At 50.6% G+C, this 243,793-nt stretch overlaps 1 protein-coding gene across 4 annotated transcripts; it reads left to right on the plus strand.

The window, feature by feature from the left end:
* Positions 1-102,740: 102,740 nt before the first annotated feature.
* On the plus strand, positions 102,741-243,265 carry MYT1L (myelin transcription factor 1 like). 4 transcript variants are annotated; one of them, XM_044379499.3, is made up of 21 exons: positions 102,741-102,795; positions 102,966-102,999; positions 103,232-103,294; positions 132,343-132,698; positions 149,661-150,635; positions 154,941-155,075; positions 159,481-159,571; positions 161,175-161,282; positions 164,742-164,953; positions 170,842-170,844; positions 172,304-172,554; positions 174,582-174,818; positions 176,980-177,101; positions 177,961-178,029; positions 209,290-209,352; positions 213,956-214,039; positions 215,492-215,713; positions 229,449-229,540; positions 236,591-236,694; positions 239,998-240,141; positions 240,439-243,265. In XM_044379499.3, exons 1-21 carry the CDS (start codon positions 102,741-102,743, stop codon positions 240,577-240,579), a joined length of 3,561 nt encoding a protein of 1,186 aa, XP_044235434.2. In that variant the 3' UTR covers positions 240,580-243,265. The 4 variants fall into 4 exon arrangements, with proteins under 4 accessions (XP_044235434.2, XP_044235441.2, XP_044235437.2 ...); XM_044379506.3 differs by having other exon boundaries at positions 149,661-150,629; positions 236,591-236,700; positions 241,164-243,265; XM_044379502.3 differs by having other exon boundaries at positions 149,661-150,629.
* The last annotated feature ends 528 nt before the right edge of the window (positions 243,266-243,793 follow it).

Below are 243,793 nucleotides of genomic sequence, written 5' to 3' on the forward strand. Positions count from 1 at the left end.
GTAAAACTCCAGAGTTGTAAATTTAACAGTAAATCACTTCATGCACTTCACTACTTGGACATTAAGCAAAACAGCTGTAAAGGTCTTCAACTTGTATTTAATGGAAAAGTGTTGCCTTCGGTGAGGGGGTTCTTTGGTTAGCTATGAAGGCTATTTTCCTGGGGTGTATATGTGCATGTGTGCACACATGTGTGTGTACCAAAGTCTAATGCTAGAGAGAATTTAAAGCAGAACTGACTCATTTGGTTAATGTTAAACAGTAATTTAGCTCTTCAGAAATGCATAAACCCAGAGAATGATGTGGGGTAGGGAAATGCTAGAGGTTTTCATTATGGAGAGATATTGCGGGTCTAAAACATGTGGAAACATTTTTGACGTGTATGGCGTGCGTGTTGGTTATAAATTCTGTGAAACTCACAGAAAGAAAATTTCAGTAGTCATGAAGAAATGCTTATGTAGGTGGTCTTTGCTCTGAGAAAACTCAGTGCACAACATGTGAATTTATAAAATACGTGAACTACGACCTGTCACTCAGGCCTCTGCCACAGCAGTAAGTCCAGCCCTTGCCTCTCAGATGACATTGTCTGATAGAGGGGAAGGACGTTTCCAGAAAGAAGCTCATCAGAGTGAGAAAGCCTGCAGCAGACTTCCCTCGGTTTTGTCATTGGCTCAGATTAGGTTACAAACCCATTTCTCAGTCAATCCCTTTGATCAGATTAACTCCTGTGCTGACTCTCAGAGGCTCCTGCCCAGTTCCATGCCCAAGGGATGAGGTTGTCCTGATGACCACCATCCATCAGGGCCCAGTCCTTCCTCTGGGGCCCAGACCCCCAGGCCTGCTCAACAGCAGGGAAGGTACCAGACATATGGGAAGACCCAATGTCTGCAAAGAGCAGCTCTCCAGTTACCAAAGCTCTCTTCACAGTGGCAACCATAGGCTCCTTTAATTCAGAGTAAGTCTAGTGGAAACATTAAAATGAACTTGGTGTGATAACAGGCATCGTTGTTCATTGAGCTCCAGCCTGCTGTCCCTGGATCTCAAGATAGCCTGCAGAAGTAGGTGCTGTGGACTTGGAGCCTGTCCGCCAGAAAGCCAAGGAAGAGACTTGGCTCTCGGGTGTGCGTGGGGCATATGGAGACGGGCAGACTCCGGGGGACTGGGAGTAAGGACAGAGCATGGTCCCTGCGCTTCCTGCCTGGATGAGTCACCGTCAACAAAGGGAAATATGATGTTTCCCCGTGGCTCAGAGTCTTCATGAGAATTAAACAATACACTCCTTATGGAAATATTTTGTCGGTGCGTACAATCCATTTGGTATTGATTCCTGACTGGTGGCATTGTTGCTAGAATGACTGCATCTCTTTGTATGTTGGGAAAGTCAATGGAAGCACAATCAGATTCTGCTTTGCAATAGCTTCATAGACCGGGAGGCTGCCGAGGTAGATCTGTGGTCACGATGGCTGGCCTTGGCTTGCCCCCGAATCTCTCCCTCGGTCAGCTGCAGCACTGGAGTGAGCTGGAAGGGAATGCCACGCCGTAACACACAGTTCTTTCTTTCCACGTCTGAAATATTTTATAGTGTTTCTAATTACCTCCTAATCCATCTTCTCTGTAAAGCCTTAGTGTTCACATGATGGGTCTTATTATGTAGGAGGAACATAGAGTTTCATGTCTCATTATTAGTCACCTTAAGAAGTATGTATTGAGTGTGTTTTGTGTGCTGTGGGTACAACAACTGACACAAACTGCACACATTGCCTGCTCTGGGGAGCTTACATTTAGTAGGGGACATATATATGTATTTCCATCAAATACGCTTGTACGTGTGTGTGTATTTCCATCAAATACGCTTGTACGTGTGTGTGTATTTCCATCAAATACGCTTGTACGTGTGTGTGTATATATGTATTTCCATCAAATACGCTTGTACGTGTGTGTCTGTGTATTTCCATCAAATACGCTTGTACGTGTGTGTGTGTGTATTTCCATCAAATACGCTTGTACGTGTGTGTGTATTTCCATCAAATACGCTTGTACGTGTGTGTGTATTTCCATCAAATACGCTTGTACGTGTGTGTGTATGTATTTCCATCAAATACGCTTGTACGTGTGTGTCTGTGTATTTCCATCAAATACGCTTGTACGTGTGTGTCTGTGTATTTCCATCAAATACGCTTGTACGTGTGTGTGTATTTCCATCAAATACGCTTGTACGTGTGTGTGTATATATGTATTTCCATCAAATACGCTTGTACGTGTGTGTCTGTGTATTTCCATCAAATACGCTTGTACGTGTGTGTATGTATTTCCATCAAATACGCTTGTACGTGTGTGTGTGTATATGTATATATATACATACATATATATATGCTTCTTTTTTGGTAAAAAGAATCAGAACAAGTCGTTAATTGATTTTCTTTGAGACGAGAACTTGGGGATGGCAAACGCTTTTGTTTCTCATTCTGTACATCTAAGGACTATTTAAAATTCCTAATCATTTACATGGATTGCTTTTATTTAAAAAATCATTGTTGCTTACTCAGGGAGATTATAGTAATTTAAAATTTTCTTATTGAGGTGTAAGTTATAAATGCTATGTAATATAGCTGTTTAAGACCCAATACAATGATCACACGGTACAGAACGAGTGCCGGCACTAAGCCTGCAGCTGTAGGAGAGCACAGCCTGCGTTGCCGGGCCAGCCCATGGTTGGTGCAGGAGGGACGGCTCCAGGCGGGGCACCTGGAGATTGCAGGGGGAGACCCCTGAGGTGGGGCTGGGCGGGGAGGCCCCTGGTAGCCCAGTCATTCTGTCCTTTCTACAGTTGCTGTGGTTTTAATCTTAAGGACAGCGCAGCATCATTAAAGGTTTTGGGTGGGGGTGGGATCCCATGAGCACACAGACCCAGAGGGGCCAGAGAGAAGGCCACTGGCTCAGGCCAGCAGGGTCCCAGGCTAGGAATGTCACAGCATGGGCACTGAGGTCAGGGCGCTGTCGGCTGCGTGTTGTCCTCAGGCAGGCAGCGGGCAGAGGGCTAGCACCAGGCAGCAGTGAAGTGTGGACGTGCTACGTGAGACTTCCTCTTGTGTGCCCTGACTATTTCAGCTTGATTAGCCAGTTAAGAAACCCTCAACTGACAGGGGGGAAAGTTGACCTTTTGAAGTTTACATTCTAGGGAAATTCAGTCACAGGGAACGTTAGCCCATTTCTGCATTCGTTGAACACAGTGGTGGCGGATGTAGCCAACTGCGTGGCTGGGAGGACCCAACGACTGGTGCACCACGAGAAGTGTCTAGACAGCCTTACAGGCACATCAGGTAGACAGTGGGACCCACGGGGAGGCCTGACCCAATGTCAGGAGACTTTACTTTAGTCCTGAGACATCACTGGTTTTCAGAAGTCAGCCCGTCTACGTCTGTATCTGCATTTACAAATGGGACTAACACCCTTATGTTCCCATGTGGGATGGTTTTGATGAAGAATCAGATTCAGCAGATCATAAAAGCCATAAAATCCTAAAACATTATTCAACTCTACAGAGCAACTGGTGTTTTCCTTGTAACACTCCCCTACCCTGCTAACTGGCGCACATATTTGTATCTCTGCCTGGGTGGGAGCGCGGGGCACCCCGTTAGGCCAGGTGAAACTGAGAGTGAAATGAGAAGTCAAGACATCTGCGAGCCCTCCAGGAGCTTTTGACAGAACCTGACTGCAGGTCTCCGTGCAAGTTCCCGACTGCTGCCCTAACATAACTGCGTGCTCAGGAGCTTAAACATCCCCCGTGTGTGACCGTACAGCTCTGGGGGCCAGACCCCGGGCACAGGTCAGCGGGGCTCTGCTCCCACCCAAGGGTCCTTGCGTCTCTGTATTTGTGGCCACGTCACCCTGCTTCCAGCGACGCTCCCAGCATCACATGCCTTTGTCTGACCCTCCTGTCTCCCTCTTTTCCTTGTGATCCTGTTGGGCCCACTCAAGGATTCAGGATTCCCCTTCCACCTCAAGGTCCTTAGCTTGAACCACACTTACAGAGTCCCTTTGCCATTTTTCCCCATTACAGGGTCCAGAGATTGAGGCTCAGATGTCTGTCAGGAGGAGCACTATTCTGCCCACCTACCACATGCTCCAAAGCACAGGACACAACTCCAAACAAGTAAAATACATGAAATGCTATGACTTAATCAAAACAGTATAACCCAGTACAAGCCAGAAGCGTCACAGTCCCATCTGAGTGGTCCTACAGCCCAAGAAATGGGGGCTATCCATCCTGCGCTTTACTGAAATGTCATGGAGGGACCCACAGGGTGGGGGCACTTTGCTGAACTTTGGAAACTCTTCAGGATTTCCCTGATGCACTCAGCTTGATTCTCATTCTTTACCCTGCAGAGTGAACCCTGGACCCTCCCTCTCTGCTCCTCCCCCAAAGCTGCAGAGAGCTGTAATGGTGGCTCTGGCCCGCCTCCCCTCCAGGGTTTGTCTCTGTCTCTCCTCTCTCAGACGCACTCCTCACCAGGCTCCCTCCCACCACAATTCTGCATGAAAGTCCAGGAACCCATCTGGCAAAAACAGATCCCCTCAGATGGTGGGAAGGACAAAAATTCGTATGCAAACCCAGAATTCTCTCTGAGAGAGAGCAGAGGAGAAGAGCCTTTGGACTTACCCACGGGTAACTTCCGACTATGTCCCAGGATTACACAGCAGCCAGTGTGCCAGCCCTTTCCATGTTGCTTTAAATATTCTATTTTGTTTAGAGGATTGGAGTTCCTTAGACCCTATACATGAATTACGTTGTCAAGCGCAATGTGTCATACAAATGTTATGCATTTACTCCAGCCGTTACAGAGAGGGGCACAACTCTATTTCTCCACCTTTCATTTCGTGTAATGTCTGGCGTATCCAGATAGTCTGTGATGATCTGGGCACCAGTGCCCTGAGTGTTTATGTCCTGGGCACTGCTCTAGGCGCTGCATGAAGGTGAATGCTTTGAACCTTCAAAGCCCCCTATAGAGGGAGTAATGTCACCATTCTCATATTACAGATGAGTAAACTGAGGCTCAGAAAATTCAAATAAATGGCCCAAGATGACAGATGTAGGAGGAGGTAGTGCTCCGATTCCAATCTAACAGTCCGAGGCCGGTGCCCACACCAGGAGCACCCACAGCAAACACTCAGTGACGTCATTATGATGCCTAGCTCATAACTTCATGTCGTAGGCAACGTAGGTGCCCAAAGCAAACTCGAAAAGAATGGAAAAAAATTGTTGAAGGAGGAAAACTTAAAAAGAATAATGCACGATCCTGCTTCCTCCTCAATGACAGACACACGAGAGTTTCTGGAGGCGGAGGGCGGCATGCCGACTGCCCGCTCCTCCTGCATTTAGTCTCTCATAAGGAGGAAAGAACCAGGAATCTGAACAAGAAGGCCATTGAGGCAACCCACAGTTGTGACCCCATCCTTGGCTCCAGCGGCTAGGTGGGGGGCAGCGTCGTGAAAACTGCACAAATTAAAACTTGATTCTGTCTCATCTTTAAGTAATTTACAGGGAGAGTAGGCAAAATGACTGTTAAGCATAATTATTTCTAAAGTTAAATAATTGTTAAAGAGTTAAATTATAAAATGATAAAAATTTGACAGTTAAGTCAGTGAGACTTGATGAGAGGCAACATCTTTTATTTAAAAAAAAATTTTTTTTTATTTTAATGTTTTTTTATTATATTCTGTCAGTCACCATACAGTACATCCTGGGTTTCCGATGTAAAGTTCCATGATTCATTAGTTGCGTATAACACCCAGTGCACCATGCAATACGTGCCCTCCTTACTACCCATCACCAGTCGGGGGGAATGGATTAGACTAGAGAGGCAACATCTTGACCCCCAGGAGCCGGATGGCGTGTGGGTCGCGGTTGGCTGGGTGTGGGGTTGGCTGTGGCCTTGACCGCCACCTGGTGGCTGAGCCTTGGAACCTCACGTTGGCACCGGAAACTGACTTCAGGTGGAACCTGAAAGCAGGATTATTAGCATGCCAGTCACGGAGGGAGCCCTCCGTGAAGGCTAGCTGCGCGAGTCGTCAAAATACCCAGTGAGCTGGGTGTTCCATCCTGGGAAAGGAGGACGACGCGCACTCACTTGTGTCTGTGGACATGTCCACGCGCGTGTACGATGTGCACATTCTTCTCCACCAGAGGGTTACAATGCTTTAGACTTTACAGATTACCCTAGTGGAACCAGTAACACGGTTCAAATTTCCCAAATTCTAGATTTTCAGCTTCTTTTGTTTAGATTCCACCAATGGGTCGTTTTTGTAAGAACACTGCTTCCGTATTTCACACCTATCCGTCACCAGCATAAGCAGCCTGCCTTCCGGGCGCCATAATTTAGGTTGAAGAGAACGAGATGGAGAACAAGAGCAGTATTGACTTTACAATTATTTTATAAAATACAAATAAATAACAAAGCCCTTAATGGAAGGTTTAATGTCGTGGAAAGAGGAGAAAAGCAGACAGGGAAAGGAGCTAAGTTATGGTCAGGCCATCAAGCAGCTTGCAAGCAGGATGGACTTGATACTTAGAGTGACCCACATGATGTGCAGGAAGACAGGGTTCACGTGGATCAAGTGCGTTCCCTGTCAGAAGGGGCTGCCCGGGGTCTCCCCTGGGCTGGCTTTGCAAGTGCACAGACTACTCACAGCCAGGGCCACAGGGAAGGAGGGAGGGCCACGGCGACCAGCACACATTCCTCAGGGGAAAACGGCTTATTGAACTGAACTTGATGATTAATACAATCAGATTTTGCTGAGGAGCCCTGGGTTCCTGGAGCGAAAGCCTCTGAGCATGCCGTGTGAAGACTTGTGTCCTAACCTTGATCTGTAAGGAGCTGGGACAATTCCTCGGGTTCATCTTTGTTTTCCTCACATATTTTTAATCATCTGAGTTGCCTTTATTCTCTTTGCACACACACACACACACTTGCACCCTTATGTGCCCTCACACACGCACACACACACACACGCACCCATACAAATATTTCTTCTTTCTGTCCGAAAACACACATATAAAAACTTACATGCTCAAGTATTACTTTCAACAAGATGAGATTGGTATTAGGGTGTCCTGCGTTCATGCTGACAAACTGTGAGGTTAACTATTGTCACCAGCAAGGGACAAATACGTGACGAAATGGCTTTGAACCCGGGCTGGCCTCGACTCCCGGATTGTCCCCTAAACGGTATGCCATCCTGCCTCTCCTGCACTACTTAAGATAAATATTTTCCTGTAGTGTGGGAAAATGATCATTTAATCCTCGAAACATGTTTTAGAATTCAAAGACATAATTCAGTGTCCTGCATTGAGATAAATTTTTAATATATTCATTACACAAAACCCGAACTTTTAGTTTCCCTTAATTGCTTAGTGGTTAATGACTCCCAAATAAAATGAGATATTTATGAGTTTTTACCTTACCCCACATCTTTCATAGATTACTATGTATTTGTGGTAAACATGAGTTCCTAAGTGCCTATTTATATAGGTAGAAAGCACTCTGTGATATTTAAAGCACTGCATTATTATGATTACTGTTTGTTCCTTGCAGTGGGTCACCATCCTCTCTAGTTTCTGTCTGGCGATGGCAAACGTCCTTTCTCTACCATCGTGAAGTGTTCATGGTAATAACTTTCTGTTAGTGTGAGGCCGTGATTCTGATTAGCATAAGCCTCCAACATAACTGCATACCCAGCCAGGGGGAAGCCATATCCTCACCTTCAAATTTGTATTCGGCCCCATGGTTGAACCTCTAACCTGACACACGCCCTGTGTGTGAGTCAGAGTGGCCCCCACCTTAGACATCCCCATCCCAGTGAGATGGCTTCTCATTCTGGTTCCCTTTGCACTGACCACGCAAACGCTGCGCTCCAAGCCTGATACAGTGTTGTGGGGTGTGCACGGGATGGGAGTGCGTCTGATTAAAGATTGCTAAATTTAGAGACTTCTTTTTCTTCGGCCACAGCAATCCAAATATCCTTTGATTAAAAAAAAACAAAAACCCTCCAAGAAAAGTGGCCGAAATTATTTTATATTGGCTGACAGTCCCAATGAGGCTCCCGTGGACAGAATTTGCTATTATTTCAGTGAGTGCCTAAAAATCTATGGAATTTTCAGTGATGTCCAATGGCAGCCCACCACGAAAGCCAGATTCATAGCCCTTCTTTATTTAAATTGAGGGCTCCTTATCATTGATGTTATGGGTGCTCAATATCTGAATAGGATTTCTTCCAGAATTTCTGGAATCACTGATTTTGGTATCTTTCATGCTGCCTTATTTATACCTTCATGATGGTATTGAAGAAATGGTTTCAGTTTTTACGTATCAGTTACTTTGCTTTTTACCTTTAATTAGTGTTTTAATGACAATATGATTATCCAGTTATTTTATTGATAAGTATGGACTTAAGCTTGAAAATTTTGACCAATTCTCCACTGTAAGTATCTTGAAGAAAGTTTGGAACGTGCTGCCAGTTGGGTCCATCCGCTTCCCGTTCTGCATCCATTTCCCATTGCGGTTTGGCCCGTTCTCTCGCCGGGCACACTTGTGGCCCCTTCATGACGTCCCAGCAGCTTCGGTGGAGACGGGGGCTCAGAAGTCATTGTAACTGACTGAGTACAGATACAGAACAAAGTCTGAAGATCAGCGATCTGGCTATAGTCATACCGTGGGAGCCCACGTGAGCACGTGTGTGTACACACGTGATATTTTGTCACTGTGTCCAGGTCATGCCCCAGCACGAGCAGAATCGTGGTAAGAAGCACACACAGGGAGACGCCTTCATTGCCTTTCTCCCTTCCCACGTTCCCGCCATTGCTGATGCTGCTTCTGTCATTTTGGGGCCTGTCGCCACTTTCTTCGTATCAAGTGGCCTCTTCGTGACCCAGCCCTTAATTCCAGTATGTATAGTATCTCCTCACTTTTTATCCTGATGACCCTCCTTGTCCAGTGAACATAACTGACTGAGAATAGCTGAGGATTAAGGAAAGTTGCGTCTAAAGGGAGCAGCCACAAGTTGTGCCCGTGTGCCCTGTGGCACTAACTCCAGCTTGCCTTTCACGCGGGTATGTGGTGTCTCAGCACAGGCCCCCTGCATGTCCTGGCTTCCTCGGGGCTCCCCACCCTGCCACCCACAGCACCTTACCCTGCGGCCACGGATGCTTACTCCATGGGTGCAGATGCCCGGAAGGGACCCTGGGGACAGTGAACCACAGACTACTCATGGGTGGGTTTCCCGGGCCCCTTCTCCTCTTTAGGCAACTTTATTTGGTTGATTTTCTCATGATTCTTCATCACTGCTTCCTGTCAAATATTTTTTATTGTAAAGACATGAGGTGATCACGTTCCGGGTTGTGAAGCTAACTGTTCTCGTTCACTGGGACTAAGGGTAGAAGACCCAGTGAAGAGGTTGGGAAATCATCGCCTGGTTCAGGTGGGAGACCGAGAGTTTCAAGGGCAGAGAGATCAGGGGCCACGTAAAGGTCTGTCCAAACTTAGCGGCTTGGAACAGCTATCCCTTATTGTTGACTGCAGCCAGCTGGATAGGTCTCCCTCATGGCCGTTCAGGCTGTGGATGGCTGGTGTGGCTGTGGTCTTTGGAAGGTGCCTAGGTGGTGCCTCACTCGTGTCTGGTCCACTGGACCTGGGGAGCTGAAACCCCTGAGGGTGCTGCACTCGTCTCTCCACGGCCCCTCCACACGGCTATCATGTGCCACTACAGACAGGGTGGTCTCAGGGGGTCCGAAGTTCTGCATGCGTGGCTTCCTGCGTGGGCCCTTACGGAGGCAGAGAGGCGTCCTGTGACCTCATGCACTGCTTCTGCTGCACCGTACCAATCATAAGAGGTTCACAGCCTCGCAGAGCGTCAGGAGAGAAGGCTAGAGGGACGAGGGTACAGGAAGGCCCGGCTCCTAAGGGATCCACCTAAGATGTGAGCCACAAAGGAGCTGAGTATGGGAGGTGGACTCCAAGGACGTGAGCCCGTGAACTCAGAGCTGCTGTTTGGCTGAGATCTTCCAGGGACTGGGGGAGAGATCGGGCTGATGCGTGGCAAGGACACAGTTGTGAGGAGTGTCCGTGTTTGAGAAATGAGCATGGGAGTCAGTGAAGAGAGACAGCAGACACTTTCCTCGGGAAGATGGAACAGGGAGGGCCCCACATCGCAGGAGTCTGAGAAGCTTCAGGATGGCAACAAGGACAAGGGCCTCCCCCGGGGGCTGCCTGTCCCTGGATGGTCCCGTTCTTACCCATTGTTTCATCTGCAGCCCTAGAGTGAGGGAACAGAGAGCCTGTGATAAACACTGGTTGGGACAGTTTGTATGCCTGCGTCAGATCCCTCAGCCTCACCCATTCTCACTGCTGGGACACGGGACACATTGCCCTCCCCGAGCTTCTGTTCCCTCTCATCACGTGTCTGTTCTCCTGGCAGCCTTGATGTCAGGTGTGTTACCTCAGTTCCCCGAGGCCCGTCTCTTCAATGACCCCGCACCCGAGACCGTGAGCTGCGGAGGGCCCGGGCAGCCTCTTCCCCACTGCCATCTGTCCTTATGACCTGGCCTTGCACTTGGTGGGCACACAACACGTATCCGGCACCTTTAGTTGAACGGGCCTTGCTCGTGTCAGTTCAAGTATCTGGCAGAGTTGCATTCTATTTGTGGCCACTTGTTTTCTGAGTCCCATAAACACTCACAACCGAGGGGTCACCACCTGTACTTGGCCTGTGGTCCTCTTAGCTATTGACAAAGACACCAGGGGACATAGTCCCTGCCTTACGTTGTATCGATCCATTTATTAAGAACAAATATATTCAGCACCTGCTATGTGTGTTTTGGGTGCTGGGGCTGTATTGGGAACAAGCCAATAAAAACACAGGTGCTGGCAACCCGCTGGGGGTCTGCAGAGAGCCGTGCCGTGAAGAACACACTGGGCTGTAGTTTAGGAAGCTCTCGGGACCCTGGAGACAAGGGAAGCAGGATGAGCATGGCAGGGAGCGCTGGCGGAGGAGCAGTTAGGATAGGGAGCGAGGGCCAGTGGGGGCACAGCAGTGATGGTTAAGATAGCTAATTAACTCAGGAAGTGGGGAGTAGGCCACGTGGTGTCTGCAGGACTGCGAAGCGGTGGAGATGGGCCTTTAGAAGCTAGAAGGGACGTAGATATTCTGATTTTAGATTAAAAAACAAAAACATAGACAGAGGGTGGTATGCCAGACGGGTCATGGAGGCGAGTCAACAGCCGTGGAGTAGAGACTGTGATTCAAGGCCCGATAATGGAACTGGACACTCCACACAGGAAGCAGGAGTCCAGCTGTGTGTCTGTGGTCTTTCCTTCCCTCTCACTCATTCATGCATTCATTCATTTGTTCACCTAGCAATTATTTATGGAGTGCTTATTACATTCCAGAGTGGGCATATGAGTGTGAACTCAATGCATGGTCCCACTTTAAAATCATTCACCATCTCCTGAGATAAACACGCATTAAGCACCTAAAAAGTGAATAAATGTCTAATCACTGAGTGTGACAAGTGTCGCGAGGAAGGATCTGCATGTCGTGACAGACCTGTGGAGCCCACTTGTGATGGGATGGTCGTCAGGACGGGAAGGGATGGCTGTCCCTGTCTGTTGTTTGCCAACATCACGCAGACTCAGGACAAAATGGCAGCAGACTTCACAACAACCTTGGACTTCTCTCCTCTGGTCAGGGGCAGACGCCATGAGGAAGAAACAGCTGGTAAACTCAGATCATAGGATTTCTGTTTCTGGTCTAGATGGGAGGCAGCCCTCGGATTTGGGGCTATGCTGCCATCAGCCTGATGTCTGAGCAGAGCTCCTGGGAGGCCCAGACCTCCAGCTCGGATTTGGCCTGTGATATCTGTGTGTTTATTTTTCTCTCCGTATAATGGGGGCAACAGCATCTTCATAACTTTTATCAAGATTAAATGAAACAATCCTATGAAATTACCTGGCCTGGCCTCTGGCAGTTAAAACAGAACTCTGGGGCACCTCACTGGCTCCGTCAGTGAAGCATCTGTCTTCAGCTCAGGTCACGATTCTGGAGTCCCAGGATCGAGTTCCGCATCGGGCTCCCTGCTCAGCGGGGAGTCTGCTTCTCCCTCTGACCCTACCCTGTCCCATGCTCTGTCTCTCTCTCTCTCTCTCTCTCTCTCTCTCAGAAAAATAAATAAAATCTTTAAACAAGCAAACAAACAAAACCCAGAACTGAGCAACTTTTCAACTGAGGATGGGCCGGTTCTGGCCGGTGCGTCCAGCATAGAGTGGGGTGTATGTGGGGGGGGGCAGTGACAGGAAGCACCAGCCTCCAGGTCGTGTGTTCCGAAGGCGTTTTTGCCAGAACCTCTTCCCCAAGAAGTGCCCACCTCGCTGCCCGCCAGCAAGAGGCCATTTCCTCTTTGTTTTGGAGAAGCTCCCCCCATACACACCTGGACTCTGTGGGGAGCTTGCTGGGGCAGGTGTGGCCCTGCAGAGGGGAGGCTTGTGTTTGGGGGGGCGAGTTCTTTTTTTATTTTTTTTTTGAAAGATTTTATTTATTTGACAGAGAGAGACACAGCCAGCGAGAGAGGGAACACAAGCAGGGGAAGTGGGAGAGGAAGAAGCAGGCTCCCAGTGGAGGAGCCCTATGTGCGGCTCGATCCCAGGACTCGGGGATCATGCCCTGAGCCGAAGGCAGATGCTTAGTGACTGAGCCATCCAGGCGCCCCAGGGGGGCGAGTTCTAATTCCTGGAAAGTTAGGGGCCTTTGGGTGGGACTCCCAAGGCAACCTCTGATTCTGCTCTGGCGGAAATAGAGCAACATGTGATCTTCATCCCTCTGCTTCCCCATCGTTTTTCACTTGGTTCCAAACTCAGGAGGAGACTGGACCGGCGCTCACTGGTTCCGTCCCTCCCCACAGGAGGCGGTGTGAACAGCGGCATGGCCAGCATCCTCTTGGGCATCCTGACAACAGGGTCATCAGTGCAGCCACAGCAGATGCTCCCTGGGCACAAATGACACCCCAGCACCACCCTAGGTGGTTCCTATGGTCTCCACGACTGTCAGTAGACAGTGAGTGTTTTACAAATGAGAAATGTAATCCCAGCAAGGGGATGGATGCTTGGGACCAAGATCACATAGTGTGGAGCCAATATTTGAACCCACGATCTCAAGACTCATAATGAAGCCTATTGTCACGAGCAACCACAAAGGAGATAAGGCTTTGTGAATAGGCTTTGTGAATGGGTCGTGATGGCCAAGGGTGACCAAAACCTTCCACCGCAATGGGCTTGTGCAGGTGCAGTCCGTGAAGGGCATCCAACTGTGGTCCAGGGGCCGTCTGAGCCATGGAAATGCAGAAACTGGGCCCCTTCCACAGTCTGTACAATTTTAACAAGACCCCAGGGGATCAGACAACACAGCCCTGATGGCCACGCCCGGGAGCACATCACCACTTGGTCCCCGCCGAATACCTACCTGTGCTTTTTACTGCACGCAGTGAGCTCTTCACGGAAGGAAGGCCATCCACCCCATGCTGTTTATGTATAAAAATGTATGAACTCTGTTTGTGGGCAATTTAGTTTTAGATGAACAATTTTAAACACGCAATATTTCCCCCTGAGCAGTCGATTTTGGGTGGCAGATTTAAACACTGATTACTTTTAAACTCTTTAAACTATTTCTTGGTTTTATAAATAAGTAAATGAGCATACTTTGTTTAATTTGGAATTGTGGACGTGGAAGCTTGCTCTGGGCTTTGAGAGCCAGGTCTGTTTTAACGAGGGAACGTGCAATTTTGGTTTCAGGAAGAGAGGACCAGCACACTCCCCACTGGCATTGTTGACCAGCCCAGGAACATGAGTAGACAAGACAGAGGTGCTGCTGCTCCCTCTTCCTCACTGCCCGTCAAGCTCACATGCTGCTTTTTATTCCTTGACTTGTGCGCACACCTGAGAACAGCCAACAGACACTATCCCTCTGGGATTTCTCATTTCCATGCAGAGGGGGTCAGAGCGGAAACTGTGGCCATTTATTTTTTGTTTGTTTTCTGATAAACATGTTTGAGTAAGACAATCTCAAAAGCAGACGCCGTGCTGCCTGGGCCTGGCGGACTGGGCAAGGGCTGTGTCATCGGAGAGCTGAGTGCACTGCCCACCCCAGGCCACACAGAATTCCTGATTCCTCTGCAGACGCTCCCCCTCCCATCTCTCTGACTTCTTTGTCAGATTCTTTTTGACCGGGATCCTCTCTTCTTAGGAAGCTGGCAAAGAAATAATGGTCCCAAGTCCACATGCTTCAGAGAACAATCCAGAATAGGCCTTTATTTGGGTGTGGGGATTATTTCTCCTGCGGTGTTTCATGTGAATGAAGAGAAAAGCAGGGGGATTATACACAACCCAGGGAGGAGGGCGTCCAGCTCGGGGCGCAGAGAGCGCGCACCGACGAGGGGCCAGGCCCCGGGGCTCTCCCTGCTCGGGCCTGATTCACTCCTGGTCCACCTTATCTTCCTGTGCACATGCTGAGGTATTGATACGTACGTGTACAGTTAGGGAAATAGTCACACGAGATCCAGCTGTTCTTGTTCGTCTTTGGTGGCTTTGTCCTAGCAGATGGCCAATGCATCGCTTGGGGACACGTTTCGTGGCGTCCCCGTGACCACCCGAGGCTCAGGGCACATGCTGGCGACAGGCGCCACTTCTAGTTAGACAGGTCTCCAAATGTGCCTTTGTGCCACAGTCCCCGGGTTGTCCCACAGGTTCTCGAGACTGAGACGTGGACTTGGCTCCCGTTCCTTGAACACCTGTGATGCTCATCACTGGTCTTCTCCATGTCAGGGACCCGTTTGCTAAAATCTCTTCTGCCACCCATCCCTCCTCTGCCTCCTCCCCTGGGAGGGGAGCACGTGAGAAGGGCTGGTAGGGCCCAGCTGGCGCCCTCTGCTCCCCTGGAGGCGCTTCTTGGGTACCAGGTGGAGATGCCAGGGCAGCGGCCCACACGAGTCCGGAGTTGTGTGAGAAGAGCAGGGCTGAGATGCGCATTTTAGAGTCATTTTCCTGTTGGTGGCTCTTGAGGCCACCGTCCTAAGGAAGATCCCCCAGGGGGAGGACGGACGGGCCCGGGCCCTTCAGGGTTGAACACCCTCACTTCCCAGCTATGAGGTGTGTGGGCTGCCCATGTCTCACAGCTGTGTCCCCCACAGGGCCCGGCCTTCAGCCACGGGAAGAGCCCCTGGGGTTGCGCCCCCATTGTGGCGGGGCCACGGCCTGATCTGGCTGAGGCAACAGTGGCCATCAGGGTGGGCCTCCACCGCCAAGCATGGACTGCTCTGCATGCGGACAATTCCTGGGCCCCTCCTGGGGACATCTTTGACGTTGGCACATGCAGGGCCGTCCGTCACGGGCAGTCACAGCACGTGCGGAGCTGGCATTTCTAATTAGGGTTCTGCAATAACAGCGCTCCCACACTTCTCCACAATTATTATCATTATCTCTGAGGGACAGTTCTGACATCAGTGAAGTGGAATCCACGGACTTTTAGCAATTAAGAATTGGCTGGTTTGAGGGGTGCCTCTTTGCCCTTGTGTTGATTCCTCCAGTGTAGAGACAGGACAACCACCAAAATGTTGGCAGACGACGGGGAGCACAGGTGCACAGCCTGGAAAAATGGGTGCCTTTGCTCACCAAAGCCCAGCCACGGCAGTCTGTCCTGCACTGAATGATGTCAGCGGAAGTAGATGTACAAATACTGTTCATAAAGCTGAATAATAGAATAGATGTTCAACATCTAAAAAGAAAAAAATCAATCAATGCAAAAATTATAGAATCAGGTGGCAGATATTTTGGGATAAACCAAAATAAAAATAATAATGATAATATAAACAAGTAAGAAGTCACAAGAAAAACTCTGTGAAGGGGTATAGCAGTCTTGGCAGAAATTCAGATCCTAAGACGCCTGGCATTCAGCAGTGTTCAAGCAATCCTGCTTGCTAGTGCCTTTGCCAAGGAATGGTTTCCAGCAGCTTTGGCATCCATTCGTGTGGAAGGAGAAAGCAGGGACGTCCCAAGGCCTCTGTCCTGTCCCCAGGAGCTCTCAGGAAGCCTGTAATCTGAGGAGGGGAGGACAATCATCATGAGAGGAGATGCAGGTGAACAGCTCAGCAGGAGTGGTGAGGAGGAAGCTGGAGAAAACCGTGAATAGAATAGAGCAGTATTTTGTTCAATGTGACACCGCATGGGGGTGCTTCCCGATTTGGGAGCCTGACTGCTGCGTCCATTCCTAAAAAGCCATTTTAATACCTGGCACTGCTGGTCAAAACTATGAGGGCACAGCCATGGCCTCTCCATTCTTCCCCACGTCCCTGCAATGTCGGCTGCGTCTGTGCCGGAGGACGGCCTGCAGGGACGCTAGCGGCAGTGCGGGTGAGAGGGCCATGCACCTGCGGACATTCATAACATGAAGATATTCTGAATATGGTGTTCCTTCCTGAACTATTGTGAAACTCTGCTTTTTCCCACATCCCAAGCCTCCCAGAATGACTGGCCACGTTTGTAAGACTGACTCTTGGCTATTGGCTAGTGCGGCGTGCATTCAGACCCATTACCAGACGCAGACTCTGAACTTGGAGGCTCTCTGGACGTTCTTCAAGAAGCATCTCAATCCCATAGTTTCGAGAACTGGGTTTCAAGTCATGTGAGCAGCTGTGGGGCAGTGACTGACGCTTTCAGGCAAACCCAGAGCCCGGATGCCATCAGCCCTGGTCTGATGCCCCCCGTCAGCCTGTTCTTCCACATGCTGGGAACACGGCCTCCTTCACAGCGGTCACCACAGTCTCAAGTCTGCCCTGACAATCCCTCTTCCCTCCAAACTAGCAGTAAATTAAACACAGTCCTTTGTTCTCTGAAAACTAGCACGTAATCTTGTTCGGTTAGAAATTGTTTTGTTGTTGTAGTTTTGGCCAGTTACGGTGGGGGCAAGGAGTAAGGGATGTTGAGAGCATGCCACAGGTTAAACATCTCCTTGAAAGCTAGTGCACGAGGCCCAGTGCGTAGGCTGCCTCCTGCCCATCCAGACTGGTGGCTCCGGGAAGCAGTCTTGGGTGCTGGGACACTTAGCCCTTCACCAGAGGCAGGCAGCTCTTTTGGTCATAGGCCAAATGGTGAATATCTCAAGCTTTGCCCCTTGGACCATCTCCGATGCAGCTACTGTGCCACAGAAGCAACCACGACCAACACATAGATGAAGGGCACAGTATGTACCAATAAAACTTTATTCACAAAGCAGGCTGTGGGCTGATGGGGCCCCTGGGCCATCGTTTGCAGCACCCTGCCTGAGTGTGCGCAAGGTAGATTGTGTTTGGCATCATTGGTGGGGCCTGATGGTGAAGGGAGCCCCTGACAACACCTACACTGTCATCTTAGAAGTCACGGATTCTGTTTATGATTTGTTCCCCTCGTTGCCGGCACTGTTGTTCCTGCATCACGTGCCAGGTCCCGGGCTAGGGCCTCATAGACAGGCACCCTTATGTGTAATGTCGCTCTCGCCATGGCTGTGGGAAGCAGATGGGTTGCTTTCTGCTCCGCCCCACAGCCACACCCTCAGGGTGGTCGGAGGGCCATCCCAACGACAGAACACAGGGGCAGGGGCATCCATAGTATTCTGTTTTTCAAGACACTGAGAGGGCACGTCCTGAATACTTGAGTGTAGCTGGTTTAATCATGGAGGTATGAGCACGAGAGCTTTCCCCCACTGCCACGCATTTCATTTCAATCAGGGTCTTATTAATAGGAATTATACTGAATGTACAGCCCAGGTTAAAGGAAAAAAGGCATCAGTGACAGTAAACATGTTTTATCCGGCTCTCTCTAGCATATTCCCCCCCTAAACAAAAGAAAAGAAAACTTGAAAGGTTTCCCAAGGAAGCAGGTGCACATGCTGTCCTTGCTCAGGACTCCAGACTGGTACCTGAAGTGTCCCCACTACGTTGTCATGCTGAGCCAGCCCCATGGAGCTCTGCCCTGGGACCCTGTATGTCTCTGGGCCCTCAAATGCTACACAAGTCAGAGGGCTGGCTCTCAGCTTCAACCAGGAATTGCTTTAAGAAATGCAGAGTCCCTATAGCTATCTTAATAAACCATCCTGTTCTTGATATAGAAATGCAGCACACATATTTAGCCTAATCTTTTTATTGAAATTCATTAAGCTGTTTGTTCTCTCTGAAATGAACCGCAGTAGGCTATACAAATCTCCGTCTCTATTCCAGGTTGTTCTAGAAGGTGATTTGCTGGGGCCTCAGATCTGGCAAGAGGCTCTGAACAATTTACCTCTCCAAATACCTATTCATTTCACAAGTATGCAAAAGTACAAAAGTAATTCATCAGAAAATCTTGAGAGTATAGCATGTCTTCCTCCTAAAAATATTTGAAAACTTTACAGGGAAAATATTGTCTAATCACTATTAACCCAGTCCTTGCTGAAATAATCTTGCTTTAAGAAGAAAAGAAAGAAAAAGAAAAAAAAAAGCATCATGTCATAAGAAAAAAAAATCCAAAAATAAGAGCATTGTGAACACAAAAAGAAAGCAATTGCTCATACGCTGTGGGCAGAAATGAAGTAGAGAAAAAACAGGGTGTTAACAAAGTTTTATTATTCCTCCCAAGTTCAGGGTGACAGAAGAGAGAGGAGCAGACGTCCTCCACTCTGGGGCAGAATGAGGCTCCTTTATTAACTGTTCCCCTGCCATCATAAAGTAACAGCAGTTCCTGGGGCAGGCAGTAAATCCTCCTGCTAAATCTCTGGTCCCCTGGTCTGCAGTCCCCCGCTCACGTGTCCTGAGCAGTGCACAGAGCAGATCCATCGCGTTCCACGTCGGCACACTTATTTACTCCAACTGATATCACACAGGAACTTCTGCAAAACTATGCTATTAAATTATATTTTCTAAAGATTAATGGAGTCATTCTTGTCTTAGGTATAAAATATAATCATCAATAAATAAAGTAGGCGACATTACAAAATATGAGAAAATAAGTAGCTAATTTTCCAATGACTAAAAAGTGTTGCACCTATGATCCAATGTGTTCTTTTCATTAATAATCTTGATGGCCCCGGTGGAGGGATTTTATAAGCAGGTGGGATGACCTGAGATTCCGCTCTGGAGCGGTAACTTTTCTCCTTTAGTAAGAGCAGTGATTGCTAAGGATTGAGAACTTGGGGTGGGAGTAAGGAGCCATACTGATTTCTCCAGGGACAGCATCAAACGCTTCTCCACGGCCTGTCCACCCAGCCACAAAGACCCCCAATGTCCCCAGCTAAGACCTTTCTTGAGAGAAAATGCCCAATAGAACACTATCCTCCAGGGCTTTGTTGTCATGGCGTTGGGGGATGACTAAAAACTGGACAAAGGCCATGAAAAGCAGCAGGCATCAGACAGGTAACTGAGTACAAAGGCCTGAAGCATCTAGAATGTGTGCTTGGCCCTGGCCAGCCGGCTCTTGCACTCGTGCCACTGTCCCCAGGAAGCCACATCTGCCACATCACCGTCTGGGACCTCCTGAACCTTTACCTGCATGTGGTTAAACTCACTTATTAAAAACGCCACTATTTGCATTTTCCCCTATAATTTTCCCCCAGTTAAGTAATTAAATAATATTGAATTCCCATTGGAAATTTTAACTTTCCGATTCTATCCCTAATACAGTAGTTGGGTCCAGTACCTGGAAGTTCCTCAGAATAGAGTTCTTTCCATCCTCAGAGACTGTTACACTGAGGAATTAGGGATCATGCACCTGTGAGGAAGGTGTTGCCGGGCTATCGGGTGGGTTGTGTTTGTCTGGGCGGTGGCGGACTGCTTGCCTGTCTGGTGGTGTCGCGCCCTGGGAGCTCACCAAGTCCCCCGCCCAGCTGCCCAGCATCGTCATCACATCCCTTGAACGGCACATTGTTTTCATTTCTATGACTTAATAAAAAGTCTTACTGCGCAATAGTGACTTTTTAGTTTGCATTAGTATCAAAAATTGTAAGGCCGCTTAAACCAATTCCCCCAAGTGCCACTGAGAGCCCATAATTGGAAAAGGCTCATCAGAGGCGACCCCTGTCATCAGAGGTCCCGGCGGCTCCATCGAGAAGCAGGTGGAGCTCACCTCCCACGGAGGTGTGTGGAAGCCACACCCCTTAGTCACAGCATCTGCCACGGCGGAAGCTTCCATCAGTCGGTCCCTCCAGAGCCCCCTTCACTTCCCCAAACCCAAAGGACCCAATGCGACACTTGCCTGTCAAACCATGTGCCGTTCACTTTTGTTTCTCCCCAAGGAGGAAGCTCGGCATCTGCACCGCTAGCCGCTCTCAGGAGTGGGCGTGTGACAGAAAGGGTGGCCAGGGAGGCAGGGGCATGTCCTGGGCTTGACCGGCTCCTTGAGCACGTGTTGGGAAGTGTGCTGTGCACCCACCCGCCCTGCGCCCTGCATGGGGGGCCCAGCCGGCACGTGGGGCTGCCTGTTGTCGGGGTCCCTCCGACCTAATCCCACAGGATTCGGAGGGTCAGGTGACGCCCTTGTCCCCTCCCTGGCTGGTGGCCAGGCTGTCACTCAGGGGTCGTCCCCTCTCAGCCCGCGGCCACGCCTTTGGCTGCGTTCCCATCCGGGAAGAGGAGGTGGTGCTGCGTGGGGCTGCAGGCCCTGTCCGGGCCGTCCGGGGCCATCGACACCATGAGGAGGCCAGCAGGGATGAGGCGCCACAGAGGGGCCCCAGCACGGGCAGCCAGGAGCTCATTTGAGCTGGCGATGGGTGATTCATTTTTTAAATTCGGGTCCGTGTGGAGGCCATTGTGAATGTATTTGTCTCGTGGCTGCGTTGCTGCCGTGGTGGGTGAGATTTTCTCTCACCCCAAACATCTAAATCCTCACATGTAAGTCACCACACGCAGAGATTTCTCTGAGAATTAACGGGGAAATATGCAGACTTCCTCTGGCACATGCGAACGTGTGGAGAAATTTTCTAACCCTCCTCTTGGGGATGGTGTCCATAGCAACAGCAGGCTCTGCTGTGAAGGAATTCTCAATTAGCACAAAGCACACGTTCTCCGCACACAGCCTTCGTTTTTACAGGGGTTTGGAGGTATTTTTTACTTTATGACATTATGTGATATTAATATAATTTATTTTTAAGCTGCTTCTATTTACCAGGCACAGAACCCTCATACTGACTAGTATTCACCTAGAAAGCTCTCTTAGACGTTAAATCCAGGTATGGACTGTGCTTGGACGCGGTGCAGGGACAGGCGCTCCTGCGATACAAACCACTGTGAGCTCCGTCACGACCCTGACAGTCGGCTTAGCTGACCCAGGCCTCGGTGCTTTAGGGCTGAATTAACTGAATCTCCAGCATGTGTTTATATGAAAGATATATATACATATAGACACATTTCAACATAGAACGTCAAGTGGAGAGTGCAAACAGCAGGACAGTGAGCAGCAGACGACCATGTCTGTAATAAAAAGGAGAGAGTGGGGACCCTTTTTGTTTGGCTCTGCAGAGTGTGTCTGGGGGGCTGTGTGAGTAGCCAGGAACCACAGGCACGTGCGCAGGAGGGCCGAGAGCCAGGCAGGTGATGAGAAGCCACAGGGCGGACATTTCCCCGGAGATCCTTAATGTGCCTGGTTTTAAACCACGTCAACAACTTACCTACAAAAATTGAACTTACAAAATATAGAGATACGTTTCATCAGTGACTCTCAGACTAGGGATAAGTGCTAATTCTCATCACAGTTCTGGGGTGTTATTCAAGCCTTTATTGATCGCAGACTTGGCCAGCCTCTGGCACAAAGAAGCAAGATTCCTTCAAGGGGAGGTCCAGGGGCTCAGGCGAGTCCTCACCGCGGTGGTGTAAGCACAGGCCACAGGCTGGCAGGGACTCAGGTGAAATAAAATGGGGAATAAGGACACTTTCTTGGATACGTGACTTCAGAAAGGGCACAGCCACAGGATGAAGAATGTGAGCTTAATGTGTCTGGCCATCAGGAACCACTGAAGTGTTTGGAACGGAGAAACCTCATCACAGATTCTGCTTTCCGAGAAAGGTTACAACTGGTGACCTCTCGCGATGAGGTAAGGCTGCCACTTCACAATTTACGGACACATGTGCCTCCAGGCACTTTATGTGAAGTACTCCACGTGCATTATCTCCTTTAATCCTCCAACAACCCTGCAGAGGGAGGGAGGAGGACTGGACGCCCAGGAGAACTCACAGTTAATTTATAATTAAAAGTCCGTGTTACCTATATTAAAATTGGGCTCAGGGACTAAGCAAGCGGCAGGCAGTCACATGGACGGCACGTGGCAGAGGAGGGCCTGGTCCCCGACACAGAAGTGCTGCGCCCCGTCCTGCTGGTCACTCACCTGCCCATGGGCAAGAGAGTATCTACTACATCTGTGAGGTATTTATAAACCTTTGATGTGGAAGTCACTTTTTTCAAGGCCTATCTAGAGACAGGCCCGAAATGTATGAAGTATCAATCAGCTTTAATCAGGAATTGTTCCAAGATTATGATTCTATATCCAACTCCATTGAAGGACCAGGCAACCAGTTTGAAGGCACGGAATCTTCACCCCGACCTGACCTAGAGCAAGCGGCTCAGCTGGGCATCAAGGCCGCCGGGCCCCACGCAGGCCGCGCTCTCACTAGTTTTGTGTTAGTCTGTGCGCTCTTGTGCTATTCTCTTCTTTATTATCAGAAGTGTGACATATGTGTTATTACATTAGGTCAACATTTCATCTAGCCTTAGGGTCACTGTGCAGATATGAAGCAACATTTTTTTAAAGATTTATTTATTTATTTGAGAGAGAGAGAGAGAGGAAGTGAGCAGGGGGAGGGGCAGAGGGAGAAGCAGACTTCTCGGTGAGCGCAGAGCCCAACGTGGGGCTTGATCCCGGGTCCCTGAGATCATGACCTGAGCTGAAATCAAGAGTCTGACGCTTCACCTCCTGAGACCCCCAGGTGCCCTGTGAGGCAGTATTTTTCTGCACTTTCCTGCCGTGAGTTTTGAGCCAGGACTGAAACAGAAAGACCAATGGGGATGGGTTGGTTGAAGAGAAGCAAGGGTAAATGGCAAGGACAGACGTGGCCCCGTGAAGGACAGATAACCAGAAGCAAACACATCTGGCACCAGAGAGCGGGATCAAAAATGTGAATCCCGTATGGTGACTAACATAACATAATAAAAAATTATTATTAAAAAAATGAATATTATCTCTTTCGTGTGTGTGCAAGTATTATAACATTTTTTCTAAAACTTATCCTTCATTTTAAGCTCCCATCTCCTTTCTCTCAAGACTTTTGTCTAGGTTCTCAGGGGCTCCCATCTTACTGACATGCGCATGGGCACGGGGTGAGGTGGGAGCAGAGACTGTCTGGTCCTTGATGTCATGGGTCATAACAGCCAAAGATCCCTGAGCTGCTGCTGTCCGTCGACAGTGTCCCCCGTCCACCGTTATCGGCCCAGGCAGGCCTCTGGGGAGAGTCCTTGCTCTGGGGCAATTTCTCTTAGACAGTTGCTGCAGTGAACCCTCCCAGTCCTCTAACCTGTTTTGATTCAAAGACTGGAAGAGATTTTCCCCTTCCTCCTGCTATCCCTCCCTTCCCTAAGACAAAACACGGACAAGCCAAGTCTCCTGGTCACCGCCAGCCTCCTGGGTGATGCTGCGCCCCGGCATGGGTCAGGAGCACGAGGCGCTCCAGATCCCAGGCCCCTGTGACAGAGACTGCTCCCCTTATTGCCCACAGGTCTTTGTCCTTAGGCTCCTGTATTTCCTATCTCTGCTCATAGGCAAACCTGCCCACCCAGCTCCTGGAAGAAAATAAAATGGCATAATTTAAATACATAAACTAAGATTGCTGGTCTCACTGAGAGCCGTGTAGACTCTAATAAAACTCGCAGCCTCGGCTGCACGGCCGCGTGGAGTGCACCTGCAGGGTCGCGTCATCTGACGCTGACAGGCTGTCTGGTGACCTTGGGTTAGCGGCAGAGGACAGCTATGCTGTTTTCACTCATTGTTAGCATCTTTTAATCGGTGCTCAAAATGGAGCAAAATGGACGGTGAATATCTGCACTCCACACTAGACAACAATGAGCTGTTAAGCCCGGAAGCGAGGAGGTGCGGGGACGGTATTTCACTGAGAAGCGTCCGCGAAGAGAGGTGTGGGATGTGGCTGCGAGAAGCCTATTTTTCTCTGCACTAATTCTCTTAAGGATATTGTTTGGGGATCTGTTTCCCATGAAACTTTCTGAGGCTTTTTTGTATTAACTGATGGTTTCCTAAGTTCTTATCACCCCTACTTACACACACACACACACACACACACACACACACACACGAAAAGCAAATGGGTCCAAAACTGGAGCACAATCCTCTGGCAGGTCTGAAAGCTCAGTGTTGAGCGGTACTTTGGCACATGGAGGATTCCCTGATGAACACGTTGGGAAGGTCATGAGAGTCTGAGAGATGCTTCCAGGTGGGCCAGCCATGGAGCAATGGCCAGGTCAGCCCAAGAATCATGTTGGTGAAAGAAAAGTACACGAAAGAGGCAGGTGTTAGACCTTCGTGAGAGCGAGGGGGCAATCTGTCTCTTTCGATTGCTGATGCTTGTGCTGGCGCTATATCCTGGGTCCCCGGGGGGCCGTTTGTGCTTCCTATAGATCCAGAGTCGGGTTCACTCGGTACCTGTCACCTCTCAGGAGGTGCGGGGATGAGGTCTGCAGCAGGGTGTCCAGCTCTCAGTGTGCACCCCACGCCCGGCCACGTAATATCACAAGGCCTGGTTCCAATTAATTTCAGCGTCGTGTGGAGGCGCAGACAGAAAGCATGTAGAAACCCCACTTTCCCTGCTGCCTTGTGCTCCTCACATGACTGTGCATGGGAAGTACGCCAACCTGGACTGTCAAACCATGCTTTGGTTGGTTCTTTCTGCTTTGTTTGTATTTGCAAAGGCCATCGTACCTTAATGGGGGAAACTGATGGGCCGGATAATTGTTTGTTGCGGGAGCTGTCCTGGGCTTTGTAGAATTTTAGCAGAATTCCTGGCTTCTACCCTCTGGATTCTAAGAGTACGCCACCTCCTTGCCGGTTATAACACTATGAATGTCTGTGGATACTACAGTTGTCTACCAGTCTACAATACGGCAAAACTCATGGTTCAGGGCATTCGAATCTAACTGTTGGCTTGAACTCTGCCTTGATGGCAGAACACACAATATTAGGTTCCAATGTGGTGTGACAACTGCTTTAATGTCGAAGTCACATTTTCTATGTTCAGATTGTTTATAATACACACAATACTGCTATTGTTAAAATGATAATCTATTTCTTGGAAGATAGGCCATGAGAAGAAGAGCCTCGGGGCTACCCTGAGTCAGCACGTATATTTATGAGAATCGTATCTGTCTCCAGCGACTGTTAGGGAGACTGTGCTGTTGTGAACCCACCTTCCAATCTTGCATCTCCGTGACCACGGGTAAGTCACACGAGTACTGAAGGCCATCGCCCACAACACGTGCTCTCCCCACCTCCTTGAGCTGTGACGGAGAAGAGGCTGTCAGCTCCAGAGCTCTGGATTTGTATCACTCCTACCTCACTGTGCATGTCCTGATGGTGCATGAGCACGGGGTCTGTCCTCACGTAGCCTGCGGTGCAGTGGAGGAGGACAACACTGTCACCTGGAGGATAAGCAATAGGAGCTGAACAGTCTGAGGCAACCGTAGGAAATCTCCAGCCAGGTGGCCCAGGGCCAAGCAGGATTTGAGTGACTGTGCCCACAAGGGCTTTCCTCTGACCCCTGCTCCAGAGCACAGCAGGCCTCCTTCCTGGAGGGCCATGGGACGTGGGTGATGGCTGGCCACAGCCGTGGTCTCCCAAAGGGACCCCATTTGGGAGGCAGGCTGCCTCTACCTCAGGGCCTCCTGTGTGAATTCCACAGTGCAGCCCCAGTCTTACAGGTGCCAGGAGAGGGTGCGAATCCCCACACATGCAGGAGTCCAGGGCAACACTATGACCAGCTCTTCCCCACAAGGAAATATCCAAAGCCAGCAAGCTCCCAGAATGACACCAACACAGGGAAGGGTGAGAGCGGACAGGAGAGGAGACACTGGTAGGTCAACGCTGGTTATAGGATGAGTTAGGAAAAAGACAAAGACCAGTGGACCCCCAGCTTGCTTCAGTGTGTCACAGAAGCCACTACAGGGAGCGGAGCAGGCTGGAGGCACCGCGGAGCAGAGCAGTGGAGAGAGGACAGGAGGTGCTCACGCGGGTGTGGGGACGTGTCCTATGCCTCAGGAGGCGTGCAGGGAGCCCCAGCAGACAAGACAGGCCTGGCCACGAGGCAGGAGTGGATCTGCAGGCCTGCCTGCCTCTTGGGGGCGCCGCCTGCAAAGTCAGCCCTTCCTCCGTGCTCCTGCATCCGCCTGCAGGGCCCTGTAGCTGCGTGCTGCCAGCAGCTCTGAAGGAAAATCGACAGTAAGGGTTTGTGTTCAAGAGGCCAATGCAGGGCGTCTGCTGAGGATGCTGGTCCCTCCTGGAGGTCCCTGCTGGGTGCAGAGCCAGGGCTGAACCCATTCCTGCCCGCGGCCACATCTGCAGTCCAGGCCCGTCATCTGCACGCCACACTTTAGCTTCATTTGACGTTGCAAACCCCATCTTCAGAAAAAAGGAAAGGAAAGAAAAATCGAGAACGCCCAGCACTCTAACACCCACAAATAGGATGATCCCGTGATGCAGCGTGTACAACCAGAGACGGAGCAAACAGGTGTGAGCACACTGTTGGCAGGGGGCTCCGGCTGCGCATGCCATAGGAACTTACTCACAGAGCCCCAGGTGCTCCGGACGGCTGGGGTCTCCGCCCCCCGGTCAGCCGAGGGTGGGGCGCGGGCAGGGGTGATTGTGAAGTCAAGGATAGTTTGTCCTACAAGGCACTGTTTGCCTTCTTCTAAAGCATGATACGTTGATTTTGTTTTGAGAATGCTGTGACCTGCATGAGGTAAACAGGAGCATGATAGAACAAGGTGGCATCAGGCCAGGGGTACGACATACATATTCATGGACACTTGCTGCGTAAAAGCAGCGGGAGTCAGAGGGAAAACCATGGATGTATAACAAATAATAAAAGAATATAAGTGAAAGGTCAAAGAAACTACCTAAGCCTTTGTCTGGGACTCCATCAGCAGAGAATAATTGAGAAAGCACGTGCCTCAAGCCTGGTGCCTCCTCGCGAGCCCTGGACCATGCGGGAGGCAGGGAGACGGGGCTGCTTCCAGAAGCCCGTGGTGATTATCCCGCAGCTGCATGTATGAGACATTTTGTGTTTTATGAGTCATGAAATGCCACATGAACGTACATGGAAATGATAAGACGAGGGGCCTAGTGAGATATGCAGGTGGAACAGGGCAGAGTGACCTAGGGTTTGGGCTGCCTTCCAGGGTCAGATCTACTTTGCATATTTTTCAACCATTCACTTTACTCTTTCACCCATTTCCTTTAGTAACAATGGTGCACAAGTACAAACTTTGTATTACTGAAAATAAGAATGCTTAAAATGATATAACCTTCCCTTTTAATTTCCAGTCTGAATCTATATCCCTTACTATGCAGATAGGTTTAAAATCCCAATCCTTTGACTGAGTGCTCTGTTGCCAGGATATGAAGGATCTTTCATGCTTGGTTATTCACACGTGTCTAGTGCGTGTGTCACCACTGCAGCATTGTGCCTGCCTAGACAATCTCCTGTGATGCCTGACTCCCAGGCAATTCAATGTCTCTTAATTTCAGTGTTTCATCATTGAGACAGAGAAGTCTTCTAAACACAGGACCCTAAGAAGAAGATCACGGTGATCTATTCCTTCATTTTTCTTAGAAACCTAAACCAGGGACAAATATAAACAGTAACTTGTGCAATTTCTATGTCAAGAAATACTAGGTGGGGGTTTAGGGCCCCCCTTGTCTCTGAGACAAGCGCACCTACGCATGGGAAAAAAGGAAATGAAAAAGAGAAATCATGAGTCGGGAAACCAAGTGTGGGAGGAGGATGCCTGCGGGAATGGGGCAAGGTCTTCGTGGGGGAGAGTGTCAGAGGGCGAGGTCCGCGGGCTAATTCCAGTCCCTGGGCTGGACACTGAGCTGCTTCCATGCCTCACTGTTTGGGCTCCAGTGGGGACGTTAAACAGTAGGACTTTGTGAATAAAATTCAATCCTGCTACCGTTACTGAGTGCTCATTATGCTCCGAGCATGGAGTGATGTGCTCGGGGTACTATTATGAATAAGATTTATTCTGTTTGGGACTTTGAGAGATGCATTGGGCTAAGAATAAGAACATCAATAACCATAATCAGAGGCAGACCAGGCCAAGCAGTCTGTGAGCAGAGTCTGCCGTGTTTGTCGCAGCAGTCCACAGCAAGGGGCGCCATCATGAGTTTGAGGAAAGGATCGAGGCAGACTTGATGTGTCAGACAGCCGCTGGGGTGGGCCTTAAGGAGGAAGAGAAGTTTAGGAGCTAGAGAGGCACAGGGAGGCATCGTAAGTCCTTGGAAAGCACGAGCAAACACGAGCAAGACGGAAAAGTCAGTGCCAGCAGGAGAGCAGAGCACTAGGGGGCCGACCATGGTCATGTTGTGTAGAGTGGAGTGAGCAGAAGGGTGGAGGCAAAGAGACAGCTCCGTGGCCATAGCTCCAAAATGTGGGCCCAGGGAAAACGGGGACAGTTGATAAGGGTAAGAATCTACCAAGATGAGACACTGCCTGGTTGGGCTGCAGTGGGACGAGGGTGCAAGCTTGGTCAAAGGAGCAGAGTGAGCCCCAGGGGCCTGGTAAGCACAGCTCTGGTGGACCCGCTGGCAGAGGTGGGAGAGCAAGGGGAGCCCAGCAGCGAAGGCCGCAGTGGCCATCCTGCACTTGACGAGCCTCCCATGAAACACGCATACATGACTGATAAAAACCAGTATTGGGCGCTCTGTACTGTGGCCTCCTAACTGTACTATGTTAGGATGCAGAAGATTACTTTGCTGATTATTAAATCTTGTGTTCATTGTCTATTTCTGGGTAACAAGTTACACTGATACTTAGTGACTTAAGAAACACACCGGTCTATACTCTTGCCATGCCCATGGATCAGGAGTTCAGACACCCCTTGGGGGAGCCTCTGGCTCAAGGTCTCTTAAGGCAGCAGGCATCACAAGGCCCAACTCAACAGGTCCACCTTCCAGCTCACTCGGGAGGTGTTGGCGGAGTTTAGACCCCCATGTGCTGTTGGACAGAGGCCTCCCCTCCTCGCTGGCTGTTGGCTGTTGGCTGAAGGCCAGCCTCTACTCCTTGCCCAGTGGCCCCACCTGGAGAGGGCACTCACCAACATAGTGTAGCCTCATCTGGAAAGGGACATCACCTCCCCTTTTGCCATAGCCTATATTGTAGCAGCAGGTCATTAGGCCAGGTTTCACCAAGAGGAGGGCATTCCACTTGGTGTGAATGGCTGGAGGTGGGGGTCATCGGGAGCTGTGATGAATATCTGACACTTTCTTTGAGGGCAGGAACTGAATTTTCTATTCCTTATTAACCCTTTCAATCTCTAACAAAATGCCCCACATGTTATATGCCCCTCTGACATGTAGGTAGTCAATACATTCGCTTCTTTGTTTATTGATTTACCTCCACCTAGACCCTCGTCTCCCCAATTTCCCACCACCCTGGCATTGATCCTGTTCTCCTCTCAAGTATCTAAATGCCTGGCCCTTTTTCTCCAGGTTCTGGTTCAGCCAGTTTTCTATGAAGAGTGACTACCTTAAGGAGAAGTGGTTGGCAGTTGCAGGTGATGAGTAGAATTATAGCCAGTTTCATGGAGTTAATTGCACAACCTCAGCTGGTGTCATGGAGGAGGCCGTCTGCAAGGCTGCGTGTGTCTGTCCCACCCAGAAAAAGGTGATGACAGAGGTGTCAGATCACTGCTGATGGTGGCTGTTCCCTCATGCGTGCAGGGCATCCTGCTGCCAACCAGACTGCGTATCAGCAAATCTAACTAGCTGGCAACACTCCTCAATCAACTGATTGCTACTCAGGGCAAAGCTAAGTGAGGATTGGCATCCATGAGCATCACAGCCTTAAAGGTTTGAGAAAAGCACCAGCAGTTGGGTAGGGTGGGTATTTCTTCAAAGCAGAAGTATTCCAGCTGGCTTAGAGTGTGTGAAAACTCAGAAAACACCTACCTGCATTGCTCCCAACAACAACGATGGGGTCTCTCTAGGAGCAAGCTCACAGCTCCCGTGTACCACTCAGGACTCCAGACTCCCATGATGGCCTTGCAAGGGCCAGGCTGAGGCACCCCAGTCTCTCTGAGGTGGCTCAGTATCAGAGCACCTGCACTGCTTCTTGATCAGGAGGATGGCAGGGCTGGCTTACACGGTGCCATCTTCCTCCCAGCGCTCCTCTGTCCCAGGCAGGGCTGGGTCCTGGGCAAAGAGAAGATTGCTTCAGGGGGTAGGCCATGGAATCCGTGCTGTACAGCATGTCTGAAAGCCACTGATTTTATTCCCAATCAGGAAATGATCGTCCCTTTCCATCTGGGAAGCCTAGTGAGGTCGCCTTGCTTTCTGAAAGGATAAAAAAAAAAAAAAAAAAAAAAAAAGCCTGACCCCCATGTGAACTTGGGCTATGTGAACAGCATTATGACAAAATCACAGTGCAGTATTTCTGGAACTATATCCCCTTATAAGCCTAAGGATTGATTTTTAAGTTTCAACACAGTATTTTCACATGATAGTTCCTATTAATATAAATGCTATAATGTTATATGCTACATTGGGGGGGGGGTGTTCTTCTTTTTCTGTGATTAATTCTAATGTAAATTCTGGGCTATTCCTAAAACAAAACAAGCATTCTTGGCTAATGACTGCAGAGCTCCGGTCAGGATTTCTGATGTGTGGTCCTGCCTTAAGGACCAGGACAAGAAGTGTGATGACTGAGGTTATTATCCGCAGCATCATTTACTGATGTAAAACTTGAAAAAAAAAAAAAAAGGGGGAATGCTCTTTAAATGACTCTTTAAAAGAGTAACAAATAAGTTTGACTTAACTCGTATGTTGTTGAAGTTCCCCACTAGATCAAACGATGCTTCGTTCAGCCCAGTGCTGGCACTTCCTCCAGGAGCAGGGCCAACTGAAGCAAGTCCACGGGTCTCAGTTTCTCTGCTGGTGAAGCAGTCCCAGGTTCTCCCAAGCATTCCATGGGATGCTCTCTTACACTTCACAGGTGTGAATGTGCGTGCGTGTGACATGCCGTTGACAGTATGAGATCCTCGCAACATGCCAATTAATAGGTGTTATCATCCTTTTTGATCATCACCCCCATTTTACATTTGAGAAAATTAAGATATGAAGAGTTTGAGAAGCATATCCAACCCTCTGGGACTAGACTCTTGATTTCCTGAATTTTTTCCAGAAATGTTTCCAAACAAAGCAGTAGTAGTACAGAGCTCAATAAATGTCTATAAGCAATTGAAGGCCCAGGTGAATGAATGGGTCGATGTACAAACAAACGGCCATCAGGAAACGATGGAACGATATTTGTTAATTTAATTCAAAACATATAAGAGCCACTTGGCCCAATGGTGCCACCAAGTTGGGTCCATTGATGGTGATATCAACGCCATCAAGGAAGAAGTCTGGTCAGGTCATCTTAGAGCGTTGCAGAGGTTTCGCTGAGGGGCAGCTTACAGTGTGGAAAGTAGGAGTCAAGAACCAGTCCCCGTTCCTGGACTGGTCATTATAACGACCACTAGTGAATTTTAGAAACAAAAACTGAAGATGCCCCTGGCAAGAGAAAGAGCCCACTTTATCCCTTGCTCTCTCTACAGTGGAAACCCATATTTTTTATGCCTTTGCTGAGAATTATTCTAGATATTGTAAAATTCCCCCATTAAGAGTATATAATCTGATGATTTTAGTGTATCCCCAGAGTTGGGCAACTCTCATCATAATCTTATGTTAGAAAAGTTCAGTACTCCAAAAAGAGGCCCCCATGTCCATTAGCTGTCATTACCCTATCCTCCTCCCTCACCCTAGGTAACCACTAACCCACTGTCTGTCTCTGTGTGTTTGCCGATCGTGGACAATTCCCATACGTGGAATCAAACAGTATGAATTTCCGTGACTGGCTTTTTTCATTTTGCATAGTTTCTAAAGTTCATCCATGGCCACCAATATGTATCAGAACTTCATTCCTTTTTATGGATGAACAGTATTCCATTGTATGTATATTCCAGAGTTCATTTATGCCTTCATTAATGGAAATTTAAGGTTTTCCCACACTTTGGCTATTAGGAATAATGCTTCTGTAAACATATAGGTACAAGATTTGTGTGGATATGTTTTCATTTCTTTTGGGTATAAGGGAAATTGTTATGTTGTATGTTAATCCTATGTTTAGCATTTTTAGGAACTGCCATGGTCTTAACCAAAGTAGCTATACTATTTTACATTCCAGCCTACCATGTGTGAGGACTTGATTTCTCCAATCCTTGCCATCATTTGCTGTTTTCCTTCTTTTTCCCTTTATAATAGCCATCCTAATAGGTGTGAAGTGCTATCTCAGTGTGGTTTTGATTTACACATCTTTGACAACAGATGATGTCCTGCATCTTCTCATGTAATTATTGGCCATGTGCCTATCTTATTTGGAGAAATGTTGATTCAAATACTTTGCTCATTTTTAGCAAGGTTGTCTTTTTATTTTTGCATCAAAGAATTATTTTCATATCCTGGCTACAGGTTGTTGTTTGGTGGATGATTTTCAAATATTTTTCCATTCTGTGTATTGCCTTTTCATTTTCTTGATGGTGTCCTTCATCACACAAAAGGTTTAATTTTGATAAGGTTCAACAGACACATTTTTGTGTCTGTGTTTTGGTTATATTTAAGATACCATTGCCAAACACAAGGTCACAGAGATTTACTTATATGTGTTCTTCTAGAAATTTCATAGTTTTAGATCCTACATTTAGGTCTATGATCCATTTTGAGTTCACTTTTGTATATGGTGTGAAGTGAGGGTCCAGCTTCATTCTTTTGCATGTGGATAGCCAGATGTTCCAGCACTGTTTGATGAAAAGACTGTCCTGCACCTGTTGAGCAGTTCTGGCATCCTTGTCAAAAATAAATTAACCATAAATATGATGGTTAATTTTTGGATTCTCACTTGTATTCCATTGATCTTTCTCTCTGTCCTTACATGGGTACCACACTCTTTTGTGGTAGGTTTTGAAATCAGGAAATTTGGTTCTTCCATTTCTGTTCTTTCTTTCCAAGACTGTTTTGCTTATTCTGTATGCTTGCATTTTCATATGAATTTTAGGAGCAACTTAATGATTTCAGAAAACAAATACACAAATTTAAACAAACAAACAAACAAACACTGTGGGGTGTTGATAGAGTCTCTGCTGAATCTGTAGCTCAGTCTGATCCATGAACATGGGATGTCTTTCCATTTACTTAGATCTTTTATTTCTTGAAACAACATTTGGTAGTTTTTAGTGTACCTGTCTTGCACTCTTTTTGTTAAATTCTATCCACTTTGTATACCAGCATGGTATGGCCATGGAGTTCTTTGGTATTTTTTCTTTTTAAATTCTTGGGGTTTGTTTGTTCATTTGTTTATCTTTATATCTGGCTTCCTAGGTGTCGTACCTGGGTCGGTATAGTGGTCAGCCGAAGATGGCTTGGATTTTCCTAAATGCATTTTGTGAATATCTTCTACTCTTTGTTAGGGGGATCTATGTAAGAAAGTATGCCTTCAAACTTTAGGCTTTTTATAAGCCAGGCTTACCCCTCACTCCCTGCTTGTACAAGGTCTCAAGATACCCCAGAGGTGAGCGACTAGTGCCTTTCCTTTTGCACGTCTATCTATGAGGATATGCACACAGCCTTGTGCATGCAAATAGCCTTTTAGACCCCCAGGATATGCCGGAGCTCTCCAAAGCTCACTAGTGTTGTCTAGTTCTTGGGGTTTCTCTAGGACTTCCTTTTCAACCCCCCAGTCAGGCTTCTGTCTGCCTCATCTGAAGTCACTGCCTTAGGCAGCTGAGGTGTTGCCAGCGTTGGCTATTTTTCGGTAGCACCCTGAAGTTTGTCTTCTTCCCACCATGCTCTAAGAATAGAGATTTCCTAGGAAACTGCACTCAGACAAAATACTGACTGTGCCCTGAAGGTGGTACTTTTCATGGAACTCCAAAACCCATCAAATCTCTCTGACTCGATGTTGCCAGCTTCTGGCTGCCACACCATGAAGCCAGGAGGAGGAGTGGTGAGAATAGCCTCAAGTCAAAGCATCGCAGATGTTCACTACCTGATGGAAATTTAGTGGTTTCTCTGGATTGGACAATTTTCAGTTTATGTCATGGCTTTGGTTAATTGCTGTGGTTCTGAAATGGTTAATTTTATTGTTTTACCATAACTTTTTAGTTCTCCAGTTTTCATTATTTTTAACGATGTAATTCAGAGTGTAGTTCCAGCTGCCTTTGAATCATACGTGACGGGCAGCAAAGCTTGCTTCCTTGGTTCTTCCACCTGTCATTCTCATGGTTTGAACCCCACAGTGTAGTACTTGGGATTACACATGGTCTTATACTGCATGTTCCTCTACAACCTGGTCCTCTCAATCCCACAGCCTCAGTTGGAGGTTCCTGACCTAGAAGAGTAGTAGCCCCAGGTGATTGTGGATTCACCAAACTGCATGTGCATACTGAGTGTGTGGCACGTGAATGCTATAGCCTCATCAAGAGAGAGACTACAGCGTCATCAAATTCTCAGAAGGATGACTGACCCATAAAAGTTTAAAATCCTCTGATAGAACTTCCACTTCAGAAAAATATTTTTTCCTTTCTTTACATCTTCTCTGCCCCAAGTGGTCAAAAACTTTATTATCTTAAAATTGGTCTCCCACTCCTGGTTTCTATTTCTTCCATTTCCTCCTGTACACAGATAATAGGCTCCTGCCCCAAATTTTCTCTCCATAGGATAGTGGCTAAGAGTGTTGGGTCCAGGGTCTAGTTGGCTTGAAACCCAGTTCAGCCACTTATCACCCCTGAGATCATCGAAATGTTTTTTAACCTCACAGTGCCCTAGTTTACTCACCTGTAGGGATGGTGTAGCAATCATGGCTACCTCAATGGTGTTGTTGTAAAGATTAAGTAAGACTGTGTCTGTGTCAGAATAAACTCTCAATAAGTATTCTTTTTTTCTTTATTTAAATTCAATTTAATTTAAATTTAATTTAGTTAACATGTATTACTAGTTACTGGGGTAGAATTTAGTGATTCATCAGTTGTGTATAACACCCAGTGCTCATCACATCACATGCCCTTCTTAATGCCCATCACACAGTTACCCCATCTCCCCACCCGCCTCCCCTCCAGCAACCCTAAGTTTGTTTCCTAGAGTTCTACATCTCTTATGGTTTGCCTCCCTCTCTATTTTCATCTTATTTTATTTTTCCTTCCTTTCCCCTATGTTCATCTGTTTTGTTTCTTAAATTCCACATGTGAGTGAAATCATATGGTACTTATCTTTCTCTCACTGACTTATTTCGCTTAGCATAATACCCTCTAGTTCCATCCACATCATTGCAATTGGCAAGACTTTACTTTTTTAATGGCTGAGTGATATTCCATTGCATATTATAAATATTAGTTCTTATTATCACATCATTCCAGCACTCAGGTGTCCAAATGTCCTGCACAGCCTCTGCATGAGATCAGACTTTATCATACTGACTTCTTTTTAATTTAAATTCAATTAGCCAACATATAGTACATCATTAGTTTTTGATGTAGTGTTCAATGATTCATTAGTTGCATACAACACCCAGTGCTCTCCTTAATACGCATCACCCAGTTACCCCATCTCCCCACCCCCTCCCTTCTGTAACCCCCTGTTTGTTTCCCAGAGTCAAGAGTCTCTCATGGTTTGTCTCCCTCTCTGATTTTTTCCCATTCAGTTTTCCCTCCCTTCCCCTATGATCCTCTGTGCTATTCCTTATGTTCCACATGAGTGAAACCATATGATAATTGTCTTTCTCTGCTTGACTTATTTCACTTTGCATAATCCCAGCAAGTTCCATCCATGTAGATGCAAATGGTAGGTATTCATCCTTTCTGATGGCTGAGGAATATTCCATTGTATATATGAACCACATCTTTATCCATTCATCTGTTGAAGGACATCTGGCCTCCTTCCACAGTTTGGCTATTGTCAGACTGACTTCTAATGCTCTTCCTTAACTGAATATATCTTTCCCATCAAAACAATCTCTGTTATTCTTCTGGACTCCAACTTAACTGTTAATCTCCTGGCACTTCACATTCACATCCACCTCTCTACCTTCACTTAATATGTTCCTTCCACCTGGATTGACACTGTATGTGTCTCACTTCCAACTATACTCTAACTACTCCTATGGGTTTCTCCAAGCCTTAGCAAAATTTTAATCTACAGGTTGATATCTCTTTCTATGAATGTATTTATAATGTAGGCTTTACCAATCAATCTGTGACATGATTATTTAATGAAGATGTGAACACATCTGATGTATGTTGCAAGGAGCTTGAGCTTGCAGTGGCTGTGACTGTTCAGGCAACTAGTCAGTCTTGGACAGAAAACTTCAGTAGAGTATTTATCCTGCTAAGGATTAAATAGGCACAATTCAAAGGAAAGACTATAGTCTTCCCTTCAATGGAGTGGCTTAGACTAAGCATTGAAGGATGATTTAAATAAAGACAGAAAGAAGGGACATTCTGGGAAAGAAGGACATGAGCATGGGAACAAAGCTAAAAATAAAACAGTTGGCATTCTTTTTTAATTGGTTAAAGACAAAGGTTTTTGACTTACCCAGGTTATTAATGTAGGAGAGATTTCTATCATGGTTCACAGAAAAGTTTTCCAGTCACCCACAGAACAAATGAAATTATTTTTAAAAAGTATTTATTCCCTTTTCATTGCTACTAAAGCCTTTCCACAGAACACAGTCTAATAAATATTCACTGAATTACTTCTTTCATCAGTCCTGTGACTTGCTTGGAGGATACAAAGCTACCATGATGTCAGGATGTCAAGCATCTTGTGGGCAAGATCAGTAATTCCAGTGGCAGCTGGACATCTGGCACATACTGTGGACAGAGCCAGGGGAGCACAGAGTGAGCCTGCTCTCAGCCCACTAGGAATGGGGAGAGAGTCAGAGGAAGGCTTCCCTTCAATGGAGTGGCTTAGACTAAGCATTGAAGGATGATTTAAATAAAGACAGAAAGAAGGGACATTCTGGAAAAAAAGAAGGACATGAGTATGGGAACAAAGATACATAACAGCTTGGTGTGCACAGGGCCTGCACACAGGCTAGAATCACTAGCCGGACTGGGAGAGGCTGCAAAAGTGGCTACAGTCATATGTGGGGAAGCTTGGAGGATGAGCCAAGGATTGTGGGATAAGTGATTGGTTGATTGATTGATTTCTGTCACCAGTGGGAGCCCAGAGAAGGAGTTTTTAGAGGAGGAGCTCGACTCCAGTTGTGACTTTGCGAAGGAGACACAGAGGGTGGGTGAGCAGTTAGATGGCCTTTGCTCATCTAGTGGAGAGAAAATAAGCCTGGCCTGAGGCAGGAGGTAGGAAAGAGACAGTGGGCCAGTTTAGAGCAAGAGAGTAAAGGAGAAGAAAGACGCTGCAATGCTTCATGGATTCATCCTTTGCAGAATTGAGGACAGGATGAGGACCCTCACTGGAAAGAGCAAAAGGGAAGCAGTTAGCTCAGGCTTGAACATGGTGAATTTGGAGAACCTGGGAGACATTCCAATAGATCATTTTAGACATTTGGATTCACAAATATAAAATCAGTGAAGTGCTCAGGACATACTTGGGGATGTTCAGCACATAGGTGGCAGGAAAAACCCTGAAAAGTGGTACTATTGCCCAGGAACAATGAGAAGCAGCACTAAAATGGCAACAAAACCTCAGAGAACAACAGTTTTTAAGGGGCAGGTGGGAGAAGCCACATAAAAGGAGAAATCACCAAGTGCTACCATGGGACCAGCATAGTGCAGATTTCAAAGAATGTGCCATTTGGATAATTGTGCTAATCTTCAAGGGAAGACAAACTTCTTTCATGTCAAGGAACACAGCAACTGATAGTCTGACATGAAACCCCGTGTTAAATCTATATTTGCAATTTTTATATCCATCTTCCTGCTAAAAGTCTCCCCCGGAAGCCCCAAATTTCTCTCAAAATCAAATTCTGCAAAACCAAAATCCTTTCCTCCTTCCAACCTGTGAATCCCCGGTGCTCCTGATCTTTGTAAATCTCTGTCCTTGCTGTCTGTGCCCAAAGTGAGGTCACCTCCTAATTAGACCCCCATCCTCCAGACTCATACCTCCCTATCAATTCTTTACGTTCCAGCCAAAGGGCAAATTCTATTACCTAGGTTGCATACTTGAAAATCTTTCATGGTCTGACTTTCATTAGGACAAAGTTCAAATACCTTCCTCTGTCACCTTTTATAACTTATTCCAGTTTGCCTCTTAGGTCTCAATACAGATGCTACTTTCTATGGGAAGTCTTCCCTCACTCCCCAAACTGAGAAATCTGTCTTTCCTAAGTGAGCCCAGAGCATCCTAAGCCTCCCTACATTATAACAATAATTGTGATACTCCACAGTGATGACCCATGAGCTTGTCAGTACCACCCCTACACAGTGAACCTGTTGAGTACAGGGTCAGTACCTCCTTTCTTTGTTTATTCGCAGTGCTTGGCCTGCCATACAGCACTCAAATATTTGGTAGATATTTGACTGAATTAATGAATTGATAATGATTAAACATTATCCTAATCAAATTATTAGTGGAGATCTGCATAATAATTTTATTAACCAGTAGCTCTTATTACTATATGCATTTTAAAGTAATAGAGCTACATTTCTTTTAAAACCTTTCAGAAATTCAAATTGGCTTTCCCCAATTAGTCAGGATTTGTGAGGTTTTTCTACATATTAACATTTTTATTTCCATGGCATAAATCAGAAAGCCACTGGAAGATCGGGATTTATCTGTACATTGCTTTCTAAAGTACCACTCTTTTTTTTTTATTTTGTCTTCTCCCACCAGCACTATTATTAACATCACTACTAATATTAATCATTCCTACATTGTATTAGTATCACCTTATACTTTCTAAAGTGTTTTCATCATTTTTGTCTCGTTTGATCTTCAAAATAATTCATTAGGAATTAGGAATGCAGATAAAGTATAATTATAGACATTAACCACACATGGATATTCATAGGTGTTAAATGACTTTTCCAAGGACACCCAAATAATCAGCTAGATGAAACTAATATATCCAAGCCTCATTCTATTCATGGTGCTTTCCTTTTTCTTAAAATGAGCATATCATTGATTTCCTACTTTCAGGTTAATGAATTATTATAACTGATGTCTGGCTGTCTTCATACTTCAGATCTGACCGAGGTATTTCAGAACGTGCACAGCATGGTTGAAACAACGTGTGCAGGTGTGTCCAGCTCCCAGTTTTTTATGTTGCTCTCCAGGATAAAGTGAATTGATTGATATCACACCCCCCAAAAAAAAGACTGCAAGAAAAAGAAAACATTTTGTTATCTAGCAGATTTCTCTTGGAATTTTCTATCCTTTCATCACTTCAGGTACTTACTCCCCAGTAAGACTGTGAGCAAATTGAGGAGCAAGACTGGACTTAATCAGTTCTGAGTGCTCTTAACCAGCACAGTGCCTCCACACATGGAGTGGGGCCAAAAACATGAAAAGGTTAGGCAGAGAGGTGGGTGGGAGGTTGGATGGATGGAGGTTTGGATGGATGGATGGATGGATGGATGGATGAATGCATTGATGGATAGATGGATGAATGGATGGATGGTTGGATGGATAGATGGGTGGATGGATGATGGATAGATGGATGGGTGGATGATGGATGAATGGGTGGATAGATGGGTGGATGGATGGATGGGTGGATGGGTGGGTGAAAGGATAGATAGACTGTTGGGGAAATAAGAAGATGCATGGATTACCTTGAAAGGGAATATGAACTTCCCTTCTGGGAATAACAGGTAAGAATGATTGTTAAGGTCAAATCTCTCTTCCTCAAAACAGCTTTTCTCTACTGCTCTTGGAAGGTAGTAAAGATGGAGCAGCAAGAAAGTTTAAGAAGGGTTTTAAATTCAGCGAGGGAAATCTCTTCTTCCTAATTACCAAGGACAGATGGGAATAGTTAAGTTACTGTTACTCCCTCTCATTCTTTGTCTCTGTCTTACACACACACACACACAAGCACGCACGCACGCACGCATGCACAAGCAAATCTTGAAAATGGGCAAAAAAGGCACAGCTCTTTGTCTCCAAAACAAAAACCAATTTTAGTGTTGGACCATAAAAAACAAATCATAATCTTTAGGAGATGATATATTTGGCCAGTTCAGTAATATTTTAGGAATATCTTTCCACATGAAAATAACATCAGAAAAGGAGTCAAGCCCTGAAGGGGGTCCCAGGTACCCTCGGAATATGTTGCAAGTTTTTCTCTTTTCATTTAAGGTGATGAATTCCACAGAACCCTATAGATTTTACCCACACAATGTCTAGAAAGTTCACATTTTTTAATTAAAGACTATTTATTTACTGAGATTTTTCTTAGAAACTGGATTTTGTTTGGGAGGCAAATACTTAGAGCTCTGGCCTTGTTCAGCAACCTATATAGACATACCCTTGTGTAAGATTTACAGACTGGGGAAATGATTTGAAATCACCACCTAAACCTTGTCTCCAAATTAGAAACATCCACTGGCTGAACCGCTTTTCTTGATAAATGCAGTTGCTCATCCAATTCACTACTGCTGACTTCTCACATTCTCTCCTTATCAAGCCCCAGATGAAGACCTTCCTTCCATAAAGCACACAGATTTTGTGGGGGAAGAGGAAAGGGAGAGGTGGGTACGCAAAGATCTAAGTAGCCAAAAACAAAGTTGCCTATTTCTGAGTTGCAGTGTGTCAGGAAAGGTAAAGATTGAAGTGGCTCATTGACTTCTAAGTCCACTGTATTCCACTCAGGAATTATAATCTTGTCTGCTCCGCATTATTGTTTGGTCAAGTATTTTATTAGTCGGCATTCATCTTTTCTTCCAAAAGTGTGTGTTCCTTTTAACTAAGTAATTTTAGAAATGAAAATAACTTTCATTTTGAGATTATTTCGTTTGACTTTGTGGTATTACCGGTGATAGGAAATACTGCTGTCTTTCAGATATTTACCTTAAGGTAAATTGCTCAAGAATATGTTTATTTACAAAGTGATAATACATTAAATTTATATTTACTGAAGATATAAATGCTCATATTTTAGAATTTTGGTTAATGTTAAAATATCCAGGAAAGAGTGGTTATTCACTTTTAGTGAATTATTTCCTGGAACCAAGGAGGGAACTAGATTGTAGTGGCTTCTGAAATATGTCCTCGCCATTGGGACATCAGAGACCACAGCATAAAATTCAACAGACCAGGTGATTTCTAAAACCTTTTCATGTTTGGGCATTCTCTGGTACTTCTGTCTTGATATATAACTAAACCCTTAGGAAGTTGTCAGTTCTCTCTAACACTTGGAAGTGTCAGACAAAAAAAAAAAATGCAACCCAATGGTAGAATAGTGGCTCTTCACAGCTTTTTTGCATTTCTCTGATGAATAATTGTGAACAATCACTTCACGTATTTATGATGGACATTTTCCTCTGGTGAAATGCTTTTGATATTTTCTTCCCAATCTTTTATTGAAATGAATATGCTTTTCTTACTCATTTCTAGTTCTTTATACATTCTTTATGCAGATCAAAAGTCTAAGTTCCAGTTTGTAGCTTGACTTCCCATTTTCTTTAAGTTGTGTTTTGATAAGAGAAGTTCCTTATTTACTGTAGTCCAATTCAGCCATCTTTTATCATCAATGCTTTTTGCATTAAATTTTTTCTTACTCTAAGATCTGAGAATTTATTCATCTATATTTTCTAGAGAAAGTCTTAAGGTTTTGTTTTTAATATTTAACTCCTTAATCCATCTTGAGTTTACTTTACATAAGATGTAAGAATCCAACTTCATCTTTCGTCATGAGATAATCATTTTTCCAGCTCCATGTATTGAAGAATGCCTCTTTTCCCCCCTTTGATATGCCTTCTCTGTTCCAAAATTCCATCATGCAGCGTGCAATGGTCTGTCTTATGGATTAATTTGCTATCTCTTGTCAATAGCACACAGGTTTAATTACCACAGCTTCAGAGTAAGTCCTGACGCCTGGCTATCAATGTCCCCCCCTTCATGTTCTTCTTCCCAAGTGTCTTAGGTATTCTTAGTCCATGACTGTTCCCTATAAATATCAGGTTTCTTACAAAATCCTTTTGGTATTTTGGTTGAAATTGCATCATCCATTAATTTGGAGGAGAATTGACATCATCACAATATTAATCTTCCTAATCATGATGTGATTTATCTCCCTGTTGATTTAGATTTTCTTTGGCATCTCTTAATAAAGGTTCATGATTTTCCCTGTGGAGGTTTGCACATCTTTTGTTGAATTTATTATATACTTGGTAGTCTCTCATCCTGATGTAAATTTTTCCCAAATGATACTCCCCCAAGTGACACTGTGCCTTTGGACACCTTACTAAACTCTTGACATGTGACTTCCATTGCTTTTGAGATCAGTGGTGGTGGGGGGGGGCAAGAGCAGGACTCCAGCGGTAACTGTTCCCCTTCAGCCTCCAACATCTGAAAAGACTCTCCCCCTCAGAACCACACCACATAGGCCACTTCTAAATTTCCCCTCCTGATGGGGTAACTGGGTGATGGACATTGAAGAGGGCATGTGATGTAATGAGCACTGGGTGTTATATAAGACTGATGAATCACTGAACTCTACCTCTGAAACTAATAATACGCTATATGCTAATTAATTGAACTTAAATTTTAAAAAATTAAAAAATTTAAAAAATTCGTAACCCCCACTAAATAAATAAATAAATAAATAAATAAATAAATAAATAAATAAAATAAAAATTTCCCCTCCACACCTCACCCGATTGTCTTCCTGTCTTCCACCTCAACTTCGGAGCTCAGTACCAGCCAGGCCATGGCTGTGAATCTTGAGGGCAAGCCCGTGGCTGTCTCTGACTCCAGCCCACGGCAACGGCTTCCAAATGTATCCTAAAACAGTGCAGATGGGGGAGGACAATGGGATTGCTCAGGGCCTCTAGGCTCAGGAACCCGGGAAGGGCCTGTGTGTCTCAGCACAGCCTCTGAGGTATGACAGGAAAGGAAGTCGAGAAAGGACAGGCCCGATGGGAGTGAGGTCAGTGTTTTTGTTTTATTTCGCAGATGTTCATTTTGCAACTGCTTAATTTTTGCCAAACTATCTCTTCTTACACTAAGTTTTAAGGACACAGCTATGAATAATCCATGGTCCACATCCATGAAGAAGCCCAAAGTTTATTCATTTTAGATGAATAATACCCCCACGGGACCGTTACAGGAGAACAAGAAAGGGATAAACCCAAATGGGCAGGATCTGGTTTGGAAAACGGGATGTTGGACTGAATCCTGTGGGAAGACAGACAGAAAAGGAAAATCTGGTATATGATTAAAAAAAGCAATAGGGTGGGAATTAATGAGGGATAATCATCCAGGAAACAGACAATCGAGATAAAAATAAGAAAATTCATTTCGCTAATTGTTTTCAGGCACAAATGCTAGTATTTAATACATAAATCGTATTTAGAGTCAAGTCAAAACAAAGATGGGATTTTGGATGACTATTTTTTTGGAGGAAAGAGTAAAAAACTCCCTAAATGGTGTCTCCTCCTCTCTGGATGGGGTTCTTGTTTAAAAGACATTAGTAGATGTGAAAGCTTTGGGTGTTCAGTTAAAGATAGAATATTTAAGCACATTAGCTTCTGCTGCCCCCCCCAAACCCCCAGTCAAATGACAGGAGAGTGATGTTTATCTTAAAAGCAAAGAACAAGATGGGACAATGGCAACACTATTCTGAAGCTGGAACGCAGAGACAAAGAGTAACCGACTTTTCAGACCCAAAGCAAGGAGATGCTAACCCAGCAGAGAGAGTGTGCCATGGAGCATAGAGAACCTCCTCGGAGTCCTCGGGGCCTAAAATTGGCAGACTCGGCCCCGTGGAGGTGAGGTGCCATTGCATTAAACTCTGGGGAGCTGGTTGGACACCCGGACATCTTTGATTTTTGTCGAAAACCCAGTGTTTACTTAGGGTAAAGAGGGGTTCTTCAGGGTTGAGAGGAGTGTGGGGGGCTGTACTGAGAGTGGAGTTGAAGGAAATCGAGACCCCAGCAGCCTCTACCAACTGACCTTCCAGCAGACTCTCTTCAGGAGAGGCACAACGGTCTTCCTGGTGTTTGTGCATCCACTCACTTATTCTAAAAACACTCCTACAGCACTTACTGTAGAACAGGCCCAGTCCCAAAGACGTTATAATTAGTTTTTGAAAGTCATAACCTCCTCAGTGGTCCTTGCTTCACCAGTGAGGACGCTGGTAGAGAGAGGAGACTCAGTAAGCGGGTGCAAGGCTTTAAGCGGGAGAGGTGGGATCGGACGACTGGCTGCACAGAGCCCACTTAGCACCCTCCACCGAAGCCCACTGTCGAGAAGCATCGCCTACGTGAGCAGGGCTTCCAAGACACTTTCTCACAAGGCCCAAAGTCTGGGCGACGGCCAAGGAGCTCCAGGTGTCTGAGCAAATTCTCTCATAGGAAAGGCACCAAAACAAGCCAACAAGCAAGAAGGGGAAAAGGGGAAAAGCCAGTCGGAGGAGACAGAAACTATACAAGAAAGAAAGGAACCACAGGAACGTCCGCGGTTACGGGAGAGAACTAGCATATTTACAGAACAAGAACAGAATACATTTTTTTTCACAGTTTCTTTTTTTCTTTTTAATTAATTTACTTATTTGACAGACAGAGGCAGCAAGAGAGGGAACACAAACAGGGGGAGTGGGAGAGGAAGAAGCAGCCTCCCAGCGGAGCAGGGAGCCTGATGCGGGGCCAAATCCCAGGACCCTGGGATCACGCCCTGAGCCGAAGGCAGACGCTTAACAACTGAGCCACCCAGGCGCCCCCTGAATGCATTTTGTAACGGAGAGATGGTTCAAATAACCAAGAGATTGCTGTGAAAAAGTAGGAGTGTTGAAATGTAAGCATTAAAGCTCACCAGAAGGGAGAGAAGGGAACCCCAGGACCCTGGCAGGAAGGAGAGATGAAGCAATTAAGGATGGGAAGGAGAGAGAGAGAGGGTGGCCAGTGGACTGCCATCTGAAAACCACAAGTTCCACAGAGATCAGAGAAAATGGGGAGAAGAAGCCCCCAAAGAAGGAAATGAAGAGAATGTTCCCGGAAGGTCTATAGAGCGGCCAACGTGATGGAGGAAAATGGACCCACACACCTACCCTTGCTGGGGACAAAGACAGACTGGCAATAATTTGCTTACGAGCATCCAGGGCAGGACTCATACGAGGAGCCTTGGAGGCAGAAGACAATGCAGTTTAGCCACTGGACACCTGAGGGGAATTACTTCCGACCTAGTTTGTTTTCTTAGACAGATGTTATGGAAATAGTAAGAGTCTTCCCCAGGAAGGGATGGGAGGATGTCTCCATCCAACAAAGAGGGAGACACAACACAGTATACAGGAGACGGGTTACTGGGGAGGGATGCCGGGCTGGGGGTGGTGGACAGAGGTTCCTGAGCTCCTCGGCGGGGCCCACAGTGGGCCTGGCCGGTGGGAGCATGCTTTCCTGGGACCTCATCCAAGGCACCAGATTGACATCCATTGTGTGCACTTGTCACGAGAGGAGCCCACTTAACTGGGAGGGTCTGGTCCCAAGCCTCAGGGAACACCCAGGTGGGTGAGCGCGCCCTCGTACATAGTTACCAATGGCTGAGGGTCACAGTGTAGCCTGTGGCTCGTCAGTCAACAGTGTGTGTCCCGGGTTGTGACAACAATGAGTGACAATCTCATGCAATGCCTGATGATATAACTACACTGGGGACAGAAAGCATGCGAGCCACATTGGCCCAAGTGTATCCTGGCATCAACCTGTTCTCCCCGGTGGGGAGTTAACAGCTTTTCATGGAAAGTTACACACGAAGACAGACACTTTCATGTGTTTAGGGATCTAGAGGTAGATACCAGAAGGAAAGGCTACAAGATTTTCAGATTACTGAAAATCTTTCCCTCTCGGGAGCTGGGAAAAGAAAGGGGTGGTATTTGGGGTGCCCTGTTTTCATAACAAGCCATATACAGCTATCTGGCCCATATACTATACAGCATGGATGACTTTGATGAGAACATTTATCAAATTTTTGACAACTTGTTGCCCCCTGTTCATTGTGATGACTGATCATTGCAGCCTGCTGGACCACAGTCTGGAGTCAGTTCTGTAATCCATACGGAAGTGCTTCCCAGATCCCAGATGCCCGGTCCCTTGGGTGAGCAGGGGGAGGGCGTGGACATGGCTTTGTGGTTGCACTCTTTCTCTCTGGAGTGGAGGGCACCGAGGTCTTCGGCACCTCTTCTCCCGCAGCCGCTGCCCTCCACTGCGGGCACGTCGTAACTGACAAACGCTCATTCCTTGGCAACAGCTTGTCCTCTGTAGTTGACCAGTTCCCCGGGGTTTTCAAGGTTGTAGCGGGAGTTCATGCTAAGAAGGCGCTAAACACAGCTGTTTCGATGTCGACATTTAAAACTAGTAAAATAAAGATTTTTTTTGTTAGCAACAGAATGACTTTGATGAGCTCCAAATGGGATTCTAGTTCACAGGTGCTTCCTAGAGGTCACTGGATGTCCCTGAGGTCTCGTGCCTGCCCAGGGCCTGCACTTAACTGTTCCTCTGACAGCCAGGTGGCCCGTGGGGCCAGTGTGTAGTGCTGAACATTCTTTAAGACAGAGCCATAAACTATTTAAGCCATATTTTCATAATGAGCCATTAGCAAAAACAAGAAGCATAAGGAACACTGATATTAAAACACAAATTAGCAAGGAGCAAACTCGCCTCAGAATCACCTGTAGCAGCTCTGTAAGTTACATTCGTGTGACCGGATTCCTTGTATTGCTGGTTGTCAGCTATGATTTTTCAAATGTTAGAAAGAAAAACAATATAGACTGCAAATTATGTACAAAGTAGCTTTTTAATGTCGTGAGAATAAAGATAAACTGGGATACAATACGCCGTGTACGGAGAGGCACTTGCAAATACCAGCCTAGAACATGCTCTTCTACCTCATTGCTCGGGAACAAATGTTCAAAAGAGCCAGCCTGTAAAGGAAGGAAGGAAAATAAACAGGTCCGGTCTTCTTCAGACCAAAATGCAAAATTTTCATACAGAAGGTTATTTATGTCTATTTTTCACAACAAGATACATTATTAGATTTTAATCCATCTCTTAGATTATAGTATTATAATAATGTTATATAATTGTACATAAGTATGTATAAACATAAAATGCAATTATAATATAGTACATACTATATTAATAATATATAATATATAAATATATAAAATATGTAATATAATATTATAATATAACCATCTGAAAACCAAACATGAAATAATCATTGTTGAATTTGGGGACAATTAATGCTTTTTATTCACTACATCACAAATTAAAGTACATTAGCAGTACATACCTTTGTTAAATAGGGAGAGTCAAATTGTTTTTTCTCATATTGTGAATGTCAATAATAAGTTTAGAAATGATAAAGTTTAGATATATAAATAATGAAGTTTAGAAACGATATAGTTATCATGAATTTTGTAATACAACCATTACTAATGCACTGACCTCAAACTAAGTTTTTACTTACAATCACTTATTTACCATAGACTTTGTTAAAATGTGGAAACGATTTGGCGCTCTGAGAAAGGGAAGCCGCGGGCCCCGCTGAAGCCCAGCCTGGGAGTCCATCTGAAGGCCATGCCCTTCCCCGGCCCTGTGCGTGGTGTTGCTGGCAGCCCTGCGGTGGTGGGCGGATGCCTGTTGGGCTGGTCCGTTGTGGGCTTTAGTCATTCACTGTTGCAAAATCTGCTGTGCACGCGACGTCTGCACCAACCAGTCAGGGTGTGGAGCCTGACAGACGGGGGGCCCCAGCCCTCAGTGTTGGCACGTGGAGCCAGGGGCCGGGGAGTGAGTCCACCATATAGCTCACGCACTGAGCTCCATGGGGATCAAGAGAAACTCCCAATCTGAGATGGACTACAACCTCCAAAACTTTCTGGAAAATATTTCTGCATAATTCACCATATTTCCAGTGGGAATCATGAGCCTATCAACATTCACCTAAAGAACAATGTTACTTTCTGTGCACTCCGGCTGTTTTCTTTTTCTTTTCTTTCTTTTCTATTTCTTTTTTTTTTTTTAATATGATTCTGAAGGGTAAAGAGCCTAAGAAGAAAGAATTACTAAGATTTCTGAGAAAGAGACTTTTCAGTAGACATGTCATCAACCCAGTAAGTGCCCTGATGAGCAGCAGAGCAGGCTTCCTCTCTGGTGTGGGGCACCTACTGGAGAACAGCCTCCACAGCCCACACTTTGCACGCTGAGTGGGAGTGATAGCCTGCAGCACCGAGCAGTGAGCTGGTGGCCCTCGGAGCGCTGCCCACTTACACTAACTGGAAAGTAGGACTGTGCGGGGTGATTACTGTGGGTGCCCGTGACATGGGTGTTCCTTTTGCATGGGACATGATACAGGGTGCTTTTATGAAAAGTCCGCTGGTAGCAACAAAACAATTACTTAAAAGGCCGTTCCATCCCTCCTGGTGCCCAGCTCACTGTGGAAGCCGGGTTCTGCGTTGTCTGTCGTTTCTGACCGGCTAAGTGGGGAAGTGAGCACTTCAGAGCAGCAGGGTGGCTGCCGATCTGAGCAACGGCTCTACTGCTAAGATGAGGTGGATCCCCGCGGCCCTCAAACCCCAGGGGCAGCACAGTTGTCCATGTGTGCATAGAACGTGTGATGAAGCTTGTTTGGGTTTTAATTCGTATTTTACTCGGAGGTTGTAATTTCTATAGTTTTGTTACCTTCTCTTCTTCTGTAGTCACATTAATGTTACAGGAACACTGCAGAGCAACTCCGTGCAGGAGAACAAACTCAGGCTTTATTGACCATGTGCCTTCAGCAATCTCTGTGGTCACTGAAACATCAGAACGATGCCTGACCTGTCTTCTCCACAGGAACTTACGGACATCCCATGATAATAATGTGCTTGAAGGGCAGAAGATGTGAACAGACACTTTTCCAATGAAGACATACAGATGGCTAAGAGACACATGAAAAAATGTTCAACATCATTAGCCATCAGGGAAATTCAAATCAAAACCACACTAAGATACCACCTTACGCCAGTTAGAATGGCAAAAATTGACAAGGCAAGAAACAACAATTGCTGGAGAGGATGTGGAGAAAGGGGATCCCTCCTACATTGCTGGTGGGAATGCAGGTTGGTACAGCCACTCTGGAAAACAGTGTGGAGGTCCCTTAAAAAGTTAAAAATTGAGCTACCCTATGATCCAGCCATTGCACTACTGGGTATTTACCCCAAAGATACAGACGTAGTGAAGAGAAGGGCCATATGCACCCCAATGTTCATAGCAGCATTGTCCACAATAGCTAAATCGTGGAAGGAACCGAGATGCCCTTCAACAGATGACTGGATTAAGAAGTTGTGGTCCATATACACAATGGAATATTACTCAGCCATCAAACAGAATGATTTCTCAACATTTGCTGCAACATGGACGGCACTGGAGGAGATAATGCTAAGTGAAATAAGTCAAGCAGAGAAAGACAATTATCATATGATTTCTCTCATCTATGGAACTTAAGAACTAGGAAGATCGGTAGGGGAAGAGAGGGATAAAGAAGGGGGGGGTAATCAGAAGGGGGAGTGAACCATGAGAGACTATGGACTCTGAGAAACAAACTGAGGGCCTCAGAGGGGAGGGGGGTGGGGGAATGGGATAGGCTGGTGATGGGTCGTAAGGAGGGCACGTATTGCATGGTGCACTGGGTGTTACACGCAACTAATGAATCATCGAACTTTACATCAGAAACCAGGGATGTACTGTATGATGACTAACATAATATAATAAAAAAAATTTTTAAAAATAATGTGCTTGAAGGCATTTTGCAGAATACACACATGATATTACCTACTATTAATATTTCCCAGTGTTAGAAAAAGGACTTACTTAAAGTAACTCCTACCTAGTTTCCATGTGTTTTGTTAGCTCATTCCACATATGTCTGTATGCCAGGCACAGTTCTAGATTTTGGGGACATACAGATAAGCTGGATAGAAAGTCTCTCCGTGTCACTTTGTACCAGAAGGCAGACAGTAAACGTGTGAAGCAATGAACAGACAGCCGTGATGTCCTTCAGCAGTCGAACGGCTGGGTGCTGCTCCGTCCGCACCGTGGACCCTATTAATACAGCAGCAGCCTGGATGAGGTTCCAGAGAATTAGGCTCAGTGAAAAAAGCCAGTCTCCAAAGGTTATAGACATTCTTGACATGACAGAATGACAGAAGGGAAGACAGACAAGGGTTGCAGGTGGCAGTGGGTGTAGTTCTAAAGCGTAGCACCAGGGCCCCTTGGGGGAGGGACATCGTGTCTTGGCTGCAGTGGGGGACACACACACACACACACACACACACACACACACACACGAGGACAGGTATACCTGGGCATTCTGACCGAGATCAGTGGAATCAGTCAGCTGTAATGTCCCGCAGTGGTCAGGTCTTACAGTTTTGCAGGATGCTGTCGTTGGAGGACATGGGTTAAGGGTGCGGGGGATCGGCACGTCACTTCTTCCAGTGGCATGTGAATCTGCAATTATCTCAAAACACTTTAAAACAAGGAAAAATGTATTATTTCATATAATGGCAAAGGCCATAAAGAAAGCCCCATAGATCTTCCTGTGAGTGACAGTGAATGAGAGGAAACAGCCAGGGCTCTGGTTGAGGACAGAGTGTGGCTGAGTGTCTGGAGAGCCCCACCTGGCTGGCGTGACTTGTGTTTTGCAGCTAAGCTATCTGCTAAACACTCCACTTAAGGGCTCATCCTGGGAATTCCATTATAAATTATCCTGAGCAGCATATGTGACAGGGAACTGAGCAGCAGGAACCGTAGGGACATAATCCTTCCTACTGTCCCTGAATAACTGGGAAAAGCTGGCGTCCTGTAAGATCATGTCACTAAGGGAGGTCACTCATTAGTGGATCGTTCTGGGAGTTCTTATAGAGTGAAAGGTCTGCTGTTCAAAGACGAGTCATTTCAGCTCACTCCATTCCATCTTCTAAATTCTCTTTTTAAGAAGAAATTTCTGTCTTACGTACCAGTTGTTTTAAATTGGAATATTTATATTCATTAAGTAAGAAGCTTCAAATTCCCTTCAAGGGTGTTTAGACAATAATCCATTCACCAGCGACTTTTTAATCCACGTCTGGTAAGGACTCAGCTGAAAACATGAGCAGCCAGGTCCTCCCTCCATTCTGAACAGGGTCGATGTCTGGCGCAGTGTGAGGCCAGGGAACCAGGAAAGGCAGCAGCCGCCCCATCCCGTGGGGATGGGAGGACGGAGGGGGTGACACCTGCTGGATGCCTCAGAGGAAGGCTGGGAGCAGGGTGGGTGGAGTTCCATGTGAGAAGACAGAAGGGAATTTCAATGCCCTGATTCGTGAACGTGTTCATGGAGAATGCAATGCGCGCCAAATAAAACCCGTCACTTTGCCCACAAAGAAGCTCTATTTTGTAGATGTCTACCATTTTAAGGAAAAACCTATCCTTTTCCCAACTGTTTTCAGATGAATGTGCCCTCAGACTTCTCTAGACATGATGCTCTCCAGGTCTGTCTCCCTGTGACCTTCCATGAACCTGAGGGGTCCCCAAAATGATGGTAGAATAGGAGATGCTTAAAGTGATACAGGCGAACTTCTGGGATCCCCAGAAGAGTAGGACATTGTGTAAATTAATTTAATAATATTTTATCAAAATGTGATTTTTAAACAAAGTGCTGACAATACATCGGATGGAGTGACTTTGATTGTTAATGCCCTATCCTATTCACCCATTTTCAACCACCTAATTGTTTTGCTTTATGTCAGTTCATTTATACAATTTATTAAGTTTGTCTGTTTGAGATTCTTCATTTGGTGAAAAAAACATTCATTTTCATAAAACCACTCTACTGAGTGCCATCCAACCCATTCTTAGCCAGTTTAGTAAGCAACATCTCAGAACATATTCAGAATGACTATAAATACTGACCATAGATTAGGCATAAAGCCCATTATAAACACTATATTTGCATGTAGCTTTATAGTTTTAGCAAATACAAATTTAAATTATTACTTAAGATTGTATTTTGTTTTCTTTTTTAATTAGCAAATAACATGCTCTTGTAAGATCTTTTCTATGGAAGGACTGCAGCTTATGCAGGACGTTTGGGGAAGGGCAAACATAAACACACATGTAGCGGTCTGCTGATGACATGAGCTGCGGGCACGTTCAGAGCATACATGCTTCTGTGATTAGCCGCTAAGCCATCCATACTGTCTCCACACTTTACAGACACAATCACAAAACAACTCTCACACTGAATTCTGTAAGAATTTGCTTACGGTTTTGTGTCATTTTCACATCACAAGCTACAATCTGGTTTTCTAAGGGACTTTTCTATTGTGAATCATTTATGAAGAAATAGCCGGTTGTGGCAGCTGGTGGTTACGTCCGCTGCCCCCGCCTGTGGCGTGTCCTGCGCCTGCACACTTGGCCTGGTCGTTCTCGCCCCCCTGCTGCAAGGGCATCGCAAGCAAGCAAACCTCCCTGAGAACGATATCCCTTATGTAGAATTTTTCTTTCTTTCTGTATGTCAACCTCATTTCTCTGCCTTTTTCTTCTTCCCTAGAGTGACTACATCTGGAAGGGGGAAAAATGTAGTTATCGAGCCCAATCAAGTGTGTCTCTGCGATTATCAACAACATCCGGTCAAGAAAGGTTCTGCTCGGTCCCACAGACATATGGCTGTCCAAGGAGCCACATAAAGGTAACAGTTCCATGTCATACTTCAGGCTTCACGTGCAGACAAATGCTTTAAGTGTTTATCTTGAGAAATCTCACTTTGAAAAAGCATGACAATAGCTTTGAAAATGCAGAGTGGTGGTTTCTTTTAATAAAGACCACAGTGTCCCTTAATTTTAATAAACAAGGTCAATATAAAGTCAGAATTTATAATCTATTACTAACATATACTCAAATAGTCTTCTATTACTCAACTACAACATTGTCCCCAGAATAATTTCGGAGCCACATGCATAGGCCTGCTCACCCTTTGGCAGTTGTACAGAAACTCCTTGGTGTGAAGCTCTTTCAAATCACACCCGTATCTCCACTATTAGTTCCGTGTGGGGACATTTTATCTTTAAATAAATTAAGCACGTCTTTACTTACCCCTAACTTGCCTTGCCCGCCGCCTTCATAGCTGCCGTCGGCCCCCGTAGATAGACCTCCCTGGGTGCTGCTGCACACCTTGAGAGACACACTTTTAAGTTATGGTTAAGTGTCCTTTCTAAGCATTTTTAAAAATTGTGGCAAAATACAAATGACATAAAAGTTACCATTTCACCCATGTTTAAGTATACAGTTTGGTGGTGTGAAATCCATTTCCACAGCTGTGCAGCCATTAGCACGACTCATCTCCTAAACCGGAAGTCTGCGTCCGTTGAGCGCCGCTCCTGGCCCCTCCCCCCACCCCTGGCACCTCCCAGCCACTGGGCAGCCCTGTGAATCTGACTGCTGCAGGCACTTTGTTCAAGTGGAATTGTACGGTATCTGTCTTTTTGTGTTTGGCTTACTCCGCAGAGCACAATGCCCTTGAGGTCCAACCATGGTGTAGCAGACGTCCGAACTTCCTTTTTAAGACTGAGTAATGTTCCATGGTCAGGATAGACCACAGTTTGTTACTGTTCATCTGTAGATGGCTACGTAGGTTGCTTCCTTCCTTTGACCATCGTGACCAGTGCTGCTGAGAACATGGTGTGCAAGGACCTGAGTGCCTTCTCTCGGTCTCCGGGGTAGAGACCCAGAAGCAGAGTTGCTGAATCGTGTGGTAGTTCTGTTTTTAATTCTTTAGGAAACCACTGGACTGGTTTCCACATGGGCTGCGTGGTTTTTCATTCCCACCCACAGTGCACGGGAGCCCCATTTCTCCACATCCTCACCACACCTGTTATTTTCCGTTTCCCAGGCTTTTGGTCGTTTAACAGTAGCCATCATGATGGATGTGATGTGGTACCTCGCTGTGGTTTTCGTTTGCATTTCCCTGATGATGAGGGATGTTGGGCACCTTCTCTCGTGCTCAGTGCTCATTCGTACGCCCCTTCTGTCCCCTGTGCTCTTGGGTCCTTGCTAAGGAATCAGTGTACAATCCAACGTCATAAAGCCGCTTCTCTATATAGTCTTCTGAAGATTTTGTAGTTTTAGCTCTTCTGTTTAGGCCTGTGATCCATTTTGAGTTAATTTTTCTATGTGCTGTAACTTGAAGGTCCACCTTCACTCTTTCACATGTAGACAGACAGTTGTCCCAGCACCATTTGTTGAAAAGGCTGTCCTCTCCCCATTGAGTGGTCTTGGCTCCTGTGTCAGCTCATTTGGCCATATATGGGAGAAGTTATTTCTGGGCTCTCTATTCTATTCTATTTCTATGTGTCTGTCTTTTTGCCAGCATCTGATTTGGTTACTGTAGTTTTGTAGTAAGTTTTAAAATCAAAAAATATGAAACCTCAGATTTGTTCTGCTTTTTTCAAGATTGTTGCCTATTTGGAAGTCCCTTCAGAGTCCATATGAATTGTAGGATGGACCCTGCTATTCCTGCAAAAAACGATATTGGGATTTTGATAGGGATTGCATTGAATCTGTAGACTGCATAACTAAGTTTCTTAGACAGAAATAGGGTTAAAAAAAATGGGGTGCCTGGGTGGCACACAGTTAAGCGTCTGCCTTCGGCTCAGGGCGTGATCCCGGCGTTATGGGATCGAGCCCCATATCAGGCTCCTCCGCTATGAGCCTGCTTCTTCCTCTCCCACTCCCCCTGCTTGTGTTCCCTCTCTCGCTGGCTGTCTCTATCTCTGTCAAATAAATAAATAAATAAAATCTTAAAAAAAAGGGGGGGTTTTCATACTTTATAGCAGTAGATTTCCAAATCCCATCCAGGCATGTACTATTGCCTTAAAAAATTCTTTTTTCAAGTTTGAAAAAACATTCAGATTTTTATTATCGGTTTTTGTGGAGGCTGGTCAGGTGAGCAGTGAGCAATTATAGAAGAGTATTAAATACAAAGTTGTCTAAAACTTTCACTGAGGATGAAGATACAGTTCTGTTTAATTTATGAAGGTGCAACATTTTGAAGGCTTTCATTCTTTAGCAGTTATTTCATAGGTAGAAAGCCACCAATGTCGTGGAACTTTCTACATAATCGGCCATCGAAGGTAAGTTTATTTGGCATTCAGGAGTTCTTTGTTCATAATAAGACCATAAAAGACACAGAAACTTAGACATTGTGTGGCGTCATCCCAGATTACGGTATTATTTGGTGTGACTTCCATCCCCTGTGTCAGTTTTGATATACTAACATCTCTCAAGGATTGAGCCCCAGCTGAGCACCAGCACTGGGCAAGCCCTGAATTCCTCCCCACATCCGCAGGTCTAAGTGATTATTCTTCCCATTTTAAAGGCCGGTAAAAGGGAAGCTTAGAGACCATAGGTGACCATCCTGGGGTGGCCTGATTAAGTGGCCAAGACAGTACTTGGTCTACAAGGGGATAGAAAGGAATTTTGGTAAGAAATCCAGATTTAACACGAATCACTAATTCCAAGTAGCCTTTATAATCAGTGTTTAACCCAAGCCTGTTTCCAAGCTAATGAAAATACTGAGAAGTTAGCATTAGAGTAGGACATGACAAAGAAATTACTCAAAGGTTGTTTACAGCTACCCTCTCCTGTCACGTGTACCAAGGAACAAATGTGTGTGAAGCAAATTTTTCATCAGTTGCTCATTTTTAACTCTGTTGAGTACCTCATTTGTGGTGGGAATTCCTGTAGTCTGTGGAGGTATAAAAATGAATGAGATGTGGTCAATATCCTCAAAGAGTTCAGAAATTGAACAAACATAAGGTGTGGTAAGGTCTGTGAGACCAGACTGCACGGTCCTTCCTCAGAACCAAATGTGTGCCTTGTTTCCTTCTCTACTCCCGAGCTGAGCACACGCCCCGGCCATGAGCCACTCGGTCACTTCCCATCGCATCAACAGAGGTCTAGGTGAGATGATTAAGGAGGCGCAGAAGACTTTAACTCTGAGTCGGGAGGCCAAAGATGTCTTCGTAGAGAAGGTGACCCCAGACCTGGGTCTTCAAAGGTTAGTCCGATAAATGGATAAAGATAGGAGTAACTTTACTACATCGGGGAAAATACAAAACTCAGAGATGGGATCAAGGCACAGACACCTGTGAGTTTGCACATCCAGCAGCATATTAGGACAAAGGGCTTCGTTCCTGGTGACTTGAGTTTGGTGTTCATGAAACAAGTCCATGTGCTGTGCACTTTCTGTGGTCCACAGGAGAGAGGATGTTACGTGGTGTCTCTCCTTTCCCCTTCAGATGGAGGGTACAGTTGTCCACCCTGAGGATCTCTCTGCTTGCTCTCGACCCCAGAGACGGGTCACTGCTGTCCCCCATCTGCCCACGCTTTCTACCTCCAGCTCCCGACATTACTGAACCCAACCTTCCAGACGCCAGTTTAGCTGCCGCTGTGCAGCTGTTTGAACTGCAGATTCTCGGGATCATTCTTTTGTTGATCCTACTCTTTAGATTCCAAGTCAAAGTCAGAAATACCCCAGTGGAAGGACCCTGCTACCAACACCCCTGCTGAGCAGCAACTGTTCTGCCTTCTCTGTGATCCCACCACCGTCCTCCACGAGCCGCATTTCCGGTCCGGGCACCTAGCTTCCTTTAGCATCCCCAGTGAGGAAGGACTTTGGGGCTTGCTCCTATGGGAAAAATAAAAGTGCCATAGAACAAGATTTAGATTTAGGGCACTTTTTTTGTCCTAGTGTGTCCCAATTAGCCAGCATGATTGCTGAGCCATGAACACCTGTGGCGTCTCTGCAGCTGGTGCTCTAGGAAATCCAATTTCCTCTGAACTAGAGCCCAAAGAGAAAATCACACTCTGCATCCAATTTCCATGCTAAAGACTTTACTTAAAATAAAATCAATATCTGTTTCCCAAAAAATGTCGTGAATTGTTCTGAATGGCGACTATTTTAAAAGAAAAGCGTATTGTGCGTCTAGAAGGAGGGATCTGCTGAGATAGTTAGAACTTTATAAATCCGTGGTCTTTGACCCATTCAAATGGATTTCTTTGAAACAACTAACAAATACCATTAGGTTTCATCCTAGTACTGCCGATAACCATTTGTATGCCTTCGGGCAAATCGTGTTAAATCCTTTTTTCTATAGAATAAGGATGAAGGGTTAAATCAAAGGAGATGGTCTACATGAGAACAAGGAAGAGTGCACATGATGACGTGTACCTAGGTATCTACTAAGTACCCGCTGCGTGCAGGCTGGTCTCAGAGTGCTCCTCAGCATCCCCCGCAGTCCTCAGGACAGGCTGTGGAGTGGTTACTGTTCTTATCCGTCACTTACGTTAGAGGAGAGTGCTGTGCAGAGGACTCTGGTAGTCCGCTGCAGTAGGTAGTGCCACAGGCAGGGTGCACACCTGGGTCGGTGTGTATTTTCACTTTCCAGCCGGCCTTCTTTACTGGGAGCTGTGTCTGCCCTGCCTCCGAAGCCTGTGCAGACATTACCCATCTTCGTTCTCGTGTCTGTTCCACATGTAGTTACAATACATTATCTCTTTGTGTACATTAACGCACTACGTGTATATATATGCACACACACCGAGAATTTGCAGAAGTGCTGGGTTGCCGCTCAGTCTCTCTGTTTTGCCTCACTGGCACGACACTGTTAATATAACTCACAATTCCCCACCGTCTGACACGCTTCCCCAGAAAACATCCACAAAGTCTGAGTCATGCTTCCTCAGGACCGTCTCTAACTCATGACATTCTTCCGATTGTTTTCATAGTGATTCATTCGTATCGCTTAGATAATTCCCATGACTTCTGTTGCTCTCCATCTTAACAAGATTTGTTAAACATGGGGTCATGAAATCTTCTGGATAGCGAAAAAATAAATGAAGGTGTTTGAGCTTTGATTTTTCTGAAATTTAGTTTAGGAAACATGAGAAATTTGCGTTTTTCATGACTTCTTTCAAGGTCATGGACCACTACTCTCTTGGAAAGTAGGATACAAGCTGCTAATACCTGCTTCCCTGCCCCACAGTGTGACAGAAACTGCAAATCATGAAGTGTCTTTCTTCCCAGCAGAGAACAATCACCTTCAGTCAGTGGGCGTTTTGATTGAAGCGAAGTTAGGAAGTAGGTAAGGTCATGTGGGACCGCGGATCACTGAGGGACTCAGATCTAGGGCCGCCATGCATCACAAAGGGCTTCAGACACACGGGTCCACCTGGGGGGACAGGCGGTCACCAGACTGGAGCTTCTCCGTGTGCTGGAGGGCTCCGGGGCCATGAAGGGAGGTCAGCCGTATGGGCCACCTTCTGTGTGCACGCACTCCTCGCCCACTGTGTGTGACGAGATCAGGAGGTGGCAACGAGGCCTCATCGCCCCACAGGTCCATGACGCCTTGGGGTGACTTGGCTTTTCCACACGTGAGCTTCAGAGTTTGAAAGGCCTTTCCTGCTTTTTACCCTGGGGGTAGACTAGGGAGCCTTCCAAAGCCAAAGATGTCCAGAGAGCACAGCATTCATATCCGGGGGACCTCAGGCTGCTACACCAGCTCCTGATCCCTCAAGATTGTTTCATGAGGTTGGGGGGGGGGGCAATAGTGGTGTACTCTACTGTTGTCCCTGACATCACCATTACCAACTGTTTTGCATAATTGACTGTGCATCACAGATTTCTCAAAAACCCCAAGGCAGAAACAGCTCTGAAGCAGGTTAGGTGCACTAGTATTTGGCTCTGTGTGTAGCCTGTGGCTTAGAGGAGCTTGCATCCAAGGTCCGACACGCCACAGTCTACACCCAAGAACCACACCTCTCAGCAGGGACCTTTGCAAACCCCTGTGGAGACTAAAACTATTATCGTCCACTAAAACTCTGAGTCTGGTAAGCAATGCGTGTCCTGAGGCTTGCTGGGAATTTTGTGGTGGTGGTTTAAGTTAAATACCAACTTTGTTTACTATATTTATATCTCTTCTTTAATAATGCTTTATGTCCTCTCCATGGTCTTCATTTCTGTTGACAAAAACATTGTGCACCATCTTATTTATAAAGATCTACCATTAATACGTTTGGAGAAGCACATTCTGCTTAAAGAACTAGCAACATCTCCCATCTAAGCTTTTTATAATTAAAACTCTTGTCCGCTGATGTCAACAGTTCCTTCTATATGCAGTCAGCCAAAGTTTTGTTATCATCAAGAAGTAGTGTGTTGAGCTTTTAAATTTCCCTCCAAACGATGGAAGCTTGTAACGATTGACTGTCCCAAGTCTTACCCAGTCTACCTGACAAAGGAAGCCGGTATTTAGTGAGGTGGGGTCCGTCAGCCCCTCCCAGAGGGGTTCACCACATGGCCACGGTCCACAGCAGGTTCTAGAGTGGCCACCGGAGGCACTTCTTTCTTTTTTCTTTTTCTTTTTGGGAGGCAATACAACTATCCTCCCATGTGTACCTTCATTAGCCTTGTAGACATATTCTGATTTGACCAGGATAAGAATCTGGTCAGCCCTTATCTCACTGGTAGGTTTCAGGAACAACTTACAACCAATGTAAAATTCATGGTTGGAAATCAGTTGGTATTTGCTAAACCATACTGAATGACACGTTTCAGTCATGAAAGGGGTGTTACGAGGTAATATAGAAGCTAAATGAATAAACCTTCCCTCATCAAACTCACTTTTACATAAAAAACTTGGGATGTACTGTATGGTGACTAACATAACATAATAAAAATTATTATAAAAAAATAAAATATGGAAATTTGAGTGCATGCATTATGTCAGTGTTGCCTTAATAAACAAAACAAATAAACAAGAAACAACCCTTTAGAGTGCAGCAGAAACAGGTGACCTGACAGTGACTTGTTAGCATGATTTAGCAAAGGCTATTAGGTGAAAAAGGACCACAGAAATGGGAAGATATTTCAGAGAAGACACAAGCAGCTTTCATAGTAGGAAAGACGCTCAGCCTCGTTAACGCCATAAATTCACATTAGAGCAGTGATGTCACGGCACCACTTCCCTGTCCGCCCGCAGTAGTCACACCGCAGTGCTGGGGAGTCTGACTTACAGTTATTCCCAGTTTCACCGTCTCAGTGAAGCTTGGAAGGGATGGGCCCTTCATACTAGTGACTCTGCTTCCGGCCACTCAGTGTAGGGACAGCCACACACGTGAGCCATGTTGTGTTCATAAAGCTGCGGCAAATGAGCACGACCTCTGCAGGGCCCTGAGCAGCTCTGAGACCTGGACCAGCTCTGTGAGCTCTGCAGGCTTGGCTCCCTCTTCTGTATGTCAGGACCCGGACCTGTACTTTGCAGGGTTGTGGTGAGGCCTGAATTAATTAAGTGGCATGTGTCCCATCGTGAGCATTTAGGAGAGTCGGATATTTTTATGATGCATATTGTGAACTTATTTGTAAGACTGGATTTTGAAAGCAAGTTAGCCGTTCATCCACAGAAGTCTGATTAAATAAATTATGTTGCATTTATGCAATAGAACAGTATGGATTGATTTTTTTAAATGAGGGAGCTGTTATGAACTTAGCTCAACATATATGGTGAAATGAAAAATTGCAGGGCGCAAAACCAAGTGCACAGTGGTACCGTGAGTGTATTTGCAAGCATGTTTACACACAGAGGCTTGTCAGTGCAGGGGAGGGGACACCAGGTCCCACAGAGGAAGGCATTAGACCCCTTGGGGAGGAAGAACGCTGTCCCGTGTACATGTCCCATGTATTGTTCTTTAAAGTCATTTACACTTATATCCCCCGAGTGTTCATGAAGAGACCGTGTGTGAGCCACTGTGCAGAACCTGCAAAGGGTCCCTAATAGATGCCAGACAGCCGAAGCTGGAGGAGCTGACGAACTCCCACAGGGGTTGGGTGGACTCCACGAAAGGTTCCAAGTGGACAGGGGTGCCATCATAGGAAAGGGGTGCATCCAGTAATGGCTGTGCCAAACTCAGAGACAGGCTAGGCTCTTGGAAGAAGGTGTCCTGGAGGTCCTGACAATTCAGTAATTTGAGAGTAGTAGAGACACGATGTCCACCAGCAGGAGCAAAGGCACTGTGGCAAGAAAGCGGGTCTTACGTAGAAAAGGGGCAGTCTGTCTAATATCCTATGAGCAGGGGACAGGGAAAGGGGGACCGTTGAACTTCTTTACAGCACATCACCTGCTGTCTTAGGAACGCACGTGAAACCATGAGAGGAGGGTGGCGGGGAGGGCCATCGCGTGCTGTGGGGCTCCCTGTCTGACTCCGCTCGTACCCTGTACCACGAGCAGCCGGGTGGCATGGAGGGCCGTCTCGGCCTTATTCACATCACTTGCAGGCCTGCACTTTGCCGCTGCGCTGCTCCGCAGGGACCCTCCCCCGGCCCCCTGAGGCCACCGCTAGAGCACTTCGGGCACAATCAGTCGCCGCCAAGCAGCCTGCCTGCCAGGAGCTTGCCCCAGACGCTGCAGTACGTGCACGGTGATGGATGAGGCTAATCTCCCGTCATTTCATGGGAGGTTTACGTGCGCAGCTCTCGTTGGCGCTGATGGGAGTGGCTTGCATAAATCTGACACTCAGGAAGGTGAGCGAGAAAACCACTCTTCTTTTGTTCCTTATCGGTTTTCTTGCTCAACACTCTGTTCCTTCCGTCAGGGGCCGGCTTTGCGGTGTTACCGTGTGCCTTGCACTTAAGCTGCTGACGTTCTTCATTTACATGGAAATGGACCGTAAACAGGGTTCTGAACTCACATGTTTAATCACCACCTACTTGTGCCATCATCTTGCAAGTACAGATATCCAATTAGTGCAGCCGGTCTAACAGACTTCCACGTGTCAGTCTTACCTGCTGTGAATGTCACTCTGCTCCGTGGTAACGGGCCTTGCATCCCAAAATAGAGGTGGGGGTAGAGGGTTGGGAACACTGAGTCCTTGTTGTGAACTGAATTATTTTAAAGTGACGACAGATACCAATCCTTTGTAAAGTGTTGGTCTGTCTTTGAAGCTAGGGTTGGGCTTAGGGGGAGGAAGGCTGGACTCAGCCTGGTTGTTCAAGGGCTGTCCCTTCCTCCAGTGTATTAAATGTGGGTCTATTAATAATCTCAAGGCCAGCCTTTGGAGGACAGCTGGAGTCGTTTCTGGAGGACGTCTGAAATCCCGAACACAGGCTCCATTCCACCTTACGTCTGAACGGGGGACAGCAGCAGCTCCCAAAGCCTGTCCAGTACTTTTCATCATTATGTGTTTCGAGTGTGTGCCCTCTGCCCCTCCCCGGTAGCACGCTCAGAGCCTCGGGTGCCCGTGGCTGGGAGTCAGGAGATGGCTGGAGGGGGTCTGACTGTGTGCTTGACGGCCCACACACAGCAGCTGATGAAAGTTTCCCGTGAGAACTTCAGGTCCGTCTCTTTCTGGTGGCGAGTCACGAATGTGGCGGACAGTGATAGAAAGCCCTTCTCACTGTGACTTCAAGTGTGTAGTAACTTATAGACGAGTATGGACAGGAGATACTGTCTGACCTTCGTCCACACCCGTGTGCACGTGCACGACACGGCAATGCAGAAGAACCCGCATCTGAGTAAGACAGCAGACAAGACACCACGGAGCGGTAACTCCAACACTTCGATCCAGGAAACCAACGCTTCAGTTAGTTTAACTAGGAAAGAAAGACACCTTTCTGAGCTTTTTTCTTCATGACTCCGTGTTTTTAGAGAAAAGATCTGTTTGATGGTATCAGTCTCTGTTAACCAAGACGAGGAAAATTGTGCCTTCTCCTGTAATCAGATTCTCCTGTGGTCCAACTCTTATATCCCTTTGAACACAGATGGTTTTTAAATTGATAGTCACTTCAGTTACAGTGTACATGGTCGGATAGTTCCATGTGTCCACATTGTGCATCCGTTTGTCCAGCGGATGGGACGGCATCATCCTAGTGCTGGTGGCATGACCTTTCAGGCTCACCTTTCAGGACAGGACACTGGGTGAGGAAGGTGGGAGGAGGATGCAGGGGAGTGAGGGAGGTGTGCTCGTGGCATGACGCTGAGCAGGGAGGGGACCCCTGACCTCTAACAGGAGCAGGGATAGTCCCTCAGTTATTTGGTGATGAGAACAGGGCAGAGTTGTCATGGGAGCTCAGGTAGCATCTTCTAATCGTGTCTGTCTTCTTCATGAAATAAGAAGTGAGGTCATCCCGGAGCATGAGGAGAGAAGGGACAGGGTGTGAGGGCGGGGGAGGGGATGTGGCCAGGAAAAGGGAGGAGGGCTCAGGGCCATGGAGGTTCCTGCGCCACCAGAGACCCCATGAAGCCCCACTGCCTGTGCCCTTCCAGCCACACGCAGCTGGGGGTGCAGAGGGACCAGGCCGGGATTAGGCGTTGCCAGGGGTGCGTTAAAAGGAGAGACAGTCAAGGAGGCCTGTGGGTCAGGGAAGGCAGTGCCTGCCCTCTGACCCCTCCGACATGTTTGATGTCCATTGTCCTCAATGTCCAAGCATGAGGGGAGGCAGGACTGGGTACATGGTGGAGACCACAGACCTGTGGTCTGTGGATCACATGGTCAGTGGAACACTTCAGCAGGTGTTCAGAGGATGACTGACCAGAACTCCGTGACTGACAAAAGGGAGAGAGCCAGAAAGACCCGAGGTGGGGCCAGAGCGGGCACAGAGCCCACAGCAGGAGAGCGGGAGCTGAAGCTGACCAGAGGCCGGGACAGGGGGGACCCACAACATGGTGCACACGGAGTATGCTGAGGCCTCCGGGCTTTGGCGACACTGGGGAGTCTCTGTGTCCTGGACGAGCTGAGACCCAAGGCTTCAGGGTTTGGGGGAGATGCAGGGAGCACAGAGGGGGAGCAGGAGGACATGTCCCTTTGGCTGCCATGTGAGGACCACCAAGGTGCTGTGCCCAGAGAACCTGCCGCCACAGATGGGAGACGGGCAGCAGCCTTGCAGAGAACACCCGGGGACGGGATTTGCAGCTGCTGGTCCAATGCTAGAGGGCGCCACAGGGATGGTCTCCAGAAGGAGGTGTGAGAGGTGGGGCAGAATGGAAACAATGGCGGGTGAGGGGCGACCCCAGAACCTGGGCTCAGTGGACACTGACAGTTAGGGGAAACCCACAGAGGCACCAACCTCAGTGCTGGCGGGTGAGGCGCCCATGTTGGGACCCGGGCGGAGCCCAGTGCATAGCCCTGAGACCCTGGACTTCCCCCAGTGGTGATGATGGACAAGAAAATTGCAAACAATCTCATGGATCCCCATTGCAATTTAGATTAATCGTAGATAATCTATTAGAACAGGGTTCCTAAGAAGATAAATGAGTAGGTGTGACTAAACGTAATATATGTAACATTGCAATTTTGACACAAAAATGATTTCATTGCTTCATAGAACATCATCTGCATCACACGGGTTATTTTGCATCGTTTGCCCTGTGCGTGTTCAGAATTGACACAGAAATGCAGCACTACCCTCACGAAAACAAAACCTGAGCGTGAGACTGGCATAGTGGAAGGTTATTACTGAGAGACGGGAGCAGAGAGAAGCTGCACAGAGGGCTTTCCTTCTGAGCACGTGACTGTTCGCTCTGTGATCTCGGCAGGAGTCCACGAACCCCCGTGCTGAGGTCCCGCGTGCGATGTTCCAGAGCGGGAAGCTCTTGTTGGCGGACCGGCTGCAGGTGACTCAGGTGAAAAGCGTGTGAGCTGCAGCGTGCAGGTGCAAGGAGCCCTCGCCTTCTCCTGGGAGAGTCGGTGGGGAGGACACGGTTAGCAGAGGCAGACGGCCGCTGCCCCAGCCGCTGCCCTGCAGGCTCTCGCCGTGGGGCTGAGCTGTGCGGACGTTTTCTCGTGTTTGGTCAAGGAAGTATTTGGTGAAAGACCTTGAGTATCTGGAAAACTGAAAGTAATAACAGCATGATCCAAGTTACAAGCAGCTCCGTTAACTTGTCGCGCTGGCAGTCTGGGCGCGGCCGGGAGCAGAGGGTGCAGAGCGGAGGCTCCTCCCGCAGCTGCTCGCAGCCCGCCGGTCGCTCAGCCAGCCGGCTGGCCCCAGGGAATCCTCTCGCGCTGGCCATCCTGGCATCCCTGACAAAACCCACGACGGGCACCGCCGTGGCCTGCATCAACTTCCATTAATGACAAATTGACACCACATAACTTAACCTTAATTCCTACCTTTCTTCAAAGCTTTAATTAAAAAGACCAGCAACAAAATTATCAATGCAAGAGCAATATGTTTGTATACTCACCTACTGTGTGAAAACCTCAGGTAATTTGCATTTGTAGATAAGCATATTTTTACAGGCAAACACGTGCTTCCAGAGAATGCAGGGCAGTCGAAATCATGTCTTCTTCACCGTGATTTAGCTGGTTCCTCCTTCTGTCTTATTCCGCTGTCCTGTTTTTCCAAATGCGTTGGTTGTGTGCAGACGCTCAGCTTCAGTGATGTCACCAGGGCCACAGGAATCAGCCCATCATGGATCGCTTTTTGACCTGAAATGGCTAAAATGAAGGTGCGAGAGGACATCTGTACCTCAGAGGAAATGCCTTTACTTCAGAGTTGCAAATACCTACTCCTCAATAGCCAGCCCCCCCCCCCAAAGGAGTCATTGTTTAGGAACTGACAGAAAATAAAATAATATCAGTATTTTCCCCAAATAAGTATCATACCTTACTAATTCTCTCTGAAAAGAGCCCAAGGGACTCTGCAAGAATTTGTTTCAAGTCCCTTCCAAAACTTGAAAATGTAAATAACAAGCTCACTTGTAATGAGTTTTCCTGCCTGAACACACAGCTTCGCGTTATAAACGCACAGCTCAGGTCGGGGGCGGAGGGACGCCCCAGAGTGCAGCAAAGTGCGGGCACGATGACCCGGGATGGGCTGCAGGCGGGACCCGCAGGGTTGAAGAGGTTGCCGCAGGGCTTCACCTCTGCCGTTCCTCCGTCCAGCCCTCCCATCCCACAGTCCAGCGAGCGCTTGTCCCTGAGGACATGCTGGGTGGACGAGCTGTACGCACTCATGGGAAGTTGCGACCCAAGGATCCAGCGCGCGTCATCTTCAGTAGCTGGAACAGGTAGTAGTTCCCTGTGCGTGGATCCCCGGTCCCTGAAAGTACGGGCCAACGTGGAACCAGGATAAAGGAGTGGGACTGGAGGTGTCGTCCATGCACCTGCAGACCGTTCCTCCATGCGGAGGTGCTGTACAAACTGGTCTGCAGCTTTGCTTCTCTCAAGTCCTCCTGGCCTGTTTCCCACTCTGTCCTCAGATGTACTAATGATGCTGGCCCCAGTTAGTGCTTCTCAGGCTCCCACACCTACAATTATCCCGCCAGGAAAGCTTTCCTGGCTTTTCCTCACATCCCAAGAGACCAGACAACATCCACACAGTGACTTCCAGACTTGGGAAGAGCACGTGGGTCCCCCTCAGGCCTGTGGAAGCTGTGCTCCGGGCCCAGACACATCGCATTTCTCCTTAGAGCACTTCACGCTCCTGCCCAGGGGTCTCTGTCTCTGATGTTTCCATGGGTGGAGAACCTCACCGAGGTCCAAAGTCCTAACCGGTCTTTATCATTCGTCATGCGGTTTCTTAACAATTCACATTTTCTCCCGTTCATAAACTCAATTTCGAGCCTTCCTTCCAATGGTAAACTCTCCGTTCTGTAAGTCCGTGCATGGAGATTCTGGCTAATTGATAATGTATTTACTGAGAGTTTGTCCACAGAGCACGGCAAGTCATATGAGGAATTCTCATCAAATAGTCAGTTGTGTGGTTGTCCACACTGATGGCATGATGAGTGTGGGAGAGAGTGGTCCACTGCACTCCACAACCACCACGTGTCAGTCAGCATCAGGAAACGTGCACCCAGTGCCACGTGCGCATTCAAAAGCCCTTACTGGTGAACTTCTGTGTGCCGGTTTCTGTTTTGGGGACTGTGACGTAAGGAAGAGTAAGACACATAAAGCAAGGAGCTTGCACGCTGCAGTCCAGTGTTGGCAGGGGCGGCTTGGAGACAACCGCATCATGATACTTGTGGTCATAAAATCATGTCTGACCCAGACCAGGATGGGTTCGGTGAGACAGAAATGGTGACATCTAAGTCTCAGCTCCCAACTGGGGACAGGGTAGCCAAGAGAGGGTAGGGGGAGCGCAGGGGCCAGAGAAGCACGGGACCAGCAGCGACCAGGGAGCTGTGATTCAGTAGGGCTGCTATGTGCTGGGAACAAGCCAGCTGGGCCTCACCCCCAGCCACCGTGCAGGAGGTGTTGGGAGCTTGGGTTTTGCTCTGAAGGCTGTAGGAGCCAATGGGAAAACACGGAGACAGACAGGTAGCACGGCCATGCATGTGACTGATGACCACAGCATGAAAAACTGACCTGAGGGAGATGTGGCTGGTGGCAGGGACAGCAAGAACACATCACAGGAACACAGACAAGTATGGTGCCTGGACAGGAACAGGCAAATGAAGATACAGAGATTTGGCGTTGATGACCATGGTGGAATCAGGGAAGCAGGCAGGTGATGGAGAGGAAGCAGGAGGAGAGAGGAGTCCAAGGCCCTGGCTGTAACCTTAGGTCAGATGGGGACCCTGTTCACTGGAGTGGGAGGCATAGCGGTCACTCCTGAACATGGGATATTTGTTCTACCAAGTTTCTACAGTGTAAGCTTAGGTTTAAAGGGCATCTCAAAACTCTGCCCATTGAATTCAGTTGTAGTGGGATGATAGGTCTTAACAAGGGGCATGCTTCCTAAAAAGTGAATCTTAGCGCAGGCAACACTAACATTCCCACAAGAGGTGCCAACACTGTGAAATAACGCCATTCAGTCAGCAAACACGCTCTTAGTCCCGTTGCCTGTAAACGTTCCCCGTCTGGATCAGTACACTAAACCCGCATGCAGTGCAGAGGTCATGAAGACAGGACCCTCCTCTCAAGGGCTTTCTGGTCTACAAGGGAAACAAGACAGTGACACAAAATAATTGCTTTGTCAGGCTGTGTACAATCCGTGCTAGGGGCTGGGGAGGAGCAGAGCGACTTGGCGGTCCAACCAGTCGTTTGTATCACCCAAACCCACTTGTTCTGGGCAAATGGGTCATCACTGTAACGGGACAAAGAGGTCCCCTTGGCCTCACCAGTGAACTCTGGCCACACTCTCCACCAGGTGCTGGAGCACAACAGGGACGGGACGTGGTCGTCCCGGGATGACACCAACAGACAACGAGTGGACACAGAACACCATTGCAAGTTGCAATAAGTATATTGTTCAGGGCACTAATCGTGGGTAGGGAATGATGCCGATGGCAGGTATAGTCTCAGTATGGTGATTTGGAAATGCCTCTCCCGGGATAATAGCAGTTAAGCTGAGGCTTCAGGTGAAGGAGTTGGTGCCAAGAAAAGTGTGAGGAGAGTGTTTCAGGCAGAGGGACTAGCAAAGACCCTGTGACAGAACTGAGATGAGCCTATTGAACCAAACCAAGACACCGTCACTGGAGGTTAGGGGATGCAGGGCAACATGGACTAGAGAGATGGGAAAAGAAGGAGCTGTTTCATCGAAGAGCCTGGTAATCGTCCCAAGGATTCTGACGTTTAAGTGCAACGGGAAACCACTGACAGGTTTCAAACAAGATGGTGCCAGGAACACATTTATATCTTAAGTTTGGTTCCTAAACAGATTATAGACTTGACTGTTAGGGGCTGCCATGGCAATGGGGAGGTGATGTAGCTTGGACTAATTGCACTGATGAAGGAATATCGTTTGAGCTGTCTTGTGGAGAGGAAGCCATAAGGACTTGCTGACATGGGTGACGGAGAGCAAGGGCGTAATCAAGGACGGCTCCATGTTTCTGACGTGAGCAGCTCAATGGACGAGCTCCCCTCCTGCATGAAGAAGACTCTGGGGACAGAGACTGTGGGTAGAAGTTAGGAGTTCAGTTCTGGACCTATTAAATTTGGGGTATTCGTGGGGGCTGGGCATAACACTCAGAGTACATCGAACATCTGAGTTGTGTTGATACCAGCAGTCTCTTCTGAGCTGACCTCCCCTCAGGGCTCAGAGGACTTTGGAAACCAGGGTGCAAGAACTTCAGAAACACTTAATCCTGTTGCATTTTTAAAACAAGAGGAATTTAATGACTTATCCCCAGTCACAAAGGTACTTCAGTGAGAGCCCAGACCGGACCCAGACTCTCACCCTGTGTGTTCCCTGTTTAAGTTCTGGAAATGCACGTGTGTTCCTCTGTCAGAGGCAAACCCCCTCCTTACCACCACGATGTGACTGTAATCTGAAATGCAAATGGGGCACCATGTGGTGCCACAGCATCCTTGGGAGAGACTTCTAAAAAGGGACTGTCCAGGGCACAAAGTCACACCTCCTGGGACTGTTCAATCACGGTGTCCTTGAAACCATGCTGAGTAGGGGACAAAAAGCGGGGACAGTGAATCATCTCCTGGGAGGGTTTGTCTAGCAGATTCCCCCACTATGCCTCATCTCTATTAGAATATAATGACAAACACAATTTCTTCAGCAAGGTGCAATCCTATAATTTTTTTAAAATGCTAATTCGTGATGTCCTCTTCAATCTTGAAGCCTGAGGTTCTTTTCCTCTTGATGTCAAAGTGCCTTTGAGGCAGGGGTACCGTGAACAGACGGGTGTGGAGCCCTGGAGTCCCAGGCCCGCAGTGGAGCCGCTGCAGAGGGGCCCTGGGAGGGTCCTCCCACCAGCACCCCCTCTGCTGCCATGCCATGTGACCATGGGGAATGCACTTAGTCTCCCAAGTGCTCGGTTTTTCCTAGCAGTTCTGAAATAGGTGATTGACCGGATCCAGGGTGACTCCTGGTCTTGAGAGCTTCTCCCAGATGCTTGGCTTCCGATGTTTGCTTGCTGCTCCGTTTCGGTGTTGGAGCTCCTGTGAAGTCATGAAGACATGCGCCATCCTAAAGGGCCAGGGTGTCGAAGAGCTCAGTGATGATGCCAGGCGAAGTCTCTACAGTTGATGGAAAAATAAACTTTCATTTCTAAAGCAAAAGGGCTGTTTTGTTGGAAGTTAGTAGACATCCTGTTTATTAGAGCTGGTGAAAAAAGGTACATAATTTAAGAACTGAAGTCACACAAATACTTAATACATATTCAGAATATTTAAGAAATAACTATGTCGTCACAATGTGAGATACTAGAAACTAATGCTTTTATCAGCATGTAGTATGAACTTAATCTGATTTAATTTTGAAAAGTGAAAAACAATTAAACCAAGCACACATAAGCACTAAATTGAGCAGTCATCCTGTTTAGAAGTCAAAACAGAGACATGTCTTAAAGTCTATCAAATATAAAACTAAAATGAAACAGAAATCATACTATATTTCCAGGGCGATTTTTCCAAATTAACAAGACTCTACCTCAATATACTCCTGAAGAAGCTGTATCTCTCAGCCCTGCATAATTTCTAAGGATATACATGCTGCTTACCAAATACCTTCCTAACAAAGCTAAAAATAAAGTGTCTTAAAGACTTACACGTTTTAAAATTATAGGTAAGAAACTGCTTTCTCTTGTCCGTTTTGTCACGTTAGCATCCGTGCTAGCAGCTGTCAAGTAGACATTTGATTCGTGGTTATGGAGTGAAACAATACCTGGGTGTGTGAGAGAAGGGGTGATGGGTAAGGACGGAACGCTTCGTCCACAAAGTATACATCTGTATGCTTCAAAACATGCGAATGGTCCACTAGCCAATTGTTATACCTGGCACTCCACTGGATTACAATTCGTTCTTGTGAACCATTGTCTTACAAGGAAAGAAATGATGAGCTCAAATTATGAAATATGCAAATAAACATGGTGAGGTGTTAGCTAGAACAATTCAATCATGGTGAAGGTGCATGTGGTCATTTTTGTATCATCTTAGACATAAAAATACATATTTGATCAATATATAGACACAATTGACAAATGCCAACAATTTTCTAAATTACATGCAAATTCTTCAGTTAGCAATTTGAAGATAATGTTAGATTTCTTTTTAATGAAATAGGACCTGGATTATTTTATGCATACAAACAAAATTCCAATTCAAATCATACCAAGCATAGAAGGCTATTTCAGTGAAACTATCGTGTGTGTGTGTGTGTGTGTGCGTGCGTGCGTGTGTGTGTGGACACAGGCGCGTTTGTGTGTCAGTAATGTAATGTACTAGTCACTTGAGCCTGAAGTAGGAGAGACTGCCTTGTATAATTGTATGTCAAGATGACTTACCTTCTATGTTTGGCATATTTAGAACAGAGTCCTTACTCCGAGATATTGAACACCTAGAAGCTCTTTCTTAAACTCTAGAATATTAGTTGGAAAGAACTTTAAGGAGCATCCTTTCTAGTGTTCCATTTTACAGAGAGGGAAACGGAGGCTCCCAGAGGCTTGTTGAAAAACCCATTAATCACCCTCCTGTCAGAGCACTTCCCTGACACCTCAACCTCCACTTTTCTGGCTCGGCTGCCCCTCTTCCATGCCCCTTGAACACGGGTTAGTGGACGGTTTGGTTCCGGTCTCTCCCATGAGTCTGTGGCACCTGGAAGGTTTAAGGGCTTTGTCCTGCATCCTTGTAGCTGGGCCTGGGCCTGTCACTCATGGGGGATACCCAGTAAAAGCCATGAAACCAAAGAAAGGTTTCCTTAACAAACTCAAGCCTAGGAACCATGTCTCCCAACAGTCTGATCTTTATGTGACAAGAGCAACATTTGCAGCCACGGAACTCACTCTCACTATATACCAAGTATGTCTTTTCTTCTTTTTAAAGATTTTATTTATTTGAGAGAGAGAGAGAGAGAGCAGAGGCAGAGGGAGAGGGAGAAGCAGACTCCCCGCCGAGCAGGGAGCCCGATGTGGGGCTTGATCCCAGGACCCTGAGATCGTGACCTGAGCCGAAGGCAGACGCTTCTCTGACTGAGCCACCCAGGAGTCCCTACCAAGTATATGTTGAATTAAAAAGCAATTCTCTGAGGTGTAGAATGGGGTGAAATCTGCCATTTCAGGGGTGCTGCCGGACCTTCCTTTTCTCCTGCTCTTTGCACCTGCCCGGATTTACAGCCTCCCTCTCTATTTGCAGTCCCAACCTTCAGAATGATTTGACCTGCAGGGGACCAGTCCTGTAGAGTGGGCTTCCATTCTGCCTCATGACTGTTCATCCCGCCGCTGGAGCATGAAGCCCACCGTCCTTACTGGCACTCTGCTCCTTGTGTCTTGGGCTCACTCGCCTGACGGAGCCAAGCAGTGTGCCAGGTTCACCGCTGTGCCAGACCTGGGTGCTCACACTTACACTTTGAGAGTAAGCTCCGTGCTTACGTGATGAGTATGGCAAGACACAAATCAGAAGCTCACGGGCTGGCATTGCAATACATTATTAGGAAAGCATTTCTTACATAACCCGGTATGAGGACCCCAAACATGATAGAAATTCCATTCTACAAGATGATGAGATTGGCTGTGAGGAATCATCCGAGCAAACCAGTAACACCACTATTATGCTCTTCGGCTTTCACGTTTGCTCTTTAGAACTAAAAGCAGTTCTAAATGAGTCGTCTTAGCTGCTGAGTATCCGGAGTCTTCTCTGTAGGAGCCTTCTGGGCATTCACACCATCTCCAATCCTGACCCTGGTGTGCAAGGTTGGTCTTAACCATCCCTGTTTACCAGATCAGGCAGGAAGTCTCAGAGATGTCACCTAACTGGGTCCCCATCACAGCGTTAACAGAAGGAGGCTCTCGGTTGACGAGTTTGAACCCGTTGCGGGTTTCGCCACCTTGAGCCAGCCCCAAGACAGTGTTGGCTGGTTATTTTGCATTTTCCTGTGTATTATATTCTTTCTTCATTTGTACTTCTAATGTAGTGATATAACCAACTCAAATTTTAAAGCTCCTTTTTGTGTATAATCTTAACAGTGTTATTGTATGAGTTGGCTTATTTCGCAGAAGTCCAGTTAGTGTGTCATCCGTATCAACACAGGAGTGTTTCGTTCCTTGTCATGTGACTGCTGCACTTGGCACCGGCCACGTTTCCCTTCAAGTGACCTTTTGGTAATTTGCTCATCACAATATAGAACCACCCCAACAGATGCCTGAGTCCCGGGAAGGTTTACACCACTTTAGGCTACAGCAAAGACCTGGTGTTACGTATACCCAGTGTTGCTAAGCTGAACTGAGTGAGACCACACTTGTTTCAACTCCAGCTGGGAGCTAGCTACCCACGTGGCACAGCTCTGCCTGTCCAACGTCCCGAGGCTCCAGATGCAGGTGGACACCTTCCTGCCCCATGCAGGTGCCTTACCTCGTGCTGAGCGCACACCCATGCACCGTCTTGGACGGATTTGGAGATTTACCTCCCATCTCATCTCCTTCCACCCCCCACTAGCAGCTCCAGCCCCTTTCCTGGAGACAGTGAGGGTAGTTGGCATGTGTGGTGGTATAGACGTGCTGTGCTTCTCCGTCTCCCACTGGCTCTTTGTTCTCTGCTGTGCTGATCATGACCTGACCACTCACACTCAGTGAACAGCACTCATGGTCCCAGAGTAACCCCACAGAGGCTGACTCTGTCACTGCCAGGGTGACAGGGGAGCTGGTTCCCAAACACCCACCACTGCTGGCACTGCGGGGTTGGCCAGCAGCAGGGCTAGGACGCCATTCAGGAACATTCTACCAGGAAGCACCATGAGGGTGGCTATGAGCAAGAGCTGTCAACACCGCCTCCCCAGAGCACATCAGCGAGGACCCAGAGGGCCCCTGTACCTCCTGGCCTCAGGAGCCAGGCGACGGCAGGCATCGCTGATCAGCAGGTGTCCAGCCGTGGCACTGGCACAGGGAGAGAAAACCAACCTCCGGGACCAGCCCCAGAAAGCCACGAGCCCAGAGAAACTGCTTTCTCACGAGGGCACTGAGCTTTCCAGTGGGTGCTGGGAGTGTCCCGGTCGGGACCCCTCAGGCTTATCTAAGGGTCTCTCGGCCCATTGCCTCTGTCTGCTGCCCTCGTGCCACATTCTCTGAGCCTTCTCCCCACCCCTCTAGTACAGGCAGGCCCTCTTCAGACCCTTGTCGGGGAAAACAGCGGAGACACATGTGACCTAATGTCACACCAGCAGAGCCTCGACAAACGTTTCTTCAAAGTGGCAGGGACCATGTCTGGTGGGACAGCAAGACCCAAGCCATACTCTCCTTGCCGTGGTGAAGCTGGAAATTGAACAGTAAGCACCTAGCACGGAGCACAGCTCATCCTGGTGCTGGTAAGCCTCTCCTAAAAGCAACCAGGATAAATGGACGCAGGACGCATGCTTCCTGCCGCTGGAAAGCCCTGTAAGACTGGCTCTCGGTCTGCTTTGGTGCTTCTTGCCAAGGCTCTGCCTGCCTTTATCCTAATCAGACGTGTAATTGATTGTTTCAGATTTTTGTTTTGCTTCACGTATCTTGTTCTGAATATTAGGTTTGAATATAATTGCCATAGGTCACACCACCTTTTTAAAAAATTTATCCAGTATGCAGGTTTGGGAGCTGCGGGTGACAGGAATGTTTCATGTAAATGTATGCAAATGTATGCTAATGACCCTGAAGCCCCTAGGTGAGTGTGGAGGCTGTCACATCCTCCCAGGTCAGGGCACCAGGGAGCCTGCGTTCCCTGCACGCACAGGACAACTGGAGCATATTTATTTCCCTGTTGAAAACAACCTGATAGCTTTTCTCGGAAGAACTCAAAATTCCCCCAGACTATTCCAGTTGACGAGGAAAATTGCATTGGTGATCTTCCAAGTTATCTGTGTCTTTTTTATATAAAAACCAGTCTAGATGTTTCTTACATGTGCTGGTTTTTTAAGTAAATACTGTTGTGCACTTTTCTGTGTGAAGCACTTTGCCAGGTAAACACAAGGCGCCCTCTGGTCCCTGGATCTTGTGGTTTGGGAAGCAGGTGGATCCTCAGGTGGGGAGGGGGATGTGTGACTCTGTCGGCCTCGGGGGACCACGCCAGGATTCTGAGCACCCGCAACCTGTGCTCGGCTGTGCTCTGCGAAGCCCGGGGTTTCCAGAAGCGCAGTAGCCGACTCAGGGAACAAGTGAGCACCACCCTAGGGGACCCCGTGCCCGGCACCTGTGGGGACCCCGCACCTGGCACCCCATGTCACCCAGGCTTCTGAGCTTCCACCATCCATGGACAGTGTCAGTTTCCATAGAAGATTTTAAAAGTGAAAAATTTCCCGAGTGGAAAACCACTGAGTTCCCAGGACAGCCGCCATTGTGGGCACCACAGAGGGAACCGCAGCCGAAGCCGGTGAGGCAGTCGGCGCAGACACAGGCCTGACTCGGCAGCGCTGGTGGGAACAGGAAGCTGGAGGCCATGTCGGAGCCCAGCTGCAAGAGCTCCAGTCTTGCACCGAAAGAGATCTTGCAGGGGAAACACAGAGCTAAGGGCGGTTTTCTGCGAGGAGAGGTGGCAGGAGGCAGTGCTGACCGGAGGTTACAGGCCCGAAGTGGAGTCACAGGTGGTCGGTTGGCAGGAAGAGTCCGAGTCTGGGGCATCACCGGGTGTCTGGGTGGGGAAATGGGGCCGAAACCCAAAATTCGGGAGAAGAGTTGATAGACAGGCTTGGAGGTAAGCTTTATGCATTGTTCAGTGAGAAACACAAGCTAGATGTATGCAGTGTGTGAGAATTGCCAAGACTCAGGCACAGAATCAAGCCTGAATCTGGGGGAGAGGGAGCAGCTTGAGAATCAGGAAGAGACGGCGCCAGCCGCAGGAGGGCGGGCAGGGGCAGCCAGAGGAGTAGGCGTGCCCTTCCCGCACGGGATCTGAAGGACGCTTGTCGTAAGAGTAGGGGCAGAAAGTAGGCATAATATGTTAATTTTTAGTTTGTAGTCAGGAGGAAAAACTTCAAAATTATGTGAAATTGGCATTTGCTTTGAGGGAGGTATTTCGAAATCAATGTAAAATATCTTCTCAGAAGAGAGTCCAAGTTTTCCAGATAGAAGAAGGAAAGCAAGCTGGCAAGAACATACTCACCCTGAATGTTCGTTTTCATTGACAGAGTTTACGATCAGGCAATTCCGAAAGTATGGAAGGCAGTGAATCCTCTCTGATCTTACCACTACTTTATGTTTGTGTTCAAAGGAAGATCTGCCCTCAGGAAATGCATTCCATATTGATTTTAACGCTTGTGGCTGAAAGAGTGCCTTACCTCGGGTCTGGACGATTCTCTGGGTGGGAGAGGAGATGTCGGAGCCTGAGTCTCCCAGGAGGACGCGCATCTGCACAGGGCGGCCTGTGTAGGTTCCGTTCCAGCCAGTCCTTGGCACTCGCTGGGCCTGAGACAGAGAACAAGGCGGCCACACACCTGGTCCTCCCCAGATCAGGGAGCTGGAAAGGGCAGGACTGGCCTCTCTGGGACCCTCCCTTCCACAGCCTGGGGTGGCGAGCAGCGCCTTCTGCTTGCTGGACTGGTGAGACACAGGACAGACCATCCACACAGGTTCTAGATGGAGTTTGGCCGAGCCCCGGACACTCCAGGCAGCATCCAGGCAGCCCTGGCTGAGATCCCCCCCTTTCTTTCCACGGTCGCTGCGCGCACAGCCAGGAAGTGCACGGACCTGGTCGGGAGACGGGCTAAGCTTCTCTCTAAGCGTGGCAGCTGGCATCCAGGGCCTAGAGCCCCCAGAGCGCCCAGCCCAGGCCACAGAAACACCTGGGACCTCTGCCCCAGGGCCACGGGCCCCTCCCTTCTCCACTTCCCCTCTCCCAGCCCTGCGACTGGTACCTTGTCCCCGACTGCAGGCGGCGGGCTCACTTTCTGCTCTGCTGACCCGTGACCGTGACTTGAATCCCGCGCTCGCTTCCTCTGTCCTTCCTTCAGATACTCAAGGACTTACCACAGGGGTCGCAACAGCTCAGCACTGCCTGATTTATCTGCCCTTTGGGCTCCAAGGGCGGCAATACTGATTCTCCTTCGGGTTGCCGGGAAGGCTTCGGCGGACGTACAAGGAAGTATGAGAAAAAGTATGAATAGTGATATTCCAAATAGTCACCATTCGTATCTCACATTCCATTTTTCCACAGACAACTGGACAGTTAATTTCTCTTCCCATGTGAAGAGAAAAGGGCAATTTGACATTTGCCTAAAATGGCCCTCAGCCTGCAAGGCTGAACCCGGGTGGCTGGCCTCAGCTGCGGCATGTGGCCATGATCTTTGACCTTCAGTGTCATCCAAAGCAAGAGCCCCCCACAGAGGCCTTCTGTCTGTGGCTTTGAAATGAGCTGCAGCAGTGCGGGAGGGGGACACCAGGCCATGATGGCAAATGACACCCCCCCCCAGCCTGGGTCAGGGAGCCCCTAAGAGGGGACAGATGGACGGACGGGGAGGGGGGTTGTGCATTTGCTGAGGCTGTGGGGGGGCCTTCCACAGCAGACACTCCCAGGCCCACAGTCTGCAGGATGCAAGCCCACGTTCAAGGTCAGGCTGTGCAGGGGCTGATTTTTCAGAGGCCGAGAAGGGGATTCTGCTGCAGCCTCTCTCCCACTGCCGGGGTTTGCTGGGGACCTTTGGTGTCCCTGGGCTTGTAGATGCATCACCGACCTCTGAGTGATAGTCAGAGAGCGTCCTTCGCACCTCTGCGTCTGTCCAAATGTCTCCTTTTGCTAAGAACACCAGGAACACCGGGTTAAGGTGTGCACGCCTCATCTGAACTTACTGTATCTGCAGTGACCCTATTTCCAGATAAGGTCGCATTCTGAAGGCCTGGGTCTTAGGACTTCCACACGTGAGACTTTGAGGGTCCCAATTCAACCCGTCACAATTAGGTTTAGTGACGTATAGTACTTACAGGAATATTGATACCACGCCTTTGATCACGCAGGACGCTAATCCGACAAGGATCATGATCGTGGACGCTGTTGCTTTTCTAAATAGTGGGGGAATTGCCCAGTCGCGAGTCCTGTCAGGGAACCCTGGATGGGAAGGACTTTGGATGCACCAACCCCTGTGTGCATGTTGTCGGTTCTCAGCAGTAGTAACCCTTTAAGATGACACGTCCCTCTCATTTTGGTCACACGTGGGTGGGTGACCATCGTCTATCATATTTAACCAATTTGGCCATGTCAAGCTTACGGGCTGAAAAATGATATTTTCGGATGGAAAAGTAAGGACAAAGGTTGACCTTATACGTCAACACATTGCACATCATTCTGACCCCAGAGAAGCTCAAACAGATTCACAAGAGGAAAAGAAAGATTGAAATCTCTCGTGTTCCATCATCTTACACCTGGTCGAACTTGTGACTCTTTTTATTTAAAAACCATTCAAAATTACTGCTACGGAGCTCTGGCTCTCACAAAGAAAATCTATCTCATGAAATAAAGGGCATTTAAATCTCCGCGAGGTGTTACTCAGCACCTGAGAGCTTACACTGTTCGTCGGAGCACTCGGAGGCAGGAGCGCTCCCTGGGCAGGACAGGTGCCCCTCCCCTTTTGGAGGGCAAGAATGCCATTCTGTCCCTGCACACAGCCTCCCAGGACTTGGGGGGACTATAGATGTGTGCTGAGGGCTCCCGTGGCAAAGTGAGGCCCGAGGTGCCCCATGTTCTGAGGCTGTTGAACCTCCATGCGGCGATCCAGGCCAACGTGCTTTGGTAAAGCCAGGGCTCTGCCAGGAGAGTTCACGTGCGCACACTTGGCCCCGGGGTGGGGAGCCTGGGCGGGGGAGCCCAGGTTGTGCCGCCTAGACCCGGAGTGTCTCTGCATCTGAGACTCACTGTAATGGTCCTCTCTCTGCACAAACATGCGGTCTCGGTCCTGGTGGGGCTCCGTGTACCTACAGTTCAGTACATGTCCCTGTCCCCTCCAAGTGCCTCAGTCTGCAGGCTCCCAGGCAGTGAGAGCCTCTCTGGTTTCCAGAGAACATATACGACTGGGCTTCAGGAGCCTGTTTAAAAATTATTTGGATGACGTGGCCCCGCTACTTAAAGCCCTTTGAAAACCTGCCAGTCTCAGAGTTAAACTGAGAGCTCCTTCTGTGGCAGCGAGACCCTGTAAGCTCTTCCCCCGGCCTTCCCGTGTCCCTTTACCTAAACCTCTTTCTCCCCTGGGCCTGTGCACTTGCTGCTTCCTTGGTCTGGAAACGTCCTCGCTGCTTCTCACTGGGCCGTCTGTCTCCTCCTCCTGCTGGGAACCCAAGCATCCCCACGTTGGAGGAGCCAGAGTCCCGGTCATCTGCGGGAGCCCGTCCCGGGCTGCCCAGGTCCTGCCGGCCACATCCTTCTTCAGTGCTCACCCCTGGCTCCCGTTTGTCCGTCTCCCCTCGGCCTCTGTCTGTCCTGGTCCCCACGTTAGTCCAGCAGGGGCAGGGCTGCATGCGGGGCTCTCTGCAGGAGGAGTCTCCGCCTCAGAGGGCCGTGGCCCCGGGGCCACTGTGGACCCTGGACCTGCAGTCTCTGGGGCAGGCTCTCCCTGCACAACCGTCACAAATCAACACGAGCAGCTGGTGGTCAGGAGGGTTAGGAGCAAATCCCGGAGTCAGTCCTTTTCCTTCTGGTAGGAAAGGCCCTCCCAGATGCGGCATAAAGAGTCAAGGTTTTGCAAGACCTTGGAAGGAAGAGGACAGATATCCAGGGTCCATGCAGACCACAGAATCCAGGAGGTAAAGGATACAATCAGTGAATCAGAGGAGAGAGAACACAGTAAGTTCAGATGCAGGGACTGTGAGCCTGAGTGCATGAGGAGGAGACACACGGGAATGTGTATCAGAGCATGTTTGCTCCGTGAAAACGGGAAGCAATCTGGATTTACATCAAGGTATTGGGTAGTTCTGTAAGTCGTGTATAACCGTGTTATGAAATGATAACCAGTTACAAAATCTGAACCTCAGTTCACTACGTGCACATGGACATGTTTCCCACTTTAACTGAGCAAAAGAAGTTCCTAAAAGAATATGTAAAATATAATAGCGTTTGTGTTTGGAAATGAAGTAATTCTGTCCTTACACATGGGGCAGAGCTGACGGTGTGCGTGCTTGCGTGTGCCTGTGCTCCGCTGGGCATCACAGCAACGGCACGGACGAACCAGACTGGGAAACGCGCTTGCCTCCGACAACAGCAACGGGCAGGAGCTCCAGCCCACAGGTGCTTGGGTGTGACCAGGACGCCTTTGTCTTTGCACTGAGAATGTATTCAAGTCTCATTGTACAGCAGCGGATGGGGGCCGGGACCCCTGGGCTTGGAGACCCGTTCTCTTGTCTGCCTGAGACCTTGGGCATGTTCCTTGACCTTGCCTAAGTTCCCCAAATTAATTCCTTTGTCTGAGAAATGTCGATAATGAAGTCAGCATCTGACATCGGATTAAAGTTAGTTGCTATTTCTCACCCAGGTCAAAACCCATGCTTTGCACCTGTCTAACCTACAAATCAGCTGCTCAGCCTAGGGCTAGCCACCACCCCTAAGCCAGGGTAGACACGTCAAAAGCAGGCCCACCCAGGAGGCGTCCTCTGTCTGGAACTCAGACCCTCCCTTGCAAAACAAAGTGCAGACAGCCTGGGGAAAACGTATACCTCTTCCCTGCCTGTGTTCAAACCTCGGGCTCCTCTTGGGCATGGGGTGTGATCTCTGAGTCAAAGAGTAGGTGAACAGGAGAGTTCAGGCTCTGGAAGATTCCCTGCTCTGGACTCACTCTAGAAATTCAGGGTTCGAAGGACAAATAATGGCTCATTAGCTTTGCATTGCTATACAACGCGCACACCGTATAAGAAGCAGCATAAGGCAGGAAGGTGTGGATCAGATGAGATGCTCCGGAGACCTGTGACCCCGGTGTTAGGGCTTTTCTTGTACATAAAACCAAAACTGAGTACCTACCCTGTCCCAAGTCTTTCTGCCCCATATTGAAGCGTGACATCACCCCCGTCCCAGCCCAGCAGTGACCACACATGACTGGGGACTCGGTTTGGTCTAATTCCTGTCTCCTGCCAAAATTCATTCCTCATCGGTGGGGAATTGAATAGAACAAAGCACAAAACTCCAAAATCATCATTAGTATTTTAAAGGGAATCGGCCTGGTTCATGAGAAGTCTCCTTTGTCCTCAGAATTTAGTGTTTGGGAATATGTATTTACGGTTTGGGGGCCGTGTCGAGAATAACGGCGTTGTCCTCACCACCAATAGGTTAGGAGTGCAGTGCAATAGTAGAGAAAGTTTGAGCTAGAACGTACATATTCCAAAGTCCCCACCCCACTGTCACAGGCATATCGACATTTGGATTTCTTCCTTGCCTGTATTTGTCCATGTTTATTATGGGTTTTAGCCGTTAGCATATTATACTTACAATTTTCCAACCCAGTATTTGTTTTCAGAATACATCATAAGCACTTGAAACTCGGCCACGAAGTGTTCCTAGCTACTGTGTCTCCTGGGGAAGAAGGGCTCCCCTCTATCCTGTGTGCTCCCTGCAGTGACCAACGACCAAGGGGCAGGAAGTATGATCTCCTCCTTAGAGAGGGAGCTGGGCACTCAGAGCGCTTGGTCGTCAGACCAGGGGACTGACTGGCAGCTGATCAGGCCCGAACTCAAGTCTGCTGGCATTCATACCGGGAAGTGGACATATCGTAAGTCGCATCGCCTCCGCTGCTGTGGGCCACGTCGGTGGTTTTCCATCTTCTACTGTCCCGAATAACGTGTGCCAAGCTCGGGAGGTGGCGAGGGAGTGGCGGAGAGAGGCCGGGCTGTGTCAGGGCCTCCCTGTGCTGTGGGAAGGTGGAGGCAGGCCCCCTAAGGGCGCTCAGGCTGAGTCCCCAGAGCCTAGGACTAAAGCAGCAGCCCTCTCCCTTCTCATCCCTGTGACGTGACTCCCGCAAAGCCCAGGTGACCCAGCCTCTGCTCCTTGCTGCTCGAAGCGAGTGTGGCACAGCTGTTGCTGGTCCTTTGGACTCAATTATTAGCAAGGTTTTAATATCACCTCCTTTAAATTGTAATTTAAGCAGATAGATGCTTTTTAATTGCCATCTGTGTAGTGAACTCCATACCAAGAAAATGAGGGTCTGCTTTAATTAGGTGGAACCTGGCTGATGCGTGTCAGATGCTACGGCTGAGATCGGTGAGACGCGGAGTCGGACGCATGCACAGGACGGTCGGTCCTACGAGCCTTCTGTTTTCCTATCGTGTAAACAAATACAGATGTGCACATACATAGACCTGGCTGTATGTGTATGCATATGGAGACACAGCCATGCATACGCGTGGGCTCCGCTTTGCTTTTCTTATGCAGCAGGTCAGCTTCTTTCATTGATCGAAAATATTATTTTTTCTTTGATAGTCTTTTAAATTCTGCCTCCACCTGTGTTTCCCTGATTCCTCTGGAAGCTGCCTCAGCCACTAGCAGCTGCAGAGAGCGGGGCTAGAGGAGCATGGGATTCCCGTTGGTTTCTGGAGAGGAGTTACCCCTGGAGGGAGGAGCACAGGATTCTGGCACCTGTAAGAACTCCAGAGTCGGAGTCCCCTGGAGCCTGTGCTGGTCTGGAAAGGCAGGACCAGGCTGCTTCCCCCTCACCTACCCTACCCTGTAGTTACCCTGTGACCCCCGTGTGTCCTCCCTAATGAGGTCCTTCGCTTTGCTGAGCTCCACCCAAGTTGCAAGCGGGAATGCCAGAGAGTTCCTCTCTTCCTCCTCCTCACTCCCTCTCATCTCCCTTCTCCTTCCCTCTCACCTCCCTCATCTCTCTTTCCCTCCCTCCTCCCCTTCCTATTTCACCCATTCCACCTTCAATCAAATATTAACACAGTGCTCTTTATAGGTCATGGTGTGTGAGATATTAGTGACACAGTGGTGAGGCATTGTCTCTAATTTCTTGCAAAGACAAATAATCACCAAAATAAATGTAAATGTATAACTGTGATAAAAGCTAACGTTGGCATATAAAATTCTTGAAATTTTAAAATGCAATTGAAGAACCCAAAGATAAATTTGAAGAAATCTCCCAGAAGATACAGAAAACAGAAAAAGAGATGAAAAAAAAAATACAAAAGCAAAGCTGGATGAAGGGCGAATGTAGACAAGACAAATGCATTTGGGAGAAATCCTCCCCTCCCCCGCCAAAAAGAATAGTGAAGAAATAAAGAGGAAGAAATTAACAAGGAGGGAAGAAAGTTCTCGGGGTGAGTGGGCTTGGGGCTGTGTAGACACTCCGAGAGCTGACAGAGTCCCCGCGAGCCTCTGGCGGGTGGACGCTGTGTCGGCCTCTGTGCCTCCGTGGTCTCAGGGCATGACCTCCATTGGAAGGACATGCCCAACAGTGAAGGGCATTTCCCAAGGCCTCACTGGGGCTGAGCATCAACAGACAAGGGGCACAATCCAGGCAGGGACTGTTCCCGCTGCCCTTAGGCCTCCGGGGCAGGCCGCGGTGAGCACTAAATGCCTCTTTCCTTTCTAGCCCTCCATTCAGACACTGTGAATGCACATTTTTCTAAAGCAAATAAACAGAAATAAATTAGGTGTGAGACCTTGATTTACTGAAATAAATTTTCCAGAGGGAATTTCTGCCACTTTGAATGTTTAAAAAAAAAAAAAAAAGCCAGATTCTAAGAAGAAGAAGGAGGTACTCCAGTGCCAAATCCTCACTGCCGGCTGGGCCTAGGCCGGCCTGTCCATGTCCCGGGCGCAGAGGGAGCGCTGGGCCCGTGCAGTGAATTCTGTCCCAAGCACAGGAAGCCGCCTTCTGACTGCATCATGTGAAGATGCGGCTTTCCTGCGGATGACTGCTCCGTCCCAGTACCGTTCCTGTTCTCACATTTGTGCTGTGACAGGCCATTGTCTGACGCGGTTTCCTGGTGAACGAAACACAAAACCCACAAAGAGGCTGCAGGTTTATGTGACAGCGGCGTGGATAGGAAGCTCAGGTTCAGGTTAATCGATGCTAAGAACATGAGTTGAACCATAATTAAGAGTTTGCTTGTCGCTCATTAATATATAATTTAATTGTTGAATTTTTAAATATTATGAACTATTTAAATGTGTATTTCTTGATGATATTACTAACATTCAGTTGAATATTAGCTGTTTGCAAAATGCTTCTTTTATAACTATAATTTAATAAAAGAATTTATTTTAAAAAGGCAACATCTGCCTATGTCACAGTATTAAAACAGCATGTTGTCGATGCATTGTTTTAATTTTTGCTTTAGTAGATAATGTTGTGCTTTTCCTCAGTTATCGGGGTTTGTCTTTTATTTATTTTTTAGTACATTTAATGATGGCCTTGGGGTTTCTATTTTACCCAGACACAATGGTTTTTCTTTTTTTCTTTATACCAAAAATAAATTAATTTTTCGCATATTTAAGATGCGACTACATTGATCCTAACTTCTGTCTGTTGTTTCTTTCATTTTTCCTTGAATTCGTGTAGGAACATCTCAGCCATCTTGCTTTATACTGACTCACTCGAGTCTAGCAGAACACTGAAGAGCACGCCCTCAGTAAATATCAGCTGAATTAAAGGCTTTCATATGAGGGAGGCAGGATTCTCTGCATCTAGCTCTGTTGCTGTTCACAATACCATGGTCATAAATGAGAAGCTCTGAAACTCAGAAATATTATGCAGGTGTCTAAGTAAGCGTGATGAGGAGTGTAGTGATAGGAACGTGTAAACATACTACCACTGACGAGCACTTACAGCACCCTAGATCCCTTCTGCGTGTTACCTAATGAAACAGCGAGCTCGGGTCATGAGCTGATAACTGGAAATGATTTAGCAACCCACGTCATCCTGGTTTCAGATCTTTGAGCCGTTAAACATTGGACTGATTGGTTGAGTCACTTGTGTAACCTAATCCAGTCACGAAATTCCCCTGCACAGGTGAGTGGGAGCTCGGTCTTTCTTGTTCCTAGTTTTCCTTCCTTCCTCCCTTCCTCCCTTCCCTCCTTCCCTCCCTCCTTCCCGCCTTCCTTCCTTCTCTTCATTCCTCCCTTCCTCTCTTCCTCTTCTCCTTCCCTCCCTCCCTCCTTCCTTCCTTTCCTTCCTCCCTTTCCTCCTTCCTTCCTTCTCTTCCTTCCTCCCATCCTCTCTTCCTCTCCTCCTTCCCTCCCTCCCTCCTTCCTTCCCTTCCTTCCTCCCTTCCCTCCCTCCCTCCTTTTCTTCCTTCTTCCCTTCCTCTCTTCCTCTCCTTCTTCCCTCCCTCCCTCCCTCCTTCCTCCCCTTCCTTCCTCCCTTCCCTCCTTCCCTCCCTCCTTCCCTCCTTCCTTCCTTCTCTTCCTTCCTCCCTTCCTCTCCTCCTTCCTTCCCTCCTTCCCGCCTTCCTTCCTTCCTCCCTTCCCTTCTTCCTACCTATTTTTCTTTTCTTTTGTCATCTGAGTCAACAAACCCATACTGAGTGGCCGCTGGGCACAGGCAGCTAAGACACAGAAGCATGTGGAATTGTCCGAGCTCCCCAGTGACATGCCTTCTGGGGGCTTGCACTGCTCATAGTAAAGTTTCAGGGAAATTATTTTTTTTTTATCTTTTTTTTTTATAATGATTTTTTATTATGTTAGTCACCATACAGTACATCCCTGGTTTTCGATGTAAGGCTCAATGATTCATTAGTTGTGTATAACACCCAGTGCACCATGCAATATGTGCCCTCCTTACTACCCATCACCGGTCTATCCCATTCCCCCACCACCCTCCCCTCTGAAGCCCTCAGTTTGTTTCTCAGAGTCCATAGTCTCTCATGGTTCATTCCCCCTTCTGATTACCCCCCCTTTCTTTATCCCTTTCTTCCCCTACTGATCATTCTAGTTCTTATGTTCCATAGATGAGAGAAATCATAAATTATTAAACCCCAAGGAGGAGGTGGGGAGAAGTTCTCTTGTTTTAAGTGGCAAAGTTGAAAAAGACAACTTCTTTCTCTTTCTGGGACTTCATGATTTCAAATCTTCTGTGGTCTGTATCCTTGTGCTCTTGGCAGGACACATGTGTTCAAACACTTACTCGCTGCCTGTGTGGGTGAAGTCATTCCTTGGGAAGATGAAGTCTACCTGGAAAGCATTTACAGCTCAGTTCCCAAGGGTCAACAGAGACAGACAGAGCCGGCTGGTTGCCAGAGGACAGGAAGGGATTGTGGAGTTCTGAGGAAAATGACCCCCATTACACCCTTTGTTTCTTAATTAACTCAACTACCCAGTCGCCTGCTGTTCAAACAGAGCAAGTCGATGTAATAGTTTCTTGCTAGAAGTGTTACGTGGCTGTCTGTTGAGCTGGTTAACTGAATTGTCAGTGTTACCTTGTAATCCTGCAAGGGCACCTGGAGAGATTCTGGACCAGAGAACAGGAGTTCTAGAACCTTCTCAGGTCCAGCAGACGGTCTCAGACTGCAGAGCCCACTCCGCAGATGGGGCTGGTCTCTGACGGCACCACGTGCACAAGTCCTGGGGAGACCCTTCGTCAGAGCCAAAGCAGAGGCCCCAAGTCTGTGAGAACTGGAACCCTTGTCCAAGGATAGGACGGACGACACTTGGTCCCTTGTGGCCGCCGCAGGGTCCCCGTCCACCGCTGCCACCTCTCCTCACGTGCTAGTGCAATCATAGGCACTTTACGCTGTGGTTCATGTTTTGCAGATGGAGAAATGGAGGCACAGGGAAATTAAGTGACTTCGCCTCAGTCCCAAGCTGGGGAGGACCAGGAAGAGAACATAGAAGGACCCTGACTCCGGGCCCGTGTCCTGTCCACGGAGCCACACTGCCTCCCTTCCTAGGAGAGAAGACGCCCCACAAGGTACAGCGTGGCCCCTTCACTCTGGTGGCGTGTGGTCTGCACCAGGCAGGACAGCCTGTCCACACTGTGTGAATTTGCCCTGGGTGGCATGCAGTCCACAGCGGGTGGGACAGCCGTGTGCACTGCTGACCAGGGTTAGACATGGCCTAGACCACTACTGTCAGTAAAACATTCTCCTTCCAGGACAGGAGCTCTCACCCCTCCTCAACCCCCTGCTTTCCCTCACCCGCCGTCTTCCCTGCGTCCGGCCTCAGAGTATGTCTGTTCACTCCTCCGGCTGCCCCCATCGCCTGCCTCTTCTCCTGTCCACTGCCTCTCCCCCTCTGAGGGGCAGATCCACCCTATCCGGGGCTTGACAAAAGAAAGAGAGACGCTTTCTTTACCCCCCAGAAGCTCTTACCTCGTGTCTGTCCTTCCGGGGCCTCCCCTCCCTTGCTGCCTGTCTGCCGGAGTCTTTAGAAAGCAGGCTGCTGCCCCAGTTCTCCAGAAACTCCTCTCTCAGATCCCACACTGACCTCATAAGCACCAACTCCAGACGTGCTGGGGTGGAAGGGGTTTCAAGCACCCAGTAGGCCCACATCCCAGCATCCGTGGACAGAACTTCCGTGGACAGACACAGTGGTATTGCCCACGTTCGTCCACTCCCCAGGGGTGTTGAAGTCAGGACCAATGGATTGCACTCAAGGCTCCCCTCAAAACCCTGTGGTCACAACTAAGCATGCCTTCCTCCCCCACATACCCCTTCTAGAACTTTCTCTCTTGCTTTCTGTCCCATGCTGTTTCTTTAGGTTCTGTCCCATCGCTTGGATAGTCCCGTCATCTTCGGTCACTGCGTGGTATCCCATGCCTGCCCTCTGAGAGCCCAGGACGTGGGCGTGGGTCTCATCAGGTGACAAAGTTGTCCCCTTGAGGAGGAACCCTGACCTGCACATGGGTGCCTGACAGTGACAGCCTAGTGAGAGCAAAAAGGCAGCAGCCACACAGCTGAGGTCACGATTTGGCGGGGGCCAGCACTGCCCCCATGTGTGCAGAGCGAGTGTCACACACTTTAACGCTCTTCTGGGCTTTACGAGCTGGCATGCCCACCTGGCCCCCAGTGGGGACACTGTCCTCTCTGTATCCTTTCTAGGAAACTGAGGCTCAGGGGGCAAAGAGACACAGTAAGTAGGAAAAGTTGCACTCCATGCGTAAGATTCCAAGCCCAGCTCCCTCTCCCTAAAATTCATGAGCGTCTCCCATTGAATTTCTGAAACATTTTAATTTTTGAACGTTTCCTGTGGAATTTTGTGGTTCATCTTCTCCTGAACACAGACACACCTCACACATAGACATAAGCTTCTCTAATTCTTCTTTATTGTTTTAGCTTTGTTCTCTCCTTAAAAAAATGAGTAAAACGAAATTTTTTTTAGAAAATCTGGACTTGAAAAGTACAAACTTCCCATTATATAATAAATAAGTCACAAGGATGAGAAGTACAGCATAGGGAATATTGTCGCAAGGACAGTAACTTCATGTGGCGACAGATGGTGACTGGTTACCACGTGAGCCTTTCATAACCTGTATGAATGTCGGGTCACTATGTTCTGCACCCGAAACGGATATGGTTTTGTATGTTGAGTATACTTCAACTTAAAAAGAAAAACTGACTTAAAAGTTATAAACTAGAAAACCACTAGGATAATTTGAAATACAAATGGACCATTCTATTAATATTTCTCTAGGTCAAAACATATTTGAATCTTTTAATTTTACTTTTTGTACTTTATCAAAATTTAGGTTAGGGGAAGTGAAGGTGGGAAATGCTGAATATAAGTCAAATGGAGTCTCAGAGTAGACGTAAATGTGCTTATGAATATAGAACATTAATTACTACTTATTAAAAGCTGTTCTTTGGTCACATGTGTGGGTTTTATGTCCATCTAAAGGACAGGTGTGGTCCCTCATTGCACTGCCGCCTGAGGGGTGCGTGGGGCTGAGCAGGCGTTCGCTAGAGAAGGGGCTGTGCTTGTTGGCCAGCTCGCACACACGGCACGAGGATGTGGAGTGGACCCCCGCGTGAGGCTGCCCATACCAGCCTGGAGGAGGACAGGCCACTGAGGTGGGGACCCAGCTGCATCCCCAGAGGGCCCAGGAGGACCAGGGCCACTGGCATGAGGGCGGGGAGCCTCCAGGAAACCACAACTACATGCTAGAGCCCAGCAGCTCTTTCTAAGCGACTGGTTGGGTCACCTACATTTTTTTACAGATATGGGGGAAATACCACCAGCAAAGGGAAAAAGAGGTGGGAGAAAATACTCCCACCAGATAAGATAGGCACAGAGATTATTAACACCTTCGGTGTACAAGAAGCTATTGCAAATCCACGGGAACATTTTAAAAATAGGCAAAGGGTGAGCATAAGGATTTCCCAGGAGGAAGAATGCGAGAGGCCCCAGTGTGAGGAGGCCCCCGTGTGAGGAGGCGCTGGACCTCGTCCGTGGTCGGGGAAGGAGACCGTGAGCAACGATGAGATACGTTATTTCACTCGGCCAAGATGAGGCTCCTGTGATCCATTGTTGATCAGCACTTAGAAAAATAGGGATAATCACACTCGCTAAAAAGTGCATGGATTTGTACATCTTCCAGAAGTACTGAAAATATCTTCTTAGAAAATTATATATGGAAATACGCGCAAAGATGTGTGTGATATTTATTGCACTTCTTTTTATAGCGGAGTAAAACAATTACATGAAATAAAACAACCTAAATGCCCATTCGTGGGGGAACTTACAGGGATTGCTGGATAAATTATAGGACACACGTTCTGGGAAATATGACGCATCCATCCAAAACAGTGAGTCGAACCCATGGCCGTGTCCTGGAGAGATGGCTGTGACTTTTCATAAGTGAAAGTAGCAACTTACAGAAGTTTGTGTAGCACGGAGTCTGCGTTTGTAAACAGTTGACATACCAAGGGGGTGTGCTCTGTGTGTTCGTGACACTTGAGGAGCAGAGAAAGCGCGAGCCTGGACGCGGCGTTGGCTGGAGGAGCAAAGGCTCGGGGCTGCTCTGTCCCCACCGCACAGCTGATGCATTCCTGTATTCTTCCTTCTGACTGATTTCCGACCAGTAATGTAGGAGAAACAGGAAAGAGAGGCAGACACTGCTGTTACCGACGCGAGGGAGGGAGCCAACAGGGAAGCATCGTGGGTTCTCAAGCCAGCGACTCCATGATGGAAATGGGATGATGGTGTCACGGCAGGCGATGTAACGGAGAAGGTCCAGCATCTACAAAATCATCCCCGTGACTCAGCCCAAACAGCCAGGGTTTGAACTCGCGCCACACCCAGACGGTGGAAAGGCATGGCGGTGAAGACCAGAACATGATGAATGATGTGACAGAGGAACAGAGAAGAGACGAAAGTCAAATGTGATTTTAAGTTTTCCAACCGAAGGGACCATCACGTCATTTATTCAGTAGATCACAGCGGAGACTGATCCTGGGATGTGACAAGGTCCCTCCTCTCAAGAGCTTGCCACACAGCAAGGAAAATGTACTTTCAGGCAGACCTGCCAATGACTGCTAGAGAGCCCCACGCACACTGAGGTGGAGAGCGGCTAGGAGGAGGGACGCGGCGGCTCGGGAACCCTGTGTGGGAAGGAGAGACTAATGCAGCTCTCAGATGGATCTGCTGAGAATGGCGGTGCGGTGGAGGCTGCTGCACGTGCAGTCCAGGCTTCCCTGAGGCTGCAATCAGACACTCTGGTGGGAGTGCCTGGCAGGTGTGCTCAGGGGTGTGGCCCGGGGACAGAGCCCTGTGGGAGCCAGGCAGTTCAGAGACCACGGCTGGGGGGAAGCAAGCAACAGCATTCAGTGTTTTCTGAGGGATGAGAATCGGTGAGACATTGGGGCTCTAGGACACGGTCACTGGTGACCTCCAGTGTGTCACCCAGTAGGGTGCACATGCCTGAAAGGTCTCTGTTAGCACAGTTTGGTGGCAAAGGAAGGAGAGAGGTGATAATTGCTAAAGGTCAACAGAGTCAAAGGGCAGAGGGGGCCCGGACTGAACGGAAAGCAGAACAGCCAAGTGAGAGGAGCAGACGGAACATTCTAGAAAGGGTGCGGTACAGGACAAGCCCCCAGGAGTTGTCTCCTAGGGACGTGATCTCCAACACAGGGGATGGTGGGAGGCAATGTCATTGACAGTGTGGCCCAGGGCTGGGAACGGGCCTGAATCCCAGCCCTGATGTCTGTCCTGGACAGCTGACATTGGCCTGGCTCTCTGAGCCTCTGTGAGTCCTGGCCTTTGCCATCCACCAGCCATGCCGGCCGCTACAGGCAGGAGCCACAGGACACACGGAGCGCGTGTGGCACAGCACCGGCCTACGGTCAGAATGTGGGAGCCGCCAGAAGGGTCTTGAAGGCAGACTTCTTTCCAGGAGGCTGGCTGCCCGGGGGTCAGATCAGAGGCAGACACCAGGCAGGCATGAGTGGTGGCAATGTGGGCCTCCTGACAGGAGGACCAGGCTGGCTAGGTCTATGGCAGCCATGCAGTCCCTCCATGGAGCTGCTGCTCTTCCCCACCCAGACCCTGAGCAGCATGTGGAAGGAACACGGCGACCCTGAGATGCAGCCTTGGACGCCTGGCGCCCTGGACTTGATCTGAACCAAGCACGGCAGGCTTGGCAGACCGGACGACACCTGGCCCTTCACACTAATGCTCTTCGGTTACGTAGAATGAGTTTTCCCACAACACTGGAAAAGCCATTTTCTCCTTCGATTTCCCAACGTCCCCAGGACCCACGTGGGTGCTATGCCCCACACAGTTACAGAGACTGGGGATCCGCCTGGGTTAACGCCGTGTCCCAGGTCGTGCAGCTGCAGAAGGTGAAGGAAGGCTCCAGGGCAGGGGTGAGCCCCAGCACAGGGGTGAGCCCCAGGGCCCAAGCCTGCCCACAACCTTAACACCACATGGTAGTGTTTGCATTTTGGCGCTTGGTCTTGTATTATAGGCTTTTGTTTGTGTGTCTGTCTTCCCAGCAATTTGCCAATTATTGAAGGGTCTTTTATTTACAAGAAACGGCAGGTATGGAGAGGACCCAGGAAATAAAGCTCTTGCTCTCAAAAACCACCGGCTGGTCTGTAAGAAGTTTGTGAGTCTGAAACAGCCGCCATACAGGAGTGAGGGGCACTACCGTGTGTCGTGAGGAGGCCACCGTGAGCTCCTGCAACAGGGCTCGCCTTCTCTACAGCCTTCAGCAGCGACGGGACAGGAGGGGACAGGCCCGGAGGGGCCCTGGTACTTCCCCTCGACCGGCTGCGACCCGCCGGGAAACTGACGTGATAGGCGCCCCCCAGGCTGAGATTGATGGTTTTCATTTCAGATCGTCCTTGTCTGAAGAAGCACCAACTACAAGTCACTAAAATGACCCACCACCTATCTTTTTGAAAATGCATTCCCTACTTAACTTTTGTGAACAGCCCTTTCCCCTGTAGGGATATTCCCTTCTAGAAAGTGTTTCCCCCCTTTTTTTTTTTTTTACTCCTTTTCTTTGATCTGTAGAACTTCCTTCCATATTTCCAAGAAGGTTTGGCCAACATTCACCTGACTTTTAAGGGAACTGTGATATCTCTATTTAGCACAACGTGGCCAGTAGTTATCAAGCAACCATTCTGGGCCACGTGCCGCACAAGGGGCAAAGGAGTACGAGGATGGATATTGCTCATTCTCGTCCCAGGTCACCTGCAGTGTCCTGACGGGCCGGGTCTCCCCTGCCCACCTCTCCTAGAGCCCTGGGAGCCCAGAGAGCCAGGCTGGTGTGGGATACACCATTTCCCAGCTTCTCGGAAGACACTTTCAGCTGTTCTCCTGCCTTGTCTAGGAACTAGAGGGGTCTCAAGCCCTGTTGAAAACGGTGAGCTGGATTGGGGGAGATCATCGAGAGTCCTACACACACACACACGCACACACACACTTTTTAGGTTTTGTAAATATGACGGAGCTCGTGGCCCTGGAAATCGTTACGGAGACTACTCCGGAGCTGTGCACCGTTGCACTGGTCCTGATACTCGGAGGCCGCGAAAGTGTTGCTGTTAGGAAAGGTGATTGCAAACAGAGAGCACAACACCCACCCTGCATCACAAGCGACGTGTGTGCCCAGAACTTGGATGTCGTGAGCATCCTTGCTCTCCACGCCTTTGGGGAAATGCACCACACCTGGAAAATGGAGGAAGGAAACCTTTTTCGAGCACCTGGCACCGTGCCTGGTTCTCCATGGAATCATTTCATTCGAGCCTCTTGGCTGCTCAGGGAGCTTCACAGAGGAGAGAACCACAATCCACAGACGGGACTCTGCCCGGCCTCTCACAGTTAGTAAATGTGGAGCTGGCTGTCACACCTGCCTCTGAGACTCATGTCCATGGAGACGAGCGGGGAACCACTGCTGACACAGAAGGCCCTGACGTGGCCAGTGCTTCCATCCGGGCAGCCGGCAGGCTTCAGGGACTGCACTCCCTATTTGCGGCAGGAGAGGCAGACCCACAGACGTTCGGAAGCCCTCACTGCCACATGTACCCTCCCGACCCACCTGCCCAGTTCAGGCCCTGCCGTGTGTCGGCACTGGGAGGCCCAGGTGGCGCCAGGGTCTGGAGGGGAGGACAGAAGCCGAAACAAGCATGCAAAGACAGTTTGTGATTCCTTTGAAGGCTACCACCAAGTCTCTGCACACTTGTTAGTAGTAACTTGCGGGAAAAAAAGGGGAAATTAAAGAAAAATGACTCCAAGAAGAGGGATGGAGAGAAAATTGAATTATTAAACATGGAGCAAAAGTTCCTGGGCCTGAGACCCAGCTGGCTGCTGGAGAAGCTGGTGCAGGGTAAGGCTCAGCAGCCACAGGCAGCCACCGGCCCCCTCCACGGCCCACGGGAGGCTCTGCCCATGGCCCGGTCTTGAGAGCCAGGATGGCAAGGGCACTCTCTGGAATTCCATGAGATCCCACCACGTCCATGACTCTTCCAGGCCCTGGGACTGAGATGCTCTACCTTGCTTCTTCGAACTCAGGTATCCTCGAGGGCAGAGGGTGCCGGGCAGGAGCAGGAGAGCTGGGCAGCACATGCCCAGGGCACACACCCCACCCAGCCCTGCAGAGTGGAGCTGCTGCAGCAGATAGAACCGGCACATGCCCGATGGTGGGCCATGTCATAGCAGGGGACGGGCTGAAAGAGGCTGTCAGGCGGTGGTGGCTGCTGCGTGGGAACGCTGCCTCTCTAGCCAGCTGTGCAGTGTCTCCAGATCCTCCTTTTTTCCCAGAAAAATCAGAAATCCAGATTTGGATATAAAGTCTCCAGGTTTTTAGCTATTAGCTCGATGTGTTAAGCACTGAGAGCGTAGCAGAACAGTTCTGGGGCCAGATACTGACTTTCAGGCCATGAGACTCATGAACCCCTCCCTGAAACCTGACTTTTAGTGTTTTCCTTCCAGAACCTGATGGCAGGATAAAGTGACACAGCAATAATCAGAAACACGCTCAAATTCCGCAAATCCTGTCTTCAACTCAGGTGCGGGTTTCTAGTCTTACTTCTTCATTTGGGGCCAAAAGAGCAATAGTTACTTTACCAAAAAATAGTTCGGTATTTGGAGGGCACCTGATTTGACATTTCAGCTAATGTTCTGGAAAGAGGCACCCTCCCCGCTCGGCTATTCCGTACTTGAAAGTAAAGACCAGGCTGTGACTGTAAACACAACAGTGAAATATGAAAAAAGCTTTGGCTATGGGCCGTTAGCTTGGACTGTGAGCTCGCAGAGCTGGGCGGCAGCTCCCACTCTCCCTGGGGCCCCCAGCACCCACGGCCCGCGGGCCAAGACGCGCTCCGCACAGCAGACTCCCTCTGCCCACTCTGCCCCTCTGTACCACCCCTCGGGGCTGTCAGGCCTCAACACCATTGTCATACACGATATAAACTGAGAAGCAGATTTTTTATGGATATAAAATTGCCAGGTCACCCAAATATGAGTGAAATCAAACAGGAGTTATTTTGTTAAAAGCCACTGCCTTTATCTCCCTGGAATCACCTTGAAGCCTTTGAAATTTGGGTTTGTTTCAAATGCTCCACTAGGCCTCCCGGTCCCCACGTGGTTGTGAGGAAGCATCCTGGGGCCAAGGACACCCAGGGCTCCTGACAAGCCGACCTCCCACCCTCGGAGGTTGTAAAAGTCTTCCCAGAGGGGCACCTGGGTGTCTCAGTCGTTATGTGTCTGCCTTCGGCTCAGGTCATGATCCCAGGGTCCTGGGATTGAGCCCCACGTCGGGCTCCCTGCTCCACTGGGAGCCTGCTTCTCCCTCTCCCACTCCCCCTGCCTGTGTTCCCTCTCTCACTGGCTGTCTCTCTCTCTGAAAAGAAATAGATAAAATCTTAAAAAATAAAATAAAATAAAATTCTTCCCAGAGCTTTCAGCTTCTTGCCGATAAGAAGTCCAGTGAGCGTGCACACAGACCTCCCGTGGACATGGCGCCACCCCCGCGTGCAGTGCAGTGAGCGTGCACACAGACCTCCCGTGGGCGTGGCGCCACCCCCGCGTGCAGTGCAGTGAGCGTGCACACAGACCTCCCGTGGGCGTGGCGCCACCCCCGCGTGCAGTGCAGTGAGCGTGCACACAGACCTCCCGTGGGCGTGGCGCCACCCCCCACACCCCGCATGCTTGCAGAGAAGCAGAGGCGTCTCCTGCCTGCGGGGGGCAGATATTTCTCTGCTCAGCACTTTATTTGTATTACAGAAGTTTTAAAATTATAATCAAATTATTAATAAATGGTAATTAAGCAACGGAACTGGCCAAGCAAAGCATTAGCTCCCTGTAATTCCTCTTTCATTCATTAATTCACTCCTTTTACCAAAATACACAGCTGCCTGCTGTAAGCCTGTGAACCTTTCTGCCACGTGTCCGCGTGCCTCAAGATACAATCTGCTCTTTCTTGCCAATCTTCTTTGCTTTTGGAGGGCTGGGGGTGGAGTGAACTCCATTAGGCTGTTCTCTCACCTCTGTCAAGCTGAACCCTATCCCCCCAACACATGGGCAGGTCTTGGAGTGAAGAGATGAGGTTCATCCACGAGGCTCAGGGGTCAGCACTGAGCCCTCTGGTGCAGACACCTTAATTCACAACATCCCTGGCAAAATTACTGTGTTAGAATGACACATTTCCCCACAAGGGCTCCTGTTATGGAACATTTTTATTGCCAGCCGTCAGTGCAATGATTGTTAGTTTCTTAGGATGATGCTTAGGATTGTTGCATTACTTTTATTTTTTATTATTTTTAAAGATTTATTTGTTTTAGAGAAGAGAGAACAAGCAAGAGCGGGAGAGGGGCAGAGGGCAAGGGAGAGCTGATCTCAAGCAGACTCCCCGCTGAGCATGGTCAGGACCCTGAGATCAGAGCCTGAGCCAAGATCAAGAGTTGGACAGTCAAAGACTGTGCCACCCAGGCGCCCCTGTTGCATTATTTTTTAAGTGTTAAGTCCCAAACTAGGTGCAGAAGTGGATTGAGGGTTTGGCCTGTGCTGCCTAGGAGGACTTCCTTCCAGGGTTCCCTGATAATACTGGACCCGTGTGTCACCCCAGTGTGACAGTTCTGAGCCCTGAGAGCAAGCACGCATCCCACATTAACAAGGCTGTTCCCATTTTAGCGGTCCCATCTCCGTGTGCCAGAAAAGTCCCCAGATGTCCCAGAAGTTCCAGTAATTTGGCTTTAAAGCCTTGCCTCCCAGACTGCTTTGTTCTTCAAGGAGACGGCATGAGTGTTATTTGTCAGGCCACAAATCTATACTTCTTCTTTTGAAAACATGGCTCCTCCCCCCATAGCACTCAAGCCGCGTCCTCCTCCGTGGCTGGGATGTGCCCAGCGTGTGGTAGTGAGGAGTGTCCCAGAGTTCTCTCAAGACCAGAGCAAAACACGGGCCCTTGTAGACTCACTGGTTTGCCCCCAGGCGCCACGGTTTCCCACGTCACAGCTGAATGTCCGCGCCAGCTGCTGGCACTCAGAACGCCCATCTGGGGAACCGCTAGTGGGGACAGGAGTCCAAGGACAGTATGGCACTTCACTTGATATTATGCATGAACTGTCTACCTTTTTAGGACGTGGTGACAGGGAATCCACAGATAAAGTGAGGACGCTGCTTCCCTGCTCCGTTCCCATGATGGTCAGGTTTTACGGAGCCGTGTTTTTGTAATGACTTTCTGAATTGTGTTATGCCACCTACTTAAACTTACGGACAAATTCACAACATAATTAGCCCCCAAATCTTCTCATTCAAATGAACTTCAGATATGCTCGTTTCTATCACATCCTGTGTTCCACCCGCGGGCGACAAGTGTGTGACGTGGGTCCCGCGGAAGTGGGCTCCCTTCTGGGTCGCCGTGCCACACTCAGGGCCATGGGCCCGGCAGAGGGGGCCTAGCTGCATCTGCATTTTCTCATTTGCCGCATAATTCCTGTTTGTCATTTCCTCTCTTGCGCCCCTGCTGGCGCCATACTTACGCTCACCACGCACGCACATGGAAGGCGATGGGGTGATGAGGCTGCGGGGCTGGGGTCTGGCCTCCTTCTGCTGAGGGTGTTCTCACTGGTTACCAGACCTCACTGAGAAAGGTTAGGAAGGAAAAGTAGGAGCAGACAAGCCACGGCTTTTCCACGTGTTTTATCTGCCTCGTCTGCCCTCATTTTCATCCTGCGAGGTTGGAGACCTAACACTGAACCAGCCACAAACCATGACACGTGACCCGTCCACCTCTCCTAACTTTGCGACTTCTTAACAATATACTGTCTTGTCACTTAATGTAAGTGGGCAGAAATCCTGCAATTTAATATATTTTCGGTACATTTCACTACAATATATATTTCACTAAAACTCAGAACACTTTGTCGTATGGGGGAAAATGATCCTTAATGGCTATAGTACTCATTCTAAATGCAGTCCAAGGGTGAGAACATACAGGGTCAGATTCTTGCCGATCTCGACAGAAGGGTTTTTATGAGCCAAGACTTCCTGAGTCTGGGTGGGGACACGGAGGCGGCGGTGTCCATCGCGAGAGGGTGGACATGTAGGGCCAGGCCTCGGTGACCCAGGGGACAGAATTCTCGGGAATAAGAGTGCAGGGAAAAAACATGGGCACGCAGTTTGACCTGCGCCCTTGGTTTGGCCGGACGCTCTGGCTTCTCTTCACTCTTCCTCGCCCAGACTTGCTTGGGAGCCACACCACTTAGTAAATGAACTTCAGCTCCTGCCCATGCGCAGCCCCGTCCTGATGGTGCTAATGAGCAGTGAAAGGACCCGATGCTGAACAGCAGGAGGTGAAAGATAGGGTCTGGCTAATTGACAAAATGGGTAATTGCTTCCTGAATAATTGAGGGGCAGCTCTGGGGGAAAGAGCTCGGGGCTCAGCTGCGTCCAGTCCGAGCTCTGCACCGGGAGGCCCTGTCGCTCCCACCCTGGTCCCGCCGGAAGGCGCAGCCGGTGTGCAGAGCGCAGGGTGGTGGTCAGCAGGCTCCTGCAGAGCCAGGACTCCCAGCGCCCCTCCCTGGGGCTCGCAGCCGGAAAGCAGCCTCCAAGAGCTGACAGAACTTCAACGAACGAATGAGTGTTTGATGTAGATGATATTCTGTAATCCTCATGAGGGCTCAACCTGAAGAAAGTGTGCACTTTGTGGGGTGAACAGAGGGAAGATTATAAACTCAGTCCTGATTCCAAGTGTCAAGTTTACGATATCGTAAAATAATTAGGTCGCTCTCTCTTCAATACGTCAGTTTGATAGCTTTTGTGGGTCCTAAAGTAAATGTCTTCCATTTGAGACTTTTCTTTAAGTACAAAACCATTTAGGGTTCCTAAAAAACACTCTCCTTATTCTAAATATAAGCACTGGACTTTAAAGTAAAAGCATTCATGCTAAGGTAGGCTTGAAGGGTGTGTTTGCCGAATGTGAGTTACTGGGGAGAAGGGGTCAGCACGCGAGCCATGACAGCAGGGTTCTCGGTCTCTGGCCCCAGAGGAACAGACTCTGAAGTGCAGTTCACGGGGCGCTGCCAGGTGTGGCCGCCAGCGGAGGGAAAGCCACGGAAAGCCATGGGACAACAGAAACCTGCCTTTGGGGGTGGCGGGCAGGCCCGGGGTCCCCGGAGCAGCAGGTGTGTGGGCGAGCCCGTGGTGTCCGTTGGCCTTTGACCATGCGCTTGTAGGTATAAACGTCAGAGATGGAAACGCTCCTCAAACTCTGGGCGATGGTGAATGTTACACTTTCTGCTTCATCTGAACCTCGCTGGCATTCGCACACATCAGAACACGTGAGTCGAGGCAAAATTTAAAACCGTTTTGAGCTCTTTGGTTTTGGGCTTCATTCGCAGAAGGAGAAAGAAAAAGGAAACCCCCGTTTGCTGGGTGTCTGCTGTACATTGGGTGCTCTGCGGACTGTTTTATAATTACGAGGAACCCGCACAGAGAGCAGAGCACATTCTAGAGCCTGAAACTTCATGCAGGACGAGCCTGGACCCAACAAGGACAGGAGTGGCTGGAATGGCCCCACAGCAGACCCGGTTCCGGTGGGAATTGAACACACAGCAGGGAAGGGTATTGCAGGATGCTGGGAAAAGTGTTCTTTATTTAATGAGTGATTAGTGGCAGAAGTAACTGTATCTGGAAGGAAATAAGATTGTCCTTCTATATGTAAAAAATGGATTAACGTAAAAAATAATTTTTATACAACCATATGAGCAATTAGCTAATCAGGCCAAGTTTTTGAATTTAAGACCCACAGAGGAGTGGTAGCGTCAGCCCCCTGGTGACAAGTTCTGTCCTGAGTTACAGCTGAGGGCAGGGGAGTGGGGTTCTAAAGGCAGGTTTGCCGTCAGAGGCTGTGGCAGCACGAGGAACAGGGCACGCAGGGTGACCGGCCCATGGTGCTCCTGGAAGGGACTGAGTGACCTGCACCCTGTGAAGACGGCCCCAGCAAACCCCTGAGCCCTGTCCTTCCTCAGGGCCCCCCAAATGCACCCCAGGCCTGCAGACCCCAGGGTCTTTGCACATCCCCTTCCCTCTGCCTGGAACATGTGCTCCCCCGCTTTTAACTTCAAACCTGCAATTAACCTTGAAAACTCAGCTCAAACTCCTCCCCCCCAAGCCCCTCTTTCTCGCCCAGAATGGGTTAGACACAGCGCTCCCAAGCTCCGCCTGCCCCAGTGAGGACAGTTCTCCAGTGATCTCCTCCAGCACCAAGTTAGCACTCAGTGTTGAATTCCTTAAAGAATAGGATTTCACCCCATTATCTCTGCATCCCCGGTCCTATGACAGGTGCGTGGCATGGCAGAAGACACGCTGCTTCCACAGAATGTGACGCAGGGTGTTCCCCATCACCTTCCTGAACGCTAGCTCGCTTTTGCCTCGTGTCATGTGGGCCCGATCTGCTTTGCTAAAATTTTACAGTGTTTGGAAAATTTTCCCATGTGACGTGATTTTGTAGCATCGACGTGTTCCCCAGAGGTGCTGGGGACTTATTCTGCAAATCCACAAGCGCGCTGCCCTCTGGGATTCCAGCCCCCAAGCCTGGCTGTGCCGAACAGCAGAGGAGGGGCAGGTGACCAGGCCGCTGCGTCGTGCTTGTTTTCCTTAAAAGGTTTCTAAGTTCTTCCTCCGTGCCTCTTCCCTGGACCTGCATTCCTGGAGTGAGCTGCCCCCTGCACGGAGGCCGGCACAGGGCTCCTTCTCAGAGGGCTGGCTGGCTCTGCCTCCCCTCCCCACCCGCTCCTGCTCCCCGCACATGCCCTCCAACTGCCGCAAAATTAGTTTTTCTAAAATACACTTGTGAGGCACATCCCCAGCCCCCATGCTCGGGGACATCTGCTGGGTCAACGGGCCCCTCCCGGGTCTGCCAGGCCCTCAAAGCACGCCGTCCCTACTCTCCCCGTGGCCTGAGCCCCCCACTGCACATCAAGTCTGTCTCTTCTTGCTTGTGCCACCTCCCTGACCTGCCTGCTTCCCATAAAAAAGGTCCCCTCACTCGTTCATGCAACAGCTCAGTTTCCTGGGTCTCCACACAAGGTAAAATACAACCTTTCTTTTGTCAACAGACGATTCTGAAATCCCACAGCTTTCCTGATGAAGTCTTTCCTCAGTCACCCATCTCACACTGGCTCCTCCTTTTCTCAAATTCCTATCTTATCGAATCTGGCACAATCCTAGGTCTGCACACACATCTCCCATTAAAAGATATTAAGCTCATTAAATGAGCTGTATTTTTTTATGATCTGTATTTTTTCCTTTGCTGCTGCCTGACTCAGCACACAGTATTAATCAGTAGTAATCTGGTGGTTAGCTGCCAGGAAGCGTCCATCAGGGGCTGCCAGTTTAGTACAGGGACGCCTCGGTGTTGCCTCCACGGAGGATCACGGCTTACGAGCAGCTTGCAGTAAGAGCAGATCTGCCCTGTCTGCTTCACGTGAGTCTGAAGGAGCCCCGTCCATCTCACGGCCCTTCTGCACCCCATTGTGACCTCCTCATCCTAACTTGTGGAGGACAAGTTAGGGGTCGCTTGGATGGGCAAGGACGTCACAGATGGGCGTGAGATGTCCTGTCCTTGTGATGGGAGTACATCTATCCTTACGGCTCTTCTCTCTTCAGCCCCTCTCTTGTGTTGAGTGAAATTCTCCTACTGTGCAGCTTTGCTGTGTCTGTTACTCGTCCGGGTGGAAGTATCTGGTGAGCCAGTGCACGAGCACTATGTTCACCTGCCCAGCAATGGTCCCTTACCTTGAAGACGATGCGTAAGCCAGGTGGCTTGGCTTCAGGGCCCTGAACCAAAACAACTACTTGGATGACCTTGGACAAGTCACATCTATAAAATAGATGTAATAAAGATACCTTTCTTACAAAATTGTTGTGATAATGCAGAAAATGCTTTGTAATCTCCAAAGGGTGAGATGTGTCCGTTACTATGAGCACAGGGCCTGTGTCCCCGGGACGCACCCTAACAACTTAGAGCAAAGCGGGCGGCGACTGTATCCGAAACTAAATGACAGAGTCAGCCCCCACATTAAACGCATCCTACTGCTGCACCCGCCTCCTCTTCTCTTGATGGTGTGATCGGATTACACCTTCAGTTCCAGACTACATGTATGTAGCTTCTTGCACATGTAATGTCTATCTCTTATGTTCTTGGTACAAATTAGGCAGCTCAGAATTAACCCAGATAGACCCCTATCCACCTTTGAAAAGGGTAAACAGTCTGCCCCTGAGCCTTCATCAAAGTCCCCCGTTACTGAGGGCGGGGCCTCCTGATGAAGCGTTCCTTGGAAGGTCGAGGTCTGCTTTGTTTTTTTTTAAGTAACACGGTTAGATTGCCTGATGCTTTCCTCCCCACGCATGTCTCATAGAGGGCCCCCCCATAACCACTGAAATCCCAGGGCTTGGCTGCATATGCCGCAGGCCCTCGCGAGCAGGAGCCGCTCACTGACCGCCTGCTCATCTATCCACAGATGGAGGTGGACGCCGAGGAGAAGCGTCATCGTACACGGTCCAAAGGGGTTCGAGGTACGTCCATGCATCCCCAAGCCCCTGGAAGCCCTGCTCAGGGCCGCCTGCACCCTGTGGAGCTGTGTGCACCGTTCATTCGAACCCCTGCTCTGACACTGCCCTCTCGATAGCTTTCTGTGGGAGAGGGGATGTGTGATAAATTTCTGTCTGTTTCCATCTCTCTGCAGTTCCCGTGGAACCAGCCATACAAGAGCTCTTCAGGTTAGTGCTCTGTGGGCAAAATGTATCCCCATTAGCAATTTAGAAAATCCATGCCTTTTAATGGGCAGACTGCACTCCTGCTTGCTCCTGCCCTGCTGTTCTGATGGAAGACCTGCTAATAAAAAGTACCCCTAATTGTCCCCCCCGTCTGTGTACCCTCCCTCGCGATGCTCCCAAAGCGCTCGGTCTCCCCCGCCAGAGCTGCCGTGTAATTACCTCTCTCCCTTTGCAGCTGTCCCACGCCTGGCTGTGACGGCAGTGGTCACGTCAGTGGCAAATATGCAAGACACAGAAGGTAACGACCCCCTTTTTCACAATGTACTGTGTACAGTGGCTTGCCTAGGGACCCACACCAAGGGGTGACAATGAGTGGGGGGTGTTCTTGGAAAATAGTGTTGTCTTTTCCTCCTCTGATGTAAACTCAGCCTTTGGTTTCATGTACAGGGTCTCCAGGCAGAATTTATGATAACACATAAGACAACACAAATTAAGACCAGCCTTAAACTCATTTTCCCACATACACAGGGGCATGCTAAGAACCTCCCTCTGCCTCACTGAGATGGCCTGTTTGTCCTTGCCCATTTGCTCATTCTGGTAGCTGCAGGGTGGTGGTAAGCACGGAGGATAAATGAGAGTATGACCTTCCTGATCTTCCTGCAGGAACTCAGCTTCCATAATTCAACCATTTCTCCTGGGAAAGGAAGCCCAAGCGGGCACCCAGGCAGCTGCAGGGGGAGGTTCTGGCAGGAGATTAATGTCCAGGACAGATCACACTAATGAGACTTCGGGGCTTAAATGATTATATCATTCCTGTAAATTCTGGGGTTTAGGTCCAAAACAGAGGTGGGTGTGGAGAACATCTACGAGATCAGGTGGCTAGGTAATTACCACTAAAAGTGCATCACAGCAGAATTATATCACATGCACCTCAGGGCTGAGAGTCATGAAAAGATCGGTCTTTAGATTCACTTTTCCATAAGGAATTTCTTCCTGGGATATTAATGCAGCTGTACCTTTTAATGGAAGATGTAGGTTATGAGGAGTTAGAGATATTTACAGGCTCTATGATAAATTTTCAGCTAATTTTTCACAAATTAGGCTGCTAGGACTAAAGTTGTTCATCCTAACGAGCCATCAAGAACCAAGCCCACATGATGAAAGCTCAGATGCTCGAGCAGGTGGGCCGGCCGCACCTCGGGGTGACCTTCTTTCACTGCCTGACGTTTTATTTCCTTTTCAGCTGAACATTAATTTATGGGTGAAATCAAGCAATTATTTTGATTGTCCTTCAGTAAAATCAAGGGAAAAATTACAAATTACTCCCCAAGTCCCCACGGTAGCATTTGAGGAGACAGGGTATTTTTAATGAGCCTCCATGATGAAATGGTTGTCAGACTTCTGTTACATACTAAAGGAGTGTTTTTGAGAGAATTTTGTGATTTAAAACATTAACTTATCATATTACTATTGCTCTTGTATATTATAGTAAATTACCAGACACGTAAGTTAAATAATTGGTTTCTTTCAAGTATTTCTGTTATTTTATAAAGGTATATGTATGTTAATTCTTAATCTAAGAGTTTTTAAAACCACATTGCTTATATTTTCAATGAAAAACAAGTTGGCGGACCATGAATGAAATCAAGTCTTTCCCTTAATCATCTCTTGATTCATCAATGGTTAAACTTTATCATCCTGTCACTAAAAGAAATTATTACATTTGGCTAAAAAGTTCGGATTAGATGTCTGTTAGATGTAATTTGATAATCACAGATTTTCAGGAAAAACTATGAAGTTTCCAAAGAATCACTTGGAGCACATTCTTACCCAAGGTGCATCTCGTCCAGCTGTGGACACTCGTGTCCCCGCGAGGTCTCCCTGTGAGATCTCCATCCCGTGTAAACAGTAACTGAGGCTTAGCTTGGGGATGGCTTGAAGATGGCCAGGCTTCATTTTCCTTTGAGACATGATGCTGGTGTGAGCACAGAACACCCCAAACCTTACAGAAGTGAAGAAGGTGGCATGTTAGAGAAGATTCACAGAAACAGCCAGTTTAGACAATTTCTCAACAAATGGTTTAATTTAAAATAATCTCATAATTTTTACCATGTACTGTATTCTATGTAATTATTAGAACTCCTAATATTTTAGTAGAAATGGTTCATGTGGTGGCAATGGATGAAGAACAATTTTCCAGGACGGGACATGGGTTCTAGTTTCCCCGGCACCGCTAGCCTACTGAGGGGGGTTGGACAAATTATTTAACATTTACGGACTTCGATTTCCTCAGCTTTAGAATGAGATGCTTACAGACTTGTTACATAAAACCAATTACCACTCAAAACTCATTTCACCGATGCGCCAGTTCTCAAGAGGAATGTCGGTGTGGTATCAAGTGAAGTTTTCGAGTTTTATTTTTGATGTCTACCTATTATCAGTAACTTTTTATTGAGTATAGTTGACGCACTATGCTAGGTTAGTTTCAGGTGTACCGCATGATGGTTTGACAACTCTGTACGTTATGCTGTGACCATCATGAGTGCAGCCCCCGCCTGTCCCCACACGACACTGTTACGGTAGCATTTACTGTATTCCCTGTGCATCCCCGTGGCTTATCCATCCCATAACTGGAGGCTGTACCTCCCGCTCCCCTTCACCCATTTTGCCCCTCCCCCTGCCTTCCTCCCCAGTGGTAACCCTGAGTTTGTTCTCTGTACTTATGGGTCAGTTGCTGGTTTTTTGTTTGTTTGTTTCTTTGTTGTTGTTGTTTTTTAGATTCAACATATGATATTTGCCTTTGTCTGACTTATTTTACTTAGCATAATCCCTTCTAGGCCCATCCATATTGTTGCAGATGGTAAGATTTTCTTCTTTCTGATGGCTGAGGAATAGTCCACTGTATACACACCACCTCTTCTTTATCCATTCATCAGTCGATGGACACTTGGGCTGCTTCCGTGTCTTGGCCGTGGTAGATAATGCTGCCGTGAACATTCAGGGCTGCATGTATCCCTTCGAATTAGTGTTTTTGCATTCTTTGGATAAATACATTTTAGTGGAATTGCTGGGTCATAGGGTAGTTCTGTTTCTAACTTTTTCAGGAATCTCCATACTGATTTCCAGACTGGCTGCACCAGTTTGCATTCCCACCAACAGTGCATGAGGGCTCCCCTTTCTCCACATCTTTGCCAACACCTTTTGTTTCTTGTCTTTTTGATTCTAGCCATTCTGACAGGTGTGAGGTGATAGATCATTGTGGTTTTGATTTGCATTTCCCTGATGATTATATATGACCAGTAATTTTTTATTAGCAGAATTTCTCAAACTGAAAAGCTGTTTCTTGTAATAGATAAGACTCGTGTATACACTAACATCTTAGGTCCGGTGCTATTTCAAATCTGTTGATTTCAATTATTTCTGGCTTTAAAAGATTTCCTGCTACCAAAGTTTCTCCCCTCCTACAGCTATTTATGGACATAAATATGTGCACACACCCCACAACACAAGTGTGATGTTGACCTCTGCTGCTCCGTCCCTGCTGAGACTCAGCCTCCTCCCATATGACAAGAGTGGCAGCCTGAGTCTTGGTTTTGATGAAATTACCCATCCTTTTGGTCTTTTAGCAATAAAATTTTCAGTGAATATATTCCTCTTAGGGATGTAATTTCATTTTATTCATATAGCATATCAGTTCATAGCCAAGTAAAAAAGCGTTTTAGTATGTGGACAGATCCACTTATTTGAACATACAAAAAGTAATTTCAGGAAAGTGGGGGGAATCTATCATGTAAATTTAAAAAAATTTTTTTAGGACATTTGTTACCAAGTGATAGAATGATGCCTACCAGTTAATCTTTATTTTTAGCATAGGAAAATAAGGAAATAAAAATCAAGTACACTTTCCCTATTCCAGACTGTCACTTTGTGGGGCACACGCTTGCACGGACCCCCAGTGGCTGCCACACTGCCTTTGTGCTGTGTGGGCTTCCCACGGTAGCTGCTGAACTGGATGGCTTCGTTAGTGACGTTTCCTCAGTCTGACAGAGGTAGGGCTGTGGGTCTGTAAGAAACTGGGACTAGAGCTTAGAGGAGAATCAACCACTGCGTAATACCTGTGAAAAAGGAATTTGCAATTTAAGATCCTGGTAAAAAATTTGGGGTGTAGAGCTAACGTTATAATACTTCTTTTAATAGATGGTCCACTTTACTTCAAAAATCGTGTGCTTAAACAAGAGATAATCTGTTTATGGGTATTTATTTGTGTTCACAGTTCATGAACAATTTGAGGTAGCTGATAAACACATGTGCAACTGCACAATTTAAAGTTGAATCAAACAGATAAATTAGGAAAAACATAAGGGAAATAGAAACATAATTTTACCAGAAACCCAGATATAGCAGAGGTTTGGATACAGTTTTACATTTTGTTCTGAGTCTCCTGGCAGCCAAGGCATAAATGAGAAAAGTGAATGATGGTTTCCATTATCTGATACGAGTTCCATCAGTTCCTGAGCACTGAAGAAAAATACGTTTGCACCCCCATATACGGACCAGCGGAGATCCAAGCAAGTCACCGTTCTGTGTCCTGGTAGGACCAGGCATCTCATGAAGCTGATCAGTATAACAAACACTTATCTTCAGAAACATCGTTAGTATCTAGAAGCATGTGACTTTTGCTTTTCCTGCCTGAGGTCTTATGTTATTGGCATATAAGTATGACAAAAACACTACGGACTTTGCAGTCAGGGCCAGAAATAATTCTCCCATTACGAACCCAAGTACTAACCCAAGTCTCTTCTGTATGTGGTGAATCTGACCTCTTTCTTTGGACCTGTGGTCACACAGCCTTGTGCATGGCCCAGGAAGTTCTGCTCTGCCGAGGACATGAGACTTTTCTTAGCAGTACTTACAGGTAGCTAGAGACATTCTTGTATCTCGAACGTGGGTCCAACTACAGGGATTCCTTTGCAGATGGGAAAACGCACTCTTGGTCATCCTAAGTGGGTTTTCCAAATTAGATGCCCAAGTTCTGGGACAGGAGCTTCCTGAGCTGCCTCGGCTCTCCTCCCCACCATGTCCTCTCCCAGAACGCCAGCACTGTGACCTGTTAGCATTGAGAACACCCATGGGTGTAAAGCAAGTAGCTCCCCACACGCCCAAAGCTATTCCTACAGCGGGTGGGCGGCAGGAGAAAACGGAATGCCTGGAAGCCACACACTTGGAATTCAGGAAGTTGCCAGCCTGTGGCTTTGTTGGCAGGGTAGGGCCCAGGCCAGGTAGGGAGCACATAGACCCAGCCGAAAGCCTGCGGTGTGGTGTGAACAATGCCACAGGGCAGGGCGTCCGTGGCTGCTGAGCCAGACCCCTGAGCTGGGGGGCTGCCACAGGCTAGGACGTGAAGGCCTCAGCATTTTCTGGTGACGTACCCCAAATCAAGGATGAAGATGTCGAGGAAAGGTGGGGATATAGTGACGGGAAGTCCCACGTGTCACTCTTCATCTAAAATCATTTTAGCAGTTGAGCTAGCTGATATAAAGAGATGTTGTGTGATTCATCCAGAGCATTGCTTGAACTAAGATATGAGCAAAATGCCAAATGTCAAAGCCTTGTTCATGTTAAAGACAAAGTAAAACAATGTTTAGAAAGGGGCAGGTCTCTAAAAACTAAACTTGCCATCAAAATAGCGGCCAGTTTACTGTTCTTAAAGTTTTAAAAATTTTTCCCAGTACCGATTAGAAATAGGAATAATAAAAATTTATTAATATCTATTACAGATTAATACTAAACCATGCACAGGAGTTTGAATTTTAGCCTTTTAAAAAATCGTTACACACCTACTGGAACATTTGAAATTATTGGATTTGCTTACTTCTTTCTGAACAGTGATTTTTGTATAAGCCTCTAATGAGAGAAAGAGAGAGAGAGATGGAGGGAGAGAGAGAGGGAGAGAAGGAGTGAGGTGGCCATTTATTCTTCACTTACCTGTTTTGTCAACCCTCCGGATTTATTTCTGGAATTTAATGGATTTCATTTATATTTACCCTTCACTTCAATTTTTAAAATTACTTGTTTGTTGAGCATAAGGTTCTGATGGAAATTTGACCTGAAATTTAGCTTCAGAGCCCCACTCCACAAGCACCCAAAAGCGAGGTGGTGGTTGTTGGTATTCTATTTAAATCCTCCCCAATTTAGAAAATTCAGAGTCAAATCAATTGATCTTGAAACTTTAAAATTAAAAGCTCCAAATGGTAGCTTTTCTTTTTTATTAGAAAATTATTGGATTTTCTCTGGTTTGTTGTGCACATTCCTTATTCCGATTTTCTCCCATTCCATATACCTTTGCACCCACCAGTGTGATTGTCATGGCGGCAGCCGGGGGTGAATAATTGCCTGTCTTCACGGGAGCTTGTTCTGGAGCTGAAGTCGAGGGCTTGCTTCCTGATGTATGCATGCCTCATTTGGATTCTGCCAACAGCCTAGGGGCTGTATTATTCATGCCTTGACAGAGAGCACTCACTAAAAGCCTTGGAACAGAGCCAGGTACTGGCGAGAGATAGTGGAGCATTGCAACGTGCAACTGAGAGGAGCATCTATAATCCAAAAAAACAGAAGAAGAAGAAGAAGAAGAAGAAGAAGAAACAGGGAGGAAGGCAGAGAGAGAAACAGGGATCCCTCTACCTCCCTTTTACCAGTGTTATATTGATAGAAATTTCATTTGCATTAAAATAAATACCCTAAAATAATTGCATTTTTTCCTAACTACGCTTGAAAGTTTAACACAATTTTCCACATTTAATTGCAAAGCTGATTTTAATTAGTAAGGCCCTGCATGTGAAAAATGAAGATTCACTTGGGTGCGTAGAACACACCGCAGTGTTTGCTGTGTGCCCTGATTAATGTATGGCTGATGTACACCAGGGTGCACTGCGGGACGTCTATGAAGAATTCTGTGCACGAAGCCACTCAGCCAGCCTATCTGTGTTTTACTTCATGAATCCACAAGAATAAATAACTCCCCCCTTGTTCTTTATGAGGCATCATTGTGCCTGCCATCACCCCACCCATGAACTTACGGCATGCCTGTCCTTTCTATTTGTCACTGGCATTATAAATCACAAGTTAGGGCGTATATATTTTAACATCAGTCTTAGGGCTTGCACAGTTGCAGATGGAGCAAAAATTTTGAGATGTAGGGACTTCTATGTAGGAAGTAGAATCAGAGCAAGTGGGTTCCCAGACTCATCATTCATAGCCGGTTATTAGTCCTAGGTGTGCAAACACACAAAATTCAGGCACAGTCTTTTCATAGGGAGGTGGCACTTAACCTTTATTGTAACAATACATCCTTTATTTGGGGGAAAAAAAGAAGAAGAAGAAGCTCCCGGCCATTATCCTGAAAAAGCGATTTTCCTGCTGCTGGTGTGCAGGACATCTGCCCTGGAAGGTCTCTGGCCCTTTCCTGTTCCATTAGATACGTTAGAGCACAGTGTGACTGACTCAATGTGTTTAAAACTAAAAAACAAAACATGTCATGCATTGCAGGGCATATCTTTGATGCTGACAAACCTAAATATGTTTCAAAGAATCCCATATTCAAAGAGAAGGCATGTGGGCATTTTCAGGGAGTGTCAGTGAGCCTAAACCAGGAAGCACACGTACAGAGACTCCGTAACATTCACCACCTGTATTGGTCAAGTCTAGATTTAGCAATTATAATCTTGGTCTCATTTCTTGGCTCATGATTAAAATATATAAACATGGCTTTGCAACATCAACAGAATATTCATCAGAAATTGGTGTGTACGCAGCTATTGTCTTGGATTTATCCACTGAAACACCCACAGTTCAGTTCTGACTGCCACCATCTGCTTTGGGATTATGGCAAATACAAGGCAGTCACTTTCTAGATGGGATGTGCAGAGAAGCGGGCTCCTGGCGTGGTGAAGAAGGAGGTCGGAGGGGCTGAGCCGCGGGGGGACTACAGTGCGCCGCAGGGGCGACCACCAGAGCTCAGCTGCTAGTGGTGGCTCTTCCTCCAGGGACAGGAAGGGCCAACGCCGGACTCCCTGTGCTGCAGGGTGCACGTTCCCCAAGTTAGGGAGTGAGGGTGGTGGCAGAGGGTGGGGACTCGGGGTGGGGAAGCCCCCTGGCCAGATTCCAGTGCACTCAGGCAAGGATTCCAGGAGGAGCTCCCAGAGTCCGGAGTCCGTATCACAACTAATGACTTTGGAGGAACCGCCTGGTGAGCAGCATTGTGACCCGTGCTGCAGGGCATTCGCGCTGTTGTTGCCTATACCCGCACTTCCAGGACCCTTGCGAGGGCTGATGCAGAAGCACTCGCTTCTGCTTCTCTACTCTCATGTCCTATAGAGAAAATGGTGCTTCAGATATTAGACCCCAAAATATGATTGCCTCCCCAAACTCCAGTATACTCTTCCTGCCCAAATTAGTAAGAGATGGAGGAAAGAAGTGCTCGCCTGGCTGTAACGAGCTTTAATTCAATGAGATTGTGGGGCTTTCATCTGAAGAGTTTCTGTGTGACTAAGAATGTTGCCAGCTACAAGTGAAAACCCACCTCCAATGGGCTTAAAAGTGCAGAATGAGTCATCTTGCAGAAACCGGAAACCAGGAGTCTGACTCCGGGACTTCTGCTCCATCATCCAGCCCTGCTGCTGCAAAGCTCTTGGCTCCGTGTGCTTCCACGTCACAGGACAGACGAGGCAGGAGGGGTCCTTTCTAGAAACTGGCAAAAAGCAAGGAGGAGCTTTCCAGGAGCTGCCAACACCAATACTGTCCTCTCGGCTCTCGTGCTCCATGTGGGGCCTTGGCCATCCCTGAGCCATCCCTGACCAGCACACATGACCATCTTCATGACTGTCCAGTCCATCCCTGGAGCCGGAGGCTGAGTCAGCTTCCCCTGAGGCAAGGGTTCTCAACGTAAGGTCTGTGACCTGGAACATCAGGGTTACCTGGGAACTTTCTAGAAAGGCAAATGTTTGGCCCCATCCCAGACCTGCTGAATTAGACGCTGTGGGGTGGAGCCCAGCATTTTGTGTTTTTGTTACCTCCCCAGGAGACTCTTATGCTCCCTGAGTTTGAGAACCACCACCCCCAGGAACAGGTGTGTGTATACGAAAGACAGATAGCTGGTCAGATGGAGTTTGCCGGTAATGGGGAAGTGTCTAGAAAGAGCATGTATGAATCTGAAAGCCAAATCAAACAAGCTTGGGATGATGAAAAAACCTTGCTCCAAAGAGCACAAGAGCCAGAAGCTACCTTACCAAACCTGTCCTGGTCTCGGCTCCCTGGTGGAGGGCGGCCCAGGAACGTCTGGTCACGGAGTACAGAATTGGGCAGACACCATGGGACAACCTGGCATCCCGCCTCACAGACTTCAGCCCTGTCTGTGACCGTGATGTGTTTCTAGCATTTCCCAGGAACCAAAAGAAGTGGGCTGTCCCCCACAGCCCCCAGCCATGACCCCGATGGTGCTGCCACCGGCCTCACTCCCGGGGCCCTCCTATGGCCAAGGAGGATGACTTCTAACTCCTGAGGACAGCTGTCCTCCATTTTGCTCTGTCCCTATTGTGGAGTCATGAGACTGACCATCAAGGACACACTGAACACTACTGTGGCCTGGTTGGGACAGGATCAGGGCAGACCAGGCAGATCCCCCAGGCTCAGCCCTGTCCCGGATTAAGATCCCCCCAGAGCCATCCCTGGATATCATGTCATGCACACAGGTGGGTCCAGAGTTTCCGGGCTGCTCGGAGCCCCCAGCCAGACCCTGCCTTGTGTGTGCCCTGGGACAGGGAGCTGTCTCAGAGCCGCCACCACAGAGAGGCCAGCTGGCAGTTTCTGCCCCGCAGTCTCAGACTGAGAGGAGCACAGGGTAATGAAGGGCCCCAGTGGGGGGACCGGGAGGAAATGTGGACGTGCCCTGGAGATGGGGTGGAGCCTGAGTTGCTGTTCGTCTCCCTCCCTCAGAGAGGCCGGCCTCACCCAGTGAGTCTCCGTGAGCTCTTGCGGGCCTCAGAATGGATCCTCAAGGTAAACGCACCTTCCCCTTCCCGCTAACGGAAGGCGCTGCACTCCACTTGTATAATTCAACAGATTTTAGAAGATCCACTCACTGTAATTTAGTAGCCACTCCGCAGGCTATGAATATCATCTAATGTTCTATTCGACATCGCCAGAGATACGCTTCACATACAAGTGGATGCATTTCCTAAAACTCCAGGGACAGAGAGGGGAAATGAGCATCTTGGAAGAAATTCCATTCGTAAATAATGCATAATGATTCAGTGATGTGCTCCAACAGCTTTGTGAGCCCCTCAGCCAGTCCTACGGCTTATGAACGGAGTATCTGAGCTCCCCTGAGAGCAGGTGGGCAGGACGGGGGCGGGGGAGTGGGCTACAGCGGTGCTGTCTTCCCCTCTGGAAAGCAGCTGAGCTGAGAGGACAGGGAGGCAGAGGCTGCCATCTGGGGAAGGGTCTACCAGATGGCAGTCCTGGAGCGGCGGTCTCAACTGTGGTCTGTGCTCACTCAGTGTGATGGATGCATCCAGGCCCTGCTCACATGCAGGCCTGGCCTGTCACTTAGACAGCAGCTACTTGGCACGGGGTCTAGGAACAGACACTGCATCCTGGTGGGGATACATATGGGCACAGGCCCCTCCTCTTGTCCGCTCGTTTCACCCCCTCCTGGTGGGGGCACAGGGATAAGGCAGAAGGGTGGGTGCAGATGCAGGTGGGTGGGGGACACAGAGATGGGGCAACAACGTGGGTGTAGATGTGGTTTTCTTTGACGAGACATGGCTCGTGGGTAGGACACAGGGTGATGATACTGGTGGTTTCCAAGAAGGGTCTTGGCCAGCAGACATCGGGGACGCTGCTGTAGCCCCTTCTCCCTTCCCCATGGGAGCCCTCTGTGGGCCTCGTAATCCCTATAATAGTAAAAACAATACCAGTAGGACTACGTGCAGCACTTTACAGTTTACAAATCCTGGGCCCTGGGGTGGTGGCACCGGCCGCTACAGGCCAGTCCTCCTGGGCTGCTGTCCACGCCGGGGTGGAGTCCTCTCCCCTCCAGCCCCCCCCCCATGCAGAAAGCCCCACTGATTACTGCAAGGGGCCGCATGTGCTCTGAGCGTCAGATGAGGTGAGTGTGGTTTTTGTCAGGGACACTTCTTAAATTAACCCGGATTGACTTCTAATATACAAAAAGGAGGAGGGTGTGGTGCAGGTAGAAGAGAGGAGAATTTGGGGTGGGCTTCGGCACCTAGTCACTCCTGTGCCTGCTGGGGTCCATCCACGGCATTGCAGGGACACAGGGATGCTGGCCAGCCGCCCATGAGCCGGAAAGAGGGAAAGCCTGTGCATAGGCAGGAGCTCAGCAATCTTTGAACCGCTCAGAACTTGGAAGATAAAGAGGAGTTTGCTTTTCAAATGCTCGACTGACTCTCCACTGACCCTCCCCGGGGGCTTTTATTCACCAGTGAGGCCCAAGGAAATACTGCAGGGGTCAAAGGTGACTTAGAGTAGCAGTGGGAAAGCTCCTCTTCTTCAATAAGGACTGAAGATGAAGGGGTAAGAGAAGTGCTCATGGAAACGGGGGCAGCCTTCTGTGGATGCTGACTGCGCCGCGCTCACCGCCCCGTTTGCCCGGGACATCCCTAACCCCTGCAGCTCAGCTTTTTCTGATTTTGATGCATTTTTGTTGTTTTTCCAAATCAGGCTCAGGGTTTAAATTTGTATTTCTTTTTTTATTTTTACATCGCATCGTAACATGAGCCTTTTCCTATGTCATTAGAGATTTTTATTTTAATGTTCGTGGCTGGCTTCTAACCTGTGGTCATCTTGTAATTGATGCAGCGCTACTCTGACGATGGGACGTGACTTAGTTTTTTGGAAATTTTCGTGTTATAAATAACATGTGATAAGTATCTTTGCAGATAGCTTTTTATGACTTTGATTCTTTCATTGGTGTATGTTGTCATAAGGAGAAGCATAAAGTTGAAGAATAGGAAAATGTGATTTTAAATTTCTTTCCAGCAGAAGGAATCTCTGTACTTTCCCACCAGTAGAATAGAAGGATGTCCTTGTTTTCCCATTGCAGAGATAGGGAATACACTTGTTTCTAAAATACTTCTTATTGGAGAAAGAATTTTATCATTTGTAAAAGGTTTTTTTTTTTTTTAAAGACTGTGATTTTCAACAATGCTTTTTCCATAAAATTCTGGAAGATGGCAGGGTTAGCAATGTAAGCCACAGCCTCCTCTTCCCAGAGAATGAGCTCCTTAAATGTTTGGGCAAGCTGCCCCCCAGAGCCCTCCCACCCTCTCTCCCGGAGCCCAGGAGGTGGTTTTTCCACCGCTGAACAAAAGCAGAGGGGCTGATGCTTGGTGCCAGGCAAAAAAGGGTACACACTTTCTCCTCTCTGTCATGGTCACCTGGCTCACCCCTCCCTGCCACCTGCCCAGCCTTGAATTCCAAGCATGGGGAGCAGAGGAGGAGCAGGTGGTCAGACACCAAAGCCTTAAGAAGCACATGAGAAGGTGGGAAGTCCTTGCCCGCCCTCCACCTTGCCCACCCTCCACCTTGCCCACCACCTCCACCTTGCCCGCCCTTCACCTTGCCCGCCCTCCACCTTGCCCACCACCTCCACCTTGTCCGCCCTCCACCTTGCCTACCACCTCCACCTTGCCCACCCTCCACGTTGCCCACCACCTCCACCTTGCCCGTGGGAGTGGCCACGGCCATACCTGTCATCAGCCTGGGGTTCTTGGCAGCCTTTCCTCTGAGTCCTGTGCTTGCCACCCTGGAAACAGCCCCATGCCCCGCTCATCAGCAACAAGGGACCAGGGTTTCCAGGCCCCGCCCGTGTCAATGCTGCTGCATTTGAAATTTGAACTGGCGAGTACACCTAGATGGGCTCCTTTTGTCTCTTGATCTCTCATGTCTCTTCATGATTTAACTTCAGGAGGAGAAGAGAATCTTCTTCTTGTCACCAGCTATAATGCCTTGAAACAGCCCCCTAAACTGTCCCAGCTTCATTTGTCCAGAGAAGGGACAGAGCAGGGCGTGAACCCAGTCCCTTCCTGCCCTGTGTCTCTCTCTCCATGAGTGGTGCTGCCGGCTATCTACCCACGAAACACTTGGAGCTTGGGGCAACCCAGCTGAGAGCCACGCTGTTATTCCATGCATTTGGACACATTCTGGTCAAACTTACTCCTTCAAACTCTGAAAGCTGACCGTCTGCATGTGAAGCATCTGGCACTTCTCCTGCTTCCTGCCAGCCACTGCAGGCTTTGGGACGTCCTCCATGTCTTTGCATAGACAGGGCTCCCGCTGACGGGAAGACTGGCTCATTCCTTCTTCTGGAAATGGATGGTATATGAGATTTCACCGTTGTTCCCAACCCAGTTGCTGGAGGAAAGCTGTAAGCTGGCAGCGTGCCCAGGATGGCGACTGTCTAGAGAACACACTGAGCGCGACTTAGCATGCCCAGACCTGCCCGTCTCCATGGCCTTGGACCTCAGGCTCCTCAAGAACACGGATCTTGCCTTGGGCACCTGTACCCTGAGTGCTGAGTGCAGGGTGGGCTCTGCAGGCCGTCGCCAGAGGACCCCAGGGCTCAGTCTCTGTCCCTGATGCCCTGACGGTTATCATCGGGGTTAATTCCTTAATGCCGGCTCTTTTTTAATCCTTATATCACTAAAAACTGTATCACAATACAGACTAGATATAGTTAATTTAGATTTTTAAACTATGAAAGTATAGCTTTTTTCCCCTGAAACAAGAAGCCGTGTAGAGTACTTTGAGAGCATTTTCATAGATTACTTTTTTCCATCGCTAGAGTTCCGGGTTTAAACATCATACAAAAATGTCTTTAGGTTTGAAAAGGATCAAAATTCAGGCAGGCAACAGGCCTAGAGACCCCCCTACCCCCATCCTGCCGTCCTGCACCTCAGGGCCTTTGCAGGCTCAGCAGAGGAGGCTTTTCATGGCTCCGTGCTGCCATCGAGAACCCAGCCTGAGTGCGTGGGTGGAGCAGGCCAGGTGGTGGTTCCGAGAACTTTGGGGCAGATGCCATTGGAGGCACAGCCCTGCCCTTGACACCGGAGACACACGCTAAGAAATGCAGCGGACGGACAGACAGCACGACACAGTGACTGTCCTCCCGGAAGCAGGGCGACCCCGCAGGAGTGAGCACATGGAGGGGCTGGATCTGCAGCCAGACATGGAGACCCCGCCAGTTGCTCATTTTGGAAATCCCAGTGCTTGTAGGGAGCTACCTGGAGGCCGGTGCGCAATTGCGTGACACCGCGGGAGACTGGGAAGACGCTCTGCTGTGCAAAGCACAGAGTGCTCGTGGGCACATACTGCCACCGTCTAGCAGATGTCTCCAACCTGGAGGTCGCTGTGACGCGAGGCCCTGACAAAGAGGGCAGCAGCGCAGGGGCGTGTCAGCGGGGCCGTGGGCGGGGGATGGTGGGACAACCCTGCAGACGCGAGTGCCCTTGGGGACCCCTGGCTTTACACACGACCGCAGCTGTGCACTCTGATGCCGAGCGGGAGACAAGGCTTCTCGTGGCCAGACCATTTTAAAGCTCTTCCGTGAAACGATGCACGTTGACCTTAATCTAAGAAGTGGGTTGGACACGGAATTCCAGATTTGACATTTTGGAAAATGTAAGTTAGGAGACTTTATTTTTTTGTCCCAGCTTTGGCTCCAACTACCAGGGGGATCTGGAACAATTCACTCCATTTCCCTGTAGATGCGAGACAGGGATGGACACCAGACTTCCGGCTGAGTCCACGTCCTGCCTCACCCCTGCCTGTGGACGCCGCACTTCCTACAGGCGTCTGTCACACCGAGCTTCTGAGGAGCGGATTCCTCGCTGCGGGTGAACACAGCACTTGCTTCCGTGCTCCCTTCCGCGACTGCAGCTCCTGCCCACGTGGACGATCTCCTTCCCACACGGACTGCCCTCAGCCCCCAAAGTGGACAGACCCTCTCCTCCACTGCCTCGCTGTGCGGTCCCTCGCAGCGCTGGCTCGTGGTGGCCGCCCAGTAAACCCCCGCCCGAAGGCCAGGCGACCTGTGAGATAGAAGGGCTCTGAATGGGAAAATGATTGAAAAATAGAACAATCTGTGAACAGATGGGGTTCGGGTTAGTTCTGCCTCAGTTTCCCATCCACGGTAAGGTACTGCGCCTTTTCCTTCTGGGTTGCCATCCCGATATCTGTGGCCTCGCACCGTGTGTCAGGAGATGCTGTGCATGGAGGAGCACGTCCCGGGGAGGAAGCATTTCTCCCCAGCGGACCAGCAGCCTCTCTGCACAAACACACAGATGACACCATGTCCCAAGTGCCCTGAAGGAGTTACGTCAGGGACGGTGGGACAGAGAAGGAATGAGGCCACATCCCATTGGGATGGTCAGTCCTCGCAAGGGGGAGCCTCCCACTGGCCAGCGAGGGGGCCTGTGGGGCACTCGGGTGGGGGGACGCGGGATAGGCCTGGAATGTGGGGGAGCTGTCATCCGTTCGGCCAGTCAGCCAGTTGGCAAAGCCAGCCATTAAGCCCCTGCAATGAGACTGCTAAGTGCTGAGGTGGCCACGGTGACAGATGGGTTGCCAGGACTGCTGGGTTCTTCCCGTGCCTGAGTGCAGACTAGGACCACAGGAGCCACCAAGGCCACGGACGGGGCCATGTGGGTGGGAGTCTGCCTGCAAGGGGACTGATGGGGCCAGTGGGTGGGAGCCCAGGAAGACAGAAAAGCAAGCCCCCCGTCAGGACATGGCAGGGCCCCATGGCAGGGCCTGGGTGCATGAGGACAGCCAGGGAGGATGAGGCTGTGGAAGGTCCTCCCGTGTACAGACAGGGGCACGTGGAAATCTGAGCGTCAGGATGGGGAGCAGGGTACAAGCAGACCTCGTGTCCCATGGCCGGCATGCAAGGGGGCGGGGAGGGAGGGGCAGGACCCGAGGCCCTGTGGCTGGCCAATCACAGCATGAGGCGGTAGGAGGGCCTGTGTGGCACAGAAGAGCAGCAGAAGCCTGAGGCAGGGGCAGCGGGGAGAGAGGAAGAGAGGCTGCAGGTGTCTGGGAGGAGAGTGGGGTGCGAGCCAGAGAGCAGGGCCCAGGGCAGCCTCGGGACAGCGGCTCTCAGATGGGCAGCCCAGGACCAGCTCGGGAACCCGGGGGAGACACAAGAGCTGGGCCCGTGTCCGCACCTCTCTTGGCGTTTCCACTTTCATCTCAAACCGCCTCCGATGCGCCTGCAGCCTGGTGTCCCCACCACCTCCGTGTGCGAGAAGGTTCTCTCGAGCTCCTGTAACTGGAGACCCGAGAGCTCAGCGAGAAGGTTCCCTGGAGCTCCTGTAACGGGAGACGCGGGAGCGCAGGCAGTGGCAGGCCTCGCTCAGGCCCCAGGGACAGGAATCCATGCGCTGGCCACCAGCTCCGTCCTCACCCGCGCCCGGTCCTTCTCCTGGTGCCTTTCGTTTGACATAAACCTGATGGCGTTCTCGTTCTTCCGCTCGGGGGTGGTGCGCAGAACCCAGACGCAGCCCAAGAAGTCGAGACATTGATGAGGGTCCCTCCTGAGTGAGGGAAAGCCAAGGTGCCACGGCAGCCACAGGGCTCTCCAGCCTCCCACGCTGCAGAGAGCATGCCCTGGGGACACGCAGCCACTCACAGGCAGACCTGTGGTTTCAGGCTTAGCAAATCTGATCTGTGGTCAGATACATGAGGTCAAATGCCTTCTCTTGTGGTGGATCTTTCCAGTTTCTAACACTGAATAGTTTCTGTGGCACTCGGGCATTTTCCAGAAGCCAAGTAAGGGAGCGTATCCAGGTGAACGGGCTGCTGCCCCGCCCGAGGCCCCTCTGCTCTCCCACATGCAGCAGGGCCGCTGCCCTCATGGCCAGCTAAACCTGACCCTGGGTCACCCTGCCAACTAACACCCCGCAAACCCCACGGAGCTTCCAGCAAGAGAATTCCCGCCAGTCGCACAGCACAGAGCACGCTGGCCTGTCCGTTGGTGGCTTACATTTTCTTGTCGTGTTGCCACGGGAGGACTAGAAATAGTAAAGCCCACATTGTTCTCAGCCCTGCGATGAGAAACCATTCCTGTACAAGAGCCCTTCTAGGAGAAACAGAATTACTCCTGGTGGCCAGTCTCCACCTGAAGGCTGACCTCCCTGGAGTTGGGATGCCGGGGGTCATGGATGCTGAGCGCTTGGGTGGGGGGCACCCTTCCTCAGTGAGCCCTGGGCCTTTCCTCCATGGGGACTGTCCCACTCCTGAGACCAAGCAGTTGGCAGCCAGCCCCCCTCGTCTCTCCAAATCCAGACTTCAGATGGTAAAGCTCTTGACCCCGGGAAGCCCGGAAGTGGGCAGGAGCAGGGTCATCTGAGGTCAGGCTTCTCCCAAGGGGCTGCAGCTGGTCCTGGGCCACACCATGCTGCACGTGGCCCCAGGAAGCCCACGGGCATGTTATTTGGAAGCAGTGCCTCTGAATGGCCTGTAGGATCTGGCCTTTTCATTTTGGGTTTTGGTTATTAGTTTGTTTTCCTGGCAATGAGATGATATGACACGATGGAATTTTCTTGCCATCTCTCCAACACTGAGGAATGAACATTCCCCACGCAGACCCACAGTGTGCACACTGGCCCTTCCCCGTTTCTGTTTAGTGCCTGGTAGTCTAAATTTTTGAGACTGTTATTTCAATAAAGCACGTGAGGAGCCCCATTGCAGTAGGAGCTGTTCCAGAAAGTACCATAGGATCCCAGAAGGAAGGGGCCTGAGCCATCGGGCAGGTCTGCTGAGCCTCCCAACCCCGTCTCCCAGTGGAAGTCTCCCTAGGAATGAGGACGCCCCCGTACAGCCACCTCGGTGCATCCAGGGGCCCCTGAGACACCTGGTCTGTGGTCCTTCATTCCAGACAAGGCCTTTGAAGGTACCAAGGATTGGAGTAGTGCTGTCATTTTGCAGAGGACAAACCCACGACCCATAGTTGTGGAGCAAACCCCACAAGGACCTACAATATGTGAAGAAGCTGGCGCACACACGCACACACACACTGGGACCGCACAGCCAACCAAGACTCCCAGGGGCGTCACGCCTAAATAAAGCAGTGTAATTGCACCCCCCAACCCCCAACCACACCTGCCATGTCCCTTCTGACTGGTAATCCTAAAAGGCCACAGCCACCATTGCAGCCACACCAGGCGCCCTCCCGCCCCCCGAGGACACCTGCCTATTCACAAAGACAAATGAGCTCTAGAGAGATGGGAAGAGATGCCACATTCAGAGAATCCGGGAGAGATCCTGATGGAGGGAGCACAGCAGATGTTCCGAACTTGTCCTCAAAGCACCTTTCCCATGAGCTGTCACTCCAGTTCATTTGAAACAAACAGGGCCGTGTCTGCACATGGCTGAGTCGTGAGCGGGGCGGCGAGCACGATGAAGGCATCTGTGATGTGCTACCTCAGGACCAGTGTTTCTAACGGATATTGGAAAGTAAATAACGAGTAAACATAGCCGGTCCAGCTGAGATATTACCCACACGCGGGATGGGAAGCCCCAAAAGCAGATGGATTTGTTTATAAGGATACACTTCGACAAAAAACATGCGACACAACGGCTTATAAGTCACCACTGCCTCAGAGATTAAAGTCAGGGCCACGTTGTGAGGAAGGCGTTTTTAATCCTCTTTATAATGACCAGATTTTAAGGCTCATTGTCTGTAGCCTGATGCCCATTAAACTGTGGAGCAGCTTGGAAAAGCTATGTGCAGTAAGAGCTTATATGTTTTGCTCACAACAGCTTATTAGAAAATGCGTATTTAGGAAGCTTTACAATTTCTGTCAAAGGCATATTTTGCCTGGAGTGTGTGTGTATGTGTGTGTGCACAAAATGTTGTTTATCTATCATATATATGAGTTACGGATGTTCAAATGCATCATTTCCATCCCCAAACTAAACTTGTAAACATCTCAATCCTTCAACTATACTGGAATTTTAAATACTACACAATCGAATAATTTCCTACCAACCATGTAAAGACAAAGTACCATGTCCTAGAGCACCTGATGGAGAATAATCTAGCATGTATTTGAAGAAGAGTACGGACTCTTTAGCTTTTTGTTTTGTGTATTTTCTTGTATATTTTCCCCCAGCACAAACACCTAAGTCGCTTGCTTCTTGGTTCTTCCTGCTCGTCTGAATCACTGCGGTTCAGGGACACGTGCTGGCATAGGCTGGGCAGCTGGGACAGCATTGCCCCAGTGTGAGATGTTGTCAGGATGCTAGGTGTTCCTGCAGCATGAAGAGTTACCACGCCATCAGTACCTGTCGTACGGGGTGGGACCAAGTGGAGCGATCCCTCACTATCAATGCTGTCACAGTTGCTGCCTCAAAAGCATTCAGTGTCTTCGTCTGGACTAAATGCAGACCAGGTGGTCTCTATTGCTAGTGTTAAATATGACCCAATGCCCTTCAGAGCAAGAGTGTTGGTGTCAACTTGTAAATGTTCAGAAACACGAAGTTGTCAAAGCGTAGCCCACGGCGGTGTTTGCTAGGGCAGTTCTCTCCCGGGGCTCGCTCCTCTAGCTAATACGGACAGGAGGCGTGAGCCGCTGTGAGTGCAGGACCGCAGGGTATGGACAAGTGCTTTTCTGGCTGGTGTTCATTTCGACCTTTACTGTGCCTGACAGAGAGGTGCTTGCTCAGCAGATAGGAGTCAGGTCCGATGCTGACCGATGTGTTAGGCCTGTGCGGGTCACTTAATCTCTCTGGCCTCAGTTTCTTCATTTTCTAGTGAAAAGATGGAGTCAATGATTTCCAAGGCTCCTACCTCCTCCAGACTTCACTGCTCCAAGGGGGTTGTCATAGTCTTACAGGGCACAGGCTTACAAGGGACTGGCCGCTTCAGGAAACCTTGTTAACCACTTACAATTTTTAGCTAAAATAGAAAACGTCTCTGTGTTTTTATATAGCAATTTAATTTTCTAATCTTACTGCCAAGAGATAGTTTGATTCTTAGGATAATTTTATCCTAACATTCTCAACATTCTAGTCTTGTAAATGGCGAAGAGAGTAAATGTTGTTTTGTGCGGGAAGAGGAGACAGCACACATTTCACTGAAAGCCACATGCTGGTAGAATCAAGTCGAAAGGCTGGTGGGCCTACACCAAAAGTCTCAATAATATTGTTCGGTAGAACAGATGTATCGAAGACCCACTCCATCACTGGCACAGTGGGGATTTAGGATAATGAGCTATAAGGCACAGTCCCTAAGCCAAGGAGAAAACAGTTGAATTGAGATGATAAGAGAAACACCTCTCCAAAAGTCAAGGTCACAGTAAGGTGGTTTACGAAGTTGGTGCTAAGTACCCAGTGGTACAGAGTTCTTAAAGGTAGTGGATCCTGAATTCTGGGCTGGTCAGGAGTGACTTTATGGAGAAGGTGGAACTTGAGATCGATTGCCAGGGTCAGCAAGGGAGAACAGTCGTGAGTGGGCTGGGGGTTGTAGGAGGAGAGGTGGGGGGAACGAGTAGCCACAAGGGCTCCGGGGCATGCTGTTGGATCTAAAATCCTATAGGAAGGACAGAGCCACACTTTTCAAGTTCTTTAAAATGAAGTAGACAACGTCCAAGTTCAAGAAAGAGTTGAACACACTTATTAGCACATTTATTGCTGCCTTGAAGCACTCCCCAAAATGATGGCCAAGAGTCTGGTTCTCAAAGGCAAAGAGACACTGGGAAAAATAATGGGGAATATGGGGGCAATAGCAGAATTCTGGAAGCAGCAAGGCCGAGAGTCGATGACTGTCTGATCCAGCAGATGCCCTGCCCCCCAACAACAGTGGCATCATGGCACCCCAGAGAAACCTGAACTCTGGAACCCTTTAAAGCTCGAGAATTGGTGGCACAAGGCACTTCTGACGCTGGATCTGACAGCCGGGAAACTGGCTTTACGTGTGCGTAGGGGCAGACCCCCCAACCTACCACTCCGGACCCTGAGGGATGAAGCAAACCTCTCTCACCCTAGAGATGTAATACACTGAACGAAGCATTCTCTGGAGAGGATGAAGCACAGGGTTTGTCCCTGGGCCCCTGAAGGTTGAGGGCAGACAGGAGGGCTGGGTGGGCATCTGTGCCCTGAATGCTCAGACCACAAGCATCTCCACACTAGATTCCAGTCATGGTGTGTGCTGGGGAGAAGCCGGGGAGAAACCAGCGCTTTTCTGCTGGGCGACTGATGGAGCAGCCTGGTCAAGCCTCACCTGATGCCCACAGTCACCACGGTCCTGCCCTGCTCTTGGGGGGCATCCGCAGATGAGACATGGGGAAAAGCCTCTAAACAAAACAACAGAAAAAACAACCTGGAGAAAGCTGAGAGTATGTAAAAAGAAGAAAATCCTCCCCCCAAAATGTAATATTCTCAAATAAATAGGAAGATAGTTACTTAAAAAACAATTAGGACCTCAAAGAAATTTAGAAAAATGAAAAATAGCAAGAAATAAAAACTCAAGAGAAGGCTTGAAGGTAAAGTCAAAGCAATCTCACAGTTAGAGGACAAAACTCTGGGGCAAAACAGAGAAGTTAAGACCATCTAAGAGGCAGTTCTGGAAACACAGCATCCAGGTACTAGAAATCTGGGACCAGGGAAAACGGTGAGGAAAAATAGTGCCAGAAGCATGCCAGAAGCAAATACAGAATTTCCCTGAGCCGACTGCAGATCAGCCCAACCCAACCGGCCAAGCACAGCACAAGAGGTGAACATGTGCCCCAGCCAGTGGGACTGGCAAGGACCCTCAGAAACCCCCCCGCTCCGTGTCACACAAAGCATCGACACTCGCGATAGTACTGGACTTTGTGACCGTCACCAGGAACTGGACACGTGCCCAGCAAGTGCAGGGCCGGTTAGAATTTTGTCCCCAGCAGATGGCCGTGAGGGGCAGGGCAGCGCAGGGACACCCTCACACATGCAAAGTCTCCACCATGTCCCCCTCACATGCCCTTCCTCTGCGAGCGCCAGGAGGATGTGCCGCACCCACACGGGAGGCCGCGGAGGATGCGGAGCTCGGGTCCACAGAGTGGCGGATCCAGCGGGGCGCTGAGAGGGCAGCACTCCCGTGAGGGGGTGACACGGTTCCCAGATGGACAGATGTCTAGGGGACAGGCACTGAGAGCAGGGAGGCCTGGGGGGATCCTCTTGGGCTGGAGTTTACGCAGAGTTCGACGTCCCCTCAGGGACTTTGGGACTCAAGGACGAGACATGCAGACTGAAATGCATCGAGGCACGCATATCGCGTGTCTGTGTGTGTGCAGCCCAAACTCCGCTCACAGCCCTCTCCGCGTGTGTGATGGCATCAGCCCTCTTTCATCTGTGTAGACATGGCCCGTCCTTTCCTCGGGGGCAGCCACATTGCTGTCTGTCTGTGTGTCTGTCTCTGGCCCCACCCCAGCCGTTGTGCTCCATCCTCCTCATCAGGCAACTGCCCGCTCCTGTCCCGGGGGTGAGGGACTGAGTCCGCGCTGCTCAGTGAAGAGCCACCCAGCCTCATTCAGAGGACTTCAGTTTTGCTTCCATAGGCTAGACGTCTGAGAACGGCTATGTTAGCGTTTTCACGGATCCTTGCGGGAGCCCCGCACGTAGGGTACTTCGTACTTGTCTTTAGACTCAGAAAGGCAAGACGAGGGGACAAGGGAGTGTCCGGTACTCTGTTCTGTGTTACCCAGCCGTGTGGCCTTCAGCAAGGCCGTCGAGATCTCCGACCCTTTTAAAAGAGGGAATCATAACTGTCTCTCTTCCATGGGGTCATTGCGAGGATTTGTGGATCAATGTCTGTGGAGACGTTAGAGAATGGCAGGAAACAGTTCTGTGAGTGGACGTGTTCTCGCCGAGCCGGGATCAGAGCTCAGGGCTCCTGAATCATGTCCAAGTATTACTTACGTGAATCCAGAATAATTATTCGAACCTCAGCACAGCGAAGTCTCTTTGAGCAGTACAAGGAAGGTGACATCCGTGAGAGAAGCAATGACCCGGAGCGCCTGCGAGTCCGTGGCCCGGTTCTGGCCCATCCATCTCCCCGCCAGGAGGCGCCCGCTGCCGAATGGGTCCCGCCTCCCTCCCTGGCGGCTGCAGGGAAGAGTCGGGAGCACAAGCACGCCACTGCATCTGCCTCTCAGTCACTGAGAACTTACCCTCTGTTTATATTAAAATTAGATAAATGAAAGCGTCAAGTAAGAGACCATCAAAAATAATACAGCAACCAGCCTGGGGAGCTTGTAAGACGGGATATTCTAGACGGAAGTGTTCACTGAGGGCAAGTAGCCAATTTTCTAGAATGACCTGGTAGGAAAGACTCGAGAGTGCTTAAATCGAGTTAACACCAAAAGGATTATAAAAGCTGCCACAACTGAAGGAATTTTAGGCCTCCAGACAGCACAGGAACGCGCAGGGAACGTGGGAGCTGAGAGAAACTTGCAGCCAATTCGAGGGAACTCTTCCCTTTGCAACTTCCAATAACTTCAGCGAGGCTGAAGCCCAGGCGCTACCATCACTGTGAGTGACTGTGTTACCAGGGCTCTGCGGTGTCCGCTGTGTGGAGAAAGTAGAAAATGCGTCTGTTGTAATCTTCAAATGTGGCATATTCTATAAAGGCTTGGAATGGAGGAGTGGATACGGAGATAAGGAGCCCGTCGATACCCCACAGACGAGGATTTGGCACCCGGTCGCCCTTACACCTCGGAGGTGTGCAGAGGCTCGCCGCTGCACCTGCCGACGTGTGAGGGGAGCTCTGCTCGGAGGCTCACAGGGATCGCTGGAGGCCTCCGTGCTGGGATCAGCCTGGACCTTCGGGGTGGATTAGTCTGACTTCACTCCAGTTTCACAGAACACACTCCCTTCAGCGACTGGAGGAGAAGACTGAGCTTTCTTGAAGTCAGAGTTCTGGAATCTCGAGCGACCTCCCAAAGCTCTGCCCTTCTTTTTTTTTTTTTTTTTTAGGAGAAATTTTTTTCAGCTTCATTGAGATACTGACATATAACATATGTAAGTTTAAGGTGTTCAATTTTGATGATTTCATACATGTATATAGTACACTTAGCTAACAGTTCTTTTTTTATAATAATTTTTATTATATTATGTTAGTCAGCATACAGTACATCCCTAGTTTTTGATGTAAAGTTCCATGATTCATTACTTGCGTATAACACCCAGTGCTCCATGCAATATGTAATACCCATCACCGGGCTAGCCCATCCCCCACCCCCCTCCCCTCTGAAGCCCTCAGTCTGTTTCCCAGAGTCCATAGTCTCTCATGGTTCATTCCCCCTTCTGATTACCCCCCCTTTCTTCTTCCCTTCCTTCTCCTACTGATCTTCCTAGTTCTTATGTTCCATAAATGAGTGAAACCGTATGATAAAAGCTCTGCCCTTCTTATCCCACTCTCCTCTTCTTCCTGCAGTATCCACTGTCCTCTCCATCGGGTGCCCATTCTGCAAATCCCTCTGAGCACCCACTGTGTCCAGACGTGCCCATTGAATTGGTGCTGGTGATGGAAATCACCAATATGCCTGCCACTTGCCACCTGTGGCTACTGGACACTTGAAGTGTGACTAGTGTGACTGAGGAGTTAATTTGTTAAATTCTCTTTAATTTTAATTGAATAGCTACACAGGACTAGCAGCTACTGTACTGGGCACTCCAGCTCTAAAATGTAACATGCAGTTGAACACAGGCTGTTTTCTCAGTCTCGTGGAGGAGAACCCACAATCACACCGGAATGGGGTAAGAGCTTTCATTTGTGATAAATGGAGAAAACTGTGGTTCATTCCACAAAGATGCCTGGACCACCGGCCATCAGCAAGTCTCCGCTGGCCGCCATGGGAAATACTCGGCTGGTGGAGGCTGCCTGTTCTGCTGAGGAGTAGAATTGGGGACGGAAGCAACAACATGAAGCCCACACTCAGCTGAGCTCGGGAGCTCCCGTGTGCAGGAGGGGGAAGGGCCAGCCACACACCTGCCACGTCCGTTTAGCTGAAGTTCAGCCTGGTGCCGGCTTCCCAGTTACTCCTAGACTCTACCATGCACTCCAAGTGTTTTCTGTGAAGTGGAGACATTCCAGCATTGTGGGTTTCTATTTGTCTTCTTAGAAAGACTCATATGTGCCTGCAGGAATGAGTCCAGATGAATATGGGTGGGACACCGTTGTGAAGCACGCTCACCTTTCCAGCCTGTGGATTCGGTGGGGGCAGCACCCCCTCTTCATGGGTGTGCGAATTCTCTGCTCCCAGGTGGCTGGCCATCTCGTCAGCAGACACGGGATGCACAGAATGTGGGTTCCTCCGGACCCACGCTCCTCAAACTCATGCTGCATGAGTGAGGCTGCACTCTGGAATGTTCCGAACCCCCAGGTCTCGCAGGCCAGGAGGCATCTGTGGACTGGAGCAGGTTCTCGATCCACCTCTGTCCGACATGTGAATGAGATCTCCCTTGCAGGCAAAATGTGGGTTTTGCTCCCACATTTAAAGTAGGCACCAGGAGCTGGGGGCCGGTGAGACTGGATCCAACAGGAAAGGGGCAAACGGAATGTGTTTGCAGTAAGCATTTGATATGATTTACAGTTAATATTAATGGACTTTGAGCATGAAGCCGCACGAAGGGGCAAAAGGAACTGGATGTTTAAGGTCAGCTTAACTCCAACAGTTGGAAGCTTAATCGAAATGGTTTCCAAAATCAAAAACAGAAGCCGAGTAGACGATAGAATTTATACTTCACTAGGAGCAATGAGGAGACCATTCAGGAATTTTGAATGCTTTAAAACTGTAACACAGTCGACGGCCTCGCAGCTTTTCCATTACAAAGATAGGTAAACTGAGGCCCACCCAGTGTCCAGGAGCCCATCCAGGTGTTAACAGAGCCCAGGCAGGAATGCAGGGCTCTGGACATGCTGTTCCCTCCACGTCACTACGCTGTCTGCCAAATGCGCCATGTGGTGACACCAGGACCCGCTAGGTGAGGCTCATGCTCGGGGTGGGGGGGGTGACAGGCAGACACACACCGACTCCTTCCCCTCCTCACTCTGCCCTGATGCTCCACACCCAGGCTTCTCCCGCTGTCTGACTCAGCGGTGTTTCTACTCTCCCTCCTTGCCTTTCTCTCCCCCACTCCCCTGCCTTGCTACCACAAAGGTCTCTAGAGGACAGGGAGCCACGGTGGGCACCAGGAGACGGGGAGAGGAGCCAGAGCAGGTTCCTGTCCCCACCACGGCAGCAAGAGGGGCAGGTGGGCAGACATCCGAAGAGGAGCCGTCCTGATGGCCAGACGCCCCAGCTCAGCAGGCTAGGGCCCCAACCCCCACCTGCAATGTCCCGCAGCTCAGACAGGCCACCTTCCAGAATCCCAGCGGCCTGTCTCTCCAGAGTGAAGTCCAGTTCTGTGGCCTTCTAATTGCAGCCTCTCTTTTAAGGACAGTCTCCACTCTGCTGCTCTGAAATGTGCTCCCCTGCCACTTATGGCCTGAGCAACAAGCGGGCCATCTGGAGATCTCGGGCAGCTAAGTGTGAGTGGACAGAGGGGAGATAGAGCAGGAGCCCCAGCCGTGCTGGCCTGTGCGTCGGAAGGGTCTCCTGTTGCTCCCGGTGTGGGCAAGCGTTTCGAGTAGCACCACGGATTAGCATAGAACCGGCTGGTTTTACCTCACTTCCTAGCAATCTGGATGAATCTGATGGTCAAAGGGAGGCCCGGAGCTCTGTGAAGGTAACCTTGATGGAGAACAGAGCTCCTCGATGGGCAGGTGCCAGCCGGCTTTATGACCTGGACACTGTGGGCTGGGTCTGTGAGAGGAAGTGCACGGATTGCGAAGTCTTCACTTTGACAAACACAGACTGGGCATGTCAGCCGTCTCCTGACCAGGACCCTCTCCCCAGAAGCCTGGCTGGTGTGGTGCTCAGGCTCGACTCAGGTGGTTATTCAGCACAAGGGGGTGGACGGCAAGCCAGGGGGAGCTGCCGTCTGTGTGCGAGGCCACTGACTCAGTCTCCCCGGTCCGTGGTAAGAGTCACACGAAAGACAGCTCAGAACTCTGTCTATTTAATCTTAGAAATGCTGTACAGACCTATACACATTCTCCTCAGTTTTCTTCTGGTTATAGTATTATTCTTGTTTTGGTTATTACATTTCTGAGAGATGCTAAGTTTCAGGAGGCAGTGGTGGCGTCTCAGCAATCACGCAGTGGCCCTCGCTTTACCGAAGAAGGGACTGCCCACAGTCACACACCAGGATGGGAACAAAGTCCCTCAACTCTGGGTGCCAATGCCTGCCAGCATCCTCCAGGGCACCCAGTGAATCATGTTATCTTTACTGCAAGCAACCAGAAGAAATCATTTTCTAAGACGTGAAATCAGTGTCATTTCTGTCCCTTCCCGGTCTGAATTGTCTGGGAAGAGTTGACAGTAGTGACAAACAGCACAATAGTAAGTGTCCACAGCTATGAGAAGGGACATGCTGCTGGACCCCGAGCAAGAAGAAAAATCGCGATGGTGGTCTAAGAGTGGGCACGACCTTTCACTGGGTCCCCAGTGCGCACTGCGCTAACCTTTTCTTTCCATCCCTAAAGCAAGCATGCGAGATGCTGGGTTACAGCGGGGCACCCTGAAGTACAAAGTCGAGTATCTGTCCAGCCCCTCACTCTGTGAGACCTGCCACACACAGCTCAAATCCATCATATTGCAAACAGAATGCCTCCTACGTGCACGTCCCTGCCCTCTGCTGTGCATCTAACTCGCTCCTCTTCTTGCTGCTAGGGGTGCCTCAGAGCCCGTCAGGGAGTTGAGTGCCCAGCGGAGGCTCCAAGGACTCTCACCCAACACCAGGTCGTTACAGTGACCGCCTCTCCTACCCTTTCCGCCCACGCCCCTCCCAGGGGTGAAACGCACCGAGTCCCCCAGGCTGGTCTGCCGCTCCTAACCCCAGCTCGCACTGGCCACCTTCCTGCCAACCCCACCATCACACACTCTAAACCCCTGCGTTTGGTTTTTATGTCTGTTTTCTGCACTGATCATACTCATTGTTATGTTCACATCTTTGCAAAATCTCTGTTTTACTTGAAATGTGTTTAAATAGCTTCGTGCATCCCCTTCAGAAGTCCCCCAGCCTCATCCTTCTGGGGCATGTCCTAGCTCCCTTGACTTGCTGTCCCTCCCTCTTTTTTCAGTGTAGCGCCCTGGGCATGCCTTTATCATAGCACTGATCACACGCCATCCGTTCATTCAGCAGCCCTTTCTTGTGTGCCCACGGCATGCCAGGTATTTGGTGCACACATAATCCACACTGATTGCTTCCAACACAGTAGCACTCACCCCTGTCTACGCCTGTGTCTTTCACCTCTGAACCTGGCAGGGAGGGCCTGGGGTCCAGCATCAAGGAGCCTCTGAAAACGTGTCCGTAGGAGACTAGGTATACATTCCACATTTCAAGTCCAAAAACAAGCTAATCAGGGTTCTACGGACTGTTAGTCAGTCATGGAGATCACACATCTCATTTAGACAAAAGGAACATTTGTCTGTGAACCTCTGTGTCTCCCCCCTTATTCCTTGGGGTTTATCCCAGGAAGACAAGAACCATAATTAGCAACGTCACTTTGGAAAATTGTCCTTCCTGGGAGAAAAGGTTTGGGGTCCTGCTCTAAGGATCTTACCCAAGCTGGGCCAATTTCAGCATGATTTAGGGACTCCAACACTGAGTTTGTTTTGTGTAAAGTTGAGATGGGACTGACGATCTTCCTCACATGTTTAAACTGTGTGGCTGTTCTCAGCAGCAGGGCTCACAGTTCGTCTTCGAGTTGTTCATCATGTTTACAGATGCCATTTTGTCTGCAGAATAGAGAGCTTTCTCACACACACGTATTTTTATGTTTCACGTGAGTGGGTGTATATTCATTCACTGTGCATGAACTAAGTCTTCCTGTAAGATGTACAACGCACACAATGCGCGTTTGGCCAGACGTTTAAGAAAGTGAACTTGTGTCACCACCTGCGTGATTTGGAGGCCATGCCTCACAGACCATCCTCCTGAATTGCGTGGGACCTCCACATTATTATGGGGTGGCCGCAAGGAAGAGCTGGGAAGGGAGACTAGTGTGGCGGTGACCAGGGGAATGCGTGTGTGTGCGCGTGTGTGCGCATGTGTGTGCACGGGTGCTCAGACCCTCCCCGCCCCTGCGTGGATGGCGCTCATGCTAAGCCTTAGCTCGCTTGACCAGGGCTCCTGTTTCTCTAACCTCCAAAGATAGTGACACAGATCTCTCTATCTCTCTCTCCACAGCGTATATGGCTGCCCCTTGGCTAAAAAAAGAAAAACACAGGATAAGCAGCCCCAAGAGCCTGCCCCCAAGCGGAAACCGTTTGCCGTGAAAGCCGACAGCTCCTCGGTGGATGAGTGCTATGAGAGCGAGGGGTCAGAGGATGTGGACGAGAAGGAGGAGGACGAGGAGGAGGAGTTCTCGGAGGACGAGGACGAGCACAGAGAGGAGGACGAGGAGGACGAGGAGGGGGACCGGGAGGAAGAGGAGGAGCTCGAGGAGGAGGACGACGACGACGACGAGGATGGGGAGGATGTGGAGGACGAGGAGGAGGACGAGGAGGAGGACGACGACGACGACGAAGAGGAGGAAGACAATGGTAATCTTTAAAATAGTAGCACGCATCAAGTGGTGATTGGGCCAGTGTGTCGATGTGGAGATCCCAGTGTTGCTATTCAGGACATGTTCCCGATTGCTTGTTCATGAAATAAGTCTGCCTGGTCAAGGCTGAAACGAGTATCCATTCATGTGTCCTTAGCACTGGTTTGAAAGCATTCCTTTCCTTGTCCTGCCAGACAGTAGAGGCTGTCTCAAGGTCAGCTTGCTCCACACTGATGTGCCCCGGTGTTCACCGAGTGCACATTTGACTAGCTTACCTTAGCTGCTTTATCCAGAAACTTAGGGCAGCACACCTGGTCTTTAACCTTACGTGTTCTTGGATGCTCCCACGACGTACTGTATCGGCCCAAGTGGTGGTGTGGGGATGCCTCGCTGCTTGCCTTCCCAGGGGCTGGGAGCTCGGCAGGACCCCTGGGATACCAGGCGGGGCTGTCAGTCTTGTCTGTCGATTGCCGAAGCCGTACTTCTGTCACGGATCGGGGTGGGGTGGAATATTGCTGCAATGAAATAGTTCATTGACCCGTCATCTGCTTGGTGTCCAAGAACCACAGTGTTTCTGACCTGGGGCGTCCAGTGTTGTGAGTGAGGCATACTTGTAAAGTCGTGGTGCCCAGGGTGGTGACCGTGCTTTGGGCAATAGAGTTAAGATGGTTTTGCTTTTATATCCAGGTTTCTGTTAGTGTCAGATTCATAAATATGACTTGAAAGATAATCCTTTCCCTAAAAGTCATTTCTTTTCTAGAAAAAGGTGGGAGTTTCCTGAAGAATCTAGATTTTAGCCTTTATTGGCTTAAAGTTTGCCTCAGAGAAATGCCAAATGTGTTTAAAAGCAAGGGGAGTGTTTTCTCTTATGCTTCTTGCTTGGGCTCAAACTCTTCAACACTCTGAATCCTAGGAGAGCTAGTGTCTCGATAGGAAGGACAGGTGCTTCAGCCAGTGCAGAGAGCTGCTTGCTGCCCTCCCGCGTGGCACACAGAAATTAATGTTTCTCCTTCAGAAGTCATGCTGGCTTGTCCTAGGAAACCTGAATTTATGACTGTTAGAGCAGGTTCAGGTCACCGTTCCGTTCGCGCAGGTGTGCGCACGTGTCTGTACACACCTATGTGCATACACGTGTGCGCACAGATTCCATACATTAATGGGTGGGGTCCCAAGATGGTTCTTCTGTTGCAGTGTTGGGAGCATGGTGGCATGCATCAGAGCACACGCACGTAGGCACCACGAGCCCCGCTGCATGGACTGTGGGCCCAGACCCCAGTGGCACTGATGAGACGGAGCTGCATGCCGAGAATTACAGACAGTACCTCCCTGTAACACGGCATGTGCAACGTTGGAAAACAGACCGATTTGTCACTTGTGAACTTGTGACTTGTGAACACTTTCCTGAATGTGTGCAGTTTGGGGCGAAGTCATTAACTTCTGAAGCTGGTCACTGGTTTGTCACTTGACTGTAGCTTCTTACAAAGATGGTGTGAGCATCCCCACTCCTCCGGATGCCCGTTCTGTGCTTGGACAGCAGTGGGCAGCACAGTTCAAAGTGTGGGTGTTTGTGTGGGATGGGCTCTGGTGGGAGAGCTTTGCAAATACGCAAAATTTAACCAAGGCTCTTAACCACATTCTAGGTTCTGCTCTCCATTTGCTAGAATTAAACTTCCAATTTTAGTTTACTTAGATTCTTATTTTAAATAATCGACTTTTGAAGTACAAAGTGACATAGCAGAGCCCTAACGGAATAGCTTTAGGACGCAACTTGATAGGGTTTTCTTTTCTTTTTATTTCAATTCAATTAGCCAAACTACAGTACGTCATTAGTCTCAGATGTAGTGTTTAATAATTCATTAATTTTGTATAACACCCAGTACTCATCACATCACATGCCCTCCTTAATGCCCATCACCCGGTTACCCCATCCCCCGCCCCCCTCCCTTCTGTAACACTCAGTTTGTTTCCCAGAGTCCAGAGTCTTCCATGGTTTGTCTCCCTCTCTTCTTTCTTCCCCTTCAGTATTCCCTCACTTCCCCCCTGCGCTGTTGCTTATGTTCCACATAGGAGTGAAACCGTATGATAATTGTCTTTCTCTGCTTGACTTACTTCACTTAGCATAATCCCCTCCTGGTCCATTCATGTCGATGCAAATGGTGGGTATCCATCCTTTCTGATGGCTGAGTAATATTCCATTATGTATATGGACCACATCTTCTTTACCCATTCATCTGTTGAAGGGCATCTCGGGTCTTTCCACAGCTTGGCTTTTATGGACATTGAGATAGGGTTTTTTAAAAAAAAATTATTATTCTAATTTGAATGCTTAGAACATAATTGTTTTTAAAAGTGAGATAACAGATCAAAACTAGTGACATTTTTCTAGAAAAATCCAAGTAAGTGAGCATAAGTGATGTATGATAGAACCATGAAATGAATGGTTGCATTAGTGTGGTGCAGGCCCGGAGTGTCTAACTGCAGGACCCCATCTAGCATGGTGCCCAGCAAACACTGAATGAGAATCTGAAGCATACAAGGGAAGTAGTTGGAAGCCAAATGCCCATTAAGAGGATAAATAATCGTTTGTCAGATTCCTGGATTCAGAATTCATATTCAGCACCCAGCTCCCCAGCTAAGCACCTTCTAGAATCATCTATCGTGTAAACTTTAAAGGAATCCACTGGAACCACTAAAGAAGGGTTCAGCCATGGCGAAATGTTATGCGATCATTAGGCTATCTGCTTATCATAAGACTAATACCTCCAATTCACTGAGTGTCCTTGGCAGCAAAGTGTAATAATCTACCCCCTTTCAGATGGGCTCCTGCATGAGTCTTAGGTCCCGATGAGTCACTGAGATCAAACAGTGATGGTCCATGTGGACGATCGCTGCTGGTTCTCTGTAGGGAAGCACCAAAGGCTTGCTCGATTTCTGAGTCAAGCAAAAGTATCTTTCCTAAGAAGAAATCACCTCAGGTGCCTGGTATCTAGAGACTGCCTCACTGAGATTTGCTATAATACAGAGAAGTCTGTTGGAGGACCCCCATGATCACGTATTCCAAGACCCCAGTTGGCCAAGTGCTTTGCTGACCAAGCATTCATGTATCTGTCAATCTCCTCTTTCCATGTTCTCACTTATCAAATACATTATGTTTTACCTTCCTGGTAAATTTAGTGCCAGAATCACGGTCAACAAATGTGAGTTCCTTCCATGATAATGACATCTTTACCATAAGAAACGCACTGCGAGTACAGGACATCCCATAGTGGTGCCTTTGTCCACTCCTTGAATGGATTTGGCAGAAATCATACATTTGTGAAAAGCAGGGACAGTCTGTTTTTGTCTGGTGGTCGGAATTCTGGGTCACCCTCTTGAAGTCAATCTTTCATGTTCCTTGATTTCCGCTCTCAGTGGCCATCATCTCCCTGAGCCGTCAGCAGATTCTCTCCAAGACGGATGGTGCCTTTACCTTATCAGATAGAGGCAGAGACAGTGACTTCAGTTAACAGAGAAACAAAGCAATCGTGACACAGGGAGACGAGAACATTGCAGACAATGCCCAGAGTCTGGCTCACACACGCGCACACCCACAAGCAGCATCTAACACGAGGAAGCAGGGCATCATGAAGGGGCCACATGATACCAGCTTTACGAGCAGGTGAAAGTCTGTCCATTTCTGCTCGTGGGATGGAATCATTGTTTGATCTGGCGCAGTGTATGCTCTATTATAAATTGGATTGTGCAGTCCGGGAGGTGTTGTTTTAGATGAACCCCCCAGAATATTACAACAGAGGCCCCCAGATTATAGAAGGACCATTATTTATAACCTGGGAATTAGAAGTGTATTTTAATTCCAAGGATCCTCCAGCATGCTAGTTACGTATGAACAAAGTATTGCTAAGAATGCACACACCCAGCAGCTGTATTGAGGTTCAGGGTTATGTTGGATCTTCGATGCTTGTGTGAGATGGGTAGAAACCATTTCATTGCCATCCTCACTAGAAAGTCAGACCCAGAAAGATTCCGTGATTTTCAGTAAGTGGTGGTTATGTGGTCGAACTCTGCTCGTGTTCTTTTTACCACTTTTTGCTTGTTTGAACAAAAGGGAAGAATATCTGAGTAGTTCATTTAAGATTACATTAAATTCAAATTTAATTCATCAGAATTATATTTTGTCCAGTTGGCCTGGTCTTTTGCATGGAGGATTTTATTTTCAAAATACATTGCAGTGGCCTAGTCTGCATTTACTAAACAGAAGTCCCCTTGTTATACTAAAGGTAAGAAAGTTAGTACTCGGGGATCATAGATTTGTGTGATAGCAGATTTTGTACATCCTGTGGTAAATATCTTTTTGGATTCTTACGATTTGAGAAATTTAGATCACGTGGTCACTTAGTGCCTCATAAGCTATGGTTTAATTTCATAGTTCATCCCACTAAAAAAAACTCAACTTTAAGTGGTATGCACACACATGTCTATACCATCGGTGTCTGTGGGAGTATATGTGTGTCTGTATGATGGTGTGTGGATCTGCCTGCTAATAAGAAAGAAAATTCCATGAGGAAGAACATGGCAACTTGCTTTCCAGACTAGAGAAAATGCTCGTGTTCACAGCCGTCTTCAACACATAACTGTTTCCTAACATACCCGTTTCTGAAATACATCTGTAAAAATGTAAAGTCCTTTCTGTGCTGCTCTTTGTTGAATCCTGGGACCGCCTTGGATAATTTGGCTCCAAGGGACAATTCCCTTGACCATTTGGTCGGATTAGAAAAACCGCAGACGCCTCCCAGTCCTGAGGGTGTTGTGGTCCCCACATCTGTGTGGGGCCGTCTCGGGGGCTCACGGCGATGGAGGGACTGGCTGGTTTGGGGGGAATGTGAATAATTATGGTGAGAACCTTCCAGATGAAGGAAATGATCACCAGAGGCGAGGTGAAGCCCGCGGACCAGAGACAGAATAACACTGTGAGGTGCGCGGCCGACTGGGTCTTGCTCGCCCTCAGCGCTGCCCGGCCTCTGTCCAATCGCCACACGGTGCCAGATCTGCCTCTGCAGTGTTCTCACCACCCTTGCATGACACCTGGAGCTGCTCTCAGGCTGTGCTCTGCAGTGACTCCCCGTCCTTGGAAGGGAATTCAGGACAAAACACACCCTTATAAATGCCTCCTCAAAGAAACACTTTTTGTTTAATTGCAATGTTCGCAGGGTGTCTTTTCTGTCAAACAGGATGATGCAGGAGGCCTGACGTGGTTAAAGCATCGTGACAACTTGCAATAGATGGGCCCGAATTTCTCTGAGACAAAGGCAGAAGGAAGGTGGGGAGGAGTCTGCACTGTGGCCTCCGACTTCCCCAAACTCCCTTCAGGATGCTGTCCTTATATTGATTAGCTAATTACCCTCTTAAGTTGCTCGCAGGGCGCTGTCCCTGATGAGGAAGCAGTTGAAATGCACACTCTGAAAATCACCGTTAGCGAACCGGTTTTCTGCCGCCGTCAGCAGAAACAGCAATGAGTTCTGAGACCAACACAGAAACAAAGATGATGTGTTCGGTATGCAAGGTTCCAACTGGAGAACGGCTGTGGACACAGTTGGGAGAAAGAATGTGATGATTTTTTGTCATCTTAACAATTAAGCTCTCCCTACCTCCATGGAAGCGTTCTTTCGGGAGGCTTAGCATGCAGATGCATTGGAGGGTCCAGCTCGATCCCTTGGAAATGAGTGAGCCAGAGTCAGACATTTCTAGGTGGAAGTCTGTGATAAAAATTAAACTTTCTTCATGCAAACTTATTTTGCATGAGTGTAAGACATAATTATAGCTTGTATTTCATGAATTTTCAGACACTGAAATCCAAACCAGGAACTTGCCGAGGATGTAACGTCATGTGCGTTTAGGCTGCAAGCGAGGTGCACCAGGTGCTGGGGAAAGACCTTTCTTTACATAAGAATGAGGAACAAGGCTCTGAAAGAATAGATTTAACACACTTCTACTCGATTTGTTTTAAGGTCCACTTGAAGGAATTACCAGCTTATGTGTTTTCTCTTCTTATTATAAGTTTTATTCCAAATGCCAGCTATTCAAAGTACAATAAAGCCCAGGCAGGAGGCATGTTTTCTGGCCCTGGGGTAATACCTGTCCTGGGTGGGTCACTGCCCTTGTGGGCCTCAGTTTGCCTGCCAAGCTCAGGAGGCAGCACCAGCCCTTCGCCCAGCTTGCTATGTTGTCTGGAAGCTGAAAGAATGTGCAGAATGGAGGGAGGGACGCAGTTCAGAGCTCCCAGCAGCGGCTGGCCTTAGGGGTGCTCCTCGCGCGGCCCTGCTCCCCCACGCGTCTACTCAAGCCCTTCCACGATCCTGATCCCGAGGTCCCGGCCGTGCATAGCAGACATACTGTGCACATCAAGGCCACACTGACGTAAGGGACTCTGAGCACAGAGACAGCCCATTTCAAAAGTGATACATGCTTTCCCTACACCCAGACGTGCGTGGGGTCCCATGAGGACACAGAAACTAAGCAGACAGCACCTCCTGCTGAATGAAACGCATTCTATATACAAAAGAGCAGTGTGTCCACGAAAAATTTAGATTGCAGTTCTTTACAAAGGGCAGAACTAGAAGTTATACGCTAAGTAGAGCCTTCAGGACCTGGGCTCAGAGAACAAGATTTCCAGACCCTGAAGACTGATGAACTTAGGTCCCTCGAAAGTTGTCATGCCATTCTCATTTTCGAAGGGCCTTTAGAAACAGGTCAGATTATTTCCGTCCAACCGGCATTAACCATGGTTGAGTAGGAATGAAGAACAGGGACTTGAGTCACTGAAGTTCCCTCCCAGCCAGACATGCCTGCGCAGCACCTGCATATCCAGTCCATCCGTAACCCTCGGAAGCTCTGTGAGCTGCGGTGTGCGCATGTGTGCGCGAGACAGAGGGCAGAGAGGAGGCCGGGAGCGGCGGAGGTGGTGGCTAACGTGGTCAGTCTGTTTCCGTCTGAGAGCTGCTGACTTCCTATAGCTCCTGCTCTGGGTGGAGGCTATGACTACCTTATTTTTAAGTAGATAAGCCAGAGACCTAAAATGTTGTCAAGTAGAAAGGCCCCCAAAGCTTCATTCATACACATATTCCTCATGAACAAACGCTGTCAGAAAGGAACATAACTGGGGCGCCTGGGGGGCTCTGTGGGTGATGCATCTGCCTTGGGCTCAGGTCCTGATCCCAGGGTCCTGGGGTCGAGTTCCGCAGCAGGCTTCCTCCTCCGTGGGAAGCCCACTTCTCCATCTGCCTGCCGCTCCCCTTGCTTGTGTGCGCTCTCTCTCTCGATCTCTCTCAGACAAATAAATAAAATCTTTAAAAAAAAGTTCTCATGGCAAGAAAAAATATTTTAAAAAAATAAGAAAGGAACATAACTCACAATTTCTACAAGTCATTATGTAACCTGGGTCCCTTGTGAAAACTCCTATTTTTCCTTCAGTTTATCTCATTTGGCTTACTGGGAATTCTTCAAGGATGGTTTGGCTTACACAATGGGCAGCACTTAAAATCAATAAGACAGAAATTGTCCTCAGACAGTTTGTAAAGATTTTTAATGGGTGCCTTGACCCTGCCTGCTCCCTCACCCCTCCTCCCTCTCCGCACGTGGGGTATCTTCACCGTGACAGGAAGATCTCAAGTGCGAGGCAGGACTTCTGACTTTTCTGATGGGCCGGACAAGGGGCAGAGCCATACAGCAGACGGGCTGAGGGGTCCAGCACGTGCCCTGTGACCTCCCCTCCACGTGATGACCGGGAGAGGTGTCTGCCCACCAGCTCCGCTTCCCCTCACTGAGTTTTCACTGCAGCTACAGACGTCCTTGGAGCCCCCACCGCATACCACGCCGCGTTCCACATACTGGAGATTTGCTCGTGCAAAGAACAAGTCTAGCTCTGGCCCTCACGAATCAGGTGAACAAACCGGGCACGCTTCTCAGGCTTCATGCTCAGGACCAGCGTATCGATCACACTCCAAAACCAGGGTGCAGGGCCCACGAAGCCACCGCAGGACATGAGACATCACGAGAGCTGGTCGGCTGATGGATGGTTTACGTCGATTTTGTGTTGCATGAATATGTGTATAAATCATACACATGTACACACACAGGCACCCCTTCGAGATACTGAGGATCCCATTCCAGACCACGGAGGCGAAGCTGGTCGAGCAACTTGTCTGGTCTCCCGGGCGCGTACAAGCCGTCGTTACACGGCACCGTGGTCTGGTAAGTGTGCAACAGCATCACGTGTAAACAAACAACGTACAAACACTCACGAAGAAATCCCGTACTGCAGAAACACACCAGCCATCATCTGTGCTTCCAGCGGGTTGTCATCACTGATCACAATCACCATGACAAATACTAGAATAATGAAAAAGGTTGAGAATTGTGAGAATCACCAAATGTGACGCAGAGACTCGAAGTGAGCAGAGGCTGTGGGAACCCTGGCACCGGCTGCCGTGCTGGCCGTGGGGTGTCCGCGGGCCTCCAATCTGTAGGGGGCGCAGTGTCCTCGAAACCAGGTGTGCCTGTCTATACGTTGCAGAGTCAAAATCAGAGCTCCATGCCTGCTCTCCCCTCGTGCTGCCAACACAGTAGCCCCTAGCCACCCGTGGTTATCTACACATAAATCGGAGTTAGTATGACATTAATTTAAACTAATGAAATTACAGAATGTTAACCACGTCTTTCCTGGGTCTTGCCAGCCGGCTGCTCCCCCTCCTCTCCTTCCAGTCTCGGCCCAAGCTCGCCTTCGCCTGGCCCTGCTGCTTCCACACCTGAGGCACCGTGTCCTGCCTCTGTCGGCCCCCGTGAGGCCTCCTTGCCCTCAGCCCACAGACCACGGCCCTAACACTTGCTTTCCGTATGTTTGCGTGTCTCCCAGCAATGTCACTTCCGTGGCCCCCAGAACTCATGCCTGGTTAATTGTTCTGCTCTAGGAAGTGCTCAGTAAGTAATGGCTGGACGACTAGCTGAGCGGCGTTGGGTCCGTGTCCCCCAGGCCCTGAGAGCTGTGACCATCACACTACTCTCTGATCTGAGAGACCGTCCTCATGCACCGTCCTCTCCAAAGCTTGTGTGTTTTTCAGTTTGAAGAAGATGTCTAGAAATGCCAGTATTTGACCCAAGCCAACTAAAGGCTGCTGGAGCTTTACATCCCTCCTAGTTAGGGGCATTCTTTGGTGCCTCAGTTTACCCTGTGGGACCTGTATCCTGCAGTTTCACCAGTGGTGCTGGCAGTTCTGAATCCTGACCAGCATTGGCTCCATAGGTCGCCGTCAGGTTGCACAGCGCACATCTGAGGGGTGCAGGAAGTGCTGTCATTCAGGCGCAGGGAGAGCTTGGGGGCAAGACAGGAGGTAAGATCAGTAAACCCTCCCTTGTCAGGGAGCCTGCCCGTGTCATGCAGGGGCTGTGCGTGCACGCCGAGTGGGTAGGCAGCAGGCGTGACCCAGCTGGGTGCAGAGAAGCACCCGCTCCTGCTGCCGAGAGCAGTCTGGCTGCAAAGACAGCCTAGCCGATGCCTCGGTGCGGAGCCCAGCCCGGCCCAGTGAACAGCCCCTGTGGCAGTTAAGTAGGAGAGCTGCTCACGGTACAGACGTTCATGGGAAGGAGACAGAAGCCCAGGAACAGCCACAGAAGACAAACACACAGTTCAGAGAAAAGGGGCTGGAAATACACATTGTGGGTGTTTGCAGCCACCCACCAAATCCCCTCCCCAGTGATAAGAGCCGATCGAGAGCAAAGAAGCCAGTGTGTGGACGAACCAGGGTGACCCAGCAGGACAGGGCCCCGGGAAGGCGCCCAGAATGCCGAGGAGCCTGGGTCCGTCACCCGACCTGGCAAGAGCAATGGCTCCGGGTGTCTGTCCCGCTTCGCCACCTACCGCACCTGCAGCACACAGGTGAGGAAGAGTGTGAGGCCAGCAAGGCCGGAGGCCGTCTCTCACCTCTCTCCGCTCTGGGAATGCTGAGCTCTCCCACGAGAGCAGGACCCCCAGCCGGCCCTAGCTGCCTTTCTCCCCACACAGAGCGCAGCACACACAGACCACAGCAGGTCGCTACTGATTCCCACATTGGCCCGGGGGTCCCCCTGCTTCCTCCACATGGTGGAGGCAGATTACTTCGGGCACGCGGTATCTACTTTCCTTAATTAAAAACAAAATTCAACTAATTCCAAATATTTTTTCACAATCAATTGAGAAATTATATGTCAGATTTCATTCACTTATTTTATTTTAATTTATTTGTTTTTAGAGAGACAGAGAGTGTGAGTGGGGGGAGAGGCAGAGGGCAGAGAGAGAGAATTTCAAGCAGACTCAGTGCTCAGCACAGAGCCCAGCACGGGGCTCGATCTCACAACCCTGAGATCATGATCTGAGCTGAAAACAAAAGTCAGAAGCTCAACTGACTGAGCCACCCAGGCGCCCCCTCAATCCCTCATTTTAAGCATTTAATTGAAAGACACTTTAATTGAACAAGACTTTGAGTATTTTATTAGTCTGTGTGGACAAAGTTCAGACACGTCCTCATCCACACCATGGCCACCGGCAGAGCTTGTGGGTGTGTGCCCGGTGTGTCATGCCGCCAGCAGCGGCCGTAGCGGCTCGGGGGCGTGTGCTATGCAGGTGACCCCCGTTCCTGTGCATAGCGAGTGCTTGAAGCTTTGGGGCTGCAGACGAGCAGCTGTGGGAGAGAAGCAGCCTGTGGTTTGGAAGAGAAAGGAAAAAACAAGTCAAAGTAGAACCAGACCATGTCTGCATCTGTTGAGCAAAATGAGAGACAAATTAATTACGGAAGAAGAGAGGGCCCTTTCCGAGGCCACTGGGGCGGCCTGAGAGCCAGCCCCGCCGCTCTGCCCTAAGCCTTACGCTCACAATTTGTGCTACGAACAGAGGACACCCAGGAGTCAGAGCTCCTATTAGATGTGAATTTAGGAAAGATCTGCCGTTGATCAGTGAACTCAGTGCCCCCGGCCCAGCGAAGTTCTGTTTCCCTTCCGAGCATTCCTTCAAGTCCGGGAGCAGGTACTCCTTGTGAGTCGGCGTGCCGTCCTGCTGGGGGTCTCCACTGAGCCTTCACCAGCCAGCTCACCTACCCGCACAGAAGCATGGGGGCCAAGAGATGCCTCTCGTCCTGGAAGCAGAGACAGGCATTCCTCACTCGGATCTTTGTCTCTCGTGGATAACTGATCTTTGAGATCAGCCCATTTTTGAACCCCCAGCATATCCACATGTTCTGGAGAGCGGGGGCAGCGTCGTGAGGGGTGCGGGAAGCACCCTCAGGGCACAGGGACACAAACAGGATGCCTCAACCCTCTGGACCCACGTGTCTTCAAATGGGAAAGTGTCAACGCAATCGTATCTGTGACTCTTTCCTGCACTAACATTCTGTGATCCTAAGAGACGACCCTGGGGGCGGCCACTGGGCTCTGGAAGAGGCAGCATCTTTCCACACTCATGCTGCCTGCAGTCATGAGTGCACATCTCTGCTTGGATAATTTTAGCCTCCGGTCACCCCGAAGCCACTGCTTAGACTGTGGATATAGGCAGACCTCGTCTGAAAGTTCCCCTAAAACTGAAAATAAGACAAACAACATTGTCAAGTGGACCCTGATTAGGAAATGTGACGATTTGGAGTCTTCAGGCTGAATGTGCGTGGCAGCCCTCCCTCCCCGCCTCAGGTCAGAAATTCTCCTGCCATTCCTGCTCAAGAGGGGGCTTCAGTGGCTGAGAGGCCCTCCGGTTCAGCCCCTCTTTGTCAGGATGGGGCGTGAGGCCTCAGGGAGGGTGCTGGGGCCCCGGGGCTCATTGCTGGGGGAAGAGGCTGTTGGACTGACTAGCACCTGGGCAGGTGGGACACTTCTCTTCTACCTGTCCCAAGGTACATCTGGGGTATTTGAGATTAAAGGCAGAGGGGAGGGAGCTCACATCACTCAACCTGGGCTCAGGAAGTGGGCTGGCTGCAGGGCTCACGTGGAAGGAGAAGGTCATGGTCAGCAGAGTGCTGAGGTGGTCTCCGCCTGCCCTGTGGTCCTCCCCAGCCCCTGCACAGCCTCACCACCGGGTGTCCCCTCCCTTCCCTCCTGCCCACCTGCCTGATTCCCTCATGCTTTCCAGGAATACGGTGTTATGAATCCAGTGGTCATTCCGGGATTCTCCTCATCTCCTAACAACCTCACATCTGAATGGACCGGAATTCCACTGGTCAGGCCCAGGAGTTGACAGGTTAAGCACACTGACAATCCACACCGCCTTCCGTGGCTTGTGTCACAACTAAACCCTCAGATCATCCCAAACCAACGCACAAGATGGGAACCGTGTTTACGAACAGCACAAGGTCTGGCTGTAAAGAGTCTAGAAGGAGCTTCGGGTCTGGTTGTGAGAACCGCACTGGCCAGCTGCTGCCCAAGTGGACACAGTGCCGCACAGAATCCCGGATGGCCTCCTGCTCCGTCCGTCAGCAGCAGCGTGGCTCCCTGGGCTCCGTCCGTTGCTGCAGAGGGTGCTCCCGCCCCTGGCTCAGGACAAACGCATGCCTCGCTCAGGGCTGAGAGGAGCCAGTGAGCTGAGCTGCCAGCCGACCCCACCTGCTGGACGCAGGAACAGCTGGGCTTCCCTGTGCATCGATGATGACACCCACCCCTTCCTCTTCCCTATAGTTACAGCGGCTGTTAAAACACCAGCATAAATTCGTTACAATCTAAGATTTTACCACCCTTCTCTATTTCCAAGTAAAAAATAAGGTTTGATAATCATTTATTTCTGTAATCAAAAAGAAACACCCATGTAACGATGCCATCATATGCAACAATGGTGCTTCATTGCTTGAAACCCATGGCGGGGGGGGGGGGGGGGGGTGCACCCAGACCCCATCGCCTGTGACCTGGAGAAGTCTAGAGCAACTCCAGCTTTTACAGTATCTCTTCTTTCTGATCATTCTTCTGGGTTTTCCTTCTTGGTTTTGGTGGTTTTTGTTTTTTTTAGATCGGTTGTGTATTTGCCTGCCGGTGGCTTATTTGAAAGGCTAGAAAGAACAATAGTAACACAATCAGGACTAGATGTTGAAAGAATCCAGAGTTGTGTCTCAGACGTATTTTTAAGAGACAACATACCAAAAAAAGCCGGTACTGGTAATTATAACGTCATAATCCACAGAGTTCTACCCACATCAAATTGTAATTGTGAAGGTGGAGAAGAAACCCTGTTTCTTCTTCATGATTTTTGTCTAGGATACTTTTTTGGTTTCCTAATGGTAACTATAGAGGATGAATTGTTTATAACAGTCCGACTCAAGGGAGATAAAATTCACACCCACGACATTTCAGAAAGTTCACGGAGACACCAAAAGGGCATGTGGGCCCGTCCACGGACAGCTTCTGCCTGCCAACCCCGGACTCCTCACTCCACCACAGCGTGAAACCGACCCGCCAGCAGCTCCTTCTCATGTCCGTTACCTCGCAGCTTTGCAGGACACAGACTTAGAACAGAAAAACCACAAAAAGAAAACTGAGGTTCTTTTCTCTCCTCCCCAAACCTCTAAGTAGTTATAGTCTTTTATTTAGCATGTGAGCCTGTACTTTTTCCAACATGTACACATTCTTCCTGGTAGAACGTTGGTCACGTGAAGAACGGGTCCAGTTGGGTCCTGAAGTTCTCAAGGTTGCATATTCTGTCTGTGGACTGTCGATGCCCCAGGGTTAGCCCCCAACCAGCACAGAGAAGTCTGGCACGTGCTTCATGCCCACTTCCACATGTGACCCATTAGGAGCCTCAGCACGACAGAAGCAGAAGGGTAAATTGCCTGAAAACCCATAGCCAGAGATAGAATTCTAAACGCTCCCCACAAATGATTTTGGATCCTGCAGGAGGCTGGGCATGGTGGCTATTTAGAGCCTGCTTGTGGATGGGTTGACGGACGGTTGCCCTCCATCAGCCCACGTAATGAAGAGCTGACTTTATTTCACGTAGGTTTTCAAATAGTTAAATGCCAGTAACTTGAGAAATTTCCTTAACCTGCAAGGAGTTCTGGCCCCTGGCACCATTCTACCCACCAGCTTTACCAATGGCAGCCACACAGCCACAGACGACACTGAGCACGGGAGCTTGGAGGAAGAGCCACACCTTGCAGTAGGCTGCATAGCCAGATGCTAACACGGTTTCCCTCGCCTGTTCCCAGATAGGCTCATGTCCCCTGACACCTCCGTGGGAAGCCCAGCCACCACACGTGCGGAGCGCCGTCCCCATGCAGGGTCTTTACATGGCACACCCTTGAGATTCCTGTAAGAGCCCTCCGAGAGAGGCCAGGCCTGCAGTGCCCCCAGCACCACACAAGAGGTGAGCTGCAGAGCAGTGACCTGGACCAGCTCGTATTCTTGTGTTCCACGTTGATCTTCGCTCTGATGGGCCGGCAACAGCAGGGCACAAAATCTGCTCTTGCTGAGCCCGCTGTTAGAACCCAAAGCTGGAAGGCACACTGGAGGCAGTGGTGCTGTCCGTGTTCCCCCAGCTGCTCTCTGCCTCCCTGTATGTGGTGGCCAGGCTGCAGGGTAGTACACCTGGCGGTTCCACCTCCGTGGGGGCGGGTAGCTCAGGAGTCCAGTGAGAGAGGAATAGGTGCCGGCGGCCACCAGAAATGCAAGGCGTGCGTCTTCCCTGGGTGGCCCGGAGGGGGCACAGGGGCTATTACAAGCTCAGAACAACAGCAAAACCATTTCCTACTTGGGACAAATGAACTGAAGGTAACCCTAGGATTTAGAATGTGGAGAATTAGCCGAAATTACATAAAACTAAAATGTGGTAGGGAGGGGAAGAGCTTCATAAACGGTGGATCGCTGCCACGTCCCGAGTGTGCCTCTCTCACAGTGTAAGAAGGAGCCAGGGGGGGACACCTGCATTCCGTTTCCTGTTCACACCTCCATGCATCTCCTCCTTCCCGAGTTCTCCAGGATGATAAGATGTGCTTCCCAAGAGGAAGTTAAGAGAAAATCATAAACAAATATATGCCACCTGACCACGGTTTCTTCTTTGACGCATCTTGGAAAATACCCCGAGATGTTTCATGTGCTTCTGTGTTTTCAAACGTACGTACAGATTCATGTCACGATTGGCTCTTTGCAGGCACGGTGGTGCTGACCTCAGAGTCGTCAGTCATGGTGCAGTGGGGGCCTGGCCAGCCCCCCGGGGGCTGCTCCTCCAACCACAGCCCATGAATATAGAAATCAAAGTGTGTAAACTGAGAGGAGAATATAACTTTATATTTTCAAGAATTCGGTAGAACGGGATTGCCTTCAACTCTTGAAACCTCGAGCCCTCGGCCAAGGGCACCGTCTGCTTGCCAGTCAGATACTTCTGGCATATTTCTGACTGTGCTCACTGGGTCAGCTTTCTTTCCTCTTGCTGCTCTTTGGGAACACGTGTGTCTTTATACTAAAGAAAAGGATGTATAGGGATTATCCAGGAAAGAGACAATATTTGTTTCATACAACTAGCGAGGCTCTATGACTAACATACGGCAAACTTGACTTGCTGATACTTAGAAAGGAGTGTTAGTTTTTTAAAAATGTGTTGATTTGCTATATGGGCCAGCAAAAATTATTATCGATGTGTTGGTGCCCAAACCTCATTCCCCAACCAACGCCTCTTCTGAGGGAATAGCGCGAAATCCATCACGGAGGCCCCGGGGGCACCCCGACTCAGCTGTTAGCAAACAGGTACTTTGTGCTAATCAATACACCTCATTTCTTCAGCACATTGATAAGACAGAGCAATTCTTCTTCAGTTTTTTAATCACAGAAACAAAAGCCAGATGTGATAGTGGCATGCGGTTAACTAAACCCAGTCTAAGGGCTGGGGGAGGGGGCCTCTCGGAGCCCACTCGTTAGTACCTGTACTTGCCATACCCATGAAGCAACCATGCAACACAGTGGAGAGAGACCACGCCCCAAGTAGTCCCTGGGCGTTAAACAGGATACATCTCAGGCGAAATACAGGGGCTTTATGTAATTTTTTAACATGGTGTTATTTTAGCGAGTTGTCCTAAATCCTTTTTTGTGATTAGACATAATGTTCATTCATACGGTATTTCTGCCAGCTCACCAAAATTTTCCTGAGGCTGGGAGGCGGGCAAATGCCGGGGTGCCGTGGTCCCATTAACCGCGACAGCAAACGGACCACAGGTGCACCACTGACCCCAGTCCTGCCTTGTGCCAGCGTCGGGTCACCACACACTCCTCTCTCTCTCTGTCAAACCTGAGATATGCATGCAGGAACTACCATTAATTCAATTCAGTTTCTCAACTTTTACTATGCATTCCTGTTGCTTCACTGTGGATTATAATAAATTATCTGTAAGGTAGAACACTCAGAATAGCGTAATTCAACCCAAACGCGTGCTTCCGACGCTGAAAGCCCAGTGTAGGTGGTGGCATCGCTGCGTGAGCCCGAGGCTTGCATTCCCGCGAAAACACACAATTTAAAAGCAATTGCTGCGAACATCTGTTTAAGAATTGGTATCAAGTGAAGTTCATGAACTCTTAGAAAGCCTGGTAATAGGATGAGTGTAATTATCATGCATCTGCTTGGGCTACAAATAAATAAAGCCAATAAAAAATAAAAGTCACTTGTAAAATTTAGAATGAAAAATTAATATTTTAAAATTACATTTCCCACATATACTGGCTTTTGTAAGAATAATTAAGGAAATCGATAGTTTCTAGCAAGTGCTTCCTGTGGCTGCCTGGTTTTAGCGCCATCCGCGCCCTTTGTGCCACACAGCCAGCCAATCTGCACGCGGGACTTAAGTCTCTAGTACGCGGTGAGCAGGGTTTGACGTGCAATTGACTTGCTTTCCATGCTGTTGCAACTAAACTTCAAGTTCTAGCCATTTTTTCCTTTTCTTTTCTTTTTTGTCCCTTTTTTTTATCTTCTTTGCAGAAGACCATCAAATGAGCTGTCACAATACTCGAATAATGCAAGACGCAGAGAAAGACGACAACAACAACGAGGAGTATGACAATTACGATGAGCTGGTGGCCAAGTCCTTGTTGAACCTCGGCAAGATCGCTGAGGACGCGGCCTACCGGGCCAGGACTGAGTCGGAGATGAACAGCAACACCTCCACCAGCCTGGAAGACGGCAGCGACCGGAATGAGACCCTGGGCCGGAAGAGTGAGCTGAGCCTGGACCTGGACAGTGACGTGGTGAGAGAGACGGTGGACTCCCTGAAGCTGCTGGCCCAAGGACACGGGGTGGTGCTCTCGGAGAACCTCAACGACAGAGCGTACGCGGACTCTCTGTCGCAGCAGGACGGCAGGAACATGAACTATGTGATGCTGGGGAAGCCCATGAACAACGGGCTCATGGACAAGATGGTGGAGGAGAGTGACGAGGAGGTGTGTCTGAGCAGCCTGGAGTGTTTGAGGAATCAGTGCTTCGACCTGGCCCGGAAACTGAGCGAGACAAACCCGCAGGACAGGAGCCAGCAGCAGAGCGTGAACATCCGCCAGCATGTCCGGCAAGAGGATGACTTCGCGGGGAGGACGCCGGATAGGAACTACTCCGACATGATGAACCTGATGCGGCTCGAGGAGCAGCTGAGCCCCAGGTCTAGAACTTTCTCCAGCTGTGCAAAGGAGGACGGGTATCACGAACGAGACGACGACACCACCTCTGTGAACTCAGACAGGTCTGAGGAGGTGTTTGACATGACCAAGGGAAACCTGACCCTCCTGGAGAAAGCCATTGCTTTGGAAACAGAGAGAGCAAAGGCCATGAGGGACAAGATGGCGATGGAGGCCGGAAGGCGGGACAATGTGCGGTCGTACGAGGAGCAGTCGCCAAGACAGCTTCCCGGGGAGGAGAGGAAGCCTAAGTCCAGTGACAGCCATGTCAAAAAGCCATACTATGGTAAAGGTAATATTTCTACCTAACGTAAGTTGCCTCATGAAAACAGGAGCTAGGGTGAAAGATGCCGATGATGGTCCACAAATGACGTGGGCATCACGCTAAGTCCTATCACTAATGCAAATCTCTTAGAGTTGGTTACAGAATTCTAGTTTGTGATTGTGTCTCTGGAGAGAAACACAATAAAATATTTGTCTGGGAAAAGCACAAAGCAGCTCAATGTCCTACAATGAGAGCAGATGAGTAACATGATATTTCAGCGGGAGACGCTTGCCTTGGAAAGACAGGGTGAGTGCGCAAACACGTCACGTGATAGGAAACATTAGAATAAGCCTGTGTTCTGACAAATGAGCCACAGTCTATGTGGAGTGGCAAGGGCTTACACAAAAATTAGCCAATCAGGGATGAAACACATATTTTATATATTGGATTGGATAGGTGGCATCATGATTTATAAAATTATCACCAAATGACAGTTATTGATGAAACCCCCCCATAGAAAACACCCCGATAGAAATTGAACAGTAATAGAATGACCGATAACATAAGACAAGGGCAATAACTGCACATTAATTATCTTAAGATAGTAAGTAACGGGAGCCATTTGCTATGCAAGGCATGGTGTGTCCTAAGCTGAGATCAATAGTAATTTCTTTACCATATTCATTTCTGCTTACTGGTTCCATTCCATTGTGGAAACAGTTGTGGTGCCTCCTTTATGATAAAAATACTCAAAACCATCCAACAGGAGAGTTTTAGCAGATTTTCATTTATGAAATGTAGGGGCCAATATTTGCATATATCTTTATATTTCAACATACACGTGTATAGTCAGTACATCTACAAAGTGTGTAAACATACACTGAATGAACGGCCAACGCCGTGTCCACTTGGGATACAAGCTGCTTATGATTCAACCTCGTGTAGAACCTTGAGACTGTGGGTATCTCGGTTACAAGAACTGAGTCAGAAGCAGTTTCAAAAGTGAAATTGGCAATTCCTTAAACACTTCCATGTTAGTACCAAAAAAGATCTTCTGTTTTATTTTGTATTCTATTCCTTATAAAGACTGAGTTTCCTCACTGTGGATCTGATGATGAGGTTCAGGAATTCGGTTTGAAAATCAGCTGCTATAGAAACCTCGAACAATCAGAGAGCCTGTGTGCTCTGTTGTGACATAGGTGTGTAGTCTCCTCTCAGTGTGCGCACATTGCCCCGAGGCATCACTATCGCCGAAGCCCCGCTGGAGACAAACCCCAGCCAGAGGCCCGTCGGGCTCTTGATATTTCAGGTGCTTGAGCGCTGACCGCCGTTTCGGTACGGGAGGTGAAGGGAGACCCGGGAGGTGCGGCATACGAGGAAGGTCGTTTCTTAGGGGCGACACGGTCTAGCGCAGCGGAGCGTCAGGCTGGCTTTGGGTGCAGTGAGACTACGAAACAGCATGTGTGTTCACAACTGTGGTGCCACCTGTCAGAACTCTTCAGCTGGATGTTTGAGAATCATAGAGGAGCTAAGCATTTTTAGGAAGCACAGTGTCCTTTCTCACGGGTGGCTCAGTGGGCAAGTACACGTTGGGCCTCCGCGTTAGAAGTCTGCACAGTGGGCTTCATGGCGGAGCTGGCAGCGAGGAATGCGGCACTGTGCCTGGGGAACGTGTGGGCTCACGGGGCATCGCAGATTCTGTGTCGCCCTGGCTTCTTTGCCTTCTGTGGCTCCCTTACACCCAGCAGCTTCTGGAGATTCTTACTCATTTTGCTTTGTTATTGTTATTTTGTTTTATTTTGTTTCTTGCAAGGAATGGAATTCAAACCGCTTGCTTCCCTTCAGTAAATGGGGCAGGGGTGGAAACAAACAGCAAAACCTGAGAGGTGCTTTTCCCTGGAATGGGGGAAGGGTTGGGGTTTGGACCTTCCAAATGAGTCAGAAAGCATTGATTCCTGACTCTACCAGTTTCTGTAGATTTCCTCCTCGGAGCAAAGCTCCTCCATGTGTGTGTTCCAGCTCATTCCCAGGTCTCTTCTCAGGATATCTGTAGGTATGTTCACAACCAACTAAATAAAACCAAGCAGGGACACCAGAGTGGGCCGAGGAGATTAATGTCCTCCTTAGTTAAAAAAACGCATTATGTGACATTTGACCAGCACGGCCAATGGACAAGTCCTACGACCACATAGCGTATCAACAATCTTTATTTCCAGACTCGTTATTTTATCATACCAATTCTCATTTATACACAATCTTCTCAAAATTATTTAAGTTATAAATGAGTACCCTTTCCAAAATCTTGAGCTAAAACAAAAGAAGTTCATGGAACTCCTCTGTCTGTCTGCTCCTCAAGCATCCACTTGGAAGGGAGGAAGGGGAGCAAGCTAAATCCAACGCACATTTTATTTTTTTTCTAGATGTTCTTGCAGGGTTTTCAGTTGAATTACTGGTCTGTTTGCTTGCTTGGTTGTTTTGTGTTTGCTTGAATGCTTACCTTCAAGATAAATTGGGATTTCCGGAAATCAGCATGCCGGGGGAGGGGATGGCGGAGGCGAGCGGCATCGAGAGGAGATTATACCCTTGTGCCCTCCAGAACTGAGCTTGTTTGAGCCACGGGTTTCTATACAGATCTGCACTCAACTTCAGAACACATTGGGAATCTGTGATATAATATAACTTGTTAGGAAGCTGTTAAGTGTACGAGTGAAAAAGAGTCATTTAATGATGAATAATAGTTACAATTGAGGTTTTCTTTAACCTTTTAAATGCTATTACATTTAGCTTATGATCTTCAATAATGAAACTGTTACTGTGCACTATTTTATACGTACGTTAATTAAATCATATTATTATGAAACTACCCAATAGGCAATAAAATGCTAGGCTTTTTGATTGCATGTGTAAGAGAAGCTCCAGTAAGATATTTAGAAACAGAAGCGCAACAACATGCTACCAGGTCGTCTTTGGAGACTCTTATAGCCGCATGCAGGTGTGCCCCTCGAGCACGGCACTGGTTTACAGACCCAGGACCTGGAAGATGAATTACCTAGAATAAAGCGCTAGCTGAGAAAGAGAGAGGGGTGAGGTTTTACATAAACATAAACTTGTTTATATACTCCTGTGAGCCCCTTTGTCTCTTTGAAGTTCACATGCATGACTTCAGAAGAAAGTCCATAAGAGTTCAAAAAACATACATTTTCTCACTGTCATGATTGGCCTGGTTCATGAGACATCGATAGGAAAGTGTTACACCCCTAAGGAAATGTTAACCACGCCTTCCCTGGACCAACCCAGCATAGTTGCTATTAACTGATGATCTGTGCAACTGGTTTTCAAAAACTGACTCAAAAATAATGTTTTGCCCGCTTACACTACTACTCAGTCTGAGCTTTATCTTAGAAGTATCTTCTGGAGCTATTTTCTGCACGTTGATAAACTGTTGTGGTCAATTCTGGATATAGAAATAATTTTACTAGCAACAGCATTGCATTTCTGGCATTTGGCATTCAAGTGTGGACCAAAGGTCTGCTCTGCTCTTTTCTCAGCTGGTGTTGCAGAGAGCAAACAGGGCTGCATAAAACCGTTACCTCTTAGTTTTGTGTGTGCATGCTTAGCATTGCAAGATCCTTCCTCTGGTTCCAAGTACAGATGAAGAAATCAAGACAAATGGTTGCTCCAGCAGCTTCTGAAACATTTTTTTTTAATTGCCCATCTCCCCAGTCGGGTGGGATTTCCACCATTCTGGTCATTTGCTTACAGTGCCTTCTAAGAGTTCAGCTTATTTTCAGAAAATCTCTGAATCAGTGTGCTGTGGAGCCGTGTTGCGAGATGACAACGTCCAACAGCAGTACAATTTTGCACCTAGTAGTGTAAGCGATTAGAGCACTCAGTGAGACGGGACATGCACGGCAGAGTATTCGAATGGCATCGTGCTCCCCGGTTAAATTTCACAGAGCGATTGTGGAGGGTCGCCGAGTGGTTTTGCTCTCTGAGAAGGTCACTGTCTCATCACTATTTACGTTAATTTCTTTGAGCAACACAGCTTGTCATGTAACACACGGGAAAACAATTAATCAGGAGCTAAGGTAGGGATAGCCTTTTTTTTTTCCACCAGCAAAGAAAGCAGAAATATTTTATGATTCATGATTACACTGTTTAAGGTCAAAACATCTCCCCAAACCAAAGAAGTACCTATGCAGGTCTATGTCACAGCCTGTCCCCTGACCCCTGTTTTTTTTATTTATCAAGGTCTCTTCAGCTTGTTAATTAATCAGCTTTGTCTTGGATGGGTAAGACATTCATTCTCTTGACACCTGTTGTCGCTTTTAGATCCCTCGAGAGCAGAAAAGAAAGAAAGCAAGTGTCCCACCCCGGGGTGTGACGGAACCGGCCACGTAACCGGGCTTTACCCACATCACCGCAGTCTGTCCGGATGCCCGCACAAAGATAGGGTCCCTCCAGAAAGTAAGTCCGTGTCCCACCAATGCCCGTGGGGGTGCACACGCCCACGGCTCTGTCTGTGTCGCCCACGTGCCTCTGTCATTCCATGTCAGTGCAGCCCAACCTCGAACCTCGTCTCCCCGCCCCTTCTCGTCCCGACCAGCGTGCAGGGGCTGCCCGTGCCACTCCCACCAGACGCCCTGGACCACCAACAGCAGCCTGGCCCCAGCACTGCTTCCCGCAGCACGGCTCCCTAGCAGGCGGGCTGGGGCTCCGCTCCCGCTCTCCTTTCTCACTTGCTGGGGGCCTCGTCTCTCACAAACCACGCAAGAGAACTCAGATAGTCTCTACCCCACCCTGCAGAGCTGAACGCCCATGAATCCCCGACAGAAAGGTCCCTGAGCGTCCTCTTGCCCAATGATCTAGACTTCCGTACAGATGAGATCCGGCACTGACAGTTGTATTTTACTGCATTTTGCTTGTAAAGTCTGTTTCATGTCACGACTGTCCCAGCGTTTCCACAGCACCACACCTGAGGAGGGTGGAACCGGGCGGGTCTAGATCAGACGCATTCTTTTTGATTGGGTTCTGAGAATATGTGATTTATTAGGAGCACAACTATATTTACTTTGGAATGGAAATGATGTACACCTCTTTTGTTTATCTTTCTCTCAGCACATAAAGCTTGCCAGCTATTTAAAGACAATTAGTATTGATTGCTCAGGGGAAAAGGCACATTTTCAGAAATGACAAGATGAGTCTAAGGTCCCGATGTTGAGCCTAAGGTCTGTCAAGGACTTTCCTCAAGAACCGAGACACGGTTTTTAGTAGGCAGAATGGAATCGCTTGGCTGAGATCCAGCAGGATCGCCACGTGATTGTTCAGAGGAATTTTTGAGGGTTGTCCCATCAAAATGGCTAACTTTGGAATTCTTGAGACGCAAATACGTCAGAACAAAGAGAAGTTCCTAGCAGTAGTTGAGGCTTAGAAACAGGGTTAGCTGAACATTTTCAGATGAAATATTTTTAGAAGCTCTTGTGCCTCTAGGTTTTCGAGCGGCTACTAAAAATAAGAAACCCATGTTTCTGGTAACTGCCTTTGAACAAATGTGCAGAGCATGGAGAGGAACGCATTCGAGAGCATGGCTGTGCCCGTGTGTTACATGAGCAGGGAGCCAGCATGGTCTGAACGCGGCAGCTTCGGTGTCTGAGTGCCGTCCGAGCCGGCCACTCCGCACGCACCAGCACACGCAGCCTCCCTCACTCTCCAGCGAGCCCTGCAGGGTGCCACCGGCCCCGGTACCCCCACAAGGAAAGCGGGTAGCAGAGGGCCTCATCCTCTCTTCCCGGGGTTAGCTCGGCACCGGCAAACCGAAGACATGCCACGTCTTCAGACCACTGTGAGCAGGTTCCCGCTTGCCCAAGCAGAGAGCAGAGCCGAGATCTCAGCCCCCACCTGTTGGAATCCCAAGCCTGTCTATTTGCGCTGGGCTTGGCTTTGCTGCTCCGGTCTCGGTCCTCATGGGCTGAGACTCTGGGCATGACACGGGCCCTCTGTGCTTCACCGTCCTCGTCCTCGGTGAGGCGCAAGGACCACCACCGACCTCTTAGGTAGAGAGGGCTTCCTGGTCCAATTTTTCTTGAAGGCCCACGTTTTCACCTCCCGAATAGAAAATCAGTTCCTTTCCCTGGCTGAGAAATTCTCCCGACTCCTTATTTTCACAGGAAAAGTCTAAATGTAGTAGAAACAGGAGCTGTGCTCCCACAGACCAGGGGTCAGACTGCGTACCTGGGCTCACCTTTGCCCGGAGGATGCAGGAGGTCCACTGAACACCAATCTTGAGGCCGCTTTCCAGAGCACCTATAGAAAGCCGTTTCTGAATATTTACGTGTAGTTCTTTATAGTACCGTAAGAATTTAAAAAGAGAAAAAATTAAAGGGCATATTTTTTTTTAGGCTTTAGGGTTTTTTTCCATTTTTTTCTGGGCCAGCCTCCCCCAGGCATCCTGTCTGTCTAGTTGAAGGCAGTCGAGTTGTCAGTTTGCAGCACGCTGCACTAGAGACACAGTGGACACACCACTGGACAGAACGTGGTTCTGGCCCTGGAGAGCTCCCACCACCGCTGACAGCGGGCCGTGCACTCAGGACGGAAGGTGACCTCGGTGGGAGGCACTCCCCAGCAGGTGTCTCACACCTAGGACATCAGGCTTCCCAAGGGACCCACAGGCTTCGCTGGTCTCACTGAGCTGATCCTGGGGAGAGGGGCGGGGTCCGTGGCTTGTCTGGGGGCTGTCATGGTCGTCCACACAGGACACCGGGCCTGTCGGAGGCAGTGGCCAGGGTGGAAAGTCTGGGAGGAGTTCAAGACACGCTCCAGACACAGGCAGGAGTGAAGGGGGAGAGAGGGAGGGGCTGGAGGTGACTCGGAGAATTCCCGCCTGGCAGTGTCGTAGGGACTCTGACCCCACTAATAGATGCAGGGACGGAGAAGTGGGGCCCCACTCACAGACGACAAGACAGCCCCGACTGTCCTGGGTTTGCGGGGAGTGCTGTGTGGTGCTCCCGCAGGCTGGGAGGAGGACTCCGGGGCGCCCCGGATCTGCTTTCTGAGCAGTGCTGGTAGAAACCAAGGATCCAGTTGCCCAGAGAGGAGGCATAAAGCGAGCATGAACAGGACCCAAAAATGGGAGTTTGGGACACGAAGGCATAGAAGGCGAAGCCGAGGAAGAGGGAGCAGAGGCCGTTCTGGAAGGTCTGGCACATGCTGGGAGTCCTGAGGAAATGTCCTGGGGCGGGGGGGGGCGGACAGGAGAGGTCCCTAACAGCTCAGAGAGAGAAAGGGGTGGGAGGCACGGGAGCCACAGATGCAGCCGCGGTTTAAGGACCATGCGGGGCTGAGGGACGGCAGCCACAGGATGGCAGAGACGGGTGCAGATGCGGCCCCCGGCTGACCCGGCTGGGAAGGAGTCTGAGTCTCCACTCAGCAGGACGGACCGCGGCTGTCTGCTTGGGATCCGTCCCATGGCCGGGCGCCAAAGTCTCTGCTATCTCCAGGAAGGACTTTATTTCAAAAAGTATAGCATAAACGGAGAGGAAAGACGTTGATTTGAGAGGGAAGCTGTGTCATGGAAGGGTTTATGTGATGTCGTGACAGGAGGACGGGAAAATCGTCGAAAATCAAGAAGGACGTAGGTGAACCCAGAGTCTGAAGGGGCGAGTGGAGGCCAGGTGGGAGTGCAGAATGAAGCCTCGCGTGGGAGACAGGGAGCAAGCAGGCAGGGCCTGGGGCCGGGTCCCCCAGGAAGGAGGCCTCCTGACACCCCTCCAACCGGCCACCTCACACACAGTGAGCAAAGGCTGGCTCACCCTCATTCCATCGGTGCTTACCAAGCATTGACCATATGTCAGGATGACACAGCAGCCACAAAACTATAAAGATGAAACCAGGATGTACCCACTTTGAAGGACCTGGTCAGGAGGGAGGACATCCCCCATTGGGAATAGCATATAGACTTCAGGGAAGAGAGAGATTGTTCTAGAAAAGGAGGAAAATCGCACAGAATACATAATCAGTCGGGCAGATTTGTCTTTCATGGTCCTACAGTAAGGTAAACCTCGCTGGCAGGGAAAGTGCCCCAGGTCTTGCTGCCATGATGCAGAGACTCATGTGGGGGCGGGGGCTGGGGTTCAATCCTTGTGGCTTCCCACTAGCACCTGTCATCCCCTCCAACCCCCCCAGAGCAGCGGCAGCTCACTGAGAACCAGACAGGAGAGGACATGCAAACTGTCCAGGCCAGTTACCGCCCCACGTAAACTCGAACGCTGTCTCTGGCAACAGGCTGCTTGCCCCCCGCAATGCGGCACCCACCCTGCAGTGTCCCTGTGCTGACTTCATGGGGCACAGCATAACACTCACTGTTCTAGCTCATCTCGTTAGCAGCGTGAAAGAATACTTGATTCCCAGATGAAAAGTCATCATTTAATTCATTTTATTTAAAAACCAGGTTTGGGGGTCTCTGTTCACCCATGACTACCGTGCCCTCATCATACTGTGCATTTCCAGAGCACAGGCATGTTTTAAAACTTACCAATCCACATGCTGTTCCGTGGCTCATCGATATTCAGTGCTGACGTGTGGGAGATGTAGGGAGGCCCTGCTGCCCTGCCCCGTCTGGAGCAAGTCGGCCACCACGTCCCCAACCCCCGCAGCCCTCCCCCAGTGCACACTGCTTTGCATGCCAACAACACTAAGGTTGAGACAACCTTCTTCTCCTTCCTATATGTGTTTCCTGACCATGTCCATCACAAACGTGTGTAGGACTGTCCATTGTAAACTAACCCAGCCTTTGTTAAAATGACTGCATATTCTTGTATTCGGACCATTTCTATGTTTTAATGCTGGGCTGTCTTCTCTGCCTCTCCTTGTCAAGTTCTTGCCATGCATGAGAATGTTCTCAAGTGTCCCACTCCGGGCTGCACAGGGCGAGGGCATGTAAATAGCAACAGGAACTCACACAGAAGGTAAGCAAAGCGCTCCTGTGCCCCACGCCGCTGCGGGGAAGGCAGTTCCCTGACAGCCACACCCCGTACCTCCAGAGGGAGTGCGCCCCTGCACACCTCCCCTCCCCGTCCCGGGAGACAGGCCACTCTCTGGGAGCATAGAGTGCATGGGGAAGGCAAATCCTGAGACCCCGTTTCGCAGAGTGGATTTTTTACTTGTCCCCCCCACTCGTCCTGAGTCCCCTAGAAGGTGCCTTCCTTGGTAAAATACTCAAGGTGGACCAGTAGCCATGTGTAGGGAACCCTGAGTTCCCATCCAGGGGTGGGGAGGAGCTGTCCTGTGTGCATCATACAGGGAGGGGTTACAGCACACGAATCCCGGATGGTCTGTGACCTAACGAGGCTGCCCCTGAAAGTCTGCCGAAACCCCAGTCATCAGTGCGGACATCACCAAAATTCTAGCAGATGCCCAAAAGTGCTAGTTGGGGAACGTTTGGCATGACCGTGAGCCAGGTAAATAGGCATGCTTGGAATCACACTCTTGTTCTGGACAAATTCCAGTTCTCTTTTCTCTCCTAGTCTGACTTTTACTAAGCTGCTCATAATACTCAAATCATATGAAATACCTCTTTATCAATAGCCGGAGCGATCTGTTAAAATGTGTCTTATAGCCTGTTCTTTCAGCCTTGAAAGCTCATGTAAAATTATATCTAATGAAGGAAACTGTGATGAGTTTCACCTCAATTTTTGCCTGACTGGTAAATTTGGTTACTTGTGTTAAATTCTTAATGAAACAAATCACAATCCTGTGCCCCTCAGAGATGCTGCGGAAGAAAGGAATGATTGGTAGTTGGGAAGGACGATGCTGAGCGCTGTTCACGATGGTGTTTACAGTGTCAGCTCCCTCATCAGTCCTTGGCAGTCCGTGTGTTTGTGAGGCATGGCGCACACGTGGGGTACACATCTGTACTTACATGTAGCTATCCGTGCAGACACACAAGGAGTAGACACCATGATTTCATGACGAACGAGCACAGACCCCAGAGAGCCAGTGTGCTGTCTCTCCCATAAATATTTAGTTCCACACACTTCAGAGCCGTCCTAGAGACTCTTCTGCTTTCCTCCCGGTTCCATTCCCCCTCCCAGGGAGGACGTGGACGAGCTGGTTGGCGAGAAGCCGAAATGCTATGGTCAGCTGAGAGCTCATCTTCTGAGGCCAGTCAGAGAGCTGCCATTCCTGGGCTTTTTAGAAACTCGTCCCACCCTGGCGGCTCTATCCCCATCTGCAGACACGTCCTAGGCTGGACTCTGTGTCTACAATTCCCGCTCGCTCGTGTCCTCCTGAATGACAGAATGTGGCTTGCTGTCGCTGGAAGGGTTGCGTGTGCCTTATGCACGGCACGGTCATGAGTGTGGTCCCCTGGAGACCAAGAGGAAATCGTGCACAATACAACCATATTATTTCTTCCCCTCCTGGCCATCCCCTCAGGACAGCCCACGGCATGTGTGGGAAGCTTCCTCGGGTCTTCTGGTGCAGACCAGGGAGAGGTGGGGAGGGGGCGATGGGGTCCATGTGCACGGAGCTGCTGGAGGAGACCATTAAATCCCCTTTCTGTACTTGCAGCCTCTCCGGATGCCCTATTGCTGCAGCAGAAAAACTGGCAAAGGCCCAAGAGAAACACCAGAGCTGTGATGTGTCCAAGTCCAACCAGGCCTCAGACCGAGTGCTAAGGTACCAAATGCCGAGCATGTCACCGCGTGAGATCCGCGTGTGGCTGGTGCCCGGCATGCCTGGGGCTGGGGCTCCGGGTCAGGCAGACAGTCTCGCTTGGCGGCCGTTAGACGAGCCAGGGCCCAGGCCCACCCTCGCCCACGGGGTCTGTGTGGGGGCAGGGGGGCACCTTGCCATTCTGGAACTTTGTCTTCCTGCTGTGAGTTTGTAAATGAGAGTGGGCAATGTGTTTCTGGTTTTCTTTCTGGCCTGGAAGATATTCTGTGATTCTGTGACTACGACATGAAAGAGGGATGCTGTCCACTTTAACGACATGCCCAAAGTAATTTCACCTTAAGTTGGAAGATGGGGCGTAGCACCAGCCTGCAGCATGGCGCCACCTCACGGCATGCACGGAGCTTTTTCTCCGTATGGGAAGCCCTCAGAGGGGCCGGCTCCTCTGTCCCCAGACACCCCGAGGGGGGGCGAAGCGGTGTCACCGCCCCCACCTGACGAGCGGGAGCCCAGTGCAGGGTGGCTGAGCGACTTACCAGAAAGACCTCAGAGATCCCCTGGTCCAACCCACTGGCTTCAGTTTAGGAAGCGAGGATTCTGGGGAGGGGTAGAGGGAGAAAGCCCCCGTCCCAGATCCTGCCTATCAACACTCATTTCCACTTGCTCCCTTCAAACCCCGGGCCGCACGGCCATCGAGACTCTCAGTGGAGATCGTGGCAGAGACACACTCCCAGGTCTTCACAGGGTCATCCTGCTGGCCGCACGGCTGCCCACCTTCGGCGGGGGATTTCACTACAGTCGCTACACACCCTTTTGTCCCTCAATAGAAAAATTAAAATTTTTTTTTTTAAGACTTTATTTATTTGTCAGAGAGGGGGAACATAAGCAGGGGGAGCGGCAGAGGGAGAAGCAGGCTCCCCGCTGAGCAGGGAGCCCAACGTGGGGCTCGATCCCAAGACCCTGGAATCATGACCTGAGCTGAAGGCAGACGCTTCACCAACTGAGCCACCCAGGTGCCCCAAAAAGTTAAAATCTTTATGGAAAATGAGAAATATTTAAATAGACAAAAGCAAGAAAATAAAAACGACTTGTAACCGTACTATGTAGAGATAAGCCCTCAATAAATGTTAGGGTGTGTTTTTCTAGATCTTTCCATGTAGGGGTGCTAGCAGTCTAACATGCCCCCATGCACCCACAGTCCCCACCTCCCAGGAGATAGCGTTAGTTACTGGCAGCTGGGAGCCCTCCCCCTGGGGCTCTGTCTGAGAAGGAATGGCTGTCAGCCAGGGGAACTGAGAACAGGTAGAGAGCAACCGAGGCTCAGGGCTTCTGTCCACTTCTGCCGCCTCTAGCCGGACCCCAGAGCTAGAAAGAGCCCTGAGCCTGCCCCTCTTGGGAACCATCTCATCAGGCTGAGTGGGCACCACTCAGGAGACACTTCCCCGGGGGCTGCAGACTGAAAGCACCACCCTGAACAGACACAGACTCCACGCCGATATGGAGCCTAAAGCAACAGCCCTTGACCTTGTTTCTGTGGCTTTGTGGCCACAGGTCCTTAGCCACAGGCCAAAACCATGGAAAACCACAGCAAATGATAGTGGAACACATGAGTGTGGGCCGATGTTGTGCATCTACAAACAATATTCTTTACGTGCCTCTGGCTGGGTTTGGCGAGGCAGGTGGGACAGAGCGCAAAGGGAGGCAGCCATACCAACCACGGCCTCGTCTCCGGGGCACTCCTGGGCTCCCCAGCTCCCCGGGCGCATCTCAGTCACCAGTGTCTCAGGTGTGAGCAAGGCCTGGAGGACCTGGTCTTGGTGTGGGCATCTCCCCCATGGTGTCTCCACATGGGACACACTCACTCGGTAGGCAAGGAAGGAGACAGGAAGGAAGCAAAGAGAGAGATAATATAAATTCACACTCACGGGGCGCCTGGACGGCTCAGTCGGTTGAGTGTCTGCCTTTGGCTCAGGCCATGATCTCAGGGTCCTGGGATCAAGTCCCACATTGGGCTCCCTGCTCAGTGGGGCGTCTGCTTCTCCCTCTGCCTGCTGCTCCCCTTTGCTCGTGCTTTCTCTCTCCCTCTCTCTCAAATAAATTTTTAAAAAATTTAAATCTTTAAAAAACAAGTAAATAAATCTGCACTCATTTAACTAAGAGTTGAAAAGTCCTCAAGCAGATTGTCCAACAGGAAGACGTAAGTGCTTCCAATGCTGTTCCCGTTTTCCACTCCCTGGCCACAGGTGGTGGGCCTCCAGCACAACCTGTGTGCATCACCAAGGGCCACCTTGTCACCGATGCCTCTGCTCCAGGCCCTGCTCCTTCTGATCTGGTCCTGATCATTTGAAGGCTTGGGGATCGTGCCTTCCCCAGCCCAAACCCTTGGGCCTTGCCTGCTGGGCAGAGCAGATCCCATCTGGTCCCAGGTCACCAGCCTCCAGCGAGTGCCCAGAGGTGCTGTTAGTGCTCCTGCTTCTCACCTTTGACCTCTGTAGTTCCTCTCCCTGAATCTTCACCTGGACAGTTTACCCACCTGTAGAGCTTACTTCACACCTAGACTCTTAATGTCACATTCTGTGTGCTCTATGAAGCAAGGCGAGGGTTTATTCACTGAGGCACCTCCACACGTTACCTGGTAAAGTGCCTCACATAAGAGGCATTCAGCGAATCGCCGCAGTATTTCGTTAGTTGGACAAGAATGCGCTGAATTGATGAAATCAGAACAAATGTGGTGGTGATTTGATAAAGATATTAGCATGAGGGGAGCTGAATAAAGATCAAAGGGAGCCCCTCCACACAACTTTGTAAGTCTAAAGTAATTTCCCCAAACAGTTTAAAACCCCACCCATGAGATACGGAGATAGGTGGGTACACACTTACACACAGAAAACAAGGCAGAATATTGATGAGTGCTCCTCCGTGGGAATGCTTCTCTCCGGAGTCTGGACAGCTGGACCACCACCCGTAAAAATACTGCACATACAGACTGCTATCTGTCAGAATAGCTCTCGTGTTCCATTTTCATGTCCAACCATGTGCGTTTTTATCTTGTTTTGGGTCAGCCCATGTCCCTAAGAGTTTTCCTTTATTTCTTCTTTTTTTTTTTTTTAAGGAAAATGTCTTATTAGCTGACCTCCTTTGTTGTAATTCTTACTTTCTGAAGCCGCTGTTTGAAAGGAATGCACGGATGCGAGGTCCTTCCCGTCCTCGCACCTCCCGTGTCCATCCAGCTATCCAAGGCTCCACACAGAAAAGGAGAGAAGGGGGAGAGTTACATGTCGTATTTGTGTGCTTGTGTGTGCTCACAGGCAGGCAGGTGGGTGGTTTGGGGCTGTAAAATCCCAGCACGTTCGGTCTTTGCTCAGGAAGGTGGATTTGAGCAACATGCCCTAATGTTGATGTGAACCATGTCTTACCTGCAGCCACAGGAAAGCAAGCCGTCGATTATTTCTTGTTTGCTTACAGGCCAATGTGCTTTGTAAAGCAGCTCGAGATCCCTCACTACGGCTACAGAAACAACGTCCCCACGACCACGCCTCGCTCCAACCTGGCCAAAGAGCTGGAGAAATATTCCAAGACCTCGTTTGAGTACAACACTTACGACAGCCATACTTATGGCAAGCGGGCCATAGCTCCCAAGGTGCAAAGCAGGGATATATCCCCCAAAGGATATGATGGTAGGAGGTGCACACTCTTTAAGTGAGAGTCACGCTTGCCGTTGATAATGTTGTTGTTGTGTGTATCCGTTTCCACAGATGGGTCAAGCATGGGGTCGCTTGATGGGTACTGAAGAGAGCACATCCCGGGCTGGGCTCAGCTGTGGGCTCCCGGGTGTGGGCAAGCAGGAGCCCACAGGCGGGAGAAAGATGCCCTTCCCCCAATGCTTCAAAGCAGCATATTCTGGCCGCTTTCAGAATGTGGGGACAGAGAGCCGTTAGCTCATGTGCTCCCCACTGTTGCTGAGGTGGTGTCCTTTTCTTCGTAAACTTCCTTTCACGGACGGCTCCAACACGGACCAACCTGGGAGCGCCAGGGGTAGCACCCCGAGCTCTTGGCCGTTCGAGGAACTCTGCATGCCCTCAGAGTTCTCAACCTGGGATGCACGTTAGAGTCATCTGGGGAGACTGAGCATTCTAGCACACAGGCTGCTCCCTGGACCAACCGAATTGGCACCCCCAGGGGCGCTGCCTGTACGGTGACATTATCTGAGTTACCGTTGACTCCACGGTGCACCCAAGAGCAGACAACTCCTGCTGGTGTCATCGGGCCTCCTTCCGGCAGGTGCCGGCCCTTGCCTGTTTCCACACGGGGAGTGGGGCCAGGCAGGGCCCCCCCTAGTGAGCTAGCACGGATACATGCATCCAGCAAAACAAAGAGCAGGCAGAACAAGTAAAGCACCACCTGCTGTCAGGAGTGGGTCGCCTACGTGCCCTCGTGGGTTCTGAGCCCTCTGCCAGCGCTTCGAGCTAGCTCCCATTGCTTCCCTGCACTAACATGGTAAGTCGTGGAACGAGAGAGGGATGACCGCATTTCTCTGATGTCACGTATTTGTTTAACTGCATTTCTGCTTCGAATTCTAGGATATGTGGACTGAGTTGGCAAATTTTCCTGACTGGGTTGTGGGTTATGGAAGTTTTGATGATTTATAAGTCTTATCTTGGTGTTCTGTAGCCCAGAAGAGGAGATGGGCTTGTAAGGATCTTTTAGCTCCTCTCTGAAAAGGATACGTAATTGAAATCAAAGCACACAAAAAAATTCTTTTAAATTGAATGCTTGGGAAGTTCCAAAACCTCTTTACAATTCAATGTGAGTTGCTGCACATGTTTCTAAGTTATGTTAGTCATTCTTTGCCTTAATAACGATTAATATGTATAGTGAGTGAAATTTAGTATTTCTTTGATGTATCACATATCGATTTTCCTTGCGTGTATCAATTCGTAATATAGAGGAACAAAATGTAAGTGGAAAAAAGAGAGTGGCTTGGGGTATAACAGAAAATAATTATTTTTGTTTTATTTTATCATCATTTGCCAATTTCTGGTTTGCCATAATTTTATTCATTTGATCCATTTGATTGCAAATGAAGGATCAAAAAAATTGAATTCACATAATTAAGAATTCTGCTTGTACAATTTCCGACTCAGCAATCTCTCACGGTGATCTGGAGAGGCGTTCCACTTGCTGTTTGTCTCCCGCACTTGTTTGCTGCTGTTGGTCTGTGTGGCCTGATGTCCTTGACCTTGTCATTCTGGTTGGACTTTGGGTGAGGTCATGACCTGTAGAGCACATTTTCATGCTCACAACACCTTTAGTGGATTTGAAGTCAAACCTACTTAGGTCTGTTCTCGGTTCTTCCATTTAGGAGCTGTGTGATATTCAGCAGATTAATCTTTCTGGGTGTTGGTTTCCCCAAGAACAGAGTGGTAGTAATAGTTCCCATCCTTTGGACCTCACAGAGCTGTTGTGAGGATCAGTGGACAGTTCTAAAGAGCTGGACAGACTTGTAATTACTGACATTCATTCTCACCCACCCAGAAAATACCTGTTGTCAGAAACCTCGGCTGAGCCAAGCTCTTCATCTGGCCCACAAGGAACAAGAATACAGAACAAAAACTTCAATATTAGGTCTTTAAGAAATAAAACAAACAAACAAACAAAAACAGAAGGAAAGGCAGCCTTTTGCCATAGTTTACTGAGAAGAACATCAGTGACTCCATTTCTCTCACACTAGATTCATCTGACAGACTTTTAAAACATCAAAGAAAGTGTCCTTTAGGGATGAGAGTGGCCAGGTTAGTTTTCTTGATGGGATGTAGGCTGAGAGCCGTCCCTGAACCCAGGCACCAGGTGGTAAACACCACAGAGCCACTGCGGTCTGTGGTCACACTACGGGAGTGTCCTCCCAGGGCTTGCCGCAGGTGCAGAGAACTGAGTCGTTGCTCCTAAAGAAGAACTGGGAAATGAGCCTATTGTGGGGGGAGCATAACGCTTGGGAGCAAGGGGCAGGGCCATGGAGATGTCCAACAGGAGAGAGAAGTAGGACCTTTCTCCCCGTCTTTGGATATCACACCGCAGATCCCACCACCTGTGATCAAAAACACTCAACACACATTGATTTAAGTGTCTGAATTCTTCCAGACACTGGCTAGTTGCTATTTGTCTTTCTGCCTGTTTATCCATCCATCCATCCATCCACCCACCCACCCACCTACCCACCCACCCATCCATCCATCCATCCACCCACCCACCCATCCACCCATCCACCCATCCACCCATCCACCCACCCATTCATCCATCCATCCACCCATCCATCCACCCACGCACCCACCCATCCACCCATTCATCCATCCATCCATCCATCCATCCATCCATCCATCCATCCACCCATCCATCCACCCACCCACCCATCCACCCATTCATCCATCCACCCACCCGTCCATCCACCCACCCGCCCATCCACCCATCCATCCACCCATCCACCCATTCATCCATCTATCCACCCATCCATCCACCCACCCACCCATCCATCCACCCACCCACCCATCCACCCATTCATCCATCTATCCATCCATCCATTCATCCACTGACCCATCTCTCTATTCATCCATCCATCCACCTGTCCATTCACTCATCTGTCTATCATGTATCATCTATCTTTTCTTTCCTTCTGGATTACAAGTTTCAAGAAAGAGCTGAAGAACAAATGGAAGACAGTGAAGTACACACTCATGCAGACAGTGAAGCAAGGAGTCCATTCTGGAGGAATTTTCAGGAGTTTTATCAAAATGGCAAATCTTGCTCTTGACAATGAGCTTGAGTAGAAATTATGCAAAGGTAGAAGACCCATGGGTCAGTAGGAAAGACCCATGGCCTGACAAGGTGCCTGAGAACAGGGACATGCACCTGTGGGGCAGGTGAGAAGATGGCTTTGCAACACCCACCATGCCAAGGAGCTTGAGGCGCACTCCTGCGGTGCATGGAAGTCCACGTGCAGCAGTAGTGAAGGAGGGAAGGTGGGAAAGGACAGGGGTTCCCAAACGTGTATGTCAGCCCTGCCTTCTCCCATGAGCACCAGGCTGGCATCTCCCCAGCGTGTTTGTTACAGTGAGCTAAGAATGGTTCTGATATGTTTAAACTGTTGGGTAAAAAAGAAGAAGCAGCGTTTGTGACATGTAAAAATTATGGGAAGTTCAGATTTTAGTGTTCATAGGTAAAGCCACATGGGCCCCGCTGCCCTCATCTGTTTGGTCAGTGACTGATTTAGCACAGTGCAGAGCCGAATGGTTGTGTCAGAAAAGCCTGGACTATTGTCCAGTCCTTTACAGAAACAGTGGCCTACCCCAGTCTAAGACATCTCTGCTCATGTCTCGGCAATTTATCACCACCACAATCTTTGTCTAAACCCCCTAAGTTCCCAGAGCCCCCATGGGCTCCCCTTGTGAGCCTCCCTTTCTGTCATTCCCAACTTCCAAATTCTCCAAGCTAAACACTCTGCGATCAGCTTTGAACTTCCTCTTTGCTCCTCAAACTCAGTGCTGCCCCGATGTGCTCAACCTCCCAGCTCCCGCCCCAGCCCCTGTCCAGGCCTCCTGCTGGCGGTGGCTCCCAGAACCGCTCGGTGTCCATCCGGGGAGCACCCTCTGGAGCCAAGCCTCCGTGCTCCTCACCCCGGCCCCCAGCTGGCTCTCCCTGGAACACCTGCCCTCTTCCCCACACCTGCCGGGGGGCTGCCCCACAGTCCAGCTGCTCCCAGAGCCTCTTGGCACGGGGTCCTCTCTGACTCGGCCCGGCCCACACTCAGCAGCCTTCCTCCTAACTTCCTTCACGATGGTGCCTGTGCAGAACTGGACACCTGTTCTCGGCCCAGGTGCAGCTCTGGGTCTCACGCTTGACAGTTTCCTGGGTAGCTTGTCTTCCCGCTGGACCGTAAGCTCCTGTCCTCAGATTCAAACCGCAGTGCCAAGCCGGCCAGCCGGCCACGCAGACACGACCTGTCTGAGTGAGTGAGTGGGAAACGAAGGGTCGTCCTGTGATCTGATGCTTTTAGTCGCGTGAGCCGACAGTGGCAGACCCCGTCTAGCTGCATTCTCACAAGAAAGCTCCTTTTCCCGCGTCCCACGCCGCATCCCCCTTGGTGCACTTACGACAGCACAGACCTGCATGGGCACCGTGAGGGTCAGTGCGCGAGGGTGGCCGTCCGAATCCACCCAGGCCCAGCACAGGTCAACCCTCAGGAGGCCTACCTCCGGACTGTACTCTTTCTGTGTGGTTATTGGGAAGTCTGGGCTGTAAGGACACACTGCTCTTCTCCCTTATGTTAACACACAAGAAGGCGGACGTTGCCAGGAGTAGGAGACATGTTCAGGGAGACTCTCACAAGTAGGGCAGCGCGATAAGAAAGCTCTGGTTGGAACGTGGTGGTTTCCATTTTTTTGGTTTATTATGTGTAGCCAGTAGAAATCCCGTGGAGCCTTTCTTTGTCCTGCAAGAGAGGGATAGAGTCCTTGAAGAGGAGGTTTCCCAACGTGGTGCAAGGCCTGGCGGGCTGCCGCTGTAGCCACCCGCGGTGGTGGCACTCCCGCGGAGAGGCGCGACATCCATCACGGCCAGGGACAGGCTGGCCCCCAGAAGGACCGCGACCCATTCTGCTGTCTGATTGGAAAGGGAAGTGTGTTTTGTTATGTTCATTGGTCACTGATGCTGGCTTTGTGAGCTTTTTACAAACTGGTGATAATTATGAGGACCTACACTCTTACTTTCATTTGGAACAAAACGAGGGGGTGCTTGCATTTTGTGAAAGGGCACGGGTGACGTGGATGCCGGTCCCACCTGCTTCGCCCAGATCAGGCTCGTCAACAAATCGCCCCCAGTCGCTCACCTGCTAGCATTCTGCCCACTCCTACCAACGTGGCACCATTCAGGACTCGAACGTCTGCTAAAGTAGACGCGCTTTACCGAAAGTTTGCTGCCGTTTGCTGTATACACACATGTCCTGCTGACTTGCTTTCTGAAACTGAAATTTGCTCATTTCAAAACGGAACAGCCATTTTTTTTTTTATTGATGTGCATTCCATTTCTTTCCCTGAGCTAGCGGCTAGCCCTCACTAGGGAAAAGAACCCTCAAAAGTACGATTACATTTCTCTCACAATTTCTATATTCCTATTTTTATATCAAAATTATAAATGGTGTAAAACCACAGACTTCAGTCCATGTGGAGAGTACCACAAGCTGCTGTCTCGGTGTGGCTCCCCGTGCCCGCTGCACAGGTCCGAGGGGCTGCCTCTCGACGGAGGGTCTCTGTCTGGTCCTCCCGCATTGCTGCCTCGGCCCCCGAGGATGTCTCTGTGCTCAGACCCCAGACTGCCGCCATCCACCCTGTGCCCTCTGCTGCTTAGATAAGCTGCATTCACAGGAGAGTGAGGGAGAAAAGGTCATGTCCCAGACAGGCCGACAGGGTGCTGGTTTGTCTCGCAGGGAGGGACCTGGCCCGCGAGAACTCTTCGTGTCAGGGGGTCTGAGTATGTGTGGTCAGCCCTCTGGTCCATGCGAGGGCACTTGCTTCAGATGGTCACCTGCTGGTACAGCAGCTCCGTGACTCTTGGTGGGGGCTGCGTTGAGGCCTGGTGGCTCACCGCTCCCCAGAGCCTGCGTGTGCTCTGCCAGCATCGCTGTGCAGTCCCGTGGCAAAATGAAAGCAGTCTTGGTCCTAAGTTGAAAGTTATCAACGACGAAAGCTTAGTTACCTGTTCACTTGTATCTGAATACAGTGCTTTGGGCAGTTTCTTGGAGTGGCTCATGATGACTGGCCAAGGTGGCCGTGTGAGGTCAGTTGCTGAGTTCCACTTTGTTGGCCCCTTCCTTTTAGGAGGAAAGCACTGTGCATGTCCTCCAAGGGGGGGGGGGGTCCTTGGGTTATAGACCACTAGGGACAGCATTGGACACACAGGGAGAGCCGGCTAAGCTTGCTTTGGAAAGGACGTTTGAAGATGCATGGGGGTCGTGCAAAAGGGGCTCGCTGATAGAGTCTAGGACACTGTGAGGAAGACGTCTTGGGGGGGTTTTCTGCACCCATGGCTTCACTCTGGCTACTCCCTCCCTGGGCAGGACTCCAGGGGAGACCTGCCTGCCCTGCGGGTGACACCCTGCGACTTTGCTGCCCTTGGCAATGGCCCCAAGGCCCTAACAAATCATCCACAAGTGCCCCCCCCCCCCCCGCCATGTGCCGGAGGAGGCTTCCAAACAACCATGAAAGCAGCATTCGCTCCCAAGTACCTGTGTGCTCTGGGTGACGGAGGTTGTTCACAAGGACATCCTGTGGGCCAGGCTCCGTGCAAGGACATGTGTGGTGTGCATGTGGCCATGCTGCCCTGCTTACACCGGGTCAGCCACGCCCACAAGTGTGCGCCAGTCCCTCTCCCAATCCCACTCCATGGCCACTTCCTCCACGTGGCTTTTTATTAGAATCACATGGTAAGGCTCGTCTTGGGGAAAGGGGTGTTCCCTCACAAATGCCCAGCTGGAGGGACACCTCCCAAAAGCACAGTGCCCGTGAGGTGGCACCCACTGCACACACACAGTGAGCCCCGGCTGGCCGCTGAGGCCCTTCCTGGCTGGAAGGAGCAGCCAGTCTCTGGAGGGATGAGGTCTGTGGGGTCCCCGTCACCCCCTGAGCTGATGGGCAGTCATGACGGGGAGACCCCTTCTTGGGCCTTGACCGGGCTGGCATTCAGGTCACTTCCCAGCATCAGGCGGCCGAGTCCTGATCGGGGGCGGTCTTAAACAGATGGGGTCGTGGCCCCTGCAGCCACATGCGGTGCCTCTCCTGCTCACCCCGCTCTGCACCGGGGAAGCCCAGATGGGCTCCTCCCCGCCCATCAGCTGTGGGCGCCGTGCCTCCCCGCCACCGACGCACGTGTCCCCAGGGCCGGCGGGAGGAGCGCGGTATGGGTGGCGGGGCGCCGTGCCCCGCTCTGCTGTCGCCCCAGCAGCGGGGACCCAAGTCATCCCTGTCCCCGTGTCTCCCCAGCGAAGCGGTACTGCAAGAACGCCAGCCCCAGCAGCAGCACCACCAGCAGCTACGCGCCCAGCAGCAGCAGCAACATGAGCTGTGGCGGGGGCAGCAGCGCCAGCAGCACGTGCAGCAAGAGCAGCTTCGACTACGCACACGACATGGAGGCGGCCCACATGGCTGCCACGGCCATCCTCAACCTGTCCACGCGCTGCCGCGAGATGCCGCAGAACCTGTCCACCAAGCCACAGGACCTGTGCACCGCGCGGGTACGCTCAGCGGGCAGGCGCCCCACCTGCCGGTCCCGGGGGAGCGTGCCCTCAAGCTCACGCCCCATAGCGCCAAGTCCCGAGACGACGGGTTTGTAAGCCAGGAGGACTTGTCAGTCCTGTTAGATAAGGAGAGTGCGGGGACCATCCTCGTTAGGATCCAGAGTCATATCTGTAAAGAGAGGACACCCAGTGCGTGCACGGTGCCTACTGCACAGACAGTAGGAAACTGAAGGAGCCGTGTGCCTGGAAGCCCCAACAGGAGGAGGGCGGGTGGCCCTGCTGTCAAATACAGGACTGTCCCCTGCTCCCAGCAGGTCGCTCAGTGTTGGGGAACAGAGAAAGTAGAAATCCACTTTTCGTTTGGACTGTCAGCCGTTCTGGCCAGCTCCCGTTCGTCCAGAAACCACCAAGATGCTGACAGGGCATGAGGGTTTGTGGAGGTCTCGCCACCCGGCTTCTCTGTAAATGGACTCCTTGCTCCGGTGAGAGCAGGACGGGGCGGTTAGAGCTGGAGGGAGCTGACCCGCCAGGGCCACTAGGGGGCCGGAGCCACGGGTGGCGCGAGGCCTGTGTGCCCAGGCAGACCTGGTCCGTCACCTCCTGTCCAGAAAACACAGGAGCTCTCTGCACTCCCAGCCCCGCCTGGACGTAGGCGCCATGAGCTCACAGCCCTGACAGTAGTTGTTAAAAGTAACTGATTTGTATGAATGGAGAAAGTTCAGTCATTTTACGTTTTGCAAATGCTTTCTTTTCTCTTAGTATTCGTATTCCTGGATTTTGGAGAAGTGTCAGGGGCATGCGATTTCCATGGTGATCAGGGCCCCTAAAATCCAAGGCTAGGATGGAAGGGCTTCTATGGCAAGGAGGAAAAAGAGAGCAACCCCTTCCCTTTTTTGTTCACTTTATTAAAGCTAAGACTGAGAGAATTAAGTCCAACATGATGCAGGCTAAATTAGTATGAGAGCTTGAAAGCAGGAGTGCTCCCTGACGGGAAGAGCTCAGGCAGAATAATGCTCTGCAATGTCTCAGGGTAACAGCCTGCACGGGGCTTTCGTTCCCGGCAGCTTCCCTCCGCTGTTACATCCAGAGGAGAGAGCTGCTAGACATTTGGGGAGGCAGCAGCTTTCACGCCAGCTCTGAAATCAGATTTTTGCTCGAGACGGTGTAATTCTCCGGGAGCAGCGGTGGAGGGCTGTTGGCAGGATTTCCTGCTTTGTCCTCCATGTGTCCTTCCTTGCCTCCCTCCTCCTGAGAGGCGAGCTCTGAAGACGTCTTCATCTGTGTGAAAGCATCATTAAAAAGAAAAAGAAAAAAAAAACACCTCACCCAGTACCTCTTTATTTTTTAAGCCAGTTGGCTCAATTGTAGGTTTGTGGAAACACAGAGTAGGTCAGACCGTAATCACTGCAGTAGGGGTACTTGAACTCTGATTGCACAGCCCCCTCCCTTAAAACAGAATATACTCTTCATCACAAGATTCCATGTTGGAAAGTGAATTCTGGTTGCTCCTCCCTCACCCCTCCATGCCTCTGCTTTGTCTGTTTCCCTCCTCTCCCTGTCTTGCAGTATTCACATCAGTGAAACTGAAAGACGATTGTTAGGCATAAACACACATCTATCTCTGATCTCTTAAACGTTATTTGAGCTGGAACAGAATTGAGATTAGGCACTCGTTTGATTTTCTTCTAGAAGGGCTTATTTCTAAAAGCAGAGATGTATTGCAGAAAAAGGAAGATGAAGATGGATGATAAATACATGGTAGATGTGTGAGATAAACAGATAAGAGACAGATGGATGGACAGATTACCGGTCCCTAGTAGGGGAATAGATACATGCACCTGCCATCCAATGTTGTGGCCAAGTGTGGGCCAGCAGACATGTCCCTAAGCGCTGCTTCTGCTCCCCTCGGGAGCCCACACACGGGAGATCGCAGGAGGAATCCGCCTTTGGATTCTGCACTGGCTGAAGGCAGGGCTGCGGCTGGGGGTGGAGCTGCGTGCTTACCGTGTCTCTCTGTCCAGCAGAACCCTGACATGGAGGTGGATGAGAACGGGACTCTGGACCTCAGCATGAACAAGCCACGGCCACGGGAGAGCTGCTGCCCGGTCCTGACGCCCCTGGAGCCCATGTCCCCCCAGCAGCAGGCGGTGATGGGCAGCCGGTGCTTCCAGCTGGGAGAGGATGACTGCTGGGAGCTGCCCGTGGACTACACCAAGATGAAGCCTCGCAGGGCAGACGGGGGTGACGCCACCGAGGTCCCTGTACGTCCCCCTCACCTGCCTGCTGGCTCGGGGCGTGGGGCCGGGCGTCTGTGGGCTCCCTCAGTATGACCTCAGCTGACTAGGGCTGACAACACACTTTGTGGACCACGGAGAGATTTGTCACTAACGCTGATTTGGTGAAACAAACCACAAACTCTTTTCAATGATGAATTTTATTTTCTAACAGGTGCATTTTGTTAACCAATGATTTCTCTAAGAAAATATGTAAACAGCAAGCCAGTCCACTTTTCTGGGTGACATATTGATATAATGCATGATTCTCCTTGCAGATAGGTAATTATAACGTCTTAAATACTTAAATGGTTAACTATGAGCTATTAATTAGCTAGCCATTTGAAGCTAAGGATAGTGTCTGTTCTCAGAGAAACCCAAAATATTCAGAAGACTATACTCCAGCCCTGAAAAAAATCATTTTAGTACTATCACCTAAATCTTTTTTGAGCACAATATTACCAAGCAACCTACTTCAAGAACATATTTTTGAAGTACAGATCTCCCCTGTGATCCAAAAATAGAGCTTTCCTATGGAAACTTTCGTAAGCCAAATGGCAAGATTAATTAATTTATACAGAAAATATCTTGAGCATTCCCAGACCCCAAAAATCACCTCAGGCTTTTCTGAACCTTAGGACACACCTTGCTCATGGACGCACAAACAGCCTGAGATCAAGCCCAGATGCTCTCGGCCACAGCTCAGAGCTCAGGAGAGGGGATGCTGAGAGGCTGAGCAGGGTTGCGGGGGCGGGGGCACGGCGGGGCCACTCTGGCCGCTCAGGGTGCACCTGCCGCTCCCACAGCTCACTGCAAAACCAGCACTGAATGCTGTTTGTGCTTCTTGCCTTTTTTTGTAAAAGCAAAAATCCTCTTTGGGTTTTTTTCTTAGCAAAAGCAGGTACTAAAGTAGGTCTTTCATAAGAGTGAAGTGGTGTGTCGTGAGCTTTCGAAAAGTGGGGGACACCTGTAGTTACAATGTTCACATTCCAGTTACTAAAATAGTTAAAATATCCTTTAGGTGAAGAAAAGAAATGAAGAGAAGGTTGTTCTTTATTGTACTGGCTTTTTCTCCAGTGTTCAGTTCTGGAAATTATGACATCTTCTTTATTCACTGAAAAATGAAAATCCTTTCTGAGTACAATAGAGAGACCACCATCAAAGCAATAGCTTTTTACAGAAACAAGGAAGTGCAGAAAAAGGGAACATTAGCTATTTGTAGGAATTGGCAGGAAAGGCACCTGGTTATAAGGCCATTACATCTTAAAGCCTATTATCTTTATTCTTCAAATTGATTTAAGTTTCCAGGCATTGCAAAAGAATAGAATCTGAGTGGCAAGGTAAATTCCAAAGTATTCTTTTCTCTCCTACAGTATTAAGTCACAGCTAGCAAATAAGGCATGGTGGTTGAGTCTCTGAATTTATTTTAATGAAAATTAAGCCCTCATAAATCGACAGAAGTATTTTCATCGTGCAGACTGTCCCAGAAGTAAGACCGGCTCTCCTGTATTCAGGAGACATGTCTGCTGAGTATCGCCATCTATAGGAACTTCTTAGTTACTGCACTGGGATCCACTTACGCAGACGTAGACACTTCCTATTAAAGAAGAAAATCCTGCAAAAGAATAGTTGAGAACTACAGCATGAATCTCAGATGGTCCTCCCTTGCCGTGGGCCCTAACGCACAGATGCAGAATGCTCACCAGTGGTTGGTAAAAGCCTTGCTCTAAATGCCTCTAGGGTTAGGGTTTAAGCTTTGCAGGTCAGTGTTGGATAAGAGTGTCTTAACAGTGCTTGCTGGACACTGAATGAAAAAGGCTAACTAGGAAATGCTGTCTCTGGTTTCCGTTTATAAGTACCCCAACAGAAATGTTGAATAAGGCCCTGCCACTGACAGGTATGAATTTAGAAGTTCAGAGCAGTTGATTAGAAACTAAGGTCTGCTCCGAAAAAATGCTCTTTGAACAGAGTCCAGCTTTGCACTTTCAGAAGGGGCCTCACCAGGACAAAGATGTGGAGTGATTTTCAAGGCACAGTCTTTTGGAAGAGGAGGGAAGCGCAGAGGCGGCCGGCCCCACTGGAGGCCGCGTCTGTGGTCTGTGTGCGGCGCTGTCACCTGGGCGGCCCTGAAGCTATGTTTTGCCTGCAGCCGGAAGACTTGGACCCATTCCAGGACGCTCTGGAGGAGAGAAGGTACCCGGGAGAGGTGACCATCCCCAGCCCCAAGCCCAAGTACCCCCAGTGCAAGGAGAGCAAGAAGGACTTAATAACGTAAGCATAACTCGAGGTGAAACGGCTACTCTTCCTAACTGTCCCTTTCTTTGGCTTATTTTTAAAAACCGATCTGTACATGCCTTGCCGTTTGAGCATGCGACGTTCGCAGCACATAAATGTCTCAAGCTGCCAGTTCAGCGGAGCGGGAGGCCGCGTGGCTCGCCTGCTCCCGGGACGCTCTGTGTGATGGAGACGCCTTTGCCATATGTGGTCGTGCGTTTTGCAGCTTCCCCTCAGGGCACCCAAATCCCCTCGCAGACATTGCAGCTAAACTGGAAACAATGAAACTTTCTTAAAGTTTTTCTTTTTTTTTAAACATACTTACTATTTTGGCTGTTTTTGTTTTTGTTTGGTGGCAGATGTCCAACACCAAGGTGTGATGGGAGTGGTCATGTGACTGGTAATTACGCCTCACATAGAAGGTGTGACTTCATTTTTCTCATGGTGGATTCTGTCTTCTCAATTTATTGTTTTCAGCTTACCTCAACGATGCTGTCAAAGTGCAAACGTCGACTTACGTGTCAACCCGCCAAGTGCTCTATGTTGACCTATGAACGCATGCTAACATACGTGTTGTATAGTGTCTTTTATATGCAAGTAAACTACCACAATTTGGAACATTCTTCAACATTGAAACCAAAAAGCACAAATACTTTTATATTATTTTCAAAAGTTGTTTATTAACAGACACATCTTCAAAGAAGAAAGTTAATTAAACAAAAAAAAAATTCAATATACAGCACTTGCCCCATCGCTTTCTGCATTAAACTTTTTAGTTTCAGTTGTATGTTGTGTTTGTCCGGGAGCGTAAGCCGGTGGGGCGGCACTCACCTGACTCTTCTGGCCTGTCTTACAGTCTGTCGGGCTGCCCCCTCGCCGACAGAAGCATCCGGAGCATGCTGGCCACCAGCTCGCAAGAACTCAAGTAAGATTTCATGACAATCATTCTTCTAAAGATCTGTTCACCTAGTCGTAACAAAATGGAGGTGTCATGTGTAGACACAAGTGTCTTTAAACAAACCGGCTGTGCACACGGTGCCTCGACAGCACACATGACTGGGTCCTGGGGACGTCAGCCACCTTTCCGGACAGTCTCTCTGCCTCTTCCCTCTCCTTTGTCTCTAGTGCTTTCATGCCATAGCCTTTCTATCCTGAATTTTCTAAAGCCTCAGTAGTTTCTGTCCTGATACACCTGATACATGCACACGGAAGGGAAGTTGGACAGAGGTACTCAAACTTTCAGGTAGTGATTGCAACCTAAAAAGTGAAAAATCGATTTTTTAGAAGTCATTGGTTCATATGATTATTTAAAACATGGGCATTTAAATAGCACTAATGACAAAAACTCACCACGATAATAGCTAATTCCCTAAGCGTGTTGTGGTCATAGTTGCAAATACTCTAGGACAGCATCTACTCACGTTCACTGTTCACTGATGGGTACAGTCAGGCGCTCACCAGCACTCAGACACACCTCCCTCTAGCTGTCTGCTCTCCCGCTCCCCTATGCCTATAACATTTTCTATATTTTAAGCATAAATCTGATCACTTACATTTATATCATCAGACTAAGGTTTTTTTTCTTTGTATATATAGAACCACATTCAGTTCCTACGTGGGTTTTGGAAGGAGTCAGTACCAGTCCTAGAAAGCGCATGAAAGCCTTCGGTGCTCTAGTCAGAGGAGACATAGGGTGTGTATCAGGGAAGAAGGGCGAGACCTGAAAGTAGTTTCACAACAGAATGAGAACCAAGAGCCCCAAATAATTATTTTTTAATTACCTGATGTATTATAAATATCACGCCCAACTGCTTGGCTTCCATTTTGTTTGGAAACTGCTTTATTACCAATGTAGAAAAAAATGCTCCTTGGAGACCCGATTGGATTCCTTTCCCAAGGATTCCACCCCACATCCCATCCCACTGCGATAGACCAGGGCTGTCTCCGAGTATAGGGTTCTGTTTCATATCATGTCATTTTTTACAGGATCCCTGTCCAAGGCCCTAGTGCCATAGATCACCTGCTCATGTTCAGTGACCTCCTGAACTAGCCCTTCCATCACAAGACTCTTGGCGTTTTCTTCATGGCGTGTAAACACCCGGAGGGCTTCCTCTTACTTAACGGTTTTAAAGTCTATAGTGTCATCCATGCGGTGCCTAATGGACAAATAGCTTTTAGAACCTCAAAACGGATGGACTTAGCAAGAACAACTCAACCCACTTTGTTAAGACATCTTTTTTCATGGCTTAAAACCATACTTCCCTCATGATCAAAACGTGATTAACTGCACTTGGAACGTGGCCAACACATCAGACCGTGCCAACTTCCCTTTGAATTTCTTGATGAGGAATGCTTTGCAAAAGCTTGACATATATCCAGTTCCAGCAGGCCAGTTGTCAACAAGAAATAGCCTTTGTACAACTGCTATCTAGGACTGATTCTCACTGGTTAGCATCTCAACACCCCAGAGACCAGAGTAGTTTTCTGAGGGGTCTAGTTGTTGCTGGTTTTCATCTCTTGACTTTGGGCTTAGAAGGTTATGTTGACCTGAAGTTCTGAGCAGAGCCTCCACTTCTCCAGGTCCAGCACTTTCTTCTTCATTCCTTTCATCTTGGAAGGTGGTGTGATGGTCCTCGCCATCCGCATCTTCAGAGGGAGGTGGTTGGCCTTCACGTCCTCCAGGGCAGTGCTGGAGGGGTCCATTCTCTCCATCGTGTCTCTTCCTGGATGGGAGACTTTATCTTCAGAGAGGGATGGCCTTTTCCTAATCATGTTTGATCTAAAAGCCGTACTCATTTATAAACTTGTCTTTGCAACAAGTAAATCCCATTTTGATCCTTTCAGAGCAATCTAAACTTGACCAATTTTCTGAAATGGTCCATTTTTGTTGGTGAAGCTTCGAAACTATGGGTTCCAATTAAATGTCTGCTATAAAAAGTCTAATATTTAAATGACTGATTTTTGCTTGATAAGTCTTTCTAAATGGAGGAAACCATAGATTACAACATTTGTTTTCCTTTAACCTCTTGATTGATGAGACCCCTCTATTCATTACCTTTAATCTCAAAGGCCTTGTAGGTGGTTTTTCTTGCATGGGATCATAGGTTCATCCCATAAAGATCTACAGCTGCTTTCTCTAGAGTCATCACCCATGTGCCCTTATCAATAGACCGTTCTCAGAGTTTGGCCAATCCCTGCAGCAACAGCAGTTTACGTGACAGACAGAGTGACATCACACCATCCATTGTAGGTGAACAATTTCTACTTCTTCATAAAGACGTATTAGACAGGGGGTCCCAATAACCTCCAAAAAATTCTCTATGATGGAATTTTCTGGAAATGTTCCTCTTGTCACATTTGACACTGGATTTCGATAGTTGGCCATTAACAGGACATTCTTGATCATGGAAAGATGAGTTGTGCCAGATAAGCTCTTGGTCTTGGATCCTCAAACCTCTTAAACTTCCTGAGATAACACTTTGCTCCGATCTTATCCGGGAAAGCACATTTGGAATGTTCTTAAAAAGAAGTGGATAATTTTATGTCTAATTATGTACAATATGTAAACTGAAAATGTATTAAAATTTAATGTGTACATGAATACAATTCAAACTCTGGAGCTACCGCGTTCCCTGGCCCATCTGGTGTAGACAACATGGTTCAGTGGCTCAGGAGGGAAGGGGGAGGCAGTTCAGGAAAGCCCGCGCAGCGTGCAGACCCTTTCGGGTTGATGTGCCATGTGTCACATACATGTCCTGTGAACCTTCCTACCCTGCACCCTGCGGATTCCTGGCCATGACACTCACTGAGACCCCAGGCCAAAAAAACTGGGGGGGGGGGGCAGTGGATAGAATTGTTCAAATTAAAATGATTTTTTAGTAAGAACTCCGCCTAATAAGAGCTTTGACTCTGAAGGGAAGTTTCTTCTCTAAACATTTTGTTTGCTAAGATTACCTAAAAGGAGCAGCGGGAAAGAGCTTGCCAGTCACCTCACATGGTTGTCATCCTCTTTTTTGAGAAACTGCGTCCTCCCGCCAGGAGCTCTCCTGCTTCCAGATGCGCCATCGCTGTCGACACGGGCATGATGTAGGTGCTTTAGCCATCTGAGGCTCCAATTTAAGCCAAATCAGAACCGATTTCAATCAGAGGCAATTAGCTCTAAAAACGGGCCCCCAAATTGGCTTCCATTTATACTTTGGTTGGCCAAATTTAGATACCTCGTTATTATTCGGCTCTTTATCGTACCCAGCCGCGGTTCCTGCTGCTAGTGAGCTGCGTGCGGGGAAAGGATCGTGGAGGACTTCTCTACCTTTACTTCTTGACGTTTGAACTTGGGAGTCATCACCACGGGGGCGGTGGGGGCACGACGTTTGGGCTCTCTGCCCCTTAGAGAGTTTTCCTATGGATTCTGTAACCTCGAGGCATCTGTCCTAGGCATTTTCACCTGAGACATAGAGGAATTTTAGCTACAGATACCATAAAACTTTTTTTTTCCAACTTGGCTACATTTATTTAAATCAAAGAATTAAAATTTGACCTTGGTCCCCGATATTACTTTGCTCTAAAAGCTACTTGTTTCTAGAATTTGCTAGGGCTTAGTTTGCAAGGCAGCGGGAGGATTATTTATCAGGATCTCGTGGAGCTGGCTCATCCTGCCGCCTCTGTTGTTCACCACGCAGGAAGGTCACCCACGTCCACCGCGCACCAGTTCTTAGACGTAATCCTCATTTCTATAATCTCTCGCCTTCGTGGTTTACAATAGTAAATCCACAGGCCTTGGTGAATTACAGCCGCCCTCAACTTGGGCCTGGTTCCTTTAGCGGAGGGCACGCTTCCTTATCCGGAGGGGTGGTGACCACTGCGTGCGTCCAGCTTCTCGGTGACGGGAGGGACTGTGGGATGGTGGCCTCCACGATGGGGGGAGGCAGGTCAGACACCATCTTCCCCTTCAAAGAATGCTCGCAGGACCCCTTGTTTCTGTTCTCAAACTCACTCTTGTGCACCGGTCCCGGCAGCTGAGAACTCGGGTGTGGGGGCTGGAATGGGTGTGGCTGGGAAGCGGGTGCGGGGGTCACTCGGAGGGTGACTGGCAGTTTACGAGGGGCCTCTGCACACACTGTCTCCTCAGAGAGAAGTGCGGGAAGGGTTAGGCCCATTTCCCGGGTGTGGACACTGAGGGATGGGTGGTTAGGCGGTAGAGCCATGGGCTGTGAGGGGCGGTGACGACTCTGGGACCGAGGGCCCTCTCCACATAGCACTGCACCTCTGGAGATGAGCAGCGGTGTGCGTGAGCCTTGGTGGTGGAGGGTGGATGGCTGTGTTGCCGACAGCCAGACACACAGTAGCTCTCCCATCCCGAGGCTCCCAGGATGCAGTGTTTGCTCACAGCCCAGCCGGGGTTGTGCGGGCGATGGGCTAGGGACCGCTAGCCCATGTCCCCCAACGGCCCCCAGACAACCTACCCAGCACTTCGGGTGCAACAACCATGGAAGGTTTACGAGGTCTGCTCCACAGCATGTTTTTAAAATACCCTAAGAAATACGTTGTGTTACACATAGATTTTCTATTTAACCATAATAAGTAGGACTGATTTAAAATAACTTAAATACAAGAAATACAGGTAAGCACAGTAAAGCTAAACTTCTAAAATGAGAATGTTTGAGGATGGCTCCAGTCAACATACAAGCACACAACACACATGGGTGAACACACACTGATGAACACACACACAGATGAACACACAGGGATGAACATACACACAGATGACACACACATGGACGAACACGTGGGTGAACACACACATGAACACGTGGATGAACATACACATGGATGAACACATGTGAATGAACACACACTGATGAACAACACACATGGGTGAACACACACTGATGAACATACACACAGATGAACACACAGGGATGAACATACACACGGATGGACACACACATGGACGAACACGTGGGTGAACACACACATGAACACGTGGATGAACATACACACGGATGAACACATGTGAATGAACACACTGATAAACATACACACAGATGAACACATGGATGAACATACACACGGATGGACACACACATGGACGAACACGTGGGTGAACACACAGAGATGAACACACTTGAATGAACATACAGGGATGAATGCACACATGGATGAACACACATGGGTGAACACACACATGGATGAACACACAGATGAACACACATGTAAATGAACACACTGATGAACATACACGTGGATGAACACACATGGGTGAACACATGGGTGAACACACATGGGTGAACACACACATGGATGAACACACAGATGAACGCATATGTAAATGAACACACACTGATGAACATACACGTGGATGAACACACATGGACGAACACGTGGGTGAACACATACAGATGAACACACATGTGAATGAACACACACTGATGAGCACACACATGGACGAACACATGGGTGAACACACAGATGAACACATGGATGAACATACACACAGATGAACACGCATGTGAATGAACACACACTGATGAACACACACATGGACGAACACATGGGTGAACACACACAGATGAACACATGGATGAACATACACACAGATGAACACATGTGAATGAACACACACTGATGAACACACATGGGTGAACACATGGGTGAACACACAGAGATGAACACATGGATGAACATACACACAGATGAACACACATGTGAATGAACACACACTGATGAACACATGGGTGAACACACAGATGAACACATGGATGAACATACACACAGATGAACACATATGTGAATGAACACACACTGATGAACACACACATGGACGAACACATGGGTGAACACACAGATGAACACATGGATGAACATACACACAGATGAACACGCATGTGAATGAACACACTGATGAACACACACATGGACGAACACATGGGTGAACACACACAGATGAACACATGGATGAACATACACACAGATGAACACATGTGAATGAACACACACTGATGAACACACATGGACGAACACATGGGTGAACACACACAGATGAACACATGGATGAACATACACACAGATGAACACACATGTGAATGAACACACACTGATGAACACATATGGACGAACACATGGGTGAACACACAGATGAACACATGGATGAACATACACACAGATGAACACACATGTGAATGAACACACACTGATGAACACACATATGGACGAACACATGGGTGAACACACACAGATGAACACACTTGAATGAACATACAGGTATGAACACACACAGATTACAGGCAAAGGCAGGTGTGCTACTCAGGTCCCGGCTCACGGAGACGCTCCTGTACAGGGAAGGGTAACCAGAAAAGCCTTTGCTTCCCTCTGTCTCTGGAGCCCTGACGCCACCCCAGTGAGCCCTGCGCTGACCTGTGTGCTCTGCTGGCGGCTGGTCTAGCTCAGGCCCTGCGATGAGCCCCCCTCCTGGGGGTCAGCATTACACCCCCATTACTAAGCAGGTGTCCCAGGTGTTCAGATTTGGGATTACATTTCAGCAACTTCACCTCACTATATCCACACACAAACCAACCAAAAACAAAACCAAAAGCAAACTTCAGCATCTCCTTCACTTTGTGAAGTGACCTGTGCTTTCCACAAGCACAGGTGGGATCCCCCAGCAGCGTGTGACCCGCGGGCTGGGTGTTCTGTTCTTCGCCCGTGTGTGCTCCATTGTCTTTCAAGTTGTGGTGCAGGTCACAGAAAAATTCAGGGTCAAAAATCAGGCTTAGGTCATCAAAGAAAGGTCGCAGGTGTAGATTTAAGTTTAATAATCTAGACACCCTGTTTTTCACGAGTAAGTTCTCTGTGAAAAATGCAGTAAAGAGCAGAGTCCAGTCAGAGGGAGCACCGTTAATCCCCTGGGCCTCAGGGTCCTCGCCCGTGGGATGGGACGGCCCCGGGAGCAGGCGTAGGAGACATTCAGTAAGTGTTATTATCGACACCACCACCACACACAAATCCCACAGCTCTTTTTAAAATGTCGGATTTTGTGAAAAGATTAATCAGAATTCAGAGGCGAATGTACAGTTAATTGAACATTTACTGAATGACTTTATCCGTTACTTTTTATGATGTCCTGGAAATACGAACTTTAATTCACTCCAGTATCAGCAAGCCTCTCGCATAGGACGACTTCACGCGTCCTTGAATCCAAATGGGAAAAGGTCCTGCCGGCCGTGCCGTGAGGGGCCTTGGGGAGCCAGTCCCGCCAGCCGTGCTGGTGAGGGGGTCTGGGGAGCCAGCCATGCTGGTCCTGCCGGTGAGGGGGTCTGGGGGGCCGGTCCACAGCCTATGGGACTTGTGCACTGCTTACTCACTGGTGTGTCCCTACAGGATGTGTGTGTGTTGCATTCAGTTGTCACACTCTGGTGTTTAATGCACACGCCGAGGCGACCCCGCACACACCTCTGTGCTCGCGTCCCGCGGCCCTTCGGAGGGGGCAGTCTGGACTCTCCCTGAGTCTCTGGTGGACGCACAAACTGTGATCTTTTCAGGGAAACCATGAGCCGCGCTGTTTGTTCAGTCATTTATTTGTTGACAAACCTGTAATCAGTGTCTGTCCTCTAGGAACTCACAGTTGGTCTTTTAAGACAGACCAAAAAGAGAAGGAAAGCCTTCCATCCAGAGCATTCAGGTGGGAGGGGAGCAAAGAGGAGACACGGGTGGAGGGGGCAGAGACGGCAGGGAGGGCGCTTGGAGCCGCGGATGTGGGACAGAGCGAGCGCGGGGCAGAGGGCCGGCTCGGACAGCAGCAGGAACTGCGGGCAGCAAACCCCGCTCTGGGAGGGGCAGCACCCTTCGTAGTAACGAGAGGCCGGTGCCTTGTGTGGATCGGCGCGCACGTTTCGTTTTGCCATCTACCTGCGTGGTCTGCTGTCCTGCTGGCTGCAAGGAGTTGGCGATGGCCGTGGTGTGTTTGACCAAAGTCAGAACCCCTGCATCCTTCCTGGGGTAGGGATGGTGACATGCAAGGTCATCAGGACCGGCTTTGAGGTTTTTATGTGTTTCCTTGTGACAAACCTGGGGAATATTTCTCCAGAATAAGCCCATGAGGAAGGTTTTTTCCTACGAAATTTTTCTTAGCATTGCATTCCCCCGTCTTGAAATGATGACACATTTCATGAGACATCAGAAAGCACTGAATGATACCGCCTATTTCTGAACAAAGAGTAATTTGTCATCTAATCAAAGATAAAATACAAACTGTTCAAAAATTATCCTTTGAACAAATGTATGTTTTTACCTCTGGATTAGTTACTTCTCTTTATAAAATACACAGCACATTTGGAACATATGAAGAAAGGAAAAATTATTTTCCATATTATTTTTAATATTGCAGTTTTAAAGGTATTTTAAATATAGATGCGCATATGTGTATGTATAGTATGTTATTAACGTATTCACACATACATGTTGTGAATGTATATATGTTGTTGTTGTCTGTGTTGTGAAGCTAGACACGTTTCCTTTTATGAAGCACATCAAGTCATCGGAGTCCTCTTCGTATGCTCCATCTAGTCGAATTTGGCCTCTTGTCATTATTGCGAATTTGGTTCCATTTTCATCTCATCCCTGGATCCCCTGGGTGATTCTGAGTGAGAACCCCCACTTCAGCCTCACGGGACCCCCACATTGGTGCCAGACCCCCAGACCCTGAGCTGGATGAGAAGCCAGCTTCTTTGGGGAAAACCTCTGGCTGAGAAAGACTAGGTTACATCGGCCTTTAATTGTAAATTTGAGGTTTTATTTCAGTAAACACTTCACTAATTTATAGTTCCCTGGAGCAAAATGAACAAAATTGGAAATAAAGTAGATGTTCCCTTTGGGAAATTATTGACAAGGATTTTGGAGGACATTTTTTTTCCTGGCAATTTTAGGAGAGAGAACCACTGTCTTCGTTTCTTTCTTGCTCAGAAAGACAGGCTTTGAGGGGCTGATGGGGCGGCGAGGCGGGACCAGAACATCTCACAACCTCATCGGTCTAACTCTTCATTACAAAACATGATCTGTGATCTTCCAGGAGGGACAGTTCAAGGGGAACCACATCTCGTCTCTTATATTCTTCAGTTGTGGTTTTATAGGAAGAGCCAGTCCCTGGCACGAGTGAATTCCATTTTGTCATCTATATGGTGGAAGTCCCCAGGTGCTACCGGGGCTTCGTGGTTTTCTCTACCGGCAGTTAAGAAACAGAGATATGCTCTCTGCCTTCAAAGAGAGTCCATGAACCCTGGAACAGTGTAAGACGTGAGGAATCTCAGTCTTACCTGGTTTCTTTTTTAAGAAAAGAACATTCAGTGCAAATAGTTTCTAAAAATCAAAACAAAAACGTAATTTGGCTTTATGAACGAGTATTCCAGGCCTGCCCAGCAGAACTCTTTGGGGCGATGGAAATGTTCTAGACCTGCACTGTCCACCGTGGCAGCCAAGCCACACGCTCCTCCTGGGCGCTGGCACGCGCCTCTGTGGCCAGGGAAATGGACTCTCAGTGGTGTTCAGCTTGTTAATTGTAATGTAAATAGTCACAGGCATCCAGGGGATGTCCGTATTGGAAAGTGCTACAGAGCACCGCAGTCTCCAGTTATATCGTTCTTTACACATATTTTCACCATATTCTAATAAACACTCAGGAATATTTTATTCCTACAACTGAAAAGCTTACGATTTTTTTAGCATCTGGTTACTCAACATTTTTGTTTGTTTATTAAGCCATAGACAAGTGGGGTAACCTTTTTATATTGACATACAGACATCTTTTAAAATCTAATGCCACGTGTAGACCGATGAAAACTCAATATGATATAAATTTTGCAAGGTGACTCTTTTCAGAATATCTGCACCCTGTATGGACCTCAGTGTTTGGGGCGATTAGAGTAGCATTCATCGTAAGTTAGTAGAAAGTATGTTATGTTCTTTTAAAAATGTATTCAACTTTATTATTTTCAAACTTTTACAGAAATTCAAATTTGATCAAGCAGGTGTTATCAAAAGATGAGATGCTTAGGCTACCTTCTTTGGTGACTAAATAAACCTGGCTTATAATTAGCATACAGATTATTAATATTTGGGGCTTTAAAGTTGTTAGAAGCCTGTTTGTCATTAGTGTCTTAAATATTTCTCCTTCAAGCTTGCTTATGCCATTAATTAGCCTGCCTATAGCAAAGAGCTTGCTACATGGAGGTGAGCTCCAGCCCTTCCCTTGTTCCAATTATCGCTAGCGTCTGTTTTCTGAAGATGTCATTATCATGCACTTTCCACAATCCAGGACTCAGATAGGGAACTTGTACTAGCGAGTCTTCATTCTCGGGGCCAACAGAGAGCCCTCCGTCTCTGCTTTCATGCTCCAGGGCATGGGACCTTGTGCCCTGGATGTGCTCCCTTCCTGCTCAGGGTCCCCATGCGGGGGTGGCAATGGCTATTTCTCACTCCCCTGGTGTGTGTTCTTCACCTTATCCTTCTGCGGTCACATACTAGTGATATTTGTGACATATATTTTCATTCTCTTAAGAGAAAAATACACGTGATGTATGAACTCTTGGAGCACGTGTGTGCTCTTATCAAAGAGGGGACAAACGTGCTCTTAACAAGACTAGGAATTTTTAAATATAAGCCTCCGAAACTGAAAAAGTAGGGAAAAGAAATATTACTTGTCCATCATCTCTCTACTGCTTTATCAATCACAGTCGGCCTGTGAGCTTGAAGCCCGTTCTTCTGTTGAGCGTGTGGGTTGGGTCCTCCTGCTTCAATAGCTGCATCGCGCTTCTGGAGTGGGGAGGCGTTTCTATAGCTTCCATTCAACAGACAAAACAACAGCAAAGCCCCGGCCCCGCAGACAGACAGACACTGCGCAGCCCACCAGGGTGCTCTCCCCTGCGAGCTGGGACAAGGGCAGACCCTCCCAGAGCGAAATCAGCACCACACACGGGTTGGAGATGTGAAGGCGCCTTGTAAATGGGATGGTGTAATCCACAGGTGTGTACTTTATTGTATAGAAATAATAATGCGAGGATTCTTATCTAAGCTTTGAGAAATGACAGCAGGCCAAGGTCTCGTGTTGTCCGCTGTGATCTGCTTATAGACCCCTGCGGCGTGGGAGCACGACTCTAGTCCCGGCACGTAGCCAACAGACCAAGTCCCCACCCTCTGGTGCTGATACCCAGGGAGAGAGCAGGGGCACAGCCCCTACACACTTAGGGAGCCCCAGGCAGGTCAGAGGAGGAGCTGCTGGAGGAAAGTTCTGGAGTGTGAATGGAGTAGCAGCAGGGGGCAAACCCCACAAGGGCTCCTAGGACCTGGCAGGACTCCGCTCTCCATTCTGAGTAGGAGGGGCTCCCAGCAGTGGCAGCACGTGACGTGTGCTCACAGTCCATCCCGTTGCGTTTAGACACGCCTGCAGCAAGGCAGAAGCGCAGGGAGGGCTGCCGGGGGTCTTGATGACGGGCTGGGTTGGAGGTAATGCGTCAGTCCCAGTCAAGAGGATGGGGAGGAGGAGGAGAGGATGGATGAGGAGGATGGATGGGAAGGATGGGAGAAGGACAGGAAGCAGCCAGATTCTGCATGTTTTGTTAGCGGAACAGCAGGATTTACAGGAGGAATAGGACACAGGTTGAGGTCATGAGCGTGGGTGTGAGACCCACCCACAGGTGCCCAGCAGCTGCCCTCTCCTGAAACGGGGCAGCTGCAGGAGAGGCGATTCTCAGGGGACATGGGGGTGTGCCGAGTGGCAATTGTGTCTGAGGGGCCGACTGGGTGCCCCTGTGGGGTGTGGACATTTGCATGTCCCTGGGGCCCTGAGTCCAGAGGTCTTCCATGGAGGGATAGCATTAAAGCCTCAACGCTAGATTAGTGTCCAGGAGTGAGTGCAGACAAAGCAAACAGGACAGCCCTTCTCACCCCACCTGAAACGGGGCACAGCTCAGCTCCTGGTCTCCATGTCTCTAACGCTCGGCAGGAGGGGTCCAGGAGAACCTGATTACTTCCTGCAAATGAACAAGGTTACAAGATTGGGAATCCCTGTCACAAATACGTTTCCTCCAAATGTGCCCCTGAGCCCAGAGTAGAGCATCCCTCCTTCTCGCCGTTAGGGAATGCCCCTGACACCGGGCTAGCATAAGATGTTGTCAAGTTATCGACGGTGGCGGCCCTGGCGAAACTCACCACGAGTGTGTATTTGCACTGAATGATATTTCAAAAATCACAATTGTGCCCTGACTTGTGAAGGTAGAATAGGGTCATGGGGATTGAGGCAGGATTCCAGGGATGTGTTTTCTGTAATTCATCACGGAAGAGGTGCGACGAGGCGGGAAAGCCCAGCATCCTCTTTCGAGAGGGGATCCTTGGACCGGTCACGCTGAGGCTCAAGGAATGCCCTGGGAGAAGGTCAGGAAAGAGTAAAAATGAATGTCTCTCCGTGAAGACTATTTGCAGTCATGATTTGGCTTCGGGGCAGGGAGCTTCCCCAGCTGCTGCAAGGAGGTGTGCCAGGCTCCCGTGACGGCTGCCGACACTGCTGACGCGCGGAGAAGCTGCGGCACTTCGGGGAGTTGTGCCTTTTCATGGGAGAAGCGCCTGGTCTTACCTTTAATAGGAAGGAGAGGCCACAGTCCTAGACACGCAGACTGTTCATCCCGAGGATTCAGAAATCGTAACTGCGTGCTCCTCAAGTCCTGAAATAACCATTCTAAAACACAAGAATATGTGGCCTTTGTGGCACAGGCACATTCCCTTGGGATGACCTTCCTTGCCCTTCCGTCCACTGAAGCCCAACCACAAAATGAGGTCAGCACAGAGCTTCTAGACCCCCAGCTGGGCATCGCACTTCACACCCACGATCCCGTGACGCACTGGCTTCTTCCTACAGCGGCTGTGCCCTACCCCACGCTGTGGGTATTTGGTCACCTCTGTCATGAGGCGGGAGGCTCCTTGAGAGTGTGACCCAGGTCACAGCATCCATGGGGCATTTGCATGTCGTCACTGGGAAGCCAAGCCATCGAGTAAATGATGTAACGAATGAGTCAGAATCATTTGCTTGTACAACAGAACCACGAAAGGAGCCCTGAATGTGAAGGAAGGCTGTTGAGCGGGATCAGCGTGGATCGGGGCGGGGGCAGCAGGTGGCCTTCTCTGAGCTCCAGTGTCCCCCTTGTGAAGGGAGGGGATTGGGCAAGCTCACTGGGAATTAGTGAGTTTGGAAACTTTACAGCCCTGGGAGGAAAGGAGGTGACGATGGGCATGACGTCGTTGTGTAGGGCACAGCGGCCCACGACCACAGCCTCAGTGAGTGGCATCGGCCATCGGCTGCTCCGGGCACCTGAAGTCTATCCTCCCATGCCACATGGAGGTGCAAACATGGCGGCACGTGCAGAATGACCCAGCTCCAGCCTCGTTCTGCTGCCTGACACACGCCACATCACCGGAACCAGGACTGTCTGATGACTGTGCAAATACCAGAGGGAACACACACCTTCTTGGCCCCACTTTGCAGCCGAGGATCCCAGGGCTCGTTGGGAGCAGCACCTGCCATCTTTCCATTTATATCCATTTGTAGACACTCAAGCACATTTAAAACTCTTCTTAGAACAGAAACTGAACTTTACGTGTTTTCAAGAACTGGGCTGTTCGTGGACGGAGATGAGGTGCATGCTGGTTATTTGGGGCACGGGCCTCTCTCTCTCAGGACTCTGGGGGTGCGTCTGTGGTTCCTGAGTGACGGGCCCTCCCTCCCCCTCCGCTTGGCCGCCTTTCACCTCTCCTCGTCCCAAGAGCACATCCTGTGGCCCCCGGTACCCACCCCTCCATCACGGGCCATCCCGCTCCCACGCCTGAGACAGATTGAGACCGAAAAGGTTGACAGCCTCACGCTTTTCAGTTAGGGTGTTTTGGGGCCAAATAGCTCCAAGGGTACACTCTTCTCCAAAATCTCTTAACGCCCAAGGAAGTATATATTTCTATATTTCTATTCATTGGATTCTCTGTATTTGCTTGTTTGAAATGAAATGTGTGATATCTTCAGCTTAGTTTTCCTGACTCAGCAAGGCCCCCATGTGTGTGGTCAGGGCCCCTCAAAACCCCCTGGGCGGTGGGCTGGGTGAGCTGGGAGGGGGCAGGTCTGTCCCTGCCCCACGCCCGGCACCCGGGATGGCGCCTGCCACGTACTCCACACTGAGCACATCCTGAGTGCTCATCATTGAATGTTTCAGTCACTGTGATTCATTCTGGCCTTTCAGGGGGAGACAGGATTTTCTCCATCACACCTTCCTTCCCGTCAGAATAATCCCGCGGCGATGCGAGGCTTTGGCTTCTCCCTGAGCTATTTCTGCTTTTTCCCCTTTCGTGTCATGACAACAATTTCTGCCATTGAAAATGCCCATCTCTGCCTTTTAATTCCCCAGGGACATCAAATGGTGTGAGTTTTTAGGCTAAGGAGAAATAGTTTAAAGTTGTTTCATTCCAAGTATTTGGAATCTGTTTGTTTTCTTTAGAAAATTATATTCTAAATCTGGTTGGGATGTTCCGGTTGCATTAGCAGAGGCGCCTCAAACACCAGAGGTGGCTGAGCGTCTTTGGGTTCCTCAAAAACGTGCTACAGGTGACAGTAAGCACCAGGGTCTCCGGCTCCTGCAACATCTCGGGGGGGGTGGGGGATTTCTAGCGCTCACTCCTGCGGCTCGGGAGCAGAGAGCAGGCGTGGCAGCATGACCTCCAGGCCTCCTCGCTCGGGACCCCAGCCCGGCCGCCCACTGCTGGGCAACCCTCTAAGGGACTCACCTTTCCAATGCCACCTACAAAGTGGGGTGACGCTGATACCCCTCCCCCCCGGAAGCTCATCGCAAGGATTCATGAGTTTCTGTTTCCAAAGTGCTCAGAATAGCAGCTGGTGCCCAGAAAAATCAATGCAAGCATTTGTTAGTGAAAGAACAAGGTCTGAGGCAAGACAGTGGCAGGAACCAGCCTGTGGCAGCATGGTGGGTCGGCCCAGGGGCCTCAGCAGGAATGAGGCTGACTGAACAGGGAGAGGGAGGCCCGGAGCAGAAACACACTGTCAACACCTAAAGCCTGACCCAGTTCCAGCAATGAATGAATGAAAGGAAACTCCTCATATTGGAAATTCCAACAACCAAGATCAAAATATTTCAAAGATAAAAGGATTCCATCTTCCTAATATGTCTTTTTCTCTCTCTTGTCTAATATGGTACAATTTTAAAATACTTAGATCAGACTTGCAAATCAGCCTTACAATCACCCACTGAAAGTGTCCGTCAGCCCATCAGACTCCTAGCGGCTCGACCCCCGTCTGCGACTCCCACCTCGCCTCCCCACCTTCCGTTCTCCCAACTGGCATATTTTGATCACCCCAGTCTCTGTCGTTTCCTTACTTTTCAAACTGTCTTGAATTCCTGCTTCAGTTCTCTTGCCTTTTTTGGATGACACGTGTTTTAGGATGAGAACATAATAGAAACAGAGGCATTTTTTATTCAGTGAGAGCCGTTATGGGTCAGAGCTGAGCAGGCGGCATTGAGAAATGCACTTCTCTCTCCCGCGTTCCTAGATCCAAGCAGACCACACACCCGACTTCTCAGGTGCCTATGACACCCGATTAGATTTCAACTTTCCTGGCCACCCACAACTGACAGCGGCACAAGGCTGTGCCCGCGTCACCTGGCTGGTTAGAATCACCCTGTGCAGCGTGCACGGCTGTTCTTTCTACAAATCCTGTGTCTCCCACAAAAGCCATGCCGGCCACGACCTCATGTCAGCTTCAGGGGGGCCGCAATGTTAGCTTCCTGCTCACGGGAGTGACGGTTTCGGTGTGAAGCTAAAGGCTCCGGGTGCGTTAAGAGGAGCAACCTGTACCGGCCCTTTATCCACACCCAGTTCTCTGGGTACAAAGCCCACATTCCAGCAGACATTTCCTGGTCCCGGCTCCAGGTGACCGAGACAGGTGCACCCTCGGGCCGGGTGGCAGTGTGGCTGAGCAGCAGCGATGCAGGAAAAAGGACATGGGATTTGGGTCTGGGGTATCATTTCAGACCCTTTCCCCTCCCTCACTGTGTGGCTTCTGGAAGCCACCAGCCTTGTGAACTTCAGCTTTCTTATTCAGAAAAAGCAACAGTAGGACATGGGCCTCACAGGCCTCTTGGGGGGTAGAGCCAGCAGGGGTGGGGCAGAGCTGGGCGCTCAAGACCCCCATTCCACAGGCCTGGACAGGGGGGTTAGACTGAGCGACTTTCCCGAGCCCACAGAGCATCTTCACCATAGGCTGAGCTAGAAGCCGGTCCACCCAGGGCCTGGCCTCTGCCCCTCCAGCCGCTCTCACGCACACACACCCGGATTTGTAGATCACTGCCCGCGGGCAGCCTTTGGGCTGGAGGGTAAGCACAGAGGAGGACTCAGTGTAGACACCAAAGTCATCCAATTCTCAGTTCATCGAAATTACGGCTTTCTGGTGAGGCTTACTCACTCACCTGGGGAACGATGACCACTTCCAGGAGCTGGGCCAGCTGCTGGTAGAGACCGTCCTGTCTGCAGTGGCCCCTGCCCTACTGGCTTCCTCTGAGGCCCACGTCCCGCCCTTGCGTTGTCCTTCTGCGGAGACTGTGTGATGCTTCAAAATACAAAGTGTGTCCCTTCAGCAGCAAACAGCAGGGGCAGGGCGACTGGTGCAGTGAGGCCAGCGGAGAGGCACCGACCGCCTGAAACCCGGGGACCGCTGGAGGGAGTGGGTCTCCGGGTGCTGGAAGCCGTTCCCTTGTGAGAGCTTGGAGGAGGGTCTGTGACTTCTAAGTGTAAGGATCGCGCTTCGATTTCAGCCTCTGAGCTGCCGTGCACACAGGCGAGACTCCGAGGAGAAACAGCCCCATCCACATTGCTCATGTGCCGGAGGACCTAGGGCTCATGGCGGACGGGACCCGCTGGCCTTGTCTAGTACTGGAGGTTTCTGCTGGTGCCCTGGTCCAGGAGAAAAGAACATGCTTTCATGCTCTTCCAGGATGTGTGCTTTGGTCCAAAGACAACCGAAGAACGAGGCAAGGTTTGGGGCTATCCCACAAGTTCCCGCACAGAGTGCCTCCGTCGCCACCAGGACACGGCAGCCGGCTCTGGGGGGTCCCGGGAGGTACGCAGACCCTGTGGGGCTGTCTCTCTGGGGCCTTCAGAATGGCAGGGCTGTCATGACCTCTCTGTGCCCATGGAGAGCAGGGAGGAGAGGAGGGAGCAGCAGGAGAGACCAGTCCCCACGATCCCGCACAAGAGGCCTGAGGTGCCCCCTGCTACTGGCAGGAAGGGACAAAGAGCACGATGATCCCTGGGATTCTTCCTAGAAAAGGAGCTGGTCTGCTGTGGACCAGAAACAAGTTCAGCGAACAACCTCGGTGAAGAAATTCTCAGCCTCGGCAAGGACTGGCCTACTCGTGGACAACAAGAGCCCTCCGTGTCTGACTCCTCAGCCCGAGAAACTGAGACACAAAGGCTCGTCAGCACTTCCAGCAACCAATTTTACAACCAAAGGATGGAGTTTATTTATTTTTAATATTCTTTAAATTTGAAGACCTTATTGGGTCAACATCACTTTTCCTGATAAAATAAATGAAAATCCTTGTGGTGGGATGAGGAGAACACGGTCTCCACATTCACACAAATTGAGCCACATCCTGCTTTGACCACTTACAAACTGGGCAGCCTGGACTAGTTAGGCTGAACCTAGTTACACTGAACTAGTTAGCCTGGACTAGTTAGCCTGGACCAAGTAACCTGGACTAGTTACTTGGCTTTTTATGACACCTGATCTTTTTATCTCTACAACTGGGAAAATAATATCCGTCTTCTCCATCTGAGGGAAGGACGACGTTTGAGGCGTTAGCGTGTATGAGCCTGACACTGTGCCCAGGGAATCACATGGACCCATGTGATCAGACCAGAGAGAGAAGGGATAGCGCCAAGTACTGGCAGCCGCTCAGTGCCCCTTGCCTGTGGGAGCTGAACGCATTCCCCTTGTCCCTGAGAGTCGGGCTCATCTTGGAGCCTGTGGGCGCCAGGAATGTAGTCCTGTCTGTTACACGCGTGCACACACATACGCACACACCCCGCCAGGCATGAGGAATGTGCTCAAGCTTGGGAGAGGGCCGGACGCAGGTGCAGAGCTCGTGACACCCTGCGTGCTGCCTTTGCCAACAGGCCGCACTGTCTCCCCTAGACCCTGTCTTTAGGATGACATGGGCGGGCAGTGCCACGGGGGCCCATGCCCAAGGGCTCACACACATTACTGGGGTTCGTGCTTTGTCTTCGGTAGCGCGTAGCAAAAGGACACTGGCAGCACCTGATTCTGATCTACGTGTTAGGAACCCCGAATGCATCGGTGTGACTCAGGCTCTCCCGGGTGACCCAGGGGGCATCCTGGCCGCAGGGTGGCCTCCCGGGGCCTCATGAAGCTCTGAGGCTGGTGTGCGAATCCAGACGGCTCCCTGGTGGGAAACCATTCACTGGGCCTCCCCTGCTGAAAGGCCTGCCCTGCCCTCCCCCACCCTCTGCGCCCTGCTGCTCAGGGTTTTTCCTGCACATTATGGAACCTGCAGCACTGGGTTGGGGGGAGAGAGATGATGGGTTGCCATGGCAACTCACTCCTCATCCCGAGCCCCTCTTAGAGTCAGGGCTTCGTGCTGCCGGGGGTGGGAAACATCCTCCCTGCCCTGCAGGAGCCTCCGAAGACCCCCACCCCGGGCAGTGACACTTGTCCTGCGTTCTGGGCCCATGGATGGGCCCCCAGAGACCTTTCCACACAAGGGCTAATGAGACAGAAGATTGAATGACTGCCAGCTCCATGATCCCTCAGAGATTTCACAATTATAAAAGTTTTCTTGTTTTCTCTCTTCCTCTTTTCCCTTCCTTCCTTTTCCAGAAGATCTTTCCTATTCCTCTTTATAGCTTACATAACAAAAATCGTTTTCAAATGTGATTCTTTTCCTAAGAAATGCCTTTTTGGTGTTAGGCAAGTGAAGTTTCCATGAAAATTCACTCTGGAACAACCATATTCTAAAACGATTTTCTGAAAACTCAGATCCGAAGTTCCTTTCCATTAAATACAGGTAGATAACTGTATCAGCAGACCGGTAGCAGGATTTGCCAGGAGGACTCTGCACGGGCGCATTTGTTCGAGGTAAAGCACTTACGTAGGCAGGGAGATGCGTGGACAGTGAGCCGAGTGCGTGTGGCCCGTGAGCGCTCCTGTGCGGACCTCCAACCACGTGTGCCGGCAGACCGCGAAGACTGCACAGGGTCCAGGAGAGCAGCGCGCAGCTCGAGGCCCGCCCTCCGCGACAGCAGTGATGCCGCCAGCATCACAGCTGTCACCTGTCATTGCCTGACTTCCCTGTCCTACCATCTGACCCTCCTGCTTTCTCTCCGTGGGCAGATGGCCATACGCTTGAGGACAGGACACTTGTCCCGACGTGGTGGCTGGGAGTCGGCAAGGCCTGACTCGCTCGGACCAACCTCAGGTGACGGAGGAAACCACCCCGTCTGTATCTCGGTGCCCAGATCACCGTGCACCAGGGCACGTGTACCCGTGCGTGGAGTGCTTGTATGTGTGGCCGACCAGGGTCGGTGCAGGGTGTGCCTTCCTACCAGAGCCCGTGGTCTCCTGGGGAGACCCCTCCCCATCCAGCGACTGCGCCTGGGCAGGGTGAGGACAATCCTTCCTCTGCTCTCCCAGGGAACCTGCTGTGAACAGTCCCGCCCCTCCCTTGCCTTCGGACCCGCCGCCAGCCTCTGCCGAATGCCTGCACACTGCCCTCTTGCCCTGGCTTTTCTCTTTCTCCCTTCCCCATTTGAAGGGGCTTTCTTCTGTAGAAGATCCTCCCCACTGGCCCCCACGGGGACCCTAGGCTGCTCCTTCCACAAGCACTGCCTTCCCCTCTGCACCTGCGACCTATTCCCTCAGATCACACAGGAGGCCAGAATTCCACAGCGGGCTGAGAGTCGAGCCCCTCTGCCACTTCCTTTTCTGGGCAGCAGACCAGTGTCTCTGAGCCTCTTTTGTCTGTGACACTGGGCTGATGGGGCAGAACCCAGCACCCAGGGTGCTTGTGAAGAGTAGGTGTGTCAGTGGCGACCTTAGGGGCCCACGGCGATTATTGGCTCTGACGGAGTGATTGCCGAGGGCCTGGGGAGTCACCACTCAGTAGGAGGGGCTCTCCTCAGCCACCCTCCCTATGGAGCTATGGGGCACACACTGCACCCTCTGGGACTTCAATTGGTGCAGGACCGTCACCCATTTCTCTACGAGACGGGGGAGAGAAGGTCAGCAGTCAGATCTCCGTGAACTAGCCGTCTTAAAGCTCGAAATGTGTGGCTTTGGCTCTTATTCCTAGCAGGAAGCTGAGTGCTGGTGGGCAAGACCATCCGATACTATGGGTTTTGAGGCCGGGATAGGTAAGGTACGAGCCCCAGGCAAGCGCAGGCCAGCTCGCTGGGCACTCAGCCTCTCTCACCGCTGCCTCCAAATCAGGCTTCCTGCACGGGTAGGGCTGTGCACACCTCACCTTCTGGACAGAGTCCCCCCTAAGCCCCCAGCCTGCTCCCTACATGCAGACACACAGCAGCCCGGCTGCTCGGCCCACTGACAGCCACACAGGGTCCTCAGCCTGGCCTCCGCTGAGAGCAGCCGGGGGGCAGCACCCTGGGGCCAGCAGAGCCCCCACTACCTGGGACAGGGCTCCACTGTAACCCTAGCTGCAGACATCCTGCTGAGAACAAGAAGACATTTAGGACAGGCCACACTCGGTGCCACACGCTTGAGCTCTAGGGCATCTGCACCAGCTCTGTGGACCTCGGGGCCTCATCTGCTACCAGAACACCAAACAGCACAACCACCACTCCAGGCAGAAAGGACAAAGCCACACAGCCCCGCCTCCGTCTATGGCACCAGACTCTGAGCCCAGGCACAGGGGTGTCCCAGGGCTGGCTGTGTCACCGCTCAGGCCCCGCCCGCCCTCCCTGAGCCTGCGTTCAGATGAGTGAGTGACACATAACCCGAGATGGCACCTGGGGCTCCAGGCGCTGAGCTAGAGGTCAGGCTGGAGCACAGCGGGCAAGCGAGGAAGGTTCGGGGTGGGGGGGTCAGAGGGGATGGCACTCAGCCAGACGCAGTGCTCAGCTTAAGCGGTTCGGGAAGGCTGGCTATACCTGCTGACAGAGGAGACCCCTCACGGGGGTGGAAGGCTGGTGTGAGAACGTGGGGACCCTGGCACAGGGCTTTCCAGGTGGCCCCGGGACTGTCTTTCCTGCTGGGAGCGTGTCCGCTCTCCTGCAGAGACGTGGGGGCCGCAGAGAGGAAAAGATGGACAGTCTCCCTGAGGGAGGGACACCGGCTGCCCGCTTGGGCTGCCTCAGGCTGTGGATAGAGCCCAGGCCCTCGGTCCTGGGAGGACTTTGGGGTGGCCACTCGCAGGGGCCAGCCCAACCTGCCCTAGTGACCCCCACTGCCGGTGGTCTCCTGACTTGTTCTTGAGCATGCAGGTGTCGGGGTGGGACCCTCCAGGAACAGAGCACAGTGAGAAGGCCCTTCCTGAAAGTGGTCCCAGCTCCTTAGGGACATTTGGGGCAAGTGTCCCTCCTCCTTTCCCATCATGAGGGCAGCAACTTTGGTTCCTGCAGTCTTCTCTTTTCCAAGCTAAAATCTTCTAATGCTTTGTTAACTTTTTTCTCAAGTGACATGGTTCTAGTCCTCTTGCCCTTGGTCACTGTGTAATGTACTGGAGAGTCACTGTTTCTGTCCCTGCAGGAGTCAGGGCACAGGACTGGCTCGTGGCGGGCAGTGCGTTGCTGCAGCCCACGTCCCATCATGAGAGGAGGTCTGGCCCACAGGCGCCAGCATCTCGGGGCAGCCACGTGTCCCTCCCGTCTTCGGCATCCATGTGGTTTATCACAGTTTGCTTCTCATCTTGTTTCTGCAGCACATCTTTCTCTCTTCGTTCTGTCTCTAAACTTGCTCTTTCAATGAAGCACGGATAGGAAACGCCCTGAACTTCCTGGTGGGGGCCGGGTGTGGACGGAGCGGGCATCCTTCGCTCATAGCCTCCCAGGTGTCCCCTCCACAGACCCATCCTTGCTTCTTCTGGTCCCTGATCTTCAGCAAAGGCTTCCAACAAGCAGTGGGAGTCTCTGGAGGAAACGGTCTCTGGTTTTCTCCCTAAGAGGTTGAGGGGTTGGGCCAAGGGCAGGCTCTGTCATTGTGGGGTCTCCACTGCAGGACACGTGTGGCCGGGCTGCCGTGCTCACAGGCACTGCGTGTCCACCCCCACCTCTGGGCCCCCAGGACCTACAGGAGCTACAGGGTCTTTTGCGGATGCCTGCGCTGTTCCTCGGCCCCTTCCTGCTGTCCTCCCCTCCCTCCTGCCTTGCTCTCTCCGTCTGGACTTGGTGTCCCCCATCTTGAGCACTTGCTGGCTCTCGTCTTGTCCTCAGCGGAAACTATGTGCTTGGCAGATTCTGGAACCAGCACCAGGGTCCACTCTTGCAGCTGCAGGGTGTGGGCACTGAGCCCCTTGGCTCTCTGGTCAGCCCCTCATGATCGGAGGGAAACCACACAGTCAGTGGACAGTGTGACTCTTAGAAACGGCTCTGGCTGTGTCCTTGGTACAGAAGTCTAGAGAAATTTCATTTCCCTTTCCTGCTATGCCCTTCACTCTGCCCATTTATGAGACAAAAGGGGTCCTTACAGCTCAGTCGCTAAAGATACAAGCAGCTGAACAGGCGAGCCCTGTCTTTAAGCACACATGAGCCCGGCGTGAGGGGCACGCCCCATGGCAGCTTCGTAGGGCAGGAGCTCCTGGTAACAAGGGGACGTTTACGAGGAGTCTCGCTGACTGTGGCAGCACCGGGACCCAAGACAGGGCTGTTCTCCTCTCGGCTCGGCGGCTCTTGGTACACATTGAAACAGTAGACACCACCTCTTTGGATCTGTCTCTTCGCCTGTTAAAAAAAAGATACTTGATCAATCTATCTCTAAAAACTTTTGCTAAACTAAGAGTCTCTGAAATCACTTACAAGTGTGACAAAACAAAACAAGGAGGAAAGGCAGAACCCACAGGAAGAAGGCTAGAATGCCATTGTTTTAAGTGAGCAATGATGGAGCGGAAAATAAACTAAAACATAGTTACAACCAGGCAGTTACAAACGAGAGGATGGGGCGGGAGGCAGGGTGTGGGGGGCAGGAAGGGAGGGACAGAGCCCCAAACGTGAGAGATGACCGAGAGCCCCAGGATCCCGCAGGACGTGACAGTGCGAACGACCGTCCCGTCTCTCCTGATTAGAACCGGAAACGCTTTCTCTGAGACAAAAGAGATTCAAAAACTGAAAGACCACAAGCATGACAAACTGAGGCACCTTAGCAATGGAACAGGCCCCGCTGAACGGGAAACCGTGGGGCCCCAGAGCCTCTCCCTCCCTCCGGCCCAAGCCCTGCCTCACCTAAGGCCCACTCGCGTCCGTGAGCCGTAGCAGACCAAGCTGGTTAAAATCACGTAAACCTCCTTCTTCATTTAACGTAAAAGCGGTTTTCAAGCCATCTGTGGACAGAGGAGTGGACAGAATGTCCCCCGGTCACTGCGGCTTTTATAGCCCGAGCTACCAGCCACATGGGCGCCACAGCACACTCCCACACAGTCCGTGTCTGGCCCCGCAGGCCAGTCTGGGCCTCAGTGTCCTCAGAGCTGGGTGTGGGCTGGGGCGTGCAGGCTGCAGGGAGTGGAAGCTTAGCCACGGGAGGTTCTCGTGGTCACGCCAGGTCGTCCGTCTGTCTCAAGTGCATTCCACCAGGCTCGTGATGCTGAGAAAATTGGTGTGGCCGAGCCGGCAGCCTCTGCAGGGAACCCCCTCCCCGACCCCATGCCAGCCCGGTCAGGGACCTGTGGCGATGGGCACAACCAGTGGGCTACGGTCACCCATGCCTTCCCAACCTCAGGGGCCAGGGATGGTGGTGAAGCACCACGAGCACAGGCGGGGTGCACATTCTTGCGCATCTCCCTCCCTCCCCGTGGCCAGAAAGCACCCCTGCCATGGCGCGCGCACACACACGTGTCCTTACAAACCCGCTGTCCCTACACACCAGTTACACTGGCTGCCCGAGGGCTCAGTGTGATCGGCAAAGGTGAGTGCCTCCTCTTGGGCCCCGCGCCAGGTCTCTGCATGCCCCGGTGTGCCACCTGCCCGCCTCCCTAGGGCGCGGCGCGTGAACGCCACGCAGGACAGGACGTTAGAATGCTGGTTTCTGTTGCCTTGGCTCAGCCACACCAGTCACCTTTTGTGTGTTTTTTTTTGCATGGGTCCTCCGAGTCCAATTCCAATTCTGACTCCGGCTGCCCCAGTCTCTTGTTTAGCCGCTCCACTGCTGCTGGACGTGCATGTGCTCCGGCAGCAGGTTCCCATGGACACATCCCGTTAAGTGAATGGGACGTCAGGATGTGCTAGGTACGTTCGGCCGCACTGGACAGGAGCCTATTCCTGGATGTACCTGGGACCTCTCAGCGGGCAGCAGTGCGGTGTGGCGGCGAGGGCCCCCATTAGGCTCCCCTCCGCGGACAAGGAGGCAGCATGACCAATGACATAGAGCTTAAGATGTGTAGGCTGCATGTTTGGAAACAATGAAACACTGCATGCAGCATGAACAGCAGAGTGGCCGTGGCAGCCCCCACCTGCAGCTCCATGTTCCCTGGAAAACGGGCCCGGGAGCCATCCAGACTCCACCTCAGCTCTGCGTGGGGCCCTACGGCCCGGCCCTGCCACACTCCCAGGGGATCCCGGGGCCTGAGTCAGGGAAGGACAGAGAGGATTCACATGGCACCTGTTAGGATGGAGGTGACCCCAGGCTGATGGCAGGCATGTGAGCCTCTCAGTCAGCATGCACACCTGCTAGAGACATCCTGTTTATCAGTGGGTTGTGGATAAGGGAGCCGTCCCCGTGGACTTTACAGTGTGCTGTGTGAGCTCTGGGGGCATGGTTCCTGGGCCCTCATGATCGGAGGGACTGACGCAGCTCCTGAACCACACGGATGCCCACCTGCTGCTTCCACACCACACAGCCCCCAGGGTCCCGGGACCAGAGCTCTGAGTGCCAGCCACAGGGTCATGCTCGGCTTTCCTACTGCCCCAATGCCTGACCTATCCAGAAATGTGATCTCAATCAGCAAAATGAGTTGTTTTTAATCACGTTAAGAGTCCCTTTAAAACTCTTTTCATTTGTGGGTTTGTTTTTGAGTGTAATTTAAAAAGAAAAGTGCTGAGAACCAAAAGAAAAGATGATTTTTGCTTCCATGTTACATACATCGGACAGCAAGTCTTCCACCTAAATTCTCCTAATATCAATGTGTCCACTGTCCACTTTGAAATGTGTAGGTTTTCATAAAACTGGAGTGTCCTACACATCCCACATGAAAGCCCCTCTCCTGACACCCAAGGAGAAAGGAAGAGTAGGAGAAACTCTCGGTGTCAGGGGACAAAAACAAGAAGCAAATCCAAAAATGCTCCTCCCAGGACTGCCTCCCGGGGTGGTGGGGGTGGGCACTCAAGGGTGGGAGGCACCCCAGCCAGCCCCCTGGGGGCAAGCAGCGGCCATGCAGGTGGTGCAGCCAGGGGCAGACCCCACCTCTCCCCACACCCCAGAGGGGGCACAGGGCTTCACTCCCCAGCTCAGAGCGTCTGCAGCGTGGCTGTGTCCCCAGTTTTTCTGGCGGGAGGCTGGGCTGGGGGACACCTAGAAAATACCACGTGCCCGCATGGGGACCTCTGTGTCCAGTTGCAGAAAGTTCAAAATAAGTATACTTAACAGTGAATTTAAAAAAAAATAGAGAGAAAGAAAAGAAAATTATTGAATGTCTCACAAGCGATCTGCAAGATTTTATCTTTCCTTGAGTTTCAGGTAATATTTCTAAGAAATTGTGCAGAAGTAATGTATATTGCTTTTAAGTGACCTGGTTTCTTCCTATTTGGGGAGAAAATTGCAGAGGTATGGCATAAGAATCAGTATATGTCATTTCTTCATTAGAAATATCTTTATTTTGCATTCCTCTGAATTTCTTTATTATTTCCCATTTATATGACAAAAAAATCAAAATAAAGAAATATCTTTTTAGAACCACATCTCTTTAGGCAAAAAAAAAAAAAGTGTTTTTTTGAGTGGAACTTTTCGTATAAATGAAGCAAAGACTTATATATGTGGCCTGAATCATTCCCATTTACAAATATATTTTACTATTAGAGACAATGACTAATTTTATATTTTCATGGTTTCTTTTAAAATCAAGGGTGATAAAAAAATTATCTTTTTTTAAATTTTGTTTTGTGCTTTACTTACTAAGTTCCCTTGAGATAGAGCTGCCACTGAAGAAATGAGCAAGAAAGCTGTAAAGGGCCTTCCCACGAAATTCTCCCAAGAACTGGAGCATGTCCCTCTGACATTTGGTATAAGCATTCCAGATCCTCAGTGAGTCCTCTTCCATATATTTTTAGCTACTCTACTCAAATCAGGGCGTGTCTGCAAGTCAGCCTTCTAGGGCAGCTTGACAAGGTAGGTCGACTACACAGAGAGTAGGGTGCAGTTCAAACATGCCCACAGTGCTCTCGGCCGCTATTTATAAGATTTTTAAAAATAAGTAATTGACTCTCATCAAGATAAGGGATCATGAGATGCCTCCAGCTAGTTATTCCTCTAAGTTGATTTTGGAGGAGATGAGCTTGGTCTCCCCAGCAGGCCTGCCAGCTCAGACTGAGCCAGACATGAACACCATGAGTCCTGGGCCAGTGCAGTCAGGGTGGGTTGCCTCTCAGTCTTCAGGGCAAGATCATTCCCCAGGAGGTAGACGGTGAGAGGCTGGCCCAAAGGAGTCTGGGGCCTAGCCACCTGGCACCCAGCACCTCGGCAGTGCATTCGGGTCCCCCAGAACCCGAGGTGCTCATGACATATGGCTAACAGGACTGATGCAACACAGGTTGACCGGTCTCAGCTCATGATGTGTAGTAACGTGCACTTCAGTGTGGACATCCTTTCAACTGGGAGAAAATGTCCTGTTTTAGATGTCTTTCTTAATATAACTGTTTATCAGATCCTCATACTTATTTTCAAAGGAGGGAGGCATGATAGCACATGGAGGAAGCACTTTAAAGATATTCTTATCAATAATCAATCGACAACACAACCTCAGTCAGTGAATTTAACGATTTCCATTTCTCCCACCCTGTCTCCGGACATTTGTAAATGGGAGAAAACAACACGGTGGTAGGTTGTATGTCTTGCTGAGGGACAGATCAGGGACAGGCAAGAAGCAAGGTGGTCTCTTGTCACATTCTTGTCATGTGTGCCAGTGCAAAATCATATGATTTTCATGATTATGTATTTGAATGTATAGACATTAAGTTGTGTTTTGATATTAGGGGATATATCTTATGGCCTCCACGTGAGTGTGATCAGTGACAATTCCTGTATAGGTCCAAGCAGAACGTTTCCTTGGGTGGGAAGTAGTTCAGAGAAGCCATGAGCACACAGGACATTCTGGGAGGTTTGGGCTCACAGATCTCTTTGATGTCTTAGATCGAACAAAAGCAACACAAACCCAGTTCACTCCTACTTGAGAAAAGCTAAATCCATGAAATCAGAAATTCAGAAGCTTGTGAATGGTCTTGATTTTTTTTTTTTCAGATTTTGCTTGGATTCTGCAAAACTTAAACACTGTTTAAAGCATTTTATCATGATTTTCCCATTGCCATTCTTAAATGTCTTTTTAAGACCGAATTTTCCAGCCAGATGATAACATGCACTACCCCAAATTATTTTCTCTTGGTGTTACTTAAACCCCAAGGCAAATGCAAGATCATGGATAAGGCACACATGTTTTTTGTCTTGAATACATCCATGAGGCAGCAAGTCTAGCTCTAAGATTTGTTCATCATGTGTGTGTCCAAAAGTACCTTTGGAGGGGAAGAGAAGTGATATTTGAGGCAAGTGTTTTATGTCACAGAACTTTGCATCTCTAACCATAGGAACTTAAAATAGACTTGGTGCTATTGTCCCTGGTAACTGCCAGGAAGCGAAGAGGGCGGTGAGGGTCTGGTGTGCTTCCCCGCGGCTGCCGAGTACTTCAGCGCCGAGAACCTGTGCCTGCCTTATGGGGAGTTTCCATGGAAACCCAGTCAATCTCTTCTGCCATTTCAAAACCCAAGCTGTGCGGCACATGGTACTGTCTGATTTTATCCACAGGGGATTTTGATTACCCACATGGGCCTCCCTTCATGGAAAAGATGTGCTCTTAGATGGGTAGATGCAAATCGAATTTTTGTAAATTGATTTTACACCACCCCATTATCAAGGGTCCTGGAGCTGGCTCCATCTGAGAAGCAAAGACCCCTTTTGTTAGGTGAATAATCACTCCTTCATTCACCGACTTCAGAAAATTGTATTTTTGAGGGTTGAGGTTTCTTAAAGCTAGGAAATCTGTATGTAAATCTAAGAGTTTAAAAAAGCCTCAAAGTCTTGAACAGCAACAGAAAAATGACTACGTAGAGCTGATAGAAGAAAGGAACTGTCCTGGGCTGCCTCATGTGGTCCAGAAGCACCACCTAAAGATCAAAGAGCCGAATTACCAGCCCCAACAAAACCAGGAGCGGCCGTGTCAGGGGAAGGCAACAAAGAAAGGCAGTGGGCTCCTCTGCACAGACATCCCAAACCCCAGTGACGGTCGTGGCCCCGGTCCTGGGCTGCTGTGCTGGGCGTGAGCAGGCGAAGGGGGTGCAGGCAGGAGAGCCACTGTGGCGGGCAAGGAACCGAGTCACATCAGGCAGCCTGCAGGCGGCAGGCCTGGGACTCTGCCCCGTCTGCCTGACTTGAAACCTTGATGAGAAGAGCAAACCTTTTAAGAAAGCGAGAACTCTTTCTGGAAATGTTTTTTTCTTTCCCAACACAGTGCAAGCTCTGAAAATGGGCCAAATCAATATTTTGTTTGTTGTTTTCATGGTGATAGAGGACATTTTAAATGCCTCTTTTTTTTTAATCAGATGATGCCTTTGTAAATGGCTTAAACACAAAATCTACTCTGAAAATCTTTCCTTCTCTTTTTTTTTTATAATTAGTCAAATCTGATTTTCATTTGCATTAGTTTGGTTATAATGTCTCACTTTAAATCTGAAGAGAATATGTCAACCTCCTACAGCCCTCACCAAAAAAAGGCATATCGAAGAATTTCTACTCATGTTAAAATGAATAAATTTTAAATAAATTTGCACTGAGTGCTTAAATTAGGAAGAGTTTGAGGATTTTTTTTTTTTAAACAGAAAGCAAGGCCAAGTGTATATTACTGGCTAGCAGGAAGCATTTCTGTTTCTTGATCCATTTTCCAAACAGAAACTGGCATGAAGATGAGCTTCTCTTCGATAGAATGATTTTTATTGCTCTCAAATCGTCCTCCCTCTGTGAGCTCTGGGCTGGGGTCTATCCGCACGAGGCGCCGTGTGGGAAATCAGCCCGTGAGGCCAAGTCGCTTCGCTCATTGTTTAGAAAGGAATCACTTAGCAATCGGCCAAAGAGTCTTGTGATCAAACTTTAATTGTACATAACCAGCTGTTACTTTAACAAAAATCAGGTCAACAATCCGATTTCGGGCTGTTGCTGTTCTTGAAACACGGATTCCACTTTAAACGCCCCATTGTTCTGCCTACTTTAAAAATCCTGGCTCGCAGTGCGCACACCCATGACGTTTCGCTCCCCGCTTGCCCCTGTCTGCTCTCGCAGCATGGGCTATAAACTGAGCTCTAAGCTTTGATATGATACAGGATACGCCAGTGTCCATACCTACAGAGCTAGTACCCCGGCCCCTTCCGTAGGACGGAAGGAAATGTACACAGAGTCCGAACACCAGAAACTGTTTACACACGTGTGTGTCGGCACGGGACTCCCCCCGGTCCCATCCCTGTGCAGTGCCGAGGGGCGCGCAGGGGGCGGGTGAAGCCTGTTCTGGGTGCAAGTTGGCCCCGGCTTGGCATCCTCTTTCCACTGTGGCTCTCTGAGCGGAAATCCCTCAGAAGCAGTACACATTTATTAACTGTTCGAAATGTGTGGGTTTTTGTCCTTGCCAGGAACTCGGGTGCTCCCTGGGTAGGGACGGGGTCACAGGGCATGATCCAGGTGTTACTGCGAGGTGTAATGTTGCTTACTAAATCCTTTCATCCTTGGTGGGGTTTGGGGGTTTTTGTTTTTGTTTTCGAACTTTATGGAAAAAAGAACTTTTTCTTAATTTTTGTCCTTAATTTTTACATTCCTGGAGGGTACAAGGAAACTAAAATAGCATGCACTGAAATGTCTCCATGCCACCTGATTGTTCTTGAGACGGCTCATTTAGGAAGGGGCATGAAGGGCAGGAATGAAAAAACTCTTTTTAAAGCATGTCCTGTCCCATTCGGGCAGTGGCAGTGTGGTCGTCAGAACCCAGACGACGTGGCCTCGCTCGGCTGAAGCAGGTATAGTGCAGCTACCGAGAAGTGCTCCCCATACCTCACTGGTCGAGAGACCTGGGCTCACTCAGGTCAGTTAATGAGGCTTCGAAGGCAGCTCCAACCTACCTGATTGCCCAGCGAACCCCAGCGCTGCCCTCACGGGGCTCAGGGCCGCCAGTTAGCCCGGCTTGCCTAGAGTCCACTTCACGGGAGCCCAGGGTGGACCAGGAGCAGTCTCCCAGGCCTCCGTGCACACCCTTCCACGAACAAACCTTGCTTCACACGTGGCTATGGTAGCCGAGCCACCTCAAACTCACATAACGAGAAAGGAAGTTGACAGGAGGTATCTGGAGGGAACAGACTCCGGAGTAGATAGCGTCGGGACCAGGATGCTCCAGGGACTGTTGCCACTGAGGCAGGCACTGAAATCCACGATCCTTCCAGAAAGTGCCATTGTGCTTGGAAGGACAGAAGTAGCCCAGGTTGGTATCTGGTGGTGGGTTAGTGGGCACAGGTCCCTACTCCCAGCCAGGACGCTGCCGGCTCCATTTGTCTCTTCGAGTAGGGAGGTGAAGCGTTCAGGAGTTTGCTTTCTGGATAAAGAAGGGAGTTAATTGCTCAGGGGATTTTCTTTCTTTCAAGTAAATTGCCCATTCTGCATTTGTAATTGTAGGTGCCCCACACCTGGCTGTGATGGCTCCGGGCACATCACTGGGAACTACGCTTCTCACCGGAGGTAAGTGGGGCGCCTGTGCTCTTGCACCCTTGCCCCGCACCGCACGGGCATCAGCCGGCCGTGGCGCACTCTGTTTGACCCACAGCTACACACGGTCCAGACATGCGGACCGCAAAGCCACGCCATCCTCACGCAGTCCTTCCTTGCACAGCAGGTGCACCTCCCCTGTCGTGCACCGGGCGCCCCCTGCGAGAACAGTTCTCAGGTCATCCCGCGTCAGTCTTTCCAAATGGACAAGTACAGGGAACAGACCCATCCCATGCAGAGTATAAGGTCCCTGGGCCCATCACTGACGGGCAAATGTTCCGACACAGCCGGGAGTTGGCCTGTCAAATAGGAAGATGTGAGCCGCCAGGCTGTCCAGCCGTTCTCGGCAAGTAGCAGAGCTGAAGACGGAGACGCTCTACGGGACTCACCATGCACCCTGGGCTCCCAAGGAGAAGGGAGTGTCTGAAACGCAGCACAGAGATCCCGTCATGTAGGCCAGGCCATGTGTCCGAAGTGAATTGAGAGAACGTTTGAATACGTTGTCTCCACAGAAGTGGATCTAGATCGTGGCCACATGCCCCAGTTTCTTGTCCTGTTCCGTTAGTGGCCACGCGCCAGGGCCAAGGCAGGGACAAGGACATTTGTGAACGAGGACCCACCCAACCATGGAAAGCAGTGCTGCATCCCCCAGATGTGGAGACTGAGTTAGACGATGCTGTTGCCTTGTCAGTCTGAACTTCAGATTATAGAGTGACCGTCCTGAAGTCTATGGGCACTCGCACTAAATGCATCTCCCACAAGAAGAGAAGAGGAGAGGAGAGAGAGACAGGAGAGAGGGACGGAGGAGGGAAAGGGACATAGGGAGGGGGGGTGGGAGGGAGAGGCCCTCAGAGGGAGTGTTAGCCGCGGGCTGCTCACCAGAGGGAGGGTGTGTGTCCACCGACCCCACTGAGTGGATCAGTGGGTGGTGTGGAGCATGTGGCCGCCCGCGTGGCCCAGTCCCTGTGGTCAGAGCAGGGGACGCTCACTGGCTGCTAGCACAGTTTGGATTGGGACACAGACAGCTCCCATGGTGGGTTGCTTCCTCGTGGAGATAGTACCGCAAGCCACGCACTTCCGTGCTCACTGTCCAACCACGTTTCAGCGGCGCCGGGCCGTGGCACACGGAGTGCCCACTAGGAGAACTGAGTCGTGGGGTTGCGGGAGGATTCTTCATGCTCATCCTCCTCACCAGGGCTGTCCGCCCGGGCACTGCAGTTACTCGGGGTCGGACGGTGCTTCGCCGTGGGGCGTCCTGCACCCTCCAGGCTCCACCCACAAGACGCCAGCAGCACCATCTCCGCCACTCACGATGACCCAAGAAGTCTTTGGACGTCACGGGGCGTCCACCGGGGCCACCAGCAAACACCTTGCAGCCTTGTCGCGCTGAGCCGGTTGACCAGGCGGGTCAAGCCTGCCGCATTACAGCGGTGCCAAGCGAGAGTAACCAGACTGTCAGCAGCATCGCTGGTTTGGAGTAAATTCAATTCAATTAAAAGCTCCAGTTAAGTATAAAAAGTCAAGCACATTCTATGCTACTCTTTAATTTACCTTGAAAAGAAATGTCTGAGTGTTCACGTGGCCAGAACTTCCCGGATGGTGGACGTTTCGTGTCCAACTGTGGCAAGAGCCGTTCACAGGGACCACAGCCCTTGTCCACATGATCGTGAGGACCCTTTCTTAAGCTGGCCCCTCCCCAGGCCGGCTGTTTCCCGCAGGCTTCGGGCGGGCCCCGCCAAGCAGGTGCAGAGGCCACCCAGTGGGGTCCCGGCCCCCGGGGTCCCGAGGAGCCCCTCACCCCTCTGACCCGTCATCACTCACACGGCCAGGAGCTGTCCCCCAGCGTGAAGCCCCAGCTGTGCTTTTCAAGAGCCCCATGTGCCTCTGACGCCCCGGGACCGTGTCGGAGAGCAGCGGTGCACAGAGTGTTCCAGAACGTCCCCTCGTTACAAAGAGCGCATTTTCTGAGCACCTACCACATGCCGCGAGCGTTACTGAGCATTTCGCCTGTCCAGTCTCGCTGCCCTATGAGAATATGATCTTTGCTCTCGTCTCGTGGAGGAAACCACACAGCAGCCACATCGCACCTGTTGCGGCCTGACCCCTGGGGGCACGTCCACGTGCTGGGTGCCCCAGGCCGCGCCTGCCCGACACAGACAGGTGGCCGGGGGCTGAGTAGGCAGCGAAAGGAAAGGACCAGGGGGTCTCCTTGTAGAACCAGGGTCCCAGCCACAACCAGGACACTCCTCGGGCCTCCTCAGCGCGGCCATCGATCCTCACATGGGTCCACCTCTCTTCAGCCAGAGGGTCAGGGACACGGTGCTCCTCTGTCTGCCTCGGCGAGCCCCCCACGCAGCGCTCCATGTGTGCCCACCTGGGCGCCACCCGCGCACCCCACCCCAGCCTTGCCTCCGCCCAGAGGGCAGGGGTTCTGAAGGTGTTGGTGGTGTTTCCAAAACTCATGAGCTCTCAAATCAAGATTCAGACATGCCACGAGCCCCCGCATCAGTGACGGCGAGCCGTGGGACATCTTCTAGGAGACGTCATCGTGTGGCGTAAAATCACAAGCGTCCCCCGGAATTCCCGGATGAGAGGATCCGAAAGCGCCGCTTGGAGGTGACAGGCTCATCCAGGAGATCAGAACTGGGCAACAGAAGCGGAGGCAGTGGGCACAGCGGCAGTGGGCCGCTCGGCTTCCCCCCCCCCCCCCCGCCCCGGGCCTCATGGCTCCCCCACCCCGGGCCGCACGGCTCCCACGCCCCGGAGCCAGCAAGGGCCGAGGACACACACAGTCCCCGCTGCACACTCGGGAGAGCAGCATGGACAACGGTGAACGAGCACATGGCTCAGGCCCCCACGGAACTCGCGGCTTTAGTGGCACGTGCTAAGTAAGTGGATGGCTTCCAGCACAGCACACGTGACCCAAGGCACAGAGCTCCCGGGCTCCCAGAACTGGCGGAACGAAGGGCGCCCGCGCCCAGGAAGACGTCTTGAACGATGTGCCTTCAAGCAGAGGGACGGAGTGGGGGTGCAGGGGCAGCAGGACGAGGACAGCCGGTGGCGGCGTGTGCCAGCCGGGGAGCGGGGACAGGCACTGGTGGCACAGCCAGGCCCCGGGAGCCTCATGCACACGTGGAGGAATTTGGTGGTGAGCCACTGGGAGGTTTAAGCAGAGCACCTTAATGCAGCCCTGAGTCCACGCCAGCCAGCGCCACCCACAGCGTCTCGGAGGGAAAAGGTGGGTCGAGTTTAAAGACACTCAGGGCGCACTGCACAGGCGGCTGCAAGGAAAGGAAGGGAGGGGCACCGGGAGTGTGGGCACTGGCAGGGCGCGCGAGGGTGGGCCGGACACGGACCGCGGATGCCGAGGCTGCACACGGACTCCAGAGGAGCGTCCCAGGGGCTGCACGAGGCCAGGAGCGCCCGCCGGCCTCAGGTCACGGTGACCTGGGCAAGAGCACTTCTCCGGGCAGAGAGATCAGGAGCCAGACCGCGGTGGGGGCAGCTGCCGAGCAGCCAGAGGTGGGGGAAGAGGACACCCACTTTCCCAGGTTTTACATCAAAACGGAGGGGGTAGCTGGAGGGAGAGAACGCTGGCATACCTCGTCTTTCCCGCGTTCCTGCGGAAGGAGACAGGCCGTGCAGGAGGGGTTGGAACACATGTCGTTGGAGACAGGAGGGGCCGGCTGGGGACCCCCAGCCCAGGGCCCAGGCCCCCAGCACCCGCCCTCTGCCTGTGAGTGCGGCTTCTCACTGGAGAGGAGCCGGGCCGCCCCACAAAGAAGGAAAAATGCGGAGGACGCAGAGTGCCGTCCTGGGGAGTGGGAGCCGCGCCTCTGCCCGAGGATGCGCGTGCTCGAAGGGAGCGGGACTGGCCCGGGAAGGGCACTCGGCAAGCCCAGGAACAGCAGCAACAGCGGCTGGCGCCCCACCTGGGTCCACAGCCACGTGTCTACGCGGGAGTCTGCGGACGTGTGTCCTGGGCGTCTCGGTGAAAGGCCTACTTTCTGGTTCTTCAGCTCTTTGCAAGGAGTCCCGTTTGTTCTATGTATTCTTATGTATAATCTCATACGATAGCCTGTTGTCGGCCTGTATATACGCCCGTCCATATATGAGTACTTTTCTATTCCAACCGGAAATTTTCCTATAGATAAGTGTGAGCTTCTATTTCCAACCTTTTGACAATTAAATGAAATACTTAGGTTCAACTTCCTCTGTACCATCTGCAGACACACTCAAGTCTATAGTTCGGGTGAATCCCAGCAGACTACCATGCCCCCCCCCGCCCATGGCAGGGCTCGGGAAAACGGGTCCCCAAGAGAGGCCGAGGGGGTGTGTGTTCTCTTCCTCAATGTGGCCCCTTCTCTGCGCCCGGCCGCCCGTCCTCTCTCAGCCAGGCACCCCCAGCCTCTTTCCATGCGGAGGGGCCGCACCCAGAAGGACCGTTTTCCCAGATTTTGTGTTCATGGGGAGAAGCTCCGGCTTCCAGAGAAAGCGAGCTCAGAGCAGGCATCTCGGAAAGGAAGCCGGCTGGCGCGGGCAAAGCGGATTTCCTGAAGCCGTGTCCTTTCTGTAGTCTTTCAGGTTGCCCGAGAGCAAAGAAGAGCGGCATCAGGATAGCACAGAGCAAGGAAGACAAAGAAGACCAGGAGCCCATCAGGTACGCGTGCGGGGTGGGCAGAGAGGAGAGGACATCAGTCACCCCAAGGTCAGATCTGGAACCAGCACCCCGGCTGGCCACCAAATGCACGGTCGGAACAGCAGGTGGTGTCTCCAGGGACTCTCCACCCAGCTGATGTTCCGAGTAATGGGACCCCGGACGCCTCCCCTGGCCCTGGGTGGACCCCGGACGCCTCCCCTGGCCCTGGGTGGACCCCGGACGCCTCCCCCTAGCCCTGGGTGGACCCCGGACGATTCCCCCTAACCCTGCGTGGAAAAAGCAGTTCACTGACTGGAGAGGCAGTTTCACGAACGTCGACGAAGGTATCCGCTGTAACACTGAAAGCCAACACTGGCCGACATTCTGGCTTTTCAATCGTGTGGCTGCTGTCTGCCTTGCTCTCAGGCAGGCCGTGAGAGCAGTGGGTGCTATGGGCTTCCAGCACATGGGCAAGCTCCTCAGCCCGGCTGCCCGCTCAGCCGTTTGACCCAAACTGATCCCCAGAACCCAGGTCCCGAAACTCCCTAAAAGAAACCTGGCGTTGTCTCCCTGAAACGTTAATCTCAGTGTCTTTGGAGAAAATTTTTTGATTAAAACAAAATAAAAATTAATTAAAATAAGAAGTATTAAAATAAATAAACCTTAACAAAGTAAACGGGTACTATCAATTTTGTAGAATGTAAACTTTGCCATTGAAAAGAAAATGCAGAACCCACCAGTCTGGGGCCCGTGAGGAGCACTGATCACACCCACCTTCTTTGACACATCCGTTGGCTCTTGGGGTTGTACATCCTCGGCCCCTCGGCAGGTAGCCCGTGGGGGGAGGTTCCAGAAGCAGGGATTAGCCTACCATTGACCTTTAGCGCCCATCAACGAGTTTCCCCTTTATTCCCCCAAATGTGCTGGTGGGGTACCATGTACCAGCACTCTCCAGGAGACTGTGTTAAATACTATGTCTCCTGCTTCAAACCCTCTGTGGCTGGAGGCTATCTGATGGCCTCTGGAGAACACGGCCAAGCAAACCAATGTTTTCAGCTCTTGAGAAAACCTCGGGTTTATAAAACTATAAAGAATAATCCTGCAATTTCTCCTTGACTTTGCATTCTTCCACCATAAAAGCCGTGATTCTGTCCAAAAGTGGTGTCTTTTAAACAGACACCTGCACCGCACTTGCTACAAGGAACGAATTCTTTTTCATGTGCTGGTGTGCAGCACTGCTCACCCCGTGCACACGTCCTGCCCCAAACAGCCCTCTCTTCCAGGTTCCAGGCATTCCCACGACAGGAGATCCCTCGGCTCGCCACTAGGTGGTGCTCGCAGAGATTTTTCTCTCTTTCTTTCCTGGAGTAGAGCGTGAGGGTTTTCCTTGGAGCCAGGTCATTTTGACTTCGCGGGAGGGGCCACCAGGTATATGGCACCAAGACCACAGAGTGTGTCTCTGCTGCTCCTCAGGTGTCCCGTTCCCGGGTGTGACGGCCAGGGCCACATAACCGGGAAGTACGCCTCCCATCGCAGCGCGTCGGGGTGCCCCTTGGCCGCCAAGAGACAGAAGGATGGGTACCTCAATGGCTCGCAGTTCTCCTGGAAGTCGGTCAAGACGGAGGGCATGTCGTGTCCCACGCCGGGCTGTGACGGGTCGGGGCACGTCAGCGGCAGCTTCCTCACACACCGGAGGTGAGTGGCCCCTGTCCTGGCGCCCTGCCCGGGCAGCCCTGCCAGGAGTGTCCATCAGCTCCTAACTCGACACCCCCCATTTAGAAAGAGAAGGTGGAACACTGCTACCAAACTCATGACCCGTCCCGGCGTAAAGAGGAAGACCCTTGAGTGTGTTTGAGAAGCAAATCTCATTCCCATCCCAGAGTCAGGACAGAGGCCCTTGGAAGTCTTGGGTCAGGATCCACAGAGAGAAGCAGGCTGGAATTCTGCACACATACGAGTATCTGTAGGTTTATTCCTTTGGCGAAAGATGGCAGGCAGGCCCCACATGGGGAAGGAAGATGGTATTTGGCACGGGGCCTCATGCTGCATGCCTGGGCCGAAAATGTATCAGGAAATTTCCAGAAGAGCCAGTCAGCCCATTAATTTTTACTTGCTTACTTTTAGAAGAAATATATGCAGTTCAATTGTCTTAGCAGAAGAAGCCTGTCCGTCTGTTGAATCAAAGGGCACTCGGTGGCTCCCCATGGAAGGGTTAGGGTGGGCAGTGTAGACAAATCACAGAGGCCAGTGGAGTCAGTTGGGCATGGTGTCCCCAGCTGCCAGGAAACCAGGCTGGGGGAGAAACACAGCAAAGCCATGTCCAGCACAGAATGAACAAAAGTCAGTTTGCAAACCAGGGGTCATGGGAAGATCAGGAATATGGCACTGAGCCTTGAAATGTTCCTTGAAGGAAGGTTAATTTTTAATTGTTCAAGAAATTCCTGTTGAGGTAGAGATCTCAGGCGGGATCAGTGAGCCTAAAGAGGAACCACGAATTCCTTTCCCTGACCTGATCTCTCGGCTTACAGCTCAAGGCCAGCAGCCCTGGTGTCTTCCGTGAGAGAGATTGCCCGTGAACAGAGGGGCCCCCGCAGCCCTCGTAGCTTTGCGTGCTCAGGGCACACACAGCGCCCTGTCTGTGCTCGAGTGGACCACACTGCTAGTCCTGGGACGGCCCAGGTCCTGGTGTACAGACACTGACCCCGAGCCCCGGGGTTTGTCACCTGCCCCCAGGGCCAGGAAGGCTACCTCTTTTGCCCAGGCCCCTGGGAGCCTCAGAGGTCCCTGGATGTGACCCATGACACCTGTCCCACACGGGGGCCACCAGCTGTGCTGCATGAGCCTGAGGCTCTGGTCTTGGCCCCAAGCTCCTGCCCGCACGGGACCTGGGAGGGGGGACCTGGGAGGGCGTTCAGAGGGCGCTCGAGTCAGAGGCACAGCCTTTGGTGGCAGGGCTACACAGACCGATGTTTCCTTTGACTGAGAAGCTGAATCAGAGAGCTGTGAACGTCTACGTCAACGTGCCTGCAGGCAAGGCTCCGAGCCCATGGGTGTCGGGTGATGGAGCCCCATCTCTTGTAGGGTCTGACTGTGTGTGAAGGAAAACAGGCCAGGGGGTCCGTGGGGAAAGGGGACGAACAGCACTGTGAGCAGAGCTGACTGCATTTTGCTTCCGTTGTGGTAAAAAACACATCTTCCCATCTTAACTGTTTTGGGGTGCGCAGCTCAGTGACCCTGAGGTCACTCACCGTGTTGTGCAGCACCCCCATCCATCTCCCAAACTGATGCTGTGTCCCCATAAACCCTCGCTCCCACTTCCTCCCCCAGCGCCTGGCGCCCCCCCTCCACTCTCTGCTTCTGCACATCGGAGACCCTCCGGGACCTCCAGTGAGTAGGGTCCTGCAGTGTGTCCTTTGGTGTCTGCTCATCTCACTGAGCATGGTGTCCCCCCGTGTGTGGCGGGTTTCGGAATGTCCTCCTTATATGGCTGAACCACATCCTACTGTTTTCGTTTATGTCGTTGGGCGGGCAAACCGTGATTCCCTGAGGGTGTGAGAACAGTCGTCGGGGGCAAGAACACGGCCAAGGGTGCAGACATCCGTCCCTTGGAGCCACGGGCCGTGGTCCTCCCAAACGTGTAAGGCCTCAGTTAGGAAGGGCTCCTGGGAAGACCCCATTAGTGCTCTGAGATGCAGGACTCTTCCTATGATCCCCAGGCTGTGGAAACAAAGTGAGTTTAGAATCGGAAGGGAAGACTCCACCGACCCAGAAATTTCCTATTATTCCTCTTTCCCCCAAACTGTGACAGCTTGTCGGGTGGTAAAGGATGTAAACAGTAGATGAAGCAACACAGGTCTGGAGCCATCGGGCCCACCAAGCCGCTGTCCCCAGTTTTCTCCTCAGGGAGGTCACGGCCGCAGGTCAGCCGGGGACAAGGACAGTCGGAGCCACACCACCTCTGCATGCCTGCTGTCCACACTGGCTGTGAAACCGTTCTGTTTGTTTTGTTCCTTGGAGGCTGGGGGCTGCACTCTCTACCCTGTAGGGGAAGGTGGGGGGCTCCAGTCCGTATCCTGGGCAGAGCCCCTGGAAAGGACTAGAAAATGCCTTATTTTATCTTAAAGATTGGCTGGGTCTTCCTTAAAAAGCAGTGTTTCAAATGAAAAATAAGTCATTCAAAACAAGATACTTTTCATATAAATCAAAGTTCTATTGGACTGTGTTTCTAACACTCCAATAATAAGGAAAATAGAGTTTTGTTTTCTGATTACACAGCACATTTTTATAACTCATGCTCTCCATGATAGGGGAATACTTCTCGAGTGTTCGGGAGTGACCGATTCTCCCCACCGGGGCTGCTCCACATCCTCACTTCTAAGGCCGGCCGAGAGCAGAGCGAATGCTGTTGCCCAAAGCAGCAGCAGTGAGGCCCGTCCAGTGGCCACACGCGCCTCCTGGGGGCTGTGCAGAGGGCTCCAGAAAACCCAGTCGGGGACTGCTAGGCAAGGGGACCTGGTGACCCAAACCCACCTGGGATAGGCCAGAGGGCAGAGGGCAGGTGTCAAAGGGGCGAGCGAGGATATGGCTGGAGGTAGGAGAGATTCGGGGTGGGGCAGACAGTATCCCCCAAGGGCTGGGGTGGGAGGTGCAGCCTTTTATCAGAAAGGAAAAAGCCAGGGACAGAAAGACACTGAAGAGCTGGGCAGACGGGTGGGCAGAGCTTGGGGGAGGTCAGAGCCCGGGCCAGGGGTTGGGGCAGGTGGGTCCGAGAAGCTGCTACAGAGAGGGGGTGAGTAGGCAGTGGGTGGGCAGCACACGGGCCCTGGGAGGGCCCACAGGACCCAGTGCCTGTCCACCAGCCACCCGGGGAGCAGCCAGTAGGGCATGAGAAAGCAAGGCGGGCAGCAGCCTGGTGCAGCCCTGGGGAAACACTGGGTCGTGGGGGTCACTAAGAGTGTGGGGGGGATGGGCAGAGAGCTGGGAGGGACCAGCTGACAGGGCAGGGGCACCCCACTGCCCAGCCTGCGCCCGCCCGTCCCTCAACCCGGCTGCGTCTCCAGGACCGTCCCCTCCCCCCAGCCCGCTGCTGAGCACTGTTCTCTCCTCATCCACGCATTTCTCACCTCCCTAATATATTCTTCCCTCCACCTCCCCCTCTGCCCCGAAAAGGCCTCCTCATCCTTCAGCATGTGTGGGGCTCACTGTGCGTGCACCTGCAGCGTTGAACGCACCCTCCTGTGTTAACTCTCTGAGCATCTGCCGGAGCCCAGAGACATGGGCACCACCGTGTGAAAGACTAGACTCAGGCCAGACGAGAGACGTGACTGCGTGCAGTGTGTCAGTGACAGAGCAGGACTCACACCCAGGTGGCCTGCCTCCTGCCATCCAGGCCTCCTCCTCTGAGCTGTGCGGCCTCCCCTCAACCCTCGGCGTATTTAGGGACCTGGTGACACAAGCCCCCCTTCCCTCTCTGAGCCCAGCGGTCCCTGCCCTTCAGGGTCTGTCCTGCTCTGTTGCAAAGATTTCTATCCATGGGACCATTTCCTGGTTCCTGCACACCCACAGCACCTCGCTTGGGCCCCACATACCAGCATTTAAGAAATGCCTCCACACATCAGTGTAAATAGGAAGGACCCCTCTGTTCACTCAGTGCAGACGGAGCAGCCTGGCCCCCTCCAAGTGGGAGTGCTTCAGCAGGGGAAAAGTCCTGCGGCAGCAGGCTCTAGACCACAGTCCGGGAGCGAGAGGCCTTAGGTGGAAGGGCAGGGCAGAGGGGGAGTGCTCCACCAGGGTCCCCCTACCCCGCCTGGGGCACAGGTGCAGGAGGCAGCCGCAGGCTGGGGGGGAGGGGGCGGTCCTTAGCTCTCGCAACTGCTTCTTTGAATGTGGGCGCAACACAGAGCCCACCGCCCTCCCATCACCTCCATCTCACTGCCCTGCTGGTAAGATTAGGAAGAGACCACAAAACCAGTCACTAATGCCTACCTTGGAAAATTAATAGTCTTAGAACTAAGTCTTTCATTGGGATTGACCAAAATGAATTTTTTTTTTCAAAAAGATCATGTCCTAGACCCTCTTAAACGTTCCCACCCACACCCTACAACCTGATTTACTTTATTTTCAGTTTCCTTACAGCCCACCACAAACGGGAAGCCCGCCTTTTTCCAGATGTTCATTTTGCCTGTTGCTTCCAAGAGAATCGCATTAAAAATAAGTCACCGTCCTGAGTACTGACTCCGTGAGTCACTTTTGAGATCAGTCATCTCACTGGTCTCTGGGGGAGCACTACCACTTCCTTCCCACCCGCCCCACAGGTAGACCCAAGGCACAGCATCACCAAATGCAAGGGATGCTGGGAGATGTAGTCCACCTTTGGATGTGGGGGAGATGGAGTCTTTGTAAGCCCAAGACTCTGTGTTATCCTGCTTCCCTCGGGTGTTGAGAAGCCATAGTTTGTTTACAAACACATACATAATCACTGAACTACAGCACCCTGAGATCTGTGTGGTCCCGAATTTAGAGATCAGACAACCAGCACCAAGAAGGCAAGAGGCTCTCCCCTGGGCACACGGCCCGTAAGGAGAAAAGCCTGTCCGGCGGGTGTCACTCATGGACCACCTGTATACCCCTGCAAGACCCAGCCCGGACGCCCACGATACGGGGACTTGGGGAGGCATCGGGAAGAGCACTGTGACTCACTTGCCCAGTAGGCTGCCTTTGGGCCTCCTGGGGGCATCACCTGCTCTTCTCCAGGCAGAGGGGAAGCAGAGTGGGGCAGACCTCTCCCGCCCCCCCCCCCCCACGTCCTGGGCCCACCATGGAGACATCCGCCCCTGCAGTGAGTCCTCTCACAGCTGAGACCTTGCCCCTCCCCCCCAGGCCACACGAATGCACAGAGGACCCTCAAGGAGCGTCCAGGTGCTCTGCACTCTAGCCTCTGATGACAAATCCAAATGCCACGGCTTCAGGAAATCTGTGGGTCTACCAATCATGATCCAAGCGTGGATGAACCCGGGGCCTCGCTGCCCCAGGAACACCCCCTCTGGACTCTGTGCGGCCCCCTGGTAACCCTGCCCACCCTCTCTGAGCCCTCTCCCCTGGCTTCTGCTGCCGGCTACAAGAGGCGAGGAAACTGGGAGGTCATGGCCGGTCATGGCCATTTTCTGTCACAAAAGCAGATTGCACGCATTGTGCTTCCCTTTACAACACAAGAAGAGAGGGCTTCTAAATTCCAGATTTCTTTACCAGAGAAGGAGGGGTAGAGGGCTCGGGTGGCCCCTCTCTAGAAGGAGTCGCTGCCCTAGAAGGGGGTGGAAATGTTCATCCAAGGCCAGAGGGCACGCTGGATGGAGATTTGCTGGGCGCCTGTTTCTGGGAAGGGAGCCGGGTCCCCACTCCCCTTGGGTCACCCAGTGGTCATCTCAGCAGGTGGCCCCGTCTGTGGGAAGACGTCTCTGTGCTTCGTTCGTGGCCTGTTCGCTGGACCCAGATTTGTCTTGTTGCCAGAGGAGGCCTGGCAGGCAGCTCCCTCCCTGCAGAAGGACTGTCCTTTGTGGGGGACTGGAACTCCCCAAGTAGAGGGGATGCAACGAGATCTTGCTGAGGACATAGTTCTGCTCCTTTGCGGGGGACACATGTGGGGCTGCGGGGCCCGTGCCCTTGACAAGAGCTGTCCGCACACCCCCCCTCCAACACGCACCCCTAGAAGGAGAGAGCCCATGGTGAAATTTGAGTCTAACTCCTGAGCACTCACTGCCTCCCAGGTCGCCGTCGTCCTCAGAGCTGTGTCCGAGGCAGTTGGCCTTACTGACCCCCTAACCGCATGACAAAGCCTTCTGGAGACTTGAATTCACCACCCGTTACAGGTGGCTGCCGACGGGCCCAGTCCAGACGTGCCCCATGGGGCTGGTCCCCTCTGCATGGCCCTGTGCTGACCACTGCCTCTAAAACCCCTCAGTTGTGTGACCCTGTATTTTAATCTCCCTGTTTCAATATTTGACGGGAAACATTTGGGAGGGAGAAATCCAACATCTGCCTCAAACCGTGACCCCCAAAGGCCCCACGAAGAGCTCGAAGGTGAAGGTCGCCTCCACTCACCCTCCTTGGCCTGAGGCAGCAGGGGCGTGCAGTGTGGAGTTCGCTGGGGGAGGTTGGGGGGGGCCTCGGCCTGGCGGCCTGGTCTCATTGTCACAGGAGCTTTCCTCCTGGACCCGTGTCACACCCGCACCTCATCTTTCTGCCCCGGGGGCCGACAGGCACCCAGCGGCTGTTGGAGGCCCACGTACACGTCAGGCTGTCCTGACCAGCAGCCAGCGGGCTCTGGTTCTGCAAAGTACCGCAAGCCCCAGGCTTCAACCACGCCCGGCTTCTACCTCTGCTCACTCACGTCCTGGCCCAGGTGGGCCTCTGCTGGGGTCTCAGCAGGCTGAGAGCAAGGCGTCAACATGTGCGTCCCCCTCTGGAGCTCGCCATCCGCCTCAAACTCATTCAGGGTCTTGGCAGAATTCAGGTCCTTGAGGCTCCAGGACTCAGGCCCCGTGTTTGTGCCGGCTGTTGGCTAGGGGTTCTCGGCGCTGGAGGCCCCCTCTCCGTGTGGCCTCCGACTACCTGAGGTGGCAGGAGACGCTCCCCCGTGTCCAGGACTGAGTTGTACGCGGCATCGCCTGGACACAGGAGCACCCGTGTGCTCCGTGCGCCCCCCCCACCCAGGGAGGGCTTCACCATGGCGCGGGCACAGGGCAGGAACTCCAGAGCCGCCTTAAAGGAACTCCCACAAACAGATTATTTTGTGCTAGTATCCTTAGAGAAATAAAAATTTTTACACAGTCTCTGCCTCGAGGAACATATAGCCTGTTATAATTGTATAGGGAAGACCAATGAACAAGCAAACATGTTGATATTACAAACTCATTTTTATCTCCAATAAACAGATGAAGAGACTGAACCACACTCACGCACACACGCGCACACGCGCACACGCGCACACAGCACCAAGACCTCAGGGCGTACAGTCAGTGGGCGCGGCAGAACTTCCCACCCTCAGTCAGTTCTGATCAGCCCTCGATTCGTAAGCAAATCGTAGGTTTTCAGGAATAGAGCAATTTTTTTAAAGATATATTCATTTATTTGAGAGCGAGATATCGAGCAGGAGGAGGGGCAGAGGGAGAGGGAGAAGCAGGCTCCCCACTGAGCAGAGAGCCGGATGCGGGACTCCATCCCAGGACCCTGGGATCAAGACCTGAGCTGAAGGCAGACGCTTCACCGGCTAAAAGCCACCCAGGCGCCCCAGGAAGACGGCAGTTATTACAATGTGATTGTGTCATACGGATTCTACAGGTCTGCGTGTTTTCTGCGTGTTTTCTGTGACTGTGCGGATTTCCGTCCTTCCTCCACCATGAGGCGAGAACTCAGCCTGCGGTCCAGCCTCTGCTGCCTGCTCTCTCCGAGGGGTACTTCCCAGGCCAGGGAGCAGCCCCTGAGGCGTCCTCGCCCCGCTGTGCCCCTGCGTCCCGCTAGCTTTCTCCCGGTACTCTGCACAGTTCCGTCCTTGGCAAAGGCGCCGGGACCACCTGAGAGGGAGCCGCGGGCTGGCTGGCGGCCACTCGTGCTCACGGATGTCTCTCTGGGTCGTCTTTAGCTCCTGCCTCTGCCGGAGCTGGGGTCTCCAGGACACCCCCACTCAGCCCTGCTGTCCCATGCCTCTCCCTCCTCAGCACCCATGGATGTACGCGGTTCTTGCTGCCACTGGGATTCGGCGTCTCCGAAACACCTTGCCTGTGAGATACGGAAGGCTTTTCCTGATGTTCGCGCTGGAAGGTTTGCGGAGGCAGCAGGTGCTGTGTGCTCGGCACTGGTGCTGGCTGGCGGCCCTGGCTCCCGCACTCGGGGCTCACAGCCCGCAGGCGCCCCGGAGCCCCCAGGGAGGAGGTTCGCGCTCGCTCTGCAGAGTCACCCACACTCCTTGCACTCCTCCGACAGTCTGTGCCACTGCCAGCGGTGGGCCGGCCATCACGGACCCCCATGGCAGACGTGCCGGGCCTGCAGCCACCCCGCACCAGTGTGGCCGCTCGACGCACGAGGCTGGGGGCCGAGGGTGCCGTCCCTGCAGCAGAGGTCACTGGGCCCACATGCCTTTGTCTCAGCCTAATCACATCTGCAGAGACCCCCTCTCCAAATAGGGTCCTCCTCACAGGTTCTGGGAGCTGGGCCATGGACATGTCTTCCTGGGGGGACAACTGGCCCATGGCGATGACAAACGCTGCAGTTAGCTCTGAAGCAGCGGGAGAGACAACAAGAGAAACCAAGTCCTCACTGTCTGCTTGGATGACCTGCCTCAGCGCAAAACCCAAGCGGGCTCAGCGAGGGTCAAGTTCCTTGTCAGGTAAACAGGCCGTCACATCCCGGGCCCACCCTGCTGCTCCTTCACCGGACACTCGGAGTGTCCTCTCAGGGGCTCCTGCACTGATGAGGGGCCAGGGGCTGCTGTCTCTCAGTCTGTCCCCTGGACCGAGAGTCCTCCTGTGGCCACGCCCCGCCCGGGCCCCGGCCGGAGTCATCCCTGAGGAGGAAGAGCAGCCGGGCTCCCTGCCGCCCTGACCACAGGGAGGGGAGACGAAGGCGACCTCGGCGCGGATGACGGACGTATCGCCCTGCGCCCCATGACAGCAGCCGTGTCTCTGGGAATCCCGGTCCACAGCCTGAAAACACATTTATCTCCAACTAATCTCAAAACTCTACTGAAACGAACTGCTTTCCTTTTATAAACCCACGAAATAAAAATAATAAAAATGTAGACGGCAAAGAGTGTTCCATCACCTGCACGGCATCCCGGGAGCTGAGGTGCTGGGGGACGCAGGGCTCGGGTCCGGCTCTGAGGGGGCAGACGGACGGAGGTGCCGGATGGACGCGAGGGGGGTGGAAGCCAGGTGTGAGCATGCGGCTCGCGGACCCCAGGACCCGACGGCAGGATTCAGGGCAGCCTCGCAAACAGAGCAGGAGGTGGGAATGTCTGTAAGGAGAGCGGGGCTCCAGACACCCGGCCTCGCGCCCCCTCGCCCGGGTAAGGGACGCTCCACACCGCGGACCCCGGTGTGTAGGAGGTAGGAATGCCCAGGGCAGGGTCAGGCCTTCCGCCTCCGGCTCCCAAGCTGCTGTGGCCACAGCCTCAGCCTGTGTGTGTCCCCTACAACCTCCAGACAGGAGGGGAGGCCCCCCAAAAATCTGCAGGACCCCGAGACAGGCCTCAGTGGGCGATACTCGGGAGATGGGAATGAACAGCCAAGGATGACCAGCCATTTAAGGGAAGCAGAACAGACTTCAAAACAGAAAGAAAAGCTCAGAGAAAACTGACATTTCTGGAAAGAGAATTTTTTAAATTTGTCATCAGGTGGAAAAGGAGAATAAACAGAACAGTATGACTTAACTCTCTTCAATCCAAGAAAAATCAAGAGAACAAGAAAGATCTCTTTAAAACAAAGACAAGTGAAATAAAAATTTCAGTTAGAAGGTTAGAGTGTAAAGTTGAGGCAATCTCTGTTAAATTACAAAATGAGGAAAGAAGACAATTTTTAAAAACTAGAGAAAGAATCCATGGGGCTTGCCAGCCGGCTAACGGGAGTCTCCAGCAGGTGGGAGAAGACAGGAGCAGAAAAAAGACGACCAGCACAGAGAGAGCAGAACCATCCCAGGCCGCAGGCCGAGTGCTGCAGACCTCAGTCGTCCGGAGAGGCTCAGTGGCTCCCATCTCCAGCGGCTGAGGTTCCAGAAGGCTCCACCGTGGAACCAGAGCAAGTGGACAGGGCAAGGTTCCCACAGCCGCAGAGCCAGCACTTGAAGCCCTCCTCGGGCACTGCCGGGGTGCTGGAGGCCAGGGTGCAGGACGCTGTCCCCAGGCCGTCCTGCAGGGTGAGCCTCCCGCCAGTGCGGCCAGCCTTCCCCAAGGGCAGTGTCCCAGTGTCGGCCCGTCCCCCACACACTCTGGGCTGGGGGTCTTGAAAGCCTGGGGTGCCGGGAAGCAAGCTCACGGCAGGGCTCAGCACCCGTGGTGTCAGCGTCTGGCCACCAGGCCCAGCCTGGTCCTCAGGAGCGGGCGTGCAGAAGCAGGTGGGGCTGTGCCTCGGAGTCGCTCAGCAGGCGTCTGCTGTAGGCCCAGCTGCGCGGACTGGGCCGCCTCTCTTGCAAGTGAGAGGTTGCATGGTTAGAGGGTCGTAATAGCAAGGGGAGGCAGAAATAGTAAAATAAACTGTCAAGGTGTAAAACTTGGCTTGAAAGAGGCTGTCTGCACCTGGGCGTGTCCTCCGGGTGAGGGGCTAAGCCACCGACACCACCTTGCGCCCTCCATCCGAGTCCTGCACCTCTGAATGCCCTGGCCCAGCCGCTCCCTGGGCTGCGAACAGCCTCCGGACTGCACGTGCCCACTCGCTCGCAAGCCAACTTGTGCTCCTCCCGTGGACGAGCCTCCCTGCCTCCACGTCTTTATAACCACACCTCCCGGAAACGTTCACTTATTTAGCTCTTTTCAGCTGGGAGATTCTCCTGAAGGGGGTCCTTGTGGGGCTGGTGTCCTGATCAAACGTCTGCCTCCCCCTCCCTCTGAAGCACTTGCCTGGAGCCCACGCTGGCCTTGCTGTGCTGCCACTGGGGCTGGACGTCTCAGGGATGCAAGCTGCAGGGGCCGTGGGTTAGCCATTTGGTGCCCAGAGGAACCCGAACTAAGAATTCTGTGACTTTCCAGATCCCCACTCGGAGCAATGCAGTTCTAATTAGAGGAGCTTCCATAATGGCCTCTGGGTCCCCGATGGAAAAACACTGAGCGCTCGGGGTCCACTCCTCGAAGGGGACAGGCGTGGGACATTTCCCGAGTCCTCCAGCCGTCTGGGCCCCCAGGAGCCAGCACACCATGACGTGACATTGGCACAAGCCACCCCGATGCACACAGCCTGCCCTGCACCCAGGCCAGTGCCAGGGGACGCTTCCAAGCTGGACCCAGGGGGACCGTGCAGTCCCTGCGTGCGGGCAGTCGTGCTTGAACAAAGCACGTGGCTCCGTGGGCCTGTCTGTGCCCCAATTCGGTGTCCCAGCTTCAGGGGACGTCTCCTGGAATGAAACCAGCATCTGCAGCCCCAGCTGGCCCTTTTGTTTCCTGAAAACAGAGAAGCGAGGGAAGGTCCGTCAGGTTCTGCACGTCTGTGTGCTCTGGGAGTCTGTGTTTGAACCTGCTGTGCCCAGGCCTGGGACCAGCGCTCTAGGCATCCACGGAAGGACCTGAGTGCATCTACTCCACTAGCTTTGATTTACTGCCCCTGCCCCTTCACTGCTGCGCACCACGCCCTGCGGCCTCCCTTCGTTCTGACCACCTTCTTCTCAGGGCAGAGAACTCGGGCGGGGAGAAGCTGAGCGTACAGGAGCAGCAGACTGGGCTGGCAAGGAGATGGCGTCCACGCAACAGCCCCGATGAGCGCGGATAGGGAATGACACCTGGATGCAAACTGGCCGGGTCCCCCGGGCGCCCTCCTGGGAGCCAGGGACCGCAGACAGGCCGGGCCTGCTTGGCAACAGCAGGGTTGGGGATCGGACTCAGACACCAGCAAACCGCATCTGCCGACATCGGGCACAGCATCCAGAGAAGACGGTGGTGGTGGACAGAGGAGGGGGAGAGGGACCTGTGTCACAGAGGCCATGAGCACTCTGCTCTCAAGAAGCTGGTGGACCTTCTCCAGGGTGGGCAGCGGTCCGTCCACGGTGGGCTGAGCAGGCAGGAGCCAGGCGGAGGTCTTGACCTATGAAGGGACCATCACAGGTCACTACGGTGACAGAACCTGGGCAAGGAGCATCCATGAGGCCGGGTGACAGCGCCAAGTCCCCCAGGAGATGACCTAACCCCTGGGGCCCCTCGGCGCCTCCTGTCCCCCACCCACCGTGCCATCAGGGGCCCAGAGACCTCTGCATCCTGGCATCTTCCCTGGAGACTCACGCCCATAAATCTAGAAACACCACCAGCAAACACGTTCACAGCCACACGGTGCCCGGAAGAGCAGCGGAGACGGAGATAACCCAGCATCTCCCAGATCCTCTGGTGCAGCCACCAAGTACAGTCGTCTCACCCACGGCTTATCAGAGACAACATGGACATCAGTGTGAACTGCGTGAGAAAGTCTGTGTGAAGATATTCACAGTAACGTAGACAACACTGGGTATTGCTAATAACCACGTAACCCACACTGTCATTGGGTGTTGGACGGATACAGATACAGATCGGCGCTAACGGCATCACCGTGCTGCCAACAGGGGCCACCTGCACCGAAATACGGGTGAGATGCATGTATGACGTAAGCACACATGGAATCCTGGACATACAGCCGTGTGCGCGTGTATCCGGGGGCCCTGGGGGTGCCCTCAGCTGGTGGCCGGGCGAGGGCTGAGCCCCAGGGGCAGGTGTAAGGTGCTCAGGATGGAGAGTCGTGCTCCATGCACACACAGCACGAAGGAGAGGGGAGGTGTCCTGGGAAGACCGCTCTCAGACGCATGGACCCATTTCCAGGCGCAGAGCGCGTGCTCCCTAAGGGCACCCAGAGTTAGCAACGCCAGGGGCGGCGCGGACGTTTGCGGAGAGCCCGCACATTCGATGTCAGCGGCAAACAGGTTTAAACATTCAAGTGAGATCTTGGTATATTAGTCACCATACAGTACATCCCCAGTTGTTGATGCAATGTTCCATGATTCATTATTTGCATATAACACCCAGTGCACCATGCAATACGTGCCCTCCTTTTTTTTTTTTAATGTTTTTTACTATATTATGTTAGTCACCATACAGTACATCCCTGGTTTCTGATGTAAAGTTCGATGATTCATTAGTTGCATATAACACCCAGTGCTCCATGCAATACGTGCCCTCCTTACTACCCATCACCACACCCCCAATAATCAACTGGAGGTGGGCCGGGGCAGGAGCGGCCAGAGGGGCCGATGTGTCGTGACCCAGAACAATTGGGTCTGGGGTGAGATCTTCCTACATTTGTATGTTAATAATTAAATCTGAATTCAGGCCTTGTGTAAGTTTGACACCTTCCATAATAAGGAAGTTTTCTAAAGTCAGATAGAACCCCGAACAGCCCCAGGAGGCATGTGGTGAAGGGGGCGTCCTCTCCGGCCCCAGAGCCCTGCTGCTGTGACTCCCGCTGAGGCCCAGCTCTGCCATGTGTCGGCCCAGAACTGTCCCTGAAGCCAGGGCAGACACAGCCACCCTCGTGTGCAGGGAGAGGGCCACACGGTGTCCACACTATGGCTCGTTTCCGTTTGCACAAAGCCCTTTGCCGGCAGCCAGTCTGATGAAATGACTCGGCGACGTGCCTCGTTTCTGACTCCTCTCTGCGGGGCTAGGGGCTCTTCCAAGACCCGTAACTAATGCCATCTTGTGTCTTGTCCCCAGCTTGTCGGGGTGCCCACGAGCCACGTCAGCCATGAAGAAGGCGAAGCTGTCAGGAGAGCAGATGCTGACCATCCGACAGCGGGCCAGCAACGGTGAGCACCCCTCCCCGGGGCTGCTTGGGACGGGCGCCCGGACCCAGCTCCGCCTGCCCTGAGCCCCAAGGCTGCAGAGCCTCTGCTTCGAAAGCTCGGGCAGGATTATTCCGGCCACATCTGAGAAGCCAGTGCGCTCAGTGGGAGGAGGGGGGCATCCCCAAACTTGCTGGGATCCCTAACAGTCCCAGTGATTTTCTCCCCAGAACCCCAGCACCTCCCCTCCCCCCACGTTGTGCTTCTGCTTCCAGGCCCTCCTGCAGGGGCCGAGTCCGGGACAGCACTCCTGTCCCTCTGCGCTCAGCTTCCCAGCTGGCGGACAGTCTGACCACTCCCGAGCACCGTCTCCCTCTAAGGGCCTATGGGCACCTGGGGCATGGAGTGGAGGGGTCCCCCGGGAGGGCCGGGGCCCCAGCTTCGTCCTTGTGAACCCACCTGCCGCCAAAGTTCCTCTGGGGCCCCAAAGTCAATACTCGTGGTGTGTTCATGGTCACTGGGGACGTGGCAGGGAGGGAGCACTGTCGGTCTGCTGGCTGAGGGGACAGGCCATGCTCACCCGGTAACAGGGTCCTTTCCATAGTTTTCCTAAATGGGACATTTTCCAATTTTTGTGGCTTTTGTTGATGATTTCTGCGCGAAAGGTCCCCACGCATGGCTCGAACGAGTGCTCCCTGCACGAGGGCTGTGAGGCACCCGAGGGGACACCGGTGTGTTAGGTGAGCCCCATCCACGCCGAGTCGTGCGCTGTTGGCCGTGAGGTCAGAGTTCATGAATCAACACTGTGCATTAAGGAAGTGTCTTCAAGCAGAAATACACGTAACACAAGCTCACACATTGACGGGCCGGTGAACATGAGCAGAGCCGGGCAGGTGGGAGCCACTAACTCGGTGTTGGTGGGAACTCCGTAGGACGTCACCCCAGGGGCTACTGAGCGGAGTGCAATCTGCAAGCTGTCATCAAACTGTGGCCTTGGAGGCCAGGAGCTGGGCCCCCTCCTCAATGCTCGGAGGACTTTGTGAGCAGGGGGCTGATGCGGAGCCGGGCCGACTGTGGAGCTGGGGCGGCAGAGGTCCAGGGCAGAGACCTCCCTCACTGTGGGCTCCTCAGAGTGCCGAGCACTGCAGGACGTGGGTCACGCCTGGGCAAAGTCCCTGGACCCATCCCAAGAGCTGCGTGCCACGGCCCTGGCCCCAGGGACCCTGGCCTCCTGCGCTGAGGCTCTACCTGAGGCGGCCTCCCCCGGAGGGAAGGCCAGGCGGGCCAGGGCCCCTCGGCCCCCGCCGGTCACCTGACTGTTCACAACAGGTCTGGTAACAGCTCGGGGACTCTGTACGTGGCCTGCACTGTACTGTCCTTAATGCGTGGCCGGCCACGGACCAGAAGACGGCCAGGGTCACAATGTTTGCATCTCGCAGGCGTGGGCGCCAGCCTCCCCGCTCCTGCTTGACAGGCGCTGCGTGCCAGAGACCCATCTCCCAGACGTTCTGGGACCCGCTTGGTCGCCCCCAGGCCTGAGGCTGCTGTGAGACGTCAGGCCCACCAGTCCCTCCTCTCAGGCATCGCGGGGCAGCGCTCATCACCGGGAAGAAACCGCCACTGACACTTTCCAAAACACCCCGCGTGGCCTGTCCCCCCAGAAGACCCTGTGGTCAAGCAGAACGGAGGCCAGTGGTCTGCTTTGTCGGCTTCTGATTGTTAGTGAAGGAGGCAGCCGCGCACTGGGCTGGCAGCGCAGAGCAGGAAAGGAAAGGAAACACGCACGGATCCGCAAGCCCGGAGGACGGCTGTTCCCCGGGCAGGAAGTCGCAGGGCATCTGTCTCAGGGCGTCAAAGGGCTACGTCTTTTCCGAGGGGCAGCGGGATCCAGAGTCCTCTCTGTGGCCCAGCAGTCTGCGCCTGGACACGGGAGGCCTGATTCCAGGGTGGGGGCAGGAGCCTGGCTCCCTGCGCTGTGGGCACAGGCCAGGAAGCTCACGTCCCCCAGAGCACGAGCTGTGGAAGCTGGTCCAAGTGGGTCTTCCCGAGCCCGGGGCCCAGACTGCAGCCTGTCCTTCCTCGTCTGTGCAGACAGTCTTTGTGCCAAGACGAGTCCTTCTTACGAAGCCCGGAGTCCACTTCTTTCTGTGCCAAGGCTGTGGCGCGGAACGCAGACAGTCAGGCATCACCCGCACCCCGTGTGGCTAACTCACAGGCAGCGCACTGCTGCTCCTTGGGGGACGGGGCATGAGCACCCCGCTCTCCTCAGCACCTGTGCCCGTCCTTCAGAATCAGCTCTGGCTCTGGTGTTGCCCCCACTCCCTCTCTCTCTCTCCTTGAATATCGTGAGCGTAAAATCTTACCTTCTGCTTTTACACTTCCGTAACAAACGTGTCCGGAAGCTCCCATCCCTCCGCACCCTGGCCTGCACGGGGCGCCAAGACCTCAAGGAGACCACCCTGACGTTGGTGGAGCTGACTCAGCAAAGCCGCTCCTGCACTGGGCTCCCGCTCTTTCTCTCAAGTGTGCACCTGCTTGGAAAGGAGCTGTTCTGAGTGTCCTCGAAGCCCTTTCCGGCTCCGAAATCCCTTGTCCGTCCTTCCCTCCTTCCTCCTCCTCGTTTTGTTCTTCAAGCTTAGAGAAGAGTCTGCTCTGATCTCTTCCCACCAAGGCCACTGTGATTTCTGTCTCCCACTGAGCGAGCTCCCAAGCAGCCGGTGTGGGACAAGTTACCGTGGCCGCCTCTCAGAAGCCCCCTGCTGCCCCTGCCTGCCCGCCGGCATCACCACCTGCGGCCCTGCTGGCCCTGGCTCTGTGTTGGTTTTCTGTTAGTTTTTGCCAAGGAGAGAAGAAAATGAGATAACCAACCCCTCCTTTTCCTTTCCTTTATGATCATAGAAGACAGGAAGCTGAGGGAAGGAGCTGTGACCTCTGTTGCACAAGGAGGCTGCGGGCGACCCTCTGTTGGCCCTGCTGCCGGCAGCGGTCTCACCTGCAGCAGGTAGCTACAGACATTTAGCTCTAGCTTAGCCTGCCTCGAGGGGAGGGCTCCACGAGGGGTTGTGGGTGTCGCCCGGAGACACGGGCCTCAACAAGCAGGCCAAGGCACGGGCTTCCCGGGGCACGGTCGCTGTCCCCACTGCACCCCGGCCTGTGCTCCCAGGTCTGGTGCTCTCCCCTCTCCAGCATGGGCATCCTGCGAGCCCTGGGGCCCTCAGGGTGTCCTAGGGGCAGGTACACATAGATGGCTTTAAGGAAATTCGTTTCCAGACTCAAATTCCTCTTGACTCTCTCCTGAATCCAGGGGACCGAGAATCCGTCCGTCTCCTGCCAGCTCCCTCCCTGCCCCTCATGCTGTGCCACTCGCCCCATCTTCGTGGGAGAAAGGCTGCTCGGAGTTGGGCCCAAGCGTTGGCCGGCACCCAACAGGGGCGGCCTGGATGGCTGGGCTCGGGGGGTGCAGCCCAGGAGGCCGAGGGCAGGGCACGAGCGCGTCAGGGGGAGACATGGCAGGCACACTGTTCCTGTTTCCTGGAGGCCAGACCTCTGATGCTCACCCATCCATCTGTCCAGCAGTCCTAGATGGAAAGTCAGAGATGGGCAGGTCGTCACGGGGACCCTTGCTATACTTTTATTGGACCTGAAATGACTTCCCTCAGGAAGTTGATCTGACCTGCAGACTGGTCTGGTGATGACCCGGGATCTGCCAGTCGGTCTACACAGTGGACGTCTCTCATAGATCTTATGAACTGAACATTTTGTCCAGGTTTTGATGGACATATGTTTAAGGTACTCTGCAGCATACAATTCCAGATATATATAACACACACATATACACGCACACATGTATGTATGGAGTTATTTAAACTTAGAATAAGAAATTTAGAGGTCAACTTGAAGACTTATAAAAAGGAACTTTTTGTTTTTAATTCTTTAATTCAACAAAAAACGAGGCCCACTGTGCTAGACCACATACCACATTTTTGCTCTTTCTTTTCCTTTTAATGGTTTGTCAGCTTGCAGCACTGGGTCAGCAGGACAAAACCAGCCCGTGCCACTTTTCAGGCAGGTAAGCGCGGAGCCCACGGATGCTCGGGGGTCTCTGGCTTCTCAGGCAACAGCTGATGTTCAACGGTCCTTTCTAGCCACCACTTGGCAAATCTCACTGAGTCAGGCGTCTTATGTCGATCAAGTTATCTCTTACTATGGCTGTGTCAGGGAGCGACACTTTGCCATGGAGGAATTGCAGGTTTAGAAGGACTAAGAACATTACTCATCACAGACCTCTGAAGTGGGAAGACACAGATTTAGACCCCAGGTCCATCATGTTTCAGATCCCAGGCTGCAGCCCCCCGACTTCTCAAACCCTCACCAGGACGGTGCAGAAATGCGTCCAGCCTTCGGGAAATATCTATCCCAGGTTGTGTGATCTCTGCCTCTGCTTAGATGTTGGTTTCCCATGAAAGCTAAATAGAAAGTCGTCGTGGTTGGACACTCTTTTGTAAAAATCAGATCAGTAAAATGGCCCTCCAAGATTTCAGCCATATTCTCTGGGAGACCACATGCTCTTCTCAGAGCCTTATCAAACTTCTTCTAAGCGTGCATTGGCCAGAATCCAGGCCCAGGACAAAGGTGTTCTATATGCTTCAGTTTATATCAGCTGCCATGGATAGAGTGCTTCTAACAAGCCAATTAAGATGATCTCATTGCAGTTCTTAGGCCCGCTGTTTCCCCCAAGGTTCTCTGGTCTTTATGATAACGTGGTGATCTGGCAACGGCCTGTCCCAAAACGAGTTGTTTTGTTTAGAATTCCACCCCTACACTCTCCGGGGGAATGTGCTGTCTCGATGTTGGGAGCTGGCAGGTGCATGGAGCATTTATCACCCCTCCCTATCAGGAAGTGACCAAAATCAAACGTCTCGCTCGAATGCCGCTGAGGGTCCACAGTGGACGCGGAGGGTCCATGGACGAGCTACACAGCCGTCCAGTGCGGGGTCCACCACAGTGGTGACCTTCTCAAAATGCAGCAGGTCTACTCTTTGACACGGTTAGCCACCTTATGTAAATTAAAAAATTACAATTCCTATCTAATGGACATAAGAAACCTGTTCTTTTGTTTGTTGATTGCTTTTCCTCTGCGGAAGTGCATCCGTACAGGGTGGAGAGGTTAGGAGCCATTCCCAGAGGGAACCTGGGGAGAAACATGCCCCTCACTGCAAGGGCCCAGAGACCAGAGCTTCTGAGCGAATAACGGGGTCTTTCAACGTCGCGTGACTCTGGACACACAGCCAGACCTCAGGGGGTGGGTGGAAACAGCCAGTCTGCCCGCGCCTGCAGAAACCGAGATCGCACCCCGTGCTGACGTCGTGCCTGTGTTCTGCGGGAACTCTCGCACACGGCCGCAAGGAGAGAGGTTTTAAGGTTGTTCAGACCTAAAGCACCGAAGAAATAGGATGTGAATCTGAACAGAAACCCTCGATCACAGCACAGCTCCAGGCACGGAGGGCCGTCATGTGGAGGCCGCCGCAGCCCCGTTCGCACGGGAAATGTCCGCACTTGGGCTGTTTGCAGCTTGAAGGAACAGTGAGAGGACAAAAGGGCTTACAAATCAGCATTCTTAGGCCCTGGGTGTCCAGTAATTACATCAGCCACGTCCCCGGCCAAGTCTCCTGCCGAGTGTTAGTGCAGGAACTCACTCAGCCGAAGTCCTGACTGTGGAATTTGCCACAGAAGTCTGGTCTCATGTGGGAAAGGGGGGGAACCTAACAGCCCGCCCCCGAGAAAGGGTACAGGTCATCGCTGGAAGGATTTCCTGGGAGCTGTGAACTGCTTTCGGTGATGCATCTGACGGCGACCTGCGTTGCTGGGGACCCCGTGACACGCGGGCCGGGAACGTGTGCCCAGGGCCTCCGTGGCGGGGCTGGGGCCGTGAGTGAGACCCAGGCTTGGGGTCGGTGAGCCGCGGTCGGTCCCTGTAGGTGGGAGGGTGGGGAAGCCTCGCGGGCCCAGGATCCGCATGTCCTCAGGAGGGCCTGTGGGAGGAGATTAGGGAGGAAGGACCCGCTCACCGGGCCTCTACAGAGTCGGTGTCTCCGGCCTTCCCTCCCAGGTGGCCGCGCCCCTTCTGTCTGCAGACCCGGAGAAGCCCATTTGCCCCGGGGCCCCCAAGGCCTGGGCTCCGTGCCTTCCTGTGGTTTTGTATGAGCTTCCCCTTCTGTGCCCTATGACCCGTGTCCCGGTTGTCAAGGGTGATGGTCCGCCAGCGTCCTGCTCTTCTTCCCCAAAGGACATTCAGCCGCGGGAGACCCAATGGCCAGAATGACAAAGGGTCTGGATCTTTCCCACCCTGGCGCGTTCCACTGCCAGCCACCAGCCCGGGCGCCAGGCGAGGCCCCCAGGGCACAGCCCCTAGGGCACACGCGGGACTGCCACCTCCCCGCCCTTGTCAGTGGAGGCGCATTTTCTGCATCAAAGGGAGGAGTTGTTTGCATCAGTTAAATATTCTCTGTGTAGGGAGCCCTTCAGAAGACCCCCGGAGTCTGCCTCCACCACCACAGGTCTTCCTTGGAGCACGGGCGGGCGGCGGCCCTGAGCACTCGCGGTGTCAGGGGGTTCGGTCGCCTGTGGGCTGCGGTGCAGGGCCTCTCAAGGGCAGGTGCGTCGTTTCTGGGTGCGTCTGCACAGCCTGGCACATCCTCCCAGACAGACAGACAGACAGGGAACAGACCAAGGAGGCAGGTGATGGGCTGGAGCAGGTCACCTGCCTCCAGGATGGAGCCGCTCTGAGCCGGGTCGGGGGTGGCGGCAGCTGGGGCGGGCCGTCCTGGGAGACATCACGCTGGCGTGCGGTGGGGAGGGATCTGTGTGCGCTCGGCTGGTTTTCTTTGCCGTGATTGCGAGGACGGCCACGGGAAGGATGGATGGACACGTGAACTGTCACTATTTTTTTTTTAAATCCAAGAGTATATTTTTCTAGCAAATTCAGTTCCAGATACAAAAAGAACAAAGAAAAGTCAAAATTCTAACTCCCTCTTCACGTGCGATAGCTTTAACAGAGTCCTGTCGCCCGTGCAGGCATAGAAAATGATGAAGAAATCAAACAGTTAGACGAAGAGATCAAGGAGCTCAATGAGTCCAACTCCCAGATGGAGGCCGACATGATTAAACTGAGAACTCAGGTAACAGTTTTTGAGCCCTCAATTTTAGCCGCACGCGCTGGCCCCAGGGACATGCCAGCGGTAGGCCTCGGGGTGCATGCTCCCCCTTCCTTTTGCTCCTTGTCCCCCCCACCCCCTGCATCTTGCCTCCTGCTTGCCCTGGCGACCATGGCCACTGGCCACCTGGCTCCCGTCTGTGCAGGCTTTAGTGAAATGCCTTGTGCAAACAGTGCTGCAAACAGAGGGTCACCTGGCCCTGCAGATGAGCTGCTTTCCTCCCAGGACACGGCAGGCCCTAATGCCTGTGGTCACTGCGCTAGAAAGGGCTCACAGTCCCCAGGGATGGGCAGCCTGGCCCCGGGGTCTGGAAGGCTGTGGGGGTGGAAGGCTGCAGACTCATGCATGTCCCAGGCCCAGGTGCCCAATGACAGGAGGGAGGGAGGGAGCACCTACTGGGTGCCTGGCTGTGGGGCTGTGGTGCGTAGTCCCACTGCACGCTCACGTAGCCCAGCAGGTAAGCGTCTTCACTCTCGTGTTACACATGCGGGGACTCCTCTGGCTAAGCCAAGGTGGACAGCCAAGCTGCCGCAGCTCAGAGCCTCCTGTCCTGAGTCCCACACAGCGCCCCACATGCCCTGCCACCTCTCCCAGAGAAGCCCGGAGTCCCGGGGCCGTGTGGGTTCTGGGACTGGGCCCTCCTTGCGCTGCCATCACAGGTAAGGCGAGGTACCTCCATCCTGGAAGAAAGCGGGGCTCCATGCCCTCCATCCCTGCAGACCCTTCCTGGCAGCGACAGCGGGGCTGGTAGGGTCCGGGTCTGGCTCAGTCTCAGGTAGTGGTCGCAGTTCTGCTGTGGGCTGGTTCTGTCCGCGGTGGCACCGCATCTCCAGGGAGATGTCCCCACCAGAACACCCAAAAGGGACCCCATGGGTACCTGTGAGAGGGAAGCACAATGGGCAGGCGTTCTCTCCCTGCGCCCGACCGTTCGGTGGGGTTGCTCTCATACCAGCCTTCTCGCCCGTAACAGCCTCGTCCGGCTGTGCTCCGGGCCCTGGGTCGGCACTCTCACATGGCCAAGGCTTGCCTGGAACAGGTGGGAGGTTTCTGTAGCATTTACCCAAATGCATGGCTGTCATCAGCCCCTGGCCGGAGGTCCATAGGAGGTGCTGGCCCCGAGAGGACTCCGGGGCCACACAAACGCCCGCGAGCCCCCACATCAGCAGTGACTCACTTAACCAGACCCGGTGAAAACACCTGCCCTGACTTCCATTCTGCTCACGAGGGTGACGGCCTGTGCGCGCTCTAGCCGCCCGGGGGACTCGGCGCCGCTCTTCTGCTCAGGGTGGTGAGCCGCAGCCGGCTGGACACCCCGTTCCGGCAAAACACACTTGTCCCACGTTCGGCAGAGCTCTCCCGCCCTGGGAAGGGGGCCGGCGGCGGAGCCAGTGCAGCGACGAGGGCGAGAGGCCACGCCCCCAGACCCGAGCTTCCCCGGGGGCCCCGGGCCACATGCTCCTGTCACCCCTCACTGGTCCTTTTGTCCCCGTGTGGGCCGCCACAGACCACGCGGGGCTTTTTGACATCCGGCGTGAAGATGTGCTCCTGCAGGCGTCCGCTCACCTCCGGCGCTGCTGCGTATCCTCATTGTCCTGGCGGATGTCCCTCGGCGGCTCCTCTTCCCTGGAAGGCCAGCGTCTTCAAGTGATGGGAAGACGCTGAGCCCTGCGGTTCCTGGGGCAGGAGGGGGTAGGCAGGTCATGAAGGACAGGCAGCATAGAACGCGGCAGCGCGGGAGCCGTCTGGACCTGGTGTCCGCTCGGCAGCAGAGCATTCCTGCCGATCGGCAGCCTCCGGCCGGCCACCCAGTGCTCAGGGACAAATGAGGCTGCGGCCGCAGTAGCCCCCTTACCCGTCAGCCCTGCGAGTTCCTTTGCCTTCTAACCTTTGGCCAGGGCCCACGTAGCCACCCGACTTGTCTTGGAAAGTGCCGGGAGGTCGGTGGTCCTGAAGCTGGTTCTCCTACAGGATGGGGACAGATCCAACCACGTGGGCCCCTCCCTTCACAGACATGTCCTACCAGAGCCAGCCTGGTACTGCGGCATTGCGGGCAACAGCCATACCCACGATTGCTCTAGGAAGGATTTGAGAGGACTGCACCTGCCTCCTCCTCTTCCTCTGACCCTGCCAGAGCAGGAGCAGGGGTGAGCCCCACCCTCCCACAGCTTGGGCAGGGAGGCAGGGCCTGGGGGCAGGGCAATCCAGGACGTTTCTGGGGTAGGTCACTTTAGTTGGGACCCCCGACCAGATCAGAAGTGCAGGAATAGCACACGTCTTCTTACCGCGAACACTGCGCACATCTGTCCAGGAGCTGCTGCTGGAGCACGTACTGTCATTTCTGTTTTCCAGAAACACCCCGGAGTCTGCCCGACTCCCCAGCAACAGCCCTTCCTCCCCCGTCTCTTGGCTCTCTGAGAAAGCAGCACGCAGGCTAATAGGAGCAGGGAATCATCCATGGGGAGGGGGGGCAGACTCTGGGGGGTCCAGGTATCTCAGGGGAAAGTCGGCCTCCACGTGAGGGACCGGGTTCACGTCTCTGTTTCCTGGGCCCTAACCATGCCCTCAGTCCCCGCGCCCGGCCTGCCTTGTCCTGGCTGTGTGTTGTCTCCTTGCGGCCCAGGCAGGTCCAGGCAGCTCCCCTCTGTCCTCCTGTGTGTGCACCTGGCTGTGCCAGTTAGTGCCGGTCACCTGGCTGGAGGAGGGGGAGGGGCCAGCAGGGCACGGAGATCAAGGACAGTTAGAGTCCCTCTGGCAAATACTGCGAACACGTAGGCCTGCCTGCGATGCAGGAATGCGGCCCTCCCACCACTGCAGATAAGGAGGGCGTCCTGTTCCAGCTGCAGGAGAGCAGGAGAGCAGGACCGGCCGCCAAGGACGTGAGCACAGGGCTCCTGGCCCCTGTGAACAACACGGGGACCGCCTCACGCATAAATTACAGTTCAGGACTTAGCTGCGGCAGAATTAGACTTGGGCTGGTAAGGACTCGGCCCAGTGGCGGGTCAGAGTAGTTGACAGACACGTCCTCCTGTGAGAGTCCATGCGTGAGGACAGCAGAACTATGCAAACCCGAGTAACAGCCCATGAAACCCCCCCCCCCGCCCAGAGAGACGAGCCCCACCCTCCCGTTACCAAACCTTCAAGTGTAATGGGTCAAAGTGTAAAAACCGAGCCCTTAGAATGACCAGCTCTCACCAGGGAAGCCTTATTGTGAGAGCAGAAAGGTTTTTCCCGGCACTCGTGCTACATGTCACCCGATGTGCGTTCCAGATCACCACCATGGAGAGCAGCCTGAAGACCATCGAGGAGGAGAACAAAGTGATCGAGCAGCAGAACGAGTCTCTTCTCCACGAGCTGGCCAACCTGAGCCAGTCTTTAATCCATAGTCTAGCTAACATCCAGCTGCCGCACATGGTAAGTGACTAGGCAGGACCCGCGGCGCCGGCGGCCCCCCCGCAGGGCACAGCGTGACGTACATGTCTGTCTCCACACTGTGGGTGTTTGCGGTCACTGCCCCCAAACTGTCACGCTAACTCTGCTAGAAGCTCAGGGGGGCAGACCCCGTGCGCCCCGTGAGACCAAGTATGCTCTGAGCAGGCCGTGTCAGGGGCGTACACAGTGGCGCTATGCTAGGATGCTATTTTATGCTGATGTGACTATCCTATTAAGAAAATAAAAGTTGTGTATGAACTACTATTTAATATCTCGTAGGATCCAATCAATGAACAAAATTTTGATGCATACGTGACTACTTTGACGGACATGTATACAAATCAAGACCGTTATCAGAGCCCAGAAAATAAAGCCCTACTGGAAAATATAAAGCACGCTGTGAGAGGAATCCAGGTGTGAGCAGCGGCCATAGTGGCGGGATCTTGTCTGAAAGGGGGCCTCTCGCCCCTTTGCTGCTGTGACTCACCAGGAAGTGTCATATACTTATTTCTGTTCGAAACAGTGTTATGCTTACAAGACTTCATAATGATTTTTCTGTCTTGCTTTAAAGATAGTTACCTGCAGAGTAGTTTTGAATACTTTCACATTTTGTACGTTTTCATATGAGCTGACATAGTGAGACAATGCCATGTACTGTTCATAGCTGCTAATGTCTGCACATGGGTATATATATTTCTGAAGAGGCAAGCTGATCAAAATAAATAGAGTGTAAATTCTTTTTAATGCTTTAGTGATTAAATGTCTTAGTATTTTGAACTGAAATGGACAAAAAAAAAAAAAACCCACAGCTTTGAATGGTCATGTGGTGGCCTTGCAGCCACTTTTTAGACGTTATCATTTTGCCTCATGTTGGAGGATTTTATGGAATTAAGAAATACATTTTGTGTGCATATTGTTTCATAGCAAGAATTGGTTGCAAAAAATGCTTTATTTTTGAACAATGCTTGGAAATATTATGTGATTTTTTTGTTTGTTTGTTTTAGGAGGATGGTGTATGGTGGGGGCAGTAAATGAGGTTTTTTGCATTCCAAGGAAATGGCATATGGATTAACTGTAAGAGATGAGATAAGTAATTTATTGTAAGACAACATCAAGCCATGGGAATTTGACAGAAGATTCAAAGCAGCTTAAACAGCACTTTTAAGTTAACTCCTGAGCATTACATGGTGTGACTCTGGGAACTTCCGTTCAGACAGGGGCTTGTTAGAGGCGGACCTCGCGAAGATGTCCTTTCGCAGTGTCCGTAGACTTTGGAGCAGCCTTCCCCTGTCTCCCCAAGAGCGCTGTGCCCCTCGGAACCGTCTGTCATTGCAGTGGCGTGTGTCTCGCAGAACCTGTGTGCTCTCGTTTCAGTTCAAAGCTAATTTAAGAGTATTTATTCCCCTCTCTCCACTTTTAGAAACGATTACTGTCCTTGTTGCTGTGACCCTTCCTCCACATGCGGGGGATGAGGCAGATGGCGTGCCCGTCCGTGAGCCGCTGCACACGCTCTCTGCGGGGCTGGGGGGCTGGCCGCCCAAAGCAGCGCGGCGGGACGGCGCCGCGGGCTCCGCGGGGCACCGGTCCCGTCCCCCGCACTGTGGGCTCTGCAAATGACCTGTCTGCTCCACGTCCCCTTGGAGACCAGGTGACCGCGTGGCGTTTGCAGAGCCTTGCTGTTTGATTGGTCACGACCTATTCTAAGAATGAATGCAATCAGATTTTAAGAGTAATTATCTATACTTGAGCACTTTTTTGCTTTACACTAGATCATCTTAGACTTGCTTATACTTGGAGAGTCGATTGTTTTCTTCCAATGACTGCACTATATGTATGCATAAGACCACTTTTGATTGCCGCGTCCCTCTCTGAGTAGTCCCTAGGACGGCGTGTTGTGTTTTCTGGTGTTGACTTGAGTTACATGTGACAGCATCTCTTCCTTCCATGTCTTGATGTTATGCAGGAAGTACAGAAGTACTTTAAAATTTTGTTATGAAAAAAAAAAAGATGGGTTTTGTAAAAATAAAAAAAAATATTTTTAGCAGAACAGGACTTACAGGGTCATTGTCCCCACAACGTGCCAGTCGACTATTTGCACTTACCTTGTCCTATATATCCGTACGGAGGTGTGCAATTCCTGGGGTCAGCGGCCTCACGAGGCTGACCCCGGAAGGATGAGGGGAGCCCTCACGGCTGACCCGACGATGTTGCTACGGGAGATTACAGGGATCTCACAGCAAATATTCTGATACAATACTCAACCTCGGTGTATATATACGTATAAATATATGTACATCCCAGCGGCACTTTATACTGCTCACTGTACAAACGCTTACAGGTTTCCGCAAGGACTTGAGTATCTAGCTGGGACAGATGATGTAATTCCCCGGGGCTCGCAGCGCCTTCCCTGGAGAGCGCCCTCTTTCTGTTGTGCGATTAGTTGTAGCTGCCATGCTCAGAACTGCCTTTCGAGAGCTGAAGCCAGGTGCTCCTCGTCACCTGAGGCCACAGACCCGTGGGGGCCCCTCCCTGCAGGGCCGTTGTTCATATGGGCGTATGCATTTCCCCGCCGCGTCGTGTCCGCAGCTTCTTTGCCAATATAGTAATGCTTTTAGTAGAGTGATAGGTAGTATCAGTTTTGGACTCTTCTCGTTATCACCTATGTACAATGGAAAGGGTTTTAAGCACAAATCTGCTGCTCATCTAACGTTGGTACCTAATATCAAATCAGAGTTATCTGTGACTATTCTATAGGGATCACAAGTGTCACATGTTAGAATGCTGACCTTTCATATGGAATTATTGTGTCATCAGAGTCTATTTATTATAACTTATTGTTCATTATCATTTCTAAGTTAATTTAAGGAATCATTTATTAAGACAGAATTTTGTATAAATATTTACTGTGCTCTCTGTGGAACTGAAGTTTCATTTATTTTTGTACTACACGGCATGGGTTTGTGGACACTTTAATTTTGCTATAAATGTGTGGAATCACGAGTTGCAGTGACACTTCATTTTTAAATTGTGAACTTTGTACAAATTTTGTCATGCTGGATGTTAACACATCTTACTCTAAATAAAAGTGGTGTTGCCACGTTTGTAGCACGATGGATCTCTACGCGGGCTCTGCGTCTTCACTGCAGTCTGGGGGTGCCGCGTGCACGGGCGAGGAGACAACGGCTCTGGTCGCAGGGTCCGCACAGGTGCGCGCTCCTCCTCGAGGGCCGGGGGCCGGCGATTTCTCACCCCGACCGCAGGGGTCTGGGCGGCTCCCTGCGCCTCGCTTGCGTGCAAAGTCACTCTGCCACATGTGCTCGTGTGAGGACGCGTCATGTCCGAAGGCAGGTGTCTCCCCAGAACAGGGGCGTTCTCCGACACGACCACAGTACGACTCCCACATGTGACACGACGTCCTCCTAACTTGCAGGTGTCTCCAAATGCTCCAGCCGAAGCCGTATGTCCTTTACAGGTTTTCCCTTATCTGAAATCTTGATGCCCGCAGGCTGCTCTCGGCGCTCACACCCCTTGTCCCTTATTCCTGAGCAGCCCCCGGGACCTTCCTCTGTCTCCCAGGGCAGGAAAGTGCGCGAAGGGTCCAGGGCGCTTGGTTTGCAGAGCCTGCCTGGGTTGG

This window comes from Ursus arctos, unplaced genomic scaffold (genome assembly GCF_023065955.2).
Source record: "Ursus arctos isolate Adak ecotype North America unplaced genomic scaffold, UrsArc2.0 scaffold_8, whole genome shotgun sequence".
NCBI lineage: Eukaryota > Metazoa > Chordata > Mammalia > Carnivora > Ursidae > Ursus > Ursus arctos.

Coding starts and splice junctions, on each gene's coding strand:
- MYT1L (XM_044379499.3), top strand. CDS start 102,741: ATGGAGGTGGACGCCGAGGAGAAGCGTCATCGTACACGGTCCAAAGGG. Junction 159,572..161,174: donor AACAGGAACTCACACAGAAG/GTAAGCAAAGCG, acceptor CTGTACTTGCAG/CCTCTCCGGATGCCCTATTG. Junction 174,819..176,979: donor GTGACGCCACCGAGGTCCCT/GTACGTCCCCCT, acceptor TTTTGCCTGCAG/CCGGAAGACTTGGACCCATT.